The sequence below is a fragment of the Aotus nancymaae genome, unplaced genomic scaffold, assembly GCF_030222135.1.
Source record: "Aotus nancymaae isolate 86718 unplaced genomic scaffold, 86718_ANA_hifiasm-v0.15.2.pri h1tg000014l, whole genome shotgun sequence".
In the NCBI taxonomy this organism is placed as follows: domain Eukaryota; kingdom Metazoa; phylum Chordata; class Mammalia; order Primates; family Aotidae; genus Aotus; species Aotus nancymaae.
In genome coordinates this window covers 95079051-95326546 of record NW_026988425.1, presented here as the reverse complement: position 1 = coordinate 95326546, position 247496 = coordinate 95079051, and the positions used below count along the sequence as shown (strand labels likewise).

The window sequence follows — 247496 nt, the reverse complement described above, 5'->3', positions numbered from 1 at the left end:
CATGAATAGAATTGAAGGATAAAGTTATATGATTATCTCAATCAATCCAGAAAAAGCATTGGACATAAATATTTTTTCATGATAACGTCTCTCAACAAACTAGGTACAGAAAGAATGTACCTCAACATATACCTCAAAGGCCATGTATGATAAGCTCAAAGCTAACCTCATACTCAGTGGTGAAAATCTGAAAATATTTCCCGTAAGAACAGGAAGAAGACAGTGGTGACCACTCACACCACTACTATTCAATACAGTACCATCATTTCTCCATATCTGCAGGTTCTGCATCTGTGGATTCAACCAATCATAGATGAAAAATATTCAAACAAAATAACATGCAATGAAAAATACAAAAAAAACTCAACTATTTAACATTAACATTGTATTAGATATTATAAATAACCTAAAAATGAAAGTTTACAGGACGATATGCATAGATTTTGCAAATAAATGCAGGATACAAGCTCAATGTACAAAAATCAGTATCATTTCTATACACTAACCATCTGAAAAAGAAATCAAGGAAATCTCATTTATAGTAGTGCAAAAAAATACTTTGGAGGTGAAAGTTCTGTATACTGATATCTATAAAACATTGAAGAAAGAAATTGAAGAATAAATGGAAACTATCCCATGTTCATGGATTGGAAGAATTAATATTATTTAAAAGTTCATACTACACAAAGTGATCTACAGATTTAGTGCAATCTCAATCAAAATTTCAACAGCATTTTTCTTACAGAAATAGAAAAAACGATTCTGAAATTTGAGTGGGACCACAAAAGAATGAATAGTCAAATCAGTCTTGAGCCAAAAAAACATAGCTAGGATTAGTGAGGCCAAGATGGCTGACTAGAAGATTCAGCAATTGGAGGCTCCCATTGAAAAGAACCAAAACTGCATGTGAATCCTGCATTAGCAACTGAGGTATCCAGGTTCTGTCATCAGAACTGACTAGGTGGCTGGCATGACCCACAGAGAGGAAGGAAGAGCTGTGTGGTACAGTGGCCCACCTGAGAGTCTGATGGGGCAGGGGACCCTCATCCCCAGCCAAGGGAAGCAGTGAATGAGCATGCTACCAAGTCTGGGGAATCATCCTTTTTCCATGAAACTGTGCAACCCATGGATTGGAAGATCCCACTTATGAGCCCACACCACTGGGGTCTTGGACGCCAACCACAGAGCCATGCAGATTCTCTACAGCCACTCAGCTAGAATCTGCCTGAGCCTGCAGAGTTCCTGAATGGGAGAGGCAGCTATCACAACTGCTGTGGCTGCCTGCTGTCTAAGCTGTCTGAGCTCCTTGGGGATGGCTGCCAGCTACCTAACACACTAAGCTCCCTGAAGGTGAAGGGCAGCAGCCATCACTATAGCTCCAAGCTGTGCTTTTCCCCTGCTGGAACCAGGGAGGCTGGATGGCTGGACCCAAGAGGTATCCTCACAGCCCAGCACACCGGCTGTGACAGACTGCAGCCAGATTGCCTCTTCAGGCCAGACCCTGATACATCCCACCTCCCTGGGCAGGGCCTCCCTGCAGGACCTCCAACAACTCAACCCAGGGCTCAGGGGCAGAACTCTGACCTCCCTGGCCCTGAGCCCCTAGGGGGAGGGGTGGCTGTAGTCTCCGTGGACCAACAGACTTAATCTTTCTTCCTACTAGCTTTGAGGAATCCAGGCAGCCCAGATGAGTGGGTTTTCCCTCAGTGCAACACACATTATCCACTAAGGAACAGCCAAATCACTTTGTTAAATGAGTCCTGCTCCCTGTGCCACCCAACTGGGTGAGACCACCCCAACAGGAACAGACACCCTATACAGGATCATTCCTACTGGCACTGGCATCAGGTCAGTGACACTCAAGGTCAGAGATCCAGAAGAAGGAACAGGCACCCATATTTGCTGTTCACCAGCCTCTTTAATCTCCAGGCATGGAAGCAAAACAGATGACTAAGGCCTGAAGCGAACCTCCAGCAAACCACAGCAGGCCTACAGAAAAGGGACCTATTACAAGAAAAAAAAAAAAAAAAAAAACAGCAATAACAACAGCATCAACAAAAGTCCCCACAAAAACCTCATCCAAGGGTAAGCAGCCTCAAAGATTGAAACTAGACACACTCATGAGGATGAGAAAGAATCAATGAAAAAACGCTGAAAACCCAAAAGGCCAGAGTGCCTATTCTCCAAATAATCGCAACACCTCTCCAACAAGGGCACAGAACTGGATGGAGAGTGAGATGGATGAATTGACAGAAGTAGACTTCAAAAGGTAGGCAATAACAAATTTTGCTGAGGTAAAGGCTTATGTTCTAATCCAATGCAAAGAAGCTAAGAACCTTGATGAAAGGTTACAGGAGATACTAACTGGAATAACCAGTTTAGAGAGGAACATAAATGACCTGATGGAGCTGAAAATCACAGCACAAGAACTTTGCAAAGCATACACAAATACTGATAGCCAAATTGATCAAGCGGAAGAAAGAATATTAGAGATTGAAGACTATCTTGCTGAAAAAAGGTAGACAGACGATATTAGAGGAAAAAGAATGAAAAGGAATGAACAAAACCTCTGAGAAATATGGGACTATGTAAAAAGACTGAACCTACCACTGATTGGAGTACCCAAAAGAGATGGGAAGAATGGAACCAAGTTGGAAAACACACTTAAGGATATTATCCTGGAGAACTTCCTCGACCTAGCAAGACAGGCCAACATTCAAATTCAGAAAAAACAGAAAACTCCACTAAGATACTCCATGAGAAGATCAACCCCAATGGATAACCATTTGCCTCTAAATCTGCACCATCACAAATAATGCTGCAACACAGTGTACCAAGTTCGTAGGCTGCACAGAGAAGAGCCCTGGCCTAGCCCAGGAAACCATCTTTTCCTTTTTGGCCTCTGGGCCTGTGATGGGAGGGGCTGTCATGAAGACCTCTGAAATGCCCCAAAGACATTTTCCCTATTGTCTTGGGAATTAAAATTCAGTTCCTAATTACTTAGGCAAATTTCTGCAGCCAGCTTGAATTTTGCCTCAGAAAATGGGATTTTCTTTTCTATCACATTGTCAAGCTGCAAATTTTCCGAGTTTTTATGCTCTGTTTCCCTATTAAACTGAATGCTTTTGAGAGCACCCAAGTCATCTATTGAATGCTTTGCTGCTTAGAAGTTTCTTTCACCAGATACCCTAAATTGTCTGTCTCTAGTTCAAAGTTCCACACATATCCTGGGCAGGGGCAAAATGCAACCAGTCTCTTTGCTAAAACATGACAAGAGTCACCTTTGCTTCAGTTCCAAAAAAGTTCTTTATCTCCATCTGAGACCACCTCAGCCTGGACCTTATTGTTCATATCACTATCACTGTTTTTGTCAGAGCCATTCAGAAGTATCTAGGAAGTTCCACACTTTCCCACATTTTCCTGTCTTCTGAGCCCTCCAAACTATTCCAACCTCTGCCTGTTACCTAGTTCCAAAGTTGCTTCCACATTTTCAGGTATCTTTTCAGCAACACCTCTACTGGTACCAGTTTACTTCATTAGTCCATTTTCACACTGCTGATAAAGACATACTCAAGACTGGGCAATTTACAAAAGAAAGAGGTTTATTGGACTTGCAGTTCCACATGGCTGGGGAGGCCTCACAATCATGGGAAGGCAAGGAGGAGCAAGTGGCAGCAGGCAAAAAGAGAGATTGTGCAGGGCAACTCCCATTTTAAAACCCATCATATCTTGTGAGACTGATTCAGTACACAAGAACAGCACCAGAGAGAACTGCCCCCATAATTCAGTCATCTCCCACCAGGTCCCTCCCACAGCATATGTGAATTATGGGAACTACAAGATGAGATTTGGCTATGGTCATAGAGCCAAACCATATCACACATGAAGGGCTTTTGCAAGTAGAATTATAAACTACTGCTCAAGCAAATAAGAGAGGACAAAAACAAATGGAAAAACATTCTATCCCGAAGTAATTTATAGATTCAATGCTATTCCCATCAAACTACCATTGACATTCTTCACAAAATTAGAAAAAAACTACTTTAAAATTCATATGGATTCAAAAAAGAGCCTGCATAGCCAAGACAATCCTAAGAAAAATAATAAAGCTGGAGGCATTACACTACCTGACTTCTAACTATACTAAAAAGCTACAATAACCAAAACAGCATGGTACTGGTACCAAAACAGATTATATAAACCAATGGCACAGAATAGAGACCTCAGAAAGAAGGCCACACATCTACAACCATCTGATCTTCAACAAACCAGACAAAAACAAGCAATGGGGAGGATTCCTGCTTAATAAATGGTGCTGGGAAAGCTGGCTAGCAATATGCAAAAAACTGAAACTGGACCCCTTCCTTACACTTTATACAAAAATTAATTCAGGATGGATTTAAGACTTAAATGTAAAACCCAAAACCATAAAAACTCTAGAAGAAAACCTAGGCAATACCATTCAGGACATAGGCAGTGACTAAGATTTTATGATGAAATTGCCAAAAGCAATTACATAAAAACTAAAATTGAAAAATGGGATCTAATTAAACTAAAGATCTTCTGCACAGCAAAAGAAACTATCATCAGAGTGAACAGGCAACCTACAGAATGGGAGAAAATTTTTGCAATCTTCACATCCAACAAAGGACTAATATCCAGAATTTACAAGGAACTTAAACAAATTTACAAGAAAAGACCCATCAAAAAGTGGGCAAAGGATATGAACTGGCACTTCTCAAAAGAAGACATTTATGTGGCCAAGAAACATGAAAAAAAGCTCAACATCACTGGTCATTAGAGAAATGCAAATCAAAACCACAATGAGATACCATTTCACTCCAGTCAAAATGGTGATTATTAAAAAGTCAAGAAACAACGGATTCTGGTGAGGCTGTGGAGAAATAGGAATGCTTTTACACTGTTGGTGGGAAAGGTGAATTAGTTCAACCATGTGGAAGACAGTGTGGCAATTCCTCAAGGACCTTGAACCAGAAATACCATTTGACCTAGAAACCTCATTACTGGGTATACACCCAAAGGAACAGAAATCATTCTATGATAAAGATATATACACATGTATGTTTATTGCAGCACTGTTCACAATAGCAAAGACATGGAACCAACCCAGATGTCCATCAATGATAGACTGATAAAGAAAATGAGGTACATATACACCATGGAATATAATGCAGCCATAAAAAGGAATGAGATGATGTCCTTTGCAGGGATGCGAATGAAGCTGGAAGCCATCATCCTCAGCAAACTAACACAGAGAAAACCAAAAATTCTGTGTTCTCACTCATAAGTGGGAGTTGAACAATGAGAACACATGAACACAGGGAGGGGAATAACACACACCAAGGCCTGTCAGGGGGTGGTGGTGAGGGAAGGGAGAGCATCAGGACAAATAGCTAATGTATGTGGTGCTTAAAATTTAAGGGATGGGTTGATAGATGCAGTAAACTATCATGGCACATGTATACCTGTGTAACAAACCTGCACATTGTGCACATATATCCTGGAACATAAAATGAAATAAAAAAATTAAAGAACAAAGCTGGAGGCATTACACTACTTCAAAATACTGGAATAGAAAGAAACGTATAGACCAATGGAACAAAAGAGAGCCAAGAAATCTATGCATTTATGGTATATTTTTGACAAAGTTTGCAAGGACACACAATGGGAAAAACACACATTCTTCCATAAATGATAAAACTGGTTATCCACATGCAAAAGAATGAACTTGAACCTATACCTCACACCGCATACAAAAATCAGTTCAAAGTGGATTAAAGACTTAAATCTAGGACCTGAAACTGTGAAACAATTAGAAGAAAATAGGAGAAATACTTCTTAACAATAGTCTTGGCAATTATTTTTGTACAAAATCTCAAAATGAACACAGGCAGTGAGAGCAAAAATAGACAAATATTTCATCAAACTAAAAGCTTCTGCACAGCAATGAAAACAACATAGAATGGGTGAAAATATTTGCAAACCCTGCATCTGTTTAAGGGGTTAATATCCAAAATTTATAAAAAACTCTATTCAATGACAAGAAAACAGACAAATTTAAAAATGGGCAAAGGACTTGAATATATATTTCTCCAGAGAAGACATAGAAATGGCCAACAGATGCATGAAAAAATGTTCAACATTCCTAATCATCAGAAAAATACAGTTTAAAACCACAATGACTTGTCATTTCACACCTGTTAGAATGGCTATAATCAAAAAGATAGTAAGCTCTGGTGAGGATGTAAAGACAAAGGAACCCTTGAACATTGTTGGTGGAGGACACATTGGTATAGTTATTATGGAATACAGTATAAAGCCTCCTCAAAAAATTTAAAAACTACCATATGATCCAGAATTTCCTTTTTTGATTATATATCCAAAGGAACAGAAATAGGTACGTTGAAGGGGTATCTGCACTTCCGTGTTCATTGTAGCATTATTCACAATAGCCATGATATGGATCAACCTAAATGTCCACTAATGGAGGAATGGATAAAGAAAATGTTATATGTATGTATACAAAGGAATATTTTTTTTCAGCCTTTTATGTAAAATCCAAAAATGTTGAACTCAGAAGCAGAGAGTAGAATAGTTGTTGCCAGGGGTTGGGAGTGAGGGGAATAGGGAGGTATTAGTTAAAGGGTACGAAGTTTCAGTCAGGATCAATAAATTCTGGAGAGCTAATGGACACCATGGTGGCCATAGTAAATAATACTTCATTGTACACTTGAAGTTTGATAAGAGAGTAGATCTTATGTGTTCCCACCATACAACCCACTCAAAAGTTAATTATGTGAGATGATGGCTATGGTAATTAGCCTGATTATAATTACTTTGCAATGTATACATTAAAGTGTCACTATGTACACTGTGAATATTTACAATTTTTATTAATCAGTGTTAACTCAAAGCTGACAAATGCATACAGGAAGAATAGTTATGAAATAATTCTGGATGCAACAGCAATTTGTATCAGAAATCAGCGATAGAAACAACTTTACAGTTCTCTCAATTGCTATTTACCCTAACAGCATTACATCCAGACAATTGTTGATATTTATTTATGTCACTCCTGAATATTTTTATGAACTTTTTAAAAGTGAGCTTTATGGTAGATGAATTATATCTTTTCAAGCTGTTAGAGTCTAAACCACAGATTAAAAAAATAAAATAGCCACACAGCCATATCTATTACCAAAGACAGGTAAGTACAGCCCTACCATATTCCTGGAAGGAGAAGCAGATATTAGTTGATATCTTTAATAGCTGTCACGTGATATTTTTCTTTTTCTTTTTTTTTCAAATTCTATTATAGGCAATTTATTATAAAAGTTTGTTTGACTGCCTGATAAATAACCAATATATGGTATTCAAAGAAATTGCTGATTTTATTACTGAAATCTCAGAATTCTGATGCAGAGATTCCAAATACAATTTTTACATAAACAAATATGCACAGAAAATACCCAGAGATTTTTATACATGCAGTCTTTAATGTTTGTGTTTGCAGTGCCCTGTTAAGAATAAAAATGGAGGTTCACATACTGTATACCTGAATATTTAGGAGGGTTAAATCAAGCTAAGAAACTTTTCCTACCTCAGCAAATATACCTAAGGTTCCTAGGATTCTTGGACTCCTTAGAGCCCCACACTAGTGAATGGCAACTCAGGGAGAACTGGTCTCTGTCTCAATCCTGTTATTTCCCAAGGATAAGTGACCCCAGCTTTTGTGGAGGTGCCCTTTGACCAGCCCAGGCCTTTAAAATGAGCTCTTTCAATTGTTCATCCACCATCTGTAGACAGACCAGGAAGGAGCTGAAAGAGGTTCTCCAGGTGAAGAGGAGTACATCTCAGGGCCCTCAGGTCTTACCTGGCAGGGAGTGGCATGAGAGGAGGATGCAGCGTTTTCGAGAAAAGGGTCCAGAATGGGATCCCCTTTGCCTGTATTTAAGGGATTTTTTCTGTAAGCAACAAAATTTTGACCGAAAACATCTAAAATGTCTTTATGAGGTTTGGTATGCCACCTTGTGGTACTGTTCAAAGCATTAAGTAGAAGGAAATGGAGATGCTGAACTATAATAAAGGAATATTCTATTTTCAATGGGAATAATTTCCTTGTTTAAAAAGTTGTCTTAAAATATGATTATCATTTCAAGTGTAAAATTTTATTATATTACCATTAAAAAGAGTAACTTAAGAGATTTATAAAAGAAAACATATTACATTTTTAAACTATGCAATTCATTTATACATTCAAAGAAGATATACATTAAATGCCTAGTATGTTCCAGGTACTTTTCTGGCACTGAAGTTGTATCAGTTACAGATAAAAATCCCTGTTCTCCTAGAACTTATATTCTAGTAGAATAATAAAATAGTGACCAATAATTCTTATGAATACATTTCTTCATTTACATCTAATGTGAAAATTTTACTTGTAGACTTTTGCACAGACATCTTACTGGGATCCCTATTTTAAGCTGTAAAAAGCATAAGTATTCCATTCTGCTGATTTTATGACTGTGCAGAAAAATGTAACAGAATATTTTGCTCAAGTGCCTAAAAATGATTGTGTTACTTCCAGTATTAGAGTTTTTAATCATTAAAATTAAAAACCAAAATGTGCATTTTAAAAAAGTAGTTTCAAACTTTTGTTTTATACAAAAGTTTTTATTATTGAGGGAGAAATGTTAACTTTGTGCAATGTTAAAATTCATATTAAGCAGGCAAAGATTAGTCAAGTGCCATTAAATTAATAGTTAAATTGGTAGCTTAACCACAGCTTGAGGCCCAGGCCAGATTATTCTTCTACTTCTAATTTGTCAGTGTCCTCCTTACTCCTTCCCTTACTTGCTCACCCCATTAATGCTGCTTCCTTTGTTTCCCCACCCACATTTTGTTTATCAGTTAAAGAATATTAGGCCCAGGGGATTTCCCTTATATGACCTTATTATCGAAATTTTGAAGGGATTTGGCAGAAGCATACAGAGGAGAACCAATTATTTGGCATGATTGGTAGCTGAAGGAGACCATATATCAACCTCTTCTCCCCTTCTTCCCCTTTAAGCTTCTGTTCTGAGAGAAGCCCCAGGAGTTGAAATGGAGAATAAGGAAAAGGCTGTTGGGTAGAGAGTCTGGATTCCTTCACTTCTTCAGTACCACTTTCATATAGTTGTAGAGGGAAAAATACTAAATGGAATGGTTCCCTTCCTCCAAAATTATGTTTTCTGATTGCATAGTAATGTATAACCTACAGCTTCTGGGTTTCTGGACAGTATTTTATTCTGCATTTTTTATATTTCCATTTAGAGTTTCATCCTTATAAATATATACATATATTATTCATTTTTCAATTTTATGTGGTGAATAAACAGTAATAAAATAATCATAGGGATGGTTTATGTGACTTGCTCATAGCTTGAAGCAAATCAGTGGCAAATCTGCCTAGACTTTAAGAATAAAACTTAGTGTCAGGCTTCCGTTAATCTGTACAGAAGATATCACAAATATGTTAAAAATCACTAATTTTGGCCAGACACCGTGGTTCATGCCTGTAATCTCGGCACTTTGGGAGGCCAAGACAGGCAGATTACTTGAGCCCAGGAATTCAAGACCAGCCTAAGCAATGTGGTGAAACTCTATCTCTACAAAAAGACAAAATTACCTGGGCATGGTGGCATGTGAATGTAGTCATAGCTACCTGAGCCATGATTATGCCAGCTTGGGTGACAGATTGAGACCCTGTCTCACAAAAATAAAATAAAATTACTAATTTTACCTGAGGTAGTTACTACAGGGGTAATGTTTTTTAAAAATATATAACATGAAAAAGGCATCATATCCTGAATATGTAAAGAACTATGACTCAATACACAAAAATAACTCAAGTTTAAGATGGACAAGACCCTTTATTAGATATTTCCCCCAAAAAGATACACAAATGGTCAGTAATCACAGGAAAAGATGGTCAACATTTTTAATCATCAGGGAAATGCAAATCAAACCCACTATGAGATACCACTTCACACCTACTAGAATGGCTATCATATCCTACAAAAAAAAAAAAAAAAGAAGAAGAAATATGACAAATATTGCTTAGGCTTGAAACCACCTTTGTAGAATTATAAGTAGTGAGAGAAATCTATTTGACTTTGTCTTGCTTCTAACCTCACAGGTTAAACTGGTTTTTACTTGTTCAGAGATTGAAGCTGCATTCATAAGGCAAGGTTAGAATTATGATAGAGCTTGAATTTTGCTAAAGAATAGGCATAAACAATGATCTGCCATTGCTTAGCTTGCTTTTCTAAAAGTTGCTTACTGCCCCAGAGTCCTGTAACCAGAGATTGCAAGATTTATAACTTCCCCAACTACTCACATAGATAACCTCACTATTGTGAAACCTAAATAACTGGTCTTTGAGGTATTTTTCAGATATAGCATTTTGGCAGACCAAGACACACCACCAGGTCCTGAGACTCTCTCCTGAGCACTGACTCAGCTGCACAAAGACAGCCCTGTCTCAGTAGCCCTGTGATTCCTTCCCCACCCAACCAATTGTCTCAGTTCCTCAGCCCCCTACTTTCCAAAGCACCCTGAAAAACTCTAGCCTCTGAATTCTCAGCAGGGGCAGATTTGAGAATTATCTCACATCCTTCCATTTGTTTGGCCCTATGATAATTAAATTCTTTCTTTGCTCCAGTACCTATTGTCCTCAGTGCATTGGCTTTTCTAGGCAGTGGGCGAGATGAATCCATCAGGCTATTAGAGGATATGGGGAAACTGGAAACTCTCATGGCTGATAGGAATTTAAAATGGTGTGGCCACTATGGAAAACAATTTGCCAGTTCCTCAAAAAATTAAACAGAATTACCATATGATCCAGTAGTTCCACTCCTTGATATGTATCCAGAGGAATTAAAAGTAGGGACTCAAACAGTTATTTGTACCCCGATATTTATTGCATCATTATTCACAGTAGCCAAAAGGTGGAAACAACTCAAGGATCCATCAACAGGTGAATAGATTAACAAAATGTAGCATATACATACAGTGAAAGATTATGAAGCCATAAAAAGGAATGAAGTTGTGATACATAATACAACGTGGATGAATTTTGGAGATACTATGCTAAGTGAAAAAGGAATGAAGTGATACATGATACAACATGGATGAACCTTGGAGATATTATGCTAAGTAAATAATAAATAAAAAGACAGATATTATATGATAACACTTCTATAAAATATTTATAATAGGCAAATCTTTAGAGATAGAAAGTAGATTAGCAGTAATCAGGGGCAGGGGAAAGAGAAGTGGTAAGTTAATCTTTAATGCTTACAGGTTACAGTTTCTCTTTGGCGTAATGAAAAAGTTTTGGAAATAGATACTGGTGATGTTTGCCTATAATGGTGAATTCAATTATGTCACAGAATTATTTTTAAATGGTCAAAATGGTAACTTTTATGGTAGGTGTATTTTTACCACAATTTCTAAAAATTAATAATGTAATGTACCCCAAACCATTGAATTATAAGTGGGTGAATTGTATGGCATGTGAATTATATCTCAGTAAAACTTCTTAAAACTTTTTATGGGATGCAACTAAAACTGCTCAGAGAAAAATGTATGTATTTTTTGCTTATATTGGTTAAAAATAAAGGTCAAGAAGTGATGAGCAAAGCATCCGATTTAATGCAGTATAACAAGATCAAGTGAATAAGCCAAAAGAGAGAAGATTTGAAATCATACAGATAATAGAAATTAATAGAAAGGAAAATAAACATACAAGCTGGGCATGGTGACTCACACCTGTAATCCCAACACTTTGAGAGGCCAAGGCAGGCAGATCACCTGAGGTCGGGAGTTCAAGACCAGCCTGGACAACATGGCAAAAATCTTGTCTCTACTGAAAATACAAAAAAATTAGATCGGCATGGTGGCGTGCACCTGTAGTCCCAGTTACTCAGGAGGCTGAGGCAGGAGAATCGCTTAAACCTAGGAGGCAGAGGTTGGAGTGAGCCAAGATTGCATCACTGCACTCCAGCCTGGGTGACACAGTGAGATTTCATCTAAAAAAAAAAAAAGAAGAAGAAGAGAAAAGAAACATACATACAATGATGGGGTGAGCTACAGCCAAAAGTTGTTTTTTCAAAACACAAATAAATGGACACAAATATCGCAAAACTCATCAAAATAAAAATAAGAGAAAATCCTAGAGAATTTATAAATAAATAATATTGTGATGCAAAATGTGTTATAACCATACATGATGCAGATACTTATAAGACGGAGGATATTACAACTTTATTCTAATAAACATTAATGAAATCTTAATAAAATTGATAAATTTTAGAAAAATTTCACTTACTAAAGAGATTTAAGAAATAATGTCAGAAGACTTTCCCGAACATTTATAACAAAATTTAAGAAATACATAATCTTAATTTTATAAAAATTATTCATAGTGTCGAAATGGAACATTTCTTAATTCACATTATTAGGATGGTATAAACTTTATATCAAAATATGGCAATGACAGAATGAGGAAGGAAAATAACAAGTTATCTCTCAGGAACACAAATACAAAGATACAAACAGAACAATATGTATTATAACCAAATTGAGTGGATTACCAAAATGTCAGACTGGTTTAATGTTAGAAAAGTCATTCGTGCAATTAATGAGTACCTTTTTAAAGAGACCTGGCAAGAAAGAGATGAAGTACACTAATGGTTTTAACTGAAGAGAATTTAAGGAACTATTCAAAGGGAACAAACAAAAGATTGTTTATAGCAATAGCCAGAAACCTCTATGCCTGCAGGAGGAAATACCAAGTGAGAGATGGAGTTATGGCAGAGAGTTTATCCATGCCAAAACCATGACGGGTTATAAATGTGACAACTACTGTCAAACCCATGACCCATGCTGTACCACCCTCCATCTCGCGCTATTGCCTCATTAGTCAGCAGTCATGGGAAGCCAGAGCAAGGGGGCTAGGAAACATAGGCAGCAAAAAAAAATCAGCCTCCTAGGAACAGAGCAGAAAAGGACAGATAATTAACTTGGGGTGGGTAAACTGGGAATAACTAGTAAAACTATATGAACACATCAACAAAGCAAAATTACACAATCATCTCCTTTGCAAAAGTTTTCTGCAAAGAGCTAGCGGGGTAGTAAGTATTTTCTGCTTTTTGGGCTATACAATCTTGGAAATACAAAGTTCTGTCATTTTAGGATGAAAGCAGCCCTCTGCTCGATAAATGAGTCTGATTATTTTCCAATAAAATTTTATTTACAGAAATATCTATTTCTAGATATTTGATAGTAGAGCTGTATTTGGCTTGTGGGGTAGGAGTTTGTGGACCCCTAATCCAGTAAAGGAGAAAAAGCATTTGCTGAATACTGCTATTCACTGGAAATTTTTTTAAAAGTATAGTACACAATGGAGAACCCATTGAAAATATTTTCTAAAGATAATGGCAACTTGTAACTGTTTTGGTACTGGAGGCTCTATTCAGCATATTAAGGCAAGAAAAAGGAAAAGGCATTAGGATTAGAAAAAAAATTGACCTTATTTTTTATAGGAATAATTGTTCACGTAAAGAATTCCTATGAATAAAAATAAAAAATAAATAAGCTAATATTAAAATGGATAAAAGTGTTGACTAGGTACTTCATAGAAGAGAAAAGCCAAATTGCTCATGCATTTATTGTTTTGTTATTTAAATTTATTATTATTGTTATTTTGCCTCTATATTCTTACCTGAGACTGGGCAATTTATAAAGGAAACAAATTTAATTGACACACAGTTCTACATGCCTTAGGAGGCCTCAGAAAACTTACAATCATGGCAGAAGGGGGAGCAAACACGTCTTTCTTCACATGATGGCAGGAAGGAGAAGTACTGAGCAAAAGGGGGAAAAGCCGCTTATAAAACCAACAGATCTTATGAGAACTTACTCACTATCAAGAGAACAGCAGCATGAGGGTAACCATCCCCATGATTTAATTATCTCCTACTGGGTCCCTCCCATGACGTGGAGATTATGGGAACTACAATTCAAGATGAGATTTGGGTGGGGATACAACTGAATAATATTTTCTGAATTCTACACCAGAATCCTAGCCTCCGTGGAACATATCAGGAGGGTTCCAATATTCTCTGACTTACAGCTGAGGTTGGCCAATAGGGATTCCCATGAATGTTTTGGTGGAAGATTAGGCGAGAGAAGAATGAAGTTGAGATATTTGTTCTCCTTGTTTCTTTACTCCCTCTGCCTGTTTCTTTCATATAATAGTCCCTACTATACAAGACCCTATTCTGGGTTTTCCAGTAATTTCTTCCTCCACTCAGCCTTTAAGGCCTGGAGATGAAAACAGCACTATGGTTGATAGCCCTGGTTTCTCCTACACTCCATGTACATCTTTGTATTTTTAGTCCCTTTGATTATCTGAATTTGTCATGTGTTCCCTGTTGGAATACAGGCAATAATAATACTTTAAAATGTCTAATCTCATTAGTAGCTGGAAAATAGAAATAAAATAATTATTAGAGATCATTTAATACCAACTAGGTTGGCAATAATGAAAGTATTAGAAAGGATGTAGAGCAGATAATGCAATCATACAATACTACTAAGTGTGTAAATTGATACCAAATACCACTATTTAAAAAACAATTTCACTTTATATAGTAAAATCAAAGATGCACAAATCTATCTATACTCCAGGAATTTTGCACAAGAAGCCGTTTTCAAGAATGTTTATAGCAGAATTTTTTGTACTAGCAAAACATTGGCAACAACCTAGATAAGTAACAATGGACTAGATAACTTGTCATATATTCATAGGATAGAGTACTATCCTATACATTATAAATACATTATAGCTGCCAAAGAAAAGCATGAATGAATTCAGGAGCACAATAGGCAGCAGAAAACCAACTTGCAGAAGAGGGTGATGTGTGGAAATTTTGTTGAAAATGAAGAGAGAGGCTGGGAGTAGTGGCTCATGCCTGTAATCCAAGCACTTTGGAGGCCAAGGTGGGTGGATCACCTGAGGTCGGGAGTTCAAGACCAACCTGACCAACATGGTGAAACCCCGTCTTTAAAAAAAAAAAAAAGAAAGAAAGAAAATAGAAAATGAAGAGAGGAGCCATATGCATACCTGGGGGAAGAACATTTTAGGGGAAAGAAATAGCAAGTTCAAAGACGCTGAGGTGTTTCTGTGTCTGGTATTTTTGAGGAAAAGCATGGGGCCCAGGAAACTTAGAACAGACTAAGAGGGAGTATAATAGGAGTCAGAGAGGAAAGGGGTCAGAGTAAATTGTCTCAAGCCTCACAGGCCACCATTGTATGGACTCTGTTTTCAGTCTGAGTAAAATGAGAATCATCTGGAGGTACTTGAAGAGCGTGACATGGTCTGCTCCAGGTTTTAAAGAAATCATTCTAGCAGCTAGGAAGGAAATTGACAAAAGTCTATGGAGCAGTAGTTAGGAGGCTGTTGCTAATAATTCAGATAAGATGGAACAGAATAGAGGCCTCGGAGGCAACACCACACATCTACAACCATCTGATCTTTGACAAACCTGATGAAAACAAGCCATGGGGAAAGGAGTCCCTGTTTAATAAATGGTGTTGGGAAAACTGGCTAGCCATATGCAGAAAGCAGAAACTGGACCCCTTCCTGACACCTTACACTAAAATTAACTCCGGATGGATTAAAGACTTAAACATAAGACCTAACACCATAAAAACCCTAGAAGAAAACCTAGGCAAAACCATTCAGGACATAGGTGTAGGCAAGGACTTCATGACCAAAACACCAAAAGCATTGACAACAAAAGCCAAAATAGTCAAATGGGACCTAATCAAACTCCACAGCTTCTGCACAGCAAAAGAAACTGTCATTAGAGTGAATCAGCAGCCAACAGAATGGGAAAAAATTTTTGCAATCTACCCATCTGACAAAGGGCTGATATCCAGAATCTACCAAGAACGAAAACAGATTTACAAGAAAAAAACAAGCCCATTCAAAAGTGGGCAAAGGACATGAACAGACACTTTACAAAAGAAGACATACGTGAGGCCAACAAACATATGAAAAAATGCTCATCGTCACTGGTCTTAGAGAAATGCAAATCAAAACTACATTGAGATACCACCTCAAGCCAGTTAGAATGGCGATCATTAAAAAATCTGGAGACAGATGCTGGAGAGGATGTGGAGAAATAGGAACATTTTTACATTGTTGGTGGGAGTGTAAATTAGTTCAACCATTGTGGAAGACAGTGTGGTGATTCCTCAAGGACCTAGAAATAGAAATTCCATTTGACCCAGCAATCCCATTACTGGGTATATATCCAAAGGATTATAAATCGTTCTACTATAAGGACACATGCACACAAATGTTCATTGCAGCACTGTTTACAATAGCAAAGGCCTGGAACCAACCCAAATGCCCATTGATGATAGACTGGACAGGAAAAATGTGGTACATATACACCATGGAATACTATGCAGCCATCAAAAACGATGAGTTTGTGTCCTTTGTAGGGACATGGATGAACCTGGAAACCATCATTCTCAGCAAACTGACACGAGAACAGAAAATCAAACACCGCATGTTCTCACTCATAGGTGGGTGTTGAACAAGGAGAACACATGGATACAGGGAGGGGAGCATCACACACTGGGGTCTGTAGGGGGGAAATAGGGGAGGAACAGCGGTGGGTGGGGAGTTGGGGAGAGATAGCATGGGGAGAAATGCCAGATATAGGTGATGGGGAGGAAGGCAGCACATCACACTGCCATGTGTGTACCTATGCAACAATGTTGCATGTTCTTCACATGCATCCCAAAACCTAAAATGCAATTAAAAAAAAAAAGAAATAGAAATACAAAAAAAAAAAATAATAATTCAGGTAAGAGATGATGATGGCAGCAATAGCAAAGGAAGTGGTAAGAAATGGTTATTATGTGTTATATGTTGAAGCTGCATTATACAGAATTTGCTAACATATTGGATGTAGGGATTTAGAGGAAGAGAAGCATCTATGATTACTCCAAACACTTTTGGCTTACATAACTAGAAGGATGGAGTAGCTGATAACTAAGATGAGGAAGACTGGGAGAAGCATGTTTGAGGAGGAAAAGAGAAGTTCAGTTTTTAACATGTTGAGTTTGAGATGTTTATTATACATCTAAGTGCATCTGTTGAATAGTCATTTGGATATAAGAGCTGGACTTCAGGGGTTAGGAATTCAGCATTCACTTATACGCAGTTTAAAACTCTGAAAAAAAAAAAAAAACCCACACAAACAGCAAAAACAAACAAACAAAAAACTCTTGAGTTAATATGCGTCCCTTTAGGGAGGCTAAGACATTTTCTTTGCTACAGAGATCTGCACTTGCCTTTCACCTGCCACATTTCTGGTTAATAATTGCTAGGTAGTGATTTAAAGCTTCCCATGATTGATTATACATACTCAATAGCATTATTTACATTCCTTGGGAGAACAAAAAGAGGCTCAAGTAACTTTCCTAACTTTATGAAGGATGGCAGTGGAGCATTCTGCTTCCTGCCCCTTTCTGATGGATATAGCTGATGTTAACACATTTAAGTGACCAAAAATAAAGCAGGCAAGTTCTCAAGAATCTCATTTTTATCTGGCAGTGAAAACTGAACATGGTAGAACAGTGGTCTCTGCAGTAACTTGTTTGCAATTACATATTACTTTGTCTTTGCTAATGAAATTACAACCCAGTGTAATTTATATAGAAGATGTAAAGTTGGTTAAATATCATTTCCTATTTTCATCTTAATTTGCAACTTGAAAACTGGAGAGAACTTTTTCCTTCAGAATAAGAATCAGAAGTTATTTGGAATATTTTCTATTCCACCTCACAAACGAGGTTATTAGCCTTTAATTCCAAATCTTTCTTTGATATCCTGCAGTGAATATTAATAGAACTTAAAATTCTTAGCACTGCAAGTAATTTTTACTAAGACACCTGAACTATCAAGGTTATTGAGACACAGGGCTTTGCTGAAGCAATATGACAATTCAATTCACTCCAAACTGAGGAAGTTGTGTTTGGTTCCAGTAGTGGATATGAGTGTTATTCCAACTGTAATGAATCACTGGAAGATCATGTGTAACTGGAGAATACAGTGAGCATGTAAGACAGCAAAGCAGCAGAAAATAGGATGTTTTCTGATCTCTACCCACTCACAATTCAGCTCTCTCTATGGCTAGATTCACGTTTCCCCTCTGGGAGGCTTTCAGTCCTTTCTTTAGGTTTTTAATCTCAAAGATTGCAGCTCTCTGAGTTGAGAAAGCTAAAGGGTTGGAGCGGATTATCTTTGGCAAGGCGCAGCACCAGGCAGGGGAATTATGCATGGACAGACTTTCACACACAACAAAAACTTTCCTATGTCTGTGGGCCTCTCCCTAAGCAGAGAAGTCAGTGTTGAGGGACACCATCAGGAAGGTAATAGAGCTGGCCTAAGCAGGACATATACAGTGTGTTTTCACAAATATGAAACTAAGGAATTACCTTAGTAAGGCCATTGATAGTAGTAGTAATAATTCAGTATTTGAAGGAGCCATGACTCAATTGGGGAAGCCATGAATGCATTTCCATGTGTCCTCACTGTGGCAGGGAGTTTTCAGGCCTTTGGGATAGACAATTATTTACCTGAAGATGATTGCACGGTTTTGTTTTTTTTAAATAAAATGTTTTATTGAGACATAATTCACATTCCATAACATTAACTCATCTAAAGTGAAAAGTCAATGGTTTATAGTATTCACAGAGTTATGCAAGAATGATCACAATTTAATTTTAGGACATTTTATCACCTCAAAAAGAAATCCCATACCCACTGGCAGCCCCTCACCATCCACCACTTTAGCTCTAAGAAACACCAATATATTTTCTGTCTCTATAGACATTGCATCTATTGGCCCTTTTGTATAAATAGAATCATACAAATGTGGGCCTGGAGTCAGCTTCCAGTTCTGGGAGCTGCCTGATTTACAAATTGTTCTTTGCTCAATAAAACTATGTAAAATTTAATTTGTCTAAAATTTTTCTTTTAACAGGTGCTATCAGAAGTGGGATTCACAGTAGAGTTTCCAGTGACCACCAGGAGTTTCAAGTGACCAAATGAGCTACCTGCTGGACCCAATTCATTCATTGCTCTCACACAACCACTGAGGATTGTGGGTAAGTTTTCTCTTGGATTCCAAATTTCCATGGATTTGTGTTTTAAGCTATCTGACTTCGAGCAAATGTTTGATCTAGACTGAGTTTGGAAGTTGTGGCAGAAACTGGACTGGGTCCAGGATAAAATTAGATACAATAACTTACTAGATTGAATCCAGTTAGAAGCTTCAGATGTCTGACTGTGTCAGACAGAAATTGGCATTAAATGACAATTACAATAGGAGCAGCAAACTTCGGCTTTTAGGGATTTTATGGTTTCTTTTCTTTTTTTTTTTTTTTTAACACTGAAGTAGGAAAAAGTTATTGGCAAAGTTATCAAGGTTATCTTAGAACCAAAGACAAAGACAAGACTCTGTGAAAATGGGATTTTTAATTTCCGAAGAACTGAGTACTCCACCTTCTGGCTGTACTTATTTTACATGGACTGTATGAGTATTAGACTCCCAAAACAGCAAATGCTTACAAAACTGACAAAAGCTTACTAATGATAATTTAAAATTATGATAGAACATTCCATATGAACAACACTACATTTTAAGAAATGCATTTAAAAATGAAGACTCCTGAATTAGGCTTACTCAGGGATGTCTATTCATATGCAGAAGCTTCTAAGAAGTTTTCAAAATTTCTCTTGCCCCTTTTAAAAGAGATTTTACAAAACAAAAAGTTTAACTGCTTCATTGATAAGGAAAGTTAAGTATGATAACCTTTTGGTTTAGTTATGTTACTGGAAAGGGATCCCGATTCAGACTTTCAGAGAGGGTTCTTGGATCTCAAATAAGAAAGAATTCAGAGTAAGTCCATAGTGCAAAGCAAAAGCAAGTTTATTAAGAAAGTAAAGGAATAAAGAATGGCTACTCCATGGGCAGAGCAGCCTATTCTTATGATTTTTTTTTAAAAATTATGTGTGGTATGGTTTGGCTATGTCTCCACCAAAATCTCATCTTGAATTCCTGAGTGTTGTGGAAGGGACCTGGTGGGAGGTGATTGAATCGTGAGGGCAGGTCTATTCCATAGTGTTCTTGTGATGGTGGGTGAGTCTCACAAGGTCTGATGGTTTTATAAGAGGAGTTTCCCTGCACAAGCTCTCTATTTGCCTGCTGCCCACCATGTAAGATGTGACTTGCTTCTCCTTGCCTTCTGCCATGATTGTGAGGCTTCCCAGACACGTGAAACTATAAGTCCATCAAACCTCTTTCTTTTGCAAATTGCCCAGTCATAAGCGTGGAAATGTGCTAAACAAGCAGTGAATTATTCATGAGTTTTCCAGGAAAGGGGCAGGCAATTCCTGCAGATGTGGGGTCCTCGCTTTTTTAGGCCATATAGAGTAACTTTCTGACATTGCCATGACATTTGTAAACCATCATGGAGCTGGTGGGAGTGTAACAGTGGGGAAGACCAGAGATCACTCTCATTGCCATCTTGGTTTTTGTGGGTTTTAGCTAGCTTCTTTACTGTAACCTGTTATATCAAAAAGGTCTTTATGAACTGTATTTTTGTATTGACCTCTTCCTATCTCATCCTGTGACTAAGAATGACTTACTCTCTTCAGAATGCAGCCCTGTAGGTCTCAGCCTCATTTTACCCAGCCCCTATTCAAGATAACGTTGCTCTTTCATTCAGATGTCTCTGACAAGTTACTGTTACTGTCTGCATGTGAAAAGAGAACTGCATAAAGTATAAAAGGTGGTTCATCAGGTAAAGTAGGCTTACTTCTTTTTCTCAGCTATCCATTCTGAGTCCAGGCATAGAGAATGCCTTTTTCATTCTAGTCATTAATGGGCTCTACCTTGAACTCAGTAGGACCACCTATTAAACTAATTTGATTTCCAGAATATCTTTGTGTCAGTTAGTTGGCTATTTTGAAACTCTCTTGTAAAATAAGTTTACATCAATAAAGGAAGTCTCCATTTGTAAGGGTGTTTTCTCCATTCACTGGGAAGAGAGACTGAGTCACTAGAAATTCTCACAATGGAAAAGGCATTAGTTTACATTTGTATAACAAGGCTTTACTTTGTTTAAGGTGCTTTTCTAGTTTCTTCACTGGTCCTTTGCCTATACCCTCCTTCTTTGCTTCGGGCAAACTTAGGCCAGAAGTAGTAAGTGGTTTTGGGGAAAGATAATGGGCCCTTAAAAGAAGGATGGGTGCTGGTTTGTGACAAGGTCCATTGGGGTGTAATGAAGCCTCCTCTCCTGCAGTAAAAGTTTATCTTTCCTGGTTGCTGGAACTCTCAAGGAAGAAGACAATTGACAATTGAGTTCTTCTGGAAAATCTGTCTTTAGGCCAGGCATGGAGGGTCATGCCTGTAATCCTAGCACTTTGGGAGGTGGCTCAGGAGTTCAAGACCACTCTGGGCAGCATGGGGAAACCCCATCTTTACTAAAAACACAAAAATTAGCTGGGCATGGTAGCAGGTGCCTGTAGTCCCAGCTACTCGGGAGGCTGAGGCAGGAGAATCACTTGAACCTTGGAGACAGCGGTTGCAGTGTGCTGAGCTTATGCCACTGTATTCCAGCCTGGGTGACAGAGTGAGACTCCGTCTCTAAAAACAAAACAAAAAAACCAGAAAATCTGTCTTTAGACAGACAAGAATTCATAAAGCCTCACTGATTACATATTGGTAACAATAATATATGAAAGCAACATATTTTCAGGTGATATTTTCTGAACTTTTACAATGTCTAGCTTTGTTTAATGATGTTGGGAACGGGTTTATAACATTGGGAAAAATCCACACCGAGACAATAGATTACTGAGCAAGGTTAGTTTACTTCCTGCAGGAAGGGTGCAACTCACTGGCAGTCTTGCCACAAGAGCACACCTGAACAAAGGAGACAGGGACATTTATAACTTTCATAACCTGACTCAATCGCCCTACTGCTGTGTCCAGTTTCCATTGCCCAGAACGGGACCTCACATTCTATGCTTGACCCAATTGGACAAAAACTTGGAAATTTCCTGAATAGATAAGGGGGAAGAGGAGGAAGAAGAGGAAGCCAGTCAGGAGAAGCTCAGGAGGGTTTCCAAATAAGGAATGGCATGCATCAGGGTTTGGAGCTTGCCCAGTTTTGTTCAGACATGCTGGAGTGAGTCAAGGTAACTAATTTAAGATGTAGCTGATTTAGAGAATAGGTATATGTTTACGCTAATAGTGGATAATGGCCATAGAGCAAGAGATTATAACTCTTTATAATGTAGTCTAAGCTATAAACTTTGAAGAACTTTCCCATCTCTCACAGTGAGAAATTCAAACATAATTGCTAAGAATGTATAAACTAGGTGAATGTAAACAGCATAAAAATGTGTAAATAAACTTGTCATAGTTTCAAAAAATATTTTCAGCAATTTAAAACCTTAAAGTTAGTTCCTTATATCTGAGTCATTTCTAAATTAAAATACTGAAACATTCCTTATTAATCATAAGTTTATGTATTTCAACATCTTGTTTTTATATAATACAGAGAAGCTAAATATGTTTGGATCCGTTAATAAATATAAAAAACTGAGGAAATAGAGTTTTCTAAAAGCTATAAAATGATTTCATCTATAACTACTGAAATGAAATAAGACAATTGAAAGCTACTTACAACCTAGGTTTTTCACTGGAAATTGAAGTTACTAAGAGTTAAAATTTTAATTAATATATGTAATTAAAACTAGTAATAATAAGTGAAACAATTCTCTATGCAAAGTGTACAAAAAACATCATATTTTTTGGTGAGAATGGTAATAATAAGGAAGGCATAAAAATGTAATTTTTGTTAGAAAAAGTGATTTTATCTAGTTTAGAGGTTATTTAAAGGTTGTTTCAAAATGGAGGAATAAAGATAGAAATGATATAGACAAAACTGAATTGATATAAAAACTTTTTAAAAAAGAAAGAAAAAGAGTAAAAGAAAATCTTGTGTGTTTACACTAACGTTAAATGAATTAATTAGCCTTAATATCAAAAGCACACTAACACAAAACTAAAATTTGGTTTCCTCTTTTAAATAAGATTTTTGTGTATTATTAATAAAAAAGAATAAAAATTGTTTTTGTTTACCCTTTGAGTAAACTGTAGCAATAATAATAGTAATATGGGGGCAGAGAGGGAGAAAGGAACAGATTTTTTGTGTCTCATGCTGTCTTTATTAGGTCTTTGATTATTTGGAAAACAGAGTCTCCTATCTCAAAGAGTAATTTATTTTTATTTTTATTTTTAAAATCTTTTAATTATCACTTTTGCAAAATGAATAGCTGTTATTTTACAGTGACTTGAATCCTATCTTGATGAATTGTTTTGAAGTTTTGACATATTTTATAGGCTTCCTAGAATCAAATTTCAAAATCAAAATTAATTCTTTTTGACTTCAAACTGACTTTGGGATGTTACAGAGGGCTCTCAAAACATATGAAAGAGAAAATAAACAGGCTTATTTGATATGTTAAATTATGTGAGTAGCATTCTCAGATAAGAAACGATGACTAATCTTTTGAGTTATATTTGTCTAGATATGTTATTAATGTGTTCCAATATTATATGAAATTTTTAAAATTCTGATATATCTTTGTATATGCTCTCAATCATAATTATGATTATTATGTTAAATTATTATAGGCCACAGAAATAACCAAATTTTCTTATTAATTGTGTCTTTAACCATGATCATTTTAAGTCTATATTGTCCACAGTTAATTGCTTAATTCTGATGCTTTTTCTGAAACCTCTTTGTAAGCAAGGGAATCCTAATGTGTTGTATCTTCAAGCAGGTTCATGTCATTGACAAGTACAGGTTTCTGAGAATTCTTACCCATTCCAATCGCATGGACTGGGTAAGAATTTGCAAAACTCTAGTGAAAAGACTAGCTTATAAAACTGTTAACCCAAGAAGGACAATAATTAATTAAATACCAAGGAAATACATTGGTGGATTTTCATGCTAAGTCATACAGAACTGAATTTGTTTGAATGAACTCTGTGATCCAAGTCAGATTACCTATGATAACTCATTTAATAAACAGCGCTATGTACTTGAATAGGATAAATAAAATTTTTACTTAAGAGGATATAAGTCGAATGTTAAATGTAGACTCATGGAGAGCCTGGATGAGCAACTTGTCCTTGTTTACTCTTTAAAGCTTCCATTATTAAAAGCTCAGTACTCTATGACTCATCATGGAAGAGACAAAATGGTCCAAATTATGAAAAAAATACTAGTGTAGTGACTGTCCTAAAATTTCTAAAATGATATATGACCAATGTTTGGTTTCTCAAACACACAGTCCTGGGAAGACAAATTTCAGGTACATTTCTGCTACCTGATGAGCCATTTGAACATTTAAAGGAGGATTTCATTCAACTGGTATTTTCAGTGCTCATTTTCTGGTTGTATAGAAGCTTTCCTCTGCAGGAAGGCTGATGTTACAACAGTAACTAAAAGATTATTAGAAAATTTGTTTTCTTTATGGGGCATTCTTGGAGAAATCTCCTGTGATAGAGCTACTCACTTCACTGAGCAAGTTGTAAAACAATTAAATATGTTACAGATACAGTAGGATTTGACAAAGCTAAGTGAATCTACTGGATTGTCTTGGTCAAGGTATTGCAAATTAGTGACAATCAGATCCATTTCCAGTGGAAAATGTGTTTTTCCAGGCTGACTTTTTATGGAATAGTGACTGGAAGGCCTATGCCCCTAAAAATAGCACGTCATGTATCTCCTGCTCCTAAACTCTGACATGACTAAATGCTGCTAGACTTCAGTGCTTTATACCCAAGTGTATTTTCATGGGTAAAGGAAGTTTTCGTATTCCACTGACTGCCGACAATCAAAGCCTTTTCAATCTAGAACCCAGAGAATCTGTTATCTTCTGTAAATGACATCAGAGAAAGACTGCCCTTGCTACCCACATTGTAGCAAAACTTTGGCACCTTAAACCTTGGGTCCACATCTCACAACTCAAATAGACCCCTCCAGACTCTTGGAACTGTGTACCCATTGAAGACCTTAAGGTAAACATAATGAGGTAAGTTTCTTTCTGGATGCAGATGGCATCCTAGATGTGGACAGCTTTTCCAAGATCATAGATCAAGACTTCCTTGTTACCATGAAACTCTTACTTTTCTTAATTGGTTTTTGTTGTGTTTTGTTTTGTTTTACTTATGCCTACCACTTTCACTTGGCAGAATAATGCTGCAAGTAGAATTTCACAGTCAATAGCTTTTGTGGGCAACTTGATGGCATATTGAATTTGCCATGCCAACTCAGATCTTTACATAACCTAAGGGTTCCTTTTGTTAACCCATTGGGTAACTTTAGCAACATCTCAACATAACTTGTTCAAATTGTACTAGTGGTACGATTTCTAGCCCCACTTGTTCTCACTTAATGTTTTAACTCAATAATGAGATGCAAGAACCAGAAACAATGAACATATCATAAGAAAGATTTGCACCAAATCCCAAATGGAATTTATTGCAAATTGACTTACGTACCAGGGGCTTTTATGCTTTTTTAGCCTGTAATAACTCCACCACAGACTCTGTCAAGAAACTGCAAACTTCACCATTTCAGATAGTGTATCACTAAAATAAAACCGGAAAAGGGGCTTTGTGTGCAACCATGAGGTATACTTTTATTTGTGGTGGATTTTACAGTGAATCTTATACATGGGCAAACATATGCCTTGATATATGGAAGACAAATGTACACAGTAAGCTAGGAATTCTATTTTTTTATTTTTGTTTTTTGAGATGTGCTCTTGTTCTGTCACCCAGGCTGAGGCACAGGGCATGATCATGGTTCACTGTAGTCTTGACCTCCAAGGCTCAAGCTATCTTCTTGCTTCAGCCTCGCAATTAGCTGGCACTATAGGTATATGCCACCATGCCTGAATTTAAACAAATTTTTTGTATAGATGGAGGTCTCTGTATGTCACCCAGGCTGATCTCAAACTCAAGTGATCCTCCTGTCTTACCTCCCAAAGTGCTGAGATTACAGGCATGAGCCACCATGCCGGGCCTGGGCTTGGAATTTTAGTTGTACATTTCTTGCTCCGTAATCATTTAGCAACAAAACATTGGTCTACTCTTGTTAGCCTACATCTTAAGTTAAAGAGAATATTGCCAGGAAGCTTTTACCCTTCTGTATGGGCATACTTGTTAGGTCTCTTTAATCTATGACTTAGAGTAAATATAAATGAGGCAAGGATTATAAATTTATCCTGCATATAGACTCTATAGCAGATTTTACAGCAAAGACTATAACTTCACAACAGACTTTTAAAATTTATCTTGCTAAAGTTATGCTAGATAATAGAATTACTCTAGATTACCAACTGGCTAACCAGAAAGGAATCTATACAGTTGCTGACACTTCTTTTTGCACACATAGATGAATACATTGGTACTATAGATTCAGTCACAGGAAATTAACAAACAGGCTTCTTGGTTAAAACAAGTAGACTCTTCATCTGTCCCATTCTTGATTTATTTGATTTTAGTTGGTTTGATTCACGGAGAACCTGGCTAAGGAACATACTCCCAAATGTTGGTACTATCCTTCTGATAATCTTAATAGAGTCTTAATAGTAGTCTTATTGATCTGCTGTATTCTCTAAAAAGTTTTGAATATTTGCATGTAGCCACATGTAGATCATCAATGGTCTGTCTTGGACGGGAACAATTAAAACTCAAAAAAATTATGATCATGAGGACATCATCACCTATTAATGATGTCCTGAGACTAAAAACTCAAAATGATGGTAACTGAGAGTAATGCTGATGCCCTAAGTTTTGGTCACACTTTCACCTTAGTGAGAAACTGACCAAAAGGGGCAAATTATTAAGCAAAATTATGGGAGGCCATTATTTTGGATTGAGCTCCTGCACTAGGTACCAAGGGACCAGACTAAACCAAAATGAAGTCACTCATACTAAGTGCCACAGAATGAAACTGAAAATTTAAGGAAAGAGATAGATCCCAAAACAGACCAGTTTTTTTTCTCTTGAAAACAGGATATTCTAGTACAGTAAGAAAGTCCCCTCTGCTCTAACCCTTACAAAAAGTAAGCTGAAGTAACTTTATGTTAACCAACTTGTATTTCTATTGTTCAGTTTCATTATTCCCACTTTACAAAACCTACTGTTCTATTTCCCAGCAGGATTTGAAACCAAGTAAGTCCATTTACAATGTTGACAGGGAGTGATGTCAATGCTTAAAATTTGATCAATCTCTTAAAATTGAGAGGATGACCAAAGGGGGGAATTGTTAAATTAAATTTGGCCAAAATCTGCTCATGTGTATTTTAGATTTTGCCTAACAGTGTCTCTGTGCATAGTGAACTCTAACCTAACTTTATATATAAACCAACTGTAACCTACTCTTATAATAAGTAGCCAATCGCAGCAGCCGGACTTCAGACAACCAAAGGCAGCTAACTGTTCAAACCAGGTTCAACTAAGGCAAACACCCAGATCATGTGGCAGCCCTGGAATCACTTTGAACCTGTTTTGGTTCTGGAGGCTGCCCAATTTACCAATCATCCTTTTCCCAATGAAACTGTTAAATTTAATTTCTCTGAAGTTTTTCTTTAAAAAAAAAAAAAAAAAAAAAAAACAGCCAAAACCTAGGCCCCTAGGATCAAGTAACATTTTATCACTAAGCATTCTTTTTAGTCATGATGCAGCACAAAAGCCATCACCAGAAGCCAGGGTCATGCCCTTGAACTTCCCAGCCTGAAGAATCAGGACCTAAATAATCCTTTTTTCTTTACAAATTGCACAGTCTCAGATATTCTGTTACAGCAACACTTAACAGACCAAGACATCATTCTTTCCGTTAAGTTCCCACTGCCAATCTCCAAGGTTACTTCACCTCAACATTTTATTCAGTGGCCTGCCTGACTCCAGTTTATTTTCAGTCCCCTTTCCAATGGCACCTTCTGTCCACTACCAGTTTACTTCCTTAATATTTTTATTGTGTCACTACTCATTTGAAGAAAAAATGTGACTATTCCTATTTCTTATCACATGAACAAACACAAACAAAACCTAACTTCACAAAGTTCACTCTACTCTGGGCCTGCCAAATAGTGGAATACTATTTCTGAAAATATTCTATTTCCTTAATCAGAGCACTGTTCCATGGGTTTACTATGTTCATGTTCATTTATGCCTCTCTTCTTTACTTATCGCCATCACCTGAAGTTTCTACCTTATTGTTTTTACCATTCTACTTCCTATCTTTCTTGTTTTTAGAAGCTCAGTTCCAATCCTACCTATTTCAGTAAATCTTACCTAATGTATTAGTTTGTTCTTGAATTGATATAAAGAAATACCCAAGACTGGGTAACTTATAAAGAAAAGAGGTTTATTTGGCTAACAGTTCTGCAGGCTGTACAGGAAGCATAGTGGCTTCTGCTTTTGGGGAGACATCAGGAAGATTTTACTCATGGCAGAAGGCAAAGGGGGCACAGGAATTTTACATGGTGGGAGCAAGAGAGAGAGTCTGGGGGTAAGGTGCTGCACACTTTTTAACAACCAGATCTCACAAGAACTCTTTCACAAGAACGGCACCAAGGGATGGTTCTAAACCACTCGTGAAGAAACCACTCCCATGATCCAATCACCTCCCAGGAGGCCCCACCTTCAGCATTGGGATTATAATTTGACATGAGATTTAAATGGGGATACAGATCCAAACCATATCAAACTGACAATTTCAATCTTCATAGTTTTCATTTTTCTGTTCAAATTAATTACTCTTTGTACTGTATAAGATATACTGTTATAAATGGTTTTCTAATTGTTTCTTATTTGCTAGTCATTTATTTTCAATAAGGCTGTAATTTTTTAAGGACAAGAACCATGTTCTGCTTATAATTCTGTATAGTACGTTACATAGAGCTCATGATAGGGTAGGCAGTGAATGAATATTTGTTGCCTAGATGACTAGTTTATTAATTTAAACAAGAGACAATGCAACATAGGTCAATATAAATTTAGCCAGGAAGCTAATTAGACAGAAGACTACACAGTAATAAATCATCATTTAACCTTTTTGACACTCACTGGGTTTTAAAAATATTCCTCCTGTTTTAGATATGCAAACCCAGCGCACTTTAATCATTTTCTTTTTGGTGTGTTAATAATGTCTCGGTTGGTGAAGAGGATACAGATATTGTCAGTACCTATGTGACACCTGAGTTCCAGATATTTAAAAATATTTGGATACTTGACATAATGTAGACATAACTACTGAAAGACTGACTGTATTTTATTCTACTTGAAGACAGCCATTATCCACTAAATAACACCTATTTTCGAAAGCACCAATCCACACAAATTTTTTACTAAGTTTTACCACCAGATGTCAGTCATTCACTGCAATGCTAATAACTACCCTGACGAACTCTTTGTGAGGAATCTATGTATGTGGATATCTGCCTCATCTCTCCTTCTCTCACCGTTTCTTCCACTCCTTCGTTCTGTGACTGTCAGTCTGTTTATTAATCAATTGTCAATTGGTTATCTATTTATTTATATATTTATAATCCACATATCTATTCTAGTCTATAATTAAAAGTATATACTAGGTATTTTGAGAAAATAACATAAAATGTCTAAGTATTTACATATACAAATATGAAAGTGACAATAAAATATTTTATACGCTATGGTCTGGAGTTAGGGCAGGTAGCAGGGAAGCAAGTATTTTTAGAACTGATGTATTAATAGATAAGAGCCTTCATCAGTGACATCATGAGGCAGCAAGCAGCAATTGCAGTGTGGTTGCCTTACACCTGAGTATGCCATTTTTGAATCTGGAAATCTACCGCTGAGTCTATCCATGCCTTTTAAAGGGACATACTTTTTTTTCTTTTGTCTTCTTGGTTTTAGTCTTTGTTTATTTTTTATTTTATTTCTTTTTTTCTTTTTTTTTTTTAACAATTCCAGAGGAGGGAAAGAGGGGGAAGCCAACTAATGAAAGTCTGATAATTTTTGGGATTATCAATTATCTGATAATTGACTTTTTGCCAATAAGAGCAGTAAGGACATGAGTAATTAAGTAGGAAAACAAGATATTTGACCATATTTATGCCATGAATTTTGGGTGCATGTCATATTGCTCATAAATAAAATGAGGAAATTATTATTATTATTATTAATTATTATTATTATTATTATTATTGAGACGGAGTTTCGCTCTTGTTACCCAGGCTGGAGTGCAATGGCGTTATCTCGGCTCACCGCAACCTCCGCCTCCTGGGTTCAAGTAATTCTCCTGCCTCAGCCTCCTGAGCAGCTGGGACTACAGGCACGCACCACCATGCCCAGCTAATTGTTGTATTTTTTCGTAGAGACGGGGTTTCACCTTGTTGACCAGGATGGTCTCGATCTCTTGACCTTGTGATCCACCCGCCTAGGCCTCCCAAAGTGCTGGGATTATAGGCGTGAGCCACCGCGCCCGGCCTGAGGAAATTATTTTATGCACTTGAATGGATGGTGCCAAATTCTCTTAGGGTGGGAGAGTAAGACTCAGTCATTTACAGAAGAATGTAAGCTAATAAGTAAAGATGAAATGTTAGAATTAGAAAATCATTATCTGAGAACTCCCTCAAAATTATGGATTCAGAAAAGGGTGGAGACAACAGAACATTGTAATTTGCTTGCATGCTTGTTTCACAATAAATAGTATTCACTGAACATCAAATTTTGGTTCTTGATCATTTTGTCTCTTTTATTCACTGGATGTTTCCATCAACCTTTCTTGGGTAAATATCATAGTAAAAAGATAGCTTTTAAGCCTCAAATCTCTGCTCTTGGACATCTGTATATTTTTTGGTTTTGATTGTTATTTCAGCAAAACAAAGTTTAACATTTCTTCTGGTATTCAATATTGTTTGTGGGAATTTGTGGCTATCTTCATATATGCATTGGTATAGACTTAATCATAAAATGTCTCATTTTAATGTAATAATTTAAACATCACATAAATAGCTATTATAGTAAACCCTATTATCTGAGAAATATTATGGTTAAGTGTTAAGATCCAATATAACAGTAGTGAATATCCACTCTTTTTTTTCCTCCATAGAATCTGCTCTTATTCAACTAGCAATAGTATCCTGTTTTCTTCGGGAAAACCAATCTTTCTGCACCATCACTGTAGCTACTGTGGAATGTAACTCTGCCCCTGGCCCCATGGAGGCTTGGCTAATCCAGCATCACATTTTCCTTGGCGTCAATGACTGGTTCTGGGGTTGGCACATTACTATAGTTTGGATATGGTTTGTACTGACCCAATTTCATATTGAAATTTGGTGCCCAATGTCAGAAGTGGGACCTAATGGGAAGTGTTTGGGTCACGGGGGCAGATCCCTCATGAACAGATTAATGCCCTCTCTTGTGGTGAGTTCTCAGTCTATTATCTCCCTCCAGACCTGGTTGTTAAAAGAAGGCTGACACCTTTTCCCGTCTGTCTTGCTTCCTCTTTCTCCATATGATCTCTGCATATTCTGGCTCTCCTTCACCTCCCCACCATGAGCAGAAGCAGCCTGAGGCCCTCACCAAATGCAGATGCCAGTTCCATGCTTCTTGTATAGCCTGCTGAATCATGAGCCAAATATACCTCTTTCATATATAAATTACCCAGCTTCAGGTATTATTTTATAGTAACACAAAACTGACTAAGATACACATGAACCAAATTAGGCCAGTTAGTGTATTGGAAATCTTTGGAAAGAGAAGCTATATATGTCAGAGTAAATGCCGGTAATGTCTAAATCTAGAACTACTGGCTGCCACCTCTCTTTATTACTGATGGCAGCCATGGCCAGTCTAAGAACAGGCTGTCATGACTCTGGCTGCTATTGGGGAAGCGTAGCCAGGGCTGCATGCTCCATGGAGCATGCAGGAGCCTAGAACAGGCAGAAGCCTCGCCTCCTTCCAATTTGGAGGGGGCTGTAACTGCCCAGTCATGATGGTGGACCTAGCCCTCTTTGCATCTTCCAGGGCCCAGGAAGCCCTGCTTGCCCCCACAGGCTTAGAAGTGCCTGTTTTCACTGCCTGGCCTCTCCCTGATCCTGGCACCCACTGTGATTTCAGAACAAAGATGAAGCCAAGTCCAGGTGCTGTCATGACCTGGCTGGGTGTGTACATGCTTGGAGCAGTGTTGACATGCCAGCCCCCTGCCACCCTGGCCCCCTCTGGACTTTGGGCATTAATGAGAACAGCAGGGAGGCAGAGAGGTTGGTGAGGGCATCTTGGTGTGAGCCTGCAGGTGCCCCTGGGCATTAACAGTTTGGATGTCAGGGACAGCAGATTGAAGGCAGAAGGAGGCAGACAGGCTTCTGGGCAGAAAGCAGCAGGTCTTAGGTGAAGCCCCACCTTCAGGTCTGGGATGGCATGAAGCCTGAGGCCTAGACTGCCAGTTCCGAGGACCAGAGTGAGAACTTATGGTGCTTTTTCTAGCTTGCCCATGGCTGCCTATGGACCAATCAACATGCACTTCCTCTCCTCCAAAGCCCATAGAAACCCTGGACTTAGCCAGAGTAGGGCGTCAGGAGGATCTTCCTGCAGAGAACTACTCACTGTGGGTCTCCTCTCAGCTGAGTTGAGCAGATGTTGGAAGGACCTGCCTGCAAAGAGGAGCTACCTACTGTGGGTCTCCTCCTCTCAGCTGAGAGCTGAGCAGACGTCAGGATGATCTCCCTGCAGAGAGGAGCTCACCCACTCCAGTTCTCCTCTCCACTAAGAACTGCACTCATTAGGATGACCTGTCTGTAGAAAGTAACTACTCATTTTGGGTCTCCTGAGAGCTGTACTGTCACTTAATAAAGCACCTCTTCACCTTACTCACCCTCCAGTTGTCCACATACCTCATTCTTCCTGGACGTGAGATAAGAACATGGGACCTGCCTAATGGTGGGACTGAAGAGTAGTAACACAAACAGGGCTGAAACATACCCCTTGCTCACCATGTTATGGATGACAAGAAGGGGAGAAGAAAGAAGGAGAGATAAGCTGTGGCCCTTCAAGGAGCCCAGACCTAGGAGCTCCTGAGCCATGGCAGTGACACCGTCTTTGGGGCTCTGCAGTTCCTGGCAGCTCCAATCTTCTGGGCACCACTGTGTTCCCCAGTTCCCACAGTGGAAGCCACTTGGGGTATATCTGGTCCAGCTGCAGCCTCACAGGGAGCCAGGGCCTGTGCCAGCACTGAGAGCTACCTGTCCCGCCATAGCCAGCATACCTGGCTGTGCAGTGGCTGGACCCCATACTTGCTCACTTATACACCCCTTGCTCCTCTGCGCCTTGCCTGTCCTTGGCAGATGTGGGATCCAGGCTGGATCCTATGACATTACCACAGTTATGGAGAGTCTGAATGAAGGTAAATCTTATGTAAAAGAAAGCCACACTTAGAGGGAAGCCAAATCCTGTTTGTGTCATCTGAGTCTCTAGATCTAGCCAGGCCTGGGCTTTTCAGTTATACGAATCAAACAGTAATAATACTTTTTATTGATAAATTGCTAATTTGTGATTATTTTCATCATGTATTATATATCAGTAATTCTTAACAACAATAATTTATAACAAGAACATGTTTAGTTCTTAAATGTGTTTGAATTTATTTGTGATTACTAGAGAAGCCTAAGACAATGGTATATGAAATAATCAAATCTAGAACTCAAAATTTCAGATCTTTTCTGACCTTAACCCAGTGTTCTTTGCAAACTTAATGGAATGGCTAAGACTGGGCCATTCTATTGAATAGCACTGTCTTATCTAGAAGTATAAGTGAGTTGTAAGAACCAGTGCAATTCTGTTGTTCTAGCTACATGCATGCTTGACACTCTCTTCCAATTATAGAGGACAGATTAATTACCAAATAAACAAAGCAGAGAATCACAACAACAGGGAGTTTTTATCATGAGAAATCTCCTGCTAAGAAAGTCAAATTATTAGGCAAAGGAGTATGAGGCTAGAACCAGCATCAGAAAGGACCCAACTTACCCATCAGTTTCCTACATAATATACATATTTTAAAGGCATGGAGAATTATATAGTATAATAGAAGATAGTATTTTTTTTAAGACAACAAATCTTTATTAAACACCTGCAGTTACTGGAAGGAGGCCACGATGCCGGACACACTGTCAAAGTCTATCTCCTCCACAAAGTTCTTGGGCTTAAATGTTTTTTCCTGGCTGCAGATGAAGATCTGCCCTGACTCATTGGCACTCCAGCTTTATTTTCTCACCTACACCTTCAGCTGGCTGTCCGACAGATATCCGAGCATCTCGGCCAGTAGCCAGCAGTTGATGTGCTGGTAAGTGATACCCACGACAGGGCAGATAAACATTTGGACAGTCTTAAAAGCCAGTTATACCTTCTAAGCGGTCCCTGCTTTCATCTAGGACTTGCCAGAAGGCCTGGAAATGGCAGGTCTCCAGCAGGTTCCTGAGGTAAAAGTCTGTCGGATGGCCACTCTTCTTGATGTGCCTGGCCAATCATGTACTTAATCAGGGTGAAGTTGGTAGGTGGCAGGTTGATGAGGGCTTTCAGATGGATCTGGGCATGACTATGGTCTGAAAAAACACTGGGTTGGACTAGTACAGCTTCAGGACAGCCGGGTTGGCTTCCAGATCATAGGCATTTTTGTTGGCCTCCATCTCCAAATAGTGCTCCAGGGTGGCCAGGTTCTCAGGGCTGTACTTGTTGATACCCTTGAGCAACTTGCCCACATTGGCTCTCATCTGCTCAAACATCGCCATGACTGCTGTCACCTTCCAAATGAGGGCTAGAAGCTAACAATGGACTGGCACAGTGTCCTCAAATATAGCAAGTCTTATATGGCTTATTCATTTTAAAGGAGTTTGCATTTTTGTTCAGAAACAAAAGGGTTCTATTGTCATACTTGTTTTTTATAAGCTCCTGTCTATTTTGTATTATATCTTGGTATATCTGAATATGAGCACTTTTTATTAGGTGTTAAGTCCTTTCTGTATGATGGTACAGTGTATAGTCAATTTTGAAACCCAGAAAAATGCATGTCCTTTTTTTATATCAGTACTTTGGATATGTGATAGACATCTTTGTGTTTTGGTGTTTCAAAATTTTTAAGGCCATAAAGGGGAATCACATTTACCATCATCAGTAATTGTTCTTTTAATTAAATCATGATGCTATAAAAACACATCAAATAGATTTACTTATTCTAGCTTTTAGATGTGATTAAAAAATAAAAAGGAAGTTCTAGGGAGGCCACTAGTGGCCTTTCCATGCACCTAACTTATTTCCCCTGGTGGAATAAAGAGCATCAGGGGACTAAAAGAAGAAGCTGCTGCTAAGTTCTGGCCCTGAAGATAATTAGCATCTGGGTCTTTTTGTGATCTGAGTTTGAGGCACTGGGGTTGATGACTTCTAGGCCTAACCATCACTCTACAGAGACCACATCTTTGAGAATATTACTTTCTGTGCCTAAGAATGTTTTAAGGTTCAGCTACTGTCTGTAGCACTGTTTCTTGGAGATGAACCATGGAATACCTGAATTCAAATCACCAGGAATGCTTCTTAAAAATGTAGATTTCTAGGACCCACCCATGTAGTGAATCAGAAACTATGGAAATGGGACCAGGTTAATACTTTGAAAATAAGTACTCATTGTTGATTCTTACTCACATTAAAGTTTGAGAAGTATTGCTATAGGCTACATCAACTCTGAGTACTACGTAGGCGACAGTCTGGGAAATAAGCCCTAATACAAAGTCTATGGATTTCATTGTCATTCAGCTTCCTAAATATTTGATTTTATACAACATCTGGATGAGAGTTAAAAGATGCATGGTAATTTTGAAAAATAATATGCTGATTTAATAAACAAAAGAGGAACACTTAGAATAAAAGATTTTATGCAAATGATAATTCAGGGTCAACTCAGTGAATGACAAGCTTCTCTTTTAACTCTCCCATAGCATATTCTCCAGGTACTTTAATAGAAGAAAAAATGAAAGCACAACTGTTTCCCTTTGCTTTCATAATAAGTCAATTATGCCCATTTTAATTATCCAATTTAACACACTGAACAATTAAGACATTCAGATTTTGGTGCTAACAGTCATATCAAAACACCTCAGATCCTGTTTTCCTCCTCCAAACATCTGTAAACTGTAATTTATGTGAAAATATAGCTACCTACTTATTGTAACTGGCAAGGTAGAATAGCCATTCTCAAAGACAATGGTTTCCGACTGTGACTGCAGAAAACACTTGGACAAATTTAAAAACATAAACTATACCTGTATTCCCTTATAAGCCAACTAAATAAAGATTGCTGGAAAGAGTGCCCAACAATTTCTTCTTAAATTCTCCAGGTGATTCTACTGTGGCCAGGCCTAGAATTCACTCCTTGGGGCATTTCCCAGGCAGTGCAATCTCTGACTCAATAAATGAAGTTCAGCCAAGAATAATCAGTGGAAAGATTGCTGGAAGTTAGTGTCGTTCATTCCTTTCTAGGCTACCATCTTTAATTAACCCAGGATGGCAGAATGAAGATGGAGTGCTAGTACAGGATTGTAATGCCCTAGCAGACTTATTGTTTCCAAATTTCTCTTCTTGTACTCTCATGTGCTTTACGACTAGTCAATTATATCTGTATCATTCCAACTACTATGATGCCTGAAAAACAAGTTGGAATTAAAAAAAAAAAAAAGAGTTCTAGATTCCCAACATTTTAAAATAGAAAATTATCTGGTTCTTCTAACTTGCATTGATGAATTATGAAAAAGATATTTTAAAACTAATCTGCAGTCACTGTAAGAGATGAATATATTCCTGTGGATATATGGGAATTTTATTTTATTTTAGAGAAAAGATCTCACTCTGTAGCCTAGGCTGGAGTACAGTGGATTGATCATACTTCACTGCAGCTTGGAATTTCTGGGCACAAACAATTCTTCTGCTTGACCTCCCAAAGTCCTCAGATTAGTCTTGAGCCACTGTACCTGGCCTGAAATTATTCTTTAAAAGGAAAACTATTAGTAGTGATCCCTACTGATGGCTCATTTGCATATGTAATTTGAGACAGGTTTCCTCTTAGCTGTGATCACCTTTTATTAAAGTATTTACCCTCTGATTGATATACAGGCACAAACCCTCTTTGGATTTTAGAAGAGCCTGACTTTACAAAAGTATGTAAACTCAGGCTGTTTTTTAATTTATATTGGCTACATAACAAAGTAGCTTCTCAATTTTGTACAATACACACACTTCTTTTGGTTGAAGACATTAAGTTTCACTATTATTTGTGTTTGTGTAATTATTAAAAGTTGTATACAAAACCTGCAAATATGCAAAAACCGCAAAATACACTCTGACAGCTAATGCTCTGAAAACACTTTATTACACAAATTACATTCAGATTCTGAAAATAGTGTTCTAACAGTGTAACCATCTAAAAATAAGACATCCCAGAAACACGCCAACTGAAAAAGAAAATTTAAAAAACAATTTAAATAGAGACTTTTTTATTTCCCTCATTGCAATATAATGTTAGTGATTTTAAAAAAATAGGAGATTTAGCAGCTTTGTCGTCATGTAGCACAAAGTTTCTCTTTACTGCCACAGGCTGAGAATGCTGAACAGGAAAGGCACCAAAGAAAGACACTGGCAATGAAAAGTGCTATTGGGAAAATACTGTGTTCAAGCAAAGAATGGGGTTATTTACATCCACCAAAAGTCTCAAAAGTGTAAATGGGCAAACCTTCATAGCTAGATTAGTACTATGACGGAAAAAGAGGACTGTTTGTCTAGTCTATGTTCATATAAAGACAATGGCACTGTTATGAACTTTTAGGAAACTCCTCAACTAGAAACAGAAGCCAACTTAACCAAAATGAAGTAAATAAAGTGTGTACAGTCCCACATAGACTAGTACAGTTTACAATTAAATATACAGAACTTTAATCGTGCTAAAGGGAAAGGAATCTGGCATTCTGGGTAAATCTCACTCAATCTAAATCAAAGTCTGGTTCTCAGGAGGAAGGTACAGGTGCAGGCAGAGGTGCTGAATACTCCTCTTCTGATTCACTGCCATCATCCTCTTTCTCTTGGTCACTGCCCTCAGTGCTAAGGCGGTCAAACCCTTTTCGACTGTAACCTTTACGGCTTGCAAAGAAATTTCCAAGGTTTAAGCCTTTACTTCCCTTTCCTGAAAAAAAGCAAACAATAATAGAATTGGGTAATGTTTGCAGCAATGATTCTGTTTCCTTGTAAATTATTAAATGTAAACAAAGTCAGAAGGTGGGGATGAAAAATGGTAGATTATTTTATTTATTCTGAAAAATAAAATAGAAAAACAGACAGAGAGACTTACCCTACAGAGCCATACAGATACCACTATTAAAGAAAAGAAAAAGAAAAACCAAAGCTCCTGAGTATTATGTGTTTCTGCAGGAATATATCAGATTCACTTTCACCTCCTGCTTTTCTCCAGCTCTCTGTCCAGAACTAGCCTCCCTGGAGCACCTCCTTATTTCTATGACTTTATGAAAAGGTCATCTTCACCATGACAAACATTGACATGCCAACATGAGTGACAGAAAATTTACTCAAGACAAATGAAGCCAGGTAAAAGGCAAGGGAAGAGAATTAGATAATACAGAATGGCAAAATGGGAAATACAGAACTGGGAAATCTGCTGCCAGATGCATGCACTTCAGTTTAGTTTATGGTGTGCATTCTGCATTTACTCTGGGGGATGCTAAGCCGCATACAAGGTGTTTTATCTTCAAAGACAAAATATGAAATATCTCCTTGCCTTTTAAAAGACATGTACTTGTTGACTTTGAACTAAACATGAAGGATTCTAAAAGGTCATAGGCATACCTCTAAATCTTCCCAGTACTCTTCCTGAACTTGTCTCAAGTTTGTGTTCAGAATCTGGTAAAAAAAAGATGGCACATTTCAAAATGAGTCCCAATCATCTTCCTAAACCCATGTACTCAATTTCCAACCTAAAATCAAGAACTTGTAAATAATAAAGTAATGCCTGGCTCTTGTCTGTATGCAATTCTAATTTTTAAGAAAGGCAGTATATTTTTGAGACATACATAAAGGGCCCAAGCTGGGTTTGACTACTGCCCGTGTCTCTTACTGGCTGTGTGATCTTGATAAATGAGCTTCAGTTTTCTCCTCTGAGAAAAGAAAGGTCAAGGAGAGTCCCTATCTGTCTGAAGGCTGAGATCAGACACTGCATGTGACACATTTAGAACAGTATCTGTAAATATACAGTAAATGCTCAGTAAATTATAGCTCTTTTTTTGTCAGGAAAGAATTATTACCAATAATTTGTAAAGTTTTTGAATCTTTGGTTATTACAATTTAGGAATATTTGCCTCCAGCTTTGCTCTTTCTACAAACAGTACATGTCCTGCTTGAGAAAGCTTTGGATCCATGTGCATCATTTCTTCTTTATGTAAGACATAAGTAAAGGGAAAGGATGTGAAACCCTGAGTATTTTCCAAGCATAGTAGGTGACCTAAATGTTCCCAATGGGGCTGCCTATCTCCATAAAGAATAGACTCTCTTTCCTTATGGGAAGGCAGAACTCCCAATGGGTTTTATTTTTCCCTTGCTGTGTGTGTCTCCCTGCATGCTTTCCCTTGCTTCATCACTCCCTCACGGGCTATGGTCAGGAAGGTCAGGCCTGGGGTTGTCCTGTTAGGTCTTTAACCAGCACTGAAGGCAGCATCATGGTAAAAGATAGTGGCGATGAGAGGAAAGGGAGAAGACAGTGATGTGGAAAGAAATATTCAACAAGAGAAGAAGAATCTGGTAAGACTGTTAGAAAGCCAACAAATTAGACTGTAAGTTCTGCAAATATGAGGGACATTACTTAGTTTCGTATCCCCCTGTGCTTAGCACAGTGTCTGATATGGAGTCAATACATAATAAGGAGTGTTGAATAAATGGAAGGTCCTTTATTAGGGTTTTTAATAACCTTAAAGTAAACTGGATAAGATCTATCAAGAACAAATTTAGAAAAAAGTGAGAAGCTGATCTACTTTTAGAATTAAATGTATTAGATGGAGCCATATGAAACTGCAATTTTTCTAAATAAAACAAGGTCAAATAATAGCAATTTTCTATGGGTCAGCTTGGGTCTCTATCTTCCTAGCACATTCCTGTAAAGTCAGCATGACCTAACAGTGCGATGTCACGTGTGCTTAATAACGAACAGGAGAGACCAAACCTTCCTGATTCCCTAGCCACTGCTTCTGCCAGGTTGGGTTGGTTACCACCATTCCTGCCACCTGCCTCGAAGTCTTACTGTTCTTACTACTCTGTGTATTTATCTCTGCACTTACCACCCTCTACTATAACTTTTTTGTTTAGTGTCTCTTTCATATGTTATCTATTCTGTGAGCTCCATTGATTTATTCATTCATTCTTTCAACAACTATTTATTAAACCACTAGTATCAGGAACTATAATTTGTGCTGGGGACATATCAGTAATTAATATATGGATCCCTGCTCTTTTGAAGCGTCTATCTAACCCCATGAAGACAATGACTATGTTTATTTCTCTTTGCCACCACTTATGACAGTTCCAGATCTGTAACATGGACTCAATAGAAGTCCTTTTTGGGAAGAGTTTATTATATTTTTGAAGAGATTTATTGACGGCAGATGGAAAGCAAAAGAAAGACCAAGAAAAATTCCCTTTTACAAGGTATTAAATTTTCTGTTTTCTGTTTCCATGCCTTTTTCTGTGTCAGGGCTTTGCCAGGGGCACTGAATCCCTGCCATGGCTGCCCTGACCTGAAATAGGATCAGATGCTGTTTTCTGATCAAATGCTGCCTCTCTCCCTGGTCCAGGAATTTCTTCCCACACACAGCTATAGACTCTTGCTCTAGGACCTGAGGACCCAGCCAAGGGACTGCTATTAAGAACTGAGAAGCATAGGTTGGGTTATTTGTTTATTTATTTGGATGTCCTAAAACAAACTCAGCTGTTGGATCCTGTATTGTGATAATGACTTCATAAAATCCTAACTCTGGTATTGGACTCTGCCTTGTTCAGTTATGGAAGGCTGAGGGTCTAAATTATGACAATTCAAAAACCACCAAATGGTTTGTTACAGAAACAATTAATTTTCAGAGAAAATTAAGGTTTAAGGCAAGTTTTAAAATAACTTCTTATGCCTTTTATTACTTTATTACCAATGATTATTCATTATAATCATTGGTGGTATTAATTAAGTACTTACTAGGTTCCAGGTATCCTGACAAATGCTTACGTACATTATTTCATCTAATCTTTATACAATCTTGTAAGGTAACTATTTTATCCTCACTTTATTTTTATGAGGAAGCTGGTCTGGAGAGATTAAGTAACTTGCCCACGGTCATGGAGCTAGGAGCTAGAGCCATCCTAACGGGAGAAAAACACAAGCCCAAAAACGGACCCAGGCACTTTCAGGACTGCACCTCTTCCTAACAGCACATATCTCCTCCTCTCTGACCCTTCAGCTAATTTGTACTGACTCTACTACCTACAATTTCATATGGAGACATTAATTGGGCTTAAGCCAATTGCTAAAAGGTAGTATTAAAGGTTATATTTTAATCTAACTATCCAAATTTCATAGTCTCCAGATAATATTTTTTATTGTGATGTTAACTAGGGGCAATATTTGGAACATAGACAAATAACATCAAAAATAGTAGAGAGCATTAAAACAAACAAACAAACAAAAACAAAGACAGTGAAAAAAATCCCAAGCAAACTCCTGAGGATAATTAGGCCAAACATTCTTTCAAAGGCAGGTTCCAAGTTCACGGGGCTCATTTTACTTGCCTCCAAAGGCCCTTGATTTTTTCCACCGAATAAATATGGCAATGGCCAGCAGGACAACCACCGGAATAACCAGAAGGGTTGTAATGAGAACAACGGGCACTCCCGAGCCTGGCTCTTTGATCAGTTTCTGTTTCTCTTGCATCTTCTGCAATTCTGAGGAGGTGGGTTTGTTCTCCATTTTGGTTTCAACAACTGCCTCGGCTTCTTCAGGGAAAGAAGAGTTCACAATATTCAACTGACTCAAAGATTTCAAAACCCTTTTACCCACCCCTACCTGGTCAAATCAATAACTGTTCACAAAGAACTTGTTGACTCCAGTGTACATGGGGTTCATGTTTCAATATCTGAATCTATCAAACTGGCAGAAGGCATTGTGATTAGTTATTTCCACTGAATGGGTTTTCACCTCCAAATTATTTTCTTTTGTCCTAGCTTTAATATGCTCTTTAGCTATAATTCCACAGAACATATATCCTTTTGTATTTTTCCAAAGGTAAAATTAACGAGGTAGTACTGTGTAGGGGAAAGAATTGGAGTGCATACTGGAATCAAACAAACCTGGGCACAAATCCCAATTCTCCTGTATACTAGCTGTATAACTTTGGGCAAGTTACTTAAATTATCTGGGCCATAGTAACTTCATCTATAGAACTGTAGAAATAGGACCTCTTTCATATAACTGTTGGATGTAAATGCCTGTCATAAAAATGTATATAATAAGTGTTTGTTTCCTTGTATCTTTAATTTAAAAATATTTTTCATGTTCAATTAATTTTTTGTACATCACATGTATAGCTGCACACATTGATACTAGGATTATAAAAGAAAAATGAAATTATGTCCTTTTCAGGCCCTTTTATATTGTTTTCAGCAAAATGTGAGTACAGACAGATGAACTGTATATACTTTTGTTAGTGATGAAAAGAACTAACAACTATTATAATAACTACAACTATTCTGTAACATTGGCAGATACTGGGTAGGTAACAAGCCTAAAGTACTGTTTGGGAAATTGATGCAATGAAACTATATAAGCTGCTGCAGTGATCTTAATAACTAATGACATGAAAATGAGGTTGAGCCTTGAAACATCCTTGCCCTATAAGAAGCACATATGTGTGTTTGTAGAGAAACTCTAATGTACAAAGGCTGGTAAGAATTTGCCCAGACTAAAAGTTACAACCACATTTGCAGGAAGACTCACAGATCATACATTTCTGAAATTTCACTTCTTGGTATGCCCTTCTGCCCTATGATACAGAATGCATTGTAGGGCCTCAGGGAGATTTTGACAAAATGGTAGGGATAACACAATCAGGAAAATCGTTGGTTAATGTTTAATAGGTATAGACTCAGCTTAGTAGCTTGCTGGACACTCCACTAAGGAAATGTTTCCCAAATTATTTGAGACACTGTCAACATAATTTATAATACAAACAGATGGCAGGTTCCAACTTTTTGCTTCAATGTTCTGAGCCAGCCTCTTTTATAGTCTCAATGATATCTATTGAGTGCTTACACCATGTGAGGCATCATTTTCCTTTAACCATCATACCAAGCCTATGAGTAGGCACTATTACTATCATTGCCATTTTGTAGATGACCTCATAGTTCTCCTTTCCTTCCCTGTACTATGGCTAAAGGGAGACCATCCTTTGCTTTCTTTTGTCCACTCATGTGACTCTTGAAACTTGAAAGGGAGAGAAGCAAAGGGGTTGGTTCATAGACCTCGAGATGGTTCAAATAGAACTTCTATGTCTAGTTTCTGAGGGGAATACAGGTGTGATTTCTACTCTTTCTGAGCACTAATAATTATTTTGTCTTTTTTTTTGTTATTATAGGAAAGATATACAAAATTGCTCTATATTTAAACGTATTCTACATTTAAATAAGAAAATTGCAATGAATAGATCATGGAATTAAAAAACCTAGGCCAAAGATGTAGGTTGGCATTTAAGAACTTGCTCCTTTTGGAAGAAAGATTTGTTTCTGTTTGAAGGTGGATATTACCAGAGTAGTTACCTAGCATTTTCTGCCTGTCATTTATTAAGTTTATCTGCACCTAATATACAATGGCTATACCAGCTCATATCTTCTCATGGATAAGGCAGAACCAGAATTGGGCACCATTAAATGGAAGCACCTGTGGATGATATAGGTGAAAGACTAGAAGAATCAGTTTAGCATTCATAGAAAGTAACGAGAATGAGGCAATGAACTTGCTAAGATAGAATACATACACAGCACTTTAGAAATTCTTGATTTTCACATCACTTCTGATATTTTGAGTGTTATCTACTAAAAATACTTGAACATTCTAACTTTTGGAACCAGCTGAAATAATTTAAGATTTAAAAGATGCTTTCTATTTTTCTTAAAAGCCTAAAAATTTAAAATGTTCCATTCTAAAGGAAAAAATAACAATATTTCTGCTTGTCACAAGAGCACTTATATGTGGGGTAAAATCCCTAAAACAGTAATTATAATTCAGGAGTCTAAGAATCGCACTGAAGGCATGAAGAATAATCCAAATTCTGCCACTTTCACTCTTTATACTAAATTATTTTATTAAAAATCCGAGTAATTTGGAGCATCCATGATGAATGAAGAGTGAAGCAGCTCTAAGATTAGCCAGAACACTAGGTTTCTGGAAAATAGGAGGCACCTAGAATGACCATTTTTCTGTCATATAGGATGCCACTTGTATTCTAGGTAGAATAAATATGACATAAAATCTTATAAGCATGCAAGCCCTGGTAGAAGCTCTATAGATATTTGGAAATATCTACATTTTCTAATTGCTGATGTATGACAGCTTTTTTGTTCTTCTTTAAAGCAATGCATTTAGAAAGTGAGGCTAGCTGCATTCCTGTGTGAGTGCACATATATACATGTATGTGCAAATCTCTCTCCCCCTAATAGAAGTCTAGAGACCACTTGAAATTGGAATAACTGGGACAGGAAGGGAAGGACAGTCTTACTACAGCAGTATACCAATTGTTTCCCAGTTCATCACAGACAGAACTGAAGGCTGAAGGCAAATGGCACACTAGGAAGTAACTGGTTAGGAGACGTGAAAAGGGCATATAGCACCAATAAGATCTTTTTTTCTTAAATGTATATGTGCTTCCTTACAATGTATTGCTTACCACAAGGCCTAAGAAGCTAACTGTACTAAGGAGGTTTTTTTCTTTTAAAAAAGTTTTATTGAAAGTGATTGGCCATTATCATCTTTAACTGGGGGGCGGGTTTGGGTGTGAGAGCTATGCTTTGGTGAGATATTGATATACCTCTTTTATCTCTAGTAACTATTTGAAAATTTAAATCCTTTTCGTTGGTTTTCTAATCATCCCAAATTATCTCATCCTTACAACTTCCTTAGAACACTGGCTCTAAAATCGTCTTATTAGTAATTAGTTATATAACCATTCATAGTAGGGACAAGTGTTATCAAAGGCAACTCAAATTTGGGGATTTAAAATTAACAGGTAACTATAAGATGATTAAATCTAAAATTGTGTTTTCCCTTCTCTTTTATAATGGGTGGTTTGAATTGAGCTTCCAGATATTGATAAAACATAAGGATCTAGAGATACAGCATGATTTACATTCTCTTTGTAATAAGAATATAATCTTAAAAAAAAAAAAAACGTTTAATGAGAGTCATATGGGTTTCAAAGAAGAAGAGAAAACTTCATTTGAGTTTGGTTAACTATTAAAACTGGACTGTCAAGGCAAGACATTTCAATAAAATTTACTGTTTGAACTGCTTGGTTTGACTACACAGCCAGAAGGTTTCTGATCAATTGGACTCAGTGGTGTGCACAGAGGCGAGAGGAAATGGCCTACATGCCAGCATTATTTATCCTTCATTGACCAGCTAAGATGAGGTCAGTATGGCTAAGCTGTTCTCAACAGGCCAACCAGTACCACCTAGAATTTTTTGGTGAGATCTATTTAAATAGAAATGATTTGAGACTATGACTATTTTAAAATTCTAGATGTTTCAGAGTAAACTATACCCATTCCCAACCTGCAGCTCTTGAAAGAATTTATAGTGAATGAATTAAAGGTATCGGTCTCTCCTCAGCAGTATAGTAATAGTGGTTAAGAGTGCAGGCTTTGGGACCAGACAGATTTTGGTTTAAAACTTGACTCTAACACTTACTATCTTAATAGTAATTCTGATCCTCAATTTCCTCATATGTAAAATGGGGAAAATAGCAGTTATCACATGGTTGGTATAAGGATTAAATTTAATAATTTCTGTATAGCCCATTGTTTCTGCTCTGTAAGTGATAGCTATCATTAACAATATTATCTTTCCTAACATCTTTATTCCAGGACAAACAGAACTTATCAATAATTCTGTATATGGCAAAGACATACAACTAGAAGATCAGGAACTGTCCTTAGTATATGAGTGTGATATGAATGTCACTTAATAGTGTCACTTGGGTAGAATCTCTACAAATGCCAAACAATTGCTATTTATTTTATAATATTATACTGCCCCTTGAGCTGGCTATATTTTCTTATCTGCCTACATAAAATCCTTAAACTCCCCCTTGCTGTTGCTTCTTTCATCTTTTTTCCAACTGCTTTGATGAGAAAAGAAAACAAGTAAGCCTAGGGTTGTATCTGAATATCTAAGTAAATCATTTGTAAAGCAACTAATAATGGAATACCTTGTTACTTAAATATTAGGTAACATGAGAAACTCATGGTGAGTCCTTAACTGTAAATGACATGTACATGTCAAAACCCTGCAGATGTTAGAAATGTAAAAATATAACTGATCCTAGGAAAGAGACAGGACTCCATATAAACCCAGTGGTTGCTTATCAATAGCTAAATCTCATTTCCTTGGTCCTGATATTGTATACCAGTGATACAGTTATTTGTATATACGTATATGTATGTAACGTCCCCCCTCTTTTCTTATAAGGCTATAAGGTCAGGTGCAGGCTGCTTTCCCTTAGACCTGCTGTAGTGCCTTACACACAAAAGGCCCTCAGTAAATCTTGGGAGCTGAATGGTACTAAGACAGAAGCTAAAGAAACAGCTAATCTTTTCATACTATTATAGCGCTGACCCACCAAAGATACTTTTTACTCCTTTATATTAGGGCCTATTAAGGAAAGGCTTTTCCAGTATGCCAAAGTGTATTTTTCTACTTGCTTGAGGTTAATGTACTCCCCAAAGTGGCTGACTTTTTTTCTTCTCTGAATATCTCTGGCTCACGAGTTACAGATTTCTTATATCTTCAATCAGTTTCCATCACATGAAATCAGTAATTTGAACTCATTATGACTGCACCATTTATCAAAAAAAGAGAAGTGGCAACGTACAGGTTTAAAGGCTCAGTACATAGCAGAAGTCACGGATAATTTACCAGATTATGTTTTTAGCTCGGTAATTTTTAAGGTTTCAATCAAAGGCCATAAAATAATTCAAAACAGCTAGACTTTGGTTTTACAGTAATAAGAGGAATCTGACCAACCTTTGATTTCCTGGACCTCAATGCCAGCCTTTTTAACTGATCGATGTTCCATTTCTGTAACAGCACAGCAAGGAGAGAGAAAAGTCAGAATCCCCAAAAAGAACATTTGAAAATTTAACTTTGATATTAATTTTACTCAGTAGAAAATATTTCCTTAATCCATCAAATGCATTATTATATTAGGAAAGAGTTCAATACAAACCACTAATTAGGTGGTCCATGAATCCTGGATAAACTCTCCTAGGGAAAGCTAAATAAGGACTTCATATTTAGAATAACCTTTTTCTTGTGGAGTTCATAAATTGTATTATTTCTGAAAGACTAAGCGGTTCTGCTTTCATATGGACAATGTCTTAGACTGATTACTAGTTCTGCCATGTTGGGTTACCAGTCTTCTAGTTGATGTTAATGGATTTGACCAGTTAACTACAAGGATGCAAATAAATGAGACATCGATTTAGTCTTCAGTGGCAGCCTTACTGTTTGAGAGGTACTATTTTCCAGATTCACTGCACTCTGCTCTATGCAGAGGGTATCTCTATTTTGAAGCTGAATGCCATATTGCAGTACTTTTCCATCAGGAGATGTGCCAAAGTCACTTGGGAGAACTTTCTGAAATACACAAAATATGATTCCTCTTCTTTCTATAGATCTCGAGTGGGGACTAGCCATGTGTATTGTGACATTTCCACCCAGGTAACTCAGACATGCATCTTCTGAGTATCAAACCACTAGGGTGGTATAAAGCAGGGGTCTGCAAACCCCAGCTCGTGGCCTGTTAGGAACTGGAATGCACAGCAGGAGGTGAGAGGCAGGTGAGTATAACCACCTGAGCTCTGCCTCCTGTCAGATCAGTGGTGGCATTAGATTCTCATCGGAGCCTGAACCCTTTTGTGAACTGCACATGCAAGGGATCTAAGTTGCGTGCTCCTTGTGGAACAGTTTCATCCCAAAACCATTCCCTCTGCTCATGGTCTGTGGAAAAATTTTTTTCCATGAAACTGGTCCCTTAATCCCAAAAAGGTTGGGGTTCACTGGTATAAAGGGCCTCAAGTTGAAATCTTAATGAGCTCGGGCATAATATTCCTATCCATAAAATTAAGATATTGGCTAGATACTACTCTCTTCTGAAGTCTTCTCCAACTTTAAAAGTATTTATGCATTTGTTTTTGTTCTGAAAATCCTCAGTTTAGTCATGCAGTTGGGAATTATCCATCTATCTCTGCCTTCTTGTCTGCCCATGCCTTCTGGATCCTCTTTGACAATTCAGGTGGTGAGAGCCACATTTGCAAGGGAAACGTGAAGCTACTGCTGGAGTGGCAGAGTCCATGGGCATCTCTACTCACTCAACCCAAACTTGGTTCTTTTTACACAATTGCAAAGGTTACCCAAAGGATGGTTCTGACTACAAAAGTTACCAAATTTCCTGAGATTCAAGACCTGTATGACATCTGATTATGTGTTTGAACTCTGGATTTTACTGTTGTAATTTGTTTTCTTGCCTTTTTATAATTTTTCTTTTTATAATTAATATTTTTCTTTATCAAGTTTACGTATCTTTTTTTTGTCTTTGCCTAAAACTATCTCTTGCAGCTCCTGATACCTCAAATTTATCATCCTCAATTATTTTCCTTGCTCTCACCTTCTCGTATTTGGGCCCTCACATGTTTTAAAAGTGTCTCTGGACATTCAAGTTTGTGTCCTAGCAGGCATTTGGTACACTTTAATTTAAAACAATTATTTTTTAGCATGATATTAGGGGTTAAAAGTTAGTCTACTTTTTAGGGATTAAAAATGACGTCCAAATTGCAATTAGAAAAACTCCAAAACTAGATGACAGGATCCTGATGGAGCAAATCTATCGCCAGACAAAATTTTGAATTACATATAATACAGCAATTTGGTTCTTTAGGAAAGCTGAGGTCCAAGTGGAAAATTCAAAGTGCTTCCTGTTTGGGATAATATGCCTCACACAGATGCTGATATCTCTAGATGCTCAGCAGCTACTGAGAGCTAAAGGGCCATATGGGGAGTGATGCCTTATGGAAAGAAGTCAGCCCCTCTGCTTTGCCAAAGCCCCCTCCCTTCTTCTGGAACTAAGATGGAATTAGCATTGACTTTTAATATAACAGACAGTACTTCAGGCATCAAGAATTTCCTGTGGAATATCTGTGGAAACAAGGGGATGAGTGCCAGGAAAAAAATGATATTTCTTTCCACTTAATGGACTCCAAATGGATTTTTTAACAACTGCCTTATACCTTGATTTCTACTCCCATCAGTAAAAAGAGAAGGAAATGTAAATGTTTTTGCTTTATATGCTTTTAAGCAATCAAACTGAGGGAAAATGTGAACAATAATACTGTGAAAACCATACTCTCAGTCAAGGTGAACTTCCACACGGTGTTGGTATCAGCATCTCCGATGTACACAGTCCCATCTTCAGATGCAACAATATCATGAGGCATGTCAAAGTGCTGCCAAAATAAGCCACACATTAGAGTGGTGAGCCTTTACTTGAATCCTTCATGAAAAGGCAGAAAAACAAAGCAAAGCCCACAACCAATCAACAGAACATGTTACTCAAATCAAAGCAAAAATAATTCCTATTGAAGCAACTCTAGGCTGAAGGGAGTCATTCATTCACTCATTCATTCATTCATTCATTCATTGGGTACTGACTCTGCCAGGCATAATGCTAAGCACTGGGAAATGCTAAGGAACCCCCACCACTGACTTTCGAGTCTTTTGAGTGTGAAAATTTACAGGTAGATTATATTTTACAATACTGTTTACTTTAGTGTTGCATTATCTGTCTAGTTATTTATATTGATTTTGGCCTTCATGTTTCTTCTACCTTTTAATAACTATCAAATTTACTTGTTTTAATTTGTACAAGTCATGAACACTAGGTATTAATTTTTATTATTCCTATCAAGCTATCATGTACTACCTTAAAAACTATCTATTTATTATTGATAAGCAATCATTTCAGAGATTCAGGACATTTAATTTTTGAAATGTACACTAAGAAACATGCAATAATGTGAGGTTTTATACTCTTGAAGTCTTATGTTTGTGATGTTTTCAGTCATTAAAGGAAACAAATTGAGTATTATCTCCAAGTACTTCCTGGACTATTGTACCTAATTCAGATTCTCTGTATTTTAATATACCTTTCTCTGTTTCAAATCATTGTCATCTCCATCATGAGGACACACGAGACAGGGGAGATCCTTTTATGACTTTCTTTCAGGGTCACCAAATTAGTTCTTGGAAGAGTAGCCTTAAAATGTTGTGCTGCTGACATTTCCATCTGTCTTTGGATGCCTCTAAAGGTGCCCTGGGTCTGCCAGTTGGCAGGATATAGATAACTTCTTTCACCTTTGAGGCCAGAAGGCCTGCCTGGATACACAGTTATTAAAAACATGACTAGTGAGTATCCAGACTGTGGGGTCATCAGCCAACATCTGCCTATTCTGATGTGCTGAGTCCAAAGGTTACTAATGAGACAAACTACTGTTCCTAGCTCAGTTTAGGAGGGGCAGAAGAATACATGCTCTGGAGATACTATTGTACTTTAGAAATCGTCAAGTTTATCACACTGAAAAGAAAAATGAGATAGCCATGCCAAGGAGGTTTATTTTTCCATACTTTCAAATGAGCTGTGACAAATGTGTAGAGAAAAACAGAGAGCCAGAAATCAAAATGCTGCCCTGCTGAAATCTCACAGGCTTCTCATTAAATGTTCATCTTTTTGGGGGGCTCAGCTAATGGATGGCAAAAGACTACCAAATTATAGGCCACTCCTGTTCTATACCAGAATATGTCCTTAGAAATTGTTTTGTAAAACATATGGTTGTAGAATACTTCATATTTTCTGATAGGAAAAATATAATGATGGAGGAATAAAGGTGAGGCGGGGATGTGTCAACTATTCACTGGCTTAGAACTTTGCTTTAAATAAATCACAGTATGTCATAAATTCAAGGCTAAAATAATAATAAACCTTTATTAGTGGCTCTCAATTTGATCCATGGAGCCAAGTGTTCTGCTAGAAATACAGTACTTTGGGGCCACTGTAGGAACTCAGGGGGAGGCTTAGTAGATGGGTCTCTATCTTGTTACAATCAGAAGCACTCAGTTGTAATCTTTTCAATGAAATGTTCTACTGCTTTGTGTCATTTGAAACAAAATTATGTTGTTAAATTTTAGGATCAAGCTTTAGTATTTTAGACTTACACAGATTTAAAGATCTTCTAATCTAGGCTTTGCAAACTCTTCTTTTGAGGTACCCCCTAGCGAAATAAAATTGATGTGAGAAAAGCCTGATAGCATCTTCACCAGGCATCTGGTGACAAAGCCTGGAGCAAACTGCCTTCAAAATCTTGTATTTTATTTAAAAAATTCATAAGGAAATGTGTGTTCTACTCCATAGCATAATTTGCTTCAACATAGTAAGTTTAAATCTACTTAATATTAAGCAAAACAGTTCTTCTAAGTTGCACAGTGTTTATGTTGTGGCTTAATATAGCCCTTGGCATACCAGTGTGTACTTCAAGAATAAAAAGGTTAAGCACATTTCAAAGTCAGAAAGAGCTGGGTTTGAGATCCATGCATGCTACTCTAATATAGCTTGAAGAAGTAATTTAACTTAGGTGAACCTTTCAGCTCAAATACTGTCATTTTAATCACCATTGTGAAGGTTGGAAAAATGACTTAAATATGGGCTCACTTTTTTTTTCTTTTTTCTTTTTGGAAGAATGTGGAAGTATGGAAGGATGTGGATAATTCTCTTCCTTTTTCATATAAGTTGCCACACAGAAGATGTCAAAAAATGCCTGTCTGAAGGGTGTGTGGAAAACAGATAATGAGGGACCACAAGTCTCTCCTTTGATTACAGGGGAATGACTTTGGGAGTGACAATGTGTATTTTTCTTTCATAGCCTTTTTGATAACATTTGATAGAACCATTTTCTTTATTGTCCTACTGTCCAAGCTTCCCTGCATAGACATAAAGACAGATTTCCTACATTCAGATGGAGCATCTCTAAGGAATGTAATAGTAGAAGATGGAGAACTGAAATATGAGGAGATAAGTAGTAGATACGCACAAACAGAAGCACAACCCCCTTATGTAAAACTTGACCTTTGACTTGAAGAGGAATCTCTTTTTACACAGGAGTTAATATGCTATATTATTTCCTTCACCCGAACTTAGTCTTTGTGATAATAATCTAACTAAATGAAAATTCTGAGAGATTTATAAACTGATTTCAGTTTACTGAGTCAACACAGAATACATTTCTATGTTTTGGTGTAATATCAAGTCTTGTTTACTGAAAAGAAAAGCAAACTTCATCTTGGAGTTAGACTGTCTTCACATTTGCTGAATTGACCCACATATTGTGACTTATTCTTTGCTTAATATCTGATGAAAGCACAATGCTTTTGAAATTTTAATTGAGAACTCTTCAGATTATTATGAGCTTCAGGCTCATTTAGCCTCTTGCTTAGCACTTAGTTTTGATTTCTAGATGCATATTTGAATTGAAAGTTAATATCCTGGTTGACACAGTACATTATTATTAAAAGAATGAGCAAGGCAAACACTCCACTAATACAAAGTAAAGAACTGAAAGAAAGGTAAGCATCTCACTTCCTTTACCAACAGATATGAGAAAGTTAGCTCAAAGGGGCACAACAGTGAAGACTGGATAATCAATAAAGGTCTGAAACAATATAGAAATAAAATATTTATTATCGGTATAATAAATTTCTTTCTACAGGGCTACTATGCTTTGAAATTTCATTGCCTATTGCTTTTCTCATGAAATATTTTTTAAAAATCTTATTTATTTATATAAATAGAAACCTAAAGAAAGGAACTGATACTGGAATACCCCACAAGCACAGGCAACCAAAGCAAAAATCAACAAATGGGATCATATGAAACTAAAAATCGTCTGCACAGCAAAGGAAACAATCAATCACATGAAGAGACAACTCACGGAACGAGAAAAAATAATTGCAAACTACCTAACAAGGGATTAATAACCAGAATATATAAAGAGCTCAAACAACTCTATAGGAAAAAATCTAATAATCAAATTAAAAAACAGGCAAAAGATTTGAATCGACATTTCTCAAAAAAAGACATACAAATGTGAAACAGACATATGGAAAAGTGCTGAACATCACTGATCATCAGAGAAATGCAAATTGAAACTATAATGAGATGTCATCTAACACCAGTAAAAATGGCTTTCATTCAAAAGTCAGGTGATATCAAATGCTGGTGAGGATGTGGAGAAAATGTAAATTAGTAAAACTACATAGAACAGTTTGGAAGTTCCTCAAAAAACTAAAAGTAGAGCTACCAGACAATCCAGGGATCCCATTGCTGGTTATATGTCCAAAAGGAAAGAAATCAGTATATCAAAGAGCTATCTGTATTCCCACATTTGTTGCAGCACTGTTCACAATAGTCAAGATTTGGAAGCAACCTAAGTGTCCATCAACAGATGAATAGATAAAGAAAACGTGGTACATATATACAGTGGAATACTATTTAACCACAAAAAGAATGAGATTTTGTTATTTGCAATAACATGGGTAGAAGTGGAGAACAAACATGATAAGTGAAATAAGCCAGACACAGAAAGACAAACATCACATGTTCTCACTTATGTGTGGGATGCAAAAATCAAAACAATTGAACTCATATATATATACATAAAACAGAATGATGATTACCAGAGCCCGGGAAGGGTATTGGGCAGTGTGTGTGTGTGTGTGTGTGTGTGTGTGTGTGTGTGTGTGTGTGTTGTGGGGGCGGAGAGGTGGGGGGAGTAGGTGGGGATGGTTAATGGGGACAAAAAAAATCAGATAGAATGAGTAAGACCTAGTATTTGATAGCACAACAGTAGGACTATACTCAACAATAATTTAATTGTATATTTTAAAATAACTGAAAGAGTATAATTAGATTGTTGTAACACAAAGGATAAATGCTTGAGGGAATGGATACCCAATTTTCTATGATGTGATTATTACCCATGGCATACCTGTACTAAAATATCTCATGTACCCCATAAATATATACATGTACCTTGTAACCACACAAATTACAAATAAAAATTAATTAAAAATAACATATAATACTGAAGCATTTAAAAGTTTTTTAAACTACCAAATCTGGTATCTTAAAAATAATACAACATTATAAGTATCAAGATATAAACTTGGTTCAGTAGCTGATGATAGTTGTATTTTGATCCAGTTAAAACCAATGAATCTTTACATGTTTTGAAGAAGAACACTTATTTGCAGCATTTTAGAGACTGAGTTTTCTAAATTTGATATACTCCAAGCACATTCATACAGTGTTTGAGAACATTCTGATCACTCTGGCAATCATACCGCAAAGTACACTGAGAAGACAGAAGGGCCATGGGCACACTGAACACAGTTGCTGTGTTTATAAAAAGCACATTAGAATAAACAGTGGCAAAACACTTTTGAAGCCAAAAGTAGCTTTTAGTTTCTTAACTAAACCAAATCTTTAGAACTTGAATAAATTCCAGGAAGTGCTATTTTCAAGTCTTGTTGCTTAGTACAGTCACAGCAATAAAGAAAGCAAATAAGATTTCTGTTGGGCCTAAGAGAACTATAAGAGTACACTTAACATGTTGTGATATTTTCTCTACTTGGATAAAACTAGAAAGAGACTGATTTATTTTTTGTATTCTAACTACAGTGAGTTTAAAAACCTGCCATCATATGCAATGTATACTAAGAACCTTAGAACTGCACAAGGTGCTAATTTGTATCTGAAGAAACTGATCTAGGAATAGCCAAGGACATTTATTCTAAATCAAACTTCATAATAGAACACTCCCATCAACCTTGCTAAGAAAGTTATCACATCTTCTTAAAAGTTTTTAAAAAACTATTCAAGATTGAATGCCAAGATTTATATTTTAGTTTTATTCTCGTGAAAATTGAAACCTAGACAAGATATATAAATACCTTGCGCACTGGCCTGAAGACGTCTATAATTTCCCCATTGGAAAAGTTCATCACAAATCCTTGTATGGGTTCTTGATTCCCAAAATGAGGCTTTCCATTCACGGCAAAGAGCAAGCCTGCAACAGCAAATCCAGTTAACCTCGCTTTAAAATATGGGTAAGTATGGATTTCTTATATATGCATGTACATTATGCAAACAATAAATTTAGGGTCAACCTGGTCCCTATTGGCAACAAAAGCAGAATACAAAATACTTAGCAAGTGTCTCCTCTTGAGTAACCAGATCGGGGCAAACAAGTTAGAGAACTAACCTCCTTGTAATGGGAAAATCAGGAACTGAAATGTCTGTTCTACTTGGAAAGCAGTAGAAATCAGGAATACATAGATACTGATATATAGATATACACACATATCGCTATTATAGGCATCCTAAATAGGAATTGGGGAAAGTCAGGTTATTTAGGCCAATAATTCTGGAGTCTCAGATCTTTTAAAAAATCAGTAATATTTTCCATAGCTGCATGGAGAATCTGAGAGAAAATCAAAGAAAATAAGTGAAATTATAGTATATATAGAACAATCTGATTTTAAACAACTATAATTTGAAAACATTAGATGTATATTTCAGATTATTAAAGACACATTTTTTCCTTAATTAAAAAAGACCATCTTTTAAATTTTCATACCATGAACACTCTTTGTAGTAAAATTATATTTCTTAACACAATATTTATTCAAAACAATGAAAATGGTGATGTTTACATTAAATAAATAATTCAGATTATTGAACACCACATTTTCAAAGAATTAAAACATAATAAAATATACTTAATGCTAAGCCACTGTTGAAGATATTTTCATCACTCTTGAAGGATTATAGTTTTTTCTAGGATGTACTATAAAAAGCACTATAAACATCAATTACTATTGTGGAAAATTATAGAGAAAATTATCTTTTGCTTAGATTCTGTTCTTAACCAGATTCCTTCTCAATGGATATTTTTCTTCTTATATTTAATTTATTTTTGTTTATTATGAACTTGATCATCCTCTTTATTAAGTAAATGGTCCTGACAAATTTTTCTTTAACTGTGTGGGAAACCAACATAAGGACTGATAGTTGAGACCCTCTTACTACTTATTCTTAATTCCTTAAGGAAGCCACATTTGCTCTCTATCCAATCACCTGTGTCCCTTGATTTTATGCCCTAGATAAGTTGGGGGCTGCTTGGTCCAGATAGTAGCCACATGCAACTTTAATACCATAAGAAACATAAATATTACAGTAATCCCTATAGTTAATGCTACTTTAATACAGGTATAGATATTTTTATTAAAATATATTATGCCCGTGAATTTTTCAATAATTCTTCATATTATTGATCTTATTTCACTCCAATGTGAAAAGAGTTTAAATGTTTTCACCATAAAAACATAAGTATGTGAGGTGATGGGTTTGCTAACTAGCCTTACTTAGTCATTCCATATTGTAAACATAAATCATCACATTATACTCCATAGATATATACAATTATTTCAATTACAATTTAACAAACATTGTAATAATTGTATGTAAATTTCAGAAATTAAATATATTTTCAGTAGTTCATTATTTAAAGAAAATGCAGTAAGTTGTTTTGTAATATAAATTATATGTATTTAATTTTATTAATCTGAATTATTTTTCAGATTTTCTTGGAGTCAAGAAAATCTATTTTGGAAATGAGAAAAAAATTCAGGATTTTATTGATTATTTATCTTGGAATTTAGGCATAAGCCTCACTTATTTTTACATATTTTATCTTTTAAAAAATTGGTCACTACTGTTTTTAAAAATGTGAAACGAGTATTTTGAATACTGATTTTCATCAGACATATACCATCTGTTGATATGTGAAGACAAATATTAATTATTCAATACTAGAGCAGATGATCATAATTAAAAGAAAATGAAAATCAACGTTTGGGAACAGTTTTAACCCCTTACAAATGGATGTTAAATCTTTTGAGTTCTTCATTGTTTCTGTACAATGAATAGTGGTACTTGAATCAAAACTGAGTTAGAACACACTAACAGTTTTAAGATACTTTAAGATCTGAAATATAATGCATATTTAACTCCTAACTAGAAAGAAGACTTATAAAAAGAGCACATTAAGATAAAACTATTTTTAAGGATAGAATACAGTAGGACAGAAGACAACAAACATATTAAGATGAAATACCTGGTATATATGAAATTGCAAATACATTTCTTCCAAATGATGAATGCTTAATCTCCCTCACAAATTCTTTGGTGTCAGTTTTAAAACACTGGATCCGACCATTTTCCCGGTCTGCCACACATAATTGGTCCAAATGAGGCACAAGGGCCAAGCTATGAGGAACACTGAACTGGCCTGGCTGAGGACTGCTCCCTGAAGACTCTGCAGAACAAAGAAAAGCCTTAGATACACAATTTAAAAAATCACCCAAAGTTTGACTCTATAGTACTTTTCTAAATTGATGTCGGTAAACCATTAAATCCCTGGAGCCAGGGGAAAGATAAGGTAAAGCAGTTTATAAGTTTATTTTATAATAAATACATTACAGATTTTCTCCCTATTTGGACAGTTGTTTTCCTTATAAGATGTGCGTGTGTGTATGTATGTGTGTGTGTGTGTAAGACAAGCTAACTGGATGCATACAATGACCCTGTTTTTTTCACTGTAGAGGACAATTATATCTCAAAGACTGTGAGTGGTGGCCAATAGCTAGTTCCCAATGATACTGGCTAAGAATTACAATTGGAGATTAAGAGTCTTATTGGGTACCTTCTCCCCACTGTGTGATGAACTTTCCACTTGGTGAAAACTGCACAATCCGGCTGTTGCAGTAACCATCGGATACATAAATGGCTCCAGTGCCTGGATCCACAGCCACATCAGTGGGTTGACAGAAGTGATTCTGGTCACTCCCTGGTTGCATGCTCTTTCCCAGGATTAATATAGGGCCTTCCTTATTGTTTGGATCCAGTTTGAACACCTTTTAAAAAAGGAACAAAAGCCTTACCTACTTTCATGGTTATTAGTGACTTACACCCAAATGACTAAGACCACTTTCACAAGCAGTTGGAGTAGAAGCTCCCAGAGACTTACTTAAAAGAAAATATTAATACCTTTTAGAACTGAATGGGATCCTAGAAATCATCTGGTCTGGTTCCTTCATTTGATAATAAGGCCTATGGAGATTAAGTGATTTGCTCAAGGTCACCCGGTTAATTAGTGGTGAATGGAGACTAGTATATGGATACCCAGTTCCGTCCACCCCGATGTTTCCTTTTTGTCTTTCCTTAGCTAATACTACAACACTCTCCAGATAACACATGAGCAATAAATGTTTACTGAGATGACATTTTCCCCTGGTTCTCCAAGTTATTTGCCACCTTTTCATAAAAAGTATATTATACTTGATATAACTTCTTTTAAGAAGAACATAGATTTGACATATATATATATACACACACACACACACACATTTACTAGAGACCTAGCCTCAATTTATAGAAGATTAATATAGGATAAGAAAAAAATCATACAAACATAAGTGAAAAAATAGAAATAAGACGTAGGGCCAGGCACGACGGCCACACCTGTAATCACAGCGCTTTGCAAGGCTGAGGTCAGTGGATTGCGTGAGTCCAGGAGTTGAAGACCAGCCTGGGCAAAATGGTGAAATCCCATCTCTACAAAAAATGTTTAAAAAATTAGCCAAGTATGCTGATATGTGACTGTGGTCCCAGCTACTTGGCAGGCTGAGGTGATCCTCTGGGAAATGGAGACTGTAGTGAGCCAAGATCGTGCCACTGCACTCCAGCCTGGGAGACAGAGTAAGACCCTGTCTCAAACAACAACAACAACACTAACAGAGTTAGGAACAGAGGGAATAAAAGCAAATATATAAAGTTAAGAAAATGGTTGGGAGGGTCCATGTAGTTATTTGAGTGAAGCTTCACATCTGGCTCAAGAGACAAGTGTGACTTCATCATTTACATACTACCTTTACCTAGCATTGAGTTCTAAAAGAAATATTTCAGATGTGGATTGTTATGGACTGAATGTTTGTGTCTCAAATTCAAATTCACGTGTTGAAATCCTAACCCCCAATATGATGGTAATATGAAGTGGGGCCTTTGGGAGGTAATCAGGACAAAAGGGTAGAGTTCTCATGAATGGGATTAGTGCCATAAGAAGAGACACCGGAGATTACCGTCACTCTGTCTCTCTGGCCATGCAAGGATACTATGAGAAATTAGCAGCCTATAACCCAGAAGAGGGCTCTCACTAGAACTCAACTGTGCTGGCACCCTGTTCTTGAACTTCCAGATTCCAAAACTATCAGAAACAAATTTCTGTTGTTTATAAGCTACCCAATCTATGGTACTTTGTTATAACACGCTGAACCAAGACATGGCTGCTCTATTTTCTTGCTATCACCTTACTGAGTCACACACACATACACACACACACACACACACACACACACACAAAACGCATACAACTCCAGAGCACTTCAAAAGCATAACTCTGTTAGCTTCTAATTTGAATATTACCAAAAGGAAGACTACCTGATGGAGAGCCACGTCTGTGACCCAATAATTCCCATCTTTATCTATACTCAAGCCATGTGGCAAATAAAACCTGCAAAATAAAAATATTTGTGTTAATTACATATTTACTCTCAAAGCATATGTGAGGGAATTTTTTCTAATTAATCTGTAAAGGCAGTACAAAGTTATAAGTTGATAAATGTATACTTGTATTATTATAGAAAATACTAACATGAATTGTTAATAAAAATACTGTTACAATAGACCTCTTTGTGACAAACTTTATATTTAATAGTATTAAAATTTATAAATTAAGCCTACATATAAATTACAAATGTTTATTATAAAGTATGCTATATTAGAGAAAACAATATCAATTTAAAAACAAGTTCTAAGATCATAAATATTAACATCTTACAAATATGTATAAAACTATCTTAAGAAATATAAATGGATTTTTATAGTTTGAGGTTAAAATATGTTGCAAGGAAATGTAATGTGTTAACATAAACTATTAAATATATAACTCAAAGGCTTTAAAGGGTGCCTATTAAAGGCAGTAAAACCCAAAGCACATAACTTTCAGCCAACATGGGCTGTGAATATCTAAGCAAAGTGAAACAGTGAGCTGGATAAACATTAGAGAAGGTTAATCTGGCAAATCAGTCTTAATGATCTGGGTAAGGAACTTGGACTGGGCTAACAGACACATGGACAATACATTGAGGTGGTTTGGTCCAATGACATCTGACAATCCAATAGCTGTGTTAGCTTCTAATCTCAGTATAGTGCTGACAATACAGATTTTTTTTCATGAGTCCTACTGTAACACTCTGATTTTGACTAATTAGCTGAACTAGATCCCTGTTTTGACAATTGAATGTGAGGATTGTGATTTGCTTTCAAACAGATGCTCCACCAATGGCCAAGTTGATTTAGCAGTAGTTGTTCTGCCTTCCACTTAATTCCTTTCTGGAATGAAGATGCTTCTGGTTAATGAATAGAGCACCAATGAAACAGGTTCAAACATTACACCCCTGACACACCAGTTTGAAAATGCTGTTAAAAATTTTTAAGCATCATTACTACTATCTCCACAAACAGCTGCACTCAAAACAGTGGCTACTCACCTTGTGAGGAAGCTGGTTTTCCCTGTGCTTAAGCAGATGGAGAAGGGTATAGTTCCTGAAGCTGTCAGGTTACAATGGGTTCAGGAGATCTGTAAGCAGGTGCCTCACTCACTTCTTTTAATGACCACAAATATCAGCCAATTTTTTTTTTTTTTTGGCTGCCAAATGCCATCTCAAAATAAGACTAAATAATCAGCAGCTTTCAAAGCCAAATTACACATGCATGATAAGGAATGCTAAAAATGACATTTGTTTAGTATTCATTTTGAGATGGAAAAGAGCAGCTCTTTTTCTTAATGATGATTCTTGATGATTTTGGTTGCCCTGAAGCCTTTTTCTGCTGAATAATTGTTTGGATCATTAGATCTGGCTGAGCAGCAACTAACTTAATCAACTAGGTAAGATATATATTACATATGTAATATGCAACAAGCTTTAATACCACATATTAAAATCATCTGGGAACTTAAGAGTATTAGCCCCACCATATACAAAATCTGGATCTAATTTTTTAAATAACAAATTGACAAATTTTAATTGTATACATTTATGGGGTACAATGTGATTTATGATATACACACACACACACACAAACACACAGTGTGGCATGATTTAAATCAAGCTAATGAACATATTCATTGCCTAAAATACTTAAATTTTTTGAAATGAGAACATTTCAAATATACTCATTTAGCAATTATGAAATAGACAAGGACCTGAATAGACAGTTCTCAAAAGAAAACACACAAATGGCCAACAGATAAATTAATCTAATTGTTTGAAGTTTCCCAGATGATTCTAATATTCAGTCAAGATTTAGAAACACCTATTTAGAAAATGGAAGATGGGATGGCTCAATTAGTTTTCTGATTTCTTAAGTGCAGCTATACAATGCACTCAAATTTCAAGACTCTGTGATACACTTTATACTCAATATATGCAGTTCAAGTCTTAACAACACAAGTCGTTCAACTCACAGATTTTTTCCACTGGACTGGAGTACTGCAGCATTATTTGGATCTATGACAAGTATAGTGTCTTCTTCAATTGGTCCGAGTCCTCTTTGCTGGTAAACAAACTTGCTGTCAAAGGAGCTAAACAAAATGCATTAAATAGGAAATGAAGCAATCATAAATTCCAACGAAACAGAAATACAGACCACTCACTTGAGGTTCTAAATACAAAATTGAGAGAGCTCAGATGTATTTGACTTCACTCTTTGTCCTTGACATTTCATTTATTTGGATTATAATATACACCATTAACCTGCAGAAACATGCTACTCAGGGTGGTCAGTGGAACAGAAGCACTAGCATTGCTGGGAAATGCAGTTTCAGACCTACTGAACTAGAATCTGCATTTTCACAATGGGTGAAATGGGTGGTTCCTATGCACACTGGAGTTGGAGAAACATTGATCAAGAATGCTTAATATACCTGAAAAGTTTCAAAGGCTCTTCCAAATAGAATGCAGTCATTCAATAGATATTTTCTTTCAAATTACAAAGTTAGATATGACCTAATTTAACTTTCTCAGTAATGATAATAGCTGGAAGAGTAGTGATCAAAATGTTTGTTATTATACTTGCCATAGGTACAACATGTGAACACATATTATAGAGATATAAAAGAGAATGTTCAAATTATTTAAACATTATAAAACCAGATCTATCCTCGAGACAAAAATATGCATAGAGGCATATAACTTACCAAATAACAGCTATTCTATAACTACGAAATGAACAACTATGCAATAATTTAAAAATTCAAATATGACAATTTCTGCTTTTAAACCAAGTATCCTTTAGGTTATTATAAAATATTATGGACATATATTCACATATATACTTTGAAATTATATTTCTATTTAAATTGTTAGTAATATAATTCCTTAAATTCAAGATTATGACAGATGCAGTACTTATTTCATGTTCTGTTTGGGAAATCATATGTCAATAGGGATGAATGACAAAGATAAACTCTTCTAAGCTTCTGTAACAGAGAAGCAAATGTATATTTAATAAATGTAATAAAAGTTATCTTCTGAAAAAATGATTGGATCAGTGCATAGTTGTGGAGAGAGAGTGTGTGTGTATATGTGTGTATTTATAAATATACATATGAAGTCAATAGATGACTTATGAATATTTCTGAAAAATAGAATTTCCTTTATAGTGTGAGACAAGGTTTTGAAAAAAGTATTAATATTTTGTAGTTCAACTGTTTAACCAAAAGAAGAATCTGAGTAACATTAAATATTTGCTAAGATATTATATATTTGCAATTTGGGAAGGTAACAGACTGCTCGGATCTGGCATGCATCCCTTGATCTGTTGGCTGGGATTTTTATGGAACTTATATAGAGTCTCAGTACTCTATATAAATAGGAGAACAAAAAATTCTTAAATTATATTTTCTGATCATTTAAAAAATGCATCACACAATTATCTGAGCTACTTGACAGTTACAGTCTTTTGGGTATAGTTTTCCTGAACGATAACAATAAGTCCCTGAGGTAGTTCTTATTAATGATGCATTCAATTGAACACAAAATATTGATTCAGCTTTGTCAATCTAAAAAGTAAGTAATACTCTTTATATATGCTATTATGTGCAGTTAAAACCACACAGTGGTATCTACAAAAAAAAATAAATTTATGAAATGGAAGTAGCATCATTAACAAAACAGATTTCATAAGATATTTATGAGGTCATTATCAAACTGAAATGTGAAATTTTATTAGATAGGAACCAGTGTAAGAATATTCATAGTATTATTAAATCATGGGAGAATGGCATGATTTCAATGTAGTCGTTCTTGTGACTATGAAACACCAAATAATTTATCCTCTATCTGAAACTCTATTTTCAACATGAATTTATTTACTAAAATCTTTATAACTATTCCTCTGGAAAACAAAGGTACTGGATTCAACCATTAGTAATCTTTTATTTTTCCAACTAGACTATAATATTGACTAACAAGTTCAGCACATCTGAGACTCAGTATGTTGTAAACTTCACATTCATGTGTAACAGATTAACATTTGTTCATTCATTATCTTTTTTTAAGGTTTGATATGGTTTGGTTGTTTCCCCACCCAAGTCTTACCTTGAAGTACAATTTCCATAATCCCCACGTGTCGCGGGAGGGACTTGGTGGAAAGTAATTGAATCATGGGGTGATTACTCCCAGGGTGCTGTTCTCATGATAGTCAGTGAGTTCTCATGAGATCTGATGGTTTTATAAGGGGATTTTCAACTTTTTGCTTGGCACTACTCCTTCTTGCCATCATGTGAAGAAGGATTTGTTTGCTTCCCCTTCTGCCTGAATGTAAGTTTCCTAAGGCCTCTCTAGCCATGCTGAACTGTGAGTCAATTAAATTTCTTTCCTTTATAAATTACTCGGTCTTGGATATGTCTTTATTAGTGTGAGAAGGAACTAATACAGTAAATCAGTACCAGAAGTGAGGTGCTACCATAAAGATATACAAAAATGTGGATGTGACTTTGGAATTGGGTAATAGGCAGAAGTTAGAACAATTTGGAAGGCTCAGAAGACAGGAAGATGTGGGAAAGTTTGTAACTTTCTAGAGACTTGTTGACTGGCTTTGACCAAAGTGCTGATAGTGTTAGGAACAATGAAGCCTAGGCTGGGATGGTCTCAGATTGAGATGTTTAGGTTGCTGGGAACTGGAATAAGGGTGACTTCTGCTATGTTTTAGCAAAGAGACTGGTGGCATTTTGCCCCTGCCCTAGAAATCTGTGGAACTCTGAACTCAAGAAAGATGATTTAGGGTATCTGGTGGAAGAAACGTCTAAGCAGCAAAGAGTTCGAGGGGTGACTTGAGTGCTCTTAAGAGCCCTCAGTTTTATTCATTCACAAAGATATGGTTTGAATTGGAACTTATGTTTAAAAGAAAAGCAGAGTAAAAAAGTTGGGAGGGCCGGGTGTGGTGGCTCATGCCTGTAATCCCAGCACTTTGGGAGGCCGAGGCGGGTGGATCACGAGGTCAAGAGATCAAGACCATCCTGGTCAACATGGTGAAACCTCATCTCTACTAAAAATACAAAAAATTAGCTGGGCATGGTGGTGTGTGCCTGTAATCCCAGCTACTCAAGAGGCTGAGGCAGGAGAATTGCCTGAATCCAGGTGGCTGAGGTTGCGGTGAGCTGAGATTGCACCATTGCACTCCAGCCTGGGTAACAAGAGCAAAACTCCGTCTCAAAAAAAAAAAAAAGTTTGGAAAATTTGCAGCCTGATGATGTGATAGAAAAGAAAAACCCATTTTCTGAGGAGAAATTCAAGCCAGCTGCAGAAATTTGCATAAGTAATCAGCAGCCAAATGCTACTTGTCAAGGCAATAACGAAAATGTCTGAGGTCTTCACGCAGCCCCTTCCATCACAGGCCCAGTGGCCTAGGAGGAAAAAATGGTTTCGTGGGCTGGGCCTAGGGTCTTGATGCTTTGTGTATCCTCAGGACTTGGTGCCTTGTGTCCTATCCATGGCTAAATGAGGCTGAGGTGTAGCTTGGACCATGGTTTCAGATGGTGCAAGCCCCAAGCCTTGGCAGCTTCCATTTGGTGTTGAGGCTGCAGGTGCACAGAAGTCAAGAATTAAGGTTTGGGAACCTCTGCCTAATTTCAGAAGATGTATGGAAATGCCTGGAGGTCCAGGAAGAAGTTTTCTGTAGGGGAAGAAGCATCATTGATAACCTCTGCTAGGGCAGTGTGAAAGTGAAATGTGGGGTTGGAGCCTCCACATGGTCTCCACTGGTGCACTTCCTAGTGGAGCTGTGAGAAGAGGGCCACCATCCTCTAGAACTTGGAATTTTAGATCGACTGACAGATTACACTGTATGCCTAGAAAAGCCACAGACACTCAATGCCAATTGTGAAAGCAGCCAGGAGGGGGCTGAATACTGCTAAACCACAGGGATGGAGCTGCCCAAGGCTGTGGGAGCCCATCTTTTGCATCAGTGTGACCTGGATGTGAGACATGGAGTCAAAGGAGATCATTTTGGAGCTCTAAGATTTGACTGCCCCACTGGATTTCAGATTTGCATGGGGCCTGTATCACCTTCATTTTGGCCAAATTCTCCCATTTGGGAGGGACCTGGTGGAAAGTAATTGAATCATGGGGCGGTTTCCCCATACTGCTGTTCTCTGATAGTGAGTTCTCATGAGATCTGATGGTTTTATAAGGGGCTTTACCCCATGTTGCTCAGCACTTCTTCTTGCCATCACATGAAAAGGGACGCATTTGCTTCCCCTTCTGCCTGACTGTAAGTTTCCTGAGGCCTCCCCAGCCATGCTGAACTGTGAGTCAGTTAAACCTCTTTCCTTTATAAATTACCCAGTCTCAGGTATGTCTTTATTAGCAGCATGAGAAAGAACTAACATAAGGTTTAAGTCTCACATTCCTCATTATTCAGAAATGTTTCAGTGCTTTGTAAAGCCACATTGGCAATCTACATAATGTGAAAATTATGCTTCTGCTATTAGGAGTTAAAACCTTTCCCCCTCTTTTTTAAATGGAAATTTTAATTGAGGTAAGTGCAGATGCATATACAGTTATAAGAAATAAAAAAGTTCTGTGTGCCCTTTACCCTGTTTCTCCATTTTGCAAAACTATATATAACATCACTACATTTAATAAAACTATATATAATATTTTCTTTTTTTTTGAGATGAAGTTTTGCTCTTGTTACCCAGGCTAGAGTGTAATGGTATAATCTTGGCTCACCACAACCTCTGCCTCCCAGGTTCAAACAATTATCCTGCCTCAGCCTCCCGAGCAGCTGGGATAACAGGCATGTGCCACCACGCCTGGCTAATTTTGCATTTTTTTTTTTTTTTTTATAAATTGTTCTCTTCTTTTTTTTTTTTTTTTTTTTTTTGAGACGGAGTTTCGCTCTTGATACCCAGGCTGGAGCGCAATGGCGCGATCTCGGCTCACCGCAATCTCCGCCTCCTGGGTTCAGGCAATTCTCCTGCCTCAGCCTCCTGAGTAGCTGGGATTACAGGCACGCGCCACCGTGCCCAGCTAATTTTTTGTATTAGTAGAGACGGGGTTTCACCATGTTGACCAGGATGGTCTCGATCTCTTGACCTCGTGATCCACCCGCCTCGGCCTCCCAAAGTGCTGGGATTACAGGCTTGAGCCACCGCGCCCGGCCTAATTTTGCATTTTTATGAGAGACAGGGTTTCACCAAGTTGGTCAGGCTGATCTTGAACTCCTGACCTCAGGTCATCCACCCACCTTGGCCTCCCAAAGTGCTGGGATTACAGGTGTGAGTCACTGTACCCGGCCCTATTCTTAGTTTATTTCCTTGGAATATACTAATATATTACTTTTCTACCCCACCTTGACCTATGGAATATGGAAAGTTACTGAGTCTTCATAATTCTTGCCAATTTATAATTCTTACCAAGTGCTATCTACTTTATATGTAGATTGTGAGTTCTGACTCACCATTGACAGCTAATAATAGTGGCAATTCAATTGCCTATTGTATATCCTTGCATTAGACCTCAGCACATATAATTCCACATCTTCCCCTCTCTGCATAATGACAAACCATTAGGGATACTTGATATATTTACCTGCCCATGGTTTCTCCAAGAATGGGTTGCAGTATTTCTGTAAGATAACTGCTCCTTTGATCTATCTTCTCATTCATGTAAATATTCACCATCATTCCTAAATCTTTGGTCATACTATTTTAGGAAATAGCACTTCTACAATTTATTGATGAGGGGTATGCAAAAACGAGGTTTCATACACCGAACTTCTGTAATTTAAAGCATTTCTCTTAGCTCCAGATTATTTCTCTAGATGCTCAAATATTTCAAAGTGTAATCTACAGGTTAAATTACTCACTGGCAGCTATGTAAGATCAGAGTCACAGACCTGGAATGCTGGGCTTGGCTTCCAAGGAAACAAGCTATATTAAGGAAGACATATAAATAACAGACCCACAGTCCTTGTGCCAGCCAGGTCAAATGAAAATGTTTCAGCTCATGAGTAGGTAAGTGAAAAACATCCTTTATCAATGGCATTGTTCTGCACTGCCCACAAATGTAGAAAAAAAAATGTATCAAGTAATTGATATTTTGCTGCCACAAACACTATTTGTGTGTGGGCATTTATACTCATAATCTAGAAATTTCAAGTTTCCAGTGGTGGCAACAAATAGTAAAATTAACTAATTTGAGGATCATTTAATTTTATTTCATGATCCACTTTTTGGGTTTGTAATAGAAAATTTTGACACAGCAAATGAAGGAATGGGAAGAAAAATAGCAAATGAAGGAATGGGAAGAAAAATAAGGAACAAAACAAAATAAGACAGAATAAGTAAATCAGAGTAAAATTTTTTTGAGACAGTCTCACTCTGTCGCCTAGGTTGGAGGGCATGGTATGATCATAGCTCATTGGAGCCTCGACCTCCGAGACTCATGTGATTCTCCCATCTCAGCCTCCTGAGCAGCTGGGATCACAGGTGCACACTACCATGCCCAACTAATTCATTTTTATTGTTTGGAGAGATGGGGTCTCCTATATTGACCAGGCTGATCTTGAACTTCTGGGCTCAAGAAATTGTCCCAACTCGGCCTCCCAAAGTTCAGATATTTATTATTAAAAGTTGGATCCGTAAAAAAAATCATCTTTCAACTTATCAAGAGATCTTTCCCAGCATCTTAGTACAATGTAACAACTAATTATCTGAATCTTTTTAGGTTTCATTTGCTATCACAAATTAGACTTATGTCATCTATGTGTACAAAGGGCATTTTATGTTTGCTTAAGACTAGTTACTTTTTCATGCTTTATGATTATTATTCATATTATTACTGTACTACCAGTGAAGGATATCAGTAATAACGTAAATTCTAGAATTTACTGATTAGAGAATCTGTTCATTTAACTACTACCCCTCAAAAACAAAGTAAAAAATAACACAAAGCAAACAAAACATAACAAAATAAAATCCAAAGATAAAACACTCTACTTATATATACCTCATTTAAATGTAGTAATTTACTTCAGTAATGTAAATAACAAATAAAAAAATGCAGAATTCTTAGGAAGAATATAGCTTTTAAAAAAGTAGTCATTACATAATAGGCCTGACCACTTTATTTAAGATTATTGTGATGTCTTTCAACAGATGTCCATGTGTTTAAACTGGCAGCATCCAGGGACATTGATTTACTCAGATGATTGGTTGACCAGCCCTAATCCTTTCACTTGGGATGGCTGGAGCTTCATGGAATTAACAGCTGGTCCCTGACGGTTGCACGGGCAAATAATAAAAGAAACTGACATCTTTTCTCAAATGAGAAAATCACAGTCCCCCTTCAAACACACATGTTAAACTTGCTAAGTAAGTAGTTTATAAACTCTTGTAATTCAAAGAAAAGTAACCCTTGAACAGTCCACAAATGGCTGTCAGATTAAAGAGGTGGATACAGCGTTGCTATAGCAAACTGCTTATTTAGTGTTCCAAAGCAGCTACCCCACATTATTTGCTGCAGACAGGTCTTTATTTCAACCACATTTAACTTTTTACAGGATATAATAATACCCTGCACATTTCACACAGTGCCTGGAGCACTTTTGATTTTTCTTTGCTTCTCTGGAAAAGCACTCAGTTGAAAAGACTGAACTGTGGCCTATGGGCTGGAATTCATCAGTTCCTTATTTTAGCAGTTTGAATTCTCCATTAATGATTTTGCACATTAGCAGCTAATCAAACAGTTTAGCTAAGGCTGGGAAGAAATGTTTTGCTATATTCACACACAAAAAGAGCTAGAGTATAAACTTCTATGCCATCAATCAAAATTAAGGGAATGCAAAATAAATAATAGCAACCGAAGGAAGATATGAAATATAATGTTGCAATTATATAAATTAAGAAGCCAGAGAGAGAACTGTAGGTTTTCATGCAAAAATATAAGTGAAAATGGAACCTCAATATTAGAAGAGCAAAGACATATCCTACAAAGGCCAGAGGCTCTCAATGGAATATAACTTAATATGTTAAAAACACCTACTTCTGAAAATATACACATTGTAAAAAGCCCCTGTGAGGCAGGAAAAGAGGTGGGCAGACAAAAAAAATTCAGTATTAATATTTAGTGTCATTTTAGGCCTTGAACTATAGATACCACAAATAGATATGAAAAAAAAAAAAAAAAGAACTAGGTATCATATACCCAGGCTCTGGATTCTATTCGGTCAATAAGGCCATTGGGGACAAGTGACTTAAAAAAGTACATTTGTTACTTAACACCATAAGGTAACTATTAAAGCCCTCACTTTTTAGGCAAGGGACTGAGAGTCAGGGAGTTCAAACGTCTTGATGCAAGTCTCAAAAATAGGAAATGGTAACCGAGATTCAAATCCAGGCCTCTTATCTTCAAAAAATGTGATTTTCTCTTACTTGGATTGACTTGACTGAATTGGTAACTCTCCCACTCAATGTGTATAGTAGAAGAGATGAAATAATAGTCACAGAACCAAGAAGAATTAGAGAAACTAGCAGAAAACTGGAAGAGAAAGGCTCCAGTAAAGTGCGAAACGGCGATATGAGAGAGAAAAGTAGAACACCGAAACAGTCTTTGTTGCAGAACTCCTTATGGTTTTCCCTCAGACATGAAGGTATTAAAGTAACAGACACTTACTCCAGGGCCAGTTAAACCCTAAGTTATGAAAGACATTGCAGATGTCGAAGCAGAACCCAGGCAGATATCTTAACTGAGGCTCCAGAAAACTAGTGAAGCAAATCTTGAACTGACTTTTCTACAAGTTAGGAAGCAAATGGATTTCTAAAACAATAGATCTTGGCAAAATTCCACCAAGTGTTGATAAAGAGATGGTTTGTGAGCTATCTGGGGGGAGGAGGGAAGAAGATTCCTAGAGGGCTATGAGTTCTCTACAAACAAAACTTGCAAAATCAACCATTAAACTATTCAAATTTTATAAACAGCATCTATCAAATTTTATAAACAGCATCTATGAAGATATAAAAGGCATACTTATCAAGTACAATACAAAGCTGGGAGACCCAACACAAAGCTGGGAGATCTAATACAAATTCTTTGACTAATTCAGGTTAAGATAATACCTGTAAATTGAAACAATGTTAAATCTAATAAAGTGAAACCTAATTGGAATAAATCCCTGAATTCAATATTTTTAAAACAATGCATAAGCATAAACTTCCAGTAAAAATATCAGCACAATTTTTGACATATACTTGAAGATTTTTGTAGATTACAAATTCCACATAAGGCAACACAGTGATATAACTGCTAAAAAATAAGTGAATACAATTCTCTTATACCAACAGAAATGTAGAATACACATCAAAAGAATTAATTACAACACTAATCAAATAATATGTGAGGTATTGTGACTTCTAGGTGAAACACTTTAAAGGGAGAGAAACCAAAATTCATTCAATTGAAATAAATCATGTCAGCATGAAGATTGGTTGAGAGCTTGGAGAATATTTAGTTCTTTCTTCAAATATGCAAATAAATGACATGGATAAATGGGAATGAATTCATTCTGCATTACTATAAGGTGAAGTTATAGGACTCATATTTAGGTAAAATAATGAACTTTATAACATCTAGATAAGTCCCATAATTGGAAAGCATGTCTCATATCTAGGGAATTTCTTGGCATTGAAAAAAATTAAAGCACTGCATGATGATTGAAGGTGCTGTAGCAGAGATGTGTACATTAGTTGGGAGGCTGGAGATAAGCTCCCTGATGGACACTTGCTGTTTTGGGTGTACAGTGTTTATTGTTCCATTTTCTGCTAATGAAACCTCAACTTTTTTAGTTGAGCCACCATTTTGAGCTCCACTCTCAGTCCATTGCTTCAGATAATGTTGACTGTACTCCCACATTCTGCGGGTAGAACAAAAGACTCAGGCTAAACCAAAGACTCAATTTTATTTCTCTGCCCAAAATAATTGGCTTAATGGACAATGAGACATGATCTAGGTCCGACCAAGGAATGCTATAAAGACTAATTTTAGTGAGTTTATGTTGACTTATTAGGCATATAGACTATCTCTTCTGTGACATTAGGATGATAATGTGAACTGAATCTGCAAATGGAGAGGAGCAACAGAAATGACTCAGGGACTGTGAATGGAGCCACCCTACAGAAAAATGAGCTGTAAAATAGATTCTAATGATGTCATTGGGCAACTATATCCCCTGAAATTTCCACTTATACAAACTAATTTCCTCTGTTCCTAAGTTAGTTTGTATTGAGTTTTCTCTCTCATTTGTAACAGAAAGAATCTGAAGTGACACTACTTCCAAGATCCCTTCCAACTCCATGTGAAGAAATGATAAACAAAATAAGAAATACAACTTCTAACATCTAAAAGTTAGGGGCAAGACCCACAGCTTAGTTAAGTGGGTATATGATTTGAGTTCTGCATAGTATACCCCAACCATAGCTCAGATACATGAAAGAAAGGCCAAGAAGCACTTGAGCGTGGTGGTGATTTTAAGACAAAAAGCTAGGAACAGCTATTACTGAGGCAAAAGCTACCCAGTTCCTGCTGGGAGGCATTTAAACTTTAAAGAGCTCTAGATGCCATGCTGCCCTAACACCAGGGCAGACAAGAGACTCTTGAAAGTTTCATTACACCCTGCTGGCAACAGGCATTTCTTATTTCAGCTAGAAGAGAAGCTTGTTAAAGAAGCAATACTAAAGTAAGGGAGAAAAATGGAAATCAAATTGAGAAAGGGAATGACTATCATCTTTCAAGAGGACAGAGGTTTATCATCATTATTATTTTGGTTGCCATGTTTATTTAGCATGGTTAAGTCAAAGAATAAGGGCTAATCATGGTTACCAGGTGGGAATGAAGAATAGTAGTATTTATAATGAAAGCTGACACAATGATATCAAAGGATCTTTGAGTACTAAGTATTAACTCTAAGTGCTATTTGATATTTAAAGAACGATCACAGCTTATGAACTATGGGATATGGAGTGCTTTAATTTGATTTAGAAGACGTCCTGGTCTTACAGAACCTATACTTTTGTGAACCTCAGAAATATCAGAATGGGAAAGATTCCAAGGAAAATTAATATAGGATTTCTCACTATGAAACAGTGGTAACAAGAAGAATAGAGTTTCCACCTAATTTTTAACTTGTATTGTCCCTCACCTGTATATCATAAATTCCACAGGAAGGGACTTTTTCTTTGTATAAGCCTTGGATTTTTAATGAAGGACAGGAAAAAAAAACTATATACTTCATCCAATTTATAGACTGTGACGATGGCCATGCATTACTATGCAAAGAATAGAGCCTGAATCTAATTCGTTCTTTGAACAAATCCAAATTTATTTTCCTAAAAAATAACTAACACTAATCCACTTCTAATTCTACTCAGAGAGCTGAGTGCCAGAAAAGAATTTTCTTACAACTATAGCTTGCAAATCTGCTAGGGGCCAACAAGCAATAAATACCAAGAAGGGAGAAGGAAAGAGAGAGAAAAAACATTTTTACATCTGAAAGAGAGATGAAGAAGAGAGAAGAAACAGAGATTAAGTGAGTAAAATCAGCAGTTTGCTCTGAAGACGTCTTGCATATTTAACCACACCCCTTAGTGGATGTCATTTATCAGGGTAAATACTCTGGGGCTTTGGCAATGAAACCTGAATCTATTTCCATAGGATCCTGGTTACCTAGATGCTACCACAGCCAGATATGCAACAGAAAATGCTCGTAGGTAGTTCCTGTTTCACAGTCTTATTTCATCTCCCACCCTAAACTGGCCTTTATACATCAATTTTTCTATTAAACTATTCCAGCCTCTGCTGTTTACTTGGAATGAATATCACATTAAAATGGAAAATTGGCTTTTGTCCAACTTAGCTTTAGCCAGCTGAAACAGTATCAATGGGAGAAAATGATGCTGTAATTTTCTCCTCTGGTAAAATATGGCTAGAAATCCATGCAGAAAATGTAGCAATATTCATTAAAGTGAAGAATATGCTACCATGAATAGTAAGTTTGCTTTTAAAAGCACTTGTTAAAATACCATTAGATGTTCAATAATAAGACTATGTAACAGAGATGTATGAATGAGAATGTCGAGTTTGATTATTTACTTTGAACTCTGAAGTGATCTTTTTCAGATTCCATTTTCAAGTGTGACAACTGGAAAGGACAATTAAACAGTAACAAAGCTACCAATCTATTCTGAAATGCTGATTGAATTCCATCTTCAACTGCACAAAGAAAACTAGATATATGCATATGTGACAGAACCGGGTTAAACATAGGTTTAATCAACATCTCTGAAACGAGAGAAACAACTGAACTATACATGTAGATCCTCAATTTTCCAATGAGACCCCATAGTTATACATATGAAAAGAGAAGATTCACTAGGTTTAATTGACAAAAAATTTTCAAATTTATCTCCCTGTGTAAATTTGTAATATAAGAAATGAATAAATGGATATTCATTCCTTAAAAGAATTAAAATAACCTGCTAAATTGTGGGGCAAGCTTTTAAAAATACAATCATGAACATGCTTACAATTCTATTAAAAGCAGTATTGCAAAGTGGCTAAGTGAGTCAACTCTGGAGTTAGATGCGAAGCAACTGAAGCCCGGCTTTGCCACTTGCTAATTTGGGCACAATGACTTAACTTCTCTTGGTTTCTACATCTGTAAAACCTGAATGATGGTGACTCAGAGGAAACACTCAATAACTGTTTGATATTTTTACTAAAAATCCCTCTAAGAAGGTAGGAAAGGAAAATCCAGAGGATAAAGCAGGAGTAATAGACAGTCCTAGAGTTATTCTTAAATCTTCGATGCTCATGAAAAGAGCAAATTTGAGTAATAAAATTAGTCTATATTAAAACATAAAGGCTGAGTTGCCATTTCTTCACATGTAGTGGCCAAACTGCCCCAACCACAGTGTCCAGGACTATGGCCTTAGCATAGTTCTACACCCAGGACATGAAAATAACAAAAGTGCGTTGTTATAGTCAACCAGTAACCTTTCTTAGTTAATCACTTATCATGAGCACTCTCCTTGAAGTCTTGAACATTTTTCAGTAAGGTACTGACTTAACTATCTTTAATGTTGTTCTTTTTAGGAAGTGACGATCACTTCACTTCCTGACGTCAAAGGAGGGAGCAAAATGGTAAGTGGGTAGAATAACAGACTGTTACTTCTTTCCAAAAGCTATTTGGTGAAACTACTTTGTATTAAAACACACAAGACTTCCTCTCTGCTACTTACTACAGTCAGACATTAAAAGGACAAATATATTTTGCTCATAAAAATCAAATTCTAAAAAACCTTTATAGTTCTCTCACCATTATTCTTAATTTAATAAAAAAATGTACACAATTTTTGTTTTCATTTGCTTATTGAAGAAAAAACATTACTTACTTTCCAGCCCAGATGCGGTCACCTCTGTGGAAAATCACCAGGTTATTCTTAGGGTCTAGAGCCACCCCAGAAACCTGGCCTGGCAACAGGTATACTCCAGGCCAATCCAGTGCCTCTTCCATGTGGAAATCTAAAAGATATATCCACAGATTTAGTGTAAAAAAGAAAGGTCGACTGCCTCATGAGGATTCACAATAGTTATAAGAAGCTCATGCGATAACATCACTAGATGCAAAGAAATAAAAGGAAGACAATCAAGCCGTGCTCTACATAAATCATACCACATGCACATTCCAAGTAGCCTTCTGAGTGATAAAATGAAGTGACTGGGAACTTGTATTAGGACTGTTTTCTTTTCCTTTTGATAAGATGCCTGTAAAGCCAGCTAACTCAAGTCATTAAAGGGTAAATTTGAGATGGCCTTTTTCTTGACAAGATTCTTACTTTAATCTCTTCAGAAAATATGACAACATAGATGACATTTTAATACAAAGCTTTTCGTGAATAAATAGGAAGAATGGGCAATAAGTCTGGAACTCTGTGTTCTTATGTCTCTCTCTTAGCTATCTATCTCTATCTATCTATCTATCTATCAATCAATCATCTCCTGAGTAAATTCTGGATATTCAATATTAAACAGCCCCCATAAGAAACCATCCGTTGATTATTCCTTGTTACAAAGAACTAAGATATTGATTTCATTCTCCTAACTTCAGTGATACTGTAAGAATAGGACTCTCTCTTTCACTCTTCATATTTTGTTTCCTAAAATGAGAGAAAAAAATATGACAGAAACTCTGTGACGGAATGGTTTCCAAATTATTCTTATTTCTTATCAGAATACATTTATCTTCAGAGAATATCTGGGTTTGTGTGTGTAGGTGTTTTGAGACAGGATCTCACTCTGTCTCCCAGGCTAGAATGCAGTAGCACCATCACAGCTCACTGCAGCCTCAACCTGCTAAGCTCAAGAAATCCTCCCACCTCGATCTCCTGAGTGGCTGGGACAACAGGTGTGCACCTCTATGCCCAGTTAATTTAAGAAAACAATTTATTCTAGAGATGGCAGCTCACTGTGTTGTCCAGGACGGTTTCCAATTCCTGGGCTCAAGTGATCCTCCTGCTTCAGCCTCCCAAAGTGTGGGGATTATAGGTGTGACCCACCGCGGCCAGCCTCATTTGTTAATAGCTTTTATAAATATGCTCACGAATAAAGGGGTGTATATATCTATACTAATTGAGGATATAGAGTTATGAAGATCACTGTGAAAGCTACTGTGTCAGCGTTAATATTCTTTCCCTCCCAAATACTTCAACAAAGATTCTGAAAAGAAAGGCAGCAATTTGAGTCTCATTTCTCCTTGCCACCCTCTGGAGGATGTGGTAACATAAAGTGAAATCCTCAAAGACAGACATTAAAGACTGGGGGGAGAAAGGGAAGCTCAAAGCTTATATGATCAGCTATGAAAACTTGAGAGGATGCTTGTGTGAGAACAAGCACTTTTAAATAATTCTGTCAACTATAGAAAAGAAAAAGTACCTTTCATCCAAAATATTTTAAACTTTGTACATTTAATTTTTTCTTTAATAAAAATTAACAAAACATAGCACAATTAATAGGATGCCCAGATTAGGACAACTTTTGCTAAAGCGTTGTCTTTATTTCTTTATTTCTTTTTTCCTTTTTTTTTTTTTTTTTTTTTTTTTTGCTGAAGCATCTTCAACAACTATTCCCTAAGTGTACTTTCTAGGTAAGATGCTATGCTAGAATCTGGGAATGCAAAGGAATAAAATATGGTTTTTGGCCTTGGTAAATATAACATAATATGATATAATATAATACGATATAATAGGACTATAATAGGATAGGAATATGACAGAATAAAATGTTTAAAAAAGCCAGGAACCCAATACTTATGACACAAAGTAGTACAGGAATATGTGAGAGGGTCCAGAGTCCTTCCCGACGTTTGGGCTGGAATAGGGTAGGATTAAGGCCTACTTAAAAGGTTTCCTATGGAAACAAACGTTTATGTTTGCACTTAAAGGTAAGGTGGAGTTCATCAAGTGTAGAAGTAGGCAGAGAATATTTTGGTCAAAAAGAATAAAAGTGAGGATGTTTATAACTGCAGAATGTATTTTAAGATTTTTAAAAATAATCTGGAAAGGATATGTGTGTATGCCAGGTGGAATGGGGGGCTGGGGACTGGATTAGCTGATTCTGAGATCTGGTTTAGACTGGAAAATGTACTGATACCACCTAAAAGAGTCTGGATTTAACAATGATAATACAATGTGTAGCTGAGGTATCTTGACCTCTACTGATAATTTTGAGGCATGTTACAAGTGCTTTATTAGCAGCAGTAAAGCACAGTGTCAAGGAATAATTTGCTTTTGAAATATTTTAGAGCATATGAAAATGTCATTGTTACTTATGTATTGTGATATGCCTTCTTGATCTGGAGGGAAGATAGGCAGAATTACAGCTGGCATGGCTGAATTTGCAAATAATTTTAGGCATAGCAGTGGATGTGAATGGAGCTGCTCAAATGAACAGTAGATGAAAAGTATCTATCATCTATCACACTTGCTTGTCATAAAAGGGAAAACAATTGCAAACCGCTGCTACAGGCAATTGGGAACCACTGAAGGTTTAGAAACATGTTTTATTGGTACAAAATAATTGTACATATTTATAGGATACATGAGATATTTTGATACAAACATGATCAAATCAGGGTATTTAAAATATACATCACCTTGAACACGTATCATTTCTTTGTGTTGGAAACATTTAATATCTTCTCTTCTAGCTATTTTGAAATAGACAATATATTGTTGTTAACTATATTTAACTTGCTGTGCTATCAAACACTAAAAGTTATTTCATCTCTCTACATGTTTGTACCCATTAACCAACTTCTCTCTATTCCCATAGATCTTTCCCAGGCTCTGGTAACTATCATTCTATTTTCTATCTCCATGAGATCAATGTTTTAAGCTTCCACATATGAGTAAGAATGTGGTATTTGTCTTTCTGTTTGGCTTATTTCACTTAACATAATGACCTCTAGTTTCATCCATTTGCTGCAAGTGACAAAATTCCATTCTTTTTTATGGCTAAATAGTATTGAATTGTATACACACACCACCTTCTCTTTATCCATTCATTTGTTGATGTATTCTTAGGTTGATTCCATAACTTGGCTACTGTAAATAGTATTGCAGTAAACATGGGGGTACAGTTAGTCCTTTGATTGACTTCCTTTCCTTTTTGAAAAATGTCATTGGTATAATGATTACATTAAATTTGTAGATTGTATTAGTCTGTTTTCACACTGCTGATAAAGATATACCTGAGACTGGGGTAATTTATAAAGAAAAAGAGGTTTGATGGACTTACAGTTCCACGTGCCTGGGGAGGCTTCGCAATCATGGTGGAAGGTGAAAGGCATGTCTGACATGGTGGCAGACAAGAGAGAATGCAAGCCAAGCAAAAGGGGTTCCCTTTATAAAACCATCAGGTCTTGTGAGACTTACTACCCTGAGAACAGTATGGGGGAAACTGACCCCATGATTCAATTACCTCACACTGGGTCTCTCCTATGAGGGAATTGTGGGAACTACAATTCAAGATGATATTTGGGTGGGAGACAGCCAAACCATATCAGATAGTATTGTCATTTTAACACTATGATTTTTTTCAGTCCACGAGCAGGAAATATTTTTCCATTTTTTTGGTGTTATCTTCAATTTCTTTCATCAATGTTTTGTAGTTTTCCTTGCAGAGATCTTCATCTCCTTGGTTAAATTTATTCATCAGTATTTTTTTAAGCTATTGTAAATAAGACTGCTTTCTTGATTTCTTTTTCAGCTAGTTCATTATTGGTGTATAAAAATGCTACTGATTTTCATATGTTGACTTTGTGTCTTGAAACTTTACTCAATTTCTTTATAAGTTCTAAGAGTTTTCTTGGTGAAGTCTTAAGGTTTTTCTCTATATAAAATCATGTCATCTGCAAAGAGGGAACAATCTTACTTCTTCGTTTCTGATTTGGGTGTCTTTTAGTTCTTTTTCTTGCCTGACTGCTCTGGTTAGAACTTCTAGTACTCTGTGAAATAAGAATGGTCAAAGTGGGCATCCTTGTCTTCTTCTGTTCTTAAAGAAAAGACTTTCCTCTTTTCTCCATTCAGTATGATGTCAGCTTTGGGTTTGCTGTATATGGACTTTATTATGTAGAAGTATATTCCTTCTATGCATAATTTATTGAGAGTTTCTGTCATGCAGAAAAGTAGAATTTTAGCAAATGCTTTTTCTTCATCTATTGATATGATCATATGGTTTTTGTCCTTCATTCTGTTGATGTGCTGTATCATGTTTATTGCTGAACCATCCTCATACCCCAACAATAAATTTCACTTGATCATTATGTATTATCTCTTTGATGTATTTCTGAAATTGGTTTGATAGTACCGTGTTGAGGATTTTGCACTTATGTTCATCAGAGATACTGGCCTGCTGTTTTTTCTTTTTTTTTTTTTTACTGTATCCTTATCTGGTTTTGATACCAAGATAATGCTGGTTTCACAGAATAAATTAGGAAGAATTCCCTCTTCTTCCACATTTTGGAATAGGTTGAAAAGAACTGATATTAGTTCTTTATAATTTTGTTACAATTTAACAATAAAGTCATCTGGTCCTGGGCTTTTCTTTGATGGGAATTATTATTATTATTATTACTGATTCAATCTCATTACTTGTTATTGGTGTGTTCAGGTTTTCTATTTCTTTCTAGTTCAAGCTTGGTGGGTTATATGCATCCAGGAATTTATTCATATCCTCTAGGTTTTCTAATTTATTAGCATACAGTTGTTTAAAACATTATATCTCTAATGATTCTTTATATTTCTGTGGTATCTGTTGCTATGTCACCTTTTTCATTTCTGATTTTATTTATTTGAATCTTCCCTCCTTTTTTCTTGGTTAGTGTAGGTGGCAGTTTACTCATCTTGTTTATCTTTCAAAAAACCAACTTTTTTTCCATTGGCCTTTGTATTTTTTTTTAGTCCCTATTTCATTTAGTTCTGCTCTGATCTTTATTCTTTCCTTTTACTAATTTTGGGTTTGGTTTGCTCTTGCTTTCCCAGTTCTTTGAAGTGCATTGTTAAGTTGTTTATTTGACAGTCTTTTACTTTTTGATGTAGGCATTTATTGCTATAAACTTCCTTCTTACCATTGTTTTTGCTATATTCTATAGGTTTTGGTATATTGCGTTTCCATTTTCATTTGTTTCAAAAATTTTTTTGATTTCCTTCCTAATTTCTTCATTGACCCAATAGTTGATCATGAGCATGTTGCTTAATTTCAATGTATTTGTACAGCTTCGAAAGTTCTTCTTGTTATTGAATTCTAGCTTTTTTTCATTGTGGTCTAAGAAGATACCTGATAGAATTTCTATTTTTAAAATTTTGTTGAGACATGTTTTCTGGCCTAACACACAGTCTATCCTGGAGAATGTTACATGTGCTGATAAAAAGAAGGTGCATTCTACAGCTGTTGGATAAAATGTTCTGTAAATGTCTATTAGGCCAATTTGGTCTAAAGGGCAATTTCAGTTCAATGTTTGCTTTCTGTCTACATGATCTGTCTAATGCTGACAATGGTTGAGATCCCCGACCATTACTGTGTTGGAGTCTATCTCACCCTTTAGGTCAAATAATGTTTCCTTTATATAGCTCTGTGCTACAGTGTTGCAGGCATATATATTTAGAATTGGTATATCCTCTTGCTGAATTGATCCCTTTGTCTTTATATAATGATCACTTCATCGTTGTTGTTGCTTTTACAGTTATTAAAGTCCATTTTACCTGATACATAACTACTCATGCTTGCTTTTGTTTTTCATTTGCATGAAATATATTTGACAATCACTTCACTTTAGTCTTTTGTGTCTTTACAGGTGAAGTGAGTTTTTATGAGCAGCAAATAGTTGGGTTATATATTTCTATCCATTAAGGCAGTCTGCATATTTTAAGTGAGAAATTTAATCCATTTACATTCAAGGTTATTATCGGTAGGTGAGGACTTACTCTTGTCATTTTGTTAATTCTCTTCTGGTTGTTTTGTATAGCCTTTTTTCCTTTCTTATTGTCATTGTGGTTTGATGTTTTTTTGCAGTGGCAACACTTGAGTCCTTTCTCTTTCTCATTTGTGTGTCTGCTCTGCCACTGAATTTCATACTTTTATGTGTTTTTGTGATGGTAGATACTGTTCTTTTGCTTATAGAGGTAAAATCTGGACTTTCTTAAGCATTTATTGTGGGATGTTCTAATGCTAATGAATTCCCACAAGTTTTGCTTGTCTGGGAAAACTTTGCTGGGAATAGCATTCTCGGATGAATTGTTTTTTGCTTTTAGCACTTTGAATATATCAATCGGCACTGTCTCCTGATCTGTAAGGTTTAAGTTTAGAAAGTTGCTTTAGTCTGAAGGAGGGTTCCTTACCTGGACTTGATGCTTTTCTTTTGATGTTTTTAGAATTTAATCTTTGTTTTTGACTTTTGAAAATTCCACTATAATGTTTCTTGGAGAAGACCTTTTAGGTTGAAGCTATTTAGGGATCACTGGGATTCCTGTATCTGGATATCTGGATATCTTCCAAGACAGGAAGCTTTCAGCTGTTATTTCATTACATGGGTTTTCTATGCCTTTGTCCATCTCTACACCTTATAGAACAACACAATTTGAATATATAATCAGTTTACAGTGTCCTATATATCATAGTATGTAAGCTTTCTTCATTTTTTAATATTTTTTCTTTTTAAAATCTCATGTGTTTTTTTGTTAGTTTGTTTTTAATGAGACAGAATCTCACTGTCATCCAGGATGGAGTGCAGTGATGCTATCTTGGCTCACTGCAATCTCTGCCCCCCAGGTTCAAGTGATTTTCATGCCTTAGCCACCCAAATAGCTGGAATTGTAGGCACACGTAACCCCGTCTGGCTATTTTTTTTTTTTTTTTGTATTTTTAGTAGACACAGAGTTTTGCCACATTGTCTAGACTGGTCTCAAACTCCTGACCTCAAGCAGACTACCTGCCTCAGCCTCCCAAAGTGTGAGATTACAGGTATGAGTCACATGCCTGGCCTCACTGGGTTATTTTAAAAGATGTCTTCATATTCAGAAATTCTTCCTTCTGCTTGATCTAGTCTATTGTTGAAGTTCTCAACAGTATTTTTTATTTCATTTGATTAAATTCTTCAGTTCTAGGATTTCTGTTTGACTCTTTTTTATAATATCTCTTTGTCAAATTTCTCATTCAGATCATAAACTGTTTTTCTGAATTCTTTGTATTTTTTATCTGTGTTTTCTTGTATTTTACTGAGCTTTTTAATATCATTATGTTGAATTCCTTTTCAGGAATTTCATAGATTTTTTTTTTTGTTGAGTATGTTGCTGGAGAATTATTGTGTTCCATTAGAGGTGTCATGTTTCCTTTTCATGTTTCTTCAGTCCTTACAATGATATCTCTATATGTGGTAAAACAGTTGCTTCTTCCAATTGTATATATTAGGTTTCATAAGGAAAGATGTTTTTCTTTTTCTTTTTTTTTTTTTTTTGAGACGGAGTTTCGCTCTTGTTACCCAGGCTGGAGTGCAATGGCGCGATCTCGGCTCACTGCAACCTCCGCCTCCTGGGTTCAGGCGATTATCCTGCCTCAGCCTCCTGAGTAGCTGGGATTACAGGCACGTGCCACCATGCCCAGCTAATTTTTTGTATTAGTAGAGACGGGGTTTCACCATGTTGACTGGGATGGTCTCGATCTCTTGACCTCGTGATCCACCCGCCTCGGCCTCCCAAAGTGCTGGGATTACAGGCTTGAGCCACCGCGCCCGGCGAAAGATGTTTTTCTTTATAGACAAACTATAGTGTTGGTTGAATAGGGTGCTTTGGCTTTAATTCTTGGTGGGCACAGTAGTCTCTGTATGATTTCTTTGGTTAAAATCGGCATCAGTGGTGTCTTTGAGTTCCTCAGTAGCTTAAGCTGTAGTTGTTAGTAGAGGTTATGGTGAGGCTTTGCTGAGGACAGGGACACAAGGTGGGTTAATCCTTGGGCCCCACTGGTGGCAACAGTGAGCTGAGCATGCCAGTCTTTAAGGCCCCTTGGTGGTGTATGCAGGTATCATGATAGCAGGTCCAGGCAGCTTACTCAGGTTCTGGCAGTGGCAGTGGTGGGCTGGGTGGGCAGTTAGGTCCTTGTGTCCACGGGCGGCATGCATGGCGTCGGTGAAGGCAGTAGTAGCGCTGAACCTATCCTCAGATCCCCAAGCGGTACACATGGACATCAGCAGTGGTGGTAGTGGGCTGGAAGGACCCATCCTCAGGTCCCCATGTGGCTCATGCAGGTGGGCTCTGGCAGCAGTGGTGATGGCAGGCTTGACAGATATGTCCTTAGACCCCTAGGAGGAGTGCATAGACATCAGTGGTGGTAGATGAGGTGGGTGAATCTTCAAATCCCTGGGCAATGTGTCTGGACTCAGGCAGGTTGAGTTGATCCCCAGGCCTCAATGATGTGGGCAAGCACTGGCAGGGGCAGTGCTGGGTGGAGAGGAACTATCCTTAGGCCCTCTGATGGTGTATGCCCATGGAAAAATTTAATACATGGGGTGACATGATTAATGCTGTATTTTTGAAAGTGAACTCTGGAAACAGAGTATATGCATTAGAATTAGCGATAACTAGATAAATCAACAGATAGATATGTCATCCCCCACCCCCCAAATGTTAATGATTTTAAAGTTGCTTGAATCTCAGGTTGCACGTCATCCATTCTCCTCTCATTTAGTTGTCATAATTCTGTACTCATTCACCACTCCTGAAACTTCTAGCTGGCTTCTAAGGGAATCTCAAAGCTCATGACAATGCAGATATTTGCACGCTTATATTACTTAGCCAAGAGTTCAAAATTTTCAGGATCTGAGTCTCTTTATTAAACAGAAATTCAGGGACAGTTAAAGAAAAACTGAGTTCATAATTTTTTTTCTGTGAAGATTAGCTAAATTAATTAATATTTTTGCTTCCAGTTTCACAATATTTTTAATTATTAGGAAGTTAAAGGCTGTTCTCTATGAGATGAAATGATCAAGAATAAAGGCAATGATTTAGGACTAGTGTGTATGTAGATGGAATTAATATTGATCATTCTTCCAATTCCTGCTCATCATGACATGAGAATCAGAGAATGCTAGAACGATGTCAAAATTATTCCACATAACTGTCTCATTTGACAGGAAAGGAACTTCAGCCTTGAGCCAGACTTTAGGCCTCAATTTCAGGGATAATTATTTTCTAATCCCCAATTAAGGACAATTTCAAATCTTTGCTAAATAAACTATATGATAAAATATATTTGGGTTCTACCTTAAACGCTTTTGATGATAGAGAAGTTAAAAATTCTAGTTCAGATTTTTCTTAGTTATTATTCAAGAAATGATTCAATATATGACTAGTTAATGTTGCAGATTAACAGTTTTGGCTTAAAAATTAAATGCGAATTTCTTACCCATGACCTTGGGAAAGTCATTCCCAACTCTGTCAGTTGCTCTAAATTCAGAGAGCAAATGATAGAATTATTTCAAGCTTGATTGCTTATTTTTAAACTCTGGAGTTGAGAATATATTACTGGAAACAACACTTTTAGAAAAATAAGATAAATATACATTAACTATTGATCCTAGTAGCTTTGTTACAAATTTGTTTTTATTTCTAAAAGATTATTAAAAAGTTGAAAGAACCCATGAAATCTTAAAATATTTTTCCAGTGACATATAACACTTTTTATGATAAATAAATCATATTATTCTATAAGGAATCCTTATACTTATTATAAATAAAGGTTAATGTACAGCCACATATTCTGCCATATAGTCAGAAAAAGAAGTTACTACTTTTAGAAAAAAATTAAATATTGCTATTAAAATTGCATCAATTAATCATGAAAAAGATTAATAAATTACACTTTCCCAGAGAGAGATTAATATTACTGATCATTGTTGCATTCACATGAAATTATTAATAAATATTTGAAAGGGCATTCATTTATCTGTGTTACATAAAGACTAACAGAGCTAAAGTTGAGGAAAAAACATAATTTCAAACCCAGAACTATGAATTAATTGCAGTGTAACAAGGATCTTCACATTTAATTTTAAGAAAATAGGACTGAAAAAAATAACTAGAAGACTTCAACAAAAACTAAATATGGTACTTGCTTTTTCTGTACTTGTAAATTTTCATCTTTTCAGAAAAGGATGCTTTGTTTTGGTCAGGAATTATTATTCATCAGAAGTGCCAGCAATAACTATAATTAACTAAAACTATTGTAGAAATATTTATACCAAAGTAAGAAAGAAAACAAGAATTAATTATAATGTTTCATTTAATGAGAGTGAAGTGAGGAAGAGATTTACTATAATAGGGGCTCAAAAGCATTAGCAGAATTCCTTTCCTTTTTAAAGTTTCTTTAATTGCAAATGAGATTTTCATCTTGGTCAAACTGGCTGAATATTGACTGAGAAAGCATAACCAATACACCTATGATACCTATAGTTATTACAATTGTAGCATAAGATAATTAGATCACTGGAAAAAAGTCCTCTTCCTATTTGGATATCCAGGGTGTTTGTGTGTATGTGTGTGTGTGAGATGCAGAATAACAGAGTGATTAAGAAGCAAGATGGGAGCAAGTGGGCCTGGTTTTGCATCTTGGTTTCTTGAGCTATGGCATTTTGGGCATATGACTTAACCTTTCTATGCATCACTTTCTTACTCTCTAATGAATCAATGTATCTAAAACACTAAGCTTGCCTCAAAGTAAGTGCTATGTATACGTGTTTATTTTTTACCATTCTCCTCCCATCCAGAGATGAAAATTCAGCCAACTGAATTGTTTATTTCACCTTGAAAATTCTGCAAGACTGGAATGTAGATGTAAGCATATGACTGAAATATAAGAATAGACTCTGAAATTAAGTATAAGTTGTTCATAGAACTGAAGAAAAAACTAAATGTATCTTAAGAATAATTGAACACTTTCTGAATCCTTTTAGTTGATCAAAATTGTCACACAAATGCAGTTTTATTTTCTGACATCCAGAGGTTTGTAATACATGCTCAATCAGGCTTTCACATGCAAGTATGTGGTAGTCCAATCAAATTTGCCACTAGAATAGCTAGTTCTACTTTTTAAATGTTCAATGAGTCTAGTTTGCAGAGGGCAACTAGAATAAAGGTACCTAAGATTTTGTTTCTACTCTATTAGTGCTGTCTCTATCTAAACTATGAATGATAGAAACTAAATTATACTAGGTCTAAACAGAAGTGCATCTGCTTCTTAGTTTATTGAAGTTAGTATTTTCACACTCTGTGTCATGTATCACATGCCAATATCAAGACAGATCAATGTAAGTCATCAGACATTTGAAGAACCACAAGCTCCCATTGTGATTAAACACTGCCAAGTCACTTTCTCAACTTATCAACTTAGAGTGCCACATTTTGTTGCTTTCCTGCATACTAGAAGAAAATTCTCTGACTCACAAATGCTGCTTAAGATCAAGTAATTAATATCCATATTTTGGTTTTTAATTTTAAAAAATCTCAATCTCACATGACAGTAATGGTAGTAATAATAATCACAATTGTTAATATATCATAACATTTTTAAATGCTTTCTACATGCTGACACTGTTCAAAGCACTTTGCATGTATAATATCATTTGACCCTCAATTGAACTCTGCGAGGAGTATACTATTATAATCCTCATTTATACATGAGAAAACTGAAGCCCATAGCATTTTTTTTAAACTTGCGTAGAGACCACATAGAAAACTGTGTATCTGAAATTCAAAGTCACCAGGCAGTTGGGTGCCAGGACTCACAATATCCTACATTATATTGTCTCTATGAAGTAGTTTCCAAATTTGATTTTGGCCAAATACAGAACTGCTTTTGGGGAAGCTGTTGTGTGTGTGTGTGTGTGTGTGTGTGTGTGTGTGTGTGTGTCTGTGTGTGTTGGGAAGGCTGTGACTACTACCTCCTACTTGAGGCATTCCCTTTCAAAAACAGTTTGAAAATCTCTAGTCTAGCTAATCTGAACTTGTCCAGGAAGTTTCTGTTGCTAATGCTGTTTTCACAACTGTTCAGAGTTTTCTGATCTTCACCAAAAATCATGAAGATAAAACCTAAAAAAATGCTATTCGCAGATATCTGTACTCCTAGAGACACAATGAAGACACAGTACTTGACTAACTTGTTCTGGGGAATGACAAGAACTGTCAGAAGATATCATTCTACTGTGTTCTTCATGCAGCTTGGTGACCACTGATATCCAACCCATAATGAGGTGGAGAATCCAATTTTAAAGGCAAATGCCAAGGTGGAAAACAAGTGGAATCCTGACCAGACTAAAGGTTCAGAAAACAGTATGGTTTTTGAAACCCTCAAGTGTTCCTGGGCCTACTATATAGTCACACCCAGATTTTTGAGCTGATCTATTAATTTCATCTTTGAATCCTCAAGTCAGCTGGATGGGCTTCATAACCATATTACAGTTTCAACATATAGACCAATTGATGAAATCTAAAATATTGCTGCAGAGAACACTGTTGCATTAGATTATGCTGGTGTCAAGAACTGGGGACATCCGAACAGCGTTCTGAGTAGAAATCTCCATTTTCTAAGCAGTGAGGGTCCAGTGTTCCTGGGAAGTTTATCTAAACTGGGCAAGTACATTAGCATCTCTTTGAGCACAATTGTATTGAAATGTAAGAAACTAGAAGATGAACATTGGAAATCATAAAGTCCAAGTTGAAGATTTAGATCTGTGACCTCATTCAAATAGACTAACTTCTGGCTTCAGTTTCTTTATTTGAAAATTAACAATAGGTGTCAAATATATCTGAAATAAGTATGAGCTATAATATTAAGCAACAGAACAGCCTGACAGTTTCGTTTTAGTAATAATCTCACATAAAAAGTTACTTTCTTCTTTGCAGCAAATAGAATTCATTATAGCAAATTAGGCACTTAGGGAAACAGTTAATTCCTCCAGACCATTAGGCTCATTCTCAGCTTTGCCTGGAGTAAAGAAAGGGTATGAGAGAAACAATGAATTATTGATCAAATTTATTATCCTTGACTATACCCTGAGGACTAGACATTAATTAGATTACTAATAAGTTTTATTAGAGACTTATATGCTGATAATGTCCTAGTTTATTTTTTGCAAAATGGAAGCTTCCTGAGGATAGGTTTTCCTCTGGCTTACCCAAAGGAATGCAACAGCATCAATTAAAGTTAGTTATTACACTGCATTATAGTAAACGGTGAAAGAGAATTAAGAAAAAGCCTTTTAGAAATAGTTAACCTAAATATGAGTTTTGCATTTTATTTTGAAAGGTTTTTGGAATTAGAGTAGTGAAATAACATCAAATCATTTAAATAAGGAAATACATGCTCCTTTCTTAATTTGCAGTTGTGCTGAATGTTTCTATGACTCATTGTTATTCACTTCAGTGACATTCACAGGAAGGAAATTTCCCTAACTAGATCCTACAGAAGCATTTTTCTCTTGAGCACTGTCATTTGACCACCCTGGAAACCAAGAGGATATTTGCCAAGTATATGCACTTGGGTATTTTAAGAATTTGTTTCGTAGAAACACTTGGTAGGTTTCAGAAATGCAGTATCTTATGTCAAATTCTGACTGTGACATTGACACTCTTGATACCTACAAATGACCATAATATCATTTCAAATCCAAGAATAACAAAGACAAGTCATGGAATAAAGCACGCTGCAACTCACATTTCACACATGAACACAATTGCATTCTCACAAAAGAGGCTCTTTTCCCTTTTATATTTCCATGTTGTCTGGGTTACAGTTCACTGTCCTTAAAATATAAGTTCAGTCAGACACCCCTGTGTGTTTTGAAATGCATAGGGACATGATAAACTGCAAATTTCTAGGCATCATACTCAGAGATGCTGATTCAGCTGTTCTTTGATAAGATTGAGGGGTCTAAATTTTTCTTACGCACCCTGCATGATTCTGATGCAAGGAGGTCCAAGGACCACCTCTTGAGAAACACAGTTTTATTCGATAAATCCAGAAGGAGCTAGAGCAGGTCTGATCCTGTTTAAATGCGAAAAGTTAAAAATCCAGGTTCTGGTTAACATCTCTCAGAAACCATTAGGCTAGGCCCAATGGATAATGCTTGAAACTCTTATGTGAGCAAAAGGCACTGCATGCTAACTTTTTTCAATTATAAATAAAAATCAGCTGGGTGTTGAATAATTTATGACTTCCTGCAAAGCTGAATTTGAAAACATCAAGCCTGTGCCATTCCAGCCCACACGTGGACAGCTGACATGCACGCATATCCGTTACTTTTTTGGAGATTATCTCCACATGCTGTATTATGTGGCTTTCCACATTAGCAAGTAACGTGAAACACAATCAATATCACAGAGGCCACAACACAATTAAAGACAAAGATGAGGCATCCATAGCTTGCTGGTACAGAAACCTGAAGGGAATAAGGTATTGTCTGTCCTCTACTTATGGAAGCCTATTTTGGCTAGAAATAAAGATAAATCTGATAGTTATTGACTGACTAGAGGTCCTTCAGAAATACTCAACTTTCCAATTAAGATTGTAATCGATAATGAAACCTAAGAAATCAAATTCATAAAAATGGTTATATTTTACAAGTCAGCTGGATGAGAATATTGAAAGTATAAGATTCCTTTGAGAGGAATTTAATTACCTTACAAGGAGACAGTGTATGAGCATTTCTTACACTGGGACTCTACATATCAGGTTTTGAATTTTCAATGTATTTCCACTGAGCAAAATAAAACATATTTATTTGGTAAGAATTTTTATCCCGAATTTCATATGCCTCCTTTCCCCAAATGATCCAACTGAACAGACGCTAAATTTATGCAGTATTAGACCAAAACCGAAACAACAACAAAATCTTCCAAGTGATATCTGATAGCCCAAATCTGAGTAATATTTTTTCTAATAAGTCCTTTTCATTGATGAATTTTTTTCACCCATTAACTTCTTATTCCCTTCAGGTTTTACTAATGTGGATTGTAGCATTTCACACTTCATTCCTTAAAAGAAACCCTACACGCACCTCCTGTGTGTTCTGGTTCCCAGGTGCCTTCACCAGATGGGGGCTGCTGTAATGAGAAAACTCTGCTCTCTGGTGGCCTCAAGGTAGATACTAGTCTGTGGAATTTGTGAATTCTGTCTCTGACAAGAATAGCATCACCCCTCTCATGTTCTGCACCCTCTCTGGCATCAGACCGACCAAGATCCTTTTTTTGGACTACATTTGCAATCTCGGCTACCAGGTCTGACTCTGATTCTGCCTTTTCTGTAGGATTATATTTGTGCACATGAACAACATCTTCCCTTTCTCCTAGCAGCTTGGAAAGTAGTGAATAGAAATCACCTGTGGAAAAAAGAGAAGAGATATGGGCGTGGAGCGTAGATAAGATTGCAAAATTTACAAAGTTTGGTGCTTTAAAAAATATCTACTTGTTTCTTATAATAAATACGAGAGAAGTTTGCACTCAGACTTTCAAACACAGGGAGAAAAAAAGAGAAAAACTCCTAGACCAGTGAAATACTTTAGTTCATATATCATCTATTTCTTTCTGTTATAACATCTATTGACATATTAGTAGAAAAAATAATGCTTATGTAATTGCATGGCACATTTCAATACATGGTTTTCACAGTATAGTTTAATTGATATGGAAATTAAGAGCTCATCAGATTTCTAAAATAAAATATCATCAATTGCTACATTAGATAACAGCTATCTGCACAAGAAACTCTTTGCAGTTGTCTTTAAAAACCTATTAAAGTATAAGCCCCAAGAAATAAAATATACATTTCGTGAGCAGGAAATATACATTTCCTGTAAAACATAAGTAAATATGTATCCATTTGTCAATTGGGAAACCTAAATTTTCTTATTATTTTGTTAGCAGTGCTACTGTAAGTAGCTGTAGTTGTTCTTCTTAAACAAAAAAAATGAGCAAATGAGAAAAATAATTTTTTGAGCAAAGAATACTTTTAAAACAGTTTCAAACAAAGGAAAAGATTTCAATAAACTGATATTAGGGTGATTCATCACTAAAATGTATTTATGCCTTCCTGTAAGGAGAAAACTTGGGTATGAGACTCCAATTCCGTGAAAGCAAATTATTTATAAAATATTATCACATATACAAAACATAACCACAGAAAGTTCGTCAAGTATTTTAACCCTCATCATTTCCATGATGGCTTCAAATCCATTTATATCTTCCGTATTCTCAATGGAAACACAAACCTGCTCTCCTACACCAGACCCAAAAGCCACCACCAGCTCTTCCTTTTCCTCATCCTATACTAAGTGCTGCAAATGAAGAAATTACTTATGACTATGGAGTCCCGTTGCTTACATTTTAATTACATTTACAGCACCATTAGAAAACATTTATAAACCCTCTTTTCATGACCATTAGGAAATGAAGGTGACAACTGGTTTAGCCATGATATATTTCACTGAAGAATATTACTAAGAAACTGGTGCAAGGGGAGATGAAGTCTTTCCAAAATGATGCTAAGAGATTCTGTCATGTTTACAAATAGTCCTGGTTTAATGTTTCAAAGTACGTTTTCAATTCTTGCCAGTGAAATCAGCTTATCCCAGGTGAAATCTTCAATCAGAAAATAATTACGAAGTAATAGGGCCAATCTCAGTAAAATGAACAAAGGAAATTGTGAGTCAAGCAAATCCGTTAGGTCATAGTGGCATTCTGCCTCACAGAAGAAAAATTAATACAGTACATTACTGCTAAATTCTGATGAATCATATATTAAATATAAATAGTTTCATATGCTTGTACAGTGAAATGTCTTATTTAGGAAATCAAATACAAGAGTATTTCAGGGAGAGATAAGCCATAATTTAAAAACTTGAGGCTGGGAGTGGAGGTTTACATCTGTAATCCCAGCACTTTGGGAGGCCCAGGCAGGAGGATTGCTTGAGCCCAAGAGTTCAAGCCAGTTTGGGCAACAGAGTGAGACCCCTTCTCTTCAAGAAATAAAAAAAAATTAGCTGGGTGTGGTGGCATTCAATTATAGTCCTCAACACTTGGGAGGCTAAAGTGGGAGGGCTGCTGGAGCTCAGGATTTCAAGGCTGCAATGAGCTATGATCATGTCACTGTACTCCGCCTGAGTGACAGAGACAAACCCATCTCAAAAAAAATAAAATTAAATAAAAACTTGAATCCATATGTTTACGCTATTATTGTTATTATTATTATTGAGACAGTGTCTCTTTCTTTTGCTCAGGCTAAAGGGCAGTGGCACGATCTTGGCTCACTGCAACCTCTGTGTATAGGCTAGTCTTGATGGAGGAAGACAGGTTCAGAATGATGCATAGTTATTCAGGTTTGTAAGTAGAAATCTAAAAGCTGTGATAAAATATCAAAGGTAGAACACTCCAGTTCATGTGACTTTATCATTTAAGATTGTCGTTGGGTTAGGAAAGCAAAATTGTTAAAATAATGTAATAGGCTTGGCTGCATGCAGTTGCGCAGACCTTGCCAGGATAAAGTTTCAGAGCAGAATCTCTACGAACATCTCGTTACACGTGAGAGAGACCACTAGATGGCTATCTCTTACATTCCTATGCACAAACCAGAAAGAGTTTTTCCTCTTCTGGTGTACTCAATATAATATGGAATCCTGAAATGTCAATCAATTTTCTTAGTCACATTAAGATGTTTATTTAGAAAATATATCTAAAGAATATAACAGATGGAGTAGAACATAAATAAAGCAAGTTGGGTGCTCCTCACCCCTGTATCATCTCTCAACATTTCCTCTTTCTTTTTGGTTTATGTTCCACCCATATTGACTTTTCACTTCCTTGAATACCAATTCTAAGAAGATGTTGTTTCTTCTTCCTGGACCACTCCCTCCCCACTAATAAACTAGCTCCTCACCTTTCAGATCTTAGGTGTTACATCAAAAAAGCCTTCCTTGTCGATTCAACTCAGGGGTCTCTTTTGGGTGCCTCTATAGCACCCTGGCCTTTCCCTACATGGCAACTGCTCAATTCAAATACACATCAAACCCTATTTTGTAGCTACTCTGTGACTTTAAGTAAATTCTACTTAATGTAACAAAGACAGTGACAACAACCTTTAGAAATTATTTTGTAGATTTAAAGAAAACAGTTAATATTAAAATATCCAGTCCAGTGCGTATCATTAAAGTAAGTGTCACTAAATTATAGCTATTATAATTACTAACTAAAAAAACAAACTCCAATTGTAACATGCATCTGCTTCAACCTGGGTTTTATCTAATATTTTAAAAATCAGCTCCTTTTTCCTAGTCAAGCAATGGGATTTTCATGATAGAAAACAAAAAGTACTTTTAGGGCCAGGTGTGGTGGCTCATGCCTGTAATCCCAGCACTTTGCGGCTGAGGCGGGCGGATTACTTGAGGTTGGGAATTTTAGATCAGCCTAGCCTACATGGTGAAACCCCATCTTTACTAAAAATACAAAAATTATCTGGGTATGGTAGTGGGTACCTGTAATCCCAGCTATTTAGGAGGCACGAGAATTGTTTGAACCTGGGAGGTGGAGGTTGCAGTGAGCCAAGATCATGCCACTCCAGCCTGGGAGACAGAGGGAGACCCCATCTCAAAAACAATAAAAGCCCTTTTAGTTTTCTAGCCCTCTATTTTCTTAATAAGTCACTGTGGCTACTACAGCTAATTGATTTCTGGCTTTGCAAAAGGAGGCTGCATCTGTACTTTCTCCATTTCTTTTAGCATATTTTTGGAAAAAGAACCCTCCCTACTCCACTGTTCTGAATGCCAGTTTTCCAGCACCCTCTAAAGCCTCTCCTATCTTTTCTCTTTTCTTTTCTATTAATAAATACAACTTCTTTACCTCATATCTGACTCACAGGCTATACATAATGCTCACTTGGGGCTTGAGTGCTTGTGGAGGTGGGGAGAGACCCTTCTCTGACATAACATATCCTTCAGCCTTTTCCATCTTCTCTCTTCCTTTACAAGCTCCAACGCTATCCAAAAGGACTTTCTGTGATAATGGATGTAATATATGTCTGTGCTGTCCAACCTAACAGCTGCTCGACAGACACATGGGGCTGGCTGAGTACTTGTAAGTGGCTAGTGGATCTGAGAAATTTAACTTTTAATTTCTTACTTTCAACTAATTTATATTCAAAATATAAATATTTTTTGCCTAGTATCTACCATATTGGATGGTGCAGGGCTACTTGCTGATTCATTCTTCCTTACATCCTTTTCCCTCCCTAAATTGGATGCATTTCTTTCCACTTCCTATTTCACCACTGTATGGCTTCTCCAAGAGGTAAGGGATCTTAATTGCCAATGCTAATAGACTCTTTATTTTGATCTGTTGGGAGCCTGTAGCCCTGCTGAAAGTCCCCTTCAGAACCTCTCTCCTTATAATGTTGTTTTTTCAGGTCTTCTCCACTTATCATCTGTACTTCCTCTTTTTTTCTGTCCATCATGTAAAAAAGGCTGGTGTTTCATGAAGGCTGTCCCTGACACATTTGTTCCCCTGATAAAGCCTCTTCCTATTAAGTGATCTCAGTCACTTACAAAGCTTAAGCTACCACCTCCAGGCACATAACTACCAATCCTAGAGCTCTCCTAACACCAAACTGGTAATATAAAACTGCCTTCTGGAAAATCCCACTTGGATGTCTGTCTCATAGGCATTTTCAACTGAAAACATCTAAAATGCAGCTCTTTATCTTCTCATCATATTTTAATCCTTTAATAGTATCTCTCTTAGTGATGACACTCTTTTGAGTCAATCAGCTAAGAAAACTGTATTCTTCCCTCCCTAACCAGTGAATCACAAGGTCCAACCTATGCTGATTTGTCAACATCAACGTTTCTTCCCTTACCACCAGTACTCATTTGGGAATCTTATCCTTTGTCATAGTGAAAGACTCTTCTTCCTCAGAAGAGACATGCCCCATCCCTGCTCTGGACAACAAAATCTATCCAGAATGATATCATTAAAGTCGCTCTACCTCTATGGAACTGATGTGTGATAGATGGCACCCCACCTGCCTTGGAGACTCCTAGGTTATATCCCCATAGCTACCTTTTCCAAAGCTCTTTCCAGCTATATATTTTGGGGTGGTATTTTCCTTTTGCTTTCCACTGAACTAACTTGATTTGTGGCATTTTTTTAATTATTATACTTTAAGTTCTGGGGTACATATGCAGAATGTGCACATTTGTTACATAGGTATACACGTGTCATGGTAGTTTGCTGCACCCATCAACCCATCACCTACATTAGGTATTTTTCCTAATGCTATTCCTCTCCTAGTCCCCCATCCCTCAACAGGCCCCAGTGTGTGATGCTCCTCTCCCTGTGTTCATGTGCTCTCATTGTTCAACTCTCACTTATGGGTAAGAACATGTGGTGTTTGGTTTTCTGTTCCAGAGTTAGTCTGCTGAGAAGGATGGTTTCCAGCTTCATCCATGTCCCTGCAAAGGACACAAACTCATCTTTTTTATGGCTGCATAGTATTCCGTGGTGTATATGTGCCACATTTTCTTTATTTAGTCTATCATTGATGGGCAATTAGGTTAGTTCCAAGTCTTTGCTATCATGAATAGTGCTGCAATAAACATATGTGTGCCTGTGTCTTTATAGTAGAATGATTTATAATCCTTTGGGTATATTCTGGGTGGTATTTACTAATTCTACTCTGAGACCCACTGCTGAGGTGATCATATGATTTGTTTTTCAAACTAGAATACTTTTTAAAAGAAAAGGGGTGTTACTAATATTTATACTAGGAATAAGTTGGGACAGTCCTAGAAAAATGGAGATATTAGCTGCTTACCAATTGTTGATAGAGTTAACATATTAAGAACTATATAAACCATAGGTGATAATAATAATGATAGCTAAAATTTCTTGAGAGCTTAGCATGATCCATTCACTTTGCTAAATGCTTTATAAAATTTCATACATCTAACTAGTTATTATTGTCCTCATTTTATATGAGGAAACTAAACGTACAGTACTACCCTACACAGCTGGTAGAAAATTGAACTCGGATTTGAAGGAGAGAGTCTGACTGACAGTTGCTCTCTAAACTGCTCACTAGATTGGATCCAGATTCCCCTGTCTTTACTGTACTGGTCATTCAACTTTTTCCTACATATTCACCTCAAACTTGTCCATCTTATTATACTTGATTGTTTTTCTTTTTAAATTAACTGTCTTCTGAGCTCAACTGCTAGGTTTACTCTTCAACTGAGCTTCTCTTTGTCATATCCTGGCCTGTTTTTTCCATATCATAACACAAGAAACATGCAAACTGGTCAATATATACATACCATAGCAATTTGCACAAAACTAGCTTAAAAAATGACTAGTTTTCAGCCAGGCATGGTGGCTCATGCCTGTAATCCCAGTACCTTAGGAGGCTGAGGCAGGTGGATCACTTGAGGTCAGGAGTTCGAGATCAGCCTGGCCAACATGGTGAAACCCTGTCTCTATTAAAAACACAAAAATTAACCAGGCATGGTGGTGGACACCTGTAATCCCAGCTACTCTGGAGGCTGAGACAGGAGAACTTCTTGAACCTGGGAGGTGGAGGTTGCAGTGAGCCAAGATAATAAAAAAGACTGGTTTTCTTTAATTTGAAAAATGTACCTTAAATGTATGACCAAATTCTTTAAGATGTTCTAAATATAGTTTTTGTACATTTAAATTATCTCTGGGAGGGAAGGAATTACAAGATATAAATGTAGTTTTATATGAAAAAAAAATCCTCTCATTTCTTATTCATTGTCATAATTCCAAAGATTAGCACTGTCCCTATTCTAGCAGGTATTCAATAAACAATTCTGGGATGAATAATAATTTGTTTAAAATGTCACCCCTCGCATCTGCATTAGTAGAGATAAAAATATTTCCTTGATGATTTTAGGCTGCGGTGAGTTTCCATTTTTAAATTTTCTTCCCACAACCTTTGATTCTTGTCTTATAAAATACCAAAATGCTCTAGATCTTTTAAGTAACTCAATTAAGTGAGTCTGGTATACAAAACCACACTACAGTAGTAGCTAATGTGTTGAGAAAATAAATGCAGCATAGTGCCTGAGAATCCAGTAACACAACTAATTAAACTTAAAGTTTGTGTGCTTGGATTCACTACTTTGTTGCTCAGTGGACATTTTTCTGTTTATAAGGGACCACTCACTATTCCCTGCTCCCAGCATGGAAATTTCTGGTTTACTTTCAGGAATATGGTGAGAATAATGTAAAAAGATGAAATATATATTGAGAAATTGTCCTGTGATGGTTTTTTTAATGCTTTAAGATTACAGGATAGAAAAACATAAATATCTTATTTTTTAGACAATGTAAAATCTTAATTGTGGCAGGTGCTATTATTTTTAAAAAATGATCAAGAACCTCTCATAACATTCCAGAATATAATTTCCCATTTCCCACACAAATTACTAATTCTTCATTACCTAAAAAAAAAAAAACCCAGCTCTTGTTACTTCTGGTTGCTCTGTGATTTCTATAATATATGGAGAGTAAATAGGATGTTCAGCAGCAGTTTAACCACTGACGAAATATGCCAAGTAACCAAGTAAACATGATTAGAGCCATGCAACATAACTGATTAATGAGAGGGATATGAGGAATGGAAAAATAAAAGCATCTCTTTTTAGAATTTAATATTGGGTTTTATGACTTAGTCTTAACTGACTTTCCCTTCTGGTTAAAGTCAATTTCTTTTATTGATTGTTTACTTATTATTATCCCACAACATTAATTCTCTAGCCTTAGAGAAAGAAAATACATGACCACTATGACCAACTCAAGGATCACAAATGAAGTGAACTTTATTATTTCTTCCTCTTACAGGGCTCATTTGATTGAAAACCAATCAGAAATAAACTTTTCTTCCTTTTTAAGAAAATGAGACAAATATAAAAAAGAAGATAGAAAATGATGGTTTTTATGACTGCCATGCACAAGATCTATATTGGAAAGCCTAACTGTGTGATGAATGATCATTCCCATCTACCTATTCTGTTATTAGAAAACCAATTCAAAACAGCATTCAGTCAGCTTCCCAGAGCCTTGGGGGGTATTTAGAATTGTGTTTGATAGATGAGTTCAATAAATAAAGACTCATGAACTGCTCATAAATCATAACAAACCAATAAATTTTTAGTAAATAGGAATATAAACAAAAACTGTATCTTCTTTAAAACAGCAAAGTGGCATAGACAGTGCTTGGAATTAGTTAAGAAGATGTTACTAAAAGTATTTGTGTTTTATTAGAGGATAAAGGAAAATCCTATTTTGAACAAATCAATGAAATATAAATTTTAGCTACCACACCCAGCCTTTGTTTAACTCTTCTCATAAACTGTTTACAACTGTAACTTTAGCAGATGTTTACAGTAGGCTATTGTGTTTTTAACTTGCAACCTTGTTCTCTTGATTCTGCTTATTTGATAAAACATGTCAACAATAATTCATTTCTGTTAGTAAAAAAACCACTGTGAAATTATTGTTTCACAGAAGGTGTCCGAAGACCTTTAACTATCTGGAGTCAAAACTGTGGAGTGTTTTCCCTCAACAGATTGTATTTTTGTCATATTCTTTCTGCCTTGGGAATATAGTAGCTCATGCTGACCTTTGAGTAGAAAGATTGATTATTTGAGGGCACAAAGACTACAATGAGATTTTGGAGCAAACCGAATAAAAGATGTTAAAGGCCGTTTCTGCAGCCAAAGAAATGTTGTTCAGAGCATAATATACAATAACAAGGACATACTGCTATTACAGATTTTGACTTTCAATTCTGCCTGGAATGTAAGACACCGAATCTTCCCAATACAACAGACATTAAGTTTCAACACTACATCTATACTTTGAATATTAAAGAAGTGAGACCCTCAAATTCAGAACTCTTAAATGTAATTGTGTAGATTTTTGCTTGCATCTAGGAAGCTTCTTAGTTTCAAGCCCATATTCTTTGCTTAAACAATGGTTATAGAAAGTTCAGGATGTTTATACCTTTGGTATAGTGAACATATATAAGAAATTATAATGCATAAGAAATCAAGAAATTTTAAAAATGTGTTAGTGTTCTAAAAGTATCAATATTAATATATGTAAGGAATATTTGTGTGTGTTTGTGTGTGTGTGTGCCTGCTTTGGAAGACATCAATGCAACTTCCTCATTCCATACAGTCTCCTAGGATTCATTTCCTCCATCCAGAATCACTTCCTAATTGAGTCTATTGTATAGTTTTTTACACTTATTACATATATAGGTAATTCTTCACTCACAATGTCTTTGAAGGACAGTGACATTTTAGTTTGTTTTGAATATCCATTCATGTTTTTTTGCCTGCAGGCAGACATAATCAACTCATTTACAGATAAGCTCCCTTATATGCAAATGGACTATTTTTGAATTGACATGGGCAAGAATATGCACGGATTATGCAGACATTAAAAATCACTCTTGGCTGGACATGGTGGCTCACTCCTGTAATCCCAGAAGTTTGGGAGGCCGAGGTGGGCAGATTGTCTGAGGTCAGGAGTTCAAGATCAGTCTGGCCAACATGGTGAAATCCTGTCTCTACTAAAAATACAAAAAATTAGCCGGGCTTGGTGGTGTGCACCTGTAATTCCAGTTACTAGGGAGCCTGAGGCAGGGGAATTGCTTGAACCAGGGAGGTGGAGGTTGCAGTGAGCCGAGATCGCGCCATTGCGCTCCAGCCTGGACGACAGAGCGAGACACTGCCTCAAAAAAAAACAACAACACTCTTGCCAATAATTTTTACTATTGGAGAAAATATTCAAGGTATATTTTTAAAAAAGCGGATACAAAACTGTGTATACATTATAATTAAAATAATGTGCATTACATATGCATATATTTAAGATATAAATATATGCATAATATTATATCAATATTTATATCTTAAATATATGCATAATATATGTTTCACATACATATACATTCTCATATTTCTGGGGACTGGATGATTTTTATTTGTATATTTATACTTTGCATAATTTCCTTATCTTTTATAATGAATGTTATTTTAAAAAATCGTCAAAATAAGCATTATTCTTAAAGAAATCCCTACAGACTCAATTAAAGCCTCATTAAAATGGTTCCTATTGTTGCATGATCCAGGAAAACATGATAGGTAAAACTGTCATATAATGATGCTTTCGTGGTGTCTCTGTAATTACATCTTTTGAGATAGAATCTGAGACACACTTGCTTTACACCAGATTTTGTTCTGCAGAGAGCAGATGCAAAGATCTGAAAGGTTAGTGTGTTTGTGAGTAAGCACAGACTGGATTTGCACAACTTAGATGTCTCTTTCAAGACATCTAGTTAATTTCCAGTTAATTTCTATCAAGATTAATATTCTGGCAAAACATCAACAGCTAGCAATGTTTGAGATATGAATTTCAAAGAAAATATTTATGTTTATCCTGGAGAAACAGAGTACTAAAGAAACGTGTGTCTTAAAGATCACTGGCTTTCTTTAAAGATCACTAGCTTTCTTGGAATTTTTTTCCTCCATTTTAGAGATAACTCCCACTTCCTGTTTGTTTATGGCATAGCTACATTTCTTTCTTTTAATCTATGGAATATGATTATTTCTATCTCTCTCTCCCCTCCTTTTTTTTTTTCTATCTTAGTAAAGGTCATTTCTTCTTTCTAAGTAACATTTATTACATATCTTGACTTTTAGCTTTCTACCTGCTTTTCAATGCACTAAGATAGATATGTATATATAATATACATACATATATGTAATACTATATATAGTATAATTTAAATAGCATATATTTAATTACCATATATAGTATATATATAGTACTATATATATGGTACTATATAAACACCATATATATAAAATATATACACATTATATATAATATACACTGTATATATAATTTATACACATTAGTGTATATATAGTACTCTATATATGGTACTATATACACACTATATATATAATATGTACACATTATATATAATATATGGTACTATATACACACTATATATATAATATGTACACATTATATATAATGTGTGTAAGGCTGGTTGCGTCGCCGAGAGCTCGGACACACCCCCTCCCCTCGCGGGGAGCTCAGACACACCCCCCTCCCTCGCAGGGACCTTGGACATGCCCCCCTCCCTCACGGGGACCTCAGACACACCCCCCTACCCTCACTGGGAGCTCGGACATGCCTCCTTCCCTTGCTGGGAGCTCGGGCACGCCTACCCCCGCCCCGCCCCGCCGGGAACCCGGGAAAAAAAGCCCCATCAAGATCTACCTGATAGCATTTTGTCCCATCCAGGCCCCACTCCCTGCCTACCATTTTGTCCTATCTGGGCCCAACTCCCTGCCTACCATTTTGTCCTATCTGGGCCCCACTCCCTGCCATTTTGTTTCATCCGGACCCCACTCCCCACCATTTTGTCTCACTCACCTTGGGCACAGCCAATCAAACGCCTCCACTCCCTATAAAACCCCATGCCTGAGAGGAGTCCGAACGACTTCTCCGGCCCTTCCTGTTGGACCGCAGAACCTCACTTGGGAACCTGAATAAATTCCCTTGCATTGGATTATTGTCATGCTGGCCTGTTTCTTCATTTTATCCTCAGCGAGAACAGACCTTACAGATGGTGCCGAAACCTGGGAAGGAGTTGTAAGACCCCTCCTGGGTGAAACTGACTCTTCCACGCAGAGCCGGACTGGGGAGCTGCCGTTTCACCACAAGGTAAGACTTCTGTTACCCACTACCCCACCTGCTGCTTTCAGGGAGTCCCTGTCCAAAAACCGCTGTGCAGCATCAGGGATTCCCACTGCTGTGGGGTCCGTGACCCCCAGCTTCCTTCCCCACGGGTCCGTGACCCTGGCAGGCCTCCCACCACGAGTCCGTGACTCCGGCTTCCCTCCCTTCCTTCCCCACGGGTCTGTGACCCTGGGAGGCCTCCCGCCACGAGTCCGTGACTCCGACTTTCTTCCCCATGAGTCCATGACTCCAGTTTAGGACCTGAGTGTAAGAGGAGATGTCCCTACACTCTTGTTCTCTCCCCGTGAGGGGTTTTTTAGGGTCAGGAATTTGAGGGAGACGTCCCCACTTTCCTGAACCCTCACCAGCAACTGAGGTGTGGGTACTCAGAAGCCCTGTTTAAGCAGCCCTACCTCACAGCAGAGTCAAACCCCCGGCTTATACCAAATTTGTTGTTTTAAATTAGCCCATTTGGCATAAAAGGCTCCTGTTTTTTAAAAAACTGTATTTTCGGCTTCTTTCTTTTTCTGTCTCTCTCTTAGCTTTCTCTCTTTCTCCCTCTCAAAATGGTGGCTGTACCATGCCCTTAAGATGGCGGCTGCTTCTCGCTCTTAGCTTTCTCTTCCACCTAAGATGGTGGCAGCTTTCTATTAACTCTACTTTCTCCCGCTTTCTATTAACTCTACTTTCTCCCGCTTTCTATTAACTCTACTTTCTCCCGCTTTCTACTTTTAACGCTACCATCTCCCGCTTTCTACTTTAACTCTATTTTTCTCCTTTTCTTCCTAATTCCGGAGTGAGTGAGTGAGTGAATTTATGTGTAGTCCCATGGCCTAACAGCTACGGGGCTTGTGTGGGCCTCCACCCGCGGTTCCACGGGGACATCATAAGGCATAACAGTGATTCACCTCAGAGCTGTCCTACTCGAACTTCCATCCTGGGGTGACCAGGCCTGGGGATTATATGGGTACACCTTAGCCAAGATGCCCCTGAAATATCCCTCCAGGGATGTGGCTGGGAGGCATCAGACTGGTCTCCCATCTGGGGGACACCCACCCTTTATCCATCAGTCTTGTCTGTCTTTAATGTAACCTCTAATTTTGCCATGTGGCAGACAGTCCTAGCCTGGTCTCTCTTTGTTTTCCTCCTTATTATCATCATTGCATATGTGGTGTTGGCTTTATTGTACCCTCTAATTTACCCATGTGGTGGACAGCCCTAGTCCTGTCTCCACTGCCCAGGTGCTCCTAGCCACCCACTTTATCTCTCAGTCGGCAGCTGATATAAGGAGGAAACTTAAAAAAGCTGAGGAGGGCCCCCAGACTCCCACGCGAGACCTGGTAAACATGGCATTTAAAGTTTTTAACGGCTGAGAGGATAAGGCTGAGGAGACCCGACAGACCCACTTAAGGCAGAAGGTAGGCCTCCAAACCTGAGCTCTTGTAGCAGCCCTGAGGCTGGCAGCCCACCGAACATCTGGTGTGGGAGGTCCATCGAAACCCTTCTGAAATGTTTTAAGGGCCCTGCCCGGGTCCTGTTATAGATGTGGTCGAGAAGGACATTGGGCCCCGGAGTGCCCCTGTCCTCGACCACCCCCTGGACCCTGCCCAAATTGCAAACGGACTGGACACTGGAAGGTTGATTGCCCATCCTGGACCAAAGGCCCACTCCCCGCACCTCTATGTGAGGAGCAGGCCGGTCCACAGGAAGCAATCCCTTCACCTGAATTTCTTGGCCATCTGGATGACTGATGCAGCCCGGACTTGAGGACTCCCATCAGCCTTGCTGAGTCCAGGGTAAAGCTACAGGTAGCAGGTAAGTCCATTTATACCTTCCTACTCAGGGCCTAGCATACCTTCCCAGGTCTCAGTCATGAGAGTTGATGGAAGGCTTTCCTATCCCAACCAAACCCCTCCTCTAGCCTGTCTCCTCAGGGGACACCCCTTCTCTCACTCCTTTTTAATCATACCCTCATGCCCAGTTCCCTTGCTAGGAAGAGATATTCTCCAGACTGTGGGGGGTCACTCTCCAACTCACTAATCTCACATACATGAAGTCAAACCCCTCACATACACACCTCCTACTGTCTCTCCTAACTGAGACGATGCCCTGTCTTAACCCTTTGCCTCAACCCCTATCCCTCCCGATATAGTCAATCCCTTGGTGTGGGATACTTCCAAGCCTGTAGTGGCAAGACATCACACACCAGTTAAAATATTTCTCAAGAATCCTACTCACTTTCCCTCATGTCCGCAGTTTCCCATTTCAAAGACCCACCGTCAGGGCCTGAAGCCCATCATCACTCAACTCCTAATTCCACCAGTTCTCCTTGTAACACTCCTATATTACCAGTCCAAAAGCTGTCCGGCGACTATCACTTGGTTCAGGACCTACGCCTTATTAACAAGGCAGTAGTACCCCTCCACCCGGTAGTCCCCAACCCATACACCTTGTTATCCAACATTCCCTCCAACACTTCCCATTTTACAGTTCTTGACCTCAAGGATGCCTTCTTTACCATTCCTCTACATCCTGAATCTTATTTTCTCTTTGCTTTCACCTGGACTGATCCAGACACCAATTTGGCACAACAGCTTACCGGCACAGTTTTGCCCCAGGGATTTAGAGACAGTCCTCATATTTTTGGGCAGGGCTTAGCAGCCAATCTCAGCTCCTGCCCTCTCCAACCCAGTCTCCTCCTCCAATATGTGGATGACCTTTTACTCTGTAGTCCCTCCCTCTCCCTGTCTCAACAGCATACAGCCACTCTTCTTAACTTTCTGGGATCTAAAGAATACCGAGTATCCCCTCCCAAAGTGCAGTTGTCAGTCACCTCAATAGTTTACTTAGGCATACGCCTCACCCCTACAACCAAGAGCCTAACAACAGACCGGAAAAAGGCACTCCTTTCATTACAGCCTCCAGAAACGGCAGACCAAATCCTCTCCTTTTTAGGGTTTGTAGGATTTTTCCAACATTGGATACCTAATTTTGCCTCTTTAGCTAAACCTCTGTATATAGCAGCTAAAGACACACCCACGGGACCCCTCTCTCACCTGGAATAGTAAAACAGGCTTTCAAAGCCCTACAAACTGCCTTGTCCACGTCACCTCCACTCCAATTACCCGATCTCAACCTCCCCTTCCATTTGTTCACTGATAAAAAACAGGGAATTGCGGTTGGAGTCTTAACCCAGCCCCTAGGCCCTGTGTATCATCCGGTAGCCTATTTATCAAAGCAACTTGACCCCACAGTGAGGGGATGGCAGCCTTGTCTGTGTGCTTTGGGAGCAGCAACAGAACTCACTAAGGAATCCCTGAAACTTACCTTAGGCCAGCCCATCACGGTGTTTTCTCCCCATCAGCTCACTAACCTTCTCTCCCATAAGTCTCTCGCACACCTAGGACCTTCCCGGTTATAAGAGTTTCATTTACTCTTCATTGAAAATCCTTCAGTCAGTCTTCATCCCTCTTCTCCACTCAAGCCTGCTACTTTACTTCCCCTTCCATCCCACTCCCCTTCCCCAATTCATTCCTGTCCTGAACTAATAGAGGCATTTGCTAAGCCACGAGAGGGTCTGTCTAGCCTTCCACTCCCCAGCCCCGACTTTACCTTGTATGTAGATGGGAGTTCAGTAATAACGGCTGAAGGATGGCAAAAAGCAGCCTATGCTGTAGTCACAGATTCAGCCACCCTCGAGGCATGCCAAATCCCTGATGGGACGACATCCCAAAAGGCAGAGCTCATCACCTTAACCCGAGCTCTTGCACTAGCAAAGGGAAAACAGGCAAATATCTTTACAGACTCCAAGTATGCTTTCCTTATTACCCACTGTCACTCTGCCCTTTGGAAAGAGCGAGGACTCCTTACCATAAAGAGGACCCCCATAGTCAATGCCACCCATATCTCAAACCTCTTGCAGGCTCTGTTGCTCCCCAAAGAGGTCGCTGTCATCCACTGTTGGGGGCACCGGGCCCAGCAGGATGCCATCTCTCGGGGCAATGCAAGGGCAGATGCAGTAGCAAATGCTCTAACCAGTACTAGGCCAGCTCCCGCTCCAGTCCTGTTCCTTACCACAGCCACGTCACCAGTGTACACACCCAAACCATCAGAAAGACAGGACCTTATGTTAAGGAGTGGAACTGAGTCTGACCAGGGCTGGATCTTCCTAAATAATAAGATCACCCTTCCACGGGAACAGGCTCCTAAAATTATTGCTGAAATCCACCAATCCTTACATATAGGGCCCAAAGTGTTACACTGCTTTGTGCAACCCCTCTTTTATTCACCAGGTTTGCAACAGACAATTGAGCAGGTACACAAAACATGTGTTACTTGCTCTAAGGTCTCGTCTCAGGGAAGCTTGAGGCTACAGTTTCCCACCCATCAAATGCGTGGCAACCTGCCGGCTCAGGATTGGCAAATTGATTTCACCCATATGCCCACTCACAAAAAACTTCGCTACCTCCTAACCTTTGTAGATACCTTTTCAGGTTGGGTTGAAGTCTTCCCCACTTCTCGGGAAACAGCAGACACGGTAGCCTCCATTCTTATTCAAGAGATCATCCCCCGCTTCGGCCTACCTGCCACCATCCAGTCAGACAACGGTCCAGCATTCATAGCCCAGGTAGTCCAGCTGGTCATCAAGTCTTTCAACATCTCCTGGAAACTATACATCCCCTACCACCCTCAGTCATCGGGTAAGGTCGAACAGGCCCACGGCATTCTCAAAGACCATTTGGCCAAACTGACCATTGAGGTAAAACTTTCTTGGCCTACTCTCCTACCTCTTGCTCTAGCCCGGATCCGAGCCACCCCACGGGAACCTATGGGCCTTAGTCCCTTTGAGTTGCTGTACGGCCGACCCTTCGTGGTCTCTCATAATTTCCTGGTGCAACCACCTCCCCTAGCCACCTACCTTCCCTATCTATCTCTCCTCCGCCACTTACTCAGGGACCACGCAGATCGAGCTCTCCCCGTTGTTCCAGGGCCTGGAGACTTGCACCCGGCAGCACTCCTTCAGCCAGGTGATAGTGTTCTCCTCTGGGAGCTCCAGCCAGGATCTCTGCAGCCCAGGTGGTCAGGACCCCACATCATTATCCTGACCACCCCCATGGCTGCCAAGCTCCTGGGTCACACACCATGGTATCATGTGTCCCGCCTTAAACTGGCACCGCAAAATGACCAGTGGAAATCCAAATCTCTGGGCCCCACTCGCCTTCACCTCACCCGCTGCCCCTGCCCATCAACTCCTGATCTTTCGAATTCTCCTCCTAACATTTCCTCTAATATCTCCCTCTAAAGCCAGCCCCTACTATGCCTGGCAATTCTACTTGCAGGAATCCTGGAAACAAGGCCCCACCACTAGAATCCAATACAGTGCTACAAGCTCATATGCAAGAAGTTGGATGTGTCCGACTCTCAGTCGAGGCGCCAGCTGACTGACCTGTCCCCCTTACTTCGCCCCTATTCAGCAGGAAGTAGGAAGAGCGGCGCCCTCTATCTATCATCAAAAGGTCAGAATGTAAGGCTGGTTGCGTCGCCGAGAGCTCAGACACACCCCCTCCCCTCGCGGGGAGCTCAGACACGCCCCCCTCCCTCGTGGGGACCTCGGACACACCCCCCTCCCTCGCAGGGACCTCGAACATGCCCCCTACCCTCACTGGGAGCTCGGACACGCCTCCTTCCCTTGCCGGGAGCTCGGACACACCTCCCCCCCCACGCCGGGAACCCGGGAAAAAAAGCCCTGTCAGGACCTACCTGATAGCATTTTGTCCCATCCAGGCCCCACTCCCTACCTACCATTTTGTCCTATCCAGGCCCCACTCTGTGCCTGCCATTTTGTCTTCCTGCTTACCATTTTGTCCTATCTGGGCCCCACTTCCTGCCTACCATTTTGTCCTATCTGGGCCCCACTCCCTGCCATTTTGTTTCATCCAGGCCCCACTCCCCACCATTTTGTCTCATTCACCTTGGGCACAGCCAATCAAATGCCTCCACTCCCTATAAAACCCCGTGCCTGAGAGGAGTCCGTGCGACTTCTCCGGCCCTTCCTGTCGGAATGCAGAACCTCACCTGGGAGTCTGAATAAATTCCCTTGCATTGGATTATTTTCATGCTGGCCTCAGTTTCTTCATTTTATCCTTGGCGAGAACAGACCTTACAATGTATATATATAATGTGTATATTTAAATAGCATATATTTAATTACCATATATAGTGTATATATATAGTACTAAATATATGGTACTATATACACACTATATATATAATATGTAAAAACTATATATAATGTATACATTATATATACATTATATACACACATTATATATGTACATTGTATATATACATTATATATACATTATATATACACACTATATATGTGTACATATTATATATATACACACATTATATATAATGTGTACATATTGTATATATTATATATATACATACATATATATTATTATATAGATACATACATATATATACATATTATATATATACACATTATATATAATGTGTATGTAGTACCATATATTTAATACTATATATATACACTATATATGGTAATTAAATATATACTATTTAAATTATACTACATATAGTATATATATACTATATATATTATAGTTATATGTATATAGTTATATTATATGTATATATTATATATATTATATATAGTGTGTATATAGTATCATAGTGTGTGTGTATATATATACAGTGTGTATACAGTACTATATATAATATTAATATATAATATATATTATATATAATGTGTATACATTGTTTTATATATTATGTATATATATTATACATAATGTGTATATTATATACGTATAGTACTCTATACACACACTATATATACACACATACACACTGTGGTACTATATACACACTATATATAATATATAGTACTATTTACACACTATATATAATGTATACACATTATACTATATATAGTATTAACCAGGGGAAACTATCTACATCACTTACAGAACTATCTGTACCCACTAACCGGTATAGAGCTTGTCTATAAGTACACATCCACTGATGATTCAAGTCTTTTCTTCCTACCCCACACTGTTCTGTTTTTTATGGGAGTTTGACATCTTCTGTAGGACCAACATAGATGGTGTCTGTTAGCTTATGCCTAGCACAAACACAATAATTTGGGCTTTTGTTTGTTGGGGCTAAAAATAAATTAAAAGACTTGATACAATCTGGAGAAATACTACAAAAATTGTTTTGGCTGGAACACCAAATAAGGTGAAAAGTGAAATTTGAGGATTTACTTTAAAATTAACATACATGGTATAATTTATTTGAATAATTAAAGCCCACTTATTAGCTACTTGGTCAAGTTGACTTCCTAAAGAATGAATACAAACAGACATTTTGTGCAAACAAATATCTCTAAGAAGAATGAAATACTCTTTCAGCAATGAGGAGATTTGCCCTATGTGTTGTAAGGAGATAGACTGATCTCATTAGTCCATCAAATGAACTATGTGTACAAATTTTGGTACATTTATGTATTTCTCTTTTAATTCTAGGCTGGTGGTCCCCAGAGACAAGTAGGATAATAGACACACTATGCTAGCCATTGAAATGGCTTTTGGTTAGGCTACTGTCTTTACCTTCATTAGAGATGACATTTGATGGGCCCACTAATTTCAACATATGAAGAGCACAGCCTATTTTCTGCAATATGAAATTTGCTAATATCAGAATAATGCTTTTTTTCTTTGCAAGTTAAATACCTTTATTTACAGCATTTTTATTCACAAACAGAAGAAAACAGAAATTACAGGAAAATAATTTCTTATGTGTCCATAGAATTATTCTCTGGGACCAATAAAGGTTTGGGAATATTTGTATATTGGGGTATATATATATATAATGTTCACCTCTGAACATTATACATATGCTATAAAACACGAAAGGATCAATGAATGGTAAAGTATAAAAGTATTTTAAAGAATCTGGTTTGTAGGCCTAGATAACACCTCCTAAATCCTACTATTTGGAAAGAACAGATGAAATGTTAATAATTTATGCTGCTTCACTAACAAAACCTCTGGGATTCCAACCTTTCAGAGGTGTCAGTGTTTCCCTTGATCAATTTGAGTAACTTCAAAAGGAAACCATAGTCCAGCTGCAGTTTCCACAGAAACATCGTTTTATAAGATGCATCTACTAAACGGTGGTATCTCATTCCACATTGCTTCATATATGTTGTTGTAAATGTATTTTAAGATAAATAAATTTATTTTAAAGACATGCATTTCAAAAAGTGTGTGAAATGACAAAATAATTGGAAGTCTGAACAAACTTAAATAGAAGTTACAGTAAACACTCTGAATACTACTATATTTAGGCTGCTATTACTGGTTGACTTACAAATACATAAACAGGATTGATAAATTTAGCTATTTTAAATTACTCAGCAATTCAGTACTTTGAGCTAAGCTTCATTTTTTTGAAGGCCACTTTGTTAGAATGAGATGTTATGAAACATCCACTATGTAATTTAAAAACCAAGGACTATAGTTTACCTTATGCTTCTTTCAGAGTGCATTTTCCCCTTTTTAAAGTCTCAATTGTTTGATTTTGTAAAAAACTATTAATACAAGAGTGATTTAATTAAAAAAAAATACAAGAGTGATATTTTCGACCAAGACCTAATGTAATACATTTTGAAGAATTGCAATAGCAGCTAACAATGAGAAACAGGAAACCTTTATATGTTGCTAATAGAAAAATCCTTTCTATTTCTTGTATGCTTTGTGTTGTCAGTAGAAGTGTGTCTGCATTAACATGAAAGGAATGTTTAAAACCATATATTCTAGGCCAAGAACAACTTGATAGGATAACATACTCCAACACCTAACCCAAAGCACTGTCTTCCAAACAACTGGGAAGAAACCAAGATTCAGGAGAGTAATTTTTTAGTGCTCGCACATGCAATATATGACATACAAGCATCAAACATTACCATTTTCAATAAACAGAAGAGAGGAAGATAATGCTTTTATAAGTATGCAGATGTCACCTTAACACAAAACTATAGATGTATAAGATAATAATCCCTCCTACCTTGATGAAGACAGAGAAGGATGACTTATAGAGGCAAGATGTGGGTTTAATTCTTAATTTCTTTTTTCTTGAACCTCAAATATACTTGATGAACATACCATATAAAATATAAGTTAATTTAAATGGTAAAGGTTATTAGATTTCAAAAGCAGCCTGCTGATGGTTTTTAGTGATTATATTTGCACTTATTTGTACTATACATAAAAATTATAATATTAAATGAACTAAAACAAAGACCAGAAAACAAAACAGGACTAAATTATATGAACGAATTTTACTTTCAAGCTGAAGTGCAATAATTGATCATTTTCTCATGAATTATGCATTGTATAAAAATAGCAATAGATACAGTTTGAGGCAGATACAGAAAGGCATAAAATATCTCAGTAACTTTACAATTTGGTTGTCTATTTGGAAATTGATACTTTTATAGACCTGGTTATAGAAATAAGCATACATACCCTGGTCTAACACTTCTTCCTCTTCTCGTTTTGGCTGCTGTAATAAAGGAATCTTATCTTTATATTCTGTTTCTGTAAAAGATCAAAGAAGCTGGGCATAAATTTGCAGTATATCTTACACACTTTAAATAATTAAATATGCCATCAACATAAAAATACTATTCAGGGTCTTGTGCTTATTACAGTATTAAAAGTTTATATGATAAAAATGCTCTAATTCATAAGCTGCCTGCACCCTACCCCCTAGCACAACCTACCAACTACCAGACATCTGACTTAATAACTAGGTCAACTACCATTTCAATAATCTATAAATGATACAGAATTTACAAAATGCATTGACAAAATGACTAATATTTGTTTGCTTTAAATTAAATTTAGCACTGTTTAAGAACATTTAAGAACACTTTAAGGCATATTCCATAAATATATTAGAATCTTAGTAAATACCAGATTGCTATGCTAACTTCTCTCATAAATTTTCCACTAGAAAGAAATAAGAAGCTGCTCTAGCATGTTAAGACTGAACTTGCAAAACTGAATCTAGACTTTGCAATTTTATGTTAAAAAATGGCAGTCAATATGACCATTTCGCTGATGAACAATATATATTAATTAAAGAACAATTCTGAGAATTAGATAAGAAAGTCAAGACTAGCAATGCTTCACAAATCAATAATTGTTCTTTGCCTGAAGAGACCCATTAAATGGATTATTTAAAGAATGGTAGGGATGATAACCATTTTCACTGGCAAACTGTAGTGATCTTTAGAACACGGTGGATAAATTCATAAATTGTGTAAGCCATTACTGGTTAGGGAAGCAATTAGATGAGGAAATGAGAAAACAAGAATTAAATGAAGAAAGATCTACATTTATGGAATTGGTCCCAAAATGAATCTGTTTCATTCCTGGCTGAGATTTTTCTCTTTAACTGTTTTGATGGGGACATGTCAGGGAGGGGAGATAGGATATGAAAGAGAAAAATGAGAAAATGAGAAATATGTGTGTACATGTGGCTGGCAGACAGAAGAAGGAAATAAAGATGATTTTCAATATTAATCACTTAAACAAGATACATATAAAATATAAAATACAAAATCATATATTACTATATATTAAATATCAATTATTACCTTTGTGATGTTCATGCATCATAACCATATCAGACTTCACAGGAATTGGAATATTGGCCTCTGGTGGTATGGTTCTGAACATATCTGGAGCTACATTCTGGGTACAGGTCATGAAAGAAACTGCATGCTTGGCTTCCATGTAATACATGATGTATAAGTTGCACATTTCATCACTAGATGTGCCACTGCAGGCAAAAAAAAGATACAACAAATCAACCATTCACATAAAACACATTCTTAATGCAAGAAAAATGCAGCCGTTAAATCTGCCAGCAATGGATTCAAAGTTAGAAATATTGCGCATTTATTTTACAGCTTTCATTAAAACCCATCACAGTTTTCAACATCAAAAGCACATTGTCAAAGGCATATTTCTACTTAACAATGGAGTGCTAGTTTGCAGGCACACCACGAACACTATTAAATACCACAGATGAAAATGGCATTTTAGTAGATGAGGGATATGGTACTTTCTTTTCTCTCTCAAATCCTTTTATTCTATAGTCCCCTTCTATTTGCTAAAACTCACAGACTGGGAAAAGTTACTGTTCTCATGGAAAATCTTAATTATTTCCTTAACAATGGTAAAAATCAGAACCCTTCAATAGAGTTATCATATATTATTTATAAGATTTAAAAATGGCCTTTCCTCCTAACACCAAAAATCTTGGTCCTTATTTTGGTTAAGTGCCTCCTTCCTCATGGCCAGACGAATCTGGAATCATGTGTCCACACTAAGACATCCAAAGTGTATCCCTGATGCTTGACTTGGCAACTAGGCTTTTATAGCAGGGTTGAAAATAACGCCTCAGGAATGACTCAAAATGAAATCAGCACTAATCTTTTTTAAGGGTTGAGATGTGATGGAAGTAGTGCTGTACAGTTGAATGACTCAGTGTTAAAAATAGATTTTAAAACAGTAGACATTTCCAAGAAAAAAGTTCCCAATGATAGAAAAAAAATCTAGCAGTTTACAAAACATGTATTCTGCTTCCTCATGGGTTATTACATATTTTATTCTCTTGAGTAATATTAGGAAAGAACTATTTAAGTACATCCTCACAAGATTTTTATATAGCAAAGTTGTTTGGGAAGAGGAACATTTCCATTTTAGTATTAGTACGGACAATTTTTAGCAAGCCTATACTAATAAAAAAAAGCCTATGAGGTAGGTTATTCGCTGTACAGAAATATATCAGTGTTGATTTTTCCAGCAGTGTCATGCAGCACTCACTTTCTCTCCATAGCAACAGTAATGACATCAGCAAGGGAAGGAAAAAAAGAAAAATCTTTTCCAAATAGGGATTTGATTTCTCTAAGCTTTGAAAATGTAGAGACCTTGAGAGACCACAGGAATAAGCCCCTGCCATGGGAAGCTCTGTTTATGCTTTAGAAATCATTTGGCTTCTCACTCTTTGAATCTGATACCTGTCAGTGTAATTGCCTCTCCCGTGAAATATAAGCAAATGGTGAAGTGCAAACCCAAACAAACATCTGTTCACTACACATATCTTCATGTGTCAAAACGCCATTCCTAAGAATTACATTTTAACAGCCTTGAAGGTGGTCAGTATGTGCCATAAAAAGAATGGCTATTGCAAAAATAATAAACTGGAGCCTCCTGCCATATTATCCTTCTCTTTCCTGCTCAAAAAAAAAAAAGGAGGTATGTGTAGATCAACCAAGAAAAAGGGAAAAGGAATTTAAGATGTAGCTCTAGCTTTAAAAACATTTAATCATCTTGCAGAGAGGAAAAGCAAAATAATCATTTAAGCATCTTAAATTAATAAAAGGAAAAACATTTTAAATTCATATAATAATTCATGAAACTTGCAATTCATCAATGGATGGGTCCTTCCATATTTTTTCATTTTGGGAATGTCAATACCCATGTTTTCACTAGAGAAGGAATACCCACTCACAACAGCACATGTAAGACAACAGTATCCTGATCTCTTTCTTTACTAAAAAACTACACAAAATGAAGTAACTATCACTGCTGGTCTAAATATCGTTGGTCCCTTGGGCCAGTGTGTTCTCTGTTGCATAAATGAAAATTGTTTATTCTGTGAGCTATTATATGTTTTTATAAAGTACTTAGGGAATCCTAGGATTTTTTTACTCTTTCTAATTTTCTTCTAGAATAGTATTTCCATAGCTATTACTACAAAACTTTGGTCCTTGAAATGCTTACAGAAGAGCTGAGAAAAACTTACTATATGACCAATAGAAAATGTTGGTCTACACAAGTTAAACAATGTTGTGCTGCCTGATCCTTTAATATACGATGTGCTCATGACTGTACTGGGGGTGGATACAGTAGGTTCTATTCCGTAAATGAATCTGACCAGGTTAAGAAAAGTTGTAGTACGAGACCTGCTCTTACATAGGTAGCAACAAAATGCTAGTATTGTTTAAGAATGACCAATCAAAATTATTTCTTCACTAGAGTAGTGTGCATACAGTGAAGTTATACAAAGCTATCCAAATGAATATACATAGATAGTGTAGCTGGAAATGTTTCATAACACGTCTTATCTGTATACAGACAGGTAAATATCTATGTATATTCTATCAATATCTTTCCATCTATCCATCCATTCAGATAAACGCATAGTTCAACCTTTCGGAAAAATCCATTAGAGATTTGAGAAGCAACTAATATTGCAAAATTTCAAAATAACTAATATAAAATATCTTGTTAATATATATTCCCTCAAAGATAATTCTGGTGTTTCTAAACTTGTTACATGTTTATTTAGAAGGATTTGTTTTTTATATACATTTGAAAAGAAACTGTACTTAAAGTAAAAATTTCATTTCAAACAAGTGAGAGGTGATTAAACTGAGAACAAGGAACTAAACTGTGCAATGTGGGCTAAAAGCAATAATTAAGACGATAATTAACTCTTACTAAATTAGAAATTCATTTTTATCACCAAAAAAGCAGTAAGTAACAATTAAAAAACAAAAGGAAATTGTAGATAGTAATTATGGAGAAGAATATGAAATAAAAAGGTGGCATGTTTAGAATGATTTTTATACTAATATTGGAGACAAAGGCAGCAATTACTATATTAGAAATAGTGTATAGCAAGGTACGTTACATGTTTGAAACACATATGTACTTTAGCATAGCAAATAAAGAAAAATCAGTAACTAAGTAATATAACTCTTTGTCTTCTGTAACTTGTGATCATACTTTATTATTTTAAATAGTACATTTGAGAAAATAAAAAATAAAAATATGAGCTAATGTTGCAAGTTATTTCCTCAAAAGTGAATTATCTTGCCATTTACTGAATTAACTTTTGAGAAAAACTATACATATATGTGTAAGAGTATACATATATGTATGTGTGTACACACATGCACATATATATATACACACACAATATGCTAATTCAATTACACATATATTATGTGTTAATTTGATACACATATAAATGTGTTCAGATTTACACACATGATTTTCTAAGATGTATTAATCAGCTCACCAATACAGTTCATTTGGGGTACCAATTCTATGATTCAAAATTGAATTGATCCAATAATTTAGGAATCTTTGCTATCACAAGGAAAATTTCATTAAAAAGGCTGAAAAAAAAAAGTCATACTTTATTCCTTTCCATCTATAATTAGACTTGTAGTCAAGGTAACTCTGAGCTCCTATCTGAGAGAGAAACTCTCATATGCTAAAAATTTTAGGAGTCAAATCATCCTTAGCATCAGCATCACAGTTTGCTTATTTATTTTACTATCATTCACCTTTCATTCAAAAATAAAAAATCTCATTTTAAAACAGATAAATTGCTTTCTGTATTCCTAAGGGAGTATTTTGACAATGTACCCTTAATTTCCACAGAGATCAACATACGCAATTCAACACTACTAATCTGCGTGATTTATTAACATGAGAAAATAGGAAGAGAGGTTATGTCCACTGAAAGCCCATTTAAACATTCCCCAATGCCAGTGTGATTCCCTAAAATGATGACTGCTGGCATTACTTATATTCCAAAATTACAGTAGTGCATTTCGTTCATCTTATTGCATAATAAAGTGCTTACGCGATAACTTCCTGTTTTATACTGGCATACTTAATATAAATAGCTTTAAGTCTGACATAATGTGTGAGCCTGAAAATTGTGAGCCCTCAATAAAGATGTGTTGAATGAAGGAAGAATAAATAATCTTGTTTAATAAACATTTACCACTTTATATGACATAGTATGTTTGTCCTAATATACTACTGAATAATAATTCAGGTCAATTTTTTGAACTCCACTGATCTGTGGGATTTCTGAAAATATTTATCTATATCTGTTTATCCATCTCTCTAATCTATTTATTTAGGTTCCATGAGTCCTTTTATAAAAATACATTGTATTAGAAAGATATGTAATACAGATTTAATAAAGTACCAAGTATTCTGAAATGTATCACTTAAAAAATTCCAAATATTATTGTATTCATGTCTATATCACAAACACTTCACTAACTCAAGAATTCCTTGACTTCTACCCCCTTTATATTCAACAAATATTAGGCTTGAAAATAGCCAAAATTGGTAATACTGATTTTGGAAAGAAATATAAAAAATTTAAAGAAGTCATTTTACAACACTTTTAATTATTTCTTAAAAAGTTTCATAGTGCTTTTAAATGTATACATTAAGAAGTTATTTATCATGTAACTTTATTTTTGCATGCAATATATTTAAAAATACTGATTAAAGTGCTATTTTGGTATTCATAAATATTCATATTTTCATGAAATGACCCATGCCAAATGACAAGTATGACCAATCAAACTGGCCAAATTGGTAAATATTACCTACCTATTCCCAATAATTAATATTAAATTATAGCATATAAACTTTTAGCCTGATTAGCTGACTTAATGAGCTTAATTGGCTGACTTAATTAAATTCTACTTTTTATTTAAACTTGACTAAACATATGAAATGAATTTAGAGAAGTATCATCCTGGATATAAAATGTGCAATGCAGTCAGGCACAAAATATTGCTTCTTCATAGATCAATTAGTAGTACTATGTTGTCACTATATAATACTTTGGTGCAACTTTGTTTAGGAACATTATTCATCTTTACCATTTAAAAGTAAATGATATATATGGTTAAAATATTTTACCATTAAGTATATTTATTAGCATATCTCATCTTAAATATGCCTACCTTTAAAGTATTTTTTATTAATATTATTTTTGATTGACAATAATAAGCATTTAATCATATGTTCTCACTTATAAGTGGGAGTTAAGCCATGAGGATGCAAAGGCATAAGAATGATACAATGGACTTTGGGGACTTGGGGTAGGGGGACAAATGGGAGGGAGTTAAGGATAAAAAAAAACTACGTATTGGGTACAGTGTACATTGCTTTGGTGACAGGTGAACCAAAATCGCAGAAATCACCTTTAAAGAACTTATCCATGTAACAAAAAACCACCTGTTACCCAAAAGCTATTGAAATAAAAAATGATTTTGTAATATAAGGTATGATGTGATTTTGTTGATATATGGACACAGAGTGGTATGATTAAATCAAACTAATTAACAAATCCATTACTTTGCTTACCTAACTTTTTTTTTTTTGAGACAGAGTCTTACTCTATAGCCTAGGCTGGACCACAATGGTACAATCTTGGCTCACTGCAACCTCTGCCTCCAAGGTTCAAGTGATTCTCCAGCCTCAGCCTCCCGAGTAGCTGGGATTATGGGCACCCACCATCATGCCTGGCTAATTTTTGTATTTTTGTAGAGTTAGGGTTTCACTATGTTGGGCAAGCTGGTCTTGAACTCGTGACTTCAGGTGATTCATCCACCTGGGCCTCCCAAAGTGCTGAGATTACAGGTGTGAGCCATCGCACCTGGCCCTATCATTTTTTTATGATGAAACATTTGACATTTCCTCTCTTAGTTATTTTGAAATATAGAATACATTATACTGACTATAGTCATTCTTCTGTGCAATAGATCTCAAAACCTATTCCTCCTGTCTATCTGAAACTTTGTGTCCTCTGATCAACAATTTGTATTCTCGCCTTCTCACCCCTCAGTAACCATCATTCTAGTCTCTATTTCTATGAGTTCAACTTTTTTAGACTACACGTATAAGTAAGATCATGTGGTATTTGTATTAATATTTCTGTGTCTGGCTTATATCACTTAATACATCCTTCAGATTCATCCACCATGTCACAAATGACAGAATTTTCCCCCTTTTAAAGGGTAAATAGTATTCCATTGTATGTATGTAAAACACATTTTCTTAATCCATTCGTCCACTGATGGACACTCAGGGGGCTAAATCCATCTATTTCTTCATGGTAAGGTATTTTAAGATGAATCCCTGGTATGGGAAAATCAGTCTCTACTTTTAAGTGCTTTTCAATAGTTACCCATAATTGTTCTACCCAAACAAAGTTCTCTTCAGTTCTAAAATATCTAGTTTAATACAGAGTTAAACTTGGTGTTGGTAGAAAGATCACTCAACTGAAAATCTTCCTAGTAGGCTACTGTCAACAGTTTTTCTGTAGAACGTAGTTTCCACATAACCACAGAACAGAAGGGTTTAAAACTTGAAGCTGAGAATTCTCCCAGTACATGGAGGAGACACCTACTGGCCCCAGCCTATCCTTAGATAAGTGTGATTTATACCTAAGTGTGCGTCAGGCTCAGGGGTCAAATCTGTGTCCTGTGGGAATGTGTGTTTGTATGTGTGGGTTGGAGGTAGGTGGGAAGACAGAAGAGGAAAAGGAGATATATAGATTCATAGAGTATCATTTAATTTAACAGACATCATAAATTACTAGTTTATTTCACTGGTTACATTCTCAACTGTGATCCTGTAGTAGTCTATAGAGGTTGTACTTATTATTTTACAAAACAGAGACACATTGTTGCTGTTACTTTTCTAAAAATAAAAAGCATATTAACTGCTCTGAAAATATTATCCAATATTATGATAACTTTTATTCATATTTAAATGTATTAAAACTTGTCATTCCACTGGAAAAAAAATTGTTTCTGTAGTAGAAATTAAATATTCAGAATATGGACTCACTAAATAAGTTAATTTACTATAATGTCTTTCTATTTCATTTTTATTACAAAATGGTGTTTCTTTTAGCCCACATGAGATTTATGAAAGGATAAATTAGTGTAGTCATTTTAGGGTATTATTTTAAAGCAAAATGCACATTTAAAAAAAAGACAAGAGTTATTCTAGACTTGTGAAACTGAAAGAGGCCTCCAGAGATCACTTTGGCCTCCCTCCCTAGTACTATAACAAGTCATTAATTTCTATGGCTGATATTACCTCACAGACAGAACTCAAATAGAATTTGGCCAAAGTAAAAACCTCGTCCCCAACCCCCCTCCACCACAACAAACTGTAAAGGTTCCTGTAGGCAAAAAATTCTGTTTTTTCCACACTTAAAACTTGTAAGCCAGGGCAAGTAATGTGTTGAAAGGGATTTTTTACTACTTTACTTACTATAAAGGTTAATAACATAACCTGGGGTGGGAACAACTGGTGGATGCCCTCTGAGTCATGTTACCTCATATATTGAAAGATTGTTAAGGAGGGACTTACTATACTCTTTCTTTCAAATCTAGTTATACCTCCTTTGTCAGTTCTTTTCTTACCATCATCATTTCCCGCAACTCAATAATATTATTGCTTTCCTGAAGCCTCTTTTCCAAATTTAGCAAATTTATCCAAAAGTAAAGCTGTTGGAAACTATTTCTCTAACAGAAGTTGATAGTTTTTAAATTTGTTCTATCCTTAGCTTTAAAACTTATGCTTACTAATATAAAAATCATTCAGAGTGACATAAAAATTCTTTTATACCATATCAAATGCCCTACTTTTTTTAAACCTGCCACAGTACCTTTTCCCTTCTCTGTACAGCCAACAGTAGTGTCGCTATCACAAAAATCATCTTTAATGCATCTAAAACATATTTTCAGATGCTTCCTTTCTGTAACTTCTCTTTGATTAAGAGATAAATGGTTTAAAACTCTAGCTTCCAGATGGCATCAGTAAATATTTTAAAACTTTGTTTAATGTAAAAAGAAGTCTCCTTGATTCTTTTCTATCAGAAAGCATGAAAAGAAACTACCTTCCTTTTCATTTAGGTAAGTTTTTTTTGAAAGGGTTCATAATGCTTTGAAAATTTTACTTAGTTTTATAGAATATAATTATTTCAAGGAGGTGCAGTATTTTAAAAATTATTTAAAAGGCTTGACATTCCTTTTTGAGATATGTTGCATATTATCATCCTTATTTGGTAGACTAAACAACTGGAAATTATTAAATTCACAGGAGTTTTAACGTCATGGTTCAGAATATTTAATGGGACCAAGTGTAGACTCCATATATTTGTCTAAATGTGAACATAGGGCAAAAAGGCACTTGAGAAAAAAAATTTCATCATCAGTATACTTTCTTTATTAAGATGAGTCTGAGGAAGTAATATAAAGTCTTGTGGTAATTGTAATATCTAGAGGTATGATACTGAAGGTTTTGAGGATGCAAGAAAAAGAGAAGCATGAAAAATGCGCACATGTTCTGGAGTTTACCCAAGTCAATCAGTTTTGAAATGATAAAATGCTACAGTTTGTTATAATTGCCCACAACAGGAAAATAAATTTATAATTTATTCATAAAGATAGCTGTCATCTGTAATCATGTCTTGTCCTAATAAAATATCTTTAGATAGTGGAATGTGCAGAATCATACCCAATGTGTGTGGCTTCTGTCCTGCCTTCGCCAGTGAACACACATCTTGCAGCCAGTATGTCACCAAAACTTACATCTACTGGGTGCTCCACAGGGTAGAAAGCCTGCCAAAAAGACAAGCACAATGATTCATTAATATTACCAATAAAATCCAGAACTCTATGCTTGATTGTGTTGACGTATGTTCCTTCTTTACCCCTTTTTTGAGGGATTTATTGTAAACGGATGTTGAATTTTATCAAACGCTTTTTCAGCATCCATTGAAATGATCAGAGGGTTTTTGCCCTTCATTCTATTGATATGATATATCACAGAACCACATGCCTTAATAATGTGAAGCTTGGTACACACTGGATAGAGAGGATGAAGACAGACAGGTAAGCAGACACACACACACACATGCACAAATAACCACTGGCTAAAAAGAGTTCACCTTTAATTAATCACTTCTACTTCATGAGAAGAGCACCAAACTTTGAAATAAACAAATAAATACTATTAGCAAATGCATCCCTTAAAAATCAGAATAAATGTGGTAATAGAAGAGCTATCTGAAATCCTGTCTTTGAATAAATGATGGGATATAAAAGGCCACCAACATGTTTTGACCATATTGAGAAAACTGATAAAGGAAGCACCAAATTGGAAGTTGCAAAAAGGAGGTTATATAGCTCAGATATACAGTAAAGGCAGATTTAGAAATTTTTAGATTCCAAAGAAATTCACAACAGTTGCATACATTTTAAAAGTTACTTTCTGCTGGTTAATATTTTTTCTTTCAAAATTAAACTAGATTTTACACACCTGTGGCAGCTGAGGGCTTTGTCGTCCAATCAGTGTCCATTGTCCATTTCTTACTCTGTATCCACTTACTACCTTCCCTGAAATAAACACAAATGTTACTCATATAACACAATAAGGTATTAGAAAAACAAAAGGCATATTTACTTTCCTACTTTAAAATAGAAATCTGAGTATCTTCAGAGCCCCAAATACTGAGTATCTTAATAAAAACAGTATGATAAAACAGCATAAAATCTTTCAAGATCTTATATGAAATCACTTTCACTGAAACAGACTTAAGGCCAAATATACTTTGCATTCTAATTTATGGCACCAGCAAGCACAATAGTAAGTGTTTATAATTTAACATGTAAAGTTCTTACCTAAATGGTGAGTGTGAACTCTATAGGCAAAGACATGCATTGGATAATTTTTATAATGGCACGAAATGTCAGAATTCACCACTGTGGGAAATGAAAACACAGACAAAAATCACTGTTCAACTGGAACATGACATTATTCTTGTCTAAAAGTGTGCATAGGGTATTCATAAGATGACTTAAACACACAGATATTAAGCACTTATTCTGTGCCAGCCACTTTACTCACATGAATTAAGAACCCCTTGCCTAATATTTTTATTTTATTCTTAAACAGAATGACTAGAACCAAATCAGAATACTCTGTTAGTGAAAACGTAGGCCTAATTTGTCACCTCTAGCCTGAAATTTATCCAGTTGAGAAAGCTTAAAAATTGGTTTTTATTTTTGGAACAAAAGGATTTTTGAAAAACTGAATGCAGACACCTAAGATCACTAGATTGACAGTTCCTGTTGAGAAGAGGCCATTTCATACTGCTCCTTCCTTATAGTCTAATGCAGTAGTTATTCAATAAATATTTATTTTATAATAGATGAAAAAATAGTAACAAAGAGACCATACTGGTCACTAACTTTAAGAAATTTCCAGTGAAAACAAATAAACAACATTTCATATGGTACTTTTATTAGAGAATTGTAACATATATTAATAAATAATATTATACTTATTCTCATCGCTTCTAGTAAGCTTGGGAGGATCAGCTATTATCATCCCCATTTTGCAAGTAGAGAAATAAGCCACCTATATCTAAGTTTAAAGACTAAGTTGGTGTTGGACTTGCTAGTCATTTAATTTTTAAATCTTTCTATATAAAAGTTTATGTCACTGCTCATTATGCAGTGTGTCCTCTGCATCTTAAGAATGGATGATTTGTTTTTAAAATACTCAAGATTTATTCTTTAATCAATATAACACACACCTACCCAAGGGCCTCACTTCCTAGCATCTCAACAAAGAATGGAAAAGTAATAAACCACTAGCTTGGAATAATACAAAAATCTATTTTAAATTCATGGACAATAAAGAATTGGTTTATTTTTCCAAGACACAAAGATATTGGTTACTTTTAAATTTTATTAAAAATACACTATAAATCCATTTCTACGGATTAGGTAATAAGATAATGATAAATATTAAAAAATCGTTACTCACCTTTTTCTCCTGCTGGGATAACAGTGTCAACAGACATCAGAAGGTACATGCCAGCAATTAAAGGCTGTCTGCAGAAAAAAGTAATATTTTTCTGAATTACCTGAAAAAGTCAAAATGACTGTTTTGGAAAAACAAGATAGACCTCAATACTATGGTTTATAAAATGTGAGGCTTGTGAAAATTAAAATGAAATAGAAAAAGAGGAGGAATTTTTTTTTTTCCTTAAAAAATACTTTTTCATGTGAAGGCAGACTCTAAATTGTTCCTGTGATAACTAAATTTATGTGTCGACCTGGCCAGGTGTCTGGTTGTTTTGTCAAACACCAGTCTAGGTGTTGCTATGTAGGTGATTTTTTAATGTGATTAACCTTTAAATTAAACTTTGAGTAAAGCAGATTATTTTCCATATGTAGGTGGGCTTCATCCAATCCTCTGAAAGACTCAAGAGAAAAGACTAAGGTCCCCTCAAAAGGAAAGGATTCTGCCTGTGAACTGCCTTTGGACCCAAGAATGCAACATCAACCCTTCCTTTAATTTCAATTGGCCCAGTGGATTTAGGACTTTAATCAGTCCCCACAATAGTGTCAGCCAATTCCTTATAACAACTCTTTCTTTTTCTCTCTATCCTATTGGTTCAGGTTTCTTTGGAGAACCTTGACTAATCAACTCTCATGATTCCTAGCTGTGACATTCATGCTCTGGTCTAATCCCTTCCCCTTTAATGTAGGATAAAATAAGTGTAGTAACTTACCTTTTTAAAAATTTTAAAAATATTTTATTTTCAGAGATTTTGTGGGAACAGGTAGTATTTGGTTACCTAAGTTCTTGAGTGGTGATTTCTAAGATTTTGATGCACCCATCACCCAAGCAGTATACACTGAACTCAATTTGTAGCCTTTTATTCCCTCACCCCCCTTTCCACCCTTTGCCCCAGAGTCCTCAAAGTCCATCGTATCATTCTTATGCCTTTGCATCCTCATAACTTAGCTCCCACTTATGAGTGAGAACATAAGATGTTTGCTTTTCCATTTCTGAGTTACTTAGTAACTTATCTTTAACAAATAGAATATGGCAAAAGTGATGGGGTGTCATTTTGAACATTAGGTTACTGAAAGACTCTGGCTCCCATCTTGCATGCATGCCTTCTCTTGCTTTATGCTTACTTTCTACGATGAAAGCCAGCTCTATGATGTGAGCTGCCCTGCTTATAGCTTGTTTGGCAAGGATATAAGGGTGACCTCCAGCCAACACTCAGCAAACAACTGAAGTCTGCCGACAACCATGTGAGTGATGAAGCACCAGCCAAGATTCTGACTACAGCCTCTGTGCGAGATCACCTGCCTGAGGGTACAGATAAGTGTGTCCAATTACTGACATACAGGAAAATGAGACAATAAACGTTTGTTGTCCTAAGCCAGTTAGTTTAGGTTAATTTTTACCCCTAGGTAATTAATACAGTGAACTTCCCATTCTAAGTTCATAAAGATGTTAAAGTTGTTGCTCATCTAGGAAAAGTGGAAGTACTTACGGCAGACGTGTAAGGTGTAAGGACACACCAGAACAGTCGTTGTGATTATCTGAAAACACACATAGAAACATGCATCTTAAATACGAAAATGTCAAAGATGGATTTCAAACTAGGAAGTTTGAAATGATTGTAACTCAATATTTTAAAACACAAGTTAAGTTTCATCTGTATGGTGCTTTATGATTTACTGAGTACTTTCATATCCAGTAATTCCTTTAATTGCCAATGTATCATAACAGCAAAACAAAACTATCATTTCATGCAGTCTATGGTATTTCTTGACACATCAAACTGATCAATATATTGACTTTCCTGCAGACATACTAGAAAGTTGTTGCGACTCTCTATGAATTATCTATATTGTTGAAAAACCTGGAAAAGTTGCTGAACTATAATAGTTTGCTCCATGCTGCTTCAAACAATAGCCTTTTCTATCTTTTAAAAAGTGTAGTTCATATTTAGGTTTTCATACACTTTAGGCATTGTTGAAGTCTACTGACATTCATATATTCATTATTTCAAACTAGAATTTTATTGTCATAGACGCTTTTCATCTCTTCTAGTACAGCTTTCCACAGTTTGACCTAAAGAGCCCATATGCTTGCACATATATACAATGAGAAGTCCCAGTGGGAGCAACTTGAATGCTCTCAAATAAGGTGGCCTGGAGATCAGCGGGGGTCCTGGATCCATAGCTGCTCCTATAGCAGGTGGTAGTTTTGATAAGCAGCATATTTCAGCCTCAGTGTTGGGTGTGAAGTTTATGCCCTCCAACATGATCCTTGCCACAGTGATGCATTATTATTTCCATAACCTCTATGCTGATCTTACTTCTGTGAACTCAGAAACTTCAGCGAGTTTTGCATATTTCCCTGATGATTTGCAGTGTTCTCTGACTTTGTCCTTCTATTGTAATACAGTGCTTGGGCCACAAGATATGAAACCTCCTAAGAATGAATTCATATCAATTCACTAGGCTATATATAAAATCTGTCTCTGACATGCATCACCACAAAAACATTTGACGCTTAAAACGTTTATCACAATAAAAAATGAATGCTTCTGCTAATATTTTACCACATAAAATGAAAAAACAAAATCAGTACTGAGAGAGTTAAGAACTGTACAGAAAAGGAACTCGGAATATCAAAATCATATATCCTGGTTGAAAAAGCTGGCTGTATAGACTTATTCTGTGACTAGAATGAAAATAAAAATGAGAGAGGGGAGGAGAAGAATAGATAAGAAAGTTAACTAATAGCTGAAGACTGCAGAAATGGAATCCCACTGCTTAAAAAATGAAAGATGGGAATGGTCGTGAGTCAAAAAACTAAAATAGTCAAATTAGAGGATTGAAATTGAAGGAAAGGCTTAGAAAGGAATCAAGCTATATTTATATATATTTTATATAAGCTATATAAACCATATATTTACATATCAATATAAATATTGAATTTATATTTCAATATAAATATTGCACATTTCCATGTCAAATTTATCAGGTAGAAAGTTTGGAATTCATTTATATTTTTCAATCCCACACAATTATTTGATCATAGGATAGTGCTTTACAGGACCATCATCAGTTTTCAACTAGATGCTCAATGAGTTCCTTTGGCTAAAGAAGTAAAATCTAAGTTATTTCAGTAGATTAGCACTAGTGATCAATATTTATATGAGTAAGAAATTCTAAGTAGTCTACAACTGAGAAAACTTACATAAAGCTCTTAGCACTCTATTCAGAGCACAGGAAAAATTGAATAAATGCCACTTAATATTCTCTTTATTGTCCTATTCCAACAAATTTCAGTACATGAATATTTTATTTTTAAGAAATGTATTTTCATAGTTATGAGTGTGAAATTTCTTAATGAAAAAAACTGAAGCACATCAAATTTCTCCAAATACTAGGACTAGAAGAAAGCAGGAAAGAAGAAAGCAGGAAAAACATGGAAACATTAAAAGAGTAAAATGGTTAAAAAAAGAAATTAGAATTGAAATTTGGTATGTTAAAGATATTGTACAAAACATGTTCTCAGAAGGGTCTGAACTAGGTAGATACAGAATAAAATCAGAAGTGAAGCAAAGAAATTTTAGTAAGATAAATACCATGGTCTGGCTAAAGTGAAATTCTTAAATTAGAGGCTATGGGACCGTGAAGAAGTTGATAATGTTTCAAGGTCCTTCCACGACTTTTAGTAACAATGCACTCCTTGACCAGACCCAAAACAACCTGATGTTTTTATGCGTTTTGGGCTAGAAGTCAGTTCCATGGGATCCTATGTTTGTAGAAAAGACAGTGAGGTCATTTTTGTGTTGATATTAAAATTATTTCAATGTACATTCAGTTATTCTGTACAACATTATCATGCAAAAGTCCTAACAGCTCTTCTTTTCAGGTGGCTTCATTTTATACTTATTTTAGCGTTATTATTCCAAAGTAAATATTCTTTGCTTCACTGGGTTGGGCTCCAGGTTCACTCTCTTTCAAAGGTACACTGGTAAATACTTGGCCTTTAGCCGCTAATGTCCTGTATTTACAGAGAATTGAACCCGAAGATATCACTGTTAAAAAGATTTTCCATAGTGGTTGTTCTCTTGCAGTAAAGTTAATTTTAGCGTAAGGGGTTTCAAGATATGAAGATGAAACTTCATTCACTAGTTAGGTATAAGTTAAAACTGAGAAGGATACTTCATTATGTCATTATATTCCATTATAATGTCATATGCATGTACAAGAAGCTTTTGCAATGTTGAAGACATTTACAGTGGAAAAGCTGAAATAATAATTCTTAAAAAGAAACGTAAAATAGCCAAGTCTAATAATGCCTGAGAGGTACATCACAACATAGGACAGTATTGCAGTGCTGGTGGTTGGATGGTAAGACTTCCAAAGAGTAGTCTGATAATGAAAGAAATGAGTACTTCCAGATACTGGATGAGACTTGAAAATAGCATTCAATCAGAATCTAATTTTAGGGAAGATGAAACTGAATGACTGCTCCACAAGGGTCTGAGTTTGCCTTTGAGAAATTGCTTTCCTCTGCTTAGGCAGAGATGCATAACCACAACAAAGTATTTTACAGCTATACAGACTCCTAGAATTTCAGAACTGAAAGGGAAACCAGACATGATGGAATTCAAATCTTACACTTTATGGATAGGAAAAAAGAGGTCACAGAGATTAAGCATGTTGCCTCATAAAATAATTCAGCTAACTGGTGACACATCTGAGTATCAGATACAATTCTCTAATATTAATGTTTAATAAATGCCATTTACTAAAAAAAAAAAAAGCAAAAATGAAAAAACAAGGATTCTATCTCTTAGAGACTTCCAAGTTTAAAATACATTGAAAGCTATGATAAAGGAATTAAGCAAGAATGGATAAGTAATCTGTGGTACTTAAGGACATACACTTAAGTAGGAAGCTCAATTCTCTTAATGGGAGGTGAATGTATGGGATATGAGGTTATCCATCCCAAACTATTTAGCTTGCTTTTCTAATAATAGCTTGTAGTTCCTGCTTGGATTCATAGCTAAGTAGCAAAGTATGTGGAATAATGCATGATGATAACCTACTACATCTTAGGTTCTTAGATGATCTTGATGGTTCTGTTGGTCTCTCCTAATTTTTCCTCTAGAGATAGTGCTCTATACTTTATGAGCTCATCTTGTCCTGGTTGTTTCCTGCTTCAATAAAAAGAAAGATTAACCGCTGATCCTAAGGGAACCAATGTATTGTTATAAACTGTGTCCCACTAATTGGGAAAGTCCTTCAGAAAGGAATCTGTAGACTGGTTTTCAATTCACCACACTTTTCTAGGAAGGTGAAGGTAAATGTTAGAGCACACTCATTTCCTACTATTCCAAGTCACCCTTCCGGATAATGGATTCTTTCTTTAAGGAGGTACTAAAAAAGTATGCCTGAAACCACTGCCAAGTCTTACGAAAGACAAAGAAGTAACATCTTCAATAATAAAAAATTAGGCTGGGCACAATGGCTCATGCCCATAATCCCAGCACTTTTGAAGGCAGAGGCAGGTGGATCACTTGACCCCAGGAGTTTGAGACCAGCCTGGACAACATGGTGAAACCTCATCTCTACAAAAAAATTAAAAAAAGTTAGCTGGGTGTGCTGGTGTGTGTGCCTGTAGCCCCAGCTACTTGTGAGAACTTCTTGTCCCTGAGAGGTCGAGGCTTCAGTGAGCCACTATCATGCCACTGCACTTCAGCCTGGGTGACAAAGCAAGACTCTGTTTTGTTTTTATTAAAATTATTTTAGAGAATTTGGAAGCAAATAATACTAAACTGCATCATATCTTCCCACTTCCCACCCTCCCAGAGTGTTCTGAACATAATTTAATTCTCTACTCCCTCTGTCTTGAACATACACACAAAAATGAATCAGGGACATCATTTTTATATTATCAGTAAACGCAAATGACTTTGCAATAATACACATACATGGATGTTGTAATAACTATTTGACTATTAAGCTGTCTTGATCTTTACCTTACGGTTCTTTGTTCTAAATTAATAACATTAAATTACTGGGACAGGATATTTTGCTGGGACTAAATCATGGCTCCCAAGGTGATCAACAGTAGGAGATTATTTGGGGATTAATTTCTAAAGTCGAGGGAAATTTCATGTAATTATAATTACTTTGAAAATCCCTTAGGAGAATCAAAAGTGAGGTCTCCTAATAGCCAGTTTCCGCAGAATTGGAACAGATCGCTGTCAGTTTTGTCAGTTGGGCCATGCTGTTTTTTGAAAAAGGTACTTCTATACAGTTGAGCTGTGTTGTTATATAAAAAAGGTTATATCTGTGCACTGAAACTCTACTGCAGAGATGGGACATACAGATGAGAGGCAAATAGAAAATGAACCCAACTGAGGGAACAGCGGATCCAGGTCTTATGTTTACTCTGGGCTTTATTAGAAATGTTGAATGAAACTCTAGTTTTAATGACGCGAAGACACAGCTCCTTTGTTTTGTTTTTGTTTTTTTGGTACCATCCGGATTATAAACGTAGGTCCTAAAGCCAGTTAACTCGGTGGTGGTCATCCAGATCAACCAGAAAATTCATAAAGTTTTTTTTAAAATTAGTTCCTTCAGGACAAAATCTGAGTTATCAAATTTCTCCTAGAGAATTTATGGATCCCTGAAAGAATATTTGCAAAGCAGCAGGGCTCTCCAGTTACAGATACATCAAGAAAAAACAGTCTCCATCCAAAAGCACCAACATTTTAAGCTGTCATGGCAAATGTGTATCTGCTTAGCAAAATATAACTGAAATAGGGGCACTGCTAATGCATGACACCAGCTACACTGAGGTTTTCCTGGAGGCTGCTGGAAGCTGGGTTAGCAGACAAGCTTCAGTGTTAAATAAACCAGCACTATGGGAAAAAAAAATCTTCAAAAAGAATTCCTTTTGAAGTTGTCACTGTATTGAGTTAGCCTCTTTTGATTTTGTATTCACTGCTATGGGACTAGAAATTACTAGCTTCCATTTGCCTTGTGGCAAAGAAGAGAAGATGCATTTATCCATCCTGCAAGACGACGACTTTCACAAATGATGGCCTGTGCTGTTCCCAAAAGAGATTAAATGGAAGGCAGGAAGGCAGGCTCTCCAACTGGCTTTTATAATCGCTCTGTGTGTAGAGGATGTTATGGCACGACTAATGTCAGAGCACTTTCCTGTTTTCATCTTTTATGAATGCAAAAAAAAAAAAAAATGAGTCTACAGTGAAGTTATGATTTATACTATTTCTTCTCTCAAAATTATGAAGCTGCTCCAGAGGCATCCTTCCAAGGAAGTAAAATTAAAAGATAAAACCCACCAATCCTAGGTACAGCTATTTTTTAAAAGTATGGTACTATGTTATAAAATTATTGATTGGCTTTAGAACTCTTTATTGAACTCTGATACACAGAAAAGTGCACAAATCAGAAAGTACGGATCCAGGAAACTGTAAAAACTAACACACCCATGTAACCAGCACCCAAAAATCCTCCACTCATGTCACTTTCCTGAGGCATTAAGTTTTAAATCTTTATATGTATGTGCACACCATATTTAAAAATTTATTTGTCTTTCTGAAAGAGCTGCCTTTTGACCAAAACCAAAAGACACATTTAATTAACTTATCCACTTGCTTGATGGTCTTTGGTTAGGCAGTTTTAAATATTATACTTGGTTACTAAGAAATATATATATTTTTTATTTCCTCTTTCTTCCAGTCAAAAGGCCTACTCACCACTTTTTACTTTCTTACCTCTGTTTTTAAGATATACATAAAATATACAGTATTATGTATAAAACATATATACACTTTAAACGATAATCTGAATTTCCTCTTGCATTGTCTCAATTATTATCTGTTTTCCCCACTGAGGCCAGAATGTACCTGAAAAAGTCTAGAAACCATAAAGTACTAGATGAAATAAATCATGTAAAGAAAAGGGATAGAAGAGCCTTGATTATAAAAGTCCTTTTAAATACAATTTAAAGTATAAAGCTGAAAACTATTTCTCATATAAAATTCTCTATTATAAATTTTGAATAGTCTTGAGGGTGTTTTTCATATATATATGTGTGTCTATATACATATATAGAAGGTTTCCTTTCATTCCAATTAGAATTCTCAACTATTTTGTGCAACAGTGTGTTGTCCCTCTTTTGTTTTACTTAAACCTCTAAAGACTCATGATAAACAAAGAGAGGTAGCAAAACTATCCTATTTTGTTGGGAACACAGAAAGTTTATATTCTGCAAAAGCTGTAATTTAATTGGAATATATATGTTTTGAAGGTCAACCTATAATCAGTATCTACATTTTCAACCCAATCATCTTCATCCACTTAAAATACTATTCTGTATTGTGTTTTGGTTCTTCAATGAAAAAATAAATCCAAAATGTCTAATTTACATACAATTATGTATGCATGTAGTCCCTGGTATTAAGGAATACACTTTGAATATAATACCTCATACATTTGATTTAGTTAGTATCAATTTTTCAGACATTTGATATGTTTATGTAGTAATGTAGTATGAGGATTTAAAAAGTAATATTTATAAGGCACTTCTAAATTGAAAAGTAGTATATAAATGCTAAGTATGATTACTATGTTAATGAAAAAATACTGAAACCATTCAGTGACCTGAATTATCTCTCAACATTCCCTTAGAATTTTCCAAGACTTTATACCATAAGACAAAGCATCAGTGTAGAAGGGTCTGTGGCTACTGATCAGATTTTACTTTATTTTCAGTTATTATTAGGGGTACATCAGAGTTAAATTGTGAAACAAGGATAAGATGTACTTGCAAAGAAATGCGACTTGAAAAGTGTGGGGGAGGACAGACGGCCCCAGAAGAAGAAAATCTTTTGAATGTTCCAAGATGGAAGAAAATAATAATATTTAATGAGAAGAAATGGAGATCAGGTGATGGGTTTCCAAAATGGATGAAAAGAATGTTTCTATTGGGAGAAACAGGAAGGCTAGAAGGTTCCCTTTTGGGTCTAGGGAAGGTTTACTTTTATTTTGCTAATAGAATAGTCTGTCAATATTATTAAACATTGTATTTGAATGGTTTTCATCAAATACTTTTCAAGGTTGTGTATTTATTTAGGGTATCCTTTCCGTTTTACAAGTAAAACAGTCAGTTAACATAAAAGGAATTAGTACTAAATGGGAAATGGAATGTGCAAATCCTAGCACTTCTCTTTAATGACTTCCTTCTTTTCCCAGAATTCCTAGAACATAATGAACAAACATGTCAGGGCCATGAAGAGAGCAGTGGGGAACAGTGTGAAAGGCAGGAAGCCTGTGGGAGTGGGAGTGGACAGTGAAAAACATATCTTGGCTAGTGTTGCTAGCACCCTGAACGAGATTTCACTGAAATGAAATTGTAGCTCCTAATTTTAGTCTGTGCCAGTGGGCAAATGACTTTTTTATTTCTCCTCTTAATTTACTTGGATTAAAAATGAAAGGGTATTTGCTATTAATTCAAATGCAATTAATTAGATGATGATTATGTAGCTCTGATCAGCTTCTAAAAATGAGTTAATAATTATGAGTGATTAAAAACCATGAATTGCAAAGGGATCAATAAAGGTAAAGCATAAGGATTTCTCAGAAAACTAGAAGTACTAAATGTAAATCTGAAAAACTAAATTGCATGTAGGAAAGCTTTCCTTTTCCCAAAAAGAGCATCGCTTAAGCTAAATATTATATTGTTCAACGTTGAATTACTTTTTTAAAAATCCACATTTTAAGGGATAAAAAACATTCTGAATATATTCTTTAAAAAAGAAGTGTAACTACAGTGCTTTACATATCTTCTCATAACCAAATGAATGAAAATGTAATTCCTGATACATAATGGCCATATTTGGGTATTAAAATAAACAGGTGTCCCATGGAATCAAAGATGACTAAAAATCATTTGTCTTCCATACTAAAGATGATTATCAAAGTTGAAATGCAGCAAGCCAGAGAATCAGAGAGCTCACATTTATATGAAGAGACTGGCAGAGAAAAAAAAATACTGCAGGATAATAGGCTTCCTTTAGATCATTTGAGAGGTACTGAATAGTCCTAAAATCATTCACATGACTCACATCAAGCTGCTTGTGTATAATGAAGGTTAGAGAAGAACATGAAGAATATCCAATTACAATTCTGAAATCAGTGGGATTATCAAGCAACCTGATTCAGAAGTATCTCCACATGATAAGGGAAATGGATTACTTCAGACATGAAAATGAAAAGGCACAAATGAGATGAAGTAAACCACTCTGATCTTTATTAATATTAATTCTACTGTGCACCAATTCATTCCACTTCATAACTATGGCTCAAAAGACTTTTAAAAACAGTGACTCTATTACTTGTTTTATATAGAGCATGAACTTTTCTACATACACAAAAGAGAAATCCAATACAAATTAAATTATTTTGGTTTCTAATAGCACTAGACTACCTTAGGCAAGTCATTCGACCTTTCTGAGCATCGATCGTCATTTCTATAACATGGAAGGGCGAGGCCTGATGATCCCTTTTAGTTAGGCTGTTCTCATTCTGCCACCCTGAAATCTGTTTCTGCCTCAGATTTTAAAAATGAGTGCTTTAAAAAACAAATTAGTACATGGCATATAACATCCATTGGTGGTTTTACTCCTTTTCTTTTCAGAAGTCATGCTTTCCTCTTCAACAGTGGCTTCTCAGCCCATTTCAACCTCTTCCCTACACTTAAAAGGCAGAAGAGGCCATGGCATTTCATGCAGGTTGAATGTTACCTTCTTGCCAATCACTTATCTTTCAGAGTTGGTTTCATGGACCTCTTCCTTTCCCTTTCTAGTGTCTGTCACCACATATATTCCACTTAAAAATAAAAATGTAAAAAAGTGAAGAACTATAAATTATTTTAGCCCATCTTCAAAAAGGTACATATAGATAAAGTGTGAAGAAGTAACATTTTTGCACCTGCATATGGGGAGGGGCATCTCTGAGAATGTCATATAGGCATTCTAAGTGTCCTGTATTAAAGAATTTTATAATCCAAATGCCAAATTTTGTGGGAAAAGTTAAGAAAATAAACTCTCCTTTGAATTTCTGAATGAAATAAAGTGCTAGAATAACCAGACAGTAATTAAATGCATTTTCTTCTTTCAAAGCTCCCCTTTTCTTAAGAGAATTGAGATTTAATTAAACTTATTTTGGCAAATGCAAATTATTCTGCTCATGTCCTAGGCCCCAGGAGACTGCCCTGACACACCTGTTGTACAGGAAAAAAATGCAGGAGGGATTTTAAATCTTACTAGGAAAATCTGAACACTGGTTATCAAAGTTTAGTTTGCATAAAAATCAGTGAAGCAGCTCATTAAAATTTCAGAATTCTGGGCCCAGTGATATTCTGGTAATACATTAGCTCTGTGAAAAAAAAATACACACTTGTGGGTGTTGAGAAATGCTGAGTATATGATTTCTGAGAAATGCTGAGTGTATAGTAAAATATATTGTTTGCTAAGAAGAACTATGGCAAGGAAAACCTAGCCACCCCCTTGAAGTGGAAAACTATTTGTGGCATTCTAAAGTAGCAAGACAGTATATGCATATCATAAACCAGTTCAAACAATTCTTTAAACACAGGATATGTGACCCTGCCCCCATGGCTACCTCTTGGACAATATTTTCTGGTTTGTCCTTGATTAGTGGTAAGCAAGCACCAGCTGCCTACACAGTTTATCTTGGTTCTGTGAGAAAACACAGAACACCTGTTTGTTAATAACAATCACCTGTTTAGAGAGAATAACCACATGGGTCAGAATCTGCTTGAGGCCCTCAGCGCAGAATGCTGTAAGCTCCCTGAGGCTCTCAGCTCGGAAGGCTGTTGGCCCCCTGGATAGTCCCACTTTTCTGTTCTATCTGGGTGTCTGCTTCTTTTTCTTTCTTCTTCTTTTTTTTTAATGACTCAGTTCCAGTGAGGGTGTCTGCTTCTTAATGCATCAGCACCACCTGGGTGGGGGTCTCTACAACTGAGCTGGTCTCAGTATGTGTATATGTATGTTTATTATAGTTTTTACTGGCAAAAATGTTCAGCAAACAATTTAAATATAATAACAAAATATACATTATTTTTCATTATTAACTCCACAGAAGCAGTTGACTTTCAGAATTCTTTCCTTGATTTTTGCTCAACTTTCCTATAGCCCACTAATGGTTGTAATTGCCATGAAGTAGTTCAGACAACAATGCTTGTTAATATTTTTGTTTAGTGAAACAAAAAAAGACATGTTGGGACTGCACTTGCACATTAAGGATGTCAGCAAAATTTGTGTTGTAATGGATAATAGTGTGTGAATGCTGTAAGTGTATTTCCTCAATTTTGGGGGGCATTCACAATAATCGACATTGCCAACATCCTCTCCATCATTTCCTCAGATCTAGACAACTAACAAAATAATAGATAGAACTTGGACTTGCAGTATTTGTCAATTTCCACGGAGTAAATTTTTCCACCACAGCTGATTTCAATGTAAATTTTCCTACCACAGCCAATTCAAACTACCAACATGACATCACTGCTTTAGGAAAAAATTAGCAGTAAAATAACACTTTGTAGTATTTCCACCACACAGATACCACAAAGACGCAAATGCCCGTAAGAGCACAGATACTAGTAAAATGTAGTAAAATAAATAAGAAGTAAAGATTTTTGAGTATTTCTTGCCTTTATTTTTAATGATTGCTATATTTAACAATCAGCTTACAAAAACACTGCCAACTACCAATTGGCTTTTGTGAGCCTATCTGAGCCAGTTCTGGCTGCCTATGCTCCACCTTCCGCACATCTGATTTAGTAGGCCTAGTTTGAACTAGAAACTTTCATTTGAAAAAGTATCCCAAGAACAGTCTGGTGCAGACAGTCCTCTGATTAGATTTTGAGAAATCCTGATCTATACTATATAACTGTAGAAGTAATTCTAGTAAGATCTTCCCATTAATTCTAATCTTTTAAATGACACATTGTAAGGAATCTGTTTGTTTAAGTAAACACTGAGCAAAATTTTTTAATGTGAAAATATCTAGTGCAGGAGAGGATATGGGACTTGCTCATTCATTACGGATTGTAAATTGGAAAAATTGTCAAGTAATTTGGTGGAACCTGTCAGGGTTTAAACACTCCATGACCCCAAAATCTCATTTCTAGGTATCTTCCTTGCAGTAGCAATACATGGTTACCTAAAACATTTCTGACATTGTTTGTAATAGCAAAAAACTCAGAACATCTTTAATAGACTATAAGATACATAAATTAGAGTATATCCACACAACAGAATACTAGGCAGCCTTAATAAATAATGGAAGAGCTTTACATGTGCTGCCTTAGAAAGATGCCCAAGGTACATTGTTAAGTGCAAAGCAACAACAGCAACAGATGTAGATCTGTGGGAAATGTGATCTAATTCTTATCCAAAAAAAAAAAAAAAGAAGAAAAGTAAAGTACATATACATATAGAAATGCTGAGATAAGCTAATGAAAAGTTGGCAGATACAAGCAATAGTTACCTGGAGTTGGGGTGGGGAAGAGTTAGGTGAGAAAGGGAGGTGAGATTGAAGAGGGTTTTATCAATTTTTTTTCAATAGTAGAGGTATTACAAGTGATTTTCAACCTTTTTTTTTAATAATTTTCTATATTTTTCCAAAAGAGGAAAAATAAAGTTGAGAGTCCTCTAATCCTTGTTAGTATTTTAACTGAAAACTCAAATATGAAGAAATAATTTCTTCATCTTAATACTGGAATTTATTGCAATTCTGAAGTCTGAAAAGCTTTGGAAGCCTAAAGTTTTTTCATAAAGTTTGGCAGCAAAATCTGACTTGAATGAATGTGATGATATTTATGTTTTATTTCTTTTTGTGTGAATATTTAAACATTTGCTATAGAAACATTAGTGTATTTAATTAGGGATGGTTTCCAGATTCACAAAAGTGATAGAATACATTATTTATTCAGTTGAATACTTTTCAAAAATATCAAAAAGCTCCTAAATCCAGACCACATCTGCCCCAAAGCATTTGGATAAAGGTTTGTGTCCCTATCCCCATCAAGGGATACTAGAGGAATCAGAAATGGGGGTTAGGGAGAAAAGAAAGGAGAGCTGGCAGATGATGTGAGTATCACAGCCTTGGGGACAAAGAAAGAAAACTGAGGTAAAAGTGTACCCTTCCCGGAACCACATTTTGGATACATTTCTGGATCTACCAGGGAGGAGGCTTGTTTTGGCAAGGATACTGTCCCTGGAGCTGAGAACTTGGAAACATGATATGTGCTCTGGAATGAAAGATCATGGTAAAAACTAACCTTATAGTCTATTCTGGAAGGGGATTCAGATTGATGGCCGATGTACATGCCAGGGTCCTATTCAGGGAAGGCCAGGATGAGTGCTTGGATGGTGCTAATTTTGTCTCCCTTCCAGTGTAGAGACTCAGTGGCTTTTGGGCATTATTTCAGCTGAGATTGGAGAAGTAGTCACAATATCTTTCCTCCCATATTTGCAATTTCAAAGGAGATTCTTAAATATGGAAAGTAATCGGAAATACTCTAAAATATATGGGCTTAAATACCCTGACCCATAGTATTGTGCACTTTGCAGTGGAGTGAGTAAAAGCAGGATTAATGTATTTCACTGGAAAGCAAGTAGGATGAAGCTACTTGTGCAGATTGAGAGAAGACAACAGGAGAAGCAACAGGGAGCAATCTTTGACCCAGTTTCCCACTCTCTCTGCAATTAGGTATCAGGAAGTCAGGAACACTCTAATGCTTACACTGAAGTCAGAACAACCTGCTTTATAGTAGAATGAAATAATTTTAAGCACAGTTAGTTACATTGCCACTGATCTCTGCTCCATCTTGTTAAAAAATGCATTAGCAAGGGATTTTTCCTGCGCTCAGAATTTCAAAGCTTTTTCTAATAGCTCCCTGACAGTAGTCTTCTAAGAGGCAGAGAAACAGCTGGAGTCACAATGGAATCAGAATTCCTCTGGAGTCCTCTGTTTTCTCTTCCTCCTGCCACAGTTACCATTGCTGCCTCTTCACTCTATTACTCTTTCAGTTGTGGTTAGATAGGAACCCTTTGCGTGTGTATATGTGTATTAGTGTGCATGCACAGATGCACACCCTGTGTTCAGGAATATCCAGCCTGAAACTAAGTTATGCAGAAACGGATCACAGCCAGCACAAAATAAAGCAAGAGAGCAAAGAGAAATCCAATCTGATGATCACAAAGTCCAGGCTGCAGTTTTCCCATGTTTCTATTTTATTTTTTAATCTCTATTTTCCAGATGATCATGTTTTTATTTAAAAAGTTCCCCATAAAGGCTGCAAGCCAAAGTCTATTTATGCTAATATGCTAAATGATAATATGAAACTCATCTAGATTCCATATGTAAAACATAAATTTAGAACAGGAAGAAGGGTGCCTATATGATATCAATCTGGCAACTTGAAACATCTAAACTGGTGTGATCTTGCCTGTTTTCCAATCCCCTCTCTCATGGCACTTACTTTGTACTGGTTCACATTATTACAGTAATTGTTTTAAGTGTATTTATCCTCACTAGACAGGGAACTCTATGAGGGCAGACTTTTGTTCTTACTAATCTTTTCCTCCATGTAGTATGTTGTGTGAATTAAAATGGGTTGCAATGGTAGCTTGACAACAAAGGAAGCTACAGAAAATACAGAAGAGCAGATAGGAGACAGCAATAAGTCCAGTTACATGGAAAATTCTATACACTCCTAAATCTTGGAAAGAAATCATAGCACAATAGTTGATATTCACTAGGATATCTCAAAGTTATGAAGAAAATGGAGAAGGGGATGGCACAGCTGTAGGCATTTAACATATACCATCTAATTTAACTTCCTAAGACACATAATATATATTTTTATTTTTTATTTTTTGAGATGGAGTCTCACTCTGTCACCCAGACTGGAGTACATTGGTGCGATGGCTCACTGCAACCTCTGCCTCCCAAGTTCAAGCAATTCTCCTGCCTCAGCCTCCCTAGTAGCTGGGATCGTAGGGACACACCACGACAGCTGGCTAATTTTCGTATTTTTAGTAGAGATGGGGTTTCATCATGTTAGCCAGGCTGGTCTCGAACTCCTGACCTCAGGTGATCCGTCCACCTTGACCTCCCAAAGTGCTAGGATTACAGATGTGAGCCACCCCGCCCAGCACACACACATAATATATTCTAGAATGATTTCTATCCAAGATGTTTTAACATTATATTACTTAAAGGGTTAAAACCTTAGCAGTCTGGGAAATTTGGCTATTGAAAACAAGTATCCTCTGAGGGTTCTAACTAGAGCTTTATGATCTGATTTTATATAATTCCCAAAGTTTGGAGACTAAACTTAGAGCATACATAAAGGAGAGCTGAAAATAGGATCTCCAGGCTGTATTCATTTAACTTAGAATGTAAATATTAAGCATCCACTCTAAGGAAAGGGAATCTTTTGGCTATACTTCCAGGAACATGCTGAAATATACAAAATGCAGGTGTACATACAAGGCTGTGAGAACGGCATGGAAATAAGTCCAGAGAGAGAGAGAGAGAGAGAGAGAGAGAGAGAATCTCTGTGTGTGTGTGTGTGGTTTGTTGTTAATAATATCTGCTAGTTTTCCCATATGCACCAAGACCTTAATGACAGCAAGTGGATTACAGCTTGGAAATCTTGCCAACCCAAAGACAACCAGGGCTATATATTTGGGAAGAGATCCTGACCTTCATTCTAAGAATATCAGTTACAGCTTCAACTGGGGAGCACACAGGATCTTCAATTTGAGAAATGAGTTATTGTTGGAGATCAGTAAGCTAATGCCAGAAATTCTAAATGAGAAAGGAGAGTTTTCTTAAGATTTCCCTAGGCCAAAACATCTAGAAGAAATGCAGCAGCATTCAGCAACAATCTCAGGAGAATTTTTGCTTCAGAACAAGACTTTGCTGAAAAAAACTGGTCAAAAAAAGAGGGAGAGGGAAACCTGGAGGAATCCCCAATCTTGCAGTTTATCTTTGTATAGCTGAACTATGAATAACAAAAACTGCTGTGGAGAACACGAAACACAGCTTAACTAGGAAACTTCTACTGGCAACGTGACACACTCAAACAGTTCTGTGTCTAAAAATAATCAGAAAGTACAATGTCCTTGAAAAGTAACCAATGTCCTTATTATATTATGGGTAACTGGACAAAAGGTTGTATTCAGGGAAATTTATCCTTTCCATGAGGACTATAATGATAACAGCTAACATTTATTGACTACTTAACCAGGTACCTTTATTTATATAAAGATATGGTACATTTATGATACCACTATGACACCATTTTACAGATTAGGAGAGCAAAGAGAGGTTTAGAAACTCGGTGAGGGTAACGAAACTAGGATGTGCCATTACCAGATTGTCTGGACTTAGAGTTTGGTCACCAGACCTGGTACCATACTATTATCTACACGGGACACTCATATCCAATTAGAGTTTGTTCTTTTTCCTACGGAATACTAATTTTTAGAAAATTTAAAAGTCTATACATTAAAAAAATAATTCCAACTTTCCCGAGCTGCAATCCTAGCTCACTCTGGCCACCTACAGCCCCATACTTCCTTCATAAGCCTAGTAGCTTTTCCATGCACTCAAGCCCAAGACTGAAAGGCATTAGGAAATGAAAATCCAATCAGGTTACTGCTTGACTGAAGAGCACTCTGAGTGCTTTAGGTATCAAGTCCTAGCAAGGATCTTTATGGCTTGCTCCCCACCTTTCACCTCTCTTCTAATTTCTTGCCACTTTTCCCTATGCATTTTACATTCCAGTAATGCCAGATGACCCAAAGGTCTTTGTGTCTAAGATGCTGTTTTACTCTCATTCTCTGCATCTGCTTTTACCTTTGTCTGGAACCTGTCTTCCTGCTCTGGTCTGGCAACTCCTGATCACCCTTCCAGACCCTGCTCAGGGTCTAACCTCTGGAAAACCTTTCCCAGGCTTCATACCTCTCCCCTTTCAGGTAGACTTGAACATGTCCATCTCTCTGCAGACTTCAGATCCGGTATGCATTTCTATTATTGTCCATAAACACACTCCTTTTGTGCTTGTCTCACCTGCTAGAATACACTAAACTCCTACAGGCAGGAAGATTAGTATACCCAGCACTAGTATAGGCTTGACACTATGATTGACATGGCATTTAATATAGTTGATTGCTTTTAAAGGATTATTTTTACAGTTTCACATTCTGTGTCATTTCCAAAATGCCAAACAAACAAACAAACTAAAGTAAACCAAACATTTTATGTAATCCCATAGAACTCACTCTAAAATCATAGCCAATCTTTTCATACTAAGGAAGATCACAGTCTAAAACAGGAGTGTCCAATATTTTGGCATTCCTGGGCCACATTGGAAGAATAATTGTCTCGGGTCACACACAAAATACACTAACACTAATGATAGCTGATGAGCTTAAAAAAAAAAAAGAATCCCAAAAAAAATCTCATAATGTTTTAAGAAAGTTCACGAATTTGTGTTGGGCCGAGGTCAAAGCTGTCCTGTGGCCTGCAGGTTGGACGAGCTTGGTCTAAAACATGCCCAGTTATGGCTTCAGGTTATGCTGTCTCTAATTCTCTCCCACATTTCCACAACTTTTAGAAGATATTTTGCCTCCATTGCTGGTGCTTTATTAAAAAAAAGGTCCTAAGTTTCTCAATTCTTTAAAACATTCCCTGTCTGGAAAAATGCTCATACCCTTAAGCCAAACATTTCCTCACTTTTCAGTAGAACACAATAATTTTCTAATAGTGTTACTCTGCTTTGAATTTACAATTTATACACTTTAAAATATCACCAATAGTTTTAAAACCACAAAATACAAATCTTCCCTGACATTGGCACCAAAAGCAGTGATATGATTATGTATGTATGTGTATAACTGTTTGTTTGTATATATAATATGTATATAACATATATTTAATGCACTGTTGATAATTAGAAGATACAATGATATAATTATTTTCCACTTCTAGGTGCATCTGGAGGTAAGTATGAGATCACAACACAGAAGCTGCTGAAAGTAGAAGTCATTCCTATAGTAAGTCAGGCACACAGAGAGATTCATACTAACTGTATTTTGGCATAAAGCATAGGTGGGAATGCAGTACACTAACTGGAAGGTACTGAAGGAGTTAACAAAATGCTTCTACTTGTGGAATTTAAAAATGTAATTACAAAGGAAACGTTATAACATTTTAAAGGAAAAAAAAAATCACCTAATCCTGTCTTTCTTATTCATCAACCCCATTTCCTTTTTTTCTTGTTCCTTATAATCTTTATAAGCATACATAAATTTTATACAGTCTGTATTCAATTTTATTATTGGCTATTTTTGTTGTTATACCATTTATTTAGCTAATTTCCTAGTGAGGGCCATTTATTAACTTTCCAGTTTTTCTTAAATAACTGGGTAGATAGAGGTGCATTTTCCTAATATATATTAAATAGATAATATTTAAATGGCAATTTTAATTAAATGGTATTTAATTTTTACCATATGAAATGGTAAAAATGCTTTCCAAAACATCATACTAAATTTATAAAGCATCTTAAACTGCATCAGATTCATCCAAACTCTGGACAATTTAATATCCACCCCTTCTCAATTTAATAAATATAAAAGCCTATCTCACTGTTTTAGTGAGATTTGATATTTTCCCATGTGTTTATTTACTACTCTAAATAAAGCTTTAGGGACCTGATAGTATCTACTGGATGAATTACATGAGTGAAATTTTTTGCTTATATTATTATAATATTAAAATAAGTTCTATGAATTATAGCACTAGTAATCTTTCTACCTCATATCTTTTCTTTTAGAAAAATTGTTTTCAAGAGAAAATTAAAAAAAAACTACTATTGAAAAGTTAAAGTTTCTCATCTGTCTCTTACAGTAAATAATAATTATATAAAGTTTACATATTAAAATATCAGTATTTTTACTATCCCTAGATTAAACATAAATTATAAAACAAAATGACCTCTTCATTAGAAATTAAATTAAATTATTACACTAACATATTTTTTAAAACAAGCATATATCATGCGTTATCAATGCAGTCTCTGTTGGGGTCCCTACAGAGCTGACGGGAGTTAGATTGAAAAATGAAGTCCAGGGTTTTGTAGAGGGATAGAGATTAGGGTTTGGGGGAACATGTGCCAGTATGACGAGCTACTTTAGTTGTGGTGATCTGGGAAGGCCTGATTGCCTTTTTTGAGGAAATTAGAGCCCTGTCAATACTTTTGAAGTCAGCAGTCTTAGAATCTGCCTGTTTTACTGAAACCAGCATGGTCAATTTTTAGAGCAGATAACTTTCTCTCTTTGTTCCTCAAACACAAACATTATTTATTTATTTGTTTTCAGCAAAACCTTCTCTCAGCACTCCAGAGAGTTAACAGTTTAAGATTATGTTCTATTCCAAAAATGAAAAGTTATTTGTGTGTAACTCAAAGCATATTTTAAATCTAAAAACAAGTTTTATTCTAAGTTAGGTTCATAGGCTCGTCCACAGAAGCTTACTTAATTGATAATATATTTGACTGTAGTATGTTTTCAATGACTTAAAATCATTCTTCAACACCCTTTTCCAGAGGGAGACTGCATGTACTGTCCTCGTTCTGAATGCTGACAATTTATGGACCTTCCTACCCCATGGGGCTTTCTTAGCAAAGGTCCTAAATGGTATTGCATAGGCGGAGATGGACATCTACTTCCAAACTTAGTTGCTGGAGAGATATCTAATGTGTTTGGAAAGGAAAACATTCAGGTTAGTTAGAAATATAATGTTAAATTAGAGAATTCAGGAGAATCTATATTAGTCAGCAAGACATAGAAGAAAAGCAAACAAGACAAGGAGAAATCGACTTAATATTTACACTCCCGTGAACACAAGAGCATGAACCCAAATGCAGTTGGAGTCTGACTAAATGCAGCAACAGGAGTAACAAGCACTGATCTCAGTTGCCTTGGGAACAGGGTCCCTTCCTCATACTAACAATGTCTAATAAGGAAAGGGGTATTTAAATAAAGTGCATAGTAATCACAGGTAGAGCAACAGGTGTCTAGGGGAGTTCAGCAGTATCCGAAGGGTAGGTGGGGTCTGAGCCTTACAGCAGTGGACAGTGGATGAGTTCATGAAGTTCCAGGTATGGCTAGACAAGTCATCAACATGAGCCTGAGTGTTTGAGAACCTCTTTGGTATTGCAGAACCTATGGAGTCCCAGTGGCTTGCTCAGAGCAACCAAAATATAAACAACCAGTACATTCCTATGCTTTCCAACAATGTTGCTTGGAATGATCAGTACTCCTAATAAGAGCAGGAGCAGGCAGATGAAACAATGCACTAAAAGCCAAGAAAGCTCTATGAAGTCGGCATAAAAGAAAACACAGTAGGATGCACAGGTCTTTCCTTCAACAGTTCCAAATTAAAGGAAACAAAAGTTGTTGACCCCTAGTGGGCAGAGGGTGTGGGCAATTCTTTTAAAGATGAAGATAATAGTTTGTGCATGTATTTTAAACAATATAGTATTGGAAGTTTTGCTTTGTTCCAACATTTCAAAACTTACCTCTAAAAGCACTAATATCCCCATAGTGTACCTGTAGTACAAAGTATTTACTTCCAGTCGCTCCGCCAACTCTGAATCCAACACCTTAAGATTTACAAAAAAGTTAATATATTAGAAATGAGCATCTAAAATGGAGTTAATGTCAAATTGTTGATCTATGAAATCCAAAGGGAAACAGAATAACATATAACATATAAATTTTTATTCTGTTAAAACTGAAATAAACCAGACATTGACTGAGAATTTCTAATATAATCTGTCATTATAATCTCCTCAAAACCCTGATGAAACTCTATTCATAGTTGCCACTCCAGAACCAGAGTAATCACTTACACTTTAAGAGGACAATTCACTCATTTTGGAAAAAACAGAACAAACAAAACAAAATTCTGTCCCTACTGATTATTTAAAAGACATACATAAACCCATTCTCTCATTTTGTTTTGTATATATTCATATTTATTTTATTTTGTGACTGAATATAGGAAATAGACTTCTTAGGAGCATTTAAGTGGCATTGCTTTTCTTCCGCTGTGAAAAGAGGTAGCTACAAAAATGTCATTAAGGAAACCAGTTACCAACTAGATTACTAAAGTCCATTATGTCAGTGAATTTTTGGAATCCGAATATTCTTAATAGTCTTACTGTTAATAAAGCTTGCTAGTGAGCTTTAAAAAGTCTACAGAGAAAATATTTACATGCAGAAATAAACATTTTTTTAACAAATATCCTCTACTAATGTATCTAAATCTATTAACAAATCTATGAGAGACCTCTCTGTTAGTTTTAGAGTTGTTTGGTTGCAGCTGTCTTGTATGGAGAGAATTCTGAGGCTCATTCGAAGTGCAAGAAATCAGACATCATTTAATGATGCTGGGAATGAGTGAGGGAGGAAAGAGAGGTGCATGTGTATCACAAGATCATCTATGAACCAGGACAGACCTATTCTGTAACAGAACCACACACACCCTTTCATATTAAGAAACATCCAGGCAATAAGAGAGAGTCTGGTAATTCACTCACTCATTGGTAGCTATGTACAATTTAGAGGTGCAGTCAGAAAGCCAGTTGAGGTCTGGCATCACATTAGATACCTAGATTCTAGGACTATAAAAAAAATTTCTGCTGAAACAGCAATTTATTTAATTCCTAGCTTTCTTGGCTCATGAAATGCACCTGCTGTCAAGAACCAATGTGCCTTTGGTCAAAGGTGGCTTGAGGTATCCCTGGTTATTTTCTAATTTTACGTAAACTGTTGTGTGGGCAAACTATTTACCACAGAGAGGCAGAGAAAAAGTAACTACCTAAATGAAACCTTTTCAATACAAAGCAGGTAATGCAAGTACTTTTACTGTGAAGCAGCAATACAGAACATTGTCAACACTGGTTAGAAAATGCTACAATAAAAAGTACTTTGGAAACAGAAATTAAGCAGCTGAACGTAAAACCATCCGAGAGGCCTCTAACGTACCTTTGGGGAGCCGGGTAGGGGGAGCATTTCTTGCCCAGGCATACAGAATATTGGCTTTATCTGTACAGGTTCCTTCATCACAAAACCTGAAGAAAATAAAAAGTGGTTAAGAACGAAGATTTAAATAGCAACATGCATAAATTGCTCCCCATGGTGGGAGGTGATGGGGGAAGGTATTTGAAAGCAAAGTACATCAATATATCATCACCGTATGATAGTAGCTTTAAGGTCCTAATAAAGACCGGAGCAAAGAACTATTCCTGTGTAAAAAGCACACAAAAGGGGAGACTTCTTTTGCCTGATGTGAAACAATCCCGTAAGGGAGATATGTAATTTTTACTTCGATATGTTCATATGTGGAATGTACTCTATGTAATCAGGGAGAAAAACAAGCATTGCATAGACAGTCTGTATAAACCAAAGCTAATGCAGCAGAAATCTGGACTAAAAAACATAGACATTTCCCCTTTGGCGATCACTGTTGTTGTCAACAAATCTGGCCACAGCAACAAACAGTGCCTACCATCAGTAGGGTGACCAATACAAGGGTATCCCCCTTAAGAGTTCTTTTTGGTTTGTTTTTTCGAGATGGAGTTTCACTCTTCTTGCCCAGGCTGGAGTGCAATAAGGCAATCTCGGCTTACTGCAACCTCTGCCTCCTGGGTTCAAGTGATTCTCCTGCCTCAGCCTCCCAAGTAGCTGAGATTACAGGTGCCCACCACCACACTGGGGTAATTGTTTGTATTTTTAGTAGAGCTAGGGCTTCATCATGTTGGCCAGGCTAGTCTTGAACTCCTGATCTCAGGTGATCCGCCTGCCTGGGCTTCCCAAAGTGTTGGGATTACAAGCATGAGCCACCGTGCCTGGCCTCTCTTAAGGGTTATTGATCTTATGCATGCATGACATTTTGAGTTTATGAATACCGGAATGCATTAATAAGTTGTACCATATTGTGCAAGTTACTTAATCTTACCAAGCCTTAGTTTTCTCTCATGTAAAATAGGGATAATTACACTTAGATCACTGAGTTATTCTATAAATCAAATGAGATGTAAGTGAAAGTACTTTATAAACCTCAAAGTGTTATTCCAGGGCAATGAATTATTTAACAAAACATTCACTTTATCTGAAGATTCACTGTTGCAAGACAGTGTCACAGGGTGAAAAGAGCACCCAAGCAGAAAGACAGATCTGGGGTTCAATTCCAGAACCACTCCTTAGCAGCTCTGTAACTTGGCCATATTTATAAGCCCTCAAAGGCCCAGTTCCTATTTGGAAACCTCTGTGATAGGGCTGCTGCTGTGATGTGTATAAGGCACTCAGTGTGGTAGCTTGGATATTTGGTAGACCCACATTAATAAATGGTAGTGTGTCTGACTTGAAACCACACATTTTTCCCCATTATAATATATCTCTTAGTTTTTTCTATTATTCAATTAGATTTAATCCAAACATTTTTAGGCTACATTTTTATGTTGCTTTTATATATTTGTGTTTTGAAAACTGGGACAAGAAAAGGTGAATCAGGCGTGTTGGCGGACCTGAAAAGCTTGAAGACTATAAAAGACAAGGACAAATACAGCTTCTTGAAACAGAGGTTGGCTCACACAGAAAAAAATGTACACTGCCCCTGACTTGGATGGGACATAAAGGCAGACTGTGATGGCTCCCTAAATAGGTTAGAAACTGAAGCTAGAAACCCAGAAAACATCCACGTTGCACATACGAAAATCACTGGTAAGAAGTTCCTTCAGACTCAGAGGCAGGGACGACTCTTACTGTGTTTCTGCTTCTTGCCAGAAATGAGGTAGGAAGATAGGCAATGAGTGCAGACAACTGTGTTATCTGTCTGAACTAAGGGATGAGGGACCCAGAACCAGGAGGTCTTGATAAGGTTATGCTTAGCAAAGCGTTCTTGCTTCTATAAATCAGCCTGTAGAAAGAGATTGTGTAATGCGTAATATAAAACACATCAACCAGTGGCTTCTTACTGTTCACTGTCAAATGCAATATACGTATGATGACGGATCATTACCATGTGAGAATTGTATGTTGGAACAAATGTCTGTGACATCCTTGTGCCAAGTTTGCTAAAAGACTCAGGATGTTGGATGGTGCCCAAAAGCAAAATTTTCCTTCCTGGCCTCATGCTATAATAGTTAAAGAAATGATATTGTCAAATGTGATGAACTTTGTATCTCACTGCTGTAAGCTACTAAAATTTAAAGATTTGGGTGGCAGTTTTCAAAGCTTTCAACAAAGATCATAAACATTACCAATGCCTAATGCCAATGTGATGACAGTCTTAGGTTAAACAAGATAATTGTTTGCTCTGATATGGAAGTTGATTTTCAAAGGATGACTAGAAAGAACCAGATTGAACTATAACAGAGAAAACTGGTTTAGGAACTTTTTCTAAGTTACACATTTGATTATGTAATTTGTTGGCTCAAAATCATTCAAGTGCTTCCCAAAAATAACATGAAAATAAAATCCGAATCTTGTAGCATAAAACATAAGACCTTTCATGATCTAGATGTTGTCTCCAGACAACACCCCCCTTTTGAGTCCTGCCAAGTTGCTTCCAGTTTCTAATCTCCCTTATTTCCATTGCACTCTTTGCCTGAAATATCCCATCCCAGCTCTTTGCCTGAAAAACTTGTATTCACTTTCTCCTCCAAGATGCAGTTCAAGCCTTCCTCCTCAGGGAAGTATTCTCTGACCATCCCCCACCTCCACCTTCCATTCCTCAACCATAGCACTCCTCATCCTAAGGCATTCCTCATCCTAAGTGTCAGCTTACTTCTTTCTCTCCACCCAGACTGTGAGTACTAAGTACAAGTACGTAGATAATATCTTCATGCTGAAGTCCCAGCTTGAAACAAATGTTTGGTGAAACTTACCTCTAGGTGAGTTTTTAACTTTTCATGTACAGACACTTAAAGAACTGAATTAGCTTAAATTGTATTGCACTCTCAACTTCATGTAATATTTTTTGAAAAAATTAGATTAAAATTTTATAATAGAAACATCAATAAATATGAATGATTCTTTGCCTAGTATTTTGAACAAATCAGCTTATATGAGAACACTGCCAGCAGGCTGTAATTTAAAGTCAAATTAGCTCAGAGAGTTTAAGTAACTTCCAAAGGTCAAAGAGCTAAACCATGGTTCAAAGCTTGTCACAATCCCTTCTATCTCAATTCTCAACACTGATTTATGGGCAGAGAATGATATTATGTGGAGATAAGCTTTGATTACTACAGTTATTCCTGAACTAAGTTGCAATTTGTGCATGCAATTCTAAAATCAAACTGAGATGAAGTAAGTTGTTTGTGACATATTCACAAAAAGACAATGATTTTATATTTTATTCTTTTATCAGGTCTGGTAAATAAGAGCGTCAAAGCAAACACTGGTTTAATTTTTAAAACCCTGTTTTATAATAAAAAAAAATAAGCTCAAGACAGTAGAGAATGACTCACTGGAGGACACTGGTGCATTGAAAGTAATCCTAAAATTCCATGGGAGGATTAAGAGGAAAAACAAGAGGCCGAGAGAAATAAGTTCTATAACTAACTGACAACACAACAGAGTGGTAAACATTTCCATTTCCCATTTTAAATGAAAATGGCATTATATTTTCTCCATGTAAAATGACCAAAAAGAGAAAGATGGTATAGTATAAATCAGCTTTCCAAAAAAGGACCTGTGAAAATAGAGGGGATTTTGACTAGTCTTACTAGTAAAAAGAGCCTTAAGGCTGGGAAGCAATGTAACTCTTGATCAATGGCTGTTGTAATTTCAGGCCTCATCAACCAGGTGTCTTATCATTCTAGCGGCTTCGCCTAAAGGCTCCTCCAGATTAAATCAATTAAATTGTGGAAAGATTCACATAGCTCCCTTGTGGTTTCTTAGTATTCATAGTAAAAATGATGATAATTCGTATTTGAAAATAAAACTAGTCTGGATTCTTGGACCTTTCCTATAGAACCCTTTTCACGTCTAATCCATGAGGAAACCATTCAGATGGCATGAATATTTTCTGACTGTGCCAAGCACTGAAAAGTGGTAGCTTGTCATTTTGAATTATCCAAATAAAGCATGATTGACTGTTAAAGTACTCTCTGGTTGTATCTGTTAAAGTCTATTTAAAATCCAAGGTTACTCAGGGAAGATCAGAACTGATAACTTGTTTCTTCTTTTGGCTGAAAAAAATAATAATAAATGTCATGCCCTCAAGTTAAGTCTGTATAACCTTAAATTCCAATTTTAACACATTACATATCTAACAGAACCACAGCCAGGAAAATTGATCTAAAGTTAGAAAGTTTTTTTAAGAAACACAACACAAAATCAATCACATGAGGGGATGGTCCTTACCTTTCAAAATGCCCTCAGTATGAGTCAGATATTCAAATACTATTAACTGCTCGATAAACCCATAGAATATTTTCCCAAATCCAGACAATTCTATGTGAACTTCAATGCAATGGACAGACATTAACATATAGTAATTAGAAGGATACATAATGAAAAAGCAAATAAGAATGGTGATTAAGAAATACCAGCTTGATAAATAGTATCACAGTAACTACCCACTACTCCTTTGCCCCAATAAGGTTAGACAGGCAGTAAGTCCATAAAAGAGGAGGGTGTATTTGTTTTGTTCATACCAAATTCTCAGTGCCCAAGAAAGTGCTTGGCATATAGTGAATGATTAATATATACTTTATTAATAAATAAAAATAATGGCTATCCCTTCTATATGCCAGGTGCTACACTGAGCACATTACTTATATTACCTCATCTACCCTTCATCATGGCCCAATCAAGCTGCCAATGATTAGTAGCCCAATTTTACAGATGAGTAAACAGATCAGTACAGGTTACAACAATTTACTAATGTTTATTACAACTACCAGGTAGCAGAGCTGAGATCTGAAATCAAGATGTTCTGATTTCAAAGTCCTGGATCTATGCTAAATACAGCACTGCATTATAATATTGCTACTCTATTTAACATAAAGTACTAGTCTTGTGAGAAAAAAATGCATTTGTTTCTGTTAAAACAGTCAAAAGAGTTCCAACTATAACATTCTATTTTATTAAAGTTGACACTAGTCTACTAAGAATTGGGCAATTACTAAGGAATGCCTATTAATACCTTTAATCCAATTAATCCTATTAATACCTTAATATTATTAGCCAGGGAACATTATCATTGGTGACTAGAAGTTAGAACCAGAGAACAACTGTGTTTTAAAAATTGATCCATTATACTATCCCAACATGCAATATGATAGGAATCTATTACAATATTAAAGTGGAAAAAGGAAATGGACGCTATTAATTTTAGCCTAGCAGTAATTTATGTCTAAACATTGCTACTGCACTCAATGACACATTTTACAGTGCTTAAAACAAGAGACAGTGTAGATTTGGGAGATTCTGTTATTTTTACTTATACAGACAAGGATGTTATGTATATTTAACTTTAGAAGTTTCATATGACAGAAAAAACAAAGAGGGGAGTTGCAGAAGACACACTGATTCCTGCTGTATACAGTATATGGATGACAAGTCCAGGATATGGAATGGGAGCATAAGGACAGCATACGCACATACTGTTCTCAACCAAAGAATCATTATCACTATGAGGGAGGCAACAAAATTGTGGACTTATTTGGAAAATAACATCACCTTTAAAAAATAGACATTTAAATGAGTATCCAAGCAGGGTGTCTCACATACAGGCTTCTATATACATATATATTTATATGTTTTAGCTCCTTTCTCTTTCTACTCATCAGCAGCTGTAACCCTGTGGAGAGAGTGGCATTTAAAAAGACACAGCAGGTGGTTAATAAATAGAAGCAGTTGAAAGGGATTTAAGCTAAAGCTTCATAAGATGCTAAGACACTACTGCTTTAGCTTGAGAATGATTCCCAGTTCGAACAGCTGGAAATAGCCTCATTTAACCAGCTGGGATTTTTCTTCATCAAAAAACATCAAACAACCTGTAGAAGACATCTTTGGCTTAAAATTAGTTGGTCCTAAGTGTTATTAGAAATAGCTTTAAAATCAAATATTAATAAGAAGAGCTAAAAATTAATTTAGCTATGCATAGAAGATCACACCAAAGTATAAGACTGGATATATAAGATGCCCACTCGCTTTAATCATCTAATATTTTAAACACAAAATCTTGGGGTTTGCAATCCTAAATTGCTTTAAACCCTATGTCCTATGCTCAGCAGAACAGAAAATGCGAAAGCCTACAATCTCACATTTAAAAAAAAAAGCACTCCAGAATTACCCCAAATGCCCACGCAATTTGTATAAACAAAATATTATGATTTGAATCACTCATCGTTTAAAAATATTAATTGTTAAGAGTAAAAACAGAATGAAGTGATTCGTAGAATAAATGAATGCAATATTTAAATTTCCAAGATTTAAGTAAATTTTTATACTTAAATTACCCAGTTTTCAGGACTGTCACTGCATTACTGACTCTAAAAACTTCAAAAGAGCACCTGCTCACTTATGGCTCATATTCAGCTAATAAATTTGGGGAACTTAGAATTGTCATGCTTTGAATTAAGTCTATAGAGCACCAATAAAGTGCAACAGATCACGCTATTGCTATGCTTGGTCTAATCTGGTTGTTATTATTTTCTTTTGGTCCCTAGAAGGGGTTGTCTCCTCCTCTAAAAGTTTGAGAAGAAGGCATTGGGGTTATATCTGACAGGTACTGTCGCCTTCTTTACATGGGTTGTTACCAGAGCTGCTTCTTTTCCATCAGCTGGTCCTTATTTGCATCCTCTAGGGGTATATTAATTTGGAATTGAGCATTAGGCCCACTCTAACTACAAAGGGACCACCCTACAGTATATTAAAAGGTTCAAATCAATGTACGCAATTTAAATGCACATGCATATAATTAACTAGACACATTACCAGTGTTAGCTGCTAATTTGGAATGAGACACAAAAGACTGGAATATGTGCAGAGGAAAAAAACTTTAAAATTAAAATGACTACATAATGAAAACTGCTTCATGCTGTGTCTAGTATTTTCATGTAAACTTAATATAACTGTAAATATATTTTAATGAACAGCAGAAAGGCAATTACAAAGAGCAACGGAGGGCAGCACAACAGTGGAACATCATCAGAATAGCTCTTTGCCTTCATATTAAAAATGCTGCCTGAAGACAGGATGAATTATAACTTCATAATTTCAGGGGAAACATGTTTTCTATATTAAAAACACCTAGTTGCCAACCTGCTGGCAATGAAAATGAAACACTCAAGTGAAAACAGGAGGAAATCCTAGCTAACAAACAGAAAAGAGAACATCCAAGTTTGACATTTTGATGTTAAGACAGCTTTTTCTTTTTTCCTTAAAACAGTATTTCCTTATAAATTTCCCTAGAGCGTGAATGACTTCTGTATATTTTTAAGCATCAAAAACTGTTATAGGTATCATACCCAAAGTTTAGGAGTCTTCATTTTGAAGTGCTATCTATATCTTAGAATAATTGAAGAATAGATTTTTAACTGTAAAATGAGCATTATCAACTGCATGACTCAAACATTTTAGAAAAATAATGCAAGACTTTTGACACTAATAGATTTTTATTGTGAGTACTGTAATTCAGATGAGAGGATAAGATGTTAAACAGCTGGAAAATATCCACTGACTATCTTCAGGGCTGAGGCTGCGAGGCACTTGAGGTGGGGAGTGAAAGATGTCTCTGTGAAGCAACTAAAAGTTCTGGCTGTGAAATATCCTGTGAGCTCTAATTCTTTTTTTTTTTTTTTTTTTGAGATGGAGTTTCGCTCTTGTTACCCAGGCTGGAGTGCAGTGGCGCGATCTCAGCTCACCACAACCTCTTCCTCCTGAGTTCAAGCAATTCTCCTGCCTCAGCCTCCCGAGTAGCTGGGACTACAGGTGAACGCCACCATGCCCAGCTAATCTTTGTATTTTTAGTAGAGACGGGGTTTCACCATGTTGACCAGGATAGTCTCGACCTCTTGACCTCGTGATCCACCCGCCTTGCCCTCCCAAAGTGCTGGGATTATAGGCGTGAGCCACCTCGCCCGGCCCTTTAATTCTTTAAAGCATAGATTTTGCCAAATATTGGAAGATAAATAATGCATACTATCTTTAAATAAGAATATAAGGCCTGTGGCTGGGCGCAGTGGCTAATGCCTGTAATCCCAGCACTTTGGGAGGCTGAGGCAGATGTATCACTTCAGGTCAGGAGTTCGATACCAGCCTGGCCAACATGGCAAAACCTCATCTCTATTGAAAATACAAAAATTATTTTGTATTTTCAATAGAGATGAGGTTTTGCCACGTTGGGTATGGTGGCATGCGCCTGTAGTCCCAACTAGTCCCAGCCACTGAGGAGGCTGAGGCAGGAAAATTGCTTGAACACAGAAAGTGGAGGATGCAGTGAGATGAGATTGCACCACTGCACTACAGCCTGGGTGACTTAGTGAGACTGTCTCAAAAAAAAAAAAAAAAAAATTGAACACAAGGCCTGATTGTGGAAGTCAGAGTCAATAGAACAATTTTACTTAATGTACATCTTCTAGTTTGCATATCGAAAAGATCCTACTTTTAAATGTTAGACTTAAGCACTTTGGGCTTGATTATAAGATGATGAATAACAGCATCAATTGTCCTTGTTTTATGGTTATAAATTCAATTATAACAGACCTACAAATTAAGTGGGACTAAGGGATACAAAGAAAATATTTTAAAATCCACTTAAAATGATATGGGTATAGTGTTATTAAGAAATGTAACTACTCAATGATGCAACTGACTGGCAAAACACAGTGAGCTGCTTGCTTGAGGTAAGTCAAGCAGCGCACACATCTCCAACTCCTATCCTTTGCAATCAGACTCAGCATTTACATGTAATTGATATTCATAGAATTATGGAATTTTAGAGCAAAGAGAGGCTTTATAAATGACCTAGTATAAGTCCTTTGCTAAAATGAAAAGAACTCTAACCCAGATGGGCTAAATAACCTACCCAGGGAATTCAGCAAGTTAGTTCACTGCTCTTTCATTCTACCGTGTTGCCTTTAAAGTAATAATTATAGCAAATGATATATGTAGCAATTACTCCACTCAAAATTTCTTTTTCACTTTCATTTACATTTCTCTTTGAAACCTCTTGTTCTGCAATATGGAAGACTTTTGGTCAATATATCTTATGGATTTAATTTCAAAATAGTTTATTTAAGAATACTAATAAATATTTTAAAGTGGCCAAAATATTCCCTTAATGTGAGAACAGTAAGCTATACTTGGCTCATTTCAGATAACTTTTCCTAACAATTAGAATTGGAATAGTATTGTGTCGTTTTATTTTCTCACTCATTTCCTTAAACCAGCTGCAGCAAAAGCAGACTTTAAAAGCTTAAATTCCTTCTAGCTATTGTCAATGAGTCTAATCCAAAGGTAAATATTGGTAATTTCAGAAGGAATCATTTTAAAGTATAAAAACCAAAGGGTGTGATTTACTGAATAAGATTCAGGAAAAGCTGTCAAAGAATAATCTTTTAATCCCAGAATTTTATTTATAAAAATTTACTGAAGAGCATAAATGGGAATGTTGATATTGAAAGGTATTAACTGTGATTTGCTGAGTCCGTTTTTACATAAACCCAGTCACATGAGTTGGGTTCCTATGTGATATGTCCCTTTCATCAAATAACTTAAGCCTATTAACAAATGCTTTGATGGTACTTGGTCCATGGAGATTTCCACTAATTGCCCTGTGCTTTTAACAGTTCCAAATACATATTATATTGTTTATTATAAAAACAACAAGAGAGCAGTTGCTGCTTGACTTGCATCCAACAAATGAATATTAGGATGCACAGAGAAAGGCCCATCAGTCTACAGGATTATGTAGGGACAGGACCTCAAAACGGATTCCTTTTCAATGCAAAGCAAAGCACACCAGTCATTCAGACTATTAAATGTGTAACAGTGATTCTGGGTCTACATGAAAAATATAAAGCTTAAAGGGTGTGGCTATTTTCAGAGTTCAGTGATCTTCAAGAATGCCAAAGAACAAAATGAAAGGCACAATCTCAAACCATAATTATGCTGCAAACTTAAAGGGGTAGAAAACATCTTATTTTTCCAAGAACCTCCGAAGCATCTGCTACAGCTCTGGCATACGACAGGTATTTAATGGAGGTTTATTGATTGTTCATGACATGATATTAAGACTCACCATAGTGATTCAAATAATTTCTAATAATAATAATATCTAATTGCATAAACACTTGAATTAATAATTACTTGAATAAATAGGAGGCAGTGTGGTAAAATGGAAATGACAGTAGGTTCGGAATCAGACAAGCTAGGGTTCAATCTTTATCTTGTACCAACCAGTTATGTTACTTGAACAACTTACTGAATCACTCTGAGCTTCAGGCTTCCTGTGTGTAAAGTGGAAATAACAATATTTGCTTTGCAGAGACATTAGGATAAAATGAAATGGTAGGCCTATGTCACCAGGCACAGTGTCTGAAGAAAGAGTGCTCAATGAACAGAACCATGGTGCTCTTTGGGTAGAATAATGAACCTTAAAACATTAGTATCAGAGTAACAATAATCTAAATTTTCAGACTTTTTTTTATAAGCCTTCTGCACCTGGACATACTACTGTATAACAATATACATATATTTAATCTGTTTTATTTTAGATTCAGGAGGAACATGTTACATGATACATTGTGTAATGTGGAGTTTGGGCATCTATTGAATCCATCACTCAAATAGCGAACACAGGATCCAATTGGTGGTTTTTCAACACTTGCTACCTCCTCACCCTAACCCTTTTGATGTCCTAGTTTCTACTGTTTCCATCTTTATGTCCATGAGACATATATTTATTAAGTCAGTGACAAAGGCTAATAGATATGTTCCCTAGCAGACTAAATAACTGTGATAAACCATGATACTCATGTGATGCCAATGAACAATGTTATTTTTCTTAAAAAAGTTCTGCCTATATTAAACAGTTGTAAAATACTTGTACAGATAAACTTTGTAATTGTAAAACACATTTTCTATTCAATTCTATACTGTGAACCCGTTATCCTTACCAGTAACTTCCAGTGGATGAAGGCATATTGCATCCAAAAAGTAACATATGATGGACAGTATCCATGCTGGCTCGAGGCTTGAAGTCAACTGTTATGAGAAAATAACATGTATGTGAATGCAAGTTACACTTCTGTCCGCAAAAGTCACAAAAAACATCTTTGAACAGTTCAAATACTTGTATAACAAAGACGTTTTGATGCTCTTGTGATCAAATGTCCTGTTTGTAAAAATTATCTTATTAAAGATAAGCATGACTTATGATTTGATTAATTTATTATCATATGACTTATAATTTGATTAATTTATAATTTATTAAAAGCATGACATAATTTGATTAAGATAGTAAAAAGGAAAAATAATAGGCTGACATCACACACACCCACACACACACACACACACACACACACATTTTTTAAATGGAGGACCTCTTTTTAAAGTGGTGAGTGTATTATAAGGGTATTAAATGAAAGCTGTAGGCTACGTATTCACAACATATCTCCTTTCAGACTTCAGCTGAGTGCTGAGTACCATAAAACTGCACAACACTGTAGTAAAATAGAAGCCACAGTGAGTGGTCAAATATGAGCACAAAATTTCATAACACAGTTTTAATACCATCTTAGAATAACAACAGTACTGTAGTTATTCATATACATCACTGGGATGTATATGAAGAAACAGTTTACCAGGAAAGAAAAATAAAGGTGGAAAATGTATTTTTACAAAAATACAGAAGACATAAAATTACTGTCCTGAATAAGCATGGTATACTTGTTAAAAGATATCAGAAGTTATGCAATGACATTTCTCATTTTCTCCTAATAAGAGTTGTTGAAAGACATTAAAATAAACAAGTGTATAGTTAAAACAGAGAAAAAAAAATTAAAAATAAATTATATTATTATCTATGAACTCCCTTTCCTGGTGTGAGTTTGGCTCATCTTTTTTTGTCCTCATCAAAATCCTGTCCAGTATGTAAGGACAGTAGCAGTTTATGAGTCACCTTTGCACATAAAATGCTAAATAGCCCAAAATGATCTTAAATCTCAGGTGTGTGCAAAAATGCATCTTTTAGCTATTTTGGTCTATTTGATAAAATTAAGAAAACATCACTTATTGCTAGAAAGTGTATGTGAGACATGAGATCTTATAAAACAAAAAATGTTCTACATCAAACTATAGCACAATGACTTGCAAAGTGTGTCTGATAGAAAACATAGCACTATGTGCCAAACCTACTGTGTGCCATCTTGGCTTACAACTTTTGGAGGAGACAAAAATACCTTTCTTTTACTGCAATGAAAATAAGAACTTGAAGCCTAAAAATCAAATCTTGAAGTTTTCATACCATCATTTAAAATACTAACAAAGAGGCCGGGCGCGGTGGCTCAAGCCTGTAATCCCAGCACTTTGGGAGGCCGAGGCGGGTGGATCACGAGGTCGAGAGATCGAGACCATCCTGGTCAACATTGTGAAACCCCGTCTCTACTAATACAAAAAAATTAGCTGGGCATGGTGGCGCGTGCCTGTAATCCCAGCTACTCAGGAGGCTGAGGCAGGAGAATTGCCTGAACCCAGGAGGCGGAGGTTGCGGTGAGCCGAGATCGCGCCATTGCACTCCAGCCTGGGTAACAAGAGCGAGACTCCGTCTCAAAAAAAAAAATAAATAAAAATAAAATAAAATACTAACAAAGAGAGAATGGCTGAAAAATGGACTTGCTGTACCCTGAAGCTTGGTTTTCTATTACCAAAGAATACAGGAAGCCTAAGAGATGGAAGAAGATTCTTTGAAAGGAAAGAATCAATTGGAAGTTGCAACGGTTCACAATACCTAGGAAGTCATATTGTCATGAAGCCAAAGTTTGTTAGCAAAAGAAACAGAAGAAAGATGAAGGATTCTACCCCTATAGACCATTTTCAAGTTGAGTGCAGGATTTCTTTCCTCCCTTCCAGAATCCTACCAGGGACCTTTTCTGGGGCAAAAAGAAAATGGAAAAAGCCCTGAGGTAGGAGTACGGGTCTTTTATTCACCTTGATTTTATTTTGATATATACTACTTTTAATTTTATACTCATTTTTATCTGTTTGTATTACTTTATGAACATCTATAACTTTTTGTCTAATTGTATCATCCTCCTCCTCCTCTTTGCACCTTTTAAAAAAATATTCCCTCTGCCAATCCATGAGAGGTTATCAAACAAAAAGCTGACCCCTCTGCTTTTTCAGAACCTATTTAGATGATTAAATTATTTCTCTCCCCTCAGCAGATCTTATTATGGGTGGATACATTTCCTACAACTGAATCATTCTTGGAATTTTGGTAATAAGCCAACATGGGCAAGTGCAGTTTATTCCAAGAATTAAATGGCTGGATGCAAAACAATGTTTCAAGCACCCGCTAAAAATTCAGGTGGAAGTATCCAGCAGGGAGTCAGAATTCTGTGACTCTTGTTCAAGAAAGAGGTCAGAGAATTACATATTTGGGAAGCATTCAAAAATTGAACCCTGCAGCTATGAGGACAGATGAAAGTACCAGAAAGGGTAGTAGGAATCATAGAGAAGGCTCAAGACAGAGTTTTGGGGATAGCCCAGGGTTCTCAGGTTCTGTTTAGGAGACACAAGCAGTAACTTTTTTATACTAATGCAATGTGTATGCTGCTGTGAAACAAGGCAAAGACATTTCTGGAGAAAAAAGGATCTATTAGCAATTTTAAAAAATGAAATATTAATAAGCAAAAGATTCAGTTAAGGGCAGGGAAAAGAGCTGTTAGAAAAGGAATAGATCATAAAAACAACAACATATCATCTCTGTAGCTTTTCATTAGGAAAGAAAGAAAATAGTTTGCCTGAGCCCTTGCTTATATAAGAGACTCTTCCAACTGTCCTTTGTAAAGGACAAATCTTAATTAATCAAAGTATAACTTCTCTAACCATTTTCTGATTTTTTTCTCCTTCTGACATACATTTTTTTCTGACACATATTTTAAGTACCACTTATCTATTTGCTTTACTTTGAACTCTAACTAGATATGTGTTTAATTTTTGCTTCTAAAATGAGAAACAACTCTGTCTTTAAGTGGTAGTAAAATTCTTTAGAGTTCCCTTTCACAAAAACATATTTTCATTGACTCATATATTCCTCCAGAAACTCCAGATCTAATTTAAATGCTAAGTATATAAGAAGTACACAGCAAAAACAAGCAACTAACCATCATTTTTCATATCCTAAAGAAAAAGTATAATATCTAAATATTTATATAATTATAGCTCAAAGTACAATTCATTGCAAGTTGAAATGAAAAGGAATGTCAAATCAAAATGTAAATCTAAAACAAACAGTAGATGCCTTAAAATAAAACAGTGCTTGGACGATTTCACTGAAGAGCTGCTGCCAGTGGTGGAGAGCGGCAGGCTGGGAAAGGATTAGTCTGACAGGTTCATTTCAGGGTTTTGCTCCATTCCTGCTTATTATGCTTGGCTTTGCAAAATAAGACCCCACCCCTATTGAATTCTAGGTTTGCTGGGCACAAGACACACACATGACTATGCAGGAGATGTCAACACAATACGAAATAGAATATGGAAAAATACTTCAGAATAACATCTTAAAAAGAAATGTTTCCTTTCTTTTTTGCCTATCATGCACCAAAGAAATAAAGGATCCAAGGGGGATAGAGCTAGAGGATAATAATGGAAACAGCTGCATTTAAGTGTGTGATTCTGACAGGCAGAATAAACAAAGACAGCCTTGGGATGGTGAGAAACAGTGCAAAACACAGCCTCAAGAGAATGCAAAGGAATATCATATCCGATAAGATTAAAAGTGCCACTGACTCTTCTAACTCAATAATAACATGACAGTTGTTTAAGTGGAAATGGTACTTCAGTCTCAATGGGAGCCAACAGTTCAGATTGCCTGATGTATGAGATCAGGGAACATTTTATAGGTGAGTAAGTCCTGGGAATGAAATACCTTTGCAGGACTAAGACTCCAAAAAAGTGATTCACACACAGTAATGAAAGGAAATCTGATGACACCGAAAGCACACAGGTTGGAGGATTTCTCAAAGGATAATGTCATTTGAAATGGAAGACTTGAAAGTATGTGTGCGGATGACATGTTGAAAAGAGAGATGTCTAGGTAGAAAATCTGGAGTTGTTAGCAAAATTTCTCCTCACTGCATGGGGTTGTTTGGGGTTTATGGGCTCTTTTAGCTAACATCAGACTATAATCAGGGCCACAAAATTCTCTAAGAATGTGACCTAAGAGAGAATGCCATTTAGTTCTCCATTTTTCCCTTTGAAGCAAGTCTGCATATCAAATTTTGATTTTTCTGCCAGACTTAGGACATGGAAAGATTCTGAAGAACACACACAACCAAGTAGAGAAACCAGCAATTTTGGAGATATTCACGTATATATAACCAGCTCTAAATTACCATTGGAAATGGCAGGAACATTCTTTTTAGCTAAAAATATTCAGTAGAGGAATACTACAGACTATAGATAATTAACCTATTGAATAAAAACAAACTGACTTGCAAATTCAAGTTTGGATCTGAAGAACTTTGGCATTCTAGAATTGTTACCTGTATATATTAGGGATAACCATTGTTAACTTTCATTTTCCCTCCCAATGTAATCCTGTTTTACACTGTAAATACCTTCGTTTGCATACCATGGTTATTTTTACATGTTATTAAATAATTTTTTTAAGCAGTCATTTTTAGCCTGAGCTTTACATTATTACCTATGGAACTTGGTAAAAACACAAGCGCTCCAGACTGAGTAACAAGAGCGAAACTCCATCTCAAAAAAAACAAAAAAACAAAAAACAAAACACAAAAAACACAAGCTCCTAGAGTCAATCTAGATCAGTCCCTCCTCACCTCCCCTATCAACATCTCAATCAAATCTCCAGCGGTTATTCCCAGGTAAGTATATATTTTAAAGGTTTCACAGGGGAATCACCAGTAATTCTGACTATAGTCCCCATTTATAGTGACTGAAAATACTCTATTATGTGAGAATACTCTGAGTTTATCAACTCATCTTAGTTAGATTGGGATTGTATTACTCCTTTAAATGTACAGGACAAAGAGTAAAAGCAGATTTCTTTGAAAGTAAATTTATAAAGAGGCTCTAAAGATAAAAATTAATTGATATTTCAGAATTATTTTATTCAAGGAGATCACTGGAACTCTGTATTATATCCTGCAATTTTAGCTGTGTCACCTAAAATCTTTTTAGTGCTGAAATCTGAAGCAGGCAAAGGATGCCTCTAGTGATTGTGTTCCTATGATAAAGAGTCAGTATTCTAAGACTGTTTGTGTTTTCAAGCCATATTTAATATTGAGAGAATTGGGAAAGTGTAAGATTCAAGAAAATATATTATAAAAGATATGTCATGATTATAAAAAATTACAGGCCCTAAAATCTTACAACTAACATTTTTTTATTTCCAAAAAATAAAGATTATGCTTTAAAAACTGCTCAAAGGAACTGAAGATAATAATGCTTTAAATTGCAATTTAAGTTTAGGATACAATCAGCCTTAATGTTCATAATCTTGCAGTTGGGCCAAAAAGGTACAGATAACTGTAAAGCTCACAGCACCATAGTCTATTTGCCAGCATGTTAAAAACCCACCGCAATGGCACATTACATTATCTCCTGCAAGCTTTCCCCATAACCATGAAGCAATTCTGTACTAAAATAAAGACCTTTTGCTTAAATATGTTTAATCAGAAAGCTTAATAGTGAAATTGTCATTAACTCCTACTAGTATGGACAATGATATATCATTGGTAAAGAATGCTTACAGTGGTTTATGGGGACTTTAAGCTGCTGCCACCAAATTAACTAAGAAATAAGACACCTGAGCAAGCCTAAGTATTGAACATAAATTTCAAATAAAACAATCCTCACTTCTGAATAAAGAAATTTCAAGACACACACAAAAATGACATTTCTAGAAGATATATCTTTTAAAAGTAAACTCTATGGAATGTACCAGACTAAAGAATCAATAAACAGACTTCATCAGCCAAGCTACGCATGATAAAACAGCATAAGCTTCACTAAGCCCTGTTTTTCTAATGTTGTTCCTATTATAATAGTCCACTATTAATTTCCTACAGAATCAAGCCCATATCCTTCTTCTGGCCTCTTCTAGCCTTTTAAGGCCATGCATAACATTGTGCCCGTCTCCTAGCTCACCATATTTCCAATATGGCAACCCTTACATCCACTCTTCATTCTCATCGGGCAGCTGCCCTCACTTAATAATCACAACTGCTAACATTTACTGAGGGCTTTCCACATGCCAAGCACTCATTTACTTCTCAATAACCCTGTGAGTCTGGTTCTTTGTCCTCCCAAATAGATGAGTCTTCAGGAGAGAGAGGTGAAGTAATTTGTTCCCTAGTAGTATAGCTAGAAAGTGGGAGGCTGGGATCTGAACGTGGAGTGTTCTGGCTCAGAGCTTGTGCTCTTTTAACCACATATGATACTGTTTCTCATACTTGTGCCCAGTGTGTTTGAGCTTATACTGTGGGCCATTAAAATATTCACCCCTTTGCATATTCAAATAGACCATTTTCACAGGTCCAGATGAAATCTTGTATACCTTTGTCATGAAATTTTCTCTGACTAGACCAACTTATAGTGATTTTTTAAGCGTTGACTACTAAAGCAGTTCCTTCTGAAATAGCTAGCTGGAGGGGTGGGCGGGGGGACTGGAATGCAGCATTTTAACATTTCTTCATTAAAATAGCTATGTCGGCATGTCAGTGAATTTTTGGTGATCATTAGATGTACCTAATTGAATAAATTAGACATGGTTCCCACTCATCTCTCACTCTTTTTTATTACTTGAGAAAAGCCCAGGGGGTTGTTGGAGGTTGTCAATTTGGAAACATGGGTATTTTGGGTGACCAAAGGATAGAAAACATTTAAGAAATACTCTGAGACTCTGAGACAAGGTATATGGCAACTTCTCCTTCATGATTACGACCAAAAACATGGGCTTTATCCACTCATCAAAGACCTTTACTATACACGTCTTATTTGTGTTCTTGATCATAGCTCTTTCCAAGTAGCTTTTGCTAAGAAACTAAGAGTTTTCCTGGGTGATTGCTGGAAAATACTCAGTGATCATCTGTGAGACAGAGACTACTCATCACTCATGTTAGAAAGAAGTCCTAGTTGAAGAGAGAAGGGAAAGGATACTTAGTCAACTAATTGGAAGCAGAAAGGTAATAGAATGATTGAATGGGGATGGGGACTCACACACATGTACACACACATATGCATACATACACAGATACTCTCTTTTATTTACTGCTGCCAAACCATAAAACATATATATACAAGCATGTACCCTGCCAGGCCTCAGTCTTTATGTCATACTATCTAGTGACCCATAAACATGATCAAATTGAATTGTTCATGCAGTCCTTGAAGTATCTCAACATCACTTGATCATGTGCTTTAAGAACCATCATTCTCAGCAAACTAACACAGGAACAGAAAACCAAACACCTCATGTTCTCACTCATAAGTGGGAGCTGAACAATGAGAACACATGGACACAGGGCGGGGAACATCACACACCAGGGCCTGTCTGGGGGCCGGGGGCTAGGGGAGGGATAGCGTTAGGGGAAATGCCTAATGCAGATGACAGGTTGATGGGTGCAGCAAACCACCATGGCACGTGTATACCTATGTAACAAACCTGCATGTCCTGCACATGTACCCCAGAACTTAAAGTATAATGACAAAACAACAACAACAACAACAACAAAAAAACATTTGGAATGATTGAAATCTAACTCGGCAATTCTGCAACAGAAACTGTTCTACATTCAAGAGAGAAGCCCAAGAAAATAAAAAAAACAATGAATCATTAGATTAATTTCATCTGTTTCTAAATTCAATGGCTTCTATCTCATTTATGTAGTGCAATTTGATAGATAGGGACCTGTCATCATTCACTAAGGAAAAGACACAATTATTTACAGGTCATCCATGTGAGGGAAAGCAAGTGGATGAAGATGACAGTCAAATTTCTTGGCTGAGTGGGCTGCTGTCAGAGCCAATTCCTCTGAGTGTCTGTAAAACACCCTTTAGACAGCACTACAGTTCAGTGGTCAAATGCAGATATTATCATACTTTCACCCATTCAAATTCTATGGTTTCTTATTAAAATAACAAACAAAAACAACGCCCTAAGGAAAGCTATAATTTTGCTCAAAATACAAAACTTACTTTTATCTTCATCATTGCATTTCTCCAAACACATACTTTAATTCACATTCGGTAATTAAATAGTTATATAAACACATCATACATGCTACATGCTCACATGTAAATATAACAGGCATATCTACATATGAATTCCATAATGACCATGATGGTATTCGCTCAAAATTTAGAAATATGTTTAAGATGGGTTATATAACTAGCATATAAACACAAAGCCAAAATAATGAGTTATTCAATCCAATTTTGACTTTTAACACCATCACGAGAGTCTGTCCTTCTTCTAATAAACAATGTAAAGTGTATTGTCTTTCGTAATTTTCTTCAGAAATTTGAAAAGTTCAAGAAGAAAGTCCTTTTTATATGTTTTAACACTTTTATTCTTATCTAGAATTCTTCTAGGCTGTGACTTCCTTAAACTTGCATCATGCTTCACATTCCGGTTACCCAATAACTTACATGCAGCAGAATTTTAAGTTTGCTGAATTAATGTACAATGGCCTTTCATTAAAAAAAAAAAGTGATTCTTTATATTAGAATATAATTCAAGGTAAAAAGGTAAATTGTCTACTATTTGAAATGCTGAGTCAGAAAATGGTCTAACAAAAGGCTTTTTTTTTTTTTTTTGAGATAGAGTCTTGCTCTGTCACCAGACTGGAGTGTAGTGACGTGATCTTGGCTCACTACAACCTCCACCTCCCGGGTTCAAGCGATTCTTGTGCCTCAGCCTCCTGAGTAGCTGGGATTACAGGTGTGCGCCACAACGCCTGGCTAATTTTTCTATTTTTAATAGAGATAGGGTATCACCATGTTGGCCAGGATGGTCTCAGTCTCCTGACCTTGTGATCCACCTGTCTCAGCCTCCCAGGGTGCTAGGATTCCAGGCGTGATCCACCGCGCCTGGCCACAAAAGCCATTTTTAGAGTTCCCTTGTGTATTCAGCAACCATTTATGAGTCTGTGCCATATCCTGCTAGGATACAAAAATTTAAAGAGGCACAGATAATGAAAACAGAAGGTATAAAATCATTAAGTATCTTAAGGAAAGAATAAAATAACAGAATGACTACGAAAAATAAAAAATAATTAAAAACAGAAAAGAACGAACAAGGGTTTTTACAGCTCTTCACTTACAACCGTGTCTAATGTCAGGATAAAGCATTTTGAGATCTGGAATTTGGGACAATCCACAAAAAGGCTATAGCTTCATTCTCTATGCCATCAGAATCCCTTAGAATGGAAAAGCCTTGGATACCTTACAGGCAAAACTTTCACTCTGGGACTCTGGAAAAGCTATGTATGGTCACTCTCCCAACATATAACTATATATCCAAGCCCCTTTCCTTCTACAAATCTTTAAATCTTCATGTGTATTTGTTATTTATTTTGTAAGATGGTTTGAGGTTTATTTTTCCTTTGGCAAAACTGGCCAGAGTGTACCCAGTACGGAGTGAAGGTAAAGGAATGAAATAATAATTGTATTTGATGTGAGGAAGAAAGAACGGTGCTGCTCTTGCTATATTTTAGCTCCAGCTAAGTACTTGATAACTCTGTTCATTTCTTCCTTTGTATCACTATTCCCACACCCAAATCTGAAGTACGACTAGGTTAATACATAACTAGTAAAAAGCTTAAGCAGATTCCTTCACCTCTCTGAAATTCTGTTTCTTCTCCTGAAAATTGGCTTAAATATATTTAGGTTTCAGTATCTTATAGTGTCTGGCAGGCCCTTAGTAAACAATAGTAGGTAGTGATGATGGTAATAGTCTAGCGATTACATAAATGAGAATTCCATACAAACTAGTGTCTTAGCACCCGATTAAATCACAGATACAAATGTTCCTGTCTCTGTTTCTCAAGCTATGAAATGAGACTATCTACAGGGTTGTCTTAAGAATTAATGTGATAATACATGAAGAATTTCCTTTACTTATCTTTTTATATAAATGATTATTTGCTAATTGTCTCTAGTTTTCCATTTTCCAGTTCTTGTTTTTCTAGACTGAAATTTTGTGGTTGCTGAATTATGTAAACAACAGTAACCACAAACCACCTGGGCACAGTTCATTAAAGGAATCACAACCCATTGTGAACAGGAAACAAAAAGTTTCAGTATTCATGCAATCCTCCAAGTAATAAAGAAAGGAAGAAATACTGAAAATAATTCTTAATCTTAGAAGACCTTTTAAGGATCTTAGTTCTTGGAATAGTTTAATCTTAGAAGAAAAGTGCTTAAGAAAGTATGAAAATATTTAGCACTCTGGTTCTAATATAGAACTTTATGTGTTTCCTGTGAATATTTTACTTGACTGAATATACTCACTTGTATTTTTTCATTTTAAATTATGTGAATGTAAACACATTTATATTAGGAGAGCAATAATACACAGGATATATATTTATAGTCCTTATAGTCACTAGTTCTAAAACCATATACTACCACCAATCTCCAGAAATAAACCTATTAATGTGAGACATGTAATAGTGCTGTAACACATGACTACCATGTTTACACAGGTGTGTAGGGTGGCCTTCTCTTCAAAGCTCGGGTGAAAACAGGACTCAAAACAACCCCAGAACTTGGACAAAGAAAATATAAATTAGGAAAGAAAAATTCATGTAGAATTTCTTTTGTGAGTAAATATTATTTTCTCCTAGGTAGCCGAGTATGTGGATATGAAATTAAGGAAAGTTTTACGGCTAGGATTTTAATTATGAATTTATATCCGAAATAATATTTAGTGTTACTCAAGCACTGCAGTTAGAAACTTTAATTGTTTTTTCTTTAAAGATATTCCGTTCAGGATATGGGAGCACTTTGCTTCTTAACTTTTTCTTGGTAGTATCCAAATATTATACAAACAATGTCATCAATGTTCAACTTCGTGTGGTCTTTCATTCTTAGGAATTAACTATGCAGCAAATTTTGTTGAGAGTGTTATTAAAGGTTGTATTTTCTGTTGTGATTGCCACCAATGTGTGTGAATAAAGAATGCACATTGCTCTGGCTTTGCAGGTCTATAAAGTCCATTCCTGTGGGAAACACCTCATGAAAATTCATCGTCAGACTGCCCCAAGGCTACTGTACACATTTCACAATTTACATAATAGCCATTTCAGACAGCCCACTTGAAGATCAGTTTCAGGGGACCAAAGTACCACTACCATCACTTTCTCTCCAAAATCAACATCTCAAATGTTTAAAAATGAAGTAGAGAAAAGCCAAATACATGAATAATTTGCCAATCACAGCTCTTCCCTAAACAGTTAAATGTCTGTCATAAGGGATGTTTAAATTGAAACAACCTAGATGGAAGCAGATGGTGCTTTGTCACTTTTCCTCTCTGATTTAAAGGCTCAGTTGGGGAAGGAACTGTCACTTAAGCATTCTCTTATTCTGTAATACAAACAAGATAAATGTTCTTTCTTCCATTGCTTTTCTTTTCTAGCTCTCCTTTCCCTTCTCATCTCTTCCTCCCTCCCTCCCTCTCTCCTTCCCTTCCTTTCTATCCATCTACCTGACAGGTAAAATCTTAAATTCACCAATGTTGATTCTAAGTGCAGTCGATTTATAGCATAAACCAGCAGGTAAATAAACCGTCTGTTTAGTGGAGTGGAATTAAGCATCCTGCCACAGACAGAAAGCCAATACTATACAAATGGGACCACACAGTATTGGCACTCATCGACATCTACATGCAACTCCTTAACTACTACTATGCATGAATCTCTCCAGATACAGTTTGTAATCTTGCCTCTCAGTGGCTCTTTCTAGTTTGTTCCTGCATTAGGCATGATAAATGCATTTTAGAAACTGACAGTAAAAGATTAATATACTCATAACCCTCAAAGAGAACCTTTCACCGATTTGAAATAGCTGCCCTCCATTACTGCTGCTCCCCCAATCCAATTAATACTTACTCACAAAGGCTTCCTCATCCACTGGCAATCTCATTGACATGCAGAAGTATGTATCAGACTATTAAAAAAAAGATAAAAAAATCCAAATTAAACTGTTGCTGGTAAGGAAGAAATAATAACTATTAAAAGCATAGCCTCTATGACTGAAAAAACTACTCAGTGTGGGTAGGTTTCCTGCTGAGGTCTGAGTGCCAGGTGAGTGGAAGGGCTAAATCCAGAACGTAGATACCCTAAAAGTATGTGTAAGACTCTTTCCTAAACAACTTTAGGTCCTATTTATAAAACCAATCATCATGAATGATATTTCTAATACTGTCACAGTTAAAAGGCAACATTTTAAATGCTTTTATAAAAAGAGTAGAACAATTTAATGCATTTGATTTCAAAATGGTAGAAGTTAGCTTTGCCCATCTTTGCTATTTGAAAAATTAAATATTTAATTTACTGAATCACATTACAAATGCTTCAAATATTAGAGAAGTACAATGAATAAAAGTTGGTCTTAAAGCATATTATTTTTGGTTGTTCTCCCTTACTTTAAAATGTTTATATAATACACTGAAGAAATCAACATTAACTCAAGCTATTATTTCTTTTCTAGTTATTGGTCTCATCTAAATGGTCATTTTTTCACTATCAAATGTATTAACATCAAGAATTTTTAGTGATAAAAATTACAATTTAAGGAGAATGAGATTCAGTGTACTCCACTTCCTTAATGAAAATCCATACACAATAAAGTATGTGCTATGGTTGATAATATGCCCAAAACAAATACAGATTGAGCTCATTTAATAATTCATGCTTCCTGGATTATTACTGCACAGAGCTGGAATAATCAGACTCCACTAACATGGACAGAAATCATTTGATACCTCTAAACCTAATGATTAGCATCAAAAAATTGTGAATTTTGTTCCTATGCTTCTACTTCTGTGTTAAGAAACAGGAGGTTCAAATACACATCAAACAAACATCTTAAAATTTAAAAAATTACTAAAATGTGATTCAGTCTTAGTTACTACCTTTATATAGATCATTGTTTCTCATTTTAGCATTGTTTCAAGATTCTCTTTATTTTGCCAATAAGGAAGTGTGCTGCTTTTGTCCACCCTCTCCACCCATACATACACACACACACACACACACACACACACACACACACACATTAAGAGATATGAACAAACACATTAACATAGTTTTTAACAGCTCACAGCTGCACCCCTCATGTGATCCTATCACCCTTTAAGATGCCTACCTGAGAAAGTTTAATGTATCCAGGAGATTTTATTATTTGTTCTAGCCAAAACCTGTTAACAAGCATAAGCCTCTGAACCCTCTCTTAGAGCAATTAGTTTAGAAAGCTTTTAACTATAAATCCTTTCTCTGCTCCTTTGAAATGTAAATCTTCTACCACCCAAAAAATGTCTTCTCACATTCAGGGAAATAACTGCACAGCTCTTAGTCCAGTGGGTACCATGTTCTAATCAACACCACTGCCTCCTGTCATAAAGATATAATAAGTTTGCTCCTCCTCGCAAATAACAAACCCAGATGGCCCAGGCACATGGACCAGCTCCCTTTGACATCCTTCAGTGCCTTTCCCTCAGCACACCCCAGCTTCTAAAACGTCTCCTCCCTTTTGTTTCAGCAAAGTTAAGTTCACTTCACACTGGACCCACTTCCCTACTGCAATAGTTACTACTGAAAAAAATCTATCCTTACCATTTTAACTGGTGTTGACTTATTTATCTTGGATACCAATAAGTGCAGGAGCTGGGATCTGAACACAGGCACTCTGTGCATTATACTAATGTATTAAAGATCATTCCAAGCAATATGACAAATAATGACTTAAAAGCAAATACAAAAACAAAAGTAAATTTAAAGCAGCTAAGCATATATTTACAATGAAAAAAGATCAAAAGGTTATGGTGAAATGCAAAGGAAAACAACTTCTTTTTAATTTGGACTAATAGGTTTTGATATTACTCTATTTTTGATTTTATTATAAGTCATCTCAAGTTGTTTTTGGAATAGGGAAGTTATAGGCATAAATAGATACATCAAAAACAATTAAGCACAATGATGGTTACATATAATATAGAGAATAAAGGAAACTGTTATTTATACTTAGAATTCATCAGATCAATACAAGAATTATTGTTTTTATCATCAGCCACCCAATTTAAAATAAGAATACTTTGAAAATGTCTTTCTTCTATCAATTTGTATTTTTTGGCTTATAACTTATCTAACGATGAAAATGTATTTGGATTTCCACTATTTCTTTCCTAAGTTGTTGAAGCCAGTTGAAGAAAAAGAGAGGTGGGGAAAAAGAAGCAGAGGGGAGGGGAGGCGAGGGGAGGGGAAGAAGGAGATCCTCTGCAGGAGACAAGTATCCTACATAATTAGAAGTTTCCATCAGAGTTATTTTCCATAACAACATTATTTGGTAGGTATTACCAACATCATTTTAAACATGAGAAACTGAAGTTAAAGATGGGAAGTAATTTGTTTGCAGTTAAAAAACAATCTAGAAATTGGTGAAATGGAATTTGTACCCAGGTCACTAAAGCACTTCTCTTTCCACTATAGAAAGATAGCTGTTAAAAAGTTATTTTTCAAACCTCTCTAAAAAAAGGTTGTCAGTTCTTAGACACAATTTTAGTTGCTAACTTGATTAATGGGAGAAATAAGGGAATCAAAGTATCATAAAATTTAACAGGAAGTTTTAGTCCAAGTACCCTAAATTTTCAATAGCACCTGAGAAGATTTCATAAAAGCCTGTTGACAAACTGCAATGAACTAGATCAGAGCCATAGGTATTTAATTTTGTCACTATTTTGCTTCTGCAAAGTTATTTGAGGACATATTCATAACTCAGATCAGTGTTTCTCTGTAACACATTCTGAAGAGACAAAGACAGCATCTTATTGCCCATTGTAATAGTCTTTTCCTACGAACACTGTCCTAGAAAGGATGCTTCTATAATTCAACCCAAACTACCAGCAAAACCCTTCACAATTTTCCATTTATCATCATCATGAATCCTCCTTTTCTCTCTGTGGGAAGAACACTGTATCTGAGCTTGGTGCCAGGGGACTGTCGGTAAAATACTGCAGATTCACACTGCTAATATAAGGCTCAGAGAGAGAAAAAGGGAGAAACGATATGGATCTACATAGCCATGTTGCTCAGTGCTATCTGTTTTGGCACATCAGCTGAATGTAAATCAAGAGGGACATGATATTGCTGATGCCTCTTTACTGATGCTACTGGGAACTATCCAAGAAAGGCACATTTTTCTGACAAAAGAAGATAGTGCGCTGGAAATAAAAAAGCCTTTATTACTATGACACGCCTATAATATCACATTACTACGCATTTTTAACCAAGAGTTCTCTCATAGCATTCTTTATTTTGATTTAGTTGTTTGTGAGACAGAGATGTAGTGGTTTCTATGGAAAAGGAAGTTAATAAAATCAACTGCTTATTTAAATTATTATGAGACAAACAAAATCTCTGTATATTATTATACATGAAAATTGTTCACATAAAACCAGTAATTTTTGTTTGGGGAAACCAAAGGTGCCATTCGGATTCTAGTGTTGAAACACTATGATTTGATCCTGATTGGATAATAACCTTTTATTGTACAGAATCTTCCCAGATTGCCTTTCTTAAAGACTATTCAATGTGATGACAGAAAGAGGTATACAAATAGAGACCATGACCCAGTTTTACCTGGTTATGGCCCTTTTGCTTATTTCTGTGGCTATCTGTAAAATGGTTGTTTCCTGTAGATAAGCCATAAGTCATAGAAATATTATATTGTATAGAGTATAGTCTCTGGTAACTTTTCTAAGTCATCACTTATTAAGTAACCAAAACATCAAACAATAAAAATAAAAATAACTAGGAAAAGTGATGGAGAGATTAATTTGCTTAACTATAGGAATAATTTCACTATGTATATGAATATTAAAACAGCATGATGTACACCTTAAATATATGCAATAGGAGTAATAAAAACCCAGAACTAGTGGAACCATCTTGTGGTGGCAGTTGTGACTTTGTGCCTCAGAGTAGCTGCTCAGAAAGTTGGTAATAGTCTCTATACCAACCCCTGACTGTGCACTTGTTAAATCAAACCCAGACAAACTGATAAGGAACCCTAAAGCCCTACATTACTCATTTAGGGTTTAAATAACTTGTGTTTTGGGAAAAACTAACGGAAATCTCAAGACCGTTGGCAGTTCTGCCCATCCAACAAGGGAAAAGTATGGAAAGTGATCAAGCCTCTTTGGCCAGAATATTGATTATGAGAGGAAGAAAGCAATTAGAAAATTATTTTTCAAAGTTTTCTTTTAATTAATCCAACTAGGTAACAGAATCAAATTGCTGTCTCCCAAAGTATTTTTAATACATGCATTGTATTAAATTGATCACACTGATTCAGTGGTGTTTGTACCCTCCATCTCATCCTAGTATAAAAGGAAGCTAGAGCAAAAGAAAATTATATCAAAGCATAAAAATTTTCTGGAGCAAAAAACTCAAGCTTAATCCACCTCTCTGAAGCCAGAATTTCAGACACTTAATAACAGATAAAATTCCTTAAACTATCACTATTATATGTAGTCTATCCTTGTTTTCCTTTCCCAGTTGTCTTTTTCTTACCATTTAATTTTTTAAAGATGTTATATTTCTTAGCCTGTGGAAGAAGTAGTCATAGTGAAGATTTTACATAAAAACATTTCCAAATGATTCTCCAAAATGTTTCACTTTTGTCCTTACCATTATAATAATTCCATCCCCTATCAACATTTTTCCCAACCTAGAATGTAATCTTCTAACAGTGTCTGTCTGGCTTTCTAGGCATTTAGACTAATATCTGACACATACTGGGAGCTCTATAAATAGTTGTTGAATTTTGCACATATTTACTTCTTTTGGTGGCAACAAACTCACAGTTTAAGAAGGGCTGTATTATAGATGCTGCCTAATTAGGGTTTTATACAGCATCACTTTTTCATATGAATTTTATTCTTCAGTTGATTCATCCCAGAATCTCATTTGCATTTTTAAACTATAATCACACTGTGGCTGATGATGAGAAGATTCTCAACGCCAAGTAGTTCAAATGGAAGTGACTTTCCTGGCAAGTGCTCTTCTATGAGAATTACAAATCTGTATAAGCAAATGATGAGGGAAAAATATTTTGGTGAAGGAACAGCTGTCTTAGAGCTTTCACATACTTTCACTTATGAGTAAACAAAAAGGAACATACTAACAATGGACTATAATTAATTGTCTACCATACAACAGGGTGGCGATAGTGGTGGAAACCTCCTTGGCTTCCGTGTTATGGGGACTGAGGAGTTACATGAAGGAAACTGTGCTGTTTTGAACAGGGATTGCTGACGATCTCCACTACTCACCTTTCCCGACCTTAAGCTAGTGGTTTATGCTTTTCATAAGTTTCCCTGAATATGGAATCAGTCAATCTTCTGAACCTGGTGCCAACATTTATTCACACCGATGTTCCTCTCCTTTAACACAAATAATTAGAAACTAACTGTGTTTATCAAATGTATTTGTGGACACTTCAGAACAGGAAAGGCTCCTCAATCACTACCCCAAACACATATTTCTATGCTAAGTGGCTTATATTTGATACTGAGACAATACAGCTTCACAGGAGAGAAGCTCTAGACTTGAATGGGTCTGTCCACTACTTTACTGTCAAAGTTGCATTCTATTCTCTTGAAATTTATAACGAATCATCAGAAACCAAAGTGGTCTTCTCAATTTGTTTTTTCCCCTCTGGGCCTGTTCTAATTCTAACGTATCTTGCCATAGTCATCTCATAATACTTGCCTACCTTTAAATCTCTTTCAAAGGCTGCATAGAAAGTTATTCTTCTACCCATCCATTCATTCACATAGCAAATAGACATAATGAGCGATTCCCAGGAACCAGACACTGTTCTATATTAATAAAACTGTGAGCAAAAGTATACATGGTCTCTGCTCTCATAGAACATACAGTCTACTAGTTTAGCAGATGAATAATCACACAAATAAATGTTAAAGGTTTACTGTTTTAAGTGCTACCAAGAAGAAATACAGGTTGCTACAAAAGCTATTAATTCAGGGGAAATGATCTAGGTCAGGATGGGGTTGGCAATGTTTTAGCATAAGAAATAGTATTTTCGAAGGCCCTGTAATTGGACAGAACTGGATGTGACAGATAAAACAAAAGCAGGTACACACAGGAGGAGGAACGTGTTTTAAGTTGGACTGGACATGTAGATGTGGTTCACAACACAGGGCCTGTAGTCCATTTAAGAACTGTGGTTGTTTTGCTTTCCTTGATAGCAACAGAAAGCCACAGACTTTTTTTTTTGTAGGAAAATGACATGGAAATTAACCAGATGAGGCTAGTGAAGATGCCACGTAGTTGTTAAGAAAAATAGTAGCTCAAAACTAGGTGATGACAGTAGAGGAGAAAAGAGAGCAGATTCTAGATTTAAAAGGTAAAACGGACATATCTGGGAGTGGATTTGAAAGGAAGGTAAGGAGGCAGTGTTGAGAATGACTCCTGGATTTCTGACTTGTATAACTAAATGCATTGGTGGTATCATTCACTGAGACATAAAACACAGATTACCAGGTTTGAAGAAGATAATGAATTTGGCACTGGACATGTTGAATTTGAGCAACTTTTGAAAAATCCACATGTAAATGTCAAAGAGGCAGTTAGGTCAAAGGTCTGGAGTTCAGAGGTGAGGCTTGGCCTAAAGATGTAAATTTAGGCAACATAAAAATTGGGTAGTAATTGGGCAATGTGTGTAGAGGAGGCTGCTTAGAAAGAGTAGAGAGAAAAAAGGGAAAGAGAAGTGACAGAGCTGTGAACTGGCTGGCCCAGTAACAGTGGCCAAGGAGTTCAGAGGAAAACCAGGGAGCCACATCCTTGGAAGCCAAAGGAAGAGAATGTTTTGAGGAGAAGGTAGTTGTTGATGTAGCTAATCAAAGTCCATAAGTAAGCTGTGTTCTCATAGGCATATCTATAATACAATATTAATATCTGGACATCTACCTTTTGTGTTAATATCCCTAACTTATTAATATTTTAAAGAACCCAGTTCTTCTCTGTGGCTCCCCCTCGAAGGACTGAGACCCTGTGGGTACTCTGTTCTCATGGTTTAGGCTCTTCCCAAGGTTATGTAAAGCTCTGGCCACATGCTCTGTCTATGGTATTTACCCCCAGCCTCTCTAGTGCTGTCGTCTACACTGACCCCATTGAAGAAATGCCTGCAGCAATGGTACATAGCAGTCACCACAGAGTTTTCCCAGGAGTTCCTTTGGTGATGGTCAAAGGGCCTAGGGCAGATTGAGAAACAGGAAAGAAAGAACATCAAGGAAGAAACAATAAAAACACCAACCAAAACCAGAGAGCTTAGAAAGCTGAAGAAAAAGAATGAGTTAATAGGTTAATTAAAAAACCCCAAATACTCAAAATAAAATAAGGTAAGGAAAATTATTTTAAGCAATACTGGTGTTATATAGACTCCAGCAGAGAGTATGCCACTAAGTAGAGAATTTCTAGGGATACTTGTTGACTTCCAACCCAGGCAACTATTCCTGTTCCATAGACTAGTGATACCAACACAAACCTAGGAACCTGAAAACCTAATTTACCCTTTCAGCACACAGATTTTAATTTCTTATGATGCACTGGGAATTAGTGAAGTGATATACTACAAAAGTGGATACTTTTCACATGAAAGAGTAAGAAAAGAACAAAAATTACAATTAAATTGGATGACTCCTAGTAACAATCCAACAGACTTCAGCTATCTATAAATGTTACAGTTCTGTGCGAAGTTTTGGGTTTTCAGGCATTACATATTTGTAATACTAGTATTTTGAACGTATTCACATTCCTCTCCCACATAAATCGTATTTGGTTCCCCAGCAAATATTCTGTTATGACCTCAAGGAGGTGGTCGGGGTTGAAGCTAAGCTGAGAAAGGTAGAAAGCACGACATGGAGGAATACTACCTAAATGAAAGGAAGAAGTAAAAGAAAGTCCTCTGGGAAAATGGAGTTTAATTTAATAATCACTGTTACTGAAGTTGACACCAATTAAGGGAACAGAGGCAATGAATCCTCTTCCACTGCTCAAGGCCATTCATGTGAGATTACCCTTTTCATCAACCAAATACTGTACTGACAAATAAAAAAGGGAGGAGGAGGTATAGCTTACTAAAAAGTTGAGATGACTGTCTTGAACCAGAGGAAAGTGAGGTACCTTTAACTGACACTTTAAAGGTTTTCTTTTCTTGCTACCCAGAGGTCACTGGTGTAAAAAGCTAAATTATATCAATTTTTTAAAGTAGAATTTTGTCTACTTGAAGATTAGTGTATAAACTGTGAGACTCTGCTGCATATATAAGCAAAGGGCAATTTGTAAAATTAACATATTCATGTATTATTTGCACTTTCACTATACGTTACGCATTTATAACTGGTATCAGCACAGTGCAACATTGCCTCAAAGGGCTCTTGTTGAAGACAGGATGTAAAATATGCAAATAATCTTGTAAAGCTCAAATAGTTGTATGTACTTATGGCAACTATTGAAGAATTTTCAACTTGAAAGATGCTTAAATTTTTATTTCATTGCTGATGACACTTAAAATTGGTACAATGATTTTAAGAAAGCAAAAGGGCAATGCACTGTTAGGGCAAGGAAAGTGTTTAGCAGGAATAGCTCTTTTCATTTTTGGATATATTGTGCATACAATTGTCAGGACATATCACGAAGATTACACTAAATCAAATACATGGCATCTCGGTCACATGTAAGAGGTGTAAGAAAATGTTTGTCATCACTAAGAATGCATTTTGGCAAATTGTGGAAGACCAACTTAAAATGACTTAAACTAACCGGGATGTAGTCCCTCACATAATGAGAAATTCAGAAGTAAAACAAATGCAAGAATGATTATTTCATCCAGCAACTAAACAACGTTATCAAGTGATCAGGTTCTTTCCATCTTTCAGCTTTGTCATATTCAGCACATTCCCTTTATTTCATGGATTCTCTTCCCTTCATGATCACAAAATGGTTGCAGCAGCTTGAGTATGACATTGTCACAGTGGCCAATGGAATTTCCAAAGGCTAGGGGAGGAAAAGTCTCTTCTTTAAGGTTGTTTTCCAGAATGACACTTTCCTAGAAGCACTTCGGCTCCCTAGCACTTCACCTCACAAGGCCAGAATTATATCACATGCCCACCTCTAACGCAATCATTAGCAAGAGAAAAGGAATGACCAGAATTGGCTTAGTCTAATCAGGAAGGGGAAGGCCAATGCTGGAACAAAAGTGGATTTCTCTTAGGCAACAAAGAACAGGAGATGTCTGTAAAGTAGGCAAACAAGAGGTCCTGACAGCATTCTAAGTTTATTCATCAGTAGATAATCTTTGGGTAACCAGGCCCATATCAATGTATTGACCTGTTCGGACTTTTTGAAATTCTTGTCTTTTCATCCACCATTAACTAAATATACTCATCTAGACATTTTCTGCTGAACCTCTTAACTAGCTACTAAGATATAAGAAGGCAGAATGATAAAATGTCAATTCCCAGTTCAGCAAGCCTGATAATCTTGATGGAAATAAGAGATGGAAAGTCAACTCAATTCTAAATTAATATGAAGATATTGTGACTTCTGAAAAATTATACTTTTTTCCTTTCAAAGGAGAGGGGCAACAGACACGGGGTCCTTATGTTCAGTGATCAAGCCAAATATTTAACCATAAGGGCAAAGGCATTCTGCTTCTCCCTACCTCCCTCACAGTGATTCTGGGACCTATTCATTTCTTGTCAGACTGCTAACTCATAAAAGAAACATTTCAACAGATTTGCGTCCTTAGCCTTGAACTTTTAAGAGGAACTATAAAATCAAATATAAAAACATTCTTTGGCCTGCTCTTTGATTTTCCTTTATAAGTCATAAACATTTCTATTTCAGTATTAGGCAATTACAACAAAGCTCCTTTTTTGCTAGTCCTGCTATTGGACTGTGTTTTAAGGGGTGAAGCCTTGATTTATTCTTCTTTGTATTTCCAAAGACCACCTGACATAGGAACTGGGTATGCAGTGAATGTTAGTTGAATTAGTTTGCTGAATTTTGTTTTCATGACTAATAACCTTTCATAAAAGATTTGATCCTACAAAAACAGCTCCAGAGCATTGAGTCATTTTTTCTGTTAAGTATTTTATTTATGCTTTTTAAGGCTATCAAATTAAATTTATCCTACTGTAATTTTCCAACTTCCATTCAAAGATAATATTAATAATTCAAGAAAGGGAATGAACTCTACAAAGGTTGTCTTCTAAATTCCCTGTGGTACTTGTCATACAGTTAATTAGTATATGAACCAAATAGCTGTAGAAACAGCAAATGCCCATTTTCCAGATATGTTTTTACTTGGCATACGTTAATTTTACATTAGAAACATAAATACTACATTTTAGTACATTGTATTCTTCCCTAAAGCTCCTTGGAAAATTCCTAATATTCAAAATCAAAATTACAATGCTTTAAAATCAGCTTTATTTTCTTATGTTTTCTCAGGCTTACACATACACATGCACAAATACATACATCATGGTAAGTACAATAAAATTAAACAATTTAAAATTATCATAAATATATAATTAAGTTTCTATAGTCCAATGACCATTAGTAGGTGTTATAAGAAAACTTTTGTATCTAGCAATTATAGAACAAAAGTGATTAAGCAATATAAAGTGTATTTAAAGGTGATCAAATAGTTTATGAGGGAAAGTTTTCTTGTATAGATATATTTCCACTGACAAATTCAAAAGGAATGAAAGAATTAGAATACTTAGCATATGCAACTTCTAATTAACCAAGGCAATGATGATCATTCATGGCAACTAAAAGCAATAGGTAAAAAGCTGACAAGAGACTTTATAAAGGATTATCAACCTCACATTTCTTGATTAATAGGTAGTATTAACATTACAAGAAGAGAGACAATTAGATTACCTTCTGCTGGTAATACATGCCACCATCTGTGAATATTCTTGCCAAAAACTCTAATCAAAATCTGATCTAGCCTTTAGATACCAGTACAAAAAACAAAAAGGACAGAGGAACATGTTAAATGACACTCTAGTGACGTAATCAGCAAAACCTAAATTGTATGATACTCTATAGAACAAATACCCTGATTTCTTCACAAATACATTACAAGGAAAAGGAGAGAAAGGGATCTTCGAGATCCTTTTATGCTATATATGTATTGCTCGTGGGGCATAAAAATAGATACAAAAATACTCTTTTCTTTCAGAAATTTTATAGAATCTAATGGATGAGACAAAAATCTGCCATTAGGAAATAGTGAAGTGTTAAGCCTTCTTGTAAGGACTAGAAAAGTAGTAGGAATTCAGAGAAGGGAGAAACCAGAGTGCTAACTTGGTCCTAGACAGGCCCAATAAGGGGGTCAGGGAGAAGGGCCACTTGGCCAGACCTTTTCCCCTAAAAAGATCATGCAGAGTTAGAGAGACCAAGATAGGAATGAAAAAAGACGATATTCATTCCATAACTTTCCACTTGTGTTCAGACCCCACCAGATGCAATGCACAAAGAATTAGCATATTTTACAAATCATGTAATTATCTTGTGAATGGGACCGTATATCACACTGTAACACTTCTATAATAAAAGCATTAATTTGCTATAGTTACTATTTAAATGATATCAATGTTCCAATAAAAAAAGAGAAGACACAAATAAAGGGGGCGATTCAGAGGAATTTAACCAAGGAACCAAAGACAAAGATGGCTACGTTAAGGGAGGCACGCAGGGATGTTAAAACACCCCAGGGATTTATAAAGCGGCAAACTGTTACCACCCAAAAACCTAAGAGGCAAGAAGAGGAAGAGTTACGCAAACCAGAAACTCTTATAGCCATGGGAGATGACAGGAGATACAGAATCAGCAGAGAAACCCAGTCACTGCCAACTTGCTGCCTAGCAGAAAAAGAACCAAGGAAATAAATACCCTGACCTCATTCTCCTCCTGCCTGCCAGTCTTCTTGCCAGTTCCTCCCACAGACTAAAGCCAACTGGAAGCCAGAGAGCAAGGGAGCCCATTAATGTAGTCCATAAAGGTCAGCCTCCTGGAGCATGGAGCAGGCTGAAGAAGGGTGGGAATGGCCTCTGGAGAGGCCAATGAGAATATCCAGCACATAAAATACATTTGTTTTTATACTTTTCTTTTGGCAGTTCTTAGTGTTTTAAAAATTATAAAGTGGAAACCTCAAAAACAAAGGAGTACTGAAATTTATTAAAAATGTGTATCTTCAAACATATTCCTAAAGTCCTAAATCTGTCTCCCTTTTATATTTAGTTAAGGTTTGCATTCTATTCCATAGATAGGGTTACATTTTAAATGGTCCCAAGTGTTTATGTGGTTTTAGCATATTCATTAAATAAAATTTTAGTATTTGTAAAAAAGGTATTTTAAATAAAACCATTATTTTAAAGACAAAAAATGAAAAGGAGGTAATCAAGACTTTTTTCAGCATCAGAGAGGCTCTGAAAAAAGACAATAAGGCTTTACACAGGAAAGGAGGAATTCAGATAAACAAAGTTAAGAGGAAGACACTTGGGGGAGCTGAAAATACAGTCTCAATCAAAGTCTGAGATGGGAGTAAGTGTGGTGGAGGCAGGGACAGTGTGGTAACCAGACTAATATGTACAGAGGTGACATTTTAGGGAGTCCTGAGAAAGAAAATTGAATAGACTGAATAAAACCAGATAACAAAAGGCCTTGGGAGATAAGAAGAATTTTGATTTGATTTGAGCATTTTGTCTAATTTAAAGAATATTAAATTGATCTAAATTAGAATTTAGATCTGTTTAAATGTGATGTTAGTCATGCTGAATGAGTAGGGTGTGGGGCATGGAATTATAGGTGCAGTCCTTTAGGAGAAACACTGGTGGAACTGAGAATGAGCAAGGAGGATACAAGGGACAGGGGACACAATGGAGCTGGAACAGACCAGAAAGAATTGCTATCTGGATTAAGTGTATAACTGGAGAGTAGCAGTGGAAATTCGTCCATTCATCCACCCACATGCCCCATATGTCTGTTTATCCCTCAAATACATACTGAGTGTGCTACTGCCACACACTGGAATAGACTGCTGGGACACAATGATGAGCAAAACCTGATGTGTTTCCTGCCCTCCATAGTCTGCAGTCTGGTGAAGAAATAGAGGCATGAACTGAATAATGATGCTAGCTAATGTGAAACTGCATTTGTGAAGGGTACCCTGGAAAAGAGGCATGGGGTGCTAGGATAGCTACCACAGCACTCTAAAAGGTGAAGGATGTGGGAAACCGGAGGAATGGGGGAATGGGAGGTGGTCAGGTAGAGCTTCTTTGGGAAAGTGATGCCCCAGGCTGAGATCTGAACGATAGGAAGGTATTTACCAGGTTAAACAGGGAGGGAAGAGTAAAGTTAGCAAGAAGATAACGTGGGCACAGATTTGAGAGGAAATGTAGTAAGTACAAGGAAATCAAATAAACCAGTGCAGCTGGAACAGAGAGGAAAATGGAAAAATTTGAAAGACATTTTGAGGAAAGATTTAAAGTAATTGTAGACACCTAGAATTTAGACCATTAAAGAGGTAAGTAGTCTAATGTGGTTCCAACCATGTTAACCAAGAAGATGAAATGTTTATTGCACTATAAATTTCTTTGACATCTAACTGCCTAATCAATCTTTACCTGCTAATGTGCTCTGTGCTTTTGAGGGAATGCATTCTCTCCCCGGGTCCACAGCGGGGTACGGTTTCAAAGGCAAGAACTTCCCAGCACCACATCTACCCGCTTCTCCATCCAGGAGCCTAGAGGTCTTTGTTCAAACTTGCAGGAAAATAATCAAAGTCAATCACTCCAGCGGAAGTTTAGGGGAACTCCTTTCATAGGCCCAGAAAACTTGAATGGGGTGGGAATTCCTCCCAGGTTAAAAGTCCCCTTCTTCCACCTTGGTGGGGACTCCATCTTTCTGGATCCCCTCTCACTCAGTGTGAGAGCTGTTTTTCTCTCCTCTCACTCAGTGTGAGAGCTGTTTTTCACTTCTATCTCTCTCTCTTTCCCCCTCTCAGTCCTCTCTCTCTCTCTCTCTCCCTCCCTCTCAGTCCTCTCTCTCTCTTTCTCTCCCCAAAATAAATCACTTTTCTATAAAACTTTTTAGGTCCAATATTTACTCTAAGGAGCTCACGGTTGCCAGCAGGGTCTACTCCCCTATTCTTGGGTGAGTGTTAGACACAAGAACCTCAGGCACATCTGATCAGGGAGGAAATAGGGCTGTTGTCCCTCTGGTGACATCCTCCCCTTCACTAACACTTTGACCAAAGAACATAACTGTCTTAGTCCATTTTGTGTTGCTATAACAGAATACCTGAGGCTGAGTAGTCTACAAAGAAAAGAGGTTGGCTCATGATTCTGGAGGCTGGAAGGATCAAGATTGGGTAGCTGCATCTGGTAAGTGCCTCAGGCTGCTTCAACTCATGGATAAATGCAGAATGGACAGAAAGCTTGTGCAAAATCCCACGGTAAGAGAGGAGGCAAGAGAGAGAAACAAAGGGAGGTACACTTTTTAACAACTCATTCTCCTGAAAACCAATCCCTTCTCACTTACCCCCATGTGAAGGCATTAGTCTATTCGTGAGGGAGCTGCCTCCATGACCCAAACATCTCTGACTAGACCTCCTCTCCCAACAGTGCCACATTGGGAATCAACTTTCAACAGGAGTTCTGGTAGGGACAAACCATATCCAAGCCATAGCAATAACCATTAAATATCAATTCCTAACAAATATTTGTTAATGTCCACTAAGTATCAGGTACTCTGCAAGGCACTAGGAATATACCCCTAACTAGACAGACAATCTTTATCACGTATGGCTTATCATCCAACTTACTTTCCTACCTGTACTGAAGAACAGAAGAAACAACTAGGTGTGGAATCAAGGGAGATCTGTTAATCAACAGATATCCACTGAGTAACTTCTATGTGCAAGGCACAATACCGAATACTATGCAAACATTATCTTCCCACAGGACAGACAGAAGCTGGCTTCTTTTAAATACAGACTGTGGTATTTGCTAAGTTTGAGTATATACTGACCAAAAATATGCACGAAAATGACTAAGATGCAGTCATTGGTTTCAGAGATCCTTTAGTGAGAGAGATATACAACATAAAAATTAATCCCTATAATTAGTGACAATATAATAGTTCTATAAGAGTGATACAACTTAGGGTGCTCAGATAAGATCAGTTTGAGAGAGTCAGGTAGGTTCATAGGGAAAGAATACATATTCTGTAACATTACAGTGACTGACATTTAAATACTGAAAAATGAATGTAAAGAACAATGGCAACATAAAAGCCTGAGAAGAAAAATGGTCTGGCAGACTGATATTTAAAAAAAAGAAGGGATGAAAAATCATTTCAATCTTAACATTTTAATACTCTGCAAAATCGCTATAAAAATGTTACATATGCCCGAATTAACTCTATTAATACTCATAAGTACATTATAATATCTTTGAGATTTGTTAGAAGGTTTAAATTTATCTTGCAGAGAAAGCTCATTCTCAAAAACATCTGGAACTGACTTCCACAATGAAGAAATAAGATAATTCTTAATTTAATTAATGTTCTCCTTCATAATAAACATAAACAGGACAGAGAATCACAGGCTTGCTAATCTCTATTCTCTATAAATTCTTAATCATGATAAATATCTTCTGGAGGATTTATTTTGCAAATGCAAGGAAACTATATTAGATTTATATGTCTGTAAACTTTTTGACAATTTGTATTTTTGAATCTTGGGGAATACATGTTCCAGAAAGTGGGAAGTGAGGAAATAAATGATATAAGGTCTTCTAAAGAACTTGCAGTCTTCAAATAGCAGTGGACTTAAAAACATTAAAATAGTGCTAGATTTGGCTTTTGCATGCTTCACTGGTGAATGCTATGGGCAGTAACTATGTGAAACACCTTATTTATTTCAGTTGACTCCTGCCATAATTGATCGAAGGACTAGAAGTTCCCTTACACTCAAAAGCCATGGGTTTCTAGACCCAAGCTTACTGTGCTGATTACATAAATGATAGAAGACAGAACAGTACTTTCCTCTGGCAGAGTCAAAGAATTCACACTGAGTAAGACAAATTTTTTGCTCTCGACTATAAACTAGGGCAAGAATTTAATTTCCTCAGTACCAAGCACAATTTTCTCCATTTTGTATTATGGAGTGGTTATGACAAGTAGAGAAACAATATAGAGACTGTTTGTTAACTTCTAAACTTGTTTGACCCCACTACAGTTACCTCTTCAATACTTGCATTTGCTCAGGCCACCAATCTATCTTCTTTCTTACATCTACTGTGTCTGCCTTCATAGTCTGATTCAAGTAGATGAAACCATAACTGTAAAATATCTGTGAATACTACCTTAGTATTTATGAAAAATACATAAAGAAGATAAAATTAATATTTTAACATGTCTAAAATGGGGAGGCTAAATATTATAAATGATAACATCAACTGTAGAAATAGTGAGGTAAACAATTTTCATTTTCACAGCAAAATGATCATTCAGAGATTTAACCATAATTTCACACAGCTTGCCACATGAAATAATTGTTATTCCCATAAATAGTGAAGGCTAACATGTTTTAGTAATATTTTTCTGCTTGAATCTAATTTGATGTCAGTTTTTGCTAGGAGTTTGTTGTTTTGTTTTGGATTTTATCTCCAAATTACATCACTTAAAAATAATCAAGTAAAGCTTTTTCAGTTACATGCATAGTTACTAAACAAGGTTGCTAAAGTGTTAACTGTGTGTGCTTCTGAAATCTATGAAAGGAAATACTCCAATCTCTCAGAAACATCATTGGCCCTTTGTAAATCGATGTTGCCATGGCAAATGTTTTCATTTAATACTGGATTAGCTGAGGGTGGGAGTATGACACATTGTACAAAGAAATGTACTTGCTATTTTTATATATCCTCCTCTTTAAAAGTGCTGTGAGCTTTGTTGAATGAGGTGACTTTTGCCTGTTAAGACAGAGCCATTTCTCTAATGTGTACAACAGATTTGTCCTTTATATATGATTAAGGAGAAGACATTATCTGTGAAAAGCAATCTGTACCTTGAAAAAGTATGTTCTGCACTTTTGCTTAAAAAATGCAACATTCATGTGGAATAGTTCCAAATGCTTTTCTTGAAGAGGGTTATTGAAATATTAATTCAGACTACATAAATCTGAAAATAAGTGAAACAAAGAGAATTTTTCTGGTAGCTAATAAGTGCAAAGAGAATCACTTTTCTTGTTAATGTGGAAAGATATGCATGGTTGCCTTCCACACATATCTTTAGAATGACTACAATAAAAGAATGACCTCCTACAAATCTGGGTCTATTTGTTTCCAAATGCATAACAAATTTCCTAAATTCTTTAACTAATCAGGCTCTTTTAAAAGCACCACTGCAAAGGAGGAAAATAAGAATTAAAAATTTATCCATTAGAGGCTCTGTATGGAAAACCCCTCTAGAGATTTTTTAAAGTAGGGACTTATATCAAAACACATGATATCTAGCTGTATCCTTTTTGTTGGTGATATTGTTTATTTCTTTATTAATTTTTAACAACTATAAATAAATGATCTTTTCAATGATAAAATAACATGGATATATATTCCCCAAATTTTCCATTATCCTCCTTCATTGCTACCTCTCCGAGGGAACCAGTGTTTACAGCCTGATGTGACTCTTTATAACTTCCTTCATGCTAGTTTAAAACTACATAACCAAACTGACACATGTATATTGGGATTTTGTTATTATTTATTTTTATTAAGATAGGATCACACTTAGGGAAAAGAGGAAAAGACTAACTTGCAGCTCCCACTTGGATGGACAGAGCAGCATGCAGACACTCATACTGTGAACTTCTGTTCCAAGAACTACTGCAGGAACATACCAGAAAGACCAAGAGAACTCACAGACCCTTTGAAGGAGGTGGATTGCCAGTGCAGGGTCCCTGGGACAGCCTAGGAACTGTGAATCAGCTTTCTTCCTCAGTTGGGAGGCTTCTAGCCTGGGGCAAGTTCTCAGCCCTGCTTACCAGCTGCCTGGAAATAAACTGTGCTGTTGAGGGGCAGGGGTAGTGGGAGTGAGATCAGTCTTTCAGGCTGCAGGCTGCATGGGAGCTGGGCGAGGCCTGTGACTGCCAGCTTTCCCCTACATTCCTGGTGACTTGTGTGATGCAGCAGAGGCAGCCGTGATCCCCCTTGGAACATAACTCCACTGGCCTGAGAATCACACTCCCATCCCACACAGCAGCCACAGGAGGACTGCTCAAGAAGAGTCTGAGCTCTGACAGGCCTAACACTGCCCCCCACCTGATGGCCTCTCTCTACCTGCCCTGACAGGGGAAGACAAATGACATAATCTATTGAGAGCTCTATGGCCCTGCCAACCGCCTAACCCTAGGGCAAACTTGTATCCTCTTTACAGTATCACAGCTTATATGCTCTTGCAAGTTCTATCTCCTGGCTGGAGATCAAAGGACACAAAACCAGTGCACTTAACAAAAATACAACCAAAGACCCTCACAGAGTCTACTTCACACCCTAGCTACTTCCACTGGAGCAGGTGTGGATATCCAGGGCTGAGAGGCCTGAACATGGATCACATCACAAGACTGTTTGCAGTCACTTGCCCATACCAGCCTAGAGCTGGGTAGCTCTGCTGGGTAGCTAGATCCAGAAGAGAAATAACAATCACTTCTGTTTGGCTCTCAGGAGCCCTGAACTAGGGGAAAAGAGAGAGGAGAGAATCTGAACAGCAGCCCTGAGCCCCAGATCTTCCCTCAACATAGTCTACCCAAATGAGAAGGAACCAGAAAAACAATTCTGGCAGCACGATAAAACAAGTTTCTTTAACACCCCCAAAAGATCACACTAGCTCACCAGCAACGGATTCAAACCAAGAAAAAAATTTCTGAATTGCCAGAAGAGGAATTCAGGTCGATTATTAAGCCAATCAAGGAGGCACCAGAGAATAATAAAGTCCAAGTTAAATTTAAAAAAAGATATAGGATATGAACTGAAAAAATTTCAATTTACCCTTGTAGTTAACATAAATAAAAAACAATCACAACTTCTCAAAATCAAGTACATAGAGAAACGCACAATGCAATGGAAAGTCTCAGCAATAGAAATGAACAAGTAAAAAAAAGAACTTCAGAGGGCGAAGACAAGACTTTTGAATTAACCCAGTCTGACAAAGACAAAAAATAATTTAAAAAAATGAACAAAGCCTCCAAGAATCATGTTAAATGACAAAACCTAAGAATAATTCGTGTTCCTGGAGAAGATAAATCTGAAAGTTTGAAAACCTTACTTATGGGGATAATCGAGGAAAACTTCCACAGCCTTGCTAGAGATCTAGACATCTGAATTCAAGAAGCTCAAAGAACATCTGGGAAATTCAGTGCAAAAAAATCATCACCTAGGCACTCCATCATCAGGTTATCTAAAGTTAAGACAAAGGAAAGAATCTTAAGAAGTGTGAGGCAAAAGCATCAAGTAACCTATAATGTAAAACCTATCAGATTAACAGTGGACTTCTAAGCAGAAACCCTACAAACTAGAAGGGATGGGGGTCCTATCTTTAGCCTCCTTAAACAAAACGGTTTTCAGCCAAAAATGTTGTATCCAGAGAAACTAGGCTTCACAAATGAAGGAAAGATAGTCTTTTTCAGACAAACAAATGCTGAGAGAATTTGCCACTACCAAGTCGGCACTACAAGAACTGCTAAAAAGAGCTGTAAATCTTGAAACAAATCCTCAAAATATGTGAAAATATAATCTCCTTAAAGGATAAATCTCATAAGACCTATAAAACAATAACACAATGAAGAAAAAACCATAGGATAAAAACCTCAACAAGGAAAACTACAAAACACTGCTGAAAGAAATTATAGACAATACAAATAAATGGAAACACAACCCATCCTCATGGATGGGTAGAATCAATATTGCGAAAAGGACCATACTGCCAAAAGCAATTTACAAATCCAATGCAATTACCATAAAAATACCACCATCATTGCTCACAGAACCAGAAAAAAAAATCCTAAAACTTAAATGGAACCAAAAAAGAGCCCACATAGCCAAAGCAAGACTATGCAAAAAGAACAAATCTGGAGACATTACATTACCTGACTTCAAACTATACTATCAGGCCATACTCACAAAACAGCATGGTACCAGTATAAAAATAGTCAAATAGACCAATGGAACAAAATACAGAACCCAAAAATCAAGCCAAATACTTACAGTCAACTGATCTTCAACAAAGCAAACAAAAACATAAAATAGGGAAAGGACCCTATTCAACAAACGGTGCTGGGATAACTGGCTAGCCACATGTAGAAGAACGAAACTGGATTCTCATCTCTCACCCTATACAAAAATCAACTCAAGATGGATCAGACTTAAATATAAGACCTGAAACCATAAAAATTCTAGAAGATAACACTGGAAAAACCCTTCTAGACACTGGCTTAGGCAGAGACTTTATGACTAAGAACCCAAAAGCAAATGTGACATAAACAAAGGTAAGTAAGTGGGACTTAATTAAACTAAAAAGCTTCTGCACAGCAAAAGAAACAATCAGCAGAGGAAACAGACAACTTACAGAGTGGGAGAAAATCTTCACAATCTATACATTTGACAAAGGACGAATTTCCAGAATCTACAAGGAACTCAAATCAGAAAGAAAAAAAAAAAATCCCATTGAAAAGTAGCTAAGGACATGAATAGAAAATTCTCAAAAGAAGATATACAAATGAACAACAAACATGAAAAATGCTCAATATCACTAATGATCAGGGAAATGCAAATCAATATCACAATGTGATACCACCTTACTCCTGCAAGAATGTCCACAATCAAAAAATCTATCAAATAATAGATGTTGGTGTGGATGTGGTGAAAAGGGAACACTTTTACACTGCTGGTGGGAATATAAACTAGTACAACCACTATGGAAAACAGTGTGGAGATTCCTTAAAGAACTAAAAGTAAAACTACCATTTGATCCAGCAGTCCCACTAGTAGGTATCTACCCAGAGGAAAAGAAGTCATTATACAAAAAAAGATACTTTCACACACATGCTTACAGCTGCATAATTTGCAATTGCAAAAATGTGGAACCAGCCAAATGCCCATCCATCAATGAGTGGATAAAGAAAATGTGGTATATATACATACATCATGAAATACTACTCAGCAATAAAAAGGAACAAAATAATGGCATTCACAGTAACCTGGATAGAAATGGAGACCTTTATTCCAAATGAAGTAATTCAGAAATGGAAAACCAAACATCGTATGTTCTCACTCCTAAGTGGGAGTTAAGCTATGAGGATGCAAAGGCATAAGAATGATACAACAGACTTGGGGGACAAAGGTGGGAAGGGATGAGGGATAAAAGAAAACACATTAGGTACAGTGTATACTGTTCAGGTGAGAAGTGCACCTAAATCTCAGAATCACCACTAAAGAACTTATTCATGTAACCAAAGAAACACCACATATTCCCCTAAAACCTATTGAAATTAAAAAAAAAAAACACAAAAGGATCACACTTTTGCATATGACTCTCTAGTTTGTTTTTCTCACTTAATATACAATGCCAATATTTCTAGGGCAGATTATTTAGTTCTAACTAAGACTTTCATTTATTGCATAAAATTCTATAGAATGATCTCCTGAAAGTTTAAGGATATGAGTAGTTTTAGTTTAGAGGATAACTCTAATAACTAAACTAAAAAGTTTGTAGTACTGCACCCTCCACCAGCAATGTATGAAACTGTCCCATGTCTTCCCATCTGTAAAAGCTCTTTATAGTATAGCTCTTTTGAATTTTTGCCAAATTCATGGGTTAAAAAAATAGTAACGTTTTTTCCCCTAATTTATCTGATTATTCACAGGATTGAATTTTTGTCATTCTGTTACATTAATATTCTTAATTCACTTTTCTTTTCGGCTGCTTGTCTTCTCAAAAATCTCAGGAACTCTTTATATACTTGGTATTTTAACTTTTTTCTGTAATACGTGTTTTTAATTTTTCTCAGTCTGTTTTTGGTTAAATAATTCTCACCTTTATAAGTCTGTGTGTGTATGTAAAAAAAATCGTTTTTTACTTTTCCAGTCTCTTCTACAGTTAAGGGTCTGTGAAGATTTTAAGCATCTTCTTATGTAAATTTCAGTTATTTTCTAGAAAAGCATCAATTTCCTCAAGATTACAAAATATACAGAAACACAGTTGCACATAAGTGTCTAAAAATTTCTTTTATCCTTTCTAATTCTTAATAATGCATAATTTTTGACATTTAAGAAATATTTAGGCTTGCCATGAGTTTATTTTAAAGGGCATTTCAAAGAAATAATCTATTTTGTTGATGTTTTCCATTTTTAAACCTATTTATTATTTTTAACTTTTATCAGTATTCATTTCTTTTTATTGATTTTAATGTTTATCTTCATTTCTTGAGTTGACTTTATATTTATATTTTACTTTATTCTAGCTTTCATTTTAAAGGAATTTAAGGTTATTAACTTTTCTCTGAGCACTTCATTAGCTGGGTCTCATGGGTTTTATTATCCAGTATTTTCCTTACTGGATATTACTAAACAGTCATTGCTCTCTAGACAATTTAAAATTTCAGGTTTGTTTTCTTTTCCTTGTTTCAGGGGTTGTGCAGAAAAATGGTCCTTAATTTCTAAGTAGCTAAGTCTTCCATGACATCATTTCTTGGTCTATTTCTAGTTTTATTGAATTACAAGTGGATGTGAGTATAAAAATTGTAATTACTGTAGTCAAATAAAATTTGTTAATGTCCTGCTATGTAACTTTTTATAAATATTTTCTATGTATTGGGAAAGAATTTATATTCTCTTTCCCAAATATAAATTTTGTCTATATATGTTAGATTATATTTACTATATGTTCAATGCAGTCTTAAGTCTTTTTTTTTTCTTGAGACAGATTCTCACTCTGTTGCTCAGGCTGGAGTGCAGTGGCACAATCCTGGCTCACTGCAACCTCCACCTCCCAGACTTAAGGGATCCTCCCACTTAAGGCCCTCTTCTTGACTAGGCCTCCACCATGGCTTATAAAGACTTGACAAACACTAACAGTTTCTAACAGCTCAATGCCATATCCTTAAGATGATTCTAGCTCCACTTAAAGTGCTTGCTTGAGAAAACTCAAGGTTGCCAAAAAAATCTAGTTTGCTCCAGCTTCCCAAGTAGCTGGGACTACAGGCATACACCACCATGCCCAGCTAATTTTTGTATTTTTTGTAGAGAGGAAATTTTGCCATGTTGCCCAGGCTAGTCTCAAACTCACAGGGTTAAGTGATCTGCCTTCCTCAACCTCCAAAAGTGCTGGGACTACAGACATGAGCCATAGCACCGAGCAAGTCATATGCCATTTAACAATCTAGAAAATTTCTCAGAACATATCTAATAATTTCCTTACTAGAAATGTTCTGGGGATATGTTCTAAGAAATGTATCAGGCAATTTTGTCATTGTGCAAACATCATAGAGTGTACTTAAACAAACCCAAATGATATAGTTTACTACACACCTAGGTTATATGGTATGGCCTATTACTTCTAGGCTACAAGCCTGTACAGCATGATACTACACTAAATATTGGAAGCAATTGTAACACAATAGTATTTGTATATCTAGATGTTTCTAAACATAGAAAAGGTGCAATAAAAATATGGTATACAAGGTAAAAATGGTAAACATATATTGGGCACTGTATTATACCATTCTTACATTGCTATAAAGAACTACTTTAGACTAGGTAATTTACAAAGAAAAGAGGTTTAATTGGCTTACGGTTCTATAGGCTGTACAGGACATGGCTGGGAAGAGCTCAGGAAACTTAAAATCACGGCAGAGGGCAAAGGGAGAGCAGGCACATCTTATATGACCAAAGGAGGAGGAATAGAGCAAAAGGAAAGGTGCTACACACTTTTAAACAACCAGATTTCATGAGAACCCACTTACTATCACTAGAACAGCAAGGGGGAAATCTGCCCCCATGATCTCATGATCCAATCACCTCCAACCAGACCCCTCCTCCAACACTGGGGATTACACTTTGACATGAGATTTAGGCAGGGACACAAATCCCAACCATTTCAAACTTACTATAAATGGAGCTTGAAGGACTAGAAGTTTCTCTGGGTGAGTCGGTGAGTAAATGTGAAGGCCTAGGACATTACTGTACACTACTGTAGACTTTATAAGCACTGTACACTTAGGCCACAACAAATTTATTAAGATTTTTTCTTTCTTCAATAATAAATTAACCTTAGCTTACTGTAACTTTTTAACTGTATAAATGTATTAATTTTTAAACTTTTTGACTCATATAATAAAATTTAGCTTAAAAAGCAAACATTGCACAATTGTATAAAAATATTTTCTTTATATCTTTATTCTATAAGCATTTTTCTATTAAAATTATTTTTTTTTTTACTTTAAAGATTTTTGTCAAAAACTAAGACACAAACACATACTTTAGCCTAGGCCTGCACAGGTCAAGATCATTAATATCACTGTCTTCCACCTCCATGTCTGTCCTCCTGGAAGGTCTTCAAGGGCAATAACATATAGGGAGCTGTCATCTCCTATAACAATGCCTTCTTCTGAAATACCTCCTGAAAGACCTGCTGGAGGCTCTTTTACAATAAACTTTTTTTTAACAAGTAGAAGTAGTACACTCTAAAATAATGTTAAAAAGTACAGTATAGTAAATACATAAGCCAGTTACATAGCCATTCAGCATCATTATCAAGTATTACGTACTATACATAATTGTATTGCTATATTTTTATATAACTGGCAGTACAGTAGGTTTGTTAACACCAGCATCACCACAAACACGTGCATTATGAAGTTATGAAAGCTACAACATTACCAGGTGATAGGACTTTTTCAGCTCCATTATAATCTTCAGTCTGTTATTGATTGAAACATTATTATGAAGAACATGACTGTATATATAAAATTATTCTATTTACTGAAATATTCAAATACAATTATATTTGCCTTTTGAGATCTATTTGATACACCAAATATGCTACAGAGGGATATTTATGTATTAATAATTATAGAGGGATTCTCCCTTTATAATTATAGAAAGATATTTTAATAAACTTCACTAAGTCTTTTTCTTTTTTCTTTTTATTTTTTGAGAAAGGGTCTCGCTCTGTCATATAGGTTGGAGTGCAGTGACACAATCCTAGTTCACTGCAGGTTCAACTCCCTGTGATCAAGTGAGCCTCCTGCCACAGCCTCCTGAGTAGCTAGGACTACAGACACATGACACCACGCCCAGATAATTTTTTAAATTTTTTATAGAGATGGAGGTCTCTTCATGTTGCCCAGGCTGGTCTCAAATTCCTGGCCTCAAGCACTCTTCCTGCCTCAGTCTCCCAAAGTGTTGATTGAAGATGTGCGCCACTGCATGCAGCCCACTTTGAATTTTTATTTTAAATATTTGACAGTGACGGTGTCTTATGCCCACAGTATATAAATTTTTCTATCTCCTAGCAAGTTGTACCTTTAATAATTACTAGTTTCTTTTAAAGACAAAATTATAAAAGTTGAGGTTCTGAATACTTCATCTGTTTACAGCACTATTTCTAGAATGGTAGCTTTACAGGAATTCTAAATTTTTGTTTTCAAATCTCTTTCTCTACCCCTTGAACTACATTCTTCAAATCCTACTGCCTTCACAAATGTTTTCTGAATAAAGCAAGAGACAAATGTAGATTCTAACCTGCTTCCCTAATGTGCTCTAGAAAATTATGATTGCAGTCCTGACTAAACTATTGTCGCAATTACTCTCTTTATTCCCATGTTGATCCTCTGTATTCTTTATTTCAAGTATTCTAACATATTTATAAATAGGGCCTTGCATTAGCTGCTTGATAACATTTCTTAACTAATCCATTATAATGTAGTTCAGGGAAAAAATATTAATAACTAAATTCACTTTATTTACTGGGCTTTACACATATTAATTTACTTAACTGCAATCCTATCAGATAGGAACTATGATTATCCCAATTTTACAGATGAGAAAACTAAAGCACATAAAGGTTTGAGTATGTTGCCCAAGGTCCTGCAGCCAGCAAGTGGTGGAACAGAGTTCTGATTTGTTTTGTGTATATAGTGACGGACAGATATTATCTCCTTGATTAAACTCTAGCCAGGCTCCTGCAAGCCCTCTTCTTGACTAGGCCTCCACCATGGCTTATAAAGACTTGACAAACACTAACAGTTTCTAACAGCTCAATGCCATATCCTTAAGATGATTCTAGCTCCACTTAAAGTGCTTGCTTGAGAAAACTCAAGGTTGCCAAAAAAATCTAGTTTGTTCCAGCCAATACCTGAGAATAGAGCCTCTGTCTTCCAGTCTCTGTGGTGGGATGGAATCACAACTTCAATAATTTCCAACTAGTGAACACAGCTGGCCTAATCGCGTTTATGCCAACTAACCCTTTGTAATGTCTCACTTCCCCGACTCTACTGAGCCCCCATTTACTACTTTTTCCTACTATTTCTCCCTTTAAAATGCCCAGTCACTTCTGTACAAATCAACTGTTGATTAAATCAATTCAGTCCCTACCACTTTAGGAATGTCCAGCTTTGTTTATCTTTGACACGATTTATAAACGCAGAAATGAGGGATGAGAAACACAGAAGTGGGAAAGATGAAAGGCTTTGGAAGTAACTATAAAGTCTTGGGCTTTTAATGTGAGTGGTGCAAGAAGCTTTTCAAGGGTATTCATAGAAGAGTAATGTGTTCTGACTTCTGTTTAAATAGAATCTTTGTGACTACTGAGTGGAGCCCAGATTGCAAGGGTGCACAGGTACAAGGTAGGTCAGTTAGGAGGGATATTGTAATAATCCAGGAAAGAGAGGATGGTACCTGGGCCAGAGTTGAAAAGATGGCTGTCGTGAGAAAAAGCTGGAATTGGGGTATATTTGGAAGGTAGAATGAACAGGATTTACTAGCATTTTGTTTACAGGCTATGAGGGAGAAAAGAAGCATAAATAAAGACTCTAGTATATTTGGCCAAGAGAAATTATACCACAGGAATTGCCATCTAGTGAGGTGGAGAGTTCTGAAATACAATATTCCAAATAAGAGAACTCTTGTTTATAATCATTTACTCATGAAAACTGACTAGGTAACTAAGGAACAAAGATCAAAGCTCTGTTAACCTTGCAGTGGTATTTTTGTTCTTTATGTGTAGTCAGAAGACACTGTTCATGAGATGCCAAAGGTTAAATTCATTTATTAGCCTAAATGGCATATGCAATTGTTTCTTTCTATCAGGGAATGGGAAACTACAGCCTGTGGGCTGACTGCCTTTTCTAGTAGACACAGTTTTCAATTGAAACAAAGCCAAGCCATTCATTTACATAGTATCTATAACAGCTCTCTAACTACAACAGTTTAAACAGAACCTATATGGCTCACAAGTCAAAAATATTTACTATGTGATACTTCTTTAAGAAAGAATTTGCTGATCTCTAGTTAGATTTAGATGAGAATAACCAAAAAAAAAAAAAAAAAAATCTGTTAAAATAAATCAACTTAAGTTGATTGCAAGGTATCTTTTAACCTTGGTGAAGTGACCAAGAATATCTTACCAGAATTCAGAATAGTAGCACGTCTTTCTGCATAGGTATTAGAAGAAAGTTATTCAAGGATTTAGGATGGCCTGGGTACAGTGGCTCACACCTGTAATCCCAGCACTTTAGAAGACCGAGGCAGGAGGATCACTTGAGCTCAGGATTTTAAGACCAACCTGGGAAACACAGCAAAACCCCATCTCTAAAATAAAAAATTAAGCCAGGTATGGTGGTGTGTGCCTGCAGTGTCAGCTACTCAGGAGGCTGAGATGGGAGGATCCTTTGAGCCAAGGAGGTTGAGGTAGCAGTGAGTTTTGATTGCACCACTGCATTCAGCCTGGGGGACACCGTGAGATCCCATCTCAAAACAGATAATAATAATTTAGGATGAAGCCACTAATGTGTATTTTGTTTAATAAAAGAGAGCTTATATTTTTACAATATATGTAAAATAAACATATATGTGTGTGTATACATATATATATATACGTATACCTGCACACATAAAAACACATAGAGTAAAATTCTGTGGGAGACAGATCATTAACAGATTGGCAGTACAGTATTATAAAATAAGCCATGAGTTTCAGATTCAAGTAAATCTGTATTTAAATCCTTGTTCTCCTCTTTACTGGCTATTTGCTAAGAACAGGTTATTAATCTCTTCTGGTTTCAATTTTTAATATAAAAAGTGGGGATAATAATGGCTTGAACACAGACGTTTTATGGGAATTGATGAGACAGTGTATGTAAAGTGCCCAATATAGTAGCGTTACATAATGAACACTCAATAAGTATGTTTTCTCCATTAAAATATTTACTAGGAAAAAAATTTTAAAAAAAAAGGACTCTAAACCTTATTGAGAAAATAGGTGATCATAAGGGAGTCTTTTATACTGTAGATAATTTAAAAATATTCTCAAGCATCATGTTAATTCAAACATACTCAAAATTGATTGAAAATAATAAATACTCTCTTCTGTTTCTAATTTTTTATAAAGAAAGGGAAAAAATGGTCAATGTATACTCACACTTGCAGTTCTGAACCCTGATATGTGACATGTTTATATTATCCTCACAGAAAAAAAACATTGCTAATAGCTCAATCGTATCTTCCCTAACTGGATGTTAAATAAGTTTCAGTAAAAATAAAGAGGAAGCATCATAATGTAAACTTAAACAATTGACAGTGAACAACATGTGACTTTGTCATTTACAAGAGCCATTTAACATTTTTATAATCTACTTAATTCATATAATTAATGCTTGCCGATAAAGCAAAGAGTAAATATACAAATGTATCTAATCTGAGATTTTGAGATGTATTGTTTTAAATGACACCAATCCTGAGCTTTCAAAATAGAAAGGTAAAGAAGAATGAATGTGTGGCAGATAAATAAACAAAACAAGGGCTTGGTGGCCATCCTTTCTAATAATCATGCTATTTTCTTTGTTATTAGCTTTCTCATTGGTAAAATGGAGATAATATTAGTTTCTCAATTTGGGGAGGGAGGAGATACAGCATTTTAATTTATTTTCGTGTCCTTTTCACAAACCTTGCAATTTTATACACACTGCCTAAGTCTTTCTAAGCAAAAAGTACATGCTAGTCCCGAATTAGGACATATCTCAACATGCCTCCTTCAATAAGAAGATCACCATGCTAGTTTTTATTTTTTGTGAAAGGAGAGAAAGGAATAGAAGAAAAAGAAACCCTAAAAGCCATGACTCATATATTCATTTTAAGACAATGACTTAATGCAATCAATCTTCACCCAGGGTTGTTCTTTCTAGAGGCTGGCCACTGGAGCCACCACTTTTATCTTGCACATTCATGGCAGATGTGGCTTATGGGTCGCTGCACCCTTTCCCATCAAGCTCCACTGTGGCCTCATAATTCTTAACACTTTTCAGGCAGCTCTTCCCAATCAAGTATTTGGCTCAAAAAGTAACCCTCATTTGCTATGTTGTTCTACTGTACAGATTCAATTAGATGAGGGTGAGGCCTGTAGTGGTGGACAGTTCACAACACTAGGGAAGGTATGCTGGACCATGGCTGCTGACCACACAGAGGCGATCAGGAAATCCATGGGGCTCCTGGAGTTGGATGGGGATCTTCTTTAAGCACTTCCAGCAATCATACAGCTGCTTCGCGAAGAGCTTGGATCCATTTTCCCCACAAGAGTACAACAGATATCCTACCAGTGGCTGGTGCCAGAAAGGCTGTTGTTTTCTCTCCTTCTGCAGTGAGGTTTAAACTGAAAGTCAAGCTGGCCAATGAGGAGAAACAGTAAAATGGGAATGTGGGGTGTCTCCCTTCCTTTTATTCTTCCGCCCAAGAGAAAACTTGGAATTTTAATTTCAAAAGAATGCAAATATTAGGTACTAACAACTAGAGACAAGGAGATAAGGAAATCGCTATCCCTAAAGTACTAAAAACTATTCCAGTAAAGCCTCATTTTTTTTCTGGAGTTCTTGCTAATTTTTTTTTAGCTTTTACTTTAGGTTCAGGAGTACATGTGCAGGTTTGCTATACAGGTAAATCATGTGTCATGGGGTGTGGTATACAGACTATTCAGTCATCCAGGTAAAAAGCATAGTAGGCTGTAGGTAGTTGTTTAATCCTCTCCCTCCTTCTACCCTCCACTCTCAAGCAGGCCCCCTTGCTAACTTTACTCTGAGTTTTTAGCATTGACTGAGGATATGTACATCTTTTTTACACAATGATGGAATTAAAAAATATATAGACTTAACATCATTATAGCCTCAAAACTAGACAAAAGCCAAGCTTCTGTACAACTAAGTAACTTTACTTACAAATTCTAATTTAATTGGCATTCTGAATTTAATAAAAACAATTCTTCATTTAACTTGTATATTACCTCTGATAAAACAGATATTCTGAGCAACTGCCACTTATAAATGATGTTATGATTACGGTTTGATATAATACAACTGATTCCTTACAGGGGTACAGAAAGAAAAGCCCATGAAAGCTGGGTTTGTTTTACAGATTATGCATGCATTGTGGAGGCAAAGGAATCTCTTTCTCATGTTAGAAAATGAAGAAATTAAAGTATATTAGTTAACATTTTCTCATGACTGTTCATTTGAGAAAACAGCAAAGTGAAACATGGTGGGAAGCTGTTGAGAAAATTTTGTAGGAGTATTTTGTTCATTCTGGTTTCATTTCAATGACAATATTCTTTCATCAATATTTTAAAATAATAACTTAAGGTTCTAATTTCAGGTTTTTCAACATGTTGCTCTGGGGTATCTGATGTGATGATCCTTAAACTCAGAATTGTTCTGTTTCTTGGCAATAGATACATGTGCTTAGATACACAGGGACAGGCTGCTTTCCAATTTCAATACATGATCTGAAGAGTCCTTTAAAAGAAAAATGCTGAATGAGACAAGAATTTGCAAGAGGTTCGAAAAGGGAAAGGTGTATTTCTTCATAGTTCTCAGATCATCACTCCCAAAATAAGGAAGGGCAATGATTACACTAATGACAGCCTAAAACATCTTCATTGAAAGCAATTCAATTAATATAAGGCTTTAAGAAATTAGGCTCAAGGAAGATATTTAATTTTGTAAAATCATGTATTTTTTGCAAATTTGTTTGCATTTGTAAGTCCTTAAGCTAAGAATACAGAGGACCTAACTTGAGCAAATAGCAAATAAATAGAATGCTACATAAATTTAGGATTTGAAAGCACATACATTAGATAAAAGTGTTTTTCTTTTTTTAGACAGAGTTTTGCTCTTGTTGCCCAGGCTGGAGTGCAATGGCGCCATTGCCCACTGCAACCTCTGCCTCCAGGGATCAAGCAATTCTCCTGCCTCAGCCTCCCAAGTAGCTGGGATTTCAGGTGCCTGCCACCATGCCAGCTAATTTTTGTATTTTTAGTAGAGATTGGGTTTCACCATGTTGGTCAGGCTGGTCTGGAACTCCTGACCTCAGGTAATCCACCCGATTTGGAATCCCAAAGTGCTGGGATTACAGGCGTGAGCCACCACACCTGGCAATGTGTTTTTTAAAACAAGGTCAATGTATAAAGTCCTTAGGAAAGCAGACACTGGAAAAATTCAAGGCTTATTTCAAACATATATATAAAATAAAAGGTTTCAAACCGATGATACTTCTTTTAATAACTTCTCTTCCAAACAGTATAAAGAAGTATAAGAATTCTGAGAAAAGCATATCCATTCTCAGTGTTCCTTTCGTCTCTTATGATAGGGCCATTTTTAATGAAAATAACTACTTATAAATACTTAAGGACACCGAAAGATTTACTTCTTTGCGTACTTTATTCAGGTTTCTTTTGCCTAGGTTTGTACTTTCTATTTTTCTTCATTTTCTTCACCTTCCTCTCCTTCACAATGAGTGCAGTGTCTTAGCTTTTCCATGAAGCCATTGCTGAAAGTCTAAGGGTTAGCAATTTCTTTCTAATCTCAAAATTCGTTCACATTTCCCTCAACACACATAATAATTATATTAGTATACGTTTTCTCTACCATGTGCAAGGCAACTCAACATTATGTCACTCAGTCCTCAGAACATCCCTGGTTAGTGTAGAATAATAAACTATTATTATCCTTTCTACAGATGAAGGAACAGGACTACCTGGTTAAAAAACAGATCTGAGCTGATACTGCAAGAGCTGAAGCCAGAATGCTGTCAGCCTGCCCCCAACGTCACGGGTTCTGTTCTAACCCCTGGATTTAAGTTACATGTAGGCAATAAACTTTATGGAAAATCATTGTAATTATACCTTTATTTATTTTAAAATAAAACACCCAAGGGATAGTTAACATGTCAAATTGATATCACTATACTATGACTGTAAACTGGCAGTTTATCACATTGTTTTGTTTGTTGCTATGAGAGTTGGTGACAGCAAAAGTCCAGAGGGTCCTGGGTGAGAAAAAGAATCAAAAAAAAGAAACAGCGCTAGAAGAGAAGTCTCAAGATATTACCACTTCATGGCTCTGCTAGATTTGAAGCCAGTGCCATGGGACACCAGATTCTGACTTTATGATAGGCTATTTAAAAGTTGCCTACTCTTCTCTCTAATCTTCCCAAAGGCTGGAAAAACACCGATTAACAGAGTTAAACACTGATTATCCATTTCTAAAAAAGGATGGAAACTATTTTCAAATTTTTTTAAGTCAGAGAAGAGACAGAATGAGCTCATTTTGATTATAACATTGATATTGCAACAGACAATAAACTACTTTTTCTGGACTCATTGGATCTAGTTTTAATGGGAGAAATTTTTAATTGCCACTTTAAAGTCCTGTGGTATGGCAGAATGGCAACTCAGAGGCCTGACATGACTGGGCATCCTTGATAAGACACTAATCTAAGCTTGTATTCCATCTGTATAAAATTAGTTAGTTGCACTATCTGTATTGTGTCTCAGGTTCTTTCCACCTCTGTTCTACATCTGCTTGTTCTCCATCTAAGCCTACCTAACAATCTCAAGCTTTCCAAAGAAAGGATACACACCAGATTCACTGATGTAGCTTTCATTATTACCAAAACTTAAGATGTACTTTATTAAAAAAACCTGTGTGGAATGAATACATTTCTTTAATCAACATGATGTCTCTCAATTCCCAACTCAAGTTCTTGTTCCTCTGTTCCTTCTTTAAATGTTGTTCTTCTTGATTGTCTGCCATCAAAAAAATAAAAAAATAAAAATCCTCTGCCATTTAACTCATCAATGTCTTTCTTTGTTTTTATATTTTCCGTCATCTTCTTTATCTTTTATGATTTTTAAATGTTCGATCTTCATAGTCTAGTTATTCCTGAATTTTTTCTTTTTCTTTTTGCTCCTGATCATTGTATTTTCTTGGACCTTTTTACACTTTGTTTTTGGCCAACTCTTTGTTCCATTCTACCTTTTGTTTCTTCCCTCTAATACTTTTTCATTTCTCTTTCTTTCTTTTTAAAAAAATCTCCTTTCCTCTTAATGACTTGTGTAAAACTTTGGTTTTATCTTCATTTTAAGAAAAGAATACTTTCTTCAAAAGTACTTACGGCATCACAACTCTTCGTCGTCTTCACTAGAACACCAAGTTCAGAAGGAAAGAGGTTCTGAAGGTTCTGTGTTCCCCTCTTCCTGGGTATATTCAATGGAGAGTCTACCATTTCTCATAAAAGTTTACAAAGTATAAGATCTGTATGTCAGCTGAACCAAATTACATACTCATGGCACATTGTGGATAGAGAGTGATGGGAAAAAAGTGGAAGAAATATTCAACAAGCAGTTCTGAGCTGTCAGGCAGAGCAACTGAATTGTTTACCCAGTAGCTACAGCGGCAAGTAAGACAAAACCCAACTCAACCTTATTGAAACAAGAAAGGCTAACAAAACTGAACACTGCATAAGTAGTGATATCACCAAGCATCTACATTCTTTCAATCTCTCTGCATTGCCCTCTATGGTGTTAGTTTTATTCTAGGCATGGCACCTAGAACTCAGCAGACCCTAGCACTACAAGCCTACTGCTTACATGAAACAGAAAAAATACATACTTAGCAAAAGTCCTAAGATTTGAATGGTCTAAATCACACACTTTCTTTTGAACCAATCATTGTGGAAAGGGAGGCGGGATATAGTCAGTTACCAATCATGGTCCATGTGTTCCATTTTTGGAGCCTGGGTAGGAAGCTCTTGGGAACCACATGGTCTCAGAGAAGGGGCAAGGAGGCAACCAGCTACTTGCTGGAAAGGCAACCAGCAAATGTGCACTGCATGAGGCAAAGATGAATATAGATAGTATAAAATAAAAAGCGGTTACCTAAACAATGTATGTTCTTTCCCCATGGATTTATTTGGATAATTATATAAGATTATAAAAATGAACACGTTTTACTTTATGAAAATGGGGCTCCTCCACATCCTTTTATAATCAATTCTTCTAGGATCTCCTTCTGAGATTTTTGATCTCATCACAGTTACCCATTATTATTGTTAGGTAATTTAAATGTTATTACTCTTAAATAATGAGAAGAAAGAATAACAATAATAGGGAACCACAACAAAAGACTATTTGATAAAATAATGATACTCTTGGGGGAAAAGAGTGCTTAAAAACCCAATTAGTGGATACCTTAAAAGAAATACACTCAGTTCAAGTGACTATAGGGGAAAATTCACTTTTAAAAGTGAGAAGAGACAAGAGACACACTTCACAAGTGAGCAACTGTTGTTCTTCTCTCCTAGTCCCAATCTCATTTCACTTCGTGCGGTTAAATACTAAATAAAAAGCTTATGAAATTAAAAGCTAGCACAGTAACAACTGAATGCATGGAAAGTCATCATTTGGTGATGACGAGGGAGTGAAAGTCATTTTTATAGTGGTAGTTATTTATAGACAATCATACACAGGTCTTCAAATAAATGAATGCCAATTCTCAGTCCCCCAAAAAAGGCCTGTGTGTATTCTCTAGAGCTTTGGGATGTCAATCGCAAAGGGAATTCTGCCCAATAAGTAGAATACGAATACCTTTATTTCCCTAGTACTGAAAATTAAAAAAGAAAAGAAAAATAGAATGTTATCTGCAACAATGAGTCATCAGCTACTGCAGCTCCACAATATCCAGGTCTTTCCCTGTCTCTGCAGCTCTTCAAAAGGAGAGGACTATCTTTTAATGACACACATAAATCCCTGAACTGCCTGACTGCAAAGCATAATTAATTCTGGCCTTTTAATGCTTAATGAAACACCTTGCACACATGACAGCAGTGGGTTTGAGCTTCTTGTGTGTTCCTAAAAGAGGGAAAGCCCTAGCAACAACCTAGTTCTACTCAAAATGCTCTGTATGTCACATTTACATGAGTTTTGCCATAATTTCAAAAATACATCTCTTATAACGAGCAAGTCAGGCTAAAGAAAACTCACAATCAGCCACCTGTATGAACAGTTTTCTTAACTTTTACAAGTGTGGAATGTATTGTTTTTCAAATTCTTGGCAGTAAACACATTTTTATTTCTTCACTTGTGGTTGTAATAAAAGGATATCTAAACAAAGTAGCTTAGATGCAGCTGCTCAATATCATTTTCCTTTATTAGGATAATTTTTCGTATTTTAATGCATACTTGCATGCTGCATTACAGAGGCTATTACTCCATAGAGAATCTCAAAACGTAAATTTTCGACATTCCATTTCAAACCACAAATGACAATATCAGTAAAAATTTTAAAAACAAAATTTAAGTGAAAGATTCACCTTGAAAAACTTAATCCTCTTTATAATATTCAATTATTCTAGCCTTAACTGGAGTCTTGAAAGCAAATGCCCATGTTTAAAGAAGTTCCTACAGCTGTAAATGCAGTTTCCTTACTTTAATTATAGACTATCCAGAACAAGTGAATAATGAAATACAGAATTCCTCTCACCTGTTTAGGTGTGACCCCAGGCATGCGAATATCCAATGCAAAATCTGATGAATCAATAGGAATTACGGGTCTGGTGGTACCAAGACATTCATTGGACAACGGTCTGGTAGTTTCTTTAAACCTTGAAAAAAAGAAGACAATTTCAATATTCTTGAACATAATGCAATCTAAACTTAACATGAGAAGGGGAAAGAAAGGAATTCTATGACCTTAAGGATGATTGATTTAAACCCATTGAAAACTCTAAAGATGTGATGACTACACATTGTTCTTAAACATACTCAGATTTGCATTTCATAGTCCAATAACAATATATACCTAATTTGTAAACAAAATATAACCAATGCAACCAACCAGGCTAGTTTAAAACGCCATTCAATAAAAACTTGTCAAAACATGTATTTGTTTCAAGTTAATGAAGATACAGGATTAATACATAACAAATTATCACAGGCATGCCAATTTTCTAATGGCAGAAATATTAACCATAATCCAGTAAAAATTTTTGTAACTATTTTCGGTGTTCAGAATTACTAGTTAGAAACAAGAAGGCCAACCATAATCTGGCTAGGAGGCAGAGCTGTTAAGAGGAAGAAATAAAAGACTGCAATGTGAATTACAAATGTACAAGTACATAAATATTTAATAAGGTAATTATGAGGCGTTTGTATACAGCTCAATGTTTCCTTGTGAGTTATTACAGTCTATGATCTGCTTCTCCTCGACACTGATGTATCTTTATATTTTATCCTTCGAGCTATTATAAACAAGGAGGCATTCAAATCTAAGCCACTATATTGTAGTTCCTGAAATACTTCCCCAAGAGGGAGTGATAAGTATTGGAAATCACAACTTCTAATTGGAGTTTTGAAAGCCAGAACTGCTTGGCTACAATACAGTTGGCTTTTTCTGCACAGGGGACTTCACAAGGAAGTTGCTGTGCTAAAATTCCAAGTCATTCCCGCAAAGAACATCAACCTCGTCTATTTTGCCAACACTCCGGTTCATAAAAGTGATTACATTTCTCAACAGCATGCACAGAAACCACCCCAACCACGAACACCCACCTCTTAAAGACAGAAAGTGGGCTTCGGAAAGCCAGACAGCTGCTTGGAAAGACAAGGAGGAGAACTAGCAGGCTGGGGACGCGGCCAGCCATGTCCACGCCGCTCCGGCCCCGCCGGGAGAGGACCCGGCAGCGCAGCGCGGGGCTGGGGCTGGCGGTCGGGCAGCGGCGCCGCCAGCAGCCGCTACTTCATGGCCCGGGCGCGGCGGGCGTCCTGCGGCGGCCACACACCATCCGCGCGTGAGAGCAGCGAGCTGGCCGCGCGAGGCGTCTCGGTCACGAGCGGCGGGCAGACAGCCGTGGGCAGGCGGGACTTTTGTCCGGCCCGCAGGCGGAAGCGTGGCTCCCTCCAGCGCCGCTCGCGTGCCCTGGCGCTGGGGCTAGACGCGCGGGTGCCTTATCACTCCGGAATGACAGGGACTGTGAGGGGCATCACCCAAACGCGCGCCAGTCATCATTCAGAACCTGCAAAAATAGAAGCAGATAATGGATGACTAACACGTTACAGCATTTGTCCTCAGCAAATCCCAGTTGAGGTTCTTTAATACATTAGTAGTTTCACAAGCTTGCATTGCGCCCAAGCCTGGGGAAAATGCTGGTCTGTTGAGCTCCCGCCCCCAAGAGCGGGAGATTTCAGGAACCCCCAACGGCGTAGCCTCTGTAGAGACCCTGTTCCGCCTTTGCTTCCTCTTCCTCGCTCGCACCCACTCCTGTTTTCTTTTGCTACTTCTTTCCCTCTTTATCCCTCACAGTCGCCCGACTCTGAATTTGCCCTTACTTCCTCTATCCCTCCTTTCTCTCATCAGAAATGCTCTCAGTACCTCTGCTGAATGTAGACATCACACAAATGACCGGCTAAGGCACAAGGAAAAAATCAAAACAAAACAAAACGAAGACGGGCAAAGACAAAGCACTTGGATACCACAGTAATCAGATAGAAAAAGACTTTGAGAACAAAGGCATGTTTATATACATGCATCACAGAGCTACAGATCTAAGAGGAAAGATACCTCCTACCAAGAACTCCCAAGGATCATCACATAATTGCCCAAGTTCTCGGAATTATTTTAAAACAAGTGAAAACTCAACAACTAACATGATACACAAGATGTAAATGCCCATTTAAAAATCCTGCATCTAATATGCAAAATAATAATTTTGTACTTTTAAGGCATACCTCCCTAAAGATATTCTTCCCTAAAGTTTGGAGTTTTACAACAGAATTAGAAAGAGTAGGGAGACTCTTAGCTGCCCCCAAATGAATTTTATCTACAAAGGTTATGAACAAGAATGTCACATTAATACAAATGAGAGGCCATGAAGACCTAGTGTGACAGCTCACCGTTTTATAAGAGGACTCAACTAGGCTAAACTTGAAAATATTCATCTTTTGACTTTATTGTTCTGAATACATTTAAGACTGTTTATCAAACCTGCAAATTTTAGCCTGAAGGCATAAATTAAAACTGTATAATTCACAATATAAAAATACTGTACTTCCAAAGAAAGAGATTAAAATTTTATTTTAATCAGTAACTATAAACATGGTTCCAAGAATCTCAAATGAATTTGATGAGATGTGTAACAGTAAAAGAAAAACTAAGGAAAAATCGTATCAAAATTCTCCACAGTCTCTGAAAATACCTTAGCCTCTGGAAATCACAAGATAGTGAAGCTAATCTAAAACAAAACAAAACAACAACCAAGAACCAAAACAAATAAAAAAGCACTAACCTTAAATGAAGGGAGATTCTTCATGATCAGTGCTTTCTACATAGAAGAAGCATACCATATACCAAATATAAATAAAACCTGACTTAACATCCAACAAATTCAAGGATGCTTGAGGCTCACCAGCAGTCAAGGACCAGCTCATTTACGTAAGCAATGACATTTTTAAAAGACTGATAATATTTGTTTGAACTTTCTCGTTGGCTTGCTGGTTGAGCTTTCAGAAACAAAAATCTTCAGCTTTGTCCTTATCCTGTGGGTAAAGGAAAGAACTCCTTATGGAGGAAGAGAAACAATTGGCCTGAAGGCTATGCTATTACCTTTGTTAGCAACGAAGTATAATCCTGTCAAAGGACAATACTTCACATTCCCTGAAGTTCTTTCAAAAAAAAAAAAAATATATATATATATATATATATTTATATATGTGTGAAGAAGGGATTATATTTTAATATATTATTCAGAACAGGATTCAAGGACAGTCCCTCTTCCAGTTGGCAAGGAGATTTGGTATCACACAAACACTTGAAAACACATTTAGTATTAAAATTCTCTAACAGGAACACACCCTTAAGTACTAGCCTTTGAAAAAAAAATTCCACTTATCTTTTTTATTTTAATTACCTCTGATGTCCCTAAACCACACACTTAAAGAAAAGGGAATTAAAGTTGTGGGTAGAAGCAAAGTTGGTGTTTGTAGCCATGAATAGAACAAAAGGTCTTATAAAAGTGAAAGCTAATTATGCTTCTTGTTTCTGGATGACTTATAAGCTAAAGACAAAATACCAATAATCATGTGAAAAAAGAAAAACCATGAGTATTTTATAATTCCTGATAATGTGGAATATACAATAATCAAATAGTATTAATATTCTTATTTAGGATTTAAAAATTTTAAATATATTTCACTGAGATAATTCTTTCAGTCATCCAAAAAAAAAAAAAAACCCTTAGTTTCAATACTTCGTACAAAATATTGTAACACACACTGGAGTTTTATAAAATGAATAAAACTAAAAAAGAATATAGTCTATTAAGGGAGATGAGAACTTTACACAGTAACATAAGGTATATTTGGAATGTAGTATTCTATATGAGTACTATAAAAAAAGACTCAGAATTTTGAAGAAGGAAAGAATCTTCAAAAGGAGGGCAAGAAAAAAAGAAGGGTAAAAGCAGTATTCAGTGGAAGAGGTGGCTATTGAGCAAGCCTTGGAAGGCAGAGTTTCCACTGTGGGAGGTGGACAATGAGCATTCCAGGTACAGGGAAATGGCAGGAGCAAAGGAACCCAGGTGGGGAACAGAATATGTTCATAAAGTAATAAAAGTTCTGCCTCTTAGACTCAAGCTGCAGGTCCAGATTTACTATTTTATCTGTAATACAAATCAAATGTTCTGTTGACATATCCATAAAATCTTCAGGTAAGAATGATTTATAACCATATGGATATTAATTCCGGGAGGAGTATTAGTAGGTAGTTAAGTACAGCCTAGTCCAGAGGACCATAAAACTAATTTGGCCCTTACGAATTAGGCAGTCCATTCCCTCTAATTTTCATTTTTAAATGGTCATTTTGACCATTCATTCCTATATTCATTTATAAGAGACCCAGGACAGCATAGTGGGTACCTGTAAACTGAAGAAAAACTGCCTGATTCCTGGCTCCACTATTCATTAGCTGTGTGAAACTAGGCAAGTACCTAACCTCTCTACCTGCAGTTTCTTCATCTGCAAAATGGACAAAGTCATATTACCTACCTTGTAGGGCTGTTGCCAGGAAAAACTGAGTTAATACCCTTAGAACAGTGCTGGACACATAATAAATGTTCCCTATTATTGTTGTTGCAACAAATATACATCGAATGCCTGAGACTCTGAATGGTGGAGATGGTGATAATCAAGACAGATAAAGTTCCCACTCTTACAGAAATTACTTTCTGCTGGAGAATAACAAATAAAAATGACTACCAAACTGTAAATTTCATTTTCTTTTAAGGAGATTTTATGCAGTTTCCTTGAATGACTTATGATTAAACTGATTAAAAGGTGCATATCCATTCACATAGCAGTTTGACTTCTGAGGATTAATTATTGGGCAAAAACATAAAAATATTTACTAGTATTTTCTGTAATAATAAATACCTGAATGTTTATAATGGCAAAGAACTGAAAGCAATTTAAATGTCCTTCAATAAGAGATTTGTAAACAAACAAACAAACAAAAACTTATAGTTACAAAAAACACAATACTATGCATTCCTTTTTTAAAAAGACAATATAAGTCTATTTTTAAAGTCAAGGACTTTTTTTTTTTTTTTTTTTTTTTTTTTTTTTGTGAAGGGGTCTTACTCTGTCACTCAGGCTGGCTCACTGCAACCTCTGCCTCCCAGACTCAACTGATCCTCCTGCCTCAGCCTCCTGAGTAGCTGAGACTACAGGTACATACCACCACGCCCTGCTAATATTAGTATTTTTTGTAGAGAGAGTTTTTGCCAAGTTTACCAGGCTGGTCTCAAACTCCTGAGCTCAAGTGAGCTGCCTGCCTCAGCCTTCTAAAGTGCTGAGATTACAGGCATGAGCCACCATGCCTGGCCTCCAAGGGCATATTCTATAACATATTTTTTGCATAACTTAAAATATTTTTAAATAGTCTGAAACTTATAGAAATGCTGCAAATATAGTACAAAGAACTTTTTCCGTAATTATTTTAGAGTTACTGATCTGATGTTTCATCACCTCTAAACACTTTAGTGTGACTTCCTAAAAACAAATACATTCTACTACATAACCTCAATAAAACCATCAAAATAAAAAAATTCACATGGACACATTACTAACATCTAATCTTCACGTTCCAAACTTTGCCCACTGTTCCAATAATGTCTTTTATAGCAAAATAATCCAGTTCAGAATCAGGCATTCCAAAGAAAGTTGTCATGTCTCCAGTCTCCTTCACTCCAGACAATTTCTCAATCTGTCCTTAGCTTTTATGTCCTTGACTCTATGGAAGATTACAAGCTAGTTATTTTGCAGAATGCCTCTCAATTAGTGTTTGGTTCATTTCATTAGGACAAGATTCAGGTTATGTATCTTTGGCAGGAGTATGACAGAAATGATGTTGTGTTCTTCTCACTACATGTGTATTAATTGTCCATTGCTACATATCTAATTACCCCAAAACATAGTAGGTGAAAACAATGAAAACCATCTTGCATAGTTTCTGCGCATCAGGAAAAGCTTAGCTGGGAGGTTCTCTTATGAGGTTACAGTTCAGATGTGAACCAGAACAGCAGTCATCTGAAGGCTTGACTGGAGCTGGAAGATTTGCTTGCAAGGTAGCTTGCTACATGGCCGGCAAGTTAGTGCTGGTTGTTGGCAGGAAAAATATGTCCTCACTATGTGGCCTCTCTCTCAGGCTGCTTAAGTAGCCTCACAGCATGGCAGTTGGCTTCCCCCAGAGTGAGCAGTCTTTTATTACGTAGCATCAGAAGCCACATACCATCATTTCTCTAACATCCTGCTGGCTATCCAGGTCAGCGTCACCCACTGAAGGAGAAGACCACCCAAGGGCATGAATAAGTAGGTGGAGAAGACCATCTGCTTGGAAGCTGGCTACCACAGCATTTTATTAAGTGGCCATGATTGTGACTTGTCTCATTACTGACAATATTAAGTTTGACCATTGATTAAGTTGATGTCTTCCAGCTGTTTCCACCATACTGTTACTATTTTTCCCTTTATAATTAATATTTTTTGGTGAAGAGGTTATTTTTCTTTTGAGACAGGGTTTTGCTCTGTTGCGCAGGCTGGAGTACAGTGGCATAATCGTGGCTCACTGCAACCTCCACCTCCCGGGCTCAGGCGATCCTCCTACCTCAGCCTCTTAAATAGCTGGGACCACAGGTGTGCACCACCACACCCAGCTAATGATTTTTTGTAGAGACAGGGTTTCACCATGTTTCCCAGGCTGGTCTCGAACTCCTGGAATCAAGCTATTCGCCCATCTCGACCTTCCAAAGTGTTGGGATTACAGGCATGAGCCACTGTGCCTGGCCAAACAGATTATTTTTGACTTGATAAATTTTCCATTTCTCATCAAACTTTTAATTTATTTATCTATTTATACATCCACATGGACTCAGTATTTCCTATTTTATTCAGTGGATTTTAATCTGTTACTAGCTTTATTTACTTACATTAATTCCTTTGATGCTCATACTGTCTCAGTTGTGGCCCCTTCAAGATAGCTGTTGTGTTCCTTTGACATGTCTCTATCATCCTTTGAACATGTCCTTGCTTTCTGCCCCTTCTCCGACCTGGGCTCAGAGCCCTGCACCAGACCTTCCTCTTCGTGCTCTTTATCTCACTTGCCCTTTGGGAACACCCTAGACCAGGCTCCACACACGTGGATGCCTTCCTCACCCTGTTTGGGCTCTGACGCTCCATGCCAGGTCACCAACCCCATCACACGGATGCCTCCCTACCTAATGTGGGCTCCAATGCCCCAATGCCACACCACCCTTCCTGAATATCTTCCCTGCTCTGCCATACATAGTTGCTTTAGGACTACACTGGTCAGGAAGAAAAAAGGCATACATTTTTAAAAAGCAAATTATAGAACAGCATACACATATACAGTCGTGTGTCACTTAACAATGGGGTTTCATCCTGAAAAATGTGGTGTTCTGTTAGGCCATTTCATCCCTTTGTGAACATCATTGAGTGTACTTACATAAATCTAGATGGTATAGCCTGTGGCACACCTAGGCTCTATATAGTCTATTGCTCCTAGGCTACAAACCTGTGTGGCATGTTACTATAGTGGATACTGGAAACAACTCTAACACAATGCTAAGTATTTGTGTATCTAAACATAGAAAAGGTACAGTTAAAATGTGGTATATAAGTTAAGAAATGGTACATTGGTATATGGCACTTATAAATGGAGCTTCAGGACTGGAAGTTGCTCTGGGTGAGTGAGTGAGTGAGTGGTGAGTGAATACGAAGGCCTAGGACATTACAGTACACTGCTATAGACTTTATAACACTGTACAGGAGGTTTTATGCAATTTCCTTTAAGCTATACTAAATTTATTTTTAAAATCTTTCTTCAATAATAAATTAACCTTAGTGTAGTGTAGCTTTTTACTTTAAAAACTTTTAAAAATTGTTTAACTTTTTAACTCTTTTGCAGTAACATTTAGCTTAAAAAACAAATGCGATTTTCAATTACATAAAATACTTTCTTTATCTCTTTATTCTATAAGCTTTTTAAAAATCTTTTTTAAACTTTTTTGTTAAAAGCGAAAACACACACACACACACGCGCACGCGCGCCTAGGCCTACACAAGATCAGGATGATGAATACCAGCTTTTCACCTCCCCATCTTGTCCCACTGGAAGGTCTTCTGGGCAATAACACATGGAGCAGTCGTCTCCTATGATAACAATGCCTTTGAAATGCCTCCTGAAAAACCTGCCTCAGGCTGTCTTACAGTTAACATTTTTTTTGTAAGTAGAAGGCATACACCCTAAAATAATGATAAAAAGTATAGTAATGTAAATGCATAAACCAGTAACACAGTCACTTATCATCGTTATCAAGTATTATGTACTGTACATAATTGTATATGCCAAACTTTTATGTGACTGGCAGGGCAGTAGGTTTCTTGACACCAGCATCACCCCAAATACCTGAGTAGTGCATTGCACTACGACACTATGATGCACACGATGTTACTAGACAATAGGAATTTTTCAGCTCTATTATAGTCTTATGGAACCACCATCGCACATGTGTTCTGACATTGACTAAAGCACTGTTATGAGATGTGTGACTATATTTAAAAGTCTGAAGTAATATAACTTAAACTATTGCATTTCCAGATAATTTCTATGGAGATAGTTGGGAAAAAGGTGGACTTCACTGTCTATTTATATGCTTTTGTAGTCTTTTAATTTTCACCAGCTCATATTACTTTTGTAACTAGAAGAAAACAGGAATATATGCATTTAAAAATATTTTATTAAATATGGTTCTATAGATTTCAATTTACATGTTAACAGCTATCTGAAATTTAGGAAATGTTTTGATAAAATAATAATTCTTCCTCTGCTTAGCAAAAACATTACAAACTAAATATTATGGTGGCTATACAGCTGTAGTAAAGAGCTTCTCAAGCTCAGCACTATCAACAGTTTGGGCAGAACCGTTCTTTGCTGTGGGGGCTGTCCTTTGTATTACAGGGTGTTTAGCAGCACCCTTGGCCTCCACCCACTAGATGCCAGTAGCATTCCCCTCAGTTATGGTAACGAAAAATGTCTCCAGATGTTGCCAAATGTCTTCTAAAGGGTAAATCACCTGGCTGAGAACCACTGTTGTAATGTGGCTCATTAAGATGAAGCTTAATTTGTAAATCAAATGCAATGTCATTTTCATTAAATACATATAATAAGAAATAAATAACTTAAAAAGTGTTTGCAAAAATGGAACTTCCAAGTAATGGGAGAAAATATCCTAACAGAATAATCATAACAACAGGTAAAACTTACTGACTTATATGCCAACACTGACTGTGTGTATTATCTCCCTGAATTCTTACAACTTTCAGATGTGGGTTATTATTCCTGTTTTATAGATAAGGAATCTAAAGCTCAGAAAAATTAATTAACTTGCTCTGGTTATACAGTGATAGAGCAAGAGTTCAAATCCTAGCCTGCTGACTCCAGAATCCATGCTCTTAACCCATACTCTTCAACACAAAAGAGATCCTCCACATTTATAGGGTATATTTTCTTCAGGTATAACAAATAGGTAAATCCTTTAAATACCATTTTATTGCAAAATAATAATAGCTAACGTTTATTGAGTAATCACTATATGCCAGGCTTTGTACTAAGCAGTTTATATAAATTAGCTCTTCCGAATCCTCACAGCAACTCTATGAAACTTGTACCATTATCATTCCTATTTTACTGAAGTGGCATCTGGATATAAAGCGAATTGGTAACATGCCCACAGTACCCAGCCAGGACACAAACACAGGCAAACTGACACCATGGTTCCAGCTCTTACCTATGCATGTAGTCATTTTTCCATTCATATACAAGGAAGCATTTCCTCTCCAACTTCATAAACATGACTCATTTAGCTAACTCAGAAGGAAACAAATCAAAGTCTATACCTCTGGTTCAAATTGATCCAAAAGAAGATTTTGTTTGGCCTGCAAGGGCTTTCTTCCCAACTCCTCCACCATATTTGAGCTCTGAATAAACATTTCAAAATGAAAGATTTCACATAAAACACAGATTTCCACTCTCTTGAAGAGCTATAAAAATCTGGCATAACTGGACTCACATTTCCACACAGCAACAATTAGCTGAGCCAAGTAGTGACTCCCTTTTTGATGTGGCCAGCAAGCCCCAGACTGCCACAGTCCCCACTGCTCCCTATCTGCTCTCAGATGCTGAGGCTAGGAGTAGCTGTTTAAACTGCTGCTCAGCTCTCAAGTGCAGTTGTTTGTTCATTTATTTTTTGCCTTTTGTTTCTTTATATACCTGGACAGATTTTCTCATTAACATTGCTAGGTGACACCTTAAAACCATCTGTGTTGTGATCACTGAGGCATACCCTTTCTCTAGGAAGGTAAACTTCACGCCAGGTGGAACATAGGATTTACTACACTTAGGTGTACTAAGTTGCTGGGGTTTTTTGGTTGGTTTGTTTTTCAAGGCTTCCTTCATTAGCAAGACATAGCAAATTGAATGGCATTTTCTGCACACAGATTTGTTTGGGACTGATCTAACATGCAGCCAATTTGAAGTGTCTTTTCCTTGCAAATCAAAATTGGCCAGGTACTTATTAAAACGTATATGCTGAAAAAAAAAATCTCAGGGATACCATTCAGCATATGATTCTACTGCAATAAGAACTTGCCCAAAGTAACAAATTTTATTTTACTTTATTTGTTTGTTTCCATGATCGGTAACAGACGCCCTTTAAATATGTCCGTTAGTCATCAAATTGCTCAGCCCTGTAAATACTTCCATGGGGAAAATAGCTAGACACATAATACTTAATTAAATTTCTCAGCTTTGACTAATACAAATGTTACTTCCTAACACATGTATCAAATTCACTGCTGGCATATTTTACTGTAAAATAAAGCAGATCCCTATCTTCCAAATAGCACACATCATTTTACTCTAAAGACTGAACTGGCAAGTTCTCAAGAGCCAAATGAACTGCAGAGGAAAGCACTAACCATTACTGATGATGCCAGAAAGGTGGACCACTTCTTTGTATCCTACTCATTTGCCCACCAGGTTCCTTACTTGTTTATAAGCTCAGGACATCACACAACATTTAGTTTCAGAAGAGCACAAAATGCCTCATCAGCCATCACCTACTTTCTCTTTTAAACATTGTTGAATCAGGGGAACAGCCCTTTGGGCTGGTTTTGCAGAGCTATTTGGTGGACAACCCTCCGTGAGCTCTGCCTTAACTCATGAAGCAAGTTAGTCAGCAGAACTTAGAGACTATGTCCGTAATATGCCATTTCAGAAATTAATGGACTTTGTTCCTCTTCAGTAAAGTTTTGCAGGAACTAATTTGCAAGTAATGCCAAAGACTGCACTACATTTCAAATCTTGGATTTGTTTTTTTCAATAACGTGTGAATCATAGAATGACCCACTTGAGGTGTTGAAAGATCTTTTGCATTAATGTTTTGTAGTGCTTCTTTTGTGGGTCTTTGTGTTACTAGTTTCTTTTATTTATAGGAGGAAGTTGGTATGGAATGGAGGGAGGGTAACCGCAGGTAAGGGCAAATATTTAGTGTACCAGGCTTCAATGGATGTGGTCTGAAGGTGGGGATCTGACTTTCCTTCTGTTTTTCTTGCAACCAATCAACACATTTTTAATGAGATATTTGTGACTTTTTTTCCTGTTTCGGATTCCACATCCTCAGGCATACTAGTTATTCCTGAAGCATTTTAATACATATTTTGTTAAATGCCTTCCAGTGGCTTCAGAGGTAGGAGCTATTAACTACACATGAAAACTGGCTCAGACCCAGACCATGCAGTTGCAAAATAAGTATTCTCTTTCTTTAAAACTCTAGGAAATGTCTAGATTTTCACTCAAAAACAACACTGACCTTTATCTTCCGTTTTTTTGTGCTATTCATACAGGAGTGTTTTCTCCCATAGCGCAGTCGTATTTTCAAATGATTCTTATGTTTTCCATTTCAAATGCTCAAATTTGTACAACACAATGCCCATAAACACACCCTTTTCTATTATAAAAGTTTTGCTATCCTTTCCTTCAAGCCACTCAGCTGTATTATTACAGTATTTAAAAGTGAAATCTATAATCATATAACCCTATTACAGAATTGAAAAACATGGAAATTTTTCTTAAAGATCATGATAGAATGTCAAAACATTCTCTCATTTGAATAATTCTGCTCAATTGGGTTTAGAATCCCTTAGAGGGATTCTGCAAAATGTAAACTACACACTGCCCTCTCAATTCATCTCAACTATATAATTTGGAAGTCATTAATAAAAGAATGAAGTTGCTTAAAAAACGTTTTAATGTCTTATTTTAGGGCACAGAGGCTAAAATAAAACTTAGCTTGATCATAAGACAACTATTTGAAATTTTAAATATGCAATTCACCACTGAAAGAAGTACAATGTACTGAAGTAGCTTATATGCAGATATTTTAATTCCTAGTCTATAGTAGTAACAGTTTTCTTTGATCAGTGTCTTCAAATTCCCCATGAACTATCAATGAAGAGCTTCATAATTTTCTTCTGGCTGAACAATGATCAAAGCATTTTTATGTTTGTTAGAATTCTTTGATGCTGCTGCACAAACAGGTGGTGAGTTTATTTCATTGCTGTTAAACTGTTTCTTGCTGCCTTGAGCATGGGAAGAAGTGGTTTATTTTAAAAAGGTGCTCACAGAATGGCTTGTTCTTTCCCAATTTGTAATCATTTTTACAAGGTTTCCCATAGTAAATAGCAATGTGCACCCTGGAATGGAAAATTAGAACTAAAAAAAGATGAGGTCCATGATCCTCTAGTCTGAGACACATCCCAGGTAGGCTTTCAGGAGTATCAAGGAAGAGATTCCCAAGCACACCCAGCTGATTTTATTAGCCTTCTCTCTCCATTGTTGAGGTTACGTGCCCTAAACTTGAGTTATATCACAACTAAAAGTTGAGTTTTTAAGTCACAAAAAATGTGAAATACCCAGCATTTGCCAATTTAAACCAAAATAAGGAGGCACCCAGGCAGTATAGTATAGAGAAGTCATTCCCATGTTTGAAGTATAAAAATCCCTTTTTAAAATGAGGACATTTCATGGAAATATACATTATAATGACACCATTAATAATTAAAATAATATTAATAATTTTTGAGTATTTGCTATATGCCAGGTAGCATTTTAAATACTTCACATGTCTGATTTCATTTAATGCTCATGACATCCTATAAGCTATGTGTAAGTATTATCTACATTTTCCAGATGAGCAAACAGAGGCATAGGAGTTAAGGAAGGTGTTTGACATCATGTTGCCAGGAGTGGTGGGACAGGGTCTGAAATGCGACTTTGGCTGACTTCAAGGCAGGATCTACCAACTTGGTAGAAGCTGTACTTTTGGTATTTATTAGGAAAATATATAAAGGCCAACTAAACTAATTTATTTAAAAGCATTACTGATTCAGATGCTTTTAAATAAATTTGTACTTTATGTCACACATAATTCAAACCAATACTACACATAAGTGTGAGAAGTGTTATGTGTTTCACATCCCACAATGCTCACTTCCTGGCAGTAACTCTGGGCTCCACCCTAAATCGGCCTCCCCCATTCCCTCCTCAGAATCACGCATTGGATTCTGAGCCAATGAGTGAAAACCACTGGTGTAAAACGAGGGCACAGACCTGAAGTCAGAAGTGATAGTTCTAAGTCTTAAAGGGATTCCCTTCACATTTCTAAACTTTAGTTCCCCCTGTCTAAGTAGATGGTATTGATAAATGCTGTACCAAATGGCTACTGTGAGAAACAAAAATAATCTGTGCAAATTCTAAAAAGAGTAAAGCACCAGAGAGATCACAAGTTGTTATTAGTGTTTCAGGTTTAGCTTCATCAATGGATAAAATATAAAATCTTTCTTTTATTTTTCTAATTTTACACTGTTCACTCTGAACCTATTTATATCTCATCTTTATTATGTTGGAGTACTAGAACATCTTCAGATAGCAGGGACTTTACATTTATCTTTGAAGAATCAGGGACAAAACAGAGCTAAAAACCCAAATTCAAATACTCTTCCCAACACTAAAAATAAAAATAAAAACAAAAATAGTAACTCTATCATTTAGCATAATATAACTAAAATTTCTACCTAAATCATTTGAAATAGAAAAACCAGAACCTTATGCTTTTAAATAAACTATTAATAAAGTACAAAATGTATACATTTGGTAGAGATCATACTTGTTTAAAAAAACATTAAGGTCATTGTCAAGACATAAAATTCCATTGACAAAATAAAGTTTTAAAATAATCAGTAGTCCCCATAATCAGTCCTGAGCTATATCAGATACTTAAAAGAAGCTGACCATTTTATTTTTCAGTGTGATTTTCAAGAATGCATTCAAAATTAATGGTCCATGTTCATTTGAAATGATTTAGGTTGAGATTTTAGTTACATTTTTGTAAAAATATAACTAATTAGGAATAACAATTTGTATTCCAAGGGAATTACCAACGTTATATCAGGATTATTAAGAAAGATTTATTAGTATTGGCACTGACAGGTACTATATGTCTTAGCTTCAAGTTTGTGTTGCATGACTTAAGAAAACTATACAGAGGCAGTCTCGCAGAACCAACTGCCCGAAGAAATCAGCAGTGGAGGTCAATTGTGTACATTTATATTCCAAAAGCAGCTGGATGTTTCTGGAACAAATGAAATATAAAATGATGGGCTTAACTAGGTGCTTGGTATTTCAATTACACAAATAGATTATTAGTAATACTTGCTTATCTCCTTAGAAGAATACGGACTAGAAATATACCATATTGTTGCTAAAGCATTTTAAAAGATCAAATGTACTAAATGACTACTAAGTGCTGTAAGAATACTAAATGTTATATGTGTAATCAAGTTCACTATTTTTTACTTGATTCTATCAAATATAATATTTATTCCTAAATACAGGGCTTATGTGGATTATCTTGCTGGGAGATGGTTCCTTTGAAGTGAAATTTTAAAAGCATATATGCACAAATTTAATTTTATTTTTAAAATTTGCTTCCCATTATAATCCATATTAATTTCTATTATCATAAAATTACATCTCTCTTTAAAACAATGAAGAAATCATACAAATTAAAAAAAATTCTTTGATCCTGATACAGCTAACTCATAACATTATGTAAAATTTTGGATAAAGCAAACAATATATTTCCAATAATCCCAACCAAAAACTGTTAACCCTTTTGAAAAAGTGTGTTTTTAAATATTTGAAAAAAATAGAAACCAAATAGGAAAAAATAGAGCCTTATGCTTTTAAACAAACTATTCATAAAGATACAAAAGTTATACATTTTAGTAGAGATCATATTTATTCTTATTTAAAAATACATTAAGGTTATTATCAAAATTTGTAAAATTCCATTGACAAAATAATGCTTTAAAATAATCAGTAATCTGTATAATCAATCCTGAGGTATATCAGATACTTAAAAGAAGCTGGCCATTTTATTTTTCAATATGATTTTCAAGGATGCATTCAAAATTAATGGCCCACGCTTGACTGGCCAGTCATTTCTACCATGATAATGGCTGGTGCAGATGACTGCATCATTGATTCAGGGATAGATACCAAAGGGCAAAGCAGCTTCTATATTGGCTATGCTGGGTATACATCTAGGAAAATAAGAATATGCTGTTCAGATTACTGCTTTTTTGGCATAATAAGATTTGTATTTTGTTCCACAATACTTTCATCTATGGTTAAATAGAAAGATAAGTTGAATGACAGAGATCAAAGAAAGATATTATTAAATCTTAGTGCATTCAAATATAATGGGAAAACACACTTTAAATTATTTGATCAATTAAAACAAGGTTAAGAAAAAAAACACATGGTGAAATTCCTTTCTCCATAGATAAGAGCATAGCACTAATGTTCTGCATTTCTCTTGAACTCAAGGCCACAGAGTTATTTTAAGATATTAAAACAATACTAGTAATTGTTTCATTCTGAATTAGCCAAATTAATATGTTAAAATGGCCTATTTTTTCTTGTTCCTAAAACTTTGTAATTGTCTCCTTATCTTTTCACAAAATGCCGAAATTTGCTTGCTATCAAAGAGGTCAACATCTTTTATCAGTAAACTTTATCTTAATCAAATGCTAATTTTAAAATTAGAAAAATGAGTGAGTTAAGCAGTATTATTTGCCTAAAAGAGAATAAAATTTATGATAAATTTTCCCTTTCATTTTTATATTTAAATCACTATTAGTATTACATTGTAATGAGATAAAGGCTCATTAAGACTACCTTTGTTACGTAAAACAAAACACACTAGAGGGGATATTCTTTATCGAGTTCTAATTATCCTCTAAGGATATAGCAAATGAAATACCATTAAAATATTTAAGTTTAACTAGGCAACATGTTCCAATATATAATCAAAATACATGTGCACACAACCTAAGTATTCACTCACATTCCTGAATATTTTGTATTTAAATTTTTCTCTTAAAGTCAATATAAAAAAAATTATAGAAAAATTCTAAGGGAAAGCAATCCCACTTTTTTGCACATAAAATAGTATTTTCTAAACTAATTGTGCATCTGATTACTTAGCAGAGTTCTCCCTATAGTCAATTTTAGATTTTCCCACTCCCTCTTTCCTCCTGTTCCAGCAGATTCAATCAATGAACTATTCTGCTTTTTGTCTTCCCAAAATAGAACCTACTAATACGAGTTTCCTGTGTCCCCATATTTGTCCCACCGATTAATTAATTTGAATTTGAGACCTAATGGTAGTCAGTAGTTACTTCTGCTCTTCTTTCTACCTTTACATTTATTTTCCTCTAGATTCCTCATACCTGATACCAGATACTGATTTTTTGCAGGGCACTGTATGTGCTGTAATGAAGACATGGCTCCATTCCCCACAGCTGTGCAGCTTGAGGCCCAGCTTGGTGGGGAAGTCGAGTACTGTCCACCAAGTGGCCATGTAACCTCCTTTAGCCAATAAGGAGGAACAGAAGTGAATTGTGTCCAAGCTGAAGATTTAAAAGGCAGTGTGTAATTCACCACAATCCTTTTCCCTCTGGCAGTGATCAGTGATGCTCACAGGGAGGATGCTCTAACTGCCTACTCTCTTAAAAAGATAGAGGGCAAGTGATGGGACAGTCCTCTCACAGGGACTTAAATTTAGAAATTACTCAAATATTTACATGAAAAAATAATATTAAAGCAGACAAGCCAGATAACTCTAAGGAGCAAATGTAATTATTTTCCAACTACCCAGTAGGATGGGAGTTTATGAAGAAGTTTATACCAGTTACAGAGAAGATAAGATATGAATTTCAGTGCCTTCACCCATGCTTATTTCTACCCAATGCACTATGTTTGCTGAATGTTTATAAAACAACCTCAGTTCAGCAGAGAGCTCACTTTTCTTTTTTTAACCCAGTGAGCATCAAACTTTATCCTGCACATTCCACTGTTATATTCCCACACCTAGCACACAACAACACATTGACATACTTAGTAAATGTTAAGTGAATGAATGCGAACAAGGAATGATATAAAGAAACACATCACACAGTTCTTCAGGATCTCATAGCAAAGTTTGAGGAAGATGGCTCATACCAAATTTGGGTGCATATCAAGTTTTAAAATAGAAAATAAATGTTTAAATGATTTTAAAATGCGAGTAATGCATACACACAGTGAGAAGTCAAACAGTACTAAAAACCTATAATGAAAACAGCATTCCCTTGCCCAGCTATTCCAAATCCTGCTCCTAGGATGCAACTATTTTCCACTCTTTTAGCAGGCTATTCTGCTACTGACCTTCATTTTCCTGAACATGTTGATATTCTGGTTTATCAATTTCACAGTTCTGTTAATTATCTATTGACTTCTTACTTTGGAAGATGAGGATTTAAGTCTCCTATCCCATCCCACCAACATTCCAATAGACTCACATCACAATTTTTGGTTAAATTGATAGTTAAAAGTTGTTAAACTGTATAACTAATGTTCTCCACTGAACCAAGTACTGTCCCATGATTGTTACCTTTACTTGGCACTTTTTTCTTTTTACTAGAGTTCAGGAACTGGAGCATGGCTCCAGATCCATGTTGAGAATATCTTTATTTTAGCCACATCCATGATTATGTTTTGATGGATAGGGGCTTATATAATGACCATCATTTCCTCTAAGAATTTTAAGGATACTGTTCCTCTGTCTTCTTACTTATAATTCTATTCTTGAGAATTCAGGTGTCATTCTGATTTTTTATAATTTATTTGTGATATCTCAATCCCTTTCTCTCTCCATCCTCTGGAGGCTTTTAAGATTTCCTCCTTGGTCTCCTGTTCTGAACTTTTATTGATGTGCCCTCATCTGGGTCTTTTCTCATTCTTCTTACTAGGCCATTTTAATCTGAAGACGTAAGAAACTGATGCTGATAAATATTCTTACATATTCTTTGACAATTTCTGTTCCCCATTTATCTCTATTATCTTCTTTAAAACTCCTGTATTTAGATGCTGGACCTGCTGGAATGATACCCAAACTTCCTGGCGTTTCTTTTCCACTGTCTCTTTGTTTTTGTCCTTCTTTGTGAGGGATTTCCTGAACTTCACCTATCAACTCTCTCCATTTTCTAGTTTCAGATCTATTGTCTGTTCATCCCTACATTGTTTGTTCCAGCTGAGTTCTTTTCTCTCTCTTTTTCTAAACGCTCCCTGTTTTCAGATACCTCCGTAAAAAGTGCGATGATTCCTGGCTGTGCATTAAGAGTGTGACACTAACAAGCTGTCTGTGCTGCTCTGGAAGAGGCCTGAGCAACAAGTTGGTCTTTTCTTTGTGTATATGTAGGGATCCCCCTTTCCACAATGAGGGTTTTCAATTCTCCAGGGAAGAATCCTTCCATCTGCTGAAGGGTTAACCCTTTTGTGTAAGGCCATGTGTTAGTCAACTTTGTTCCCTTTGCCATGTACAGTAGGCACCAACAGTGTCTCAAAATAGTTTTAAGGTCTATTCACAAGATTCCCCAAATAATCATAAAGATAAAGCAAAACAGGTATCAACATCCTTTCCTTATAACTGGGAAAAGTAAAGAACAATTGAGTTCTATGACTTCTGGTTAAAGAAAAAAAGAAGAGGGAGAAAAAGGAAATGAAGAGAGAGAGAAAGAAGATATCTGGTAATCCAAATAAACTTTACACAATTCTTTCCTTAGGCATATCCTCCTTCTGACACCCATAGAAGGTCATTCTATACATTCTGCAAATCCCAGCATGAAGAACAGGTTTGTCAGGAGGATCATGCAGGCTATTTGGAACTGAATCCTTGAAAACCAGTGTTTTTTTATTGGCAATAAACAATAATATTTTCACCATGTTCTTATTTACCCTATAATAGAACTAATGTTTTGTAAGATAAATTCTAAAAATAGGGCACAATGGAAGAATTCGTATGATGTAGTATGTATTTAAAGAGAAAACTGTATAATTCTCTGCCTGATTTCAGTTTTAATTGAGTTTTTTTGAGTTTCTTTAGGATTGAGTATATTTAGGATATTTCCACCTAAATAGTTTTCCCAGAAAATTTTGCCTCTTATCATCTAAAGTACTCTCAATGGAATAGTCACGGGAAATAGTTTTAGAGAGCAAAATGATATTAACCTAAATGTAATTTTACTATCTTTAGCTTAAGTAGATAAATTTTCACAGCACAAGAAATTTTAAATATAGAGTTTTCTTTAAATTTTACTGAAAAAATTTCTTCCCAAATAAAGAGTTGCATTCACTGCATCAACCAAAGCAAAGATTTTATAATAACTCCAGTGAAATCATGCCCACACAAAAACCTGAAGTTGTCTTCTGACTTGGCACACAGAAACCTTGAGAGGGAAAACAAGCTCAGAATTTGGAGAAGGGTTTCTCTCTCCCTCCCTCTCTCCTTTCTTTCCTTTCTTTTTTTGACAGAGTTTCACTCTTGTCACCCAGGCTGGAGTGCAGTGGCACGATCTCAGCTCACTGCAACCAGCCTCCCAAGTAGCTGGGATTACAGGCGTGCACCACCATGCCCAGCTAATTTTTTTGTATTTTCGTTAGTAGAGACGAGGTTTCACCATGTCGGTCAGGCTGGTCTCGAACTCCGCACCTCGTGATCCACCCGCCTCGGCCTCCCAAAGTGCTGGGATTACAGGCATGAGTCACAGCGCCCGGCTGAAATATAGACGAATTTTAAAGGTCCTGAGTTCATATCTAAGCTCTGCTACTTATAAGCTGCAGACCTCTGGACAAGTTACTTAACCATACTGTTGGGTTTTGTGTTCCTTTTTTCTTGTGTTTAAAAGCCCATTCATTTTTTGTTTTTATTTGTTTATATTATTATTAATTTGTTTGGAGAGACAGGATCTTGCTCTATTCCTCAGGCTGAAGTGCAGTGGTGCAATCATAGTTCACTGCAGCTTTTAACTCCTGGGCTCAAGAATCCTCCAACCATAGACTCCCCAGTAACTGGGACTACAGGCATGAGCCACTATGCCCAGCTAATTTTTAAATTTTTTTGTAGAGGTGGGGGTGTCTCACTATGTTGCTCAGGCTGGTCTGAAACTCCTGGCATCAAGCAATCCTACTGCCTTGGCCTCCCAAATGGCTGGAATTACAGGCCTGTTTCAGATCATTGTAGACTCACATGCAGTTGGAAGAAATAGTACAGAAAGATCCCATGTGCCCTTCATTCAGTTTTCCCCTATGGTAATGAGGGAATGTGTTAACTTCTCTTCCCAGGTCCACAAGGGGAGTGGTTTCAAAGGCAAGAACTTCCCAGCGCCATACCTCCACCTACCTCTCCATCTGGGAGACTGGAGGTCTTTGTTCAACTTGCGTGCCCACTGGAAGATGGACTGCCCAGGTGAACTTTCTTTGTTTAGAAAAGCCTGCAAGAAGCTATGGGAGGACTGCGGGCCAAATGACAAATCAGATGTCAGAAATCAAAGATCAATCACTCCAGCAGAATTTTAAAGGAACTCCTTTCATAGGGCAGAAAACTTGAATAGGGCAGGAAGAACTTCCAGGTTAAAAGTCCCCTTCTCCCACATCTTTGCGGACTCCATCTCTGGATCCCCTCTCACCACAGTTGGGGAACTCGTTCGCTCTGTCTATTTCTCTTTCTCTCTCTTGGCCTAATAAATCACTTTCTGCAAAACTCTTTGGGGTCCAATATTTACTTAAATGAGCTCACTGCACCTGGCAGGGTCCTCTCTCCCATTCTTGGGTGAGTGAGGGACCAAGGGCCTGGAAGAACACATCCTATCGGGGAGTGACCTGAGCCCATTGTCCGCAATTTGGTCACAGTAACATCTTGTATGACCATTGTACAATTGCACAGTTAGGAAATATGTTATCCATCTCAAAAAACTTACTGCTTCAAGAAAGTTACATAAACAGAATCATATAGTGAGTAATCTGAGATTGGCTTTTTGCACTCCTCATCATTCCTGGAGATCCATCCAAGTTGTTGCATGTGTCAATAGTTCATTCCTTTTTACTGCTGAGCCTCCTTCCATAGTATAGATATACCATAGTTTAACTGTTCACCTTTTGAAGGACATTTTGGTTGTTTCCAGCTTTCAGCTTCTACAAATAAAGCTGCTATGAACATACATATTACACAGGTTTTTGTGTGAACATAAATTTCCATTTCTTTGGGATAAATGTTCAAGAATTAAATTGCTCTTTTTCCAACATTATTGTACCATTTTAGATTCCCACTAGCAAGGTATGAATGAACCACTTCTCTGTATCTTTGTCAGCATATGATGTTACTACAATTTTAAAATTTTAGCCAGTGTGAGAGGTGTTTAGTGATATCTCATTGTACTTCTAATTTACATTTCACTCATGGATAATGATGTTGAGTTTCTTCTTATATGCTTATGTGCCATCTATAGATCTTTTTCAGGGAAATATCTATTCATGTCCTTTGCCTATTTTCTAATTGGATTGATTTGTTAACTGTTGAATTCTGAGAGCTCGTTGTATATTGTAGGCATAAGGTCTTTGTCAGATTTGTGTTTTGTAAATATTTTCTCCCACTCTATAACTTGTCTTTACAAACTTCCTCTTATGAAACCTCACAATCATGGTGGAAAGCAAGAAGGAGCAAGTCACGTCTTACATAGATGGCGGCAGACAGAGAGAAAGCTTGTGCAGGGAAACTTCCTCTTAAGAAACCTCTTCTTCACACAGGATTTTAGAGAATATGACTTTAGCTTTGATGAAGTCCAAGTTGTTAGTTTTTCTTTTTATGGACTTTAGTGTCACATCTAAGAATATTTTATGTAGCCTTAGGTCCTGAAGGTTTTCTCGTATTTTTTTTCCTTATATTTTTATTTTTCACATTTAACTCTGTGATCTATTTTGTGTTAGTTTTTGTATAAGCTGAGGCTGGGCTAAAGTTCTTTTTCATTTTTTTTTCTATTTTTTTGGATCGTTAGTTTTAAGATGTAGTCTCAATTTAATAGTAACTTCACAGGAAGGGGAAAAAAAGAGTCATTACACTAAATATATATACTGAATGTAAGAAACCACAATTCTAGTAACATTAAAGTGGTTTATCATGTAGATCATATTTAGTGGTGCATTTACTCATGGGTCAAGTCCTTAGGCTCTAGTGGTTTCCTTAAGACATAATTAGGCTTTAGGTTAGAACACTGTACAACAGTACCACTGATCAAGCTGCAGGACTCTTTCTTTTCAACTAGTGGGCTGACTTGCTTCTTAGAGCCATGTTAGAACCTTACTTCTTAGAACCACATTTTTCTCCTCTTTGTCTTCCCTTGGAATAGTTCCTCATGGTGGGATAAGAATGTCTCTAGATTATGGCAAACTACCAAATCCTGACATCGTTGTATATGTCAAATGGAGAAGTTATATTTCTCTCAAAGTACGGGTCATAAAAATTATCAACACAGACCAATGCATTAATTCTTTGCTTTCTCTCCCATTCCTAATTGCTTTGGTTTGATAAATGATACATTGACTTATTACACTGTTGTTGTTTCTGGCTTAAAACTACACAGTAGTACTTCAGTAAACTCTCAAAGACTAACTCACACAACACCCATTCCTTAAAAAAGGTAACTTCTCTTAACAATTTTGTACATATTTGTATTAGTTTATTCTCACACTGGTGTTAAAGATGTATCCAAGAATGGGCAATTTACAAAAGAAAGAGGTTGAATGGACTTACAGTTCCACATGGGTAGGGAGGCCTCACAATCATGGTGGAAAGCAAGGAGGAGCAAGTCACATCTTATGTAGATGGCAGCAGGCAAAGAGAAAGCTTGTGTAGGGAAACTTCCTATTGTGAAACCATCAGATCTCATGAGACTTATTCACTATCATGAGAACAACATGGGAAAGACCTGCCCCCATTATTCAATTACTTCCCACCAGGTCCCTCCCACAACATTTGGAAATTTAAGATGAAATTTAACTGGGGACACAGCCAAACCATATTAATAGTCTTCAATCTCTTTTCTATGCATTTATATATATGTGGAGATATATATATATATATATATATATATATATATATATATAAACTTAGGTTGTAATGTTGTAAGGTTAAATTATTGATATTTTTTCTTTGTGTTCTTTGTGTTTTTCTATTGTAAGTCCTTTTCCCACATGGAGATTAGAACTTACAGAATCAGAATTATGGTTCTAATTCATTTTTGTCAATAATGTTTGGATCCATCTGAAATATATTTTTGTGTATGATATGCAATAGGAAGAAACTTTCATTTTTCACAGTTACTCAATTTTGTGTACAGCCATATTAAATTCTATCTAGATAGCCTTGACATATGATATTTACCTATAAATTTAAGCACATTTTTCAGATATTTATGCGTTTTCATTGATCTAACTATCCATTTTGTTGTCAGGTTTTAACTTCATAATAAGTACTTTTTGACATCTGAGAATTCAAGTTTCCCTTGTCTTATTTGTCAGCATTTTGTTGCTTACTATTTATCTCCAGCTTTTTCAGAATAAATTAATAAATCTATATTTTCAAGTTCAAGAAAAAGTCTTAGTGAGATTTTGATTATGACAGAATTTATAAATACTTTTGGGGGTGCTCTATATTTTTGCAACTCTTCATTTATGTTCATCTCTAAAATTATAAATGCAGATTCATAAATGGTTGGGAATGCTCTGGAAATTTGTTTGAAGCATTAAAATTTATGCCTCTCTTCCAAACCTTTAAATGTCTTTAAGTCTTTATGACTATACAAAAAAAACTGCTAGGATATTCAAAGGACAGAGAAACCACAGACTGCACATGTTCTGATACCTGCCTTGTGTGTGTGTGTGTGTGTGTGTGTGTGTGTATTTGTAGGTGTTTGGGAATTAACAGGTGGAGAAGGTAGAATAACAAGGCTTAATTCTGGGTCCTAGAATATATCAACAAGATGCTATTACTCTAAATGCAGAGGAAAACTGTCATAATAAATGTAAATCAAAAAAATTTAATCTGGAAAAAATAGTATTAACTCAGCAATTATGCTAAGTACAACTTGTTAGCATGAGTTGCCTGAAAGAATTAGGCAATTTCATTCTAAATAGCTGAATTTTAATGAAACTTACTGTGTATTCTATTTCTAAACTTACTATGTATTCTAGTTCTATACTAGTTTGTTTACTATTCTTAATGACAAAATTGTCTTAAAAAATACAGCTCAGTTACACACTATTCCTATACAGAAAGAGGCAAAGTAAAATCACATGAAGAGTATGTTTCTTCTACTCTTCCAACAATTAAATCACACTAATTACTAAAATATCCATCTATAACATACAGTTGCATTGCAGTATCTTTTACCCCTCACGCCTTCATCACAAGAACTCTAATTTTTGACTGGTCATATTACTGCTCAATTGAAAAAGGACATGGCCAGCCTCAACTGCAGATATATGAAGCCAAGTGGCAACATTTTACAGTATTGTTTGTGGGCTCTTCTTTGTCCCTTCCTCTACCTGTTGGCTAAAAGTTACCCTGCTGGCTAAAAGGACCATGTGATGATTGGACTACTAGGATTGGGGCTGCATCATGAAGAGGGAAGAATGATGAGCTGCAAGGAGGCTGGGTCCTATAAATATGTGGAAAATATATCACCTTATTTCCAGAATTCTTTCATTCATGATATACATTAACTTCTATTTTATTGAAAATATTTTTGCTAGTGTTATTCTATACAGCTAAACCCAATCCCAAATTACATATCTTACTACTACTACTACTATTACATAATCTATATGCCAGTAAAAGCAAAATTTGTGAAATCCAATGTATTATAACAACTTTTGAATGGAAATTACTCTTTAAATTATCATTGCTATAAGAATGCACTAGGTACAAGTCAACACATTTTAACTGATGAATTTTTAATGTCAAAATGTTTATCTGATAAAATAATCATAATGATTATTCTCTAGACTTCATTTTGCCCATGATTGTTCATCAGTATAAACACTTTTGAATGGAAACAAAGATTATAAAATCATAAACAACAAATAAAGATAATCTAACTTTCTTGCCTTTTAAGCATCATCATTGAAAATTTAGTTTGGATCAGTGTTGTTTCTAAGACAAGACAATATATAAATTTAATTGTATATTAATTTTACATAAAAAATTATGTGTAATACATAAGTGTATTAATTTTAATTAGGTATGTAGATAATATTTGAACTTTTATTTTTCTTGTTTTATTGCTCTGGTTAGAATCTCCAGTTCAATGGTTAATAGAAGCAGTGGGAGTAGGCACATCTTATTTCTAATTTCAAGGGAATGTGTCTAATGTTTCAGAATTACATATGACGTTTGCTGTGGGTCTTGGCAGATAACTTGTACCCAGTTGAGAAAGTTCCTTTCTATTCCTAGTTTGTTAAGAGTTTTTATGATGACAGGACACTGAATTTTATTAAATATTTTTGGTAAAACTATTAAGAAAATAATGCTTTTTCCCCTCTTTTAGTTTATTAATGTAGGAAATTACCTTAATAGATTTTCTGATATTAAGCCACTTTAACTCACTGGACAAAATTTCTTTGGCCATGATACATGCTTTAAATATGTAGCTGGATTTAGTTTTCACCCAAGCCTCTATAACATTTCATTTGAAGCGTCTTCAATTTAAAGACAGAAAGACGGATGCTCTACACACCTTATTGAAATGTAACTGGCATAACTTTCTTTTTTTTTTTGAAACTGAGTCTTGCTCTGTTGCCCAGGCTGGAGTGCAGTGGCATGACGTTAGTTCACTGCAACCTCCACCTCCCAGGTTCAAGTGATTCTTGTGTCTCAGCCTCCCAAGTAGCTGGGATTGCAGGTGTATGCCACCATGCCTGGCTAATTTTTGTATTTTTAGTTGAGACATGATTTCACCATGTTGGCCAGGCTGGTCTTGAACTCCTGACCTCAGATGATATGCCTGCTTCGGTCTCCCAAAGTGCTGCGATTACACATGTAAGCCACTGCGCCTGGACAACTGGCACAATTATCTAAATGATCCACATTAATTTTCGGCCTCTAAATGCATTTCAAAAGTACCAGGAATAGAAATATCTCTAGCATAAGGAGGGGGTATAGCTCAGGGGCAGAGCATTGGACTGCAAACCAACAGAAATACCTCTAGCATAAAGAGGGTTTTCATAGAGTTTAACTCTTTCCAATAACAAATTCCTGACATTTTAGGAAAGAGAAATAATGGTTCCACATGGAATTCTTGAATATAAACTTTGAAAATACCTGGAGCTTGTTTTGATAGAAAGTAAATGAAATTTTACAAGGAGAGGTCTTCTGGGATATTAGTAATGTTCTATTTCTTGACCTGGGTGGTGGTTTTGTACAGGACTTTACAGCTATTCTTTAAGCTGTCTAAGCTTTGTACATGCATCTGTATGTGGTGGTTCTGTACAGGGCTTTACAGCTATTCTTTAAGCTGTCTAAGCTTTGTACATGCATCTGTATGTATGATATATCTCACAATAAAAAAGTAATGAAATTTGCTTTAAAGATTTCTAGGAACTCCAACACTTAGGTGTACTTCTCCTGAGATTCAGGGACTTGGAAGTGATGTCTCAAGGATTATTTCCAGATCTCTGATTCTGTATTTATTTATTATTAGTTAATCCATCACTGTCAACTCTCCATATTAAAGAATATTTAAAGGTGAAAAACCAGAAACTCTTCCATCTTAATCAAGATTTTAATGAAGAATTAGACATTCATGATATACGTGTCACTAATGGACTAGAATATGAAGAGAAACTGTAACTCTCCCTTCTCCTGTTTCTTTCTTACTTTTATTTACTGATCATGAACAGAAACTCATTATGAATAACTGTTCCCTCTGAACTCACAGAAAAATAAAAACAAAACAAAAACAGTCATCTACATTGAGAGTACAATTACAGTGATACTATGTTTTCCTTTTAAATAATAATATTCATTTAACTAAAAAATATACTCAACTAAAACATCAGGAGTTTAAATAAGTTTTTCTGCCATGCTTGAAAAAAATGAAAGTTAAAAAATTATTAAATAATCTTCAAATCTGTCCTTCCCTTCTCCCCACATATTCAGCTGAATTTACCTTTACTGTACAATAATTGATGTTTTATAAAAACAATATAAAAATAGACCTTAAGTGTGGCTATTTTCAAAACAAATAAACTTGGGCATTGGTGTTGTTTATATTCTTCCCCTTTTTCTGAAGTAATCAATGTCCAAAGAACATGATGGCCATTCTTTAAGACTGGTATCATTAAAAATGATGAAATCAGATGCAGAGTTAAAAGACTCTACCAAAAAATAGAGAAAAAATTCCATGATATTTGGAGGCAACAACTACTAATCTACAAATTGATGATACTTATTTACATTATTAAATATTAACAAGTGGACAAATGGCAAACAGTTCTAAAACTGTAAGAATGAACTATGATCAGTTTATTTCCATGTTAGAGATGAGCAAACAAATAAAAGCAACTAAATATTAAAAATGTACTTTTCTCTTTAAATGTTACTTTAAAATGGTGTTTAAAAGTTTTGCTGTGAAAAATTATAAATATTTAAACTAGTTTCTGTACATGTATGATACCATCATCCACGTAAAATATTTTTTAAGGTTGTGGTATTTTTTCTCAGTGTTACATTATAATTTCAGATGAGCCACATAATTGATTGCATTATAATGAATCATACAGTCTTCAAATGACTTACCTAATTTCACTTTGCAACCTAAAAGTGCATATATAATTATGTTGTTTTTCTGCATGTTTGCAAAGTTTCTCCTGATTAATTCTAAGTATGGTTCAGCATCCTGCTCTCTTAGGTTGAGAAAAATATAAATAGTGAAAGAAGGGAAACTAATTATTAATGTAGTTTTTAGATTTTACTTAATTGACAAGAATGCATTAAGTTATTTAAATTAATTTCATATCAGATTTTATTTTTCCATTTCATCACTTAGGTATCAGAAAGGAGAGAAAATATGTGTGGGTTGAAGTTATAAAAGCAAGAACTGTAAGTTTAAACAACTTAGCAATTTTGTTAAAAAATACAAGACAGGGCCGGACGCGGTGGCTCAAGCCTGTAATCCCAGCACTTTGGGAGGTCGAGGCGGGTGAATCACGAGGTCAAGAGATCGAGACCATCCTGGTCAACATGGTGAAACCCCGTCTCTACTAAAAATACAAAAAATTAGCTGGGCACAGTGGTGCGTGCCTGTAATCCCAGCTACTCAGGAGGCTGAGGCAGGAGAATTGCCTGAACCTGGGAGGTGGAGGTTGCCGTGAGCCGAGATGGCGCCATTTCACTCCAGCCTGGGTAACAAGAGCGAAACTCCGTCTCAAAAAAAAAAAAAAAAAATACAAGACAGTTATTGAAACTAATTGGCTTCAGACACTGTGTTAGCCTCTGGTAAAACAAAGGTGAATAGAATTATGTCTACCTGGCTTCTATTGAGGGCAGGTGGGGTGTGGCATTTTGGAAGGGGACAGAAGACAGATATTGCAAGGCCATGTGAGAAGCAAATACAACATGTTGTGTAGGACAAAGATGATGAAGCAGGAGGCTGGTGTAAGTCTCAGGAAAGCCTCTAAAATACATAATAGCTACTGTATTCTTAATGGGAAGTAAGAAAGGGGAGGCATGGTAGGCAATGACAGTCTCACTATCTTTGGCATATCCCTGAGGGAGGGAGAAGAGATAAAGCATGCCATTGGCTTTAACTCTGGGCAGATGGAAAGCAGTGAATGCAGACAAGCTATTATGAATCTGTGGGCTACTCTAAAGAAAAAGGGCAGGAGAAGAGAAATAGCTAGCTCGTATCATTTCAGGTTTCATCTTTCTCTCACCCTGTGAATACACACAATATTGCACCTCTCTTTCTCTCTCTCTTTCTCTCTCTCTTTCTCTCTCTCTCTAGTTTCTTTCTTGGTCCATGTATAATGAATATTTTCATTTGTTTAAGTTGTTTATTGTCCACGTTCATCACAAGATAGCAAGTTTCAAGAGAGCAGAGAACTGTATTTCTATCCCCTAGAATAATGCCATGGCACATAGGTGGCACTAGATAATATTGTTGAATGGATAATTTAAAGGAGAGAGGAAATAAGAAGGATATAAACAGTAGTTCACCTAAAATAAGGAGAGAAACAGAGAACCATAAACTCCTGTCTCAGATGTTACCAAAGGCATCAATACCTCAGCTATCCCAGAACTGTCCCCTACCAAAAAGTTCAAAACAATGCTTCATCCAGACACAAGGTTCACATCTGTAATCTCAGCATTTTGGGAGGTCAAGGTAGGAGGATTGCTTGAGGTCAGGAGTTCAGGACTAGCCTGGGCAACACAGTGATACTCCACCTCTACAAACAAAACTAAACAAAACTAAAAAACAAAAAGGAATGTTTTAAAAAGACTATGCCTACCACATATTTTACATATGGCAAGAGTTCGTCAGACTGATAGCCAGAACATCAATTCCCTATTACGCATACCGCTATTTAAACTGAGAAGTGAAAAAAATATATCTTTAACAGGGAATATTATAATAGAAACATTCAAATAAGTAGGTTTTTCAACATAAAATATTAATCTTTTCAACAATCACATTTGTAGAAGAGAATGGATTGCTATTGTGTGAATCATAAGTTGAAATTCCTATCTTGAGCACTTTTTTTCACAAACATCACTACATAAATCTGCCTTTTTTGCATTTTACTGCTACTATGTTCAAAAATGCAATCTCCCAGACAAATGGCAATTCAAGAATGCAATTTAAGTGATACATTATTCCCTTTGACTAGAAAGGTATATTTGCCCATTCAGGTTTTTTAATTCAAATTTTTCAACAGCTGTTACATGATATATTTCCAAATACAAAATACCACATCCTGCTTTCTCAACTACTATAATATATAGCAATTTCTGCAATCTCTCCTCCTTTCTCTGAAACATGTAAAATATACTTTAAATTTAAATAAAATCATACATAAATGTTATTTATGATATTTTCTTTGACATAACTTGAATATTTTAATTGTATTCAATGTTATCTTGTAGGTTAAAAGTAAAATGTCATGAGTCTCATTATTTAAATTTCATAGTGAAATCTTTTTTGCCTGAAATATTTTGACGTATATAAGGCAACCCTGTATCTAGTATTACTGCTCAGCAAAAATTAAATATCTTTTGGTATTATAATTCCCCTCACACTTGGGGGGTTCTTCCAGTTTTTAAATATTTTTTTTCTCTTTCACCTTTAGATATGTGAATCCTACAAAAAGAAAAAGTGAATTTAAAAGGAAAAACTGTTCCTGTTTTTAATTGTTTCTGTTTTTAAAGAACCAATAAATATTAAATTTTATCAGCCTACAACCCAGCCACCACCAATGTGAGATATGCTCTTTATACTCTTAATGAGTCTTTGGCTAAGTATTCAAGTATACCCAAAACCTCTCCTCCACAAACAGATGGTTATTGATTACTAGTTTGTATATATTCACTGAAGTCAATATCCTGAAAAGAAAAGGGATCAATATGTGACTCTGGGCACGTCTTATAAACCTCAGAGCTGTTATCCATTCAACATAGGCTATTTTGAGGGCCAGGCATGACAATATATATAAGAATGCCTTGAAAACTAAAGCGAAATGCCATGTACATGCAAGATTCATATTATTCTGAGGACCAGGCATAACTATATATATATATATATAAAAGAATGCCCTGGAAACCAAAACAAAATGCCATATACATGCAAGATTCATAACATTAATGTTCATATTATTAATATTATTACCAGTAATGACTGAAAATTATGAAACATGTAATTGATTTTTCCTTCTCTTTCATGTAAGATTTGAACCACAAGGGGAAAAGAATTCAGACTGAAAAATCAACAGAAAGGACCTCTTTGTACTTGCTTTCTACATACAATATATGCAGCATTAAATGCACAGTAAGTAGGCAGACACCATCTTTGCATCCAGGTTACCATAACTGCCTCCTGACTCATCCCCCTGATTTGCCATTGCTACCTTATAATCTGTTCTCAACACACAGCTATCAAAAGGCCATACAGAACCCCTATCCTGTCCCAGGGATCTCTCTTCTCTCCAGCCCTCCCTTCCTGGTAGTTCTCCCAGCACAATGGCCTCCTTTTCTTTTCACCGGCAGGCTCCTAGTTTAGCATCTTTGCACTTGCTGTTTGCTCTGCCTAGAATATTCTCACCCAATGTATCCATGTGGTCTCCTCTCTCACTGCCCTTCAGATCTTTGTGCAACTGTCACTTTCTCAGTCAATCTTCCTTGACTTCATTATTTTAAAGTGTAACCCTTTCCCAAGCTCTTGGCATTCCACTCCCCTTCTATTGCTCTAAAGTATTGAGTCCATTACAATATGACTTGTTTTACTTATCACTTTAATTTCTGACTGAATACTCTATGAGAGCAGGGATTTGTATATGTTTTGTTGACTTCTGTACCACCAGTACCTAGCACAGTGTCTGAAATATAGAAGATTATAAATAAATACTTGTTAAATTAATATATGTATACAACTTTGACATGGAAAAGCTACCTACAAACTATAATATTATAAATTTGTTGAGTTCTGTACTCAAGTTCAAGTTAAACTTTCTAAAATGAAGGAGGAAAGATAATACATATAAGGAGGAACAAAAGTACAATATTTCATTTTTTAAAAAAAAATCACAAAACAAAATCAACTAAAACATGCCTAGTATATCAGTAAACTGGCATTAAATTCAGGCAAGTTCCAACATATTCATAAAAACTTTTATGTGACCAAGTATCAACAGAGGACTAAGTAACACATTTTGAACTCTTCTTTGATTGTAATTTTTAATTCAAAAAATTAAATCAATTATATATGCCTTTGGTTCTCCTCTATATAAAACCAAGATTACCACTAAAACAAGAATAAGATTGTAATTTTGCTCCCAAAACAAGAATAAGATCTCCATTTTGCTCCCACAAACACATAATGTTTGTGTATTGGCCATTACACTTAGCTTACTGGACAATCACAAATAGCTCAATGTAGGATCTGTTCTCAGAAAATGTGGCTGCCTGGGGCAGGAGTAAGGAATCCAACATCATCCTCTTTGGTAATTCTGAAATCCATGTGTTGGAATGTGAAGAAACTAAGTCTCTAGCTGTCTTTCAAGTATTTGTGAGGATGGACCAAATACTTTCAAAAAACACTGATTATTTTCTAAGAAACTAAAAACTTATAAGATCTGCCCAAAGGATTATTTTTACACTAGCTGTTTCAGGATTATGCTTACTGGGCCCTGGTATCAACAATACTTTTATGCCATTTTATCTCAATGGCCACATAGAAACAAAAAAGTGGAGCTGTTATTTACATGGAATCTGATCCCGGCAACGTGTTCTTTCCCTTCCACATTATTCTGTAGCCCTGATGACCTTCATGTAACAAGTTTTAAACTGGAACTGTTTCCTATATATCCTTATTGTTTCTACAGCAGAAACCCTTGAAGGCAGAAATCTTCAATTAATAAATACTTCATTCAATGAGGATGAATCACTGTTTATAACATCATCCAAGAAAAACAAGCAAAAATACTTATAAATAATATAAAGCAGAGCTCAGGCACTGACACAATATTATCAGCCATGGTCTCTAAATTTCTCCAACCAATAGAGGGTAAACAGGAAGAACTACTGGCAAAGATATGATGTCCACAAAATTTGCCCTTAGGGTCCTCCATTTCTCATTCATTCACTTTTTCTCTCTTTTCAGTTGTCCTATGTATTGCTATTTTTGTTGTTATATTAATTGACATTTTCAGGCATTGACTAAATGTCAGGCATATTGCTTAATTTTTAAATATATTTTTCTTTTAATCTTTCTAATAATACAATTGATGTAACTATTATCTCCATTTTACAGATAAGAAAACACTGGTCTAAGTGAAGTCAAACACTCTTGATTTTAATTGGTTTCAGGTGACAGAAAGTCTTCAAGAAAATACTGTAAATGAGGACTGTCTGCCTCAAAGCCTGTGCTCCTAATCACTTAGCCGTTTTGCTCTATTTCATCCAGCACTGGTTATGTGCACAGGTTGGGTGGTTTATTACATTTCATGTGAATACGTTTCCTGGGACTTATTCCTCCAACTAGTTCTTTCAGGGGAGTTATATATATTATTACAAAATAAAGGGCAGTACAGCAGTTCCTGATTTTCTGAGATTTCACTTTCTGCAGTTTCAATTACTCATAGTACAGCACAATAAGATACTTAGGGAGAGGTGCCATATTCACATAACTTTTATTACAGTATATTGTTAAAACTGTTCTATTTTATTACTAGCTATTAATCTTATACATGCCCAATTTATAAATTAAGCTTTATCATAGGTGTGTATTTGTAGGGAAAAACATAATATATATAGAATTCGGTACTATTACGGTTTCAGGCATTTACTGGGGCGTCTTGGAAGGTATCTTCTGTGGATAAGAGGGAACTACTACATGTAGGAATCAAAGAAAATGGGGATATTAATTGGGAGGATGTGGACATGCATGCTCCCTGAAACTACACTGACCAGCTTGGCTTTGTCCTAGCTATGGGGTATGATCAATGTCAAGTCTACCTTAAAATGATGCTAGCGTGGCAGGGTGTGATGGCTCACACCTGTAATCCCAGCACTTTGGGAGGGCGAGGCAGGTGGATCAGAAGGTCAGGAGTTTGAGACCAGCCTGGTCAACATGGTGAAACCCTGTCTCTACTAAAAATACAAAAATTAGCCAGGTGTGGTGGCAGGTGCCTGTAATCTCAGCTACTTGGGAGGCTGAAACAGGAGAATCACTTGAAAACCTGGAGGTGGAGGTTGCAGTGAGCCGAGATTCTGCCATTACACTCCAACCTGGGCAACAAGAGCAGGACTCCATCAAAAAAAAAAAAAAAAAAAAAAAGATGCTAGCACCAATAACATTATAATATTATTCTTGTTAAAACAGGAATCACTGTGTATCCCCAAATAATTGACACTGCTAGATACAAAATAGGACTCAAATACCATGACACACTGAAAACTCTGGACACTTGTAATCGTAATTTTGACATTTCTGAATTTTCAGATTCCGAAGAACCACTGCATAATAGAAGTGAACGGAATGGTTCTGAGACCATCCTTAAGGGCTGGGTTTCCATGGAAGGTAAAACTTTGATACCAATGGTTACTAAGTCGGTGAAAACTTATAAGAGTGTGGCATAGAAAAGGGAATGACTGGTGTAGGACGTGTATGAGACAGGAGATGAGAGAGAAAGAGATAGAGAGATAGAGAGAGAGAGAAACTAGTGCCTATAAAAAATGATGATACTGTAACAGAATGCCATAACATTTACTTGGCATCTTAACATACTTCAAAATTTGTACCATATTAGCATAGTAGTACATTTTTTCTAGTCAAAGTGAATACTATATGGAGAAAGAGTAATCACCATTGTTAGAAATTTACTGCTTGCCAAGAATGTTAGCCAGGAAAATGCACACACTACACCAACTGGGCTTTAAAAACTGCATGAAATATAACTATATTATTCCTAACATCATGATACAAACAATTACTCTCAGCTATTGATAAACATATTTCTATTTACACGCATAGATATATGCAGGTTTTGGGAGTTACCTATAAATAATTCAAGCTAATTCCTCAAAGACTTAATCTATGTTTAAATGTGTCCTTAAAAAAAGTTGACGGCATACTTTGTAAAAAAAAAAAAAAAGCTCAATAATGAAAGGTCATACTTAAAAGATATCCATATGAAGCTACATTTCTCTTTCACATATCTTTTCTATGTTTTCAAAATTGAATAATAAGGATGATATTTTTAACAAGATAATTTTTCCTTTCTTTGCATATAATAAAAATGTCAAATGTCTTAATTTTTCATGCCTACATAATGGATTACAAGGTTATAAAAATGTATTCATGTAATGGTTTCCTTGAACATTATAATAAAATGACTAGGAAAAATGCAAGTGAGACTAGAAATCAAAAGAACCAAGTTCTAGTCCAGGCTGTGCCACAAACTAGCTATGCGACTTTGATTTTATTGAAGAATGTCAAATTTATGGCCTCCAAGTGACCAAAATCCCCACTGAACAAAGCTGACATAGAGATTAAAACTTATTCATCTTTGGGTTAGTACTACAAGCTTCATATTCTGACCTATTAATTGAGAGAGCTGGCTTCTGAGCTACCTTGCAACTCAGACTCTCAGATAATAATAAAAAAAAATCCAAAATACAGAGTCAGAGGTTTAATGTTCCTATAACATTTGTGAGACTCGTTTAGGCCAACATGCTTAATTTGCCAGCACACTTAATTTGCCAAGTACAGACTTCTTAATAGAAGACAAACATCATTCAGCAATCTAGACAGCATATCAGGGGAAATAGCATGGGCTCCATTCTTGGCAACTTGGGGATTTGATGGTGTTAAAACGCATGTTGGGGTGTTAACTGACTAAAATGATTTAAATGCTCCTTGTGAAAGGGAATCTGATTTCTAATTTCAAATCTCCTTCAAAGACCTCCACCACTCCAGCTTATTACCCAGAACTTCCTAGAATATCTACTCATTAAAGGAACTGTGCTGAGGGTGTAGTAAGAGGAGAGTCATGGAGAAGAATGAACAAGCAGTTAGGATGTCTATATCGAAAAACCCTGTGAAAAGCTCGATAAACAACAATGAAGGTACTCAACAATACATTTCAGTGGTGAGGTGCCCTGCCCAGTATAAAAGTAGTGAGATTCTGTACAGTGATAAAATAAGCCACAACCTAGCAGATACTATAGTTCTGTAGAAAAGTCTAACCAACTGGTGGAAACTATTCCACTTTAATGACTTCAATCTTGCTGCAGTGAAAGACAAAGAATAAAAACAATTATGTTACTCTTAGATGAGAAAATAGGGATGTGATGCAGACATAGATATTATTTCTAGGTAATATTCAAAATAGTTAACAACTGGTATTACATTGATGATTAATCAGAATGAATGCCAGCCATGCAACCAGTTGTCACACCAGTGCATGGCAGCTGCCCATAAGCCCCAGTACAGACAGAAATATTTCCCAAGAGCAAGTAGACCCCAAAAAATCTATACATCTTGCGAGATCTGTGTAATACTGACCCTTCTACCTGGTATAACTCTAGGACCCAGAAAATAAACTACGTATTCCTTCTAGATTCTGAAATTTTTTAAAGGTAATATACAGAGACAATTGGTATAAATTTGATAAAAGATAGTTGCAGAATTCTCAAAGTCCTAGATCTGTATAATATTGACCTATCTACCTGGTATGATTCTAGATTCCAGAAAGATAAACTAAGTATTCTTTCTAGATTCTGAGATTTTTAAAGATAATATACAGAGACAATTTGTATGAAGTTGATAAAAGGTATTTTTAGAATTATTTCTCACAAATACAATTTTCTAACAACAAAAAAACTCCCGTTTGCTCATTTTCAGCTGTCTTATTTAAAGACTATATGCTAAAGATCCAAAAAAAGTAGTTGTTTACATGAATATGTTTTCAAAATTTAGCAATTTTAATTGTTAATTATAGCCATTTAAAGTTGGTGTACCCAGAAAACATTTTGTACATATGACTTCCAGCCAAAAATCAGAGTACCCAACCTCTATCCCAAAGGTTGAATCTTTATGTTAATAACCATTTATTGAGAGGGTTGTATCTTTATGTTAATAACCGTTTATTGAGTGCTTAGCAAGTGCTAAACTCTTTGAGTTGTTACATATCTTCAGGTCTTTAAAATAACCATATGACTGTAGTCCTAGCTATTCAGGAGACTGAGGTAAGGATTGCTTGAGTGCAAGGATTTGAGACCAGCTTAAGCAACATAGCAAGACTCTGTCTCAAAAAAGAAAAATAAAACCTGAGGTAGGAATTTCTTAAATGCAAATGTAATTGAGAGCTGTGTTCTACTACCTTGGAGATTACATAGCTTCATTTGTTTTGTAAAATAAAAAGCAAACAAGACAACAACCAACTGTTCCCAAGGCCACAGCTATATTAGCTCTAGTCTCAAATCTCTTGCAATGGCATTTCCATTTCTATCTACCATGAATTATGAAACTAAACTTTATCAAGCACTTTCTATATGACAGAGACTGTTAGATGCAATATAATCTCATGTAGCCTCACTACTGCCCTATGCTGTAGCCAGTGTGCCCTAGAGCATAGCATGTGGTCCCAATAGCATAGACACACCCAATATTCATAGTCAGGACCAGAAGGTATCAAGATGAGGTAAATAGTCAATATAGTATATCCAGAAGAACAGGATATAAATATAATTTTTTTTTTGAGACAGAGTTTCACTCTCACCCAGGCTGGAGTGTAGCAGCATGATCTCAGGCTTTTTTCCCATTCTGTTGGCTGCCGGTTCACTCTAATGATTGTTTCCTTTGCTGTACAGAAGCTCTGGAGTTTAATTAGATCCTATTTGTCTAATTTGGCTTTTGTTGCCATTGCTTTTAGTGTTTTAGCCATTAAGTCCTTGCCTATGCCTATGTCCTGAATGGTTTTGCCTAGGTTTTTTTCTAGGGTTTTTATGGTGTTAGGTTTTATGTTTAGATCTTTAATCCATCTGGAGTTAATTTTAGTGTAAGGTGTCAGGAAGGGGTCCGATTTCTCCTTTCTGCACATGGCTAGCCAATTTTCCCAACACCATTTATTAAACAGGGAATCCTTTCCCCATTGCTTGTTTTTGTCAGGTTTGTCAAAGATCAGATGATTGTAGATGTGTGGTGTTGCTTCTGAGGCCTCTGTTCTGTTCCATTGGTCTATGTCTCTGTTTTGGTACCAGTATTATGCTGTTTTGATTACAGTGGCCTGGTAGTATAGTTTGAAATCAGGTAGCATGATGTCTCCAGCTTTTTCCTTTTTTCTTAGGATAGTCTTGGCTATGTGGGCTCTCTTTTGGTTCCATATGAAGTTTGAAGTGTTTTTCTCCAGTTCTGTGAAGAAGGTCATTGGTAGCTTGATGGGGATAGCACTGAATCTATAAATTACTTTGGGCAGTATGGCCATTTTCACGATGTTGATTCTTCCCAACCATGAGCATGGAAAGTTTTTCCATCTGTTTCTGTCCTCTCTTACTTCATTCAGCAGTGGTTTATAGTTCTCCTTGAAGAGGTCCCTTTCATCCTTTGTTATTTGTATTCCTAGGTATTTTATTCTCTTTGTAGCAATTGTGAATGGGAATTCACTTTTGATTTGGCTCTCTGTCTGTTATTGGTGTATAGGAATGCTTGTGATTTTTGCATATTGATTTTGTATCCTGAGACTTTGCTGAAGTTCTTCTCAGTTTCAGGAGATTTTGGGCCGAGATGATGGGGTCTTCTAAATATACAATCATGTCATCTGCAAATTTGGCTTCCTCTTTTCCTAATTGAATACCCTTTATTTCTTTTTCTTGCCTGATTGTTCTGGCTAGAACTTCCAATACTATATTGAATAGGAGTGGTGACAGAGGGCATCCTTGTCTTGTGCCAGATTTCGAAGACAAAGCTTCCAGTTTTTACTTGTTCAGTATGATATCGGCTGTGGGTTTGTCATAAATAGCTTTTATCATTTTGTGATATGTTCCATTGATACCTAGTTTATTCAGGGTTTTTAGCATAAAGTGCTGTTGAATTTTATTGAAGGCCTTCTCTGCATCTATGGAGATAATCATGTGGTTTTTGTCTTTGGTTCTGTTTATGTGATGGATTATGTTTATAGACTTGTGTATGTTGAACCAGTCTTGTATCCCTGGGATGAAGTCTACTTGATCATGATGGATAAGCTTTTTGATGTGCTGTTGCATTCTGTTTGCCCGTATTTTATTGAAGATTTTTGCATCAATCTTCATCAAGGATATTGGCCTGAAGCTTTCTTTTTTTGTTGCATCTCTGCCTGGTTTTAGTATTAGGATGATGTTGATCTCATAAAATGAGTTGCGGAGGATTCCCTCTTTTTGTATTGTTTGGAATAGTTTCAGAAGGAATGTTACCAGCTCTGTATGTCTGGTAGAATTCGGCTGTAAACCCATCTGGACCAGGGCTTTTTTTAGTTGGTAGGTTATTAATTGCTGCCTCAACTTCAGGCCTTGTTATTGGTCTATTCAGGGTTTCAACTTCTTCCTTCTTTAGTCTTGAGAGACTGCAAGTGTCCAGGAATTTATCCATTTCTTCCAGGCTTACTGGTTGATGTGCATAGAGTTGTTTGTAGTAATCTCTGATGGTAGTTTGTATTTTGGTGGTGATGTCCCCTTTATCGCTTTTTATTGCATCTATTTGATTCTTGTCTCTTTTCTTTTTTATTAGTCTGGTTAGTGGTCTATTTTGTTGATCTTTTAAAAAAACCAGCTCCTGGATTTGTTGATTTTTT

The 247496-nt window shown here is 36.3% G+C and overlaps 1 protein-coding gene and 1 pseudogene across 8 annotated transcripts; both read right to left on the bottom strand.

Annotated features, from left to right (window-relative positions):
• Nucleotides 1-34359: 34359 nt before the first annotated feature.
• LOC105722360 (eukaryotic translation initiation factor 3 subunit K-like) lies at nucleotides 34360-35434 on the bottom strand (annotated as a pseudogene).
• A 2185-nt stretch (nucleotides 35435-37619) lies between these two features.
• On the bottom strand, nucleotides 37620-208917 carry PAM (peptidylglycine alpha-amidating monooxygenase). Of its 8 annotated transcripts, none has more exons than XM_064376193.1 (25): nucleotides 208445-208917; nucleotides 207378-207498; nucleotides 171092-171149; nucleotides 158909-158996; nucleotides 147762-147847; nucleotides 146291-146374; nucleotides 126096-126144; nucleotides 124568-124635; nucleotides 123418-123498; nucleotides 123056-123132; nucleotides 122252-122355; nucleotides 113482-113666; nucleotides 112346-112417; nucleotides 91022-91342; nucleotides 75813-75942; nucleotides 62328-62444; nucleotides 60239-60311; nucleotides 58446-58656; nucleotides 57858-58058; nucleotides 55633-55748; nucleotides 49979-50078; nucleotides 47602-47655; nucleotides 42099-42299; nucleotides 39123-39176; nucleotides 37620-38445 (listed from the first exon to the last, which is right to left on the bottom strand). In XM_064376193.1, exons 1-25 carry the CDS (start codon nucleotides 208534-208536, stop codon nucleotides 38270-38272), a joined length of 2919 nt encoding a protein of 972 aa, XP_064232263.1. In that variant the 5' UTR covers nucleotides 208537-208917; the 3' UTR covers nucleotides 37620-38269. The 8 variants fall into 8 exon arrangements, with proteins under 8 accessions (XP_064232263.1, XP_064232262.1, XP_064232267.1 ...); XM_064376192.1 differs by having other exon boundaries at nucleotides 42099-42302; nucleotides 208445-208915; XM_064376197.1 differs by lacking the exon at nucleotides 91022-91342.
• Nucleotides 208918-247496: the final 38579 nt, after the last annotated feature.

What these genes read in the sequence shown, in the direction of transcription:
- PAM (XM_064376192.1), bottom strand. Translation starts at nt 208,536, where the DNA reads ATGGCTGGCCGCGTCCCCAGCCTGCTAGTTCTCCTCCTTGTCTTTCCA. An exon ending in CAGACGTGGCTCTCCATCAG is followed by an intron (nt 58,657 to 60,238) that starts GTAGTCTTCCTT and finishes CTTTTTTAAAAG; the next exon opens with GTGTTCAAACTGGATCCAAA. An exon ending in TCTTCAGGCCAGTGCGCAAG is followed by an intron (nt 50,079 to 55,632) that starts GTATTTATATAT and finishes TTATTTTGGCAG; the next exon opens with CACTTTGACATGCCTCATGA.